Here is a 257,053-nt window from a genome sequence, read left to right on the forward strand (position 1 = left end):
CTGCCCGGGCTTTGTCCAGCGCCTTGCAGCCTGGGGGTGGCAGGAGCCCGGCGTAAATGTCCTCTGCTGCTGACTTCTCATTGACCGCTCCTGCCTCTGGCCCAGGGTTTGGGAGGCTGTTTTGCCAACTGCAAAACTGTGCCTGGAGCCTAGATTTCAGAGTGGTCGCCGTGTTAGTCTGTACCAGCAAAAACAAGGAGGAGTCCTTGTGGCGCCAAGAAAGCTTATGCCCAGATAAATGTGTTTAGTCTCTTAGGTGCCACGAGGACTCCTCCTTGTTTTTGTCTATTGTAGGTGGATCTTTGGGATCAGGGTTTCTAGCACCAGTGTAAATCTGGTTTGAAAAGAACATTTCGTGCTCGGATGGGTCAGCAATATGTTTCCAAAGAAGAAAACTGCTAGGGAGCGTTGTACATTGTCACTAACCTAGCAGGTAAATACCCACAATAAGACACAGCCCCTGCTCTAGAGAGTGTATAGTCTACTACTTTGATTTTCCAAACAAACAAAACTTGAATTAACTAAAATGATCATCTGTCATCACCCCATCATACACAGAGTTGGCTGGCTGCTTAGCACTGCTGTGTGTTTCCCAATTGTAGATCTGCCGTGCCAGCCATGCCCCTAGCCAGACGTGCAGAGTGGGATAACAACACCTAATGCTTACATAGCGCTGTGCTTTTCATGCTCATAGGGCTTTACAAACCTCAACTAGTTAATCTACATTTGTAAAAGGGCAAAGTAAGGCTGTAATATTTTCTGCCTTTATGGTGTACAGAAATCTGCTGAAATGTTCATCTTGAAATCCAGGTCTGCTTTGAAGAGGGTCTGTGTAAAAATGGTAGCTTCCTGCTCACTATATTTACTCTTTGTGTCATTTCAGTCATAGGTGCTTGTTGTACTGACTAACGTTTTGTTTTCACTACTTCTTTCTCCTGTTAGCCCGGAAATATTAGCTATACAGTACAGCTGTGAGAGAACGGGCTGGCTTCTGTTCTGACTCATGTCATTGGCTTGAGCGCAACTTGAAATTCAGACCCCAGGTGGAATTTACAGGGCTGACAATTAGGGGATTTTTTTTTCAACCGTAAATCGAGCAGATCTGAGACTTTGAGAGCCAATAAATAGAGAACCCCATGATGTCATTTTAATCACTTTTCAGATTAAAACTACAAGTCACACTGTTTTATTGGACCAGCTTCTGTTGGTGAGAGAGACAAGCTTTCGAGCTACACAGTTGGTCCAATAAAAGATCCCTCACCCACCTTGTCTCTTTAATGTCCTGGGACTGATGTGGCTACAACAACGCTGCATAAATCAAGCTCCGTTCATTCAGAAATTCAAGATTAGGAAAGACTAAGAAAGCAGGAAGTTATATTTGCTTATATTTTTAAATGAACCAAAGAAATTGTCATATAGTAAATAAACAGAAGTGTTCCCATGTCACAACACGTCATTGATCCATCTAGTCTGGTCAACTGCTTTCAGCAGTGGGCTGTTATTATCTAACACATCAGAGGAAAATGAACAAACAAGCTCAATTAAATACACTACGGTAGAGGCACATGCAGAATGCAGGACTAAGTAATGTGGACTGGGAACAAGGAACTTCTTGCGTTCTGATTCCAACACTGGGTTTGAGCACATCCAGTAATCTCTCTATGGTTCTGTCTACACTAGGACTTTTCCCTACAATTTCCCACTGTTTCTCCTGCCCAGTTGTGTAGTGCTTCTGTGAGCCGAGTTAGATGATGCCAGTGCATAAGCCATATAGCCCTGTCTATACTAGAGCTCCCATTGTTGCTCTTGGGGTGTAGCTATACCAGTGTTGACAACTGGACAATTTTAGAGATAAAAGCGCTAGTGTAGCCCCAGCCTGTGTGTCAATAAAATGGGAATTATACCTAACTACCCCTAAGGGGAGTCATAAGGATAACTTAAGGTTTGTAAAGTGTTTCAAAACTAGTTAATATTAGCTTCTAAATCTCTGAAGGGTAGCCTCTAATGAACAGACCATGTAGATTGGTTGAACAAGATTAGAACTGAAAAAGGTGCAGAGAAGGGCAACAAAAATGATTAGGGGTATGGAACAGCTTCCATATGAGGAGAGATTAAAAAGACAAGGACTGTTCATCTTAGAAAAGAGACAACTAAGGGTGGGGATAGGACAGAGGTCTATAAAATCATGCATGGTGTGGAGAAAGTGACTAGGGAAGTGTTATTTATCCTTTCACATAACACAAGAACCAGGAGGGGTCACCTGATTAATAGGCAGCAGGTTTAAAACAAACAAAAGGAAGTATTTCTTCACACAATGCACAGTCAACTTGTGGAACTCATTGCTAGGGGATGTTGTGAAGGCCAAGAATATAACAGGGCTCAAAACAGAATTAGATAAATTCCTGGAGGATAGGTCCACCAATTGCTATTAGCTAAGATGGTCTGGGATGCAGCCCCATGCTCCAGGTGTCTCTAAACCTCCAACTGTCAGAAGCATCTGGCATTGGCCGCTGTCAGAGACAGGATACCTGACTAAGTGGCCAATTGGTCTGACCCAGTGTGGCTGTTCTTATGGTCTTAAGATGGAGCTAAACTTTTCAAGCTTGCTTTGCTTCATGATATGAGCACTACTGCTGAGTAGTCCCTGCGTACACCTGATGGTGCCTTGGGGGGACCTGCCCCATAAAAGGCAGCAAAGATCAGCAACACAACTCCAGTCTTAACTTGAATCATCTGTAGTCATCATGAGGTCACTGGACTGCTAGGGTGTGCATATCGCATGGCCATTAATGAGCGCTGTACATGAATGGGGAGGGGAGAGGTGGCCCCATTGTAGCGGAGTGTGACTGGCTAGGAAGTGAAACATTCACTTGGTTTGTTTATTGCTTGTGCCCCAGAGCCCTTTGCAGTGCAGATGCCAACAAAGCTGCAGAGAGGAGATTTTCAGAAAGAAATAACATAAGGCCACAAGACAAAGTCAATGGAGAACATGCTGTAGTGGGAGTCAATCGGGATTATGGCCACTGGGAATTGTAAGAGTGAATGAATGCTGTGGTGTAAAGGAGCTTATTCCAAAAGCAATTCAGCAGCCAAACACAAAGGGCTTTAAAAAACTCTGTCTGAAAATAAACAGTGTGTTACTTCTGTGGCTGTAATGACTTTACCAGCAGTTGGCATGCATGGAGATATTTAGCTTATAGGTCGGCTAAAGCCCCCAGGTCAGCAGGGAGGGTGAGTGCTGAGAAATCAGCTCAGCAGGAATTCTCGTGCTGATCTGGCAGCAGTAGTGCCTCGAATGGCTGATTCAAGGGGGGTGCAAAGGCTCCAGAGGGAATTAACCCTGCCCAATATCAAGATTGAGGCTGAGACTTCAACATGAGGTGGGGAGGGGTGAGAAACACTGGGCCTTCCAAGGAGCAAACCACAACGTTTGCTATGAATTTGCTGTATATATCAGCTAGCTTCATGTAATCTCTTATTATCAGCACCTCTTGAGGTCCGGGATCTCAGTAACTGGCCATGCTCACTAGGTCCCTGGGCCTGTAATGAACGCCACACAGACACATGGAGCTCATGGCAGGACGGGGGCCTTAGAGGAACAGACTGACTCAGGATCCGCAATAGTGTTTTAGGCAAGAAGCTGTGATCTCGGCTTATCGGAGCAGAAGGTAAATCATTGCAAATCCTCTGAGTTCATGTCCTGCCCCCTATGTGCGCTGTCCCCATATTCCAGGCAGCAAATCTGGGCAGCTTATTTTATTCATATACCCTCTTCAAAGTACAGTCAGATAATCTTTGCTATTTTTAAAATAGGACCCCCCCCCCCAATCTTTTAACCCTTTAATTGCCTTTTGGACCAAACACTAATTGTCCATGCAATATGCCCTCATCTCTTTTTAAGTCAGATCCAAAGAGGGAAAATGATTTTCAGCTATGAAAATGGCATGAGAAATAGGGATTTTCACAAATCAGCAGTTTATCATATTTTTAATTATTATTTCAAACACAACCCTTAATTAAAATACATCACTGGATTGGGAGTTAGAAGATCTGCGATCTTTTCCTGACACAGACTCACTGTGTGACCATGGGCAAGTTCCGTGTGCTTCATTTTCATAATCTATGTGTAATCCACACACCTCCTGGGTGTGGTGCTCTCTCCCCTCTAGTGGCACCAAGACCACGTAGAGATTAATGAGTCTGCTCTACAGCCTTAACTAAGGGCCAAGTGGCTTTTAGCTCATGCCTTTAGCTCCAGAGGTCCCAGGTTTGATTCCACTCACCGATGACTGGGGTCTGTTGGTGTTACATATGGAACAAAGTTATTAATACTTCACACTCTCACAAGACAGCTGTGAAACATAAAGCACTGCATGCATCCGATGAAGTGAGCTGTAGCTCACGGAAGCTTGTGCTCAAATGAATTTGTTAGTCTTCTAAGGTGCCACAAGTACTCCTTTTCTTTTTGCGGATACAGACTAACATGGCTGCTACTCTGAAACCTGTCATAAAGCACTGTGAGATCCTCTGGAGTAAGACTATGGAAATGCAAGAGATTAAAGAAGGACAAGGCTGAAAGCACATATGGAGTCTTTGAATCTTCACGTTGAGTTTTTTCCACTGTCCCCATTTCACATATTTCCCCCCACACGTTGTTCCTGATTCAGTCTATGGTAAGGGAGAGGAGACTCTCTCATCAGTCATAGAAGGCAATGGAGTTGTTCAGTGGAGGGGGCATGTGACTAGAAGTCAGGAGAGAGATGGGTTCTATTCCTAGTTCAGCCACTGACCTGCTGTAGCCATGGCCAAGTAACTTAGGGCCAGATATTTAATGCTACCGAGGTGGTGAAAGAGACAGCAAGGCATCTAGAGGCATTTTAAAAAGTCCTTAGGCTACTGGAAGAGTCAAAACACGCACTAGAGTCCTATCTGCATCTTTAGGCACCTAAATAGCTTTAAAAATCTGGCCCTTATTCATGCTGGGCCAATTCACTGTTGTCCTGCACTTTGTTGTGTCACTTACACCAGTGTAAAATGCTCCCAGATCAGAATGGTAGCGAGTTATACTCACTCTCCGCTGATGTTAACGATAACACAGGGAGCAGGGCAAAGGTGAATTGGACCTTCTGCCTCAGAACTGAAGCTGTCAAATGTGGGTAATGATACTTACTTTCCTTTGTAAAGTGCTTTGAGACCTTCACAGGAATATAAAAGTATTGCTATTTAGGGGACATGCCTAGACAATGAGCCGTTTGGTCTGATGCACTGAAATGTATCCCTCGATTATCTGATGCCACCCCCACATTGTCTAATACAGGTGCTGAATGCCCACAGCACACATTAAAATCAGTGAGTTGCAAGGGCTCAGCATCTCGCAGGATCACCCCTTAACTGGGATCTTTAGAACTGATTATGCTTGTGACTTAGCATTTCCTTCTCCTTGGATGTATAACTCTAAAAAGTCCAGAGATCCAAAATGAGGGGAATTCTTGAGATAGTGGAGACAAGAGGTTTCAATTTACGACAGTAACATGAGCCAGTATTATTCTATTGTAGCTTATGTGTTTATGTGCCTGTTAAAACTGATCCTTGGTGACCCAACAACTTAACACGATGTACTGTGTCACTTTGCTGTTGTATCTTCAGTACAGTACCTATTTTGGCAATTGCCTTTGGCAGAATTAGGCCATTGCTCCCATACATAATGGATGGACTAGCTTGTAGAGAAGTTTCCACAGAAAGCAGCGGGTCTAGTTGCATGGTTTTAAATTAACTACTAATTTTGCTGTTACTATATCCACCTTAAAACAATGGCATGTAGCAGACCTCAGTACAATTAGTAGATCACTTTACTTACAGTGTCAGCTAGTTATAACAAATAACTGGTCACAACAAGACATATTCGTTAAAAGCTTCTGGAGAAGGGGAGTATGGTAGACCAAAGGGAGAAACAAGTAAAGGGATGGGGCTAAATTCCCCCCCCCCCCAGTTTAACTGGTGCAACCTTTGTGAAGCTGCTCATGGTGGATCAGGAATAATGGAGAGCAGAATTATACCTATAGACACTTGGCTCTCAGTCCCACTCCCATTGAAGTCAATGACAAAATTCCCACTGATACTAATGGGAGTTGAATTATGCCTTTGAACAGAGGTACAAGTTGAGACTGGGAAAATCCAAGGCTCATCTGGGCAGAATTTCATAAAGATCATTGGAAAATTCTGTTTTTTACACAACAAGCAGGAAGAGTGAATTCTAGTCCTTGCCTTAAAGGACATGGATAACACATAGTTACAAACAAATATAGCACAGAAAAGGAGAGACATGTTCCCAGACATCTATCAGTGAAAGGTTGGGACGGAGAGGCTGTTCTGATTCCTGTACACTTTCAAACAGTTATACTTACTGAGGATAAGCCATTGTGACACTTTCAGCAGTGGAAGTTGTATGACTGAATAGTGCTATCACCTGCATTTGTGGCATAGTCAAGTTACTTAAAAGAGAGTTGGCAAGAGTGGGCTGTTTGAGGAGGTAGAAGTTGTCTGGAGGAGCATGCCTTTGCAATGCAAAGTCAAAGACCCCAGACTGTAGATGACGAGAAGCTGGGAGAAGAGAGGTGAACTAGAGCAAAGACGGAAAGCAATGGCCTGGCACCAGAGGGATGGGCTTTCCTCACCTGGAAAATGAGAGAGGAGGCTTAGGGGGACTTTCCAAATCAAGAGGCATTGGGTCTCTGTTCTTGTTAACAACTTAAATATATATAGTGTCTGTCATCCCACCAGATCCCAGCATGCTTACATATTATGGCCCAGACCCCTTACTGAGCACGGGCAGATCCCTATTAAAGTCAATGGGGCTCTCACTGGCTACCGGACTGGGGCCTGGGCGGCCCTGTTACCATTGCTCAGCACGATTTTTGGTTTCAAAAGGAGTGGCAGGTTATCATTCCACGTCTGTCTTTGGACACCCGCAGCTTTGGCTGAAGAGACTCCGTTCCCTGGAAAAGGCCAGGGCCAAGGCAAGCCGACCTGAGGCATCGTGGGCTAGTGGAGTGGCTGCTGGGCGGGGAAGGGAGAGTCCTGGCGGTCCCTTTGCCTCTAGTCTCCCTCCAACTCTCTTCGTCTTGTCTAGCTTGACTGTGGGACCCCGCCGTGGGGTGCCATGACCCTTTGCTGGGGAGGGGCCGAATGGGGGACCCACCCCGGGGACTCCCTCCCTCCCACCGTCCGCCAGCCCGCCCCAGGTCCTGCGGCGGGCCCGCTCCCCGGAACGGTTCTGCTCGGGTCGCGGTTTCCCGGCCGGGATGGATTCCGCGGGGGACGCGGCCACTTCCGCTTTTGTTTCCGGAATCTCAGCGGCCTAGAAGGAGCGCGGGCGGGGGAGGGGAGCGGCCCAGGACACCCTGAGGGAGCCGCGGCTGCTGGCCCTTGCGGGGATCCGTAGCTGGGAGGGTGGGGCTCCACCCTGTCACTCCTGGGAACTCCCGCTCTCCGAGTCGCTGTCCCCCATCCAGGGTCCCTCCGGGTACCCGTAGTGAGGTCGGGGCGCCCGCGCCCGTTTTCTCCTTGGTCCCTGCCCCTCCGGGCACCCGTAGCGAGGGGAAGTGCCGGCCCCCCCCGCCCTTCCTGGGTCCCTGCCTCCCCCAGGCCTTCTCTGGGGGCCTGTAGCGAGCGGGGGGTTCCCGCCCCCTCGCCACCCTCCTGGGTCCCTCCCCCACCAGGCCCCACCTGGGGAGCTTTCCTGGGGGGGGGGCTCCTTGCCCCCCAGCCCCCGTGGCCCTGTCGGGGGGAGTGGGCGCCGAGCCCCATAGCGGTGTTTGCCCTCGGCTGCCCACCCGCCATGGCACGTGGCACTCTGAGGGGCGGGAGCATGTGGCACTGACAGGGCGTCCTGGGGGCTGTGGGTAGTGGTGGAGACTCGGGTCACCCTGCGCTGGTGCTGACCCTGGGGGGGCCAGCTGGGCTCTGGTCAGGGCCTGCCCGCATGTGCCCCCTGCCGTGGACCGATTCAGGACGGAGGAGGAAGAGACTTCCCTGGCCTTGGCACCAGCTGCAGCTGGCAGGCCTGAAGGTGGCGGTGGCAGCAGGAGGAGAAGTTGGGAGGAGGAGAAGGCCATGGAAGGCCTGGCCGGCTATGTGTACAAGGCGGCCAGTGAAGGGAGAGTGCTGACCCTGGCTGCCCTGCTGCTCAACCGCTCCGAGAATGACATCAGGTACTTGCTGAGCTACGTCAGCCAGCAGGGTGGTCAGCGCTCCACGCCCCTTATCATCGCAGCCCGTAACGGTCACGCCAAGGTGGTGCGCTTGCTGCTAGAACATTACCGGGTGCAGACCCATCAGACTGGCACGGTCCGCTTCGATGGGTACGTACACAATGCTGATGTCTTTTACTCCTACCTCTTTCAAAGGGGAATGGCAAAGCCAGGATGAAAAGTGAACTATCTCAGAAAGTTCTTGCTAAATAGACTCTGGGCTGGTCTACACAACAAAGTTAGATTGTCTTACCTACCTGTGAAAATTTTCACGCCCTCTGCACTGTAATTAAGTTGATCTAATGCCCACTGCAGACACCAGTCGACAGAAGAATTCTGTCGACCTAGCTATCGGCTCTTGGACAGATGGATTTACTACAGCAACGGAAGAACCTTTCCATCACTGTAGTAAGCATCTATACTACAAGTGATGCAACTGTACCCGTGTAATGTTTCAAGTGTAGACATAACCTCTCTGTGTGATTATGGGGAAGACACAGCACTTTCCTACCAGGTTCGGAATAGTGGCTGTGAAACTAACTAGGGTTCCCCCGACCCCCACCCGTATTCTGCTGGGAAAGCTATTAACAGTGGCAGTGCTCCAGGAGTTGTGTGTAGACTCAGGGAGTCATCATTCCCTCAGTTCACATTTGCAAGGCTATCTTCCCAACTACATGGGCAAAGCATGTATTTTTTTTTTGTATAAAGAAAATCTTACCTTCTACAGAATCTAATGGGCTAGCCACAACTCCCCCGGGAAAACTCTGCCTCTGCCTTGGGCAAGTGGCCTTTTTTCAGGATGTACCAGAATGTATTATTCTATGACATCACTGCTACCATGGGTCGCATGGAGCTTTAGGACATGCCCTCAGAGAGGGAAGGTGTGAGCCACATGGATGCTCTACTTGTATGTAACCATCCTCCTTTTCAGATGCTCTAGATATAATTTTAATGCCTCTGGTTCGAGATAAGGTAGACAGTGAGTCCTCTCTAAATTACTCCACAAAATGGTATTAGTCTTTTGTATAGTACATTTCATCCCAAAACCTTTTACAAACTACTGTATTAGTTTTATATAAACCATACAGGAGACATCACTTCCTCCAACACTAAAGTGCAGTATTCTCTGAAGGGGGTGCTCAACAGCACACAACAGTGTAGGACAGGAAGGGGAGAAAAGTACACTATTCAACTGAAACTGCATGGGGAGTTTCGGGAGAGAGAGTGTAATCACCTGAGCTGGGATTTAGCAAAAACACTGCGGTTAATAATTTTGTTCTTGGAAGTTGTGCTATGGGATCATTCTGGTCACAAAGGGTCAGTTTTCCTTCTCTTGCAAGACATGTCCCCAGCAGCTCAGCACCCTCTGACAAATGCTGTGGTACCAGTTTAATACTTCACTGGAAAGAGAACTGACAAAACTGAAACACCACCATCACTTCCTGCAGCAGCTGGATCTCACAATCACCAACAGTTGGCCTTGCTTAGCTTTTGGGATGTGACAGGATCACAGCATGAGATGCTATAGCTGCATTTGTAATATGTGTAGGTCCCTTCTCAGCCCAAATCTAATTAGTTATCAGAAAAAGGACCCTTTTGGTTGTATATGTATCATACAGGGATTTTGTGAGACTTAAATGTTTTAAAAGTGCTTTGAAAACCTCCAGTGAAAGCACAAATTCCCCTCTACCTTGCTTACTCTGGCTGTTTAAAGGCATGGGAGATGTTTTTTTTGGCCTCATTGATATCTACATTTTAATGAAGTTTTATTTCTAATTTGGACATTCAGATTTTACTTGATGGTAATTTATTTTTTTAAAAGGTTACTTTAACTCTGATTGCTGGGGCCACAAGAATTTAGTCTTGAGGTATGGAGCATTCTGGACAAGGTTGTATAAGGAGCTAGAGTTCCCACAAACTCAGTTCCTGCATCTTGTCAGACATTTTACTCTTCCTTAGTTGGGAATACAGAGTAATCTTATGATTTAGACTGGGATAGTTGTGGACTTTACAGCAGCACACCAGCAAGCTAAGTGCATACAGACTGCAGGTGCAGAAGAAACTTTTCTCAAAAGTAAGCTAAAATTCTTGGCTGCTCAACTACCTGGTTTATAGAAAACGACGTTACCTGACCCAAGAGTCTATGGGTTTCAGAGCTCATCAGAGGAGTATTGTGGTTGCTCTGATACTATTGTTAAAGTGGATTATTTAAACATGTTTATGCAGTTATAGCTGTGTGTTAAATCATATTTGTAAATGGATTTGTTTTGTGTAGTGTGGACAGAGCTATTGCCTGAGGCCTCTTTCTAAATGAATCTTAGTTCCTCAGCTTTTTAGAACCATAGCACTGATGTATTTTAGTTTAGCATGGAACGAATACGATATGCTGAAATTTTACTAGATTATGAATAACACTTGTAATCAACCAAGGTTACCTCTGAGAATGTCTTGTTTCTGTGTTCTTGAGTGAATCGTCCTTTCTTCACCTTTGTTACCGCCCTTGTTCTTCAAACTTCTTGTTGCAGTGTTGTTCTAGTGTGTTCCAACATGTGTGCACCCATAAATGGCTCTTAAAATAAAAAAGCTGAAATCTCCTGCCCAACCATATCCATAAAGCTAAAGTTGCCTTAAGAGAAAACTCAGGCTTCACAGATTTGCTTTCTTTATGCTGTCTGTATGAAAAGGAAGAGCTTATTTCAGGTACAGGAAGAGAGGGGGAGAGAACAAAATGGGTACTGGCTGCTGACTTGCATCTGGCTGTCCACTGATGGCCTGTAGGTACTATATCTAGGCCGTTCCACCAGCCCAGCAGAGAAGCTAAGAATAATTCCTCTCTATGGCACTGAAGGAGAGAGGCTGAACCCAAGAATGCTTCTTTTTTATCATTCTTTTCAAAGTAAAATTCCTTGAGAATGAGTAGAGTGGAGGTGTATGTGTGTGGGGGTCTCTCCTGTTTTTGAGGTGGAGGAGGGACTCCTGCTCCCAGTCAATGTTAGGAAGGGCCAGGGTGGATTTGATTTAAATCAAATTGATTTAAATAATGATTTAAATCAAATCACTAGTCAGGAAGACTCGATTTAATCATGGATTTCTACATAAAAGTGCATTCTTGTTGGTTGTTATAACCTTCATACATATACTTCACAACTCAGAGATAGATGAGACCCAAACTGGGTCTCTTTTATGGCCTGCTGCCATTATAGGTTTTCCCTTCTAGTGAGAGAATGGTATGGTAGATCTCAAATCAATGAAGGCTACGCTCAGAAAGACCTCAGAATTTTTTTATTCTGGAATATGCTGCTCAAACAGTTTCACTTTTCATAGAATCATAGAATATCAGGGTTGGAAGGGACCTCAGGAGGTCATCTACTCCAACCCCCTGCTCAAAGCAGGACCGATCCCCAACTAAATCATCCCAACCAGGGCTTTGTCAAGCCTGACATTAAAAACTTCTAAGGAAGGAGATTCCACCACCTCCACAGGTAATGCATTCCAGTGTTTCACCACCCTCCTAGTGAAAAAGTTTTTCCTAATATCCAACCTAAACCTCCCCCACTGCAACTTGAGACCATTACTCCTTGTTCTGTCATCTGCTACCACTGAGAACAGTCTAGATCCATCCTCTTTGGAACCCCCTTTCAGGTAGTTGAGAGCAGCTATCAAATCCCCCCTCATTCTTCTCTTCCGCAGACTAAACAATCCCAGTTCCCTCAGCCTCTCCTCATAAGTCATGTGTTCCAGTCCCCTAATCATTTTTGTTGCTCTCCGCTGGACTCTTCCCAATTTCTCCACATCCCTCTTGTAGTGTGGGGCCCAAAACTGGACACAGTACTCCAGATGAGGCCTCACCAATGTCGAATAGAGGGGAACGATCACGTCCCTCGATCTGCTGGCAATGCCCCTACTTATACATCCCAAAATGGCATTGGCCTTCTTGGCAACAAGGGCACACTGTTGACTCATATCCAGCTTCTCGTCCACTGTAACCCCTAGGTCCTTTTCTGCAGAACTGCTGCCGAGCCATTCGGTCCCTAGTCTGTAGAGGTGCACGGGATTCTTCCGTCCTAAGTGCAGGACTCTGCACTTGTTCTTGTTGAACCTCATCAGATTTCTTTTGGCCCAATCCTCTAATTTGTCTAGGTCCCTCTGTATCCTATCCCTACCCTCCAGCATATCTACCTCTCCTCCCAGTTTAGTGTCATCTGCAAACTTGCTGAGGGTGCAGTCCACGCCATCCTTCAGATCATTTATGAAGATATTGAACAAAACCGGCCTGAGGACCGACCCTTGGGGCACTCCACTTGATACCGGCTGCCAGCTAGACATGGAGCCATTAATCACTACCCGTTGAGCCCGACAATCTAGCCAACTTTCTATCCACCTTATAGTCCATTCATCCAGCCCATACTTCTTTAACTTGCTGGCAAGAATACTGTGGGAGACTGTGTCAAAAGCTTTGCTAAAGTCAAGGAACAACACGTCCACTGCTTTCCCTTCATCCACAGAGCCAGTTATCTCATCATAGAAGGCAATTAGATTAGTCAGGCATGACTTGCCCTTGGTGAATCCATGCTGACTGTTCCTGATCACTTTCCTCTCCTCTAAGTGCTTCAGAATTGATTCCTTGAGGACCTACTCCATGATTTTTCCAGGGACTGAGGTGAGGCTAACTGGCCTGTAGTTCCCAGGATCCTCCTCCTTCCCTTTTTTAAAGATGGGTACTACATTAGCCTTTTTCCAGTCGTCCGGGACTTCCCCCGATCGCCACGAATTTTCAAAGATAATGACCAATGGCTCTGCAGTCACATCCGCCAACTCCTTTAGCGCTCTCGGATGCAGCGCATCCGGCCCCATTGACTTGTGCTCGTCCAGCTTTTCTAAATAGTCCTGAACCACTTCTTTCTCCACAGAGGGCTGGTCATCTCCTCCCCAGGCTGTGCTGCCCAGTGCAGTAGTCTGGGAGCTGACCTTGTTCGTGAAGACAGAGGCAAAAAAAGCATTGAGTACATTAGCTTTTTCCACATCCTCTGTCACTAGGTTGCCTCCCTCGTTCAGTAAGGGGCCCATACTTTCCTTGACTTTCTTCTTGTTGCTAACATACCTGAAGAAACCCTTCTTGTTACTCTTAACATCTCTTGCTAGCTGCAACTCCAGGTGTGATTTGGCCTTCCTGATTTCACTCCTGCATGCGCGAGCAATATTTTTATACTCTTCCCTGTAAGCTCTTCCCTTTCTTGTAAGCTTTTTTGTGTTTAAGATCAGCAAGGATTTCACTGTTAAGCCAAGCTGGTCACCTGCCATATTTACTGTTCTTTCTACACATCAGGATGGTTTGTCCCTGTAACCTCAATAAGGATTCTTTAAAATACAGCCAACTCTCCTGGACTCCTTTCCCCCTCATGTTATTTTCCCAGGGGATCCTGCCCATCTGTTCCCTGAGGGAGTCAAAGTCTGGTTTTCTGAAGTCCAGGGTCCATATTCTGCTGCTCTCCTTTCTTCCCTGTGGCAGGATCCTGAACTCGACCATCCCATGGTCACTGCCTCCCAGGTTCCCATCCACTTTTGCTTCCCCTACTAATTCTTCCTGGTTTGTGAGCAGCAGGTCAAGAAGAACTCTGCCCCTAGTTGGTTCCTCCAGCACTTGCATCAGGAAATTGTCCCCTACACTTTCCAAAAACTTCCTGGATTGTCTGTGCACCGCTGTATTGCTCTCCCAGCAGATATCAGGGTGATTGAAGTCTCCCATGAGAACCAGGGCCTGCAATCTAGTAACTTCCGTGAGTTGCCGGAAGAAAGCCTCGTCCACCTCATCCCCCTGGTCCGGTGGTCTATAGCAGACTCCCACCACGACATCACCCTTGTTGCTCACACTTCTAAACTTAATCCAGAGACTCTGAGGTTTTCTGCAGTTTCATACCGGAGCTCTGAGCCGTCATACTGCTCCCTTACATACAATGCAACTCCTCCGCCTTTTCTGCCCTGCCTGTCCTTCCTGAACAGTTTATATCCATCCATGACAGTACTCCAGTCATGTGAAAAGGAGTACTAGTGGCACCTTAGAGACTAACCAATTTATTTGAGCATAAGCTTTCGTGAGCTACAGCTCACTTCATCGGATGCATCACGAAAGCTTATGCTCAAATAAATTGGTTAGTCTCTAAGGTGCCACTAGTACTCCTTTTTGCGAATACAGACTAACACGGCTGCTACTCTGAAACCAGTCATGTGAGTTATCCCTTGACTGTGCCAGGACTTTCAGTTCTCCCTGCTTGTTTCCCAGGCTTCTTGCATTTGTGTATAGGCATTTGAGATAACTCGCTGATCGTCCCTCTTTCTCAGTATGAGGCAGGACCCCGCGCGCTCCTGTTCATGCTTCCTCCCGGTATCCCACTTCCTCACTTACCTCAGGGCTTTGGTCTCCTTCCCCCGGTGAACCTAGTTTAAAGCCCTCCTCACTAGGTTAGCCAGCCTGCTTGCGAAGATGCTCTTCCCTCTCTTCGTTAGGTGGAGCCCGTCTCTGCCTAGCACTCCTCCTTTTGTTTTTACTGCCTGTCCCTCCCTTTTCACATTTATCTCCAGACTTCTTCTCCTTCTCCAGATCTATTCCGCCCCCAAAAATCTTCTATTCATTGAACTTCTTTTTGAAACTTTTCACTTTTAGAGAGAGGTAAGGGATTGACTCTGTGCACACAAATTTGAAGAGGGACGATAGGGTCAAGGTCTGTTTTTTTCTCACCTCTCTCTCTCTCTATATTTATTTATTTAAAAACATTTTTGCTGTTAACAAGCATGTTATTTTTGGAGACACAAATCTACAGTTTGAGAACTGCAAAACTAAGCATCTCTGATGGTATCTTCTAGATAGAAAGATTAACCTAAATGATCTATACAGAAGCCCCTGGAATTACATAAGATTGGGTCCCTAATCCATGAACTATTGGAACTCATTTACAAAACTTTTCTTAAACATTACATGAATATATTGTCTCATACTATAGAATTAGAATTTATAATCCCGATTCCATAATGAGATATCTTTGAGCTATAATGTATCTTAATTGTTTTTTTCCTCAAAAAGCATTTTATCAAAAAAATCCGATTTAAATTAAAAAAATCGGATTTTTTTTTAAATTTAAAAAAACCCATTGATTTTTATCCACCCTGGGAAGGGCTGTTATCACCACTCTGCTGTTGGATTGAGGAGTCTCTTCTTCTCTACATCACTGTGTGTTTATGGGATGGCTGGGCCCTTTCACTTCTTCCTTGCACAGATTCAGGGATACGTCATTTTGATTCACCGCCTGTTTAAACTTCCTCTCATGCCTCTCTGCATGAGGATATCCAGGCTAGGGCGTGGGGGGTTTGCTGTGCATTTACTGTTTGTGCTCACTATATCTCCCATCATTCTTGTGAGCCTGATTGCCAAGTTGTGCTAGGGAGTCTGATAGTGCCTGTAATCCCTGCCAAAGTGCAAACTAAGGAAGCCTGGCTCATAACACCCACTTGTCTACTCCCCAAATTCTTGTGTTGTGTATGTGTCCCCCTGGTGCGCCAGGAAAGCACCTCTGTTCATGAACAAGACATTTGGTCGTAGGGCCAGTGCTTCAAATCCTTCCTCACATCTTGTTACAAAAGTAGCTCCATTGATTTCAGAGAGGCTGTTTGTGGAGTAAGAAACTGCTCATGCTGAGTAACGATATCAGAATCTAGCCCTAAGAACTGTCTTTAGACCAAAACTCTGAAGCTTGTCCCGTTGGGTGTCATCTGAGCACTTGAGCATGCAAATACACATGTGAGTATTCTCGCAAAGTTACTTATGTGCATTTGCAGCATAATTATTAAATCACGTTGGTGTTTTATTATTCAATTTTAACTCTGGAAAATGCCTGAGCAGGTCTACAAACTGAAATGAAAGATGGTTTTGTCCTTTTGCCATGGTTTGGTTTCCCAGTGAAGTCTGAGATACAGTTTGCATCCATACTGCTGCAATATAAACAGCTCTTGTTTCCACATTCCAGTGCCATTCCAGTAGCCTAGTGAAGTGGAGAAAACATCAGATGTTCTCTTTTTAAGTCTGAATTTTATTCTCCTTTTGTAATTCCATGATCTGTAGGTTCGCCTTCCTTTCCTGCATGTCAGTTTATCACAGAAGACAATAATTCTCCTTTTTCTAGTTCTGCTTCTTGGGACTGGGTGGGCCAGTGGAATAAAGCCCTAGAGGAAATTTTCAAAGCAACACAGGCGAGTCTGTTAATATTAATGGGGTCATGTGGCTCAATCCCTGGCACTGCTTCGAAAATCTCTATCTCTAACTTTTTTTCTTCTGGACATCTGTGCACTTGCTAATTGCCTTATTTTGTCTTGGCTCTGCTGATAAATATCTTCAAGTATAAAAAGGGAGTGGCTCTAAAATATCTGCCTGTGTTGAATATAAACTTGGGATATTGGTAACATGCTTCTTGCAGACTACTCACGTCTCTTACAAAGTGCAGCAGTTTAACTGCCTGTTTTTTGTCTTTACATTTGTAGTTATGTCATTGATGGAGCCACAGCTCTCTGGTGTGCAGCAGGAGCCGGACACTTTGAAGTTGTCAAACTGCTAGTTAGTCATGGAGCCAATGTGAACCACACTACTGTGACCAATTCAACTCCGCTGCGGGCTGCATGCTTTGATGGCAGACTGGACATAGTGAAATACCTGGTGGAAAACAATGCTAACATCAGTATTGCCAACAAATATGACAACACTTGCCTTATGATTGCAGCTTACAAGGGGCACACAGATGTGGTGAGATATCTCTTAGAACAACATGCTGATCCCAATGCCAAGGCACATTGTGGTGCTACAGCATTACACTTCGCAGCTGAAGCTGGCCATTTAGAGATTGTTAGAGAGCTGGTCAAATGGAAATCTGCAATGATGGTGAATGGCCATGGAATGACTCCATTAAAAGTAGCTGCTGAGAGCTGTAAGGCAGATGTAGTTGAACTTCTTCTTGCTCATGCGGATTGTGACAGAAAAAGTAGAATTGAAGCTTTGGAACTTCTGGGTGCATCGTTTGCAAATGACAGGGAAAATTATGATATAATGAAGACTTATCACTATTTATATTTAGCAATGCTGGAGAGGTACAGAGACAGTGAGAACATCATTGAGAAAGAGGTTCTTCCACAAATCGAAGCTTATGGAAACAGAACTGAATGCAGAACTCCTCAGGAATTAGAATCTATTCGGCAGGACAGAGATGCCCTTCACATGGAAGGCCTCATAGTGCGTGAACGAATTTTGGGCTCGGACAATATAGATGTTTCGCATCCTATTATTTATCGTGGGGCTGTTTATGCAGATAACATGGAGTTTGAACAGTGTATCAAACTATGGCTTCATGCATTGCATTTGAGGCAGAAAGGTAATAGGAATACCCATAAGGATCTCTTGAGGTTTGCTCAAGTCTTCTCTCAGATGATACACTTGAATGAGCCTGTTAAAGCCAAGGACATAGAAAGTGTTTTGAGGTGTAGTGTCTTGGAAATAGAACAAGGAATGTCCAGGATTAAAAGCAACCAAGACACTGACATCCACACAGCCATGGATAACTACGAATGCAATATTTTTACCTTCTTGTATTTGGTGTGCATCTCAACCAAGACTCAGTGCGGTGAAGAAGAGCAATCTCGAATCAACAAGCAAATCTATAACTTGATTAATCTTGATCCCAGAACTCGGGATGGGTCCAGTTTGCTGCATCATGCTGTCAACTCTAGTACACCAGTAGATGACTTCCACACAAATGACGTCTGCAGCTTTCCAAACGCACTTGTCACCAAGCTCCTGTTAGACTGTGGTGCTGAAGTGAATGCTGTGGACAACGAAGGAAACAGTGCACTTCACATCATTGTCCAGTACAACAGACCCATCAGTGATTTTTTGACTTTGCATTCGATTATCATTAGTCTGGTGGAGGCTGGTGCTCATACAGACATGACAAATAAGCAGAAGAAGACTCCTCTTGATAAAAGTACAACTGGGGTGTCTGAAATACTCCTTAAAACTCAAATGAAGCTGAGCCTCAAGTGCCTGGCTGCCCGTGCAGTACGGATCTATAACATAAGCTACCAAAAGCAGATCCCCAGAACTCTGGAAGAATTTGTGGAGTTTCATTAGGCCACATAAAATCTTTCAAGGTGGTGCTACTCAGAGAAGACTTAAATCACAGACAATAGAAAACATGTGCATAGATTAGTTTTCTCCACATTTGTGTTTTATTTTTCCCTTTGCATTCAGTCTTCAGCCTCTGTTCTCAAATAGATCTTGGAAAAAAGCCACATTGCTTGGATGTAACTACAATCTGGTGTCTGAAAAGGTGGTCACTCTTTTTTGATTAAAAATAAATTGGCTCATTATCTTTTAAAAAACAAAATGAAAACAAACACCAAATGTAACAAGCACAAAATATTGTTTCAAATATGCCCATTCATTCATGATTTACAGCTGAGAATGCTTTAAACGGCCACTTCAAAAGATGTTTCTGTTAAAAAGCCCATGCCACCACATTATCTCTGCTGCAAATGTGTAGATTTAAAATTTTCTTGGGACAAGGAAGGAAAAAAAAGAATTTGAAAGTGTCTTGTAGTTGGTGATAAGTCCCAATATACAGAGCAATCCAGGGCTCTCATTTCTTACCATCTTTTTATGCCATTCACTTAACACTGAAGCGATCAGTAACATTTTAAACGATTCCTATTCTTTTTTTGAAATGTAAGCCGCAATTATCGACAGCTGTAGGAGTACGGGGAGGCTCTATTAGGAAATACAGGTTTAAATTCAACTCTATGAATATGCTGAGATAGTAATTGTTGAATAATCATGGTCTTCATTTATTCTAGCACATCTGTCCAAATATCAATCAAATTTCTTTTTACGCAACAAGCCACTCGTTTATAAATATCATGCATAGATACCTAGAAAATGGATTGTGTGTGTATGTTCGTGGCCCCTAACGTTTCAAATCGCTTTTAAATTTTTTGTCATTTTAATGCTTAACATTCAACATTTTGACTCAGTTTTTAAAACTGCACTCCAGAATTCCAAATGCTGTGTCTTCCTAATGGAGCAGTCTTTCATCGAAGGTTCCCCTTTGCCCAGATGTCTTCCTTTAAGTGTGATGATGATCAGAATCAACTTTCCAATAAGCATGGAATTTGTCTCCCTGACTCAGTTTAAATTTTTTCATGATTTTTATTCCTTTCATTATGAAAACTTATCGTAAAATTGTTTTTTTTTAAATCATCCTATAAATAAAATGTTCTTTTATGATGATAAGTAACTGATTGTATAATATCTGTTACTTGAGAAGGTACTTCTCCTTGGCAGAAGTTGCAGCAGTAAAATGTCACTTGTTTTGACGGGCTACTGAAAATTCTGTTTATTATTTTAAACAGGGCTTTTTAATTGTCAGACAATGAAATAATGTTCTGTATTTTTTTAAAACAATCTGAGTAGAACTTCAGGCAAGATCTGGGCACACGTTTTCATTTGTATTACAAATAAATAAACACTGAATGTGAAATTAGTTTGTAATTCTAATTTTTGGCTAGTGCCAACCAGAACAATGCTGCTCAGATTGTATAGTGCTGTAAATATAGACTGTTGTGTGTCTCTTGAAAAGGAAAAAGCTTTGCAAGCTTCTCAGTCTGCCAGAGTGAAAACAAAATCCTCAAATGAGAAATGCGTTTGTAATTTGTATCTCATGTAGTTTCAACCATAGTGTGAAAAACCAACAGTTGCAATTCAATGTTTCAGGAAAGATGACAAAGCCAAACTCAATCACCTACGGCCTTAAAACAAATGCAGCACCACAGAACCTTTCACGGAATAGGCAGGAAGGTGATAGTGTTCCTGTAATTTTGTACTTTGCATGTCTTCCTCTGCCCATCTGAAATGTAACAACAATCTGAAAAAAAAGAAAAGGAGTACTTGTGGCACCTTAGAGACTAACCAATTTATTTGAGCATCAAATGCTCAAATAAATTGGTTAGTCTCTTAAGGTGCCACAAGTACTCCTTTTCTTTTTTTTGCGAATACAGACTAACACGGCTGTTACTCTGAAACAACAATCTGAATTTTCACATAATCTTAAATTTCTGTTTTTTGCAAAGATTTTATTATGAAGATTTCTAGCCTGGCTGTTAGACACCCACAAGGGGTTTTAACTTACTGTTGCCAGAAAGTTTTTAAAGCTCATATGTTTGAGTCTGATCCAATGGATGACAAATGTCCTCAAGCCCCCTGAGGCCAATGGCTTCTCAGCACCTTGCGGGATGATGTCCATTATAGCTAAAGCCTCAAGACGTTCCTTGCTGGAGTACATGAAGAACAAATACCAGATGCTACATATTATGGCGGTAAAGTTAGTGGTGGCTGATATATTTTAACACCAGCTAAAATAAGCAGATACACTGATTCATCTATGTGTTGGGGGAAAAAAACCTCCGTCTCTTGCTATAATGTGCCACCTACATCAAATAAGTTATTTGGACACTTTGCTACACCTCAGTACACATTTATAATGTGTATAATTAATGTAAGACTAAAGAGTTCTTGAAACCCAGTTGACTAGGGAAGAGAGGACTGAACACTGGTTCTACACTAATAGTGTGTGTGTGACATGCTGCTGGCAAAATAGCTAGGCAGTAGATAACAGCTGACTGCTTTAGGAATTGCTCGAAAGGCACTGGTTACAATTTATGTACTGTTAATTAAGACAGCACATCCTTGCACTATTTTCCTCAGGATGTGATTCTGATGTGTAAAATAATCTACATGATGTATTCTTGTGAAATATCTGCATAAAACCATTCTTGGAACAAACACATGCCTGAGATTTCTGTAGATGAAATTGCTAGTTACATGAAACTCCTCCACAAATCATTCTGCTGTGTAATAGAAAACAAAATTACCCCAAATGTTCTGGTGGAAAGGGTGGTGGTCTTATATCTCAGTTTGCAATTTGTGTTCTACTAATTTCCACCTTTGGTTCCATTGCATCCTATTCTAGGGTCCTTCACCCATACTTCGGTATGTGGAAAGCTGCAGAGAAAATACGCCATTATCCAAGAGCAATAATACTACTTAGCATTTATATAGCTCATGTGGCTCTCCAAGCACTGTATAAAAATGAGCAAGTGTTATTAGCCCTATTTTATAGTCTGGGGAATTGATGCACAGTGCTGAACGGTCTGAGCTAAAGTCCTCTGAAATCAATGAAATGATTCCTATTGACATCATCGGGCTTTGGGTAAGGCACAAGGTCTAACACAGTAAGTCTATAGTGGAGTTCGTGACTCCTGATGCCATACTCAGTTTGCAAGGCAGTCCTTTTGGTTGCAGCCCTAGGTCTTGGTAATGGCCATGGTCATATGAAGTGTTAACTGATTTCAACTAATGTTGCCTTCAGGGGGATCTGAAAGCTCTTACAGAATCAGGCCCACTTAGCTTCACATCAGAGCAGCTGACTTGGCTGGAGATACCTTTGGTGGAGCGGACGATACACACTGATGGATGATACACACCGAAACTACCCATAGCTGTCCCTCAGACTTAGCCAAATTGTTGATGGTTCATTAGATACCAACTGACAGCATCAGAAATGTTGGCCAAAGGGTGCTGTAGGCATGATGGACACAGAGGCATCCAGGAGACATTCTACTCTAGAAACTTATTTGTGAAGCGATTTTGGGGAACATTTTGAGGCACTTATTTTTTTTTCATTTGGCTTTATGCAGACTATGTATGGTCTTTATAAAAATCCACCCTAAGCTCCTGTATACATTCCTTCCACCAGGAAAAGGCGTTTTACATTCATTCTCGGAAAGTGATCGACTGAAGGGCTGTAGTTGTTAGGTTTGATTATAAATGTTTCTGGGTTTAGAGAGTTTGTATGACAGAGATGCAAGCTTTCAGAATGCTGCTGTCAGTCAACGGGAGGTGGCGTAGATATCAAGCAAACTTTTGGGTGTGTTCACTGAAGGCTCCTCGATGTCATTTGGAGAGTGCCATTCACTCAACTCCTCAGATACCAATGGAGAGAGATGGCTCCCCTAAAATACTTGTTCATGATGAGAGCGGGAGTGCAACAGAGCTGGGACAGATACACATCTCTGATCTTTCACAACCACCATGCTCTTAGTTTTGAGTCAGCTGAGCTCAAAACCGTGGTCCTGAGCTGCTGATCCTCATAACTATTGAGTAGAGCCTGACCTAGTGTTGCCAACTCTTGCAATTTTATTGTCTCACGCTATTAAATGCTTTTTAAAGTCTCAGCTCCTGGAGGCATGTGATTATGTGACAATCTCAGCTTTCATTTTTTTTATAAAGGTAAGTTTCTAGCCTTCATGGTTGTGGAGAAAATGTGACCTGTGTGCACCTTAAAGGCCCAAACAGTCGAAGGAAATGGAAAGGATCCCAAATGTAGTGTGTGTGTGCGCGCGTGCATGTGTGTGTGTGTGTATATATATATATATATATATATATTTAATGCAATCTCACAATTTTTGGATGGGCTTGACTCATCAATTTTGAACACTAGGGGTCAGCAATACTTCTTCCCATCCACTCTTCCTCAGCGGGGGGAGAGAGACTGTATTGCAGCAATCCAACAATTCACAAGGATTGATTGTTCTAATGATGGCGTCATTCTATTGTGCATCGTTGTGACTGTTTCTTTTAATTTAATAGTGCTTGTAAAATAGTACAGCTTGTGATAGGCCTATTGATGATTTGTGACTCACATTTTATCACATTTCAAGTCCTTACTTATTTACATTTTTAGTGTTGGTGGGTAAGGCGTGATAGCTCAGGAAAAGTTATTGGGGAATAGGAATCTTTTAATAAAGAATGCATTTTGTTTTTAGGAAACATAAAATTTTGGATGAACAGTTTCGGCTCGTTGTTTCAATAGTTCCTATTGTCTGATCCTGTGCCCTTTACATTTACCTAGCACCTCCTCAGATACCAGAGCCCGTTACAGCTAGTACGTGGGGAAGGCCCTGAGCGGGGAGTCAGCTGCATGCTGCTGCAGACTGTAGAAGTGAGGCCAATGTTCATAGCTTTTCTCTCATGGGTAATATTGCCTTTTAGTTTCAACACAGAGCCCCTCTACTTGCAAAGCTGAAAAGACTTAATGAAAAGTGAGATTTAAAATCTACTAAGCCACTCCAAAAGGTGGTGTGTGCCCTCTTAAATGAATTGGGAACAAGTGTGAGCTAACCTGCAGTAAGGCATTCTACAACTGAAGTAAGGGTGTCTACATTATATTTTGTACTGGTTTAACTAAACTGCTGTAATCTAAACTGTTGCAACTTCTGTCCATAAACAAGGCCCCAGTTTTCAGATGAGGGCTGTGAATCCATATTACTTGGGTTAAATATCTTCTGCAAGTGAATGCTTGGATTTGAATGGATAGAAATGTTGACATTCTTAAAATCACCACCACAATTAAACATTAAAAAACAAGAGGGTTTGTATTATGCTCCAATAAGGCACACCCTGGTGCTATTAGCCACCAGCATGCGGCACTATTACCCCTTAATAAATGCTGGATTGTGAAAAACGGGCATTTCTAAAGAAAACATGCACAAGGATAAATACAGCTAAGCTGCAGAAATACGTTTCAGGGTAAGGTTATAGGTAAGAAACCAGTTCCCTAAAACAAATTTAAAACAGTCCCCTTTTTCAAATGGGAGACACTTCCTTATTGATGCTGCTCGTTCGCTACCACCCGCTGCTCGACTCAGCCAGTGAAAAGCCAGGACCCCAGCTTCACTTCTGTTGAGAGACTCTTGTGCTTTCGAGTTCCCGGTACTGGAACCTTTGAAGGGCCAGTATCACAGCAGGGCGCACGGGTGGTGGTTTCCAGCCCCCCTAAATCAGCTGTTCTATTAGACGCTTAAATTAAAATGTTCAAAGCATCCTGGGATCATTTCTTGCAGCCAGGTTTTTGCCCCAGCTCAGCCTCAAGTGTGGCTGAGGGTGAGTCGGCACCATTAGCAGCTGCTGAAGGGGGCGGTGCTGCCCTTGAAGAGAGGTGTGAGGAGTAAGCATGGAGAAGCTCTTACCGACTGGCCGTGGCTGAGGCTGAATACAAAGCTGGGTATAGATCTGATACCCAGCATCCAGCCATGCCCTCCCCAGCTCCTGCAGGGCTGAGCGCCCACCTTCCCGCCCCGGCTTAGTTAAAAATCACTCTCATTCAGCGACACCCTCAGAGAAGGGGCTCCACCACAGCATTTTAGGGGTGGTTTATTTCCTTTGCCTGGGCCATTCTCACGGGGAGGGCCAGGGGACGGGGTAGTTCCTTTGTTTTTCTTTCCACCAAATGCTAGGGAAGCTGGGGGCCGGGCCAGGTCAGGCCCTCCTTCTGCTGCTGTGTCTCCTGCAGTCACCCAAGCCCAGTTTGCTGCTCTTAGGGGTGTCTCTGGGAAGCGCTGCAGAAGGGGCACAGCCATGGGAGGAGCAGCTGCCCCCCCCCCGTGCCCGGGGGGAGGGAGAGAGGGAAGCTGCAGAGGACGAGGAAGAAAGGGGGCGCAAGCTGAACGGGGCGGGAGGGAGATGAGGACAAGATTACAGTGTGGAGAGACGCGAAGGCGGACTTTGTGCTGGGAACAAGGGGCAAATGCTGTAACGGGGCTGGAACAGGGCAAAGCAGCACATCTGCCTCCCTCCTACCCCGGGGCTGGGATGCTGCCAAGGATGCTGTGTCTCTGGCCAAGGAAGGGGCGGGTAGAATGATTTCCCGAGCCCCAGACGTTCTGGTGCATCTAGCACAGGGGTGGCCAACCTGAGCCTGAGACGGAGCCAGAATTTCCCAATGTACATTGCCAAAGAGCCACAGTAACACGTCAGCAGCCCCCCAGCAGCTCCCCCCACCCCAGGTCCCAGTGCCTCCCACCCACTCGCTGCACCTCCCGATCAGCTGTTCCGTGCAGGAGGCTCTGGGGAGGAGGAACAAGGGCATGCAGGCTCAGGGGCGGGGGGGGGGGGGCAGAGCTAGGGGTTGAGCAGTGAGCACCCCCCGGCACATTGGAAAGTTGGCACCTGTAGCTCCAGCCCCGGAGTCAGTGCTGCTACAAGGAGCCGCATGTTAACTCTGAAGAGCCGCACGTGGCTCCGGAGCCCCGGCTTGGCCACCCCTGGTCTAGCATGTGAGCGGGGCTGCCCAACGCATTGCTGTGTCCTTGACGGAGGGCTCAGGCTACACACTCGAATCAGCCCAGCTGCCCTTCAGTCGCGTCTCCTCTGGTGCACTGAGCCCCTCTGCAATGTGCTGATGGCCGTCGCTAGCCAGCCCTTGGCCCGCTGTGCCCAGGAGCACCAGCGAGGACCCCGTGACTGCAGGGCCTGCCTGCCCCTCGCGCGACTGCAGCTGGCTGCGTGGTGGTTCGGTGCCAGGCTGGTGTCGTGCTAGTTTTAGGGACTTCCTGGGGGGCTTGTTGTAAACGGCGCAGCTCCATCCCCGGTCTACCAGGGCTGGGGCCAGGGTGTAAGCTGGCGGGTTACAGCCATGCGGGCCCCCCCCCGGTCTCAGATGCGCTAAGGGCAAATCAGGTCACAAACCTGCCACTCTGCAGTGTGCCACCCAACCCCTGCTGTGCCCCCAGGGGTCCCAGAGCTCCAGCTGCAGCCTGAGTGAACGGCTACAAAGAGCCCCCTTGTGCCAGCCGGCACAGGCCACTGGTGGGTGTGCAATTGCAGTGTAGCCAAGACCCTGTGTAGACAAACCCTAGGCCTGGAGGGTTTTTTCCCACCGCCATGCAGCCCAGTGATGACACATGGTGAGCATCTGTGTTACAAATGGGAACCATTTTCTCTACTTGGATTACAAATTTCGTCCCGAGGCAGGGGAAAGGCGCGTGGGTGGGGAACAGTGTGGCGCCCTGGCCTAGTTGTCTGTTAGTTAACTGCAAACATTTTGCCCCTCTCCGGCCTGTTGGTTCATGGCAATGATTAAATGCAACAGCTCATTCCACATGCCAACTAGGCAGGCTCACAAATTTAAACCCCCCCCCCCCCCAATGTGACGAAGGCGATGTGCCTGTGTGGACAGTGTGACAAGTGGCTATGTTTGCAGGGGCGGTGGGTATCAACGGCCAGGGCAGGCTAAGCCTCCCCTAACCCAGGGTATGGTCCCCGCCCAGGACCTGGGACAGCTTGGACTGGCCCAGGGGTCGGGGCGGCCAGCGTGACTGGGGCAGGCCGGGCGGTGGCCTGGGTTCAGGGCAGCTGGGGTGGGGGACGGGGGGAGCTCGGGGCTCAGGTGGGCGGGGGGGTCTAGCTGCCCTGAAGGGGGTTCATGTGCCACCCATGTGTGGCGAAAAGCTGGCTGTGCAGGCCGGGCTCAGGGTCCATGTGGCCACTGGCCCGCTGCCAGACGTTATGGCGCACTGCAGTAGTACCCGCACGCACTGGGATTTTTTTCAAGGCCCGTAACCCTGGCTTTAGGTTTGCTGTACAGTGACACGTTACCCTGCTTCATTGGTGCCCAGCAGCTGTGGCAACCTGTTACAGGATGGGGCCCAGTGTCTGTGGCTGTGCCTACCTCTGGTTTGGGGTCACAGCGAGCTAGCCCTCGCGCCAGCCTCATTACGTGCGCCAGGTTACACAGGTGCTGGAGGCCTGCAGGGGCCAGCGGCTGTGTTACTTTTGTTCCCCTTTCCAGGCAAGATGGAGCAGTCCTTGGGCCAGCAAGAGCAGGAGAATGACCCTGTAGGCTGTGGCTAGGGCACTCTCTGGGGAGAAGCAGGTTCTGGTCCCTGCTCTCTCAAACAGCAGATTGCAGGTCATTTGTTGGCTGGCGAGCCCTAGAAAGCAGACGGGCCCCTCTTGGGGGCTTGGTGGCAGGGAGGCATTTGTTCCCTTCCCCCAGGCGCTATGATTGTCTGCCTCCGGAGAGCTCCAGCAGCAAAGGTGCTCCATGCACACTGAATGTAGGCGTAAAACTCTCATATAATGGAGCTACAAGCCAGCTTGCTAAGGCCTGGCTGGGTTCCAGACACACCAGCACAGTGTAGGAGGAGACACAGAAAGGCCTGCTAGGGCAGCCTGCATTGCCTATGAACGTGAGACCAGCAGTCTGGGTTCACCCGGCACGCGCCCAGCTAAGTGCTGGAGAGTCAGAACCAAAGTGGGCACAATAGCCAGGCAGCAAGGGGTGCGGGCGGGGGGTCAGCTGTGCTTGAAAAGCCTGACATCACCTCTCCGACGGACTGCTGCTTACTACCGCTGGGGTGCACTGTGCATTTGCATTAAGCTTCAGCATTTGCTGGCTTGGGTTTTAAGAGAAAAGCTAACGGTGACCTTGGTGTGCAGCAGCTTTAAATAACCATCTGGCATTGAGAAAATGGATAAGGAAGTGTTATTTACTCCTTCACATAACACAAGAACCAAGGGTCAACCAATGACTACTGTCGGCAGACAAGACAGTGGGCTAGATGGACCATTGGTCTGACCCTGTATGGCCGTTTTTAATGTTCTTAACCAAACAAAAAGGCACGTAGAATTAAACAGAAAAGAGGGCGTCAGTTTGGAGCTGGGGCTACACTTTTTTGGCATGGGTCCTGCTAATCTTGGCCAACATTCCTAACCCTTTGTAAAACAGGCTGCAAGAGACCTAGGCACTTGCCCTCTAGCCCATTCATGGTGCTCCAATAGCTTAAAAAGGCTGTAAAAGCAGCAGATCGCCTCTGTTAGCAAAGGGGCTTTCTTGGCAGGGTGCACTGCTGGAACGGCATTGAGCTCCGGGTACTCTGAGCTGATGCAACAGCCCCCTGGGTGCCTCTGAAGTCAAAAATAGGTTAGAGCAGCATTAAGGCTGCTCTAACATATCCTGAGGACAATGCAAAAAAACAACCAAGCCCTTTAGACGCCCCTTCTGTGTTCCTGCTCAAACAGACCAGAGAACTGGGGCCTTGGCGTACAAAGGTTATGAGCTGTTGCTTCATTCATCATGACCACTATGCTTGTCTCCACCACTGGTCTCTGAACAGTAACTTCATTCCATGCACTTCTGAGACACCTTGAGAATGAAAGGTGCGGCGTGAAACCAAATTCTATGTGCTAACATTGCAGGGACAGCCCAATCCTTGCTGAGTTGATTTCAGCAGCACCACGACAGAAGAAAATGTGAAAAAATAAATAGTCAAAGCTGAACATTAAGACCATGTACACAAATCTTCAAATTGTATTTCCCAGCAGTTCAGTGTTACAAAGTAGAGCTGCACATTTCAAAGCATATTTACATACCCTGTGTACAAGCATGTTGTTTGCATATTTTACAGCAGTGGCAAGTTTTGGCAAAGCATGTCCGTCAAATTGGAAACTTGCTAACCATGTAACTAGACTTGCCAGCCAAACTTTTCCTATATACACGAGCAATGTGAACTTCAGATGCATCTCGTTCGAATGAGGCACTGGCCAGACATCTTGCAATCCCAAAGAAGATGGTAGTGCTTCTTTTTGTTCTTTATGAGACTGGTGGAATACATGAGAAAAGCTTTTATTTTCCCATTATTAGTATGGTATACGCAAGAAGTGATCGGACGATCATTTTCTTTTGTTTTAAGGAACAGAATTAATACAAAGTTGCGACGTTTCATCCGTTTGGTTGTCAGTGGAAAGACCCCAATCCACAGCAATACTGGGTATTCTGTTTACACTGTTGCTTATTCACTATTGGTCTTATTCTGTGCCTACTGAACGAAGTGGCAAAGTGCCAATTGACTTCAATGGTGCAAAATCAGGCCCCAGTGAATTTTGACCTGGAGGTATTTTCTATTTCGTGTAGATTGACGTTATTTAAAATATGGGGGAAATGCTAATGATAAGCTAAAGTTTTGGATTTGAAAAAGAAAATTAATTTTCTCGTCACCAACATCTGAAATGAACAAGCTACTGGTCTGTTTGTTTGTTGCTGTTGTTGGGGTTGGTTTTTTTGGTTGGTTTTGATGTTGGTCAAAGAGAGAGGTCGTGTGAGGATGAATTGATGACTTCAATGTTCTTTACACAGCCTTCCATTTAAATACTTTCGACACGATTATTTTGCAAGATTTCTGAAAATTGATTACTCAGAGAAGGGGGAAAAAAAACGATGTACAATGGCCAATATTTTAGTTAAGGCAGCTCAATAAGAAAATGCACTCTTGTGATGGGAAACATTTGCTACTCCCAATCTAATATTGAATTAAAGGGACAATGTCAGGTCAGAAATCTCCATTCAGTTTTGTATAACAGGCACCCCCATGCTAATCATTCACAAAGCCTAAAACTAACATAGCTAGTCCCATTCTTTGTTTAAAATCGCCAGTGGAAACAGACGTAAATAAACAACTCCCTGAAGCAGTTGCATCCCCATTACAGGCTTGGGCTAGTGCAGGAGAACATGTAAGTAAAATTGACTAGAAATAATGAAACTGACTAGACTTTCCCTTGCTCAAGCTGAGAAATGCAAAACGCAAGAAAAGTCCATTAGATTTGTTTTTCAGTTTAAATAACCTAAAGTTTTAACACAACGATAAGGCCCAAAGGATCTGATCCTGCAATATGTATATGGATGGGCCCACAATGGGATACTCATGCTTAGGGTGACCAGATAGCAACTGTGAAAAAACGGGATGGGGGTGGGGGGATAATAGACTATATAAGAAAAAGTCCCCCAAAATGGGATACGGTCCCTTTAAAAGCGGGACATCTGGTCACCCTACTCATGCTGCGAGCGTAAACATTTAGTTTTTTCAACCTGACAGTGTCCATTTAAAAGAAGGCTTCTATATAGTCATTCTGGAAAATACATTTATTGTCAAAATAAATAAAGGCAGAACTAGTATAATCATAGTCCCGCTTTCCACTCTATGCTAAAGGCACGTGAACAATTCAATCCAATTCTAGATGATAATTGGTGAAAATGGATTAGCACAGAATGGTAGTTGAAACTATGAATTTTTAAACCTTAAAAAATACTAAAACAGTATTTAACAGACTTTATTACGCATCGGGTGGGCATCTGCTTTCTTTCTTTTCAATCATAAAGTTAATATTAGCATAAATAATTATATTATGCAAAAGAAAAGATTTTTGTCAAACAGCACTGATCATCTCTGCATTACACAAAGTATATACAATTATAATACACGTTCCGATTCCTGTTGCACGTATACTCTTTGAAATTGCACAGTTTGTAGAAAACACTTCAAACTGGTTTTTTGATGTTTTTTTGTGTTTAAACAGGTAAATATTTTCAGAATAAGTATATACAGCTGGACACTGAAGTTTTGCATTAAGGTGCTTTAATTTGCTATTAACTGTTTTCAGTGCATTAAAAAGAAAGCAAATTAAAATCTCTCCGTTAAACTGCTCCACTCAGAAAATGTAAAACACTTGGGGATCTGTGGCTTTATAACGGCCTGAGCCAGCTCCGCTTTGCTTCAGTGGGAGCTCCACTGAACCCTGCATTATTAAATTTTGATGCACAACATGAATTTAACAAATGTGTAACTTGTTCAATGTATCTGTTCACTATTTGGATAGGATTTTTAGTCTCTTTCTTCCTCACTGGAGAAATCTTAGGCAAATCATGCAGGTGGGGAATTCACATGTGGCATTTTACTGACAAGTCCGCCCCGTTTGAATAATCCAAATGTTAACCTTTAATATGAGGTATCTCAAAAGTATTGTTTAGTAGCAGTAGCAGCCTCAAAAGAGTGCTCTGCACAAGGTCCATTCCCTCAAACTGTTTTTGAACACGCACTACCCACAGTGTGTGAGGCCATTTCAATGAACAAAGAATAAATGCAGGTTTACTGTTGCTACAGCTTAACAGTTGGGAACTGGACTGTCTACGTCTTTCAGCTAGAACGTCTCTCAAATCCCATCCCTAATGCAGATTAAGAAGTTCAAGAACAGGAGGTGCAATTAATCAGTGGGATTTTATACATGAAAATTAGCTACTGTAAATCTCCTGAGATTTCACCCTAATCTCACAGCTCTCACAATTACTCTGGCTTGCTTGTTTCTTAGATCTGTAGCATGTCATTAAACTTGCAATCCCCAGCATAAAAAAATTAATCATAACGACCACCCCTATTCTGTTGTTGCTCTTAGTTCTCTCTCTCTCTCCGATATGCATAGCTGCCTGTGGCCAGGCAGAACAGAACTATTTAAAACCAGTTTGAAGTACCTTTTGATGCTTGTGCTCCTGGGGCATATAGCCACCGAATGGGTTTTATTTAGATAATGTCACACAAAGGGGTGTATTCTCATCTCGATGCAAACGGAGTTCCACACCCACATCCCTCGGCATCAAGACAAACATATACTCCGTAAGCTGTAAATTAATATGAACACGTTGATAGATAGATGAGCTTCACAGGCTCTCGCTGGGGAAGCCTCATTCGAATACTTTGGCATTCTGCTCCTGTTCGGTATCTCTCTTGCGACTGGCACTTTTAAAAAATCCAAGCTGTAGGAATTAAAGAAAAGACAAAAAAAAAACCACAACCCCACCATTACTTCAGCGGCTTATGTTGAAGTGCGTTTCTTTTAGAGGGATATTGTCAGGCAGTGAAGGGCCCACATTTACATTTTTTGACACTAAAAAGGGTTTGGAAAATTTTATTTTGACAAAAATGTGTTTGACATTAAAGAAAAATTCAGCAAAAAACTTTTCAAATGGCTCGCATTTAAATTTCCTTGAAACATTGCAGCACCTGCTGGTGTTTGAAAAGCAGGAAGTGAAACTGATTCATCTGTCCAAGGTGACTGAAATGCCAGAAGTATCAATGGCAGAGAGTAGAATCATAGAATGGCAGGACTGGAAGGGACCTCGAGAGGTCATCGAGTCCCCTGCACTCGTGGCAGAGAGTTTTTAGTTTTTCATCATTTGGTTTTAATGTGTTAGTCGATCAGTAAATGTGCTTTTTACAAAATACGGTGTGGCACCTGAGCGTTCCTGTTCCTTTAGAGCAGCGATACCCAGACCTCAGTAATTCAGGAGCCAAATTAGGGAGCCACATTACCCAAAAGAGCCACAGGAGTGTGAATTCACTGGTTCATTTAATATATACAGGAAAAGTGTTGTTACTGGCATGTTGGGAGAATGAGGGGTGCCAATTAATCAAATATTGCGGTTAACGGAGAGTTATACTTTACCAATGGAATACCAATTTTCAAAGAATTCGACTACAATCAAATGAATGACGTATAAGATCCAGTACGGTATTCAGGTATTCACCAATCCAGTAGTAGTACTGCACGGCAGAGTGGTTGGTTTCTTGAAGCACTTAGGTGTATATAGGTAAAGTTTTCGATACAGTAGGTTATCTTAGGCCACTACATAGCACTATGGGCCGCGTGGCGTACACCCAGTTCACTGAAAATACATGACACTAAAACGATACTGAACATAATTGAATCTTTGATGATTGAGAAGGCACGTCAGGATCTTGCAGTGCCTCAGGGTCGTCATTATCAACATCGGTTATTATTGTAGAGGTAGAAGGTGTAGGAGATTGGGCTGACTGTGTAATGACCCTATGACGCACCCTGGAAGCTGCTTTTCTGAATAAATCCCTGATATCAGCTTGCATGTCTTCTGCCTCTTTTGCATAAAAGTGCACAATGTGCAATTGCATAACCTCCTGGGCAGCGGACTAGTCCCGGTTACGAGACTGAAGCTTTGTAGTGGGCGATATCAGAAATCACGGTTAATAGAGCTTCCCGGCTGGTGAAGTGCGGATAACGCAGCTTTTACTGTATAGATTATTCTCACAGCAACATGACTGACCACGTTGTCTACAATTGGTTAATAACACAGTAAAAGCTTCCTGATTGGTTAATAATTAAGTCACAGTGTTTTGATATCATGTGCTGCAAAGAGCCGCAGAAGACACATTAAAGAGCCACTTGCGGCTCCCGAGCCTCCGTCGGAGTCTCACTGCTTTGGAGTGAGAAATTCTTGTAGGATTTCTCTGAAGCTTTCAAAAAAAGAATCTCCGTTTATTCACTGCTGCTGTGAACCCTGGTTTGTATTCCGGGGGGGGAAGAAGCACCTCAAGTGTTCAAAGGTTTTCAGACAAAGCAATAATGCACGCTGTAGGTGCTCGAAGGGCAAGAGCTCCCAGGATGTGGCGTTGGGTGGCTATGCCTTTTCATGGGTCCAGCCACAAACCCAGATTACTGCTCTTTTGAAATGTTTACATGTAAATTGTAAATGCCAGGGTCCCCTGTTCCATACAGGGCAAATCCTGGTCCCATTACAACGAATGGCAGTCTTGCCATAGACTTATGGGAGCAGGATTTTTGACATACTCAGAAAATTGGAGCAAAGACAGGGCAGCCTTGGCTGGATGTGCTCTGCCTGCCCCAACCTCCCACTCCAGCTTGACAACGAGCAGCAAAACCTGCCTGCCCGCACCCCATCTGTTTAACCAGCGATCTTACCTGCCTGAGAAGGGGCCCTCTCGGGAAGTGCAATCTATTCAGTCATGCCCTAGTTGTGGACAAAACTTGGTGTAGGTTTATCAAAGATTTGCTGGGAAGAGCAACTGCAATGCACAGTGCAAGATCTGAGAAGATACGGTTAAACCCATCCCTAAACACGGGCTCAGGAAGGGACTTCATCTCCAGGGCACAACATCAGGGGCCTTGGGCCTTTGTCCCCTTTCCCCGGCGTATCCCATGTGATCGGTTTCTTGGGTATGCCAGGCAAGGGGACCTTCGTCTTCCCAATGACCAATGTCCAGTGTGTTTCCCAGTACAATTCCCTATGCCTGGGGGTATTTAATGGTCTGCACAGCTGTGAGCAAAGCTGGCACTGACCCCCTGAAGCTGGCACTGACCCCCGGGGTTTCGGTCTCACTCCCCGACAGTGCTGCCTTTTGCATTGCTTGCAATTTGGCCACTCAGTTTGATGATGTTTGTCAGCTCAAATCCCTGGCAGCCAGGGACCAGCCTCTCTGCTCCTCTCTCTTTACACAGCACTGGCATTCAGCGTGACCCTGTCCCTCTTACATGGCTGTTGAGCCTGCTCCCCTGGGGTGCTGCGTGGCCCTGCTTCCAGCCCAGAAGCTCAAGTTGGAGGTGAGGAACCCAATCTGTGCCCAGAGGTGAGGCTAAAGCTGGGCTAGGGAGTGGGCTGTTCTCTTTGCCTTCGCCACGAACAGGAAAGAAAGGGGACAAGGAAGTGGTGTGGAGGCACTGGGAGCTTCCTCGTCTCCCTTCCAGGGCACCGGGCATCGAGCCTGACTGTGACCATTTCCAAGCCATCCGAGCAGCGCGGGTTGCAGGCTGGTTGAAGGTTTGGGGTCATATTGGGAACTCAAGTTGCATCTGAGGCTTGTCCCTCCTGGAGGAGTCCCTTGACTTCCAGCGGAGGGTGTTTTAGTTTACAGCCCTGAGTTATCAAACCCAGGTGTGCTGTGCAGGGGGATGCACAGAGCCTGAGGGGGTGGGGTGGGGCGGGGCTGGGTTCTGGCTCTGGGGAGAAGGAAGAGGCTACACCAACTTCACCAAAGGAAACGGAATCAAGGGGAAGAAGGAAGCGGGAGGTGGGTGAAGTTCTATGGTCCGTCAGGCTAGAGGTCAGAGGTCACAATGGTCCCTTCTGGCCTTCATGTCGATGGGTCGATGACAAAGGAATAATGACAGTGCAGGGAAATGGCGTCAGCTTGTCCCAGCCGCGCGAGGCATGTCTGCCCTGAGTGCCGGCTGGAAACTGGCCTTACCTTCCACAGAGCCAGGACAAGGAGCGCGAGAAGCAGGAGCCCGCCTAGCGTGCTGCCTAGGATGATCCAGATCGGGATCTGGGACTCCTCTTGCTTGGAGATTTCAAATGTTATCTGCAATAGGAATAGGATCAGAATCCCCTTCGTCAGCACCAACGCTGAGCACGTCGACAGCCCTGCCTGTGGCCAGGCCACACCCTGTGGCAGCCTCCCCGGCTGCTGGTGGGGGCTGCTGAGGCGGGAGCTGTGTGAGACGAAGGTGCTTGGGTTTGCAGAGTGCTTCCCTCCACCCCCCATTCTGGCCCCCTGCATGCCACTTTTCGGCCTTCTCTGCGCCTAGCACATGCCCTGATTTCAGCCGGCAGACTAGCTTACTGGTGCCAGCCCCTAGCCTAGAGCCAGAACTTGCACTGTCCAGTTCACTGGTGCACACTGCAGCTTTGCCTGTGGACCAGGGCTTTGCATCGGTGCAGCCACTCTGGCGGGTGGGTGCAGACAGCTGGGATCCCCAGGGTAGACGAGGCCTTCATCTCAAATCCAACTGCCCCTGCACCTCAATCCACCCCTTTCGAGGCAGCAGTGAGGAGGTAACAGGATCACAGGGGCTCAGGCTTGGGAACAGGCACACGGCTCTGCCAGGCTGTATCTGCCCTACGTAGGGCCCTACTGAAAGGGGACTATGGTACTCAGCGGGACACGGGGGCTGCAGGCAGGGCCTGACACGGAATGCAATAAAACACAGTTTTTTCACCTGCCTTAGATTTTAAAGAACGACTGAACATTTCTTGCTGTCACTTGGCGGCCGGTGCTAGAATGTGGGTGTCTGTAGGCAGCGAGGCTCAGGCTAACAATGGAGTTTCCTGCGATGGACAGACATCTCTCTAATCCCTTTGCAGGGCCTGTGGCAGCCCAGGATGTCTGGCAGGGCTATTGGCTAGAAGATGAAGCCTGCAGCCAGCAGAGGGCAGCAGCGCTCCATTCTCTCTGGGCCCAGCGGGGAACGCGGTGACCTAGTGGGAGCAGGAGTCTGGCTTGTCTGGCTCTGCCTCAGACACGTCCGCACACAAACCCCACGGGGCAAGGGGTCACGTGTGAAAACGCTCCAGCGCTGGACGAACACGTCCCTTTCGGCTACATTTTCAAGCTTTGCTCTGCGACCATGAGGGCTTGACACCTACTTGGTTTTGCTCAATGACAGCTGAGATTCTCACGGAATCACAGGACTCCAGGAGCTGGAGGTTTAAGAAAACCGCCAAATGCTGCGAGAGCTGCAATGAAATCATGAGAGTTGGCCACACTGGAGTTTTCCCCATGGGCAGGCACATGGCAATGCTGCTGCCGCCAACCGCCGGGGGAGGGCAGCTCTGAAGGCTGACAGAGCGCACGGACCCTCTGGTGGCTGGCGTGGATCATCCAGCCCCACTGCCTGTTCCTGCCAAGGAGACACTGAGTGATTCCATCTCCTGGGAGCCTGGCACGGAGCCTCCCAACCAGCTCTGCCGGGGCTCTGGGCCTGATGGGAACAGGGAGCACGGGCAGCTTGCACAGCAATGTCTCTGCTCCAGGCAGACCTTCCCCTGCCAGGGGACTGCAGCCTGGCGTCTGCTGCTGGCACTGTGGGGCTGATCCAAAGCCTGCTGAAGGCCGTGGATGAGGCCCTGAGCCTAGTGATCAGGGAATTCCCACACTCTCCAGCCGTTCAGCCCCGGAGACACAGTTCAGCCAGTATGAACCAGCCGCCCCACAACGGCTGTGTGGGTAAAGCCCCTTTTAACACAACAGTCTCTCTGGAGGCCACTTCCTCCGCCCATCGCTCTGGGCCCTCTGCCCTGCCTGGCAGTCCCAGGCTGGGGACCGGGCGTCCTCCACCAAGGGTGCTTGTCTGTGGAACTGCCTTTTGGAAGAGACCCACCGGAGTCCCTGATGGGCCTTCTGGGGTAGGGCACTTGATCCAGTTTTGCCCCTTGGCATTATTGTTTTGTGCCACCAGCTGCTGTGTCCTAGACACACTGGTGCATTTGGGCTCCACGGGAATGTGGGGATGGCCAAATAACTCAGAGAAACCGGCTGCGAGGGTGAAACAACCGGAGATTCCCCAGCCTGCCCCGCTGCCTGGAAAGCTGAGTGGAGGGGAGTTGCTTCCAACAAAAGCCATTCGCAAAGTGCCTGAAAAATGTCAGCTCAAGCGCAAATTGACAAAAGCAAAGAAAATACCTATAAAAGGGCACGTGCAGCCTGTAAGTGGCTAAATAAACCGAGGGATTCCGGCAGATACACTGGACTCGGCTATGGCTGCAATGTTCTTTTCTTTTCTAGTCTGTTTTGTACGACACTCATCAGTATCTGAGCACCTGAGGGTCTTTCACAGACCTTAATTCTCCCCTTTCTCCAATCGCCAGGGGTAGGGAGGGTGGGCGCGTGTGCATGGGAATGTGTGTAACTCGCCTCACCCCCAGCTTCCGCCTCTGCTGATCTGGGGGATGGGAAAACTCTGGCAGTCTGCCCTGGGCCCTGTGAAATCAATGGCCAGTCTCAGCTCTGGGGCTGTGGCAGCTCTGGCTGCAGCTTCCCCTGATTTCATCCCGGTAGCTGAGAGTCCTGTCGGTTTCCAAGGTTGAGAGGTAGGGAAAGGTGGCACCTGAATCCGCCTTATTCTGAATCACCAGCTCTCTCTGGCCAGCCTGCCCACCTGGCTGGGTTGGAGTTGCTCTGATTTCTTTTCCACGGTAGCCTGATGCAGTCCAGCCCCACTTAGGGCTTTCTCCATCCCCTCCCTTCTAATGCAAATATCTGTGCTCCCATCATTGGGGAGTATAGTCAAGAGCTAAAGGTTTCAGAGTAGCAGCCGTGTTAGTCTGTATCAGCAAAAACAACGAGGAGTACTTGTGGCACCTTAGAGACTAACAAATTTATTTGAGCATAAGCTTTTGTGGGCTAAAGCCCACTTCATTGGATGCATGCAGTGTATATATGTGTATATATCTATCTTCCTACTGTATTTTCCACTGCATGCATCCGATGAAGTGGGTTTTAGCTCACGAAAGCTCATGCTCAAATAAATTTGTTAGTCTCTAAGGTGCCACAAGTCCTCCTGTTCTTTTTTCAAGAGCTAAAGCAGCTCACCTGGCGGCTGGGGTCCTCTTCCCGAAAGATGAAGGGGCTGCGAAACCGTCGCTGCAGAGCTGCATTCGTCGTGAGCTTCAGTGACCTGAATTTCAGCTGCACAGACAGAACAATGGTGAGAATCGGCACCAGGCCCAGCGTGAGCCTAGAATGTAACACTGAGCCCAGGTCAGGCGACGTCCCAAAGGGGCAGCTGCAATGGAAGGGGACCATTTGCTAGAGCCACAAGTGCCATGCAGCGCAGGGCTGGGTTGGCGCCGGTGTACGGGGCTGGGGCGAGAGCCCTGGGGACTGACTCCCTGGCTCTCTGCATGGGACAGGACAAGTGTCCTCAGCCCAGCCAATGTGCCCCATCAGAATCTAGAGGAGCCACCTTTAAGGGCAAGAGGCTTGTTCGGTCTTAGCGGGGGATTGTCAACACCTGCGACGGTGGGTCTTGTGGGGTGGGCACCGTCCACTGGGATACGGCCTGAGACCACCAAACATGTAATACAGGCCTCTGAATGGCCATCAGATGGCAACAGCTTTTGGTCATTATGAGCCCCCGCTGGAGCTGTCACGGTGCAAGGCCCTGTAGCTCATTGCTGACCCAACTGCAGGCAGTCGTACTGTTCCTCAGACACAGTCCAAATGCTCAGCAGCTGCCAAGATGCCACCCCCAGAACATGCCCCAGTGCACATTCCCCGAGACAGGTTCCCAGGCCCCTGGACTCGTCCCAGTGAGGCTGGACCCTGCCGGTTAATGTGAGGGGCTGTAATGTTGGGCTAGGGACCAGTCTGGCTGTCCGAGTTGCCCTGGCTGATGAGCCCGGCGGCTAGGCTGAAGGTGAAGCAAATGAGATCTGGTGTCACCTCCCTTGACCTGCTGCATCATGGGGAATGAATATTAGCACGTGGGCATCACAGAACGGCGGAGATGGGTGGGGCACAGGAAGAACCTCAGGAAGAACTGGGCTGTAACCCCTGCGCTAGCTCTGAGTTCTTATCCTCCCTGCGTGGCCTTGGGCCGGACCGGCCGCTGGTGTAGATCAGCAGAGCTTTATTGACATCAGTGTCCCCTAGTCTCTATGGGACAAATTCAGATCTGGGGCGAGAAGGGGAATCTCTACTAATGTTGTGGAGTTGGGCCAGTCCACACCAGCCATAAGGTGAGCCCTAGACCTCAGCCTCTACCCACCGCACAGAGGTGTTGGATTAACTAGGTGACGATGGCAAAGCACTTTGAAGAAGAAACGGGCAGTGTGCGGCTCAGTATTACATTCTCCATGGTGAGGTGCCTCAGGAGATTTCAGATTAGGATGGAGGGTTAATTGTAGCTGAATACATCGTCTGTGCTCCCTGGGACAGGCAGAAAGCTTGGGAGAAGACCAATCTATTTGCCCTGTAACACTTCGCCGTGAGGCTCTTTCTGTTTGACGGCACAGCGCCGGTTGGTGTACTTACTGCTTTCAGCGACTCCAGCCACAGATTGCCACGTAGGTGAAAGCTGATTTCTTCATTGGATGCTAATTTCACATGACAGTCAATGGACACGACGTCCGAGTTACTGTGGTTCTGAAAAAGCAGATGTTTGCATGTCGCTGATGTTACCGTCACATGTGGCCAGGCTTCCCTTCTCCTTCCGGATAGAGCATAATTCAAGAAATATCTCCCCTGGTACTAATGAAAAGACACTGCAGCCCAGCTCTGATTGGCTCGTTTCACGCTCGGGGAGAGAAAGGGAGGCGGAAATATTTTCTGGTCATAAACAAGAACCAAAATGTTGAAATCAAACAGCAGCATTGAGAGCCTGGGTTTGTGCCATAATCCTGGATCTGAACAGTCTCGGATTCAGTGCATGGAAGAGGGAGGGGTGAAATCTGACCCAGACTCTGAATGTTGCCATCTCATTATTATTATTTTATGCTACGTCTTGCCACATGCCCCAAAGGCCCTGTAGGGATAAGGTGGTTTCCCTGTCGCCATATTGTGAGGCCTAAGGCCTTTGTCTGCAGCCATGTTAGCAGGGCAGCAGGCATTAGCTAAGAAGCAGAAAGTCACATCCTCATATTCCATCTAAAGACATTAAAACAATGTAATATCTGGCTGTTAAGAAGGACACCCGGTCCTAATGGCCCCCACCATCACCAGATAAAGAAACAGATCTTAAAATGGTTAAAGAAAACTTTGTTTGATAGCATCCTGTCTGGCAAGAAACCACTTATCAATAGCTGTGGTTGTGAAATCCTCATGTCTTTATTGGTTTATCTTTATGGTCCCCACTTCCCTATTGTTTGTCTGTATGAGCTCTGCCTGGTTCTTTGATTGTTTCTGTCTGTTACGTAATACATTAATTAAGGTGGTGGGGTAGGATTGGTTAGAGAATTTTGTTACACTATGTTAGGATTGGTTAGTAAAATGTTAGGATAATGATTGGTTCAGGTATAGCTAAGCAGGACTCCAGTTTCACTATATAAACTGGGGTCCAAGAAGGAGACCAGCAGAGAAGGAAGAGGGAAAGACCTGGAAGAAGAAGAAGAAGAAGAAGAAGAAGAAGAAGAAGAAGAAGAAGAAGAACTCACCTCCAAGACACAGCCTAAGATCCAAACTGCTAAGAATCCTCTGCACGACCGTGACGTGCAGCAACCAGAATCCAGACGAGAATGACCTTGCCTGGCCAACAGGGAAAGTCCACCTGCCTGATCAGGATTGGTGAGCATGGCATTGTATTCTTAGCATGTGTATTCTGCTTGGTAATTGTTAATAAATAGAAGATAAGGATATTATTGTGTAAGGCTTCTTCACTGGTAAAAGGTCCTGCAAACCCGCAGAAGGTTACGCTTTGAGCCCTAGGAACTGGGTAAAGGTGGGTGCCCCTAGAGTGTGTGAGTAAGAGAGAATTTTGTGCAGGTAACAGCCCCATTCAGGATCAGGACCCTGCTGTGCCAGGTGCTGTACAAAACACACTGTTTGTTATTTGTTGATAAAGGGCCTTGGGCTTGCTCTCACTGAAGCGAATGGGAATGTTGCCTGTTTCAAGTCGGGTTGGATCAGGTTCAGCTTGCCCTTCAATATACGGAATACAGAACAAACGAGATCCCTTCCCTAAGTGGACAAACCCTACAGAGTGAGGTGAGGAGGAGATGGATTAATTCCACAGTGGTTACATGGAGCTGAGCAGTGATACAAAAGGGCTCTGACGAGGAGGAGGAGAAAGTTGAGAGCAGAGATGTAGGCTAGGTCAGAGCTGTGCAGGGTCTGGAAGGAGGAGAGAGTGAGGAGCTCCCATGTGACGGGGAAGACAAGATGGAGCCAGCGGACAGTTCTGATTTGTACAACGGGCTGAACCAAAGCCTCCAGGCAGTGGGGGGCTTGGGACCCAGATTGGTGTTTTCAGTTTGAGTCCATCTCTAACCAAAACCAAACACACCGCTGGAAAGAGTCGTTTTGTCACCATCAAAACGGCTTTCACAAACTGCACCTGATCCAGCAGCCCAGCACTGCCCCGGATGTCAGCAGTGTGATGCTTTTTGGCACGTGCCTCCGAAGGGAAGAGACAAGGTCTGTGGGTGGACTGGACATTGACCTCCTGAATAATGGCTGGCCTTAATGGAGACACTGACCCTGGCCAATTACACAGTGCACATTTCTCACAGCCAGGAGGCCTTCCCCAGAACTTGTGTGCATACGGGATCACCCTCTCCCTTCTGCTCTTTCTTTCCTTCAGCCCAAGGGTCATGCTATCTTTGGAGACATGTATCAATCGCAAAGACAGAGCAGGAGTGCCTTGGAGACAGAGCCCGGACAAGAGGGTAGGCAAAAGCCGATGCAAATGGCATACCAGTTGTAGGTTACGGGAAAGGTCCTCCTCAGCAGGTGTCCTTCTGTAATCAGTGTTGTTTCCCCAGATATTACATGTCATGTTTTCCTTCAATGGGTAAAAGAAATTCAGTTAAACATAAAGAAATTCACGTTAAAACTGACCCAAAGGAACTAAACAAACACACCCCATGGCTTTCCATATTCAGGGCAGTTTTATTTTTGCTCTTCCACTATACAGAGTCCATGGATGGGTCTGTGACAAGTGTCACAGAAGGCTGGGTTCTCTATCTAAACCTTCTCCTCTAATCTAACGTGTCGAGAGCAATAAAGCATGGAAATGCTCTCTCTCAATGAGTCCAGAGTTTTACTGTTATCCATTCACATCTGAAAATGGACACAAAATTATTCTCTAATGACAGCTACTGTCTGAAAACAACAACATGGTCAGTCGTGGCCACAGAACAAGTGTCTTAGGTCATTAGGTACCCAAATGTCACAGATCTTCAGGCATGGAAAGTTTAGCCCTGAAATCAGAAGTTAAGAAGGAGCATCTGAAACGCAAGCTATAATGGACAGCATGTGGCTTTCACTACTAGCAATTCATTTTTAATTAACACGTTTAATATATTTTTAATTAAAAGGTTAATTGAAAGGTTAACAGCTCTCCTCAACCCTGTCTAGTTCATAGAGTTATTTCCAGGAGCTGTTTCCTTGCTGGAGACAGTCTCACTAGCTATGAGTAAGCCCTTTGGGAGAGCTTGACCCACAAGCTTTGAATTCAATTTCACAGGTTTGTCGAGGATCATGGAAGATTTTTTCTTTTCTACTAACGAAAATTCATCCCGGGGTGGCGGTGGGAGGTATAGTCCCAAAGTGGAAGATGAATTTGTGTCCTCCCAAGAGCTATATCAGTAATACCTCCCGCCGACTGGGACATCCACGTCTGTCCACGTGTGCTGGTGTGTGTGATAGGGCAAGTGTGCCAGGGCTGTGACTACAAAAACAGGTATTGAAGCTAAAATATCCATTGACACACCGTCTCTCAGACAAGGCTGTCTTTTCTTAGAGAGCGCGCGAAATATGCTCCATTGCAGAGGGAAAATTATACACAAGATGCCCAGTGATCTGCCCCTGAACTCTCTCACCATTTTGTGGTCATTCAGGTTCCAGCAGATGTCCCAGTCAAAACATAATCATTTCAAGACCAGCAAGAAGTCATTAAATGCTAGTGGGAGGTTTAGTCCTTGCAAGGCGTGGATTAAACCAGTGGCTTGCTACCACTTTCCACTTTCCCAGCCAAAGGAATGTGGAAGGAAGAAGTCCATGAGTGTACGGAAGAGCCAAAGAGTTAAATAATTGGGTTCAGATAAGCGAGAAGATGACTATTAACACTCAAGGTGAAATGACAAAAGGAAAATAATTACCTACTACCAGGATATGAATATAACAGCATCAACCAACTTTCTAGAGCACATGAAAGTATGTCCCCTGGCTATATATGGGACGGAGGTCTATAGCCTCATCTCGCTGCCTACTGTGAATCCCCATGGACTGAGTGGAAACGGTTAAGCATTTGGGAAGCACAGAGTAGCACTGGTAAGAGACTTGATAAAGGAAATATTTCAAAGGGCAGCTCCTGGAACCATTCCAAAAGTGGAAGTAATCAAAACTGCTACCTGATCCACAATGAAGTCGGTCAGCAGCAGAAGGCGATTCCCTCCTCTTGTGGCTACTGGGATTGTGATTTTGATAGTCACACCATCGACAGGAAAGAACCCCAGATTGTGCAGCTGTAACATGGAAAAGAGACTGTTTTAACGCAGGGAATCAGCATTCGAGGAGCATTACCTTTTTGTACCAGGTGAGAAAGAGCAAGTTGTCCGTTGCAAGCTCTTTGCTCAGGGATAACTGGTGGGTTTTTGTTGTGAGATGGACCTAAATTGGAACACTACGTTTTTTATCAGGTGAGGCAACCGGTTGTTTACTGAGGGTGTGTCGGTAGTAAAATCAATCATCTCTCTCTTTTAGGACCTTATCTGGCCCCTGTTACCATGATGTCTGGTCACCGTTAATGGACTGTCCTTGTAGCACCCCCGAGAGGTAGGGAAGTGCTATTCTTCCCACATTGCAGACGGTCACTGTAGCACAGAAGGTGTCTACACAGCCCACAGCAGCAAGCTGCCCACCCTGGGCTGACAGTGCTACCACGCTACAAACAGCCCTGCCGATGTTACGGCTTGTGGAGGAGATTGGGCTCTGAAGCCTGGCAAGTGGGGGAGCAGAAGTATGCTGGGACGAGCGGGGAGCAGGCTTTCCAAACCAGCATGTGGAAAATCTGCCCCAAAAGCAGCGCGGTGCCAGAAGGGCTGGTGTGAAGGAGGGCCCTTGGGTTAGGAGAACTCATTTCCAGAGAGAGTAGCCACAGTTTCCTCCAGGCCATAGGCTTTACCCTGCCAGATCTTTGCTTCTCACGTCTTTCAGCTGCAAGGAGCAATTCAGGTCAGAAACGGGCACCGTGTACTAATGGCGAGGCTGAGTCTCTGCTCTGGCCTCAGAGCACGCAGCCCTTGTCAGAGGTGGCCCAACGCTCAGCCAGGGCTCCCCTGATCTTGACGCGGTGTGCGCCAGGCCAGTCCCCCTTGTGCTGGGTGCCAGCACCCAGGCAGCGCCCTGGCTAACTGAAGATTGATCCATGGGCCTACAAAAGGCAAGTATTTTGACCCATCACTCGAAAATGTTGCCTTACCTTAAATGTGCAATGAAAGGGAGGGCCAATGCTGTCGTACCTCTCCAGGGAGCTGTTTGACTTGATTTCATAATAGTTCAGACTCGAACTCCTGTCGTGACAACGAACGAGGGCACGTCACGTCTCAGCAAAACAACCAATCAGAAACAAGAGGACTCTAGCACCCGTCATTCATCAGCCAGGAGCCACAGCACCCAGCGTTTAACGGTGCTAAACGCTCGAGGGCTGGCAGGGGCTGGGTCAGAGTGAGGTGCCCGGGCAGGACCGTGTGGACAGGCTCCCTTGGCACCTTGGTGTGCTAGACTTTAGTTTCACCAGCAGCAAATTCACTGGCAGAATCTGTATCACTTTAATATAGGAAGCTGGTTAATTATTCTAGCTAATACATATCATAGGCAGGGCCCAATACGGCAAGAATTCTGGACGTTGATATCAATGGTGTATAAATATAAATCAACTAATCAAATAACTATTTAGAAGCTGAACCCCCAGGAAGGAGCCAGCGCCATGTGACCAGCCAGCTTGCCACAGACCACAGCTGAGGAATCTCTGCTAGCCGGTGTGCAGCTCTGCATTCACTGCTGTGTGTGCTGGGGCACAGGCAGAAAGCCTTTGGCCAACAAGTAACTTACAATGGCTTTGAAAAGATTCCTCCTTTTTTAGTGGGACCAGAGCGTAACATTTTTGTTCTCGGTGCTCGTGGGGTGGTTCTGGCAGTTGCATCTTTGTTGGAGTGAAAAGAAACAGTCCCATAAATCACAAGGAATAAAGTGACTTTGCTTGCTGGGCCCCACTGGCTGGAGTATAAGAAATCGCAGAAAGATTCCAAAATCTGGTAGAAATTACAGCCCGGATAGGGGGCAGCCACGGAATGTACTTATATATGCTGTGTTTTGCTAATCGTGTAAATAAATTGTCATCTGAACTTTAGCTCACTTTTCTCCTTGAACTTTGCATTCACACCCAGGAGACACATTGGTTTAACATGCTGCATAAAATCCTCTGCACATTCTCTTGCACAAATTTTTTTTTTTTTTGGTGGGGGGTGAGATTATTTTAAATCCTATGACTAAGAGTCCAGACACAGGGATGTGAAGTCACATCAGAGGTTGGTAACACATGCTAGGAACATTATTGTGTCCAGTAAGTGGTTTTTCTCTTAAAGAAATCACACGCACACATACTTAATAACACGCAGGTTTGTGTGTTAAAACATTATGAAATGCCCGTCACCTCATTGCTTTTTACACTCGATTTCTACATGTATCCACTGAGTGTTAGAGAGCACAGTGGCATTATTGCCAAGGGACTTCGGTTTGATGTTTCCTTCATATTTTTTTTCTCAACTGAAAACCAAAGCTCAAGTCTAGTCTGCAGTAGTGGAAAGCTGAGCCCTTTCGGAAAATAGTTAAGCTGTCATCGAGACGACGTAAAATAATGCTTTTCTACGGGAGCCACAGTAAAGGGGATTAAATGCTCCATTGCAAGGCAGTGGCTTTTCGCTGGCTATTGTGGGAAAGCAAATACATCCAAATTGCCCTGGGGTTATGTCAGTGAAACTGCTTTTAAAGTAGGGTTACCATGTCACCTTATCTTAGGGGAGGGCGACACTGCAATAAGAGACCCGCAGCACAGAGTCCCGAGGCCCAGGTCTGCCGACTCAGGCGGGTGGGTCTACAAATAGCAGTGTAGATGCTCTGGCTGGAGCCCGGGCTTTGAAACCCCGCATGAGGGAAGGGTCTCTGAGCCCAGGCTCCAGCCCAAGCCTGAATGTCTACACTGCTATTTTTAACCCCGCAGCCCACATTTCCCCCGCCTAAGTCAGCTGAACCAGGCTCTGGGATGTGCTGCTGCGGGTTTTTTATTGCTGTGTACATGTACCCTTAGGTACTTATCTGGTGCCCATTACCATAGTGTCTGAGTGCTTCACAATCTTCAGTGTTATCCTCACAAGAGGCTAGTAGGCTCTGATTTTTAAAGCTATTTAGGCACATTTTAAAATATATTTGGGTGCCAAAATCTCATTGATTTCAGTGGGAAATAGATGCCTAAATACATTAAAAAATCAGACCCTTAATGACTTGGCCAAGATCACAGCAGAAACCTTAGGCAGAGCTTGAATTTGAACCCAGAACTCCTAGACTAACACCCTATACACTAAACCATCCTTCCTGTCAGAGCCGCACGGCTCTCTCCCGAAGACCATTTTAATGATCTCTAGTGAACATCCCCGCCGGTTGGGCTACACATGGTTTCAAACTTGTGGCACGTGAATGTAAACCTGGCTAGTGAATTTTAAAAGCGGGTCGGATGGCCAGGGCTTTAATGGAACCCAAGTCAAACAGAGAAGGTGTTCACCTTTGGGGAGCTCTGCCATGGCTGTTTACACTGGGCTGCTGACACACAGCGGCCCTATAGCCGGCTCGCCATAGGAAAAATTCCACGGCACAAAGCCAGACTAGTAACTCCTACACCACCCTTATTGCAGGGGTTGGAGGTCACTCCAGGCCTTCTCTAGGCCCCCGGCTGCCGCAACAGCTCCTTGTAGGCATTTGCAGCCACTGTACATTAGAACACCCTGAAGACTGCTCTGATTTATGCTGGGAGACTGGCCCAGATCAGGGAGCACTTGGGTGGTCACCTTTCTGCCCCTCCTTCTGCTAAGCTGCACCCAGTACTCCTGGGCTGAAGCGGGTAGCTGAGCGTTGACACAAAGAGTTCACAAATGCTGTCCCTCAGTGTGTTTATAGTGTGTTTATAGCTGTAATCTGTGGCCGGTCCTGGGCATCGCACCCATACTTTACAATGAGGAATTGCTTAAAACAAACGGAAGTATTTCTCCACACAACGCACAGTCAGCCGGTGGAACTCTTTGCCAGAGGATGCTGTGAAGGCCAAGACTATAACAGGGTTCAGAAAAGAACTAGAGAAGTTCATGGAGGATTGGTCCATCAATGGCTAGTAGCCAGGATGGGCAGGAATGGTGTCCCTAGCCTCTGTTTGCCAGAAGCTGGGAATGGTTCACTTGATGGATGGATCACTTGATGATTACCTGTTCCGTTCATTCCCTCTGGGGCACCTGGCATTGGCCACTGTCGGAAGACAGGATCCTGGGTTAGATGGACCTTTGGTCTGACCCAGTGTGGCCGTTCTTATGAATGCAATCAACGTGTGTGTTCAAAAATGAACATTCACATTACATCTCCTTTCATGTGCAAACTAATCTTTTCCTCTCATTTATACTGTATTTACCACAGTGTGAGTTAGTCTTTTTCGACAACACATGAATTAAAAACATTTAACACCCACAATCCAGATTTTAAATAATATACAAATCACTTCTGTTTAGATTGCTTTCCCTTCCTGTGTGTAAACCACATGCCATACGGAATATGTCTAATCAGTCTGCTATGAAATATTGCATGAGATCTCTTTAGCAGGGCTCTGGGGGGTTTGGCTGGAAGAATGAATTGCATTGGAATGTCGGTGAGTTATCACCTTGGCCTCATTTATATCTGTATTCCAGACCGCCTCACAGTAGAAGAAAACTGGACTGTAATCTTTAAATGATAATGTAGCATAATGACGTCACTGGAAAGAGATTCACCTTGGGAGGAAAAATACGGGTGGAAAGTAGGAATCTAAATACCCCAGAAACCCTAATTGAAATGACTTGTTGGGAAAAGAACCCGGTAAGAGTGTGTTAACTCCTCCACGGCAAACTCCCGCTGTCAATCTGTGGCCTGCTTGCTTACATGGAAATAGCTGCGTTTCCCCTCCGAAACAAGTGGAACAGCTGCTACAGCAGTGGCCCTCGAATCAGTAGGGAAAGCCTGGTCCTCTCGGCAAGATGCAAAGGGTCCCGATTCAGACATACGCTGTGCAGCGCTGGTGCTGGAGCTACGAAGTAATGGCCGCATCGCGCTCCAGGCAGGACTCACACTACAGCACTCTCTTGGCAAGCAGAAAACCCAAGCCTGTAGCCCCGAACGGTAGCCCCTTTGATGCTACCAAACAGAGTTGCGTTTGTACCATTGTTATTCAATCCAGACTAGCACCACAGCAAAAATCTCCTTTGCAGATTTCTCTGAAGCGTGGACGACAGCCCACTCCAGATGGGGCTTCTTTTCCAAACAGGCTAAGGAAATGCCCTTCAGACAAATCTAAGCAAGTAGTGACAGAGGCGCTGCTGATGAGGAAAACTCCCGCCCCACGTGACTGAGGAAAGGAAAGATACTACGGTAATAGCCCAAGTGCCGCAGCTCACAAAAGCTTGGATCGTTGTGTGGGAGGTAGTTTGACCTTGTATGGTACAGGCACTGGGTCCTGCAGGGCTCACCCGCTGCAGTGATGAGCACCGGGTAAATGCTCAGCTAGGAGCGCTGGGGATCCTTTCCGGTATCTGTGCCTCCGTGTCAACTCCATGGCCACCCATGGCTTCCCACAGCTCCCTCACAGAGATCCGCCCCTGTTCCACCCCACTTTAAGGGCCTGACCAAGCCCCCATTGGAGGCAATGCCTACACACCCATTGACTAGTCTGGTGCAGGATTAGGCCATAGGAAGGCAGGTGTGGGGAAACCCTCCTCCAAGCATTTCCATTCCTTATCCACAGGCTTTTCACCAGGGCGTGGTAGGGGGCGACCCCAACCCCACTGGGGCTCCTTGGCGCCCAAAGGCACTGCGTGGTGAGATGGTATCGCAGAGAAAGCTTGCAACTGGACACTGGCGGCTCGGATGCCACGTGCAGAGCGTGCAGCCTCTGTTGTTGCACGTCCCTCTCTGCCTGTGCAACCGGCAGCAGCTGCACAAACACCCGCACATCTGGGCTGGCCGGAGAGGGCAGCTGTGCGCACAGGAGCGGGTGTCCAAAGCCGCCACCAGCTGCACATTCTGGCCTCACTCGCGGCAGCCCTTCGTTTTCTCGGCGTTGGTAGCCGTCAGCCATTCCTGCCTCCCAAGCCTGTTCTGCTACGCCGCATTATGACACCCTCACCGCAGCGCCGACAACTTGCTGAGCTGGATCCTCTCTTGCAAGAGAGCTTGGCCAGGGTGACCCAGGAGCCATTCCTCGAAACCAACCTGTGTTCTTCTCTCGCCTTTCCAAGAGCAGCCACAAACCCTGCTGCTCTAACCCAGGGCAAAAATGCAGAGTGGTGCCCACACCTGCGGATCCATCACACCTCTGTGGCATGCTCCCCTCTCTTCCTAGAGCTCAGGGAAGCCAGTCAAGGGTAGCTGCAGTCTTCCCGTTCTACAGGCTGGCAGTTGTTGTTGGTGGGACTAGCCTAGGTTGACCACCTGGCCCTTATTTTCAGGGACGGTCCCTTATTTCATTGATTTGTGCTAGGGGGACCACCCGTCCCTTATTTGAAGATGCATTGAAATGTATTAAACCTGATCACAAGTACCATTTTAAACATTCAGTTGAAGCTCCTGATAATTGCATTGTATAACAGAGGGCAGTAGAAATGGACACTTCAGAGAAAAAAGACATGATACGCTATGGGAAATGTTTTTTCCCTAAAAAGCCCTTAAAATAAAGCCTTGTCCCTTGTGTTTCATGTGGTTTCCCCTTATTCCCATCTAACACAGGTGGTCACCAGGGGCTGGCCACCCCCATGCCAGATTCTCTCCCCTCAAACCTGCAGAGCGCCTCGCCCAGGACACCCCTCCCTGCTGCGGAGCTCCCCACACCCAGCACCCGGAAGCACTTTGCGGGGCGGAGGAGCTGCAGTCGTGTGGACAGAAGTGCAGAGGCAAGAAGCCTTCCCATGGAGACCCTTGACTCCAGTTTAGTGAGCTGAGTCTTAGCCCTTCCATCTCTATGGAACAATTCCAGGCAAACCATGAGCTCAGTGTCCTCCCCCCAGGCAGGGAAACACGGAGCCCTGGGAGTCGTGGGTATCATGGTTGAACAAGGGCTGCAGGATTTGGGCCAGGTTTGCTCAGCGACCAATTCATCAACCCCCCCGCCACAATGACCACAAACCTGGTGAAAAGGAGGTCGGCTTCGTATTTCAGGTGAAAATTCAGGAGAGCAGCATTATCCTCTTTGGTACTTTCCTGTTCTTCGCTGTCACTGGAAGCCAAGCAAAGGAAAACAGCATTTAGGCCACTCCACACAGCAGGGGAAACAGCCCACCCTGGCATGAGGATTAATTTGCTGACTCCACAGCACAGAGTCCAAATGGGACGATGGCCCCTAGCTGCTGACAAGGCCTTCTTAGGGCCCATCTCTTCACGTACGAACTGTCAGAGTTGGTAAAAAATAGAGGGAACTGCTTTGATTTTGTGCAATGAATTTCTAGGAAGGCAGGGGAATGAGATTAACAACATTCTGCAATTATTTGTGCCTATTTTGACAGGGGACAGAGGCCCTTCACCTTGGCACTTACACCAGGCGGGGCAGGTGGGATAGGATCATATAAAAAGGCACTTATTGTTGACACGGCATGATTCACAAACTCTGCAAAGAATTAAGCTCCCCCTAAACTCTAGAGCAGGGATACTCAAACCTCAGTGGTTCTGGAGCCAAATTAGCAATCAACATTCCCCCAAAGAGCCACAGTCATGTGAATTCACGGTTTCATTTTATACTTCTCACATCAAAATGACTAACCAAATATTATTATTTTATCAACTACAATTGGTTAACAACATAGTAAAAGCCTCCTGATGAGTGAATAATTAAATCACACAGTGTTTGCCACAAATCTGACAATTACCCAGGACAGCAATGGGAGTCAGTCAGGGCCAGTGAGATCACGGGCACATATATAACTATAGCAGCTGTGCTGGGAAAGTGGTACGCAAACATCTTAAAGAATAACTGTTGAACTTCTAACAAGCAGCACTCTGTGTCCAAAAAGAAACTCGTCCCCCATCACTCTTTTGTGAAAATGGTAAAGAATCACAGGACCAGATGCTTTCTTCTAACATTGAACAAGAAACTTTATTAGAATAAGGGAAATTATGTTCTTTCTCTCTCTCTTCCTCTGTTTCATTGTCAAGCTTCTGCCTAAAATTTTCTCTAGGCCTCTTCCTGCCTGGTTTCTGCTGGCATTTCAGAGTCTCAGTCCAGCATATAACCTCACAATTCCCATTCTGTTTTATTTTGCTTTGGGGTGTGATTGCCTAGAGTAGAAGACAGAATTTGCAACAGGTAAGCATCTTCTCTCATAGGAAGTAGCTGGTGGCGACTGCTAATAAGGATAGTTCTGTCTAGTTTACAAAGGCACTGTCTACACATAGTTTCTGTGACGATGTAACTAAATTGGTAGAAAATGATTTAGTTGAATCAGTACAACTTTATAGAATGGACGCAGTTATACTGGTATGAAGGCATCTATGGTGGGAGAGCTGGTTTATAAGTCGTGTGGTGTTAGAGGATGGGCCCTAGAGGGTAGGGGCATGATACAAGTTAGGTATGTTCCATGCAGACCTAGGTTATTTGACTGAGGTTCAGGAAACTGGGTTGCCTCTGGGGGCAACACACTCATTCAGTTGTACAGTGTCTGGCTCTAAACCTGCATTCATTGAAATCAACAGCAAAAGGCCCATTGACTTCAGTGGGTACAGGATCAGACTCTGATTTGCACCCATGTCTACACTGCACACTCAACCCGGGCTCTGACTCAGGTTTGAGCCCAAGCCCCACTTCCATCCACACACAAATCAGTCTGACTCAGGTCAGCAAGCACATAGGACCCAGTTCCTAGCATCCTGATAGGACCCTGAGTCCTGCTGCCACTCAGGTCCAAGCCCTGTCGTTTTGCAGTGTGGACACAACTCAAGCTGCAGGATCCAGTCAGAAGGTCCAGTAGCACAGTATGGATGCATTAGCATGGCTGTGAGACCCAGGTCCAGCAACTGTAAACCCAGATTTACAAGACAGTGTAGACACTGATGCGTGGGTTTGGAAACACCGAGCCCAGAAGCCAGGGTCCCACAGACCCGAGTTTACAATGTAATGTAAACATATCCCTGGAAACCAGTTCCGGATGAGTCAGAATTTGCCCTCTGGTGTTTTTCTGGAAGATGCCTAGTAAATGTGTGCGGAAGTCATAGAAAAATGTTACTGGCGAACAAGCCAACAGGAGCAGATTTTCCTTAGTAACTTTTCCCAGGTCAAGGCAGTGAATTTCGGCTACACAAACCCTCCTCAGAGCACAGAGCAGCCTTGCAAAATTGTCATGTACATTTACTAGACCAGGCACAAAATCTCCTTTGCTGCCCTTTGCCATGATGATTGATACGGGAAACAACAAACAAAAACAAACCAACAAAACCCTAATCAGATTTTACTTGCCTGTCAAAAAAAAAATTTACTCATGCTGAGCAAGTGGGTGAGTAGAACTTTACAAGCATAAGGTATTTTTACGGGGAGTGTTTGTGTTTGTGAAAGTAGCTGAATGAAAAGCATTGGCAAGTGTCACTTTCTATTCATCCACACACCCGGGAATATTGCTGGCAGCTGAAGCAAACCATCTATACAGAGCGAGCGAGCGAGCGAGCCATGACTTACAAGTACAGCGCTACATATTTTCTAACAGCCAAAGGTAATTTCATTTCCATATGCTATGCCCTGGGTGCCTCTAGAGCAGAAGTTGCCAGCTTTGCTGCATGATGCTAATATATATTGAAGATTGAAATGCAGGCTCTTGTCAACTATGAACAAAGCCTTAGAGTATCTGTGCCCTCCAAACTCCCTCCAATTAAAAATCTCAGGCTGCCATTGCATGGGGATGAAGGGGGAGAAGTGAAAACCATTGACAGTTAAGCTGCAGCAGGAGGGAGAAGATGACAGGCGCGCTAAGATGAGATCTGTGCAGACAGCATTGTATTTAGTTAGAAAATAAAGGTGATAAATATGTGCAAAGGGAACAGAGAAATAATGCAATCATTAACCTGTTGGCAGTTAGATAGATCTCCATGCTTTGAAGAAAAATAGATTTGCTGAATTCGAAATCCAGGCGAAAAGCCACCTGCGGAGATTAAAAACAGATTGAGAAAAACCACCTTAAATAAATAAAAAGTTATCCAGCTGTCGCAGACACGAGCTTCCCCTCTGCCACTGTCCTTTCCTGATAACCCTATCGCAGCAGAACACAACTTTCCAGCCAGTCACAAAGTGTGTGGGAGAAAGATCACTGATGAAATGTTACAAGAGAGGTTGGCCGGTCTCAAGCAGAGCCATATCTTTCCAGAGAAAACAGCTACTGACTTCGTGGTTTGTGTGTGTGTGTGTGTGTGTGTGTGTTTAAAATTATTACTATTATTTAGAATAGAGAACAAAAAATCCTTTTTGTTAAAGGCCTATCAGGCTCACTGTGCCATACAATTAACTCACATCTGAGGCATTGTTTCCACCGACGGGGGACAATAAGTGCCAAAGAGATGTTCCAACAACAATAAAATGTCATTAATGGCAGATCTGAAAAAAACGTGGCAAAGACCTCAAACTGTCTGGGATCGGTGCACAGCTGATTATAATATTAAAAGTCTACTCCCGCTCCCAGGGCCAAATTTCCATTTCCAGCTTGTCTTTGTTTTGGCAGGACCAGAACTACCTGATGCCACGCAGATGCATTCTTAGCCCCTGTAGGTCATGAGGAATTGGGCTGCTCCATTTTATTTTATGGCCACAAGCACACAAGACGGCTTTATTGCAAGGTTTAAATTCTAGAGAGGTGAATGAAGCACATCCATCATTTTCGAGCTTCTGACAGGCAAAGGTTTCAGACTAATATATTGTTTTGAGTCTGGGAAAGCTTCTATCATGACCTGCTTCTTTATATTCCAACACATCACCTGCTTCTTTATATTCCAAATGTCACCCCATTTTCCCTCTAACATAACATACAGGGAGTTGATATATATGCTAATTCATAGAATCATAGAAGATTTGGGTTGGAAGAGACCTCAGGAGGTCATCTAGTCTGATCCCCGCTCAAAGCAGGACCAATCCCCAACTAAATCATCCCAGCCAGGGCTTTGTCAAGCCGGGCCTTGAAAACCTCTAAGGATGGAGATTCCACCACCTCCCTAGATAACCCATTCCAGTGCTTCACCACCCTCCTAGTGAAATAGTGTTTCCTAATATCCAACCTAGACCTCCCCCACCTGCAACTTGAGACGATTGCTCCTTGTTCTGTCATCTGCTACCACTGAGCTCCATCCCCTTTGGAACCCCCCTTCAGATAGTTGAAGGCTGCTGTCAAATCCCCCCTCACTTTTCTCTTCTGCAGACTAAATAAGCCCAGCTCCCTCGGCCTCTCCTCATAAGTCATGTGCCCCAGCACCCTTAATAATTTTCATTGCCCTCCGCTGGACTCTCTCCAATTTGTCTATATTCTTTCTGTAGTGGGGGGCCCAAAACTGGACACAAGACTCCAGATGTGGCCTCACCAGTGCCGAATAGAGGGGAACGATCATTTCCTTCTATCTGCTGGCAATGGCCCTACTAATGCAGCCCAATAGGCCATTAGCCTTCTTGGCAACAAGGGCACCCTGTTGACTCATATCCAGCTTCTCATCCACTGTAATCCCCAGGTCCTTTTCTGCAGAACTGCTGCTTAGCCAGTCGTCCCCCAGCCTGTAGCAGTGCATGGGATTGTTCCATCCTAAGTGCAGGACTCGGTACTTGTCCTTGTTGAACCTCATCAGATTTCTTTTAGCCCAATCCTCCAATTTGTCTAGGTCACTCCGGACCCTCTCCCTACCCTTCAGCGTATCTACCTCTCCTCCCAGCTTAGTGTCATCCCATCATCCAGATCATTCATTCTATTTTGTAAGATAACTTAGCAGTTCGTTCCTTGTTTAGAAGAAGAGAAAAATATTCATATTGGTAAAATGTGCCACAAACACTGGAGATGTGAAATTTGGATGCAGATGCAAAATCATATCCACAATCTTCCTTCAGCTCATTCTGAGAATTGCAGCATTTACATCGGGATTTCATTTTGGCTTTTGAAAACCTCCAAGTCCAGGGATACTCAGCTGTCAGAATGGAACTTGTGGTAAAATCACAGGACTGGAGATCTGGGTTTAATTCCTGAATCTGCTGCAGGCTTGCTATGTGACCTTGGGTAAATTACTTAACCTCTCTGTGCCTCAGTTCCCCATCCAGGGGTGCCAGAACAGGGAGAGCCAGGGGGCCATGCACCCCTGCACACTTTTGACCATCGGTAAAGGCAAGCGACGGGGGGGAAGGGGCGGAGAGGAGCGAGTGGGGGGAGGGGCTTGGTGGGGGGAGAGGCAACGCGAGAACAGGGCCTCGGGGGAAGGGGCAGGGTGGGGGCGGGGTCTCAAGAGAATGAGCAGCACGAGGGTGGGGGCTCTAGGAGAAGGGGTGGTACAGGGGCAATGGAGGGCAGTGCCACAGTTCAGGCACCTGGCCTCCCCCACTTTTAGGGACCTTCTGCCACTGCTGTCCTCATCTGTCATATAGGGATAACAATACCTCCTTTCTCCCACCCTGTGTCTTGTCAACTTTGACTGTAAGATCTTCAGTGCAAGGATTCCCTCATTGCAGGTATGCGCAGAGCTTAGCTCTGATCTCAGTTGGACCCTTTCAGTGCTACTGTTATTTGAATGACAACGAGTGAGGTGTGTCTTTGAGCCCATATATAATGAACTGGCTTTTAACTAAATATGTTAACGCTCATTAAAATGTTTGATCCGTGTTTCTAAAATATTAGCTGATCTAGAACTAAAATGAATTGATAGGGTTAAAAAGAATGATAGCGAAGAGTTTATCTGAAATTGCTCCCAGTGAAAACACCCTTAACCATGACACGCTCTTCACCAAACTAATACTAGCGAGGTTTCCTTCATTCTGTCTCTCTCTCTTTTTTGTTTTTGCACAAATTCATGTGAACATCTCCAGTATGATGAATGGGGGGCAGAGGGTCCGGTTGAAATGAAAGAGAGAAGAATTTAGGTTGCTCTACCTAACCAGTTAAAGGTGACTCATTTTGTAAGGCAGGAACTCTGGTGAGAAGTTACCAGCTGCAGATCGGAAAGCCAACATTAAACTGTGCCGAAGGATTAAAGTCAAATTCTTTGTCTCCATGTGACTGGTTTTAATTTGGCTGCCTGAAGATCTGCTAGGATTCAATGCAACTTTTATGCTGCTGAAACCTCTCAGCTGACCTACTGTCCCCTAACACTGGCGGCATTCTGAAATAGAAAAGAAAGCAAATACTAGTCTTTGAATCATTTTGCTCACCATTCCCAAATGCCGCCATGCCCCCTGCCCACTCAGTGGCTTCTGCTGCCAGCAGCCTTTCTGCGGCCACAGAGGAGGGGTCGGAGTGCCCCCTGGGCAGGATATTTCATTTGGACTTGCCAGGTCGAATAACAGAAACTATCTTTACCTTTGCTTTGGCTCGGAAGAAGGGGTAGCTAACATTGCACACCTTCTTGTTGGGGCGCTTGTCTTCATTCATGCATTCAATATTGACATCTGTATCATCCTGAAATGGAATGCAACTGGTTACCAGAAACACCAGAGATACCCACAGCACATTTCTCATAGCCAACACGCTCCTTGCGGCTGTGCACCCGGACTGGAAGACATCCGAACTGAGGCTCTAAAAACAGGGAAACTACAGTTGTTGAAGGCCAGACATTCTTCCCGTGCAGTTGTATTAAACTATTATCACATTCACAGAGTAGGCTGCTCTAAAAGCCAATTTCAAATTTCTTGCTTTAAATCCTACTCTGGGATTTTAGATACAGCAATGAATGAAAAAGACCAAATAAAACTGATTATTCTAGGACCAATAATCACAAATAAGAATAGATTTTCTATGATCAAATGTGCTAGAGAAATAACAAGAAATAGCCCAACTTACTTTATTATATGGTGACCACATGTTAGTGATAATTGACCGACTTAGAATGTACACTCTTTTGGGGCATCTTTGTGCTCTGTTTGTACAGCCCCTGCCACAGGGAGGTCCTGCTCCCTGACTGGGGCAGCCAGGTGCTATCTTAATACAAATAGTAAATAATCATCACAAGTCAGGGCAATTGCACCTGTATTCCCCTTCTGTGGTCACCTCTCTTGAGTGGAGACAAGGGTCCCACCCGACCAGGGTATTTCCAGGCTGTGCAGTCCCCTGACTATACTGTGGCATCCCCAGCAGAAGGCAGCCTGCCTAAGCAGGCCTGCTTCTCTTCTCTCTTCAGAGGCAGTAGACAGTACAATGGCCCAGTTAGACGTTATCACACAGCTCTTTCTAAGCAAGCCCTTTTAGTGTTAAGGTAAAACCATTACAGAGAAAACACATTAAAAACAATACAAGAACCTATCCGCATGCTAAAAAGCTTCCTGGAGATCAGCCCCTAACTCCAACCAGGGCTCTGGCTGGTGATTAGGCCTCCAACACCTACCCAGGAGCGTTTCCTGTGGTCACCAGTTCAGAACAGCTTTTGCTTGGAACTAGCTCCCCCATGAGTGACTGAGTCCCTCCTTTAGCCAGCTTGGGTCTTTGAAGAGACTGTGACTAGGTAATGAGCCAGATAATGGGTTTCTCTTCAAGGTGCAGCTTCCAAAGGATGGCCCTGAAGTGAGACATTTGTATTGCCCTCATCCCAAGTATTTCCTGGGAACCTTGCTCAGCTAAAAGTTCAGACTGTCTGCTCCATTGTTTTCAAGAGTCCTTGGAAGCACATGACACTTCCCAGTGTTTACCTAAGTCCTGTCTCCTCCTTCAAAGATGCTACATACCCGCCCAACATTTGCATTTTAAAGCCATGACCTCTGAAGACACTTTAACTTAGTTCAATATGGCTTGTCCAGGAGATTGCATGATCTCTGTCCCAATAATGAACCAGACAATGGAATAATAAGATAATACAACAATAAAATAAACTTGCTATATTTAATGATACTGTCAGTAAGGGAATGCTCCTTCAAAAACATGACCTACAGTAATGCTCCAAATAATACAGCTTGTAACAGTGATGCTGCAGTATAGGGAGGAAAGATATCATTCTAGCTAAGGCACTGGATTGGGACTCCGGAGCTCTGAGTCCAGTGCCTGGTTCTGCCACAAATTCCCTGTGTGACCTGGACCATTGCCTCGGTTCCCGTTCCCTATCTGTAAAGTGGCACTGCTTACACTCTCTCCCATCCTTTGTCTATTTGGCCTCTCAGCTCCCCGGGGCAAAGACTGGCTTTTACTGTGTGTTTGTACAGCATCGAGTACAATCTCGGAGTTCGGCTGGAAACTCAAGGAGCTACTTATTACTCTAGTCGATTTGTCTTTGTCATGAACAGTAGCAAGGAGCACATTAGTGGAGCTGAGTTTTTGTAACTGGGAACAATGTTTTCTCTAAGCGCTGCTGCATTGCGCTTACTCTGTTACCTCATATAACAGTTTTCCTTGGTTAATTTGGAGTAATGTATCAGAAAACACAGAGCGGACCCTTACATTTTTCTGATTTTGTGGGCAACATGTAATTTTCCATTGGCACAACTTTTAAACCACCAAATGGGAGCTATTTGTTACCCGGAATGGTTATGAAGTCATTTAGTGGATGAATGAATTCGCAGCAAGATCAGCAGATTTCCCACGAAGCAGGATTTGGAGGTCTCTCTCAGGAATTGCTCGGAGCGCACACTGGAGGGCTTACACATGGTGTCATCCACTCTGAGACTGTTACTACGCTCCCAGCCAGAATGATGGCTCAAAACTCTCCACCGCCTAGACACAATGCTGAAATGACAGCTGAATGATCGCTTGGCTCAGGTTTCTTAGAGATGATAATGACTGGAGAGGTGGGGGAAGGGCAGGGCATACTAAGCTGTTTGAGAACCAGTGATAAAAAGATATAGGCCTTTCATGTAAGCAAAATCAGTCGAAAAGGGGAGTAAGAAGGGAGCCAAAGGGCGGGGCTCGGGGAGCGTGGGGATGAGTGCGAGAAGACCATTAGATAGATGGAGGGTGATGAATTGGGAAATATCTGGGTTATCTGTCACGTATCCTGGCGCATGCCTGTGTGTGCGTGTTTATGGTGGCTGTGAAGTTGGATCAAAAGGGCTTGTTAAAGAAACCAAGTAGGAAAGGTAAACCTATGGCCGTGGTAAGGAGTGAGTCCCTCCTTTCTCCAGTCTGGGCCTTTGGAGGGACCAGGAAGCGGAGGGTAGTTAGATATTTGAAACACGTACAAGAAATGCATCCCCAAAGATGTAAATGAACTGCCGCCCTCACCCAAAGCAGAACGCTGGGAGGAGATCTGGGGCTCAGTTCCACCACTCTGTGGAGTTCCCTCTGCAGAGAGAGGGCTGAAAGGGAACAGAAGCCATTTCAGGACCAGGGGCCTAGAAAAGGAAGAGGGGTTGGGTGAGAAGGCAGCGAAGAGCTGAGGCTGACCGAGGGGAGGGTGGCATTCCCAGCTTGGGAGACACACGTGCGCTAGCTCTGATCAGTGCCAAGTGTAGCTGCGGGGGCGCAAAGGGTGGGAGAGGCTGGCTGCCCGAAGTACGTTCCTGGCGGAGACGCTAGGCACATCCAGGGGAGCTAGCCCCTCTTGGACCCTGCCACTCGTGCTGCTGCAACTCTCCATGTAGCGCGCTCGCTCGATCCCAGCTAATGCGCCCACGTCACCTCCAGCGGGGAACTGCGCCCCCAGCTCGAAGGGCAGACGTGCCCTGAAGCTACGTCTGCACGGTGACTGGGCCTGTCATCTGCAGCCCAAGTAGACATACCCACGCTAGCTGTAATCTAGCCAGCTCGCTAAAAACAGCAAGGAGGAGTGCAGGGTTGGACCGTGCCGAAGAGCCGGCTGTGGGGTTCCCTGGAGCTGGGGTTCTCAACAGCGCTACTGAAAACGGACGGGTCCACCTGCCAAAAGCGGCCTGGAGTTCAGGTGGGGGCTCCTTTCTGTTGGGGGGGAGCGGCGGGAGCTTGACACCCACTACAGACTAGGGACCGAATGGCTAGGCAGCAGTTCTGCGGAAAAGGACCTAGGGGTGACAGTGGACGAGAAGCTGGATATGAGTCAACAGTGTGCCCTTGTTGCCAAGAAGGCCAATGGCATTTTGGGATGTATAAGTAGGGGCATAGCGAGCAGATCGAGGGATGTGATCGTTCCCCTCTATTCGACACTGGTGAGGCCTCATCTGGAGTACTGTGTCCAGTTTTGGGCCCCACACTACAAGAAGGATGTGGATAAATTGGAGAGAGTCCAGCGAAGGGCAACAAAAATGATTAGGGGTCTAGAGCACATGACTTATGAAGAGAGGCTGAGGGAGCTGGGATTGTTTAGTCTGCAGAAGAGAAGAATGAGGGGGGATTTGATAGCTGCTTTCAACTACCTGAAAGGGGGTTCCAAAGAGGATGGCTCTAGACTGTTCTCAATGGTAGCAGATGACAGAACGAGGAGTAATGGTCTCAAGTTGCAATGGGGGAGGTTTAGATTGGATATTAGGAAAAACTTTTTCACTAAGAGGGTGGTGAAACACTGGAATGCGTTACCTAGGGAGGTGGTAGAATCTCCTTCCTTAGAGGTTTTTAAGGTCAGGCTTGACAAAGCCCTGGCTGGGATGATTTAACTGGGAATTGGTCCTGCTTCGAGCAGGGGGTTGGACTAGATGACCTTCTGGGGTCCCTTCCAACTCTGATATTCTATGATTCTATGATTCTATGATTTCTCTCATCTTCCTGTCAGGAGGCTGCGTTGAGTATTGTCACAATGCACCCTGACAGCCGTCAGGCCAAGTCCTGCCTTTCCACATGTGCACAGCCCTCGCTGGCCTCCGTCCGTGGGACAAGCATGCACCAGGGGGGCTCAAGCCCTGACTGCTCAAAGACCACCTGTATTAGGAAGATATAACAGATCAGTGGGAGGCGCTGGGCATGACAGGACATCCGGCTTCTGGCTCTCAGGGGAGGAGAACGTGCCCCAGAAAACACAAGCCCCATGGAGTTCACTTCTGAACCTAGGTCAGCAGCAGCTGCAGTGGCTAGAGATGCAACATGACATGATAGTTCTGTAATAAAAGGCCAAGATCTTCCATTCATCAAGAGGAGGCCTGAAGATGCGAGTGGAAAAGCTGCTTCTCTCTCAACACTCACGCATGCAGGATGACAAAGTGGGTGATGTGGTTATGAAGTTTATAAATCAGAGGTCTTTTTTTGTGTGTGTCATTCCCGGACTCTGACTGTTTTGTTGAGCAAAGCTGGTTTTCAGCGGAGCCCTGTATGTCCCAAATACTCGAAACACATGCGCCGCCTTCAAGCTTCCAGTCAGCATAGCGTTTGCAAAGCAGTATTAGAGTGGCATCGACTGGCCCAGCTGTAAGTCATGGCTCTGTTTCCATTGTAAGCCCATATTTTCAGGGGAGCTATAACTCAGCCGTAAAAATTCATCACTGACTGAAACTTGGCCACCAGCATGCTCAGCTTGGGAGAATATATTTTTTAAAGCAGTAGGCGTGCAAAAGCAAAGGCGGAACCAAGTTCCTCAGCATCTGAGTGTGTCTCAGACTCTTACAAATAAAAAAATCGTTTTGTATTCTAACAATGAAAGATTTAACATCCTTAGAAGCTTAAAAGCTAAAAGCACTGACAAACTTATTACAGACATAGAATCGCTAGGCTGGATCTGACATGGGGTCCGTTTTATCCCACACCCTAGGCCAGTACCAGAGGCTTCAGGGAAAAGTGCAGGATTCCCTGTAACGCACTATCATGGAATAGAACAGAGTAGGAGCAGCTTCTTCCTGATCCCAGGCAGTTAGTAAGTGGTTCTGCCCTGGAGCATGGAGGTTTATATCCCACATTACATTTTCATCTTCTTTGATGTAATCGTGGAATTTCTTCTTATCAACATATATAGCCATTTCTTTTGCTGCTGGTCGCAGTCATAACTAGTGAAAATGGAAAAGTTTTCACTAAAATCTAAGGTTTCAGAGTAGCAGCTGTCTTAGTCTGTATCTGCAAAAAGAAAAGGAGGACTTGTGGCACCTTAGAGACTAACCAATTTATTTGAGCATAAGCTATTGTGAGCTACAGCTCACTTCATCGGATGCATTCAGTGGAAAATACAGTGGGGAGATTTATATACACAGAGAACAAGAAACAATGGGTGTTACCATACACACTGTAACCAGAGTGATCACTTAAGGTGAGCTATTACCAGCAGGAGGACGGAGGGGAGGGGGAAAAAAGCCTTTTGTAGTGATAATCAAGGTGGGCCATTTCCAGCAGTTGACAAGAACGTCTGAGAACAGCGGCGGGGGGGGGGGGGGGAATAAACATGGGGAAATAGTTTTAATTTGTGTAATGACCTATCCACTCCCAGTCTTTATTCAAGCCTAAATTAATTGTATCCAGTTTGCAAATTAATTCCAATTCAGCAGTCTCTCCTTGGAGTCTGTTTCTGAAATTTTTTTGTTGAAGAATTGCCACTTTTAGGTCTCTAATCGAGTGACCAAAGAGATTGAAGTGTTCTCCGACTGGTTTTTGAATGTTATAATTCTTGATGTCTGATTTGTGTCCATTGATTCTTTTACGTAGAGACTGTCCAGTTTGGCCAATGTACATGGCAGAGGGGCATTGCTGGCACATGATGGCATATATCACATTGGTAGATGTGCAGGTGAATGAGCCTCTGATAGTGTGGCTGATGTGATTAGGCCCTATGATGGTGTCCCCTGAATAGATATGTGGACACAGTTGGCAACGGGCTTTGTTGCAAGGATAGGTTCCTGGGTTAGTGGTTCTGTTGTGTGGTGTGTGGTTGCTGGTGAGTATTTGCTTCAGGTTGGGGGGCTGTCTGTAAGCAAGGACTGGCCTGTCTCCCAAGATCTGTGAGAGTGATGGGTCGTCCTTCAGGATAGATTGTAGATCCTTGATGATGCGATGGAGGGGTTTTAGTTCGGGGCTGAAGGTGATGGCTAGTGGCGTTCTGTTATTTTCTTTGTTGGGTCTGTCCTGTAGTAGGTAACTTCTGGGTACTCTCCTGGCTCTGTCAATCTGTTTCTTCACTTCAGCAGGTGGGAATTGTAGTTGTAAGAATGCTTGATAGAGATCTTGTAGGTGTTTGTCTCTGTCTGAGGGGTTGGAGCAAATGCAGTTGTATCGTAGAGCTTGGCTGTAGACAATGGATTGTGTGGTGTGGTCTGGATAAAAGCTGGAGGCACGTAGGTAAGCATAGCGGTCAGTAGGTTTCCGGTATAGAGTGGTGTTTAAGTGACCATCGCTTATTAGCACCGTAGTGTCCAGGAAGTGGATCTCTTGTGTCGACTGGTCCAAGCTGAGGTTGATGGTGGGATGGAAATTGTTGAAATCATGGTGGAATTCCTCAAGGGCTTCTTCTCCATGGGTCCAGATGATGAAGATGTCATCAATGTAGTGCGAGTAGGGGCATTAGGGGACGAGAGCTGAGGAAGCGTTCTTCTAAATCAGCCATAAAAATGTTGGCATACTGTGGGGCCATGCGGGTACCCATAGCAGTGCCGCTGATTTGAAGGTACACATTGTCCCCAAATGTGAAATAGTTATGGGTGAGGACAAAGTCACAAAGTTCAGCCACCAGGTTTGCCGTGACATTATTGGGGATATTGTTCCTGATGGCTTGTAGTCCATCTTTGCGTGGAATGTTGGTGTAGAGGGCTTCTACATCCATAGTGGCCAGGATGGTGTTATCAGGAAGATCACCAGCGGATTGTAGTTTCCTCAGGAAATCAGTGGTGTCTCGAAGATAGCTGGGAGTGCTGGTAGCGTAGGGCCTGAGGAGGGAGTCTACATAGCCAGACAATCCTGCTGTCAGGGTGCCAATGCCTGAGATGATGGGGCACCCAGGATTTCCAGGTTTATGAATCTTGGGTATCAGATAGAATACCCCAGGTCAGGGTTCCAGGGGTGTGTCTGTGTGGATTTGTTCTTGTGCTTTTTCAGGGAGTTTCTTGAGCAAATGCTGTAGTTTCTTTTGGTAACCCTCAGTGGGATCAGAGGGTAATGGCTTGTAGAAAGTGGTGTTGGAGAGCTGCCGAGCAGCGTCTTGTTCATATTCCGACCTATTCATGATGACAACAGCACCTCCTTTGTCAGCCTTTTTGATTATGATGTCAGAGTTGTTTCTGAGGCTGTGGATGGCATTGTGTTCTGCACGGCTGAGGTTATGGGGCTTCATTAGCTCTCAAAAATGATTTGGTTCTGGGCTGAGTTTGAGATCATCTGGTTATATCCGCTTAGGCCCTTGACAGCTCTCCTGGTTTTATAGTCATGTTAGATTCCAATCCTGAGATCTCCACAGAAATAAGATCTGCATCTATTTTTCCCATGTAAGTTTAGCCTTGATAAGTAAAGAGACACAGTGTTTTCCCTGTTATAATCCATACTTAATCAGCTACGTCTCAGGAGTTAGAGTGAGAACTGTGTGAAAGAATACCAGGTTCACTGTGCACCCGACTCTGAGGATGACGTGTAGGCCAGGATCTGAGATATGTGTGTAAAGGCTGAACATCAGGAAGCATGGAGCACCAAAGAGCTGCACTGCCAAGACATTAAGAAGGAGAAAATGTCTTGCAGATGAGTAATGCAATGATCTTGGATTAATCCCATCTTTCTTCGCTACAGCAAAGCATCCCAGAGCCACTGGGAGGGTTTGGAAGATCGTCTGACTACTTCTTCACTCTCCTTCTCCTGACCTTTCTCCTCTTAGAAAGTGAGGAAAGGAAGAAGGAAATCTGGGGGAGTGATTAAGAGGAAATGTGGTCGTGGGGTTAAGGCACAGAACTGGGAATCCGGGACTCTCAATTCTATTCTTGGCTCAGCCACAGAGAACAGGGAAATTTAGGCCAGTTAATTTAAACCCCTGAGTTTTTAGAACAGCTTTCATTTCTGCAAGGAGAAATCAAGTACTAATAATCTTATCTAGCGATCTTCATCAGGAGATCCCCCGGTGCTTTAAAAAGGAGGTGTAATGCCTAGGGGTCCGGTGGATCGAAGGGCAGACCAGATCAGTGGTGGCAGTCCACACAAAGGTCTGATAGCCAGGAGATCTAATCCAAGGGGAAGGTATAGGAGGTTGGCTGGTGGGGTGAGGCAGCAAGTCAGGAGGAGGTGGGGCAGCAAGGCAGGGTCAGGCGGGTCCGTGAAGCTAGCAGCAGGCAATGGCTTGTTTTGCTCAGACATGGCCAGAAAGGAAGCAGGAAGTTTATATCGGGTCACCAGCCAATCAGGGTCAAGACTATGTGGCCAATCAGGAAGCAGGCCGTGGAGCACAGGTAGCCGGCCCACTCACGTCTGTGAGTTCCCTGGTAGTCTGACCTAGTGGAAAGGTATGATGGCCAAGGCTGCTTGCTGAGAATCCAGTGGGCCTGGGTTTGGAACCAGCGTCCCGACAGGAGGTCAGTATCATTATCCCATTTTACAGATGGGGAAAGTGAGGCACAGAGATGGGAACTGAAGAGCCAGGAATAGAACCCAGGTCTCCTGACTCCCAGTCCAGTCCAGTGCCCTATCCATTAGGCCATGCTGCCTAAATAGAGGCCAGCCTGAGGTCCATGTTTGTCCTTCAGGGTACACATTTGTCCCATGGAAAGCCTGTTATGAAGTGTGATTAAAGTGCTGCATTAGGCTTGTGCTGAGCCCTCTGTGTATGCTGGAATTTTACTCCCGGTGCTTAATTTCCTTGTCTACAAAATGGGGATAATTGGTTGAAACAATAATTAAATCCTCTGTAACCATGAGTAATATGAATTATAAAAATAACTAGATGAATGTGACATGATGGGGACAAACCACCATGGCTTCTGTAAGGGAAAATCATGCCTCTAATCTCCTAGAATCTCTGAGCATATCAAAAAGGTGGAGAAAGGATAAATAATTAATATGATTTATTTGAACTTTCCAAAAAGCTTTTGACAAAGTCCATCATGAGAGGTTATTAAACTAAGTCATCATGGGTGAGAAGTCACATTCTGTGATGGATTAGACAATGGCTAGGAGAAAGCAAATAGGAATAAACGATACACTTTCACCATGGCAGCGGAGGGGCGGGTGTCCCAAGGTTCCGCACAAGGACCGGGGTACTGTAAGATATTCATTAATGATCTGGAAAAGCGGGTGAACAGCAAGATGGCAATATCTGCAGATGATGTGGAATCTTTCTGGTTACTCAAGACTAGAGTAGGCTCCAAAAAATGTTAAGGGGACACGGCAAAAGGGCAGATGAAATTCAATGTTGACACACGCAAGAGAATGCTCACTGGAGAGAATAATATGGGGCAGCTTTCCCCAGAAATTGTATATTTTGGAGTTTCTTGCATCTTCCACTGAAGTATCTGGTGTTGGCAACTGTCAGGGATGGGATCCTGGGCAAGATGGACTTCGGGTCTGATCCAGTCTGGCAATCCCACCTCATTGGAGCAGAGGAGTTGTTAGGCTAAATTAATCTGTGTACAGTGAGTGTGGAAGGGGCTATGGAAATGCAACAGAAGAGTAATAGTGTTGAGCCACTGCATTGAATAACACACACTACTTTGGAAATACCTCCCCCTTACTATCTAATGACTCCTCTTTTTGTGGCCCAATTTAATTTCCACTAAAGTCAATGACAAAACCTTCATTAGCTTCACTGGTGCAGGCCCAGGCCCACTGGTGGCCATTTCTTTTTCTTTTTTTACTGGCAATGACTTGCTCCCAACACAAGTGCCAACCGGAGAAGACTCTAAAGGTGTTCTTACCTTCTGAATCAAGCTAGCAAACTGCAGATTTCTTGAGAAGGAAATGTTGAGGACGGTGCTATATGCATTTTCGCCTTTGTTCTCCAGTGTAGCTTCTACAGCCACCCTCCTCCTCGTGCTCTCTATGATAAAAACGGAGGTATCAAAAGATAGTGTGTAGGCGGCGCAATCCGACGGTGACTTTCTCAGTACTCTTCTGCAATACTCCCTGCAAGAAAAGCAGAGCATTAAACCAGTGGCCAGGTTGGCACTGTGATCAGAGGACTTCATCTGTGAAAGCTTTGGAGAACACATAGCACATAAGATCTTATATAATCAGGGGCTCCTTATACACCCAAGAGCTTATCTGCGGACATAGGAGGCAGTTTACACGATTAGTTTGCATCGACACACAGGAAGTTGAGCTCTGAGCTGCTCCAGTTAGGTAAATGAAGGTGTATCATTTCTACTGCATTTAAGCTGGTTAAATAAACATAGTGATCAGTTTGTACATAAGCACGCTGGAGATGCTGTCTTTGCGTCCAGCTATTAGAATGAATGTGAGACGCTCTGGACAACAGCTGTATGTGCTTAATGCATTAGACAAGAATAGTATGGGCTAAGTTTTCAGATGCCTTTAAACCAGCCCCTAAAAATGTGGGCAAATGTTAGTATATCAGCAAAACTGTAGGCACGCTTGCATTTGGCCATGAACGTTGATACTCAGCTACCAACCTGGGTACACAAATGCATATCGGTTCAACCAAAATAGGGGTTTTTGTATGTACTGCTGCACGCATAACCGTTTTGCAGGTGGAAGAAATCAGAGGCCCTGTTTGAAAATCAGGGCCGACCGGCTTGCAAGCATATTTCATGTAGATGAACAAGTTGTGCATCACTGCATTTGGAGGATTAATGAAGTCTCCTTTACAGGGCGGTAGATTGCTACATGCCAGATGCCTTAGGGAGGAAAAGAATGAGTTCCAAATTGGAGAGTCCAGTATAGTGGGGATGGGGAACATCCCCTGCCACTGGAGGAGAAGTAGCTCGTTTGTTCCTACCACAGTGCCCCTTGTGGCAGAGGAAGGGATAGCAATAGTGGGCTTTCAAGGGGGATCTTCTCCAGATCTCCTTGGCTTCACAGTGTCTTCTGTTGAGGACCATTGGTGAGAAGAAATACTGCATAGGAAATGCACGTGCACACTAATGAAATAGAAACATGATTGAGTTGCTATTCTTTCTTCAAAGCTTAGAGGGTTTTTTTATCTTGCCAGAGCTGAGCTGAATGTCAGTAAATAATGCATCCCAGCTCTGTTTATTAGTCTCTCTGTGACCTGGGCAGTGCCCTTCCATTTCATAAATCCTTTACAACTGCCTGAAGTGCTGCCATAAATCCAATCTCTCTCCTTATCACCACGGTAAGAAGAAAAAGAAATACTCACTCATGGCTGGGAATGCTAGTGCAAGTAAATCTTTGCCCAGTGCGCCTGTCATACCACAGGCTACTCTGGAAGAAAAGGAATCACATGGTTCTAAATAGAGTAGCTATGAACTCTCTTTTGCTGTGGCTATTGAATAACACTGTCTAACTGCCCTGGTGTGACATACTGGGGTGCAATCCAGAGGAGTGAGGGTTATTTGTCACCCCCGCCCTGCAACCTTGGGAGCCTTACAGTGCTCCCATCTGGGGCACTTACAAACAGCCTTCCAGCATGCAAGCCACACCCTGAGTGTCTGTGTGTAACTGCAACCTGCCAGCCACACGCGGGTACACACCGGCTTTTACCAGTCTGGGTTACGTCAGCAGGGTGCCCCCAACACACTCCCAGTGCTGGTTTCCCTCCCCCCCAAAATGTATGTCTTGTACTGCCCAGCCCTCTCCTGGACAGTCCAAATATATTAAGTCCATTATTCTTTTAAGGGAATAATATACACCTGCTCATTAACTTAAAGAGAGTTACTCAGACACTTTAACTTAAACAGATTGGATTAGACAAAACAATAAAGGAAGTTTATTAACTATAAAGAGACAGTTTTTAAGTGAGAACAAACAATGAGGCATTAGAGTCAGAAATGGTTATAAGAAAAATAAAGATAAAACACTTTCTAGTGCCTAACTTAACAAACTATATTACAGCAAAGTTTCTCACCCCATGCTTTCAACAGCATTACAGACCAAACTCTTCAAGACTAATGGCTGTTTCTTTTCCCTTCTCAGGTACAAAGACTGAGGAAGGCAAGGAAAAGAGAAAGGGGTCTCTTGGGGTGTTTGCCACTCCTTTTTATAGTTTTCTTCCCCCTTTTGAGAAACATTTCCAGCTGAGAACCAGGAGACAAAGAGTCTGTGTGAGACCCTGCTGGGTTTTTTCAACTGTATATGCTCACATGCAGGTTTCCTTTTGTTTCCTCTCTTCCCCCTTTCTGCTTGATGACTTTTTTACTGCTTAAATGCAAATTAAGGCAAGCACACACTCCTTTGTTCAAGACAGGCCTAACGTGCACTTTTAACATGTAACTTCACACATAGTGCTGCTGTACACATTTTACCAGGACATTACTGATTAGCAAGTTATGAGTTTTCAGATGATTCTGCACACAGCATACTTTGTACAGATTATTACAATAGTGTGTAGGGTGTGACTACAGGGGTGCATTCCATCACACTTGGGCATAATTATTATCTGCTAAATAAAACACTACATGCTGAAAAATAAGAGAAAAAATGGCCGGTATCATTGCCAGAAGGGCAAGATGATGTATAACTTCAGTTTTGCTGTCTGAAATCTTTGCCCTGGCACAAGGACACTGAGAGCAATGGAGTTACGCCAGGGGAGAATTTGGACTGTGGCAGACTTCGTAGACTTTTTGATGGATGTGTCAATTTTTTTTATATTTAAAAAAAAGGAAAGGAAAAATGTAGCAGAGGACCAATGTGTTACCTGTAATGATGAAGCAACCACAGCATCATTGCAGCAACAGATAGGTTTATTCCACACAGAAACTTAACAATGGTTTGCTCAGCAGATCCCTATATTTGTTTCTCTTTTAGGGCCAGATCTAACATCCATCAAAGCCAATATGGGAAAACTCCCACGGACTTCATTGGAAGTTGGATTGGAAACTTGATGTGCAACAGCAAACCATAAAAAATTGCGCCAAGCCCTGCTCATTTGCTATCCATTGTAGGAGCTGTAGACTGTATTAATAAATATCTGCAAATGTACAGTTTAAGATGAAACATTAAGGCCCCTATTCAGAAAACTTAAAGCATCTGAATAGCTCCATTGAAGTCAAGGGGACGACTTATATGTGTAATGTTAGGCATGTGCTTAAATATCTTGCTAAGTTGGGGGCTAAAAAAGGATAAATGGGTAAGGGTCACAAAATTAGGATTGCTGGTCTTGATTCAGAAGTGCTTGGATTCAGGGTTTTTATTCATTCATGGGAAGGAAGGTTGGAGGTCATTATATTGGTTAACTTGAGGGGAAATATCCTGCATTGATTTACACCCTGTGTAATCAGTGCAGAATTTGGTCTGAGGTATTTAACAGTCAATGAGTGTGATGATCAGATCTGGCAAGCACATCCCTGGAAAGTCAGTGCATATGTTTACTATTGCACTGCGTATTTCCCTAAGCCCTGTAGTGGTGGCATTTCATGACCACATCACAAATGGCACCGACAGCTCTGTCGCATATCTGATAAATTGCAGCAAATACGAATGAATGGAAGAAAAGACATTTTTTGTTGCAGTTGTTACGGAAGATGTGTTGAGACACAATGGGCCTGGCTTTGATTTTATTGCGGCCACATCACAAGCTGCATGGGTGGAAGAGAATTCACGTAGCCTCAGCAAAAAGGAAAGCAAAGGAAATTTCTTGCTTGTGTTGTTACAATTTGAAAATTCTCTCTAGGAGCATTGGGACACTTATAGACAATCATGCTAACAAAAACCATGCTGTAGACCAGAGGTTCTCAAACTGGGGTCCGCAGACTGAACGTACTCCAGGGGCTCTGTGAGTCATGTCTGGCTCCAGGGGACACGAGTCATGTCTGGGACTGCCAGCCCCGCTGATCAACTCCTCCCCTTTCCTCCCAGTGCCTCCTGCAGGCTGCGGAACAGCTGTTCAGTGGTGTGCAGGAGGCGCTGGGAGGGAGGGGGAGGAGTGGGGATGGGGCATGCTCGGGGGAGGGGGTGGAAAGAGGCAGGGAAGAGGAGGGGCAGGGGTGCAGCAGGGGCAGGGGTGGGGCCTTGGGGGAAGGGGTGGAGTGGGGGCGGGGCTTGGGGCTGAGCAGGGGTTGAGCCCCCCCGGGGAAAATTAGAAGCTGGCTTGGGGGTCCGCAAAAAATTTTAAATCAAAATGGGGGTCCTCGGGTTACTACATTTTGAGAACCGCTGCTGTAGACTACTCCCCTAGCAACTACCGAGCATGGTTTCTGAACACAGTTGCTGCGTTAGGTATGGACACAAATATTCTCCAAACCTCTATCTTCCCAGTATCAATGTTTAAAATTACTCCAAGCACAAGGACTCTTTTAGGCCCAAACATGCCTGGGAATCACAGTCACTAATTATTATATTACAGGAACCAAAATCAAACTGCAAAGAGAGCAGCGAGAGGTTTTCTCCTCCTAGAGAACCTTTACTAGGAAGATTTTGTAAGTGACCCCAGGACACTAAATGTAAACTTGTTTCTGCTGTAGTCATCAAACCCATAATTGCCAAGTGGGTGAGAGCAGCATTTTTTGTGTATTTATGGACAGGTTTCCCTGGGGCTCGTCACCATAGTGTCAGACATTAGTTGTGTCGTCCATCACCAACACACTGCACATGTGTGCCCGGGAAGAGGTGTTCTCCTAGGTGGGGCGTGCACTGTCAGACTGGGGGTGGGGAGGCAATAGGGCTGGGGAGTGGAGGGAGGAAGGGAAGTTAATTTACTGGACTTTGCTAGGGGCTTTAAAATACAAGTAAAATAAAACAGAAAACCTGAAAATGAATGAAATATACAAATCTGTAATGAGGACAGCTAAACCTGTGATCTGATTTCAGCAATCCTCTGCATTTCGTGACATGATTTCCTGGTTAGCGGGATTAATCTGGATTATCTACTCACGTGGCAGTTGGAATATCATTTTTAGCATCAAGGACCAGATCAGGGACACAGTGTTCATCCTCATTGCATCCATTCCAGAAAGGCACCTTAAGGGGAAATGACAAGAGAAATCCAAACGGCGTTTTGATGTGCACAGCACATGCTGAGCGGAGTTTTCACGTACTGTGCACCCACAGTTGTGATTTTTAGTCAATCAAAGCCACAAACTAAATGCTTTAAAACAACAAAAAAATTAATACGGCAAATAAACAATACAAGAGAGATTCTTGATCATCTGCCCATTGGAAAGGTAAAGGTGCAAAATTATTGAGTTAAGGGATAAGTTAGCCGACCACCAAGTTTATCATTCAGATTGCTTTGGTTTTGCTTTTTAATTCCAATCTGGAGCACAAATATTTCAAACGTCAGTACAAACCATACATCCAGCTTTCAAAGACTTCCTGCTTTCTGTCTAATCTCACCTGGAATATACGCTCCATTATCAGCTACCTTGTCTCTCTCTCTCTCTCTCTCTCTCTCTCTCTCTGCCTCCTTTGTTTACACTAATTAAGCTATTGCTACTATGATTTTTAAAATTCTACGTGGCAGATGCTCAGTTGGTGGAAACCAGTGTGGCTCCATCATTGACGTCAACTGGACTATGCTAATTTACACCAGGTGAGGCTCTAGCCCAAAATGTTTAGAGATTATAATAATAGTGTAACACGTGTAACACGTCTACATCAGCTTTTGCTGTGAGGGACCATAAAGTGCTTTACAAACTATACACAAGGGGTCACTTTGTCTCCCACAGAAGCAGCCTTCATGGTATAACGTGTCGGTGGTTTAGCAGAGTGCAGCAATGTTACACAACAGTTTAGGACAGGAAGTGAAGAATACTGTACCCAGCTGGAATTACAGGAGGATCTGGGATAGGCAGAGTGTAGGCACTCCGGTTAGGATCTGGGGTTAGCACCCCACCTCTTGCAAACACAGCCATGGGTCCCTCTGTGAAATGGAAGGCACGTGCATGGGAAACCCCCTGACCCATAAGTCTTAGCTACCTGCCAAAGATTTAGAATGATATCTCCACAGGGTAATATTTGAACATAAGAGCCCCAGGGCTGCTCTTATCAGATTGGCTCTGCAACAGGGGAGCGGACTGGTATTGCACACTTCTGAGTTGATTTTCTATTCTCTGCAGAGCTGCCTGGCTCCAGGGGGTGGTTTTAACTTATGCCATCGCTACACGATCCCTTGGGAAACTGGAGAATAGGGACAGCAGAGACTGTTCCTATGACACCCCCTTCATGGCTGTGCCCTCTCCTCCCCGCATGCCAGGGGGCTAGTTTCTGGCACGGGAGGTGATGGAGTTGTTCCTGCCAGCTTTGCACTAATCTCCCCTGTACCAGGGGAATCTGCCAGTGACAGTCACTGGGTGCTTAGGTTTGTTTTGCTCCATGTAGGCCGAAGTGGCACAAAGTGAACTTGCTGGACCCTGGAATCCAGCCCTTTATGGTTAGCCGTTGACAATTTTGCTTCTCCTGTCCAAGCCAAGGGACAAGGTTTTAATACCACTGGCTCTGATGTGAGTGAGGATAAGGCTCTAAGTGATACTCATATGTGCCATGGTTCACAGAGAAAGGAATAACAAATATGCATTGTGCAGGTAGGATATCACTGAGATTTACTGGAGCAGGCATGCTCCAGGAGTTGAGAGTCAGGAGACCTGGTTTCTCCTTATGACTCTATCACTGACTGGCCGTCTGCACGTCTACACTTCGAGCTGGGGATGTGATTTGCAGCAGGAGGAGACATCCCCGGGCTAGAACTGAGAGTAGCCGGCTCAAAGTACAGACAAACCCTATGTGACCTTAGGCCACTCACACAGCCTCTCTGCGCCTCAGTTTCCTCATCTATAAAATGGTGAGAATAAACCTTAGCCACCTCCATAAAGAGCTTTGAGATCCTTGGGTGAAAGGTGCTATAGATAATTAGTGCAGACTGTTGCTCAGACTGATTCTGCAGGGGGCTATCCCACGCAGAGTACTTTCCTCCAAGTGCAGTGACCATTACGTACAGAGACTTTAAATGCAGTTGGCCAGCCATCATCCATCATGGGACCGTGGTCGAGATTCTCCAGCCCATATTCGACTGAAAATGTCACAGGCTTCACATAGTCTGCTGTGTCCTAGAGGCAGAGAAAATAAGAACATAAGAACGGCCATACTGGGTCAGACCAATGGTCCATCTAGCCCACTATGCTGTCTCTGATAGTGGCCAGTGCCAGATGCTTCAGAGAGAATGAATAGAACAGAGTAATTTTGAGTGATCCATCCCTTGTTGTTCAGTTCCGGCTTCTGGCAGTCAGAGGTTTAGGGACACCCTGAGTATGCAGTTGTGTCCCTGACCATCTTGGCTAATTCTTTTTTGAACCTTACAACATCCCCTGGCAATGAGTTCCACAGGTTGACTGTGTGTTGTGTGAAGAAATCCTTCCTTATGTTTGTTGTAAACTTGCTGCCTGTTAATTTCATTGGGTGAAATTGGTTCTTGTATTATGTGAAGGGGTAAATAACACTTTCCCATTCACTTTCTCCACACCATTCATGATTTTATAGGCCTCAATCATATTCCCCTTACTCATCTCTTTTCTAAAATGAACAATCCCGGTCTTTTAAATCTCTCCTCATACGGAAGTTGTTCTATATCCCTAATCATTTTTGTTGTCCTTGTCTGCACCATTTCCAATTCAATTATATCTTTTTGAGATGGGGTGATCAGAACTGCATGCAGAATTCAAGGTGTGAGTTATACCATGGCTCTGTACAGTGGCATTATGATATTTTCTGTTTTATTATCTATCCCTTTCCTAATAGTTCCTAACATTCTGTTAGCTTTTTTGATTGCCACTGCACATTGAGTTGATGATTTCGGGGAACTACCCACCATGACTTCAAGGTCTCTTTCTTGAGTGGTAACATCTAATTTAGACCCCCATCATTTTGTATGTATAGTTGGGATTATTTTTTCCCATCTGCCTTACTTTGCATTTATCAACATTGAGGTACTTAACAAAATATTTGCTATTAGTTTTGTGTTCTTAGCCAGTTGGTCTTCAAATTCTTTTTGGGCCTGTTTTATTACACTTTTAAACTTGACTTGCCAGGGTTTGTGCTCCTTTCTATTTTCCTCACTAGGATTTGACTTCCAATTTTTAAAAGACGTCTTTTTGTCTCTAACTGACTCTTTTACTCTGCTCTTCACCATGGTGGCACTTTTTCAGCCTCCTTCCTGTTTTTTTATTTGGAGTATACATTTAATTTGAGCCCCTATGATGGTGTTTTTAAATGGTCTCCATGCAGTTTGAAGGCATTTCACCCTTGTGACTGTTCCTTTTAATTTCCATTTAATTAGCTTCCTCATTTTTGTGTAGTTCTCCTTTTTGAAGTTAAATGCTACTGTGCTGGGTTTCTTTGGCATTTCCCCCCCTATAAGGATGTTAAATGTAATTACTTTATGGTCATTATTACTAAGTGATTCAGCTATTTTCACTCTTAGACCAGATCCTGTGTTCCATTTAGGACTAAATCAAGAATTGCCTCTTCCCTTGTGGGTTCCAGGACACGCTGCTCCAAGAAGCAGTCGTTTCACGTGTCTAGAAATTTTATCTCTGCATCCCTTCCTGAGGTGACATATAACCAGTCAATATGAGGATCGTTGAAATCCCCCATTATTACTGGGTTTTCTGCTTTTGTAGCCTCTCTAATACATCATTAAAAATTTGAAGATGTTTTCCACAGGAATAGTTGGGTGCAATGAAAACACAAACCAAACCATGGTGGAACAATTTTTTACAAAGTAAATGTATCACAGTTTAACACACTTTGCATTCATCTTCTTTTATCTCACAGCTAAAGGACATTACAGAGGTGAGACAACAAACACAGCCTCTTACTGCTCTGAGATTGCATGCATGCCTCCTGACATATACAAATAAAATGTGAGGGGAGTGTGTGTGTGTGTGTGTGTGTGTGTGTGTAGAAGTGAAAGGGGTACTTAGGAGTGCAGAACATCCGCTTTCAAACAGTTGATCATCACAAAGAGCGATTGTTTATACCACACCAGATTTCCCAAACTGTATCAACTGCGTATAGAGAGACATACTGGCTGCCCTTGACTTAATGGACCAGAAACAAAGGTGCAGATGTTTATATGTGTGTGTGTGACTTTTGGACATCTGGCTCTAGAAAATAATGCCAGAGGGAAACTTATGAGCAGAAATGAATGCAAATCACTCACTCAGATTCAAACTTCAGAAGCAAACTTCCCCAAATTTCACAGAAATTTGAGTCTGGGGATTTGGCCTGGCTAACTGTGAATTTCAGCTCCAGATCACGATCCAAATTTCCCCAAAATCTGAGGGTATATGGATCCAGGCTTTTGTTCAGATCTATCTCCACTTGTGAGTAATTTCCCATCATTTAGTTTGGTCAGTTTTATCATATTTCTTTCTTGGCTGGGCTCTGCTATGCAGAAGCTTTAATTGGCTTCTAACCCAAGAGCAAGAGGAGCCTACTGGTAGGAGAAGTGCACAAAGTGAAAAAGTCTGGGAAGCCAAATGAAAACATTTGGTCCTGAATCAAAGTCACCGGGTGTGTTTGTACTGAGTTGAGAACCATTGGGACTGGTCCTCAAACGTGATCGGTATGAATTCCATAGATTACAGCACTGAAATGATAAAAGGCTTTTAGGAAAAAATAACTAGGGATTGGGAGGAGTTCAGGTCCCCTACTGGCTCACATGGCAGACTGAGCAGCTATAAAACTTCAGCAGCTCACTCAAGCGGATTTCATCCTTAACCACATCAAACCCAACAATAATAAATCCGGACTTGGAGATAAAGTTTAGCCTGGTTTCCAGCCATGTGATGTACTCAAGGCACTTCCGCTTGGCTTATATGCCTGCTTCCTGATGTGATTCTGTTTTGCATGAAGATACTTACCAAGACGTGAAAATTTAGCTTGTCACAGTGTTCTTGTCCTGCAGACAATGTGACCAGCCTATGAGTGTGCCGGTCGCTATTTTCATCCAGATGAGCCCGTGGCGTGTACCTTCGCTCGTCAATGGTGGCATTGTATTTTAATCCTGAAAAGGGAAATGTTTGATTCTGATTTCTTTCTACTGTTACGTTTTTATGTGGCAAAGCCTCTGCTCTGCCCCATCCTTTCCTTGAGCACAAATCAACATTCTCCTACCAGAATAAAACAAACATCTATGAATTGTCAATGCATGGAGTCAAAATGACATCAGCAGAGCTTATCAAAGCCCCCTTTTTAAAAACAAGATGCTAATTCAGAGGACTGAAGGCAACTTTTGGTTGTTGCCACTTTGCCCTTTTAAGAAGCTGGCCGAATCGCAGGTCATGTAAGGCAGCAGTTCTCAATCTTTTTCTTTCTGAGACCCCCCCAACGTGCTATAAAAACTCCACAGCCCACCTGTGCCACAACCACTGGTTTTCTGCATCTAAAAGCGAGGGCTGACGTCAAGGGGTAGCAAGCAGGGCAATTGCCTGCTGGGGCCCTACACCACAGGGGCTCTGCTGGAGCTACATTGCCCAGGCTTCGGCTTCAGCTCCGAGTGGCAGGGCTCAGGGCCCTGGGCTTCAGCCCCAGGCCGTGGGGCTTTGGCTTTCTACCCTGGACCCCAGTGAGTCTAATGCTGGCCCTGCTTGGTGGCCTCCCTGAACCCTGCTCCCGGCCCCCGGCCCCCTGGTTGAGAACCACTGTTGTAAGATATAAACAGACAGCCCTCACATCGTACTGTATCTGCACATATGGAACCCTGTCCATTGTGTCAGCCAGCTGGTGCCCAAAATGATTTGTTTATGTATGTTTCTGCCTAACGCTGTAACATGCACCATCTACAAGCCTTGGAGCTCAGCTCTTGTACATCCGAATCACCACAACATCTTTACAATGAACACCTTGGTAGGGGAGGAAGCAAAGCACAAAGGCAGCCCCATCAATCATGCCAATCCAGCCAAGGATCAGAAGATGAGATTGACATCTAGGTGCAGGCTTTGTTAGGCTGGCTAGCAGAGGAAGTAAATTCCAGAGTGGTGAGTCATGAACAGTCCACTGAGCCAGTCGTCTCCCAGAATTAAAATCAAGGGGCTGTTAGCAGAAGACGAGCTCAATGGTCAGAAAGAGAGGTAGTTTCTAAGGCAGCCTAGACCCAGGCTAGAGTACGAAGGGCTTAACAAATCGAAATTAATCCCATGAATAGCACTGGAAACCAGACTACATGTCTAATATGCTCCATGTGACGAATATATCAAGCAGACAAGCAGCTGGACTCTCCACCAGCTGATGCTCTCAGGTGTCTAAGAGTAGCCCCCTGTAGTGCACACTTCAGTAATCTGATCTGTAGGTTACAAAAGTTATGGATAACTGTGGTGAGATCAGAGGGGAAACGCACAAGGAAAAGGAACAACAGCAATACCTGAGAAGCTGGGAGTCAGGGATTTGGGATTCTGGAGCCACTTTAGGCTTTTTAACAGACATTCTAGATGTATTTACATTCCTGTTTCAACAATCCACCATATAAAAGGGTCATTTCAGGACACGGATTAATAATACACAGGCTGTTTAAACATTTGTCTGCTATCTAGCCACACAATGCACCGCACTGGTTCTGAAAGTACCCTTTCTGTTTTGCATGCCATCCCTTACATACGTAATGAGAGAGCATGTTTCTTCTTAAATATTGTTGTACATCCCCCTCTTCCCCCACACCACGACAAACCCCCAAATGGCCTGTGTTAGTGCTGTGCCAGGACCAAATACCCTGCTAGTGCAATGCTAAAAAGAGACTGACGATCCAAAGTCTAACACATTCAGAATTCAGCTTCTTTCTTCTCTTGTTTCCTTTGCCCCTCAGCAGCACTGTACTTCTGAGAGATAGCCCTCTGCATCTCCTCTCCCTTCTAACACATTTCTGGGACACCCTCTTCTGCAAGCTCTAAAATTACAGGGTGAGTTACACACAGAATATCAGCCTTGCTCATTATAGAGGAAAATCCTGGCCCCAGGGAAATCAATGGGAATTTTGCCATTGCCTTCACTGGGGGCATGATTTCATGCATAACCTAAGCCCTGGTTGCAGCATTTTACTATACATTGTTGGGGGGCTATTATAGGCCATGCTGCTTTTGCTTCCTCTTTGTTCTAGCTGAGTCCTGGGCATCCTGTGTGAAGACTCCAGGTCATAGCAGCGAGCAGTGTTTTAAAGCCAAGCAGGATCGACCGGCTCATAAAGGCTCTTTGTGATGTTAGCCAAGTACGTAGGCATCTGGCCCACAGATGTACTGTGTGGATGCAAGACCAAGGCAGCAAACTCTCACCCACAAGAACCTTGACGATTCCCACAGCACATCTTTGGGAGGACTCCCTTTGTAAAGTAGGATGTCCCAGAGCACAGCAGTAGCCAGGTGAGAGACTTAACTCTGCAGCCTAGTCGGCCTTGCTTCTTGATCTTTACGAAGATCAGAGCAGAGGTCAATCCTGAAGGAATTCGACGACACTCAGAACAAGCGCTGGGTAGACTGTGCTGTGCCCTGACCTGCCGCGCGGTTGGCAGCTCTCCTTTCAGGGAGGCTGGGGTCCCACTACTCCCTCTACATCACAGTTCCCAGAACTTCCACACATTTTCCAATCTACGCTTATTTTCTTTAATAAAACTTGCACAGCGATTAATTGTTGCTCCATCTCGCATTTTCTGCTTGATGGTGACAGCTGACCGTGCTAATCTCCCTGAGGACTGGGATCATTTTTACGAACACAGTGACCTACAGGGGTTTGCGTGGATTGTTGGTAACAAGAGCCCCTTGCTCACCTTATGTGCCAATTTCCACCGTTTTCTAATGGCAAAGCTTGGATTTTGCAAGTGCCTGCAGAGTGCACAGGAGGAACTGCCAGACTTTGCACTCCAGTGGAGGGGTGAGCGGAGGTTACACATAGATGCTAATAGGGTTACGTACTAGGTGCAACCCCCTGCACTGAGTAGTGGTAGATCTAAAGGGCGCGGCACATCTACTCCGTTACTTGCCAGTGTGCAGGTCAAAAAGGGGTGGGGTCTGGGTCAAGAAAGGGCCAGGTCAGATGCGGCTGAGCACATGCGTTTAGCGCTACCCTGCTCCTAACAAGCTCTTAGCTCGTTTTCCTCTCCCGCGAATAGACAAGAGCAGCTTGGCAGTGCTCTTACCAATGCAGGCCAGGTAAAGACAAACTGACAAGGTTGATTTTCACAAGAGCAGTGGGGAAATCAGAGCGGGAGCCTTCGCTTACCCACACTTGCTGTCTGAAAATGGGTCGAGAGGAAGACGGGAGTGAAGCAGACAAATGCAGACATGCAGGTGGCGTCCTTCCCGTTTCGCTTGCAGTCTTTGTTAAAGATGTTGATTTTGGAGGGTTCAAACCTAATGCTGGCATTGACCTGGACAACACTGCGGGACCTAGGGTGGGAACAAGGTACACGAGTTATACCGCAGTGCTGTGGCTCCTCTTTGGACACCTAAATGGGTGTCTACACATATGTTTTGCAGGGCCCACCCTGGAGTAAGATGTGAAGCATCCCATCCAGATGCAGATTAAGGTTTTGTGGGGCCCTGAAGCAGAGCAAGTCGGAGGGCCCACTCCTCACACCTTCCACCTGCAGTCCTGCCCCCATTCTGCCCCTTCTGACTACGGCCCCTCCCACAGCTCCACTACGGTTCTGCCCCTTTCCCCCATGGCCCCGCCCCTGTTCCACCCATGGTCCTGCTCCATTCTGCCCCCCACTGTGGCCTCCCATTTGCTCATTTCTCCCCCACCACTGCGGCCCCAAGACGGGAAAAGCTCTGCCTGCCCCCGCCCCCCCATCTCACCAAGGCTCTGGGGCTGTAGCGGGGAGTGAGAGCTCTCCCAGCCCTGAGGCCGTGGCAGGAAGCCAGGGCTCCTCCAGTCCCGGGCCACAGCCTGGGTTTGGGGGCTGGGGCTTCCTCCCCTTGCCTGTCTGCCCAGCGCTGCTGCCAGGGAGCAGAGCGGGATCGGGGCACGGGGGCTTCCGCCGCACCCCTGCATAGCCCAAACCACACCAGCCTCCTCCTGACTACATTGTAGGGTGACCAGATGTCCCGATTTTATAGGGACAGTCCCGATATTTGGGGCTTTGTTTTAAATAGGTGCCTATAACCCCCCACCCACGTCTCGATTTTTCACACTTGCCATCTGGTCACCCTACCTACATATGACACCCCCACCTAGCTGCAGCAACCCCTCTTTAACACAGACACTCCAAGGTGGTGACTGAGGATGAAGGCACCGGCAGGAAATTCAGGAACTTGAAGAGGCTCAAGTGATGAACTAGACGTGCGATAGGAGAAGACGTGACCAGGAGAACAGCAAGGAATGAGAGTGCTATGCAGGGCTGTGTCACATGACTAAGCATGGCCTCAAGTGACGACATACCACTATTGTACAATGATCAGTCTTCAACTGGGAATCGGGGTACAGTGACCAGATGCCTCGTTTTTAAAGGGACAGTCCCTTTTTTGGGGACTTTTGCTTATATAGGCGCCTATTACCCCCCGCCCCCTGTCCCGTTTTTTCACTGTTGCTATCTGGTCACCCTAATTCAGGAGAGGAAATAACTGCAGACTGGTAGGTGAAGAATAACACTAAAGAATGTACAGCCAAGTTCTCCTGTGCAATCCCATTGGCTTCTATGGAATTGCATGCTCACAACTGAGAGGAGAATTTGGTCCTCTGCAAGTGGATAGCACTTTTCAGGACAGATCCCCAAGTGGTATAAAATTCATGCAGCTCCACTGAGCTGTGGTAATTTACATCAGCTGAGAGTCTGTCCACCTGCCCTCAAGGTGCTTTCCGAACATTAATTAAGGCTTTGATGTATTCATTTATTAATTAAATAAAACCAAGAGAGCTTTGGGAAAAAACATGAAGTTTGGTTTTTGGTTGAAACTTCTGGGGAATTAATTATGAAATTCAGTGACATTTTGACATCTTTTCATGCACAGCTACATTTCCAACACCATTCTACAGGAACGGTCCAGAACCCTGCTGCTTCTGAGTATATTTAGGCTTGGAAGAATTAAATCTTTATTGGTAAGTGTTGATTTCACTGTACACACACAAACCATAAAAAAAAATAAAAATCTTTCAATCAAGAATAACTGAAATTTACAGATAGGCACAGTAAGAAAAATGCTGCTCGAGGACTCACTAAAATTTGATTGAACTGTGTTTACTTTGTATATTTTGACATGTGCTATTGACAATTTGTGGTTTAAGGATTATAAAGCTTTAACTTTTTGAATCCTAATGACTAGTGTCATTGAGTAATTATTGTCTGACCCTCCCCTATAATTTCCCACCGCTGTGAAAATGTAAATGGATACCAATAAAAAAATGCTGACAACCCATAATTTTGCATAACTGTAATACATTTGAATTGATAAAAATACAAAATAAATTATTGATATCTGTCAAAATCACACACAAAAAAATCAAATTCTCCAAGCCTAAGTATATTGGATCATTACTGTAGAATATTACAGCGCTTTTTAAGGGTATAAAACTGGTCAGATTCTTGGAGAATCAGTTGTTCCCCTAAATGACAACATATTTCAATGAACTTTGGTAAGAAGGCAGTAACAAAACCCGGAGGCATAACCTACCATAAGAGCACAGCACTTCCAAAGGAGCCAATTGCCAGGTCTATGAGGCCATCTTCATTTAGATCTAGTTGTCCATGGATACTGCATCCAAAATACATCAGGCCTGGAAGAAGGTCTGTGGCTGCTATTCTCTGAAACGCACAAAAAAGAAATCCATTCTCGTTTCTAGTATTCTATTATGATTACTATTATTTTATGCTCTTGTGCCTTGTCACTCATGAGACAAGCCGGCGTTTCCCTCTCCATCTGTCTAATGCCACGTTTCTTGACATCCATTCAACATATCCACTTCAAACCACTTCAGCCTTCTTTCTCGAATCATTGCCTCTGCACTCTGTTGGCCAGTCCTTTGTAACACATCACCATTGGTTACTTTGTCCCACCAGCGGGCACCAAGTATTCTTCACACATATCTCTGGTGGAATGTGTTAAGTTTCCTGAACTGAGTAGTGTGATACCATCTGAATGGAGTCTTCTGCATCCAGTCCTCATTTCGCTCACTCCAACAATACTAATATTGAACGAGTCATTTCACTGACTTCTTGACTCAGTTTCCCAGCAGTTCTTGCATTCCAGTACTCTATTCCAGCTTGGGTTTTAGCTGTTAGGATCTCTCATTTCAGGCAATGAACTCCTTTGTGGGTTTGGTGCACCACCTTCAGACCTCCATTCAGACTCATTTGTTGGGAATCTAGCACGAATGGCAGTGTGTAAAGGTGAAAGTATATTTGTGAGCATGAACATGTGTGCGTGAAAACATACGTGTGAGCACATGTATGCATTTGTATGTGGGAACATGCACAAGCATGTGTGTGGGTGCATGAGTGTGAGTATATGTGCATGAAGATGGGTACACATGGGTGTGAATGCACATAAATTCACTTGCCAGTGCAAGAGAATGAGCCTGTGTCTATGTCAGTCAGGCCTTAGTCTCTAACACATAGAGCTCACAGCTTTACAAAACAGGCTCCCTGCTCTCTTTCTTTCTGAGCAAGTCAGGGGATCTAGAAATTAAAGTGGGATCCTGTGGAGTAATCACGCTTATGTGTTACGTTCAGTCGAGATCACCGAACTAACCACGGGCTTTAGAGCATTCAGAGCTACGTGAGTCACTTTCAAATGACTGAAGGAAAAGAAATGCACATAATTTGTTGGGAAAACAGTACCTTTGCTTTTGAGCGGTATCACTCTTAGAACTTTCCACTGAAAATAGTTTAAGTGGGCGGCTGTGCCATTTTTCCTACCTCTTGAGGATGGTTCTACTGAGGATTTGAAGAACAGGTTGGAGGCTTTTATGAACAAGTTAAACACCTGTCAGAGATGGTCTAGGTCTACTTTAATCCTGTCTCAGTGCAGGGGGATGGACCAGATGACCTCTTGAGATCCCTTCCACATATTTCCCCCCAACAATTCTATGATTCTGTTTCATTTACAAAACCAGTCCCACTGTATGAAGCTCTACAAAATCCCATTCCTTTTTGATACATCTTTCATATCTCATGTGTTTCAGCATGGAAATGTGAAGGAAATATCTTGGAACCAGTTTTACAGTCACATTAAGGAACAATTAAACAGCTAGTGTGAAATCCTGGCCCACTGAAGTCAATGCCAAAACTCCCTTTGCCTTCAGCGGGGCCAGGATTTCACCGCCAGATTTTGTCATTGGAGAAAGATTTTATACTGGAGCCTGCTAAGCGACATTAAGAACAATCTGGGCAAAAGAAGATTCTCTGATTAATTAGTGACTCATGGAAAAAACAAGCTAACTTCCAAACGCAGAAAACACTGGATAGCTAGGCGAGAGCATTACAAGTGCTAATAGAGATAGCAGAGGTTCGGTGATGTGATAGTTCATGTTCTTGTATATGGCAGCTTCTCTCTGACAAGTAGTCTTGCCAATGACCTCTGATGTTCTTTACCTTGCCGAATAATTCCCGGGCTGTGCCTACTCTACGCACCAACGTCGGCATCGTGTGCGGTACGTGAAGCCACACCTCGCAGAGAAAGGCAAGCTGCGCCCAGACTCTGATGTGCAGCTACGCGTTAGTGATGGACTCTGGCAGTGGGGAAGCAGTGCAGAAAGCCGTCCGCCGCTCTCCAATGCCAGAGCCTTTCACTGTGGCGAGGAAAAGCTCCGGCAGGGAGGAGGTATTGAGGAAACTCCTATGCCAGAGCCTTTCCCCACTGCCGGAGTCTTTCCCTTTGGTGGGGAAAGACTCCAGGAACAGGGAGGCAGTGGGACACTGCACTGGTAAAAACAGCAGTGTAGCCAGGAAGGCACGGCTGGAGTGAGCAGAGAGCAGTGCAGGGTATGTGCCCAGGTATACGCTCACCCCCTTCATGAGTGTCTTTGCTCCACTTGCGTAAGCCTTGCCTCACCATCTACACTGCTGTACGAGCGCAAGGGGGCGCGACGCACGTACGTGCACTGCACGCCACCAAAAGAAGCTTGCAGTGCAGACATACGTTAAATGTAGTGGGGAGACTTCCATTTTAATTCTCTCGCTGATTTCTGGTAACACAATAAGAACATAAGAGCATAAGAACGGCCATACTGGGTCAGACCAAAGGTTCATCTAGCCCAGTATCCTGTCTTCCGACTGTGGCCAAGGCCAGATGCTTCAGAGGGAATGAACAGAACAGGTAATCATCAGGTGATCCATCCCCTGTCGCCCATTCCCTGCTTCTGGCAAAAAGAGGCTAGGGACACCATCCCTGCCCATGAGATAGCATCAGGAGTAGATCTTGCTCAGGAAAGGTTGACCAAGGGAGGATATGACACTACTATCTCTTGCCACTTCTCACTTTCAGGAACACTAAACATGTTAGCCCTCTCCTGTTGCTAACGTCTTTGTGATACTCAAGGGTGAAATAAATGGATATGGAAAAAATGGGTAGGAAGAGATGAATTGAGATCACTCCTGGCTTGTGAGCATCTGAGGCACTATTACCTCAGAAATGTTGTCAAATTTCCAAAAACTATTCCAAAGCATATTTTTCCCCTTTTCAGGGCCTGATTCTCATTTCCACTAAATATACCACTCTCAGGGGCCCGAAAGTGGGAGAAAATCACAATTCTTCAGATTCACTGGTGGGGAAACCATGGGACAAGGGAAACCATACCTGCTTATACATCTTCAGGAGGCTTTCTTTGAAGCCGTGGAAGATATATATTGCTCCTTGGTGGTCATCTTCCAAAGGCGCACCAATGACGACATCGTTGTAGGAGTCTTGATTCAGATCAGGGACGGAGGCAATGCAAGAGCCAAACCTAGAATTCTGGTAGCTCTGCAAATCTTTCAGAGCTCCGTTGAAAACAAACTGGTCCTTCAAAGGAGAAGGAGAAACAGCAATGAAGATGGAGGAATAAAAAATCCCAAATCATGAGACAACCAATCAACCAACTCCCTAAAAACCCACAGAACGACCCCCCCCGCCCCAAAACCTAAATAGTGATTGTACTCCACAAAGGGAGATGAGCCAGAAAATCCATGACTAGGGGCTTTATTATTGCTATTGACTTCATGTGGAAGGACGGGGCGCAGTATAAAAGCCCTAGGTAGATAGAAAGAATGGTTCAGTGGTTAGAGCAGTGGCCCAAGACTTGGGAGACGCGTGTTCAATTTTCTGCTCTAACACAGACTTTCTATGTGACCTTGGACAAGTCACTTTGCCACCCTGTGCCTCAGTTCCCCATCTGTTAAATGGGAATAATAGCAGCAGTGGTGTGAGGTGAAAAGATCTCAAAGATAGTGAGGTGCTCAGATAGTAGTGAGGGGGGCCATGTACATACCTAAGCTAAGAAAGAAAGAAAGAAAGAAAGAAAGAAAGAAAGAAAGAAAGAAAGAGTGCCACAGAGATGGCTGCCCATTGTAACTAAGAACACCAAGCATTATGGACTCCTGGCCAGAACAGAGAATCAGGACCCCTGGATTCTTGTTTTGGCCCAACCAAACATTGGCTCCACCATCTTGGTAAGCCACTTAGATTCTTTTTACCTCAGCTGACTGATCTATAAAATAGGGGCAAGATCACTTACCTTCCTCATAGGGGTGTTGTAAAGCTTAATTCATTAATATCTGTCAGGTGCTTTGAGATCTTTTCTGCACATACAAATATTATTCTGTACCTATATGGCTGTAAGATCTGTTCATCTTGAGGCAAACTCTGTCCCCTGTTCTGCTGTGAGAGGGACGCAGCATTTCAGAAGCATGGGCATGTGCTCACCCACTGTGTACAGCAGAGCCCCGCATACTGGGGGCTTATTTCAGCCCTGTGCACTGTGGTTTTTTGGGGTCAGGGTGGGGCTGGAGACTCCACAGCTGGGCAGATCCCTGGATATTGCAGCCTGTGAGGCTGGGGTGGAAGGTGTAAGCAGAGGCTGGCTCCAGCTCTGAATGTTTTTGCATTTCATTGCAAATTCAAAACAGGTGCTGTGGTCATCAAGTTTCGGAGTGACAGCCCATTTCAAGCAAAACTGCACCGTGAAAACAAGCAGCATTGCCAAATTGCTGATTTCATTAATGTTCCCCAAAAATAAAAATATCAAGGGCACAAAAGCAAGTCAAGAAAATTGTGTGAATATTTTGCCTGAAATTTCCCCTGCAATTTCCCAGAGCCTGACTTGTCAGATTAGTTCTGTTTATTTACTCGGCATTACTGCTATTATTTCAGTTTTAGGCACCCCCATTGCTGTGGCCACTAGCGACGCTGTTTGCATTAAAAAAGGAAATCAACTGGCCATATTGCACAAACCTCTATCAAACAACCCAACCTAAGCTACGACGTCTCAGCCCAGAGCCAAGGAAACATGGGCCCAACAGGTGAGCCTTGAATGGAGTCTTGAAACCCAGCTACTTCAGGCATTTGATGGAGAGTGAGAGAGAGCGACTTCAGTTGCCAGGAACCCTCCCGTCGGTAACGCCCAATCTCCACTTTTCAAGAGTTAAAATCTAGGGACAGTGCCTCTGTTTATAGTCGTCACTGAGCAGGAAGTGCACATGGCTTTTTTTGGGAGGCGAGGACATTTGTTACAAAATCCTCCTAACCAATTATTTACTGGCTTCCCTATGTCATAAACCAAAAGCAAACTGAGACCAAAAGGAGTTTTTCAAGTGTTGTTTTCAAATGTAACATTCCTCCTGGAGGTTACATAAAGTCACCACGCATATGCGACACTTCCTGCTAATCCTAGTTTGGGTTTATGGAAATAATGCAACATTTGCTACTGTGCGTCTCTGAACAGAAATCACCAGCTTTCGCGCTAAAAGGTACATATCTCATCCTGAACAGCGCTTCCCTGTTTACTGTACTCAAGACGTACTCAGTGCCAATGTGGGAGATCTAATGTTACCATTGCATTGCCAATAAAAAACAGACTGAGCTTACAGCTTTTTTCAGCGCTGCCAAGATTTTAAATCTTGTGAAAGCTACAAGGATGTCCAAGAAAGAGGAGGAGGAGAAGGCATGGCTCTTCCTTTGTACGGAGACTATTTTTGGTCATTACCTCAGAGAGTTTGGAATCCTAGAGGAAATCATAACAGAGGTAGTGCAATCTGCAAACAATTTCCCAAACAAGGAAGACAGCATAATTCTGAAATGTTATTAGAAGAACCTTTCCCACAATGAAGCAACAAGGAACCAGCAAATGCCACCGCAAAGGCTCACATTGATGTCTTTTTTCCCTTTCTCATTCAATTACATGCTTGAATAATTGGATAAAAGGTTTGCTTGAGATTGTGAAACACCCATTGCTACAGGCAAAGTTCTGCAACCAAATACACATATGGAAAAGCAGCACACAGCCTCTGAGATGCTAAGTGTCCTTAGAGAGGTGTTGAGTGCCCTCAACTGCCAGCATCAGGGCATTTGTATTTTCCTCTCAGGCACCTGGTACCAGGTGATACCAGAGCCCTAACGCCCAAAAGCCCTGACTCAGCACCAATCACTTCCTCATTAATGATGAGACGGCTCAGTCCCTTCCTCCTAGCCCACACCATTGCAATCTTTGAGCGTGCCCCGCACTTTACAGGCCAAGACTGAACAGGCTCTGATGGAAAGTCCCATAATATTTAAAAGGTTCTATAGAAACAAAATGGGATTTAAGTCTAGAAACATGGAGTCTGTACAGAATGCGATCCTTTTTCTAGCTGATTGGAACCCTTGTTACCATCTGAAAAATCATATGGCTTCCACTGCAGGCATATCATTTTCTGTTAAAATCTATAGGATGATTTAAAAGAAGAAAAGAAAACTTTTCATTCTTTATTGGATTCTGTAGGGCTTTTCCATAAGGGCAGGGCAGCACCCTTCGAGAGGCACCAGGACTCTGGGAATGGGAAAATGCTGACAAGGCAGAAGAAATGCCATCCATGTTCCATGGGGCCATCCTTAAGACACTGGGAGCAGGAGATGCTCTGGCAAAAAGATCCTAGTGCCCCAGGGGCCTGATACAAAACCCATTGAAGAAATGGGAGTCTTTCCCTGGATTAAAATGGGGTTTCGATCAGGACCCAGACGTCTATCCCCAGAGTGTGAGCTGGACAAAGGGGCCAGTAGCCAGAAGATACATTTTCCCAAAGGGAAAGGCAATCCAACTTTTGGTATTGCCTTCCTCAAGGTCTGTGAATATGTTTGGAAGGACAGTGGTTGAAAGGGACCCTGGGACAATGCAGCTGCACTTTAGTATGGTCTAGATTCCCTTCACTGGCATCAGAAAACCAGGATGGTTTATAAACAAGGAAAAGAGGCAAACTCGCTCAAAGTCTAGTAGCAGCCACAGCTGAGAAGGGCTTGCAAGTTCTGTGTCTCCTTTGGATTGTGACAAAAGATGCCAGGTGATCTTTGAAGGCAACTTGGCTGCACTTCTGGACAAGCCAGATGTGCATGTGCCATGGCCCTCATCCAGCCTGGGATACCCACTCGGTATTTTTGGCAAGACTGCCGAATGGGACACCATGTGCAATGTGCCACCTACTTTGAGGGCCCAATCTACCTCTCCATTCATCCATCTGAGCAGAACAGGTGCCCTTGGAAGTTTGTCTGGCCAAGCAGAGCTGCACCCTGTCTGTCTCTCGGAATGGAAAAGGCACCTCTCTCCAGCTGAGCAGAGAGAACACCTTTGCCTGTCTTAGGGTACATGTAGGTATATCTACACAGAAGCTCAGGTAGACATACCCGCACTAGCTCTGATTGAACTAGTGCACGAAGACCAGTAGCGTAGCCATGGCGGATGGGCTAGCCACCCGACTACAGTCCTGTCCGAGCTCCTAGGTAGGTACTCGGGTGGCTAGCCTGAGCCACCAGCCATGCTGCCCCAGTTACGCTTCTAGTTTCAGCTGGCTAATGCCATGAAAGCTACTGCATGTCTCTTGACCTGAGCTGGAAATTACAACTCCAGCTTCAGTGAAGATGGAACCAGAGTGTCCAAGCAGAGCAGACATCTCTGTCCATCAACCTGGTCATCCAGGGAAACTGGGCACTGTCCCTTTGAGCAGAGCCGTCTGTCTGAGGAGAGCTAGGGCTTCTGTCAAGGGCATTGGTCTCTCCACAGAAGCAGATCAGCTGGCTCTGTCTGGGCTCCTCTGCATGCTCTCACACAACTTCCTCCATCTACGTTGTGATGGGAGTGTTCCCCTTGCTGGCACGTTTTCGTTCTCCCACAGGAGCTGCTGCATTGTCCCCTGGAAGATGCCAGACACTGTCTGTACTCACACCCCGGCAGAGTGCCCAGGGCAGGGTGAGGACCATGTCAGAGGGTAGCCAAGTTTGAGGAAGGGGAATTGAAATGCAGGCTATTCCAAAGCCTCTTCTGGGGCAGGAGCAGAGATGGAACAATCACAGCTTAATTACCTCTTTTAAAACGTAGACGTACACCTTTCCCCTCTCTCTGCCTTCGCTGAAGTACATGGGGGCACCAATCAACAAAATATCTGTGTTCCCGTCTCCATTTATGTCGATGGAATTTATTTCACTTCCATAGTAGGAGCCAATCTGAAAGAGCCGGAAAGGAGAAAATGGTTGGAATGTAAACGAGAACACCACTTATTCCAACCCTTCCCTGTATTTCTAAGGAAATGAATACCTCAGGGATGACACCCTTGGAGTGAGAGGAATTTTCAGTCTTCTGAACGGAGACACATTAACTTATTGTCTAGACAGATCTCCAGGAAAAGAATTTGAATGCTAAAAGATTAATGATCAGACTCTTTTCCTTTCTCTGGCATTGCTGAGTTCTCTTAGTTTCCTGTCAAACTAGGTTTTGAAGGAGAGATTGTTTAAATGTAGGTATACGTGTATATTTCAGCTGAAAGGTTCCCTCCAAGCCTATGGTGTCTTCATTCTTCTGCCCTGCAGAATTCCCTCCCTGTACAGACTGTATATGCTGGGCAATCGCCCCAGTTCTATCAGACACCCCTTCACCGTTTCTTCCTCAAGCCACTTTGAATGGATCAGCCCTTTACTGTCAAAGGGAGACCATACGGCCTCTACAGACTCCACACTGAACCAGGGCATGGAATAGAGCAATCCTGGGCCAGGGAGGACCCACCCTGAGCAGGTGCAGGGTATGCACCAGGTGGAGGAATAATTGAAGAGGACACAGGTAGCTCAGGAAAGTGGGCGGGGTGGGGGGAAGGTGCTGCAGGCTACACTAGGAAAGAAGGCTGATGCTGGGAGCTCGGATCTGAGTGACTACAGCTTTGTTAAGCCTGCTCTAGCAGTAGGGATCTTTCCCCCCGCAATCTGGGAGCTGAAAGCCCTAAAACAGAGTCCTTTGAACGGCACATTATCGAGTGGAGACTTCTAAGCCAGCGACCATGCCCCAAACAGAAGAGCGCCAGTCTGGTAGGAAGTGATCCAGGGGCAAGCGTCACTTGGGGTAGATCTATAGCTGGTCTGGACACTTTGTCAAACCCTTAGGGCCCTGGCTTGGGACCTGGTGGAGTGGGTGGGCCTGGGTCTCCCACCTTGTCCCCCTGCTCCTCTATAGCAGTGGAACCCCAATGGGAGGGAGAGGAGCACTCAGGTGGGATCGAGGCCCGCTGCACACACCTGGACTGGGGCCCCCTCCGGGACGCCTAGGCTAGCAGAAATGGGAATGCTAGTGCCAGACCACTAGGTCAGCTGGTCATCGGACTGACCTGCTACATCATATAACTAGGGATGGATCAAAACTCTGGGTCCAATTCCCCCCTGAAACTTTGGGAAAGCTTGTATCCAGATGGGAATGTTACAGTTTAGGCATGTCTCTATATGGACCACAGACAGAGAGAATGTATATGGGCAATATTCTGGAATTCTGGGTGCGTGAAGCAGTACCATTCACTCTTGCTTTCTGCTCAGGTGCCAGAGATAGGACTGGATTTTTTTTTTTTGGAGACGATTAACAGCAGCTTATGTGTAACTATTCTACATGAGCAGAACCAGCCTGGCCATTTTTCTGCTTCTGGGCAAAACTCACACAGCATGGAGCTTGCTCTGTACAGCATATGCAGCGTATAGGCCTTTCAAAATAAGGCTTCAGTGGAACTTAATGCCTGATACTGGCCCTTTGCAGAGTGGTGAATATCACCCCCGGTATGGAAGTTTCATGCATCCCAGCAGGCCAAGTAGGCTGGGGAGGAAACAATGGTGTCTGATGAATTTCCAGGCCCTGTGTTGGAATAAGAGGGCAGACAGACAACAGAAGGTCCAGCAGATTTATGCAAGGGAGCTGCTTTTAGCATGATACAGAGGCCGGAGGGTGCTCTAAGTCAGAGCCAAAGCTGCGGCATTATATGTGGCATGAGTGTGGAGGTGATTTAAATAAAAAGGAGGCAGAGGCATAAGATAAAAGAGGAAGGTTATCTGGAGAAGAAGGAGGTTGCGAGTCTATTTCGCTGTGTCTGCATGGGGATAAAAAACCCGCAGCTGGCCCGGGTCAGCTGACTCAGGCTCGGGGGGCTGGGGCTCTGGGTCTGAAAAATTTCTGTGGAGACGTTCAGGCTCAGGCTGACCCCTAAGAACCCTGCGAGGGTGGAAAGTCCCCGAACTCGGGCTCCAGCCTGAGCCCGAATGTCTACACAGCCTTTTTAGCCCCACAAGCTCGAGCCAGCTGACCTGGGCCTGCCATGGCCCCACCACGGGGTTTTTGTGCCTGTGTAGACATCCCCATGGGGTCACTGTCATTGGTCGAGAGAAGCAAGGTCTGACACTCGACCCAGTGACATCTGTCTGTCTGTCTGTCTGTCTGTCATGCGATAACTTTAGAATGCGGCACCGGATCAATTCCAAAATTTCAGGGAATGCTCTAGGCATCAGTGATCAGAACTCTACTGATTCTGGGGGAAAACCAGAAGGAGGAAAACGGGGCCACAGATCCCCTGGAGTCTGGTTGGCAGAGCTAGTACCTTCAACTTCCTCTGGAATGTCTATAGTTCAGAAAACCCTTTGATGGTGGCTATTAACACTTTCCAGCCCAACAGAACTCCCCTTCTCAGCTCTGCCCCCCCCACCTCCCAAAGACTTTAACACCCTGGCACCTTGCAAGACTTAGCTCCCAGACAGAAAGAATAGTGAGAGGAAGGGAGAGGGCACCGGATCGCACGCAGGGTGGTGGGAAGAATGGGGATAGAGGGAATGGGGGCACACAGACCCCTAGCATGAGGAAGGGGGTGGGTGAGGTTGTAAGGAGTCCCTGAAGTAGAGGGGGATGGGAGGGTGGCACACAGAGCACGCGTGGGGGAGGGGAATGGAGGTAGGCAAGGAGCCTCTGGTGTGTGCAATGAGCTTAGGGTGACCAGATGTCTTGATGTTATAGGTACAGTCCAGATATTTGGTGCTTTTTCTTATATAGGTGTCTATTACCTCCCACCCCATCCCAATTTTTCACACTTGCTATCTGCTATCACCCTAAATGAGCTTGGCCTGCAGACGCAACACAGGGTGCAACCTTCTAGTAAGTTTTATGCACAGAATAAGATTCTTTCCATATTATACTGCATTGGCTGGTGGGTGGGGTGTGTGTACGTGTACACCGCTGCCCTCTACTGGATAGGTTCCAACCTGCACAATAGTGTGTCAAAGGTCCTGGGTTTGAAACAACTAAAAATAAACCCCTCCTTTTGCTCACACATGTCTGAAATAGAAAGACCTGAATTCTATCCCTGCTACAGCTGTGAAAATCAGAGTTGCCAGCACGGTGACAGCCATGAAATCCCTAGCTGGCGATGGATTTGTTAAAATATCTAGCTTTCATTTCAACATAACAGAGAAGTAATCTGCACAGGGAGGGAAACAAAGACCACAGAGAGAGCACCCAAATCTGTTTCTCCAGAATTCATGGAGGGAACCAGAAGCTACCAATATTGCTTAACTAAATATTGGTAGGTTTCCACTGAGTGAAGTGGGGAAATGAGCAAATCTCCTGATCAGAAACGTAAAGAATACAGAATAAAATGTAGTGGTTATAGGGCTTTTTAAACCACAAAATGTGTAACAAAGCCTTTGGGCCAGATCTGCAGCTGATGTAAACGGGTGTAACTTTACTGAGGTCAATGGAGTCCATTTACATCAGATGAAGATCTGACCTTTTGCCCATCAGGTCAGATAGATGAGAAATATACATAGGAACTGAGGACTAATGATAACAGCCATATACAGTAATGCATTCAATCAAGCCTATTTCAGAAGTCTGCCCCATAGATCTGAACCATGCATCCCCTTATGTTTTACCTGTTCTCCTTTCAAAGACTGGTGAATAGTTAGGTTTCTGTTGCTGTGCATTGTAAAAATAATTGCTTTCCCAGTGTGGTTGAACCTGGGAGCTCCTGCTACATAAATCCTTCCATGCTTTGGAGACATCACTGAGGTGACTGTGTAACCTACAAGACATGTACATATAAGGTGAGCACAATCTTTAAATGAAGCTCCAAGCAGCACCAACATGGGAATGACCTCCTGGGCTGAATACTGTACTGAATACATGTAACAAATGACACAGACAAATCTGGATTCCAGAAAGCTGTTAAATTAATTGCACATTGTGTTTTCTAGAAGGAAAATAAGTGTCCTGATTAGATTTTTCCTGTTTGGCTCTGAATAGACAGATGGAACCATAGATTTCAAGGCCAGAAGGGACCATTGTGATCATCTAGTCTGACCTCCTGTATAGCACAGGCCAGAGAACTGCCCCAAAATAGTTCCTAGAGCAGATCTTGTAGAAAAACATCCAGTCTTGATTTAAAAAATTGCCAGGGATGGAGAATCCACCACGGCCCTTGGTAAAATTGTTCCAATGGTTAATTATTCTCACTATTAAAAAGTTATGCCGTATTTCCAGTCTGAATTTGTCCACAGCAGTGCTTATCATTTCATTGCTCACTCCACTCTTTGAATCTCTTCCTTTATTGTAACTTTGTTGGCTGACAATCTGGTTTTGATTTGTTTCAGGCTGCCAACCCAACTCCAGCTGCCTCCCAGATCAGCAAACTGGAAACCAAGAGTTCTCAAAAGATAAAGTCATTCAAACAAACCTGACAACTCTAACCTTATGTTTTGAAGTGCCCAGAATTTATTGCTCAGGCCCTTCATTCCATCTCCTTGATAATTCAGATTACTACAAGGAATTTACAAGGTTTGGTGCTGCTAGCAAGTCGAATGCAGAATAATATTGCAGTAGCCGGTAAGTCCATTACATTTCCTGATAGCCATCTTACTTCACGGTTTACGTAAAATGATACAAACCACAACACTGTATTTGGATACAAAACATTGATGCATGATTCCACGCATCTGAGTATGGTGCTGTATAAGGCATCCTCCTAGCAGAGCACAAACCAGGTATGAGAAGACTGCACAAGCGTAAAAGAGTGGACTGATATTTGATGCCAAAATAATGGGTGCTATAAAAAGTTGTGACTCCATAGAGAATGTTAGATTCATGAACACTTTAGTAAATAACCCTGCACCTATGACCTGAAAACTCCAGGAGGTCAGTGTCTATTGTTAAATATGGATGTATCCTATATATAAATGGAGAACATGAAACCAGGCAAAGGTGCTGAATTATACTCTCCTGAATGATCCAGCTGGATCCCAGGGATTGGCTTTACTTTAGCCACAGAATCTATAGCTCTTGTTCTAAACTAATCTATCGTGTGAGCCAGGAAGGCAGGGTTAGATTTCATTAATGAAACTGGTCACATTTTATATTACGGGTACATTTATCAATAGTTTATAAAGGGGTTATAGGTGATTAATATGTTTTAATAAATATTTAGTCAATTGTTATAGAGTCCAATGTATAGGGTGACCAGATGTCCCATTTTTAAAGGGACAGTCCCGTTTTTTGGGACTTTTTCTTATATAGGCACCTATTACCCCCCACTCCCTGTCCCGTTTTTTCACAGTTGCTATCTGTTCACCCTACCAATGTAACAATAAGGTGTTTATAATCATCCACCCCAGGGGTTTTCAACTTTTTTTTCATCTGTGGACCCCTAAAAAATTCCAAGTGGAGATGCAGACCCCTTTGGAAAGCTTAGACATGATCTGTGGATCACAAATCGACAACCACTGTTCTATGGTAACAATCTTTTGTGGACCCCTTAGACAGTCTGCAGACTCCCAGGAGTCCACGGACCACAGGTTGAAAACCACTGATCTAGCCCATCGATAGAAGACGTTATTATAATAGTCTGCAACACTTACACTCATGCGAGGCTTATAGCATCTATTAATCATTTATTAATATGCTTCATACATGTAACCTTGATATAAAGTGTGGCCATGAAATCTATAGATCAGGGTTGGCTGAGTATCAAAGTAATTACACAAGCACCTCCAATGTCTGGTAAATCCCTGTTTAAATGATTACATTGTTCTTGGGCTAGGCAGGTGCTTTAGATGTCATCTAGAAAAGAGATAAACTACCCCCAAATGGCTTCCCTATGAATGGCTAAAAGTGACACCTGACAGACAAACGAACAGCATTAGGATGCAAGAGGTACTCGCTAGCCTGTTTATCACTATATACGTGTGAGGGGATTGCAGATCACGAAGAGAGACAGGCACGCATTTAGCAGTAATAACAGACTGGGGAGAATTACTGATGAATATTGATGAATATCCCTTATCATTATGGAAGAAGGAGACATATTAAAGACAGTTGAACAGAAATAGGATTTGCAGTCTATACTGAGGCCGCGTCATATGGGATTTGCAGCAGGCTGGAGAGGAAACTGCACGGAGAAGCATTACCCATGTTTATTAGGGGATACAGCACAGGCTCCCCAGAGCTGGCCTAGGGCAGCCATCAGCCAGTGAGTCCAACCAGCTGCTCTCCCTTTGGCCTCTCTCACACCTTGCACTCATGAAAGGCAGGCTGAGGGTTGTGGCTGCCCCTGAGAGGGGAGTCCAAAGGGTTGGGTGAACAGAGCTGCTGCATCCCTTCCCCAGTCTCATGCACCTGCAAGAGGCCCCTGATAATCTGGCCTGGAGGGACTCTGCTGAAATTTTCACCTGGACACTTTTACATGCAGCAGGTGTGCCCAACAGATGCGCTAGTGCCTCCCCCTGCAAGGAAGAGTTTAGTCAAGGATGGCGTTACATGTTGTCCAGCCCGGGGTATTTCTGGGACTAAAAGCAGCCTGGTGTAGAGTGATTGCGCCACTGATTAGAATTCAGAGCACACTTAGCAAAGAAGAGGTTTAGGCTGTACGCTGGGGTACTACAGAAACCAGGTAGTAGGTAGATAATGGTGAGACGTTTTGTGGTTCTGTGGATGAAGGGAAAGCAGTGGACATGTTATTCCTCGACTTTAGCAAAGCTTTTGACATGGTCTCCCACAGTATTCTTGTCAGCAAGTTAAAGAAGTATGGGCTGGATGGATGCACTACAAGGTGAGTAGAAAGTTGGCTAGATTGTCGGGCCCAACGGGTAGTGATCAATGGCTCCATGTCTAGTTGGCAGCTGGTATCTAGCGGAGTGCCCCAAGGTTGGTCCTGGGGTCGGTTTTGTTCAATATCTTCATAAATGATCTGGAGGATGGTGTGGATTGCACCCTCAGCAAGTTTGCAGATGACACTAAACTGGGAGGGGCGGTGGATACGTTGGAGGGTAGGGGTAGGATACAGAGGGCCCTAGACAAATTGGAGGATTGGGCCAAAAGAAATCTGATGAGGTTCAACAAGGACAAGTGCAGAGTCCTGCACTTAGGACGGAAGAATCCCATGCACCGCTACAGACTAGGGACCGAATGGCTCGGCAGCAGTTCTGCAGAGAAGGACCTAGGGGTGACAGTGGACGAGAAGCTGGATATGAGTCAACAGTGTGCCCTTGTTGCCAAGAAGGCCAATGGCATTTTGGGGTGTATAAGTAGGGGCATTGCCAGCAGATCGAGGGACGTGATCGTTCCCCTCTATTCGACATTCGTGAGGCCTTATCTGGAGCACTGTGTCCAGTTTTGGGCCCCACACTACAAGAAGGATGTGGAGAAACTGGAGAGAGTCCAGCAAAGGGCAACAAAAATGATTAGGGGACTGGAACACATGACTTATGAGGAGAGGCTGAGGGAACTGGGATTGTTTAGTCTACGGAAGAGAAGAATGAGGGGGGATTTGATAGCTGCTTTTAACTACCTGAAAGGTGGATCCAAAGAGGATGGATCTAGACTATTCTCAGTGATAGCAGATGACAGGACAAGGAGTAATGGTCTTAAGTTGCAGTGGGGGAGATTTAGGTTGGATATTAGGAAAAACTTTTTCACTAGGAGAGTGGTGAAACACTGGAATGCGTTACCTAGGGAGGTGGTGGAATCCCCTTCCTTAGAAGTTTTTAAGGTCAGGCTTGACAAAGCCCTGGCTGGGATGATTTAGTTGGGATTGGTCCTGCTCTGGGCAGGGGGTTGGACTAGATGACCTCCAGAGGTCCCTTCCAACTCTGATATTGTATGATTCTATGTTTCCAAGCTCTGGTTCCGTCTCTTTTGGCACTGAATGATTTAAAGTGGAAACCAGGGAGGGCCTCTGAAAAAGAGACTTTTAGGCAAAGAGTACTGACCTGGATTTTTATTACACTCCCCAATTCCAAAACAAATGAAAGAGGAGCAAGAGCTCACTCTGTTTTTGGAGAAGAAAGGTACTTCTAATTGTCCTAGACATTTTTCTGTAGCTGCTAGTTCAAAGGAGCTCCAGGAAGATTTTGTACTATAGATAACTAGAGATGGTCAAGAAGGTGGTATTTGGCCCCAGATCAGGTTTAGGTGCTGTGGTCTGGGTTAGAGGTTGAAATAAGACTAAGATGTAGTTTCAGCTTCGGGTTAGGATTCAGGAGCTGAAATCTTGCAAGATCAGCTGTTTTTCCCAGATTTCTGCCCTCCTAAACTGAAATCCCATTAAGCTGAGTGTTCAGCCAGCTGAACTGGAATGGCAAAAAAGGCCTCTTCCAATTTTGGTTCTCTCTCAGAACCAATTTATGGGGTGGGCTCCAATCTGAGAATTCAGGAATCACACTTAAATGGGTTAGCATGAGAGGTTCTGTTTGGCCCATCAACTTATCATATGGCTGTCACCACCACACACATGTTTTGTGTGTACAAAACAATGTTGTCTATACAACTTTGCCGGGCAAGTTCCCAGAACTCACCTGTTTGCACTCAGCAAAGGTCAGGAGGGTGGGTGCAAAGGCAGCTTTACAGAACCTTTGCTCTCTGATCCTGGAGCTTCTGGACACACAGCCAATCCCATGATATAGGCTGTTTTACATTACAGTGGCAGCCCCCAGAGACTGGTGTTTAAAGACCCCCGTTTGTCCTCAGCATGGCCTTATCCACCAGGATGCCAGTCTACACCAGAGGATTCCTCATGCAGGGGAATCTTGCCATCCCCCTTTACTGTCACTGGTCCAGGACACACGATTGCCCAGCTTTGCTCAGATAGTTCTGCTTTTCTTATCTGATCCATTTGGGGCTATTAAGGAAGGGGGCCAATCAGTGCTCCCATCCACTGTCGCCGCAGCATGATATCCTTTGGGTAACGGGAGCTGGCCTTGTGCTATTTGAAAGCCTGTCTCTGGTCCAGGTATGGTGAACGCAGCAACAGCCAGACCAACCTGATACTCGGTTTGTAACAATTGGCCCCTTTGTTACGTTCTCCCATTTTCTGGAGGAGAATGTTGTGCCTGGGGGCTGTTATGCTGCCTGATATCGCAGGGAAGAGCTTTGGCATCTTTGATCTCTTACTGTGTAATCTCTGATTCTGCTTCCTGCCAGGCCGAGAAAACCGTTTCCATGCAGCGTGTCGCTCACGATTCACGTCAGAAGACATCATTTTGAAAACCAGGCATATATTACTACTCATGGACTCCACTAGCTGCTTATAGAGCTGATCAGCACAGCAGATATTTCCTCTTCACCCATGACATATCATCACCCCATTAAGAACCGTAGGTGACCCAGATGATCAGAACTCCTGCATTTATATTGCTATGGTATACTGTATATTCCTGTAGGCTTTGGCTTGCCTCCGAATCCTCCACTAGTTCGATAGTCAGTTGGCTTTATGGGTGAGCTAGGGGTAGTATCTCCCTCACACACGCACAGTCCTGCCTGCCGCACAGCTGGGTACATAACAATTTATTTTTGCTTGGACGGGTATTTCTGTGAGCACTGGCAAAGTGGGTCTGCTGTGAAAGAGTCTGCACTTTCCACCTGGCCTGGCAGAAATGGTCTAAAAGTGGCAAAAGTCATGAATTTAGTTTGGGAAACCGACCCGCTCTGTGTAATCTCCTTACCTAGGTATGCTCCATGGTTCTTCAGCTCCTCCGGGAATTCCTGGAGATACGATTCCCTATGAGGAATGACTTTTCCACTGCTGGTTTCTTTAAGCACCGCTCCATTCCAGTCATACGCTCCTACGGCCCCAAGCAAAATCCCGTCCTGTGGGGAACACAAAAGCTTTAGAGCCCCTTGTCATCTGGAACCGTGGGTGCCGAAGGTGGTTTCAGTGCAAACACCAACCAACTCGTGAATCAAGTCAGACTGAGCAAACGACAGATGGAAACCAGCTGAGATACGAAATCACCCAGCAACAGTGAAGTGGTGCCAAAAAGGGGCCGAACTTGGGCTTGCTTTGAAGATGCATTTAAAGCCTGACCCTGCCTGGCACTGGCGCACCCAAGCGCTAGGTGAGGATCCTGTCTGGAAGCACCAGGGAATCCTACCCTGAACCAATGAGAGCATTTGCGAGGTGGCCAGGTTATCCTTCCTGGTAGCAGCAGCTGGCCACAGAAGGGAGTGTCGCTGCTTGCCCTACTTGCTGCACTCAGGGCCAAGTCTCCTCAGATACACCCACCCTCCACTTAGACCCACCCCCTCTTCCATCCAGTGCACCTGAGAATAAGGCAGTGGGGGCACCAGGAGCTGCAGCTTCATGCCTGCTCAGGGAGAAGGACACCCAGTGCTTAACACCGCTAGTGCCTGCGTGTCTCTGCCCCCCGCATGCCGGAGTGCAGCACCCTGCTGTACCTGGCACAAGGACTTGCAGGATCAAAGCCTGCCACCTTTGTTAAACCTGTCTCATCAAGTGTCCTCATCCCATTGCGGAGACTGCAGAGAGCAAGGAAGCCCGATGGGTCCGATCTGCTTTGTGCTGCTCCAGCAGTCAGCAACCTGCTCTGGTGTCAATGGCTCAGCATCCCTCGAGGGCATGTTGGGGTTGGGCCAGGGGCTGCTCTAAGTTACATCGGGCCTCAAACTGGCCCCCAGCCAGCTTCCAGGATTGGGGAAGCACAAAGGTGACTTAAAGCAACTTTTCTTATCCCCTTTGAGTCCTGTGCCCAGCACAGCAGAGCTGGACCCAGGGATTTGACCCATTATTGACCGAACCCGAACAATCAGCTCTGGAAGTGCTGGTAGCAGCCTTCCGTGCTCAGTCATTTAATAACATGCTGCAGCAGCCAGCCTGTCCTCAGCCCTGCAGAAGTTTAATCATAAGTACGGCTAAAACCAAAGTCTGACTAAGAGCATCCTGATCCAGTGCTAAAAATAATGAAATAAAGCAGCCCTTCAGTGCAATCTCAGTTACCTTTCATTTCACAGCAGATGGCAAACTGGGATTCAAACTTTCCTCAAATAACATCACTGCACTCACTGCAAACAGCAAGGAGTAGATCGCACTGACTTGTGCACCCAGCATGGAAACTCTTCCAGGTTCCCATAACAAGGAGACCCAGCAGGGAGTGGGGTGATACACAGGCTAAGTAAAACCCGGGCCATGTCCTTGTAGAGATTTAAGGTGGAATTTTCAAGAGAGTCTCAATGACTTAGCAGCGCATCCCTTTGCCTTTGAAAGACAATGGGATTGGGCCACTAAACCACACCAGTGCCCCGGTCCCACCCGTGTGCCCTAATCCCGCTCCCAGTGAAATCAATGAGGATTTAGCCAGTGATTTACATGGGAGCCATCACTACTTCAGTTCCACATCTGATTTCGAATTGGCTCCATCCATAATTGTTGACGTTGGGCCCAGGGTGCAGTGTTTGGATGTGAAAGAGGGTCAGGTCAGGGTCTGAGTCTAGGTTTTGCGTCAAACTAGGACTACAGTTTTGGTTTGATGGCCCTGAAATCTCCCCATCTGGTCTCCTGAGATTTTGACCCCAAGCACTGGAAATCGCCTTAGATTAGCTGATGTTACCAGAACAGGAAAGCAGGCTCAGTTTTGGATCAGACCTCAGACCAAATCCATAATGTCAGATTCAGATAAGGGGATTCAAATGGACTCCCTCGGCTCTGCCACACACAGGTTCAGAAGGAACAGGTGGGGCGGATTCAAGGTTAATTTTTGGGCCCCTCTCTCTGTTTAAAATATTTCTTACCATATAGAAATGATTATTCCCCTCATGGGACATATGGGCAAATCCTGGTTAAAGCCAGATGTTTGAAATCAATGAGTGTAACAAGAAGAATCTAATTAGTTGTTTTCCCCGATAGGAAATTTATCAGCTTTTTTGTTGTTGTTGAAGTTTTCCTGAAATTTTAATTTCTAGGCAGTGTATTTATTTGGCTTGATGACTCACTATAGGTTATAGGAAAACCAAGAAAAAGTTATTCCCACAAATCACACTTGTCATTTTCAGAAAGACTGATGAACTTAGCAAGTAAAGCTTCAAGGAAGCAAGTCTCCAAAACATTCACAGAAAGGTATATTTTTAAAACTACTGTAATGATATTTCCAGTCAAGCCCTGTCTTTTCAATGACCTTTTCATTTCCAAGAGTCCAACTGATCCTAGCAGCATTGTCTTTTGCACCTTGTCACATTGCATTTCAGTAGTGTACTAGATGTGTTTAGAAAAACATCTAGCATTTAAAAGCAGTTAAGCCACGTGCATTAAATCCAAGTGCCAAGTTAGCGACTGAAATATTCTCAAACATGCCAACTCCTGCAATCTTTTCAGCTCTGGCAAGACTACTGAAAAAGTCTGTCCTCAAGCAAACAACAAAGCAAGGCTGAAGTCTGGTTAAAAGCTGTTGATTCTTCTGGGGGAGAAGTAGCACTGACTACAGAGGCAGTTCCTCAGCTACCCTCCTGGCAGTACAATGGGTGCTGGACAGCAGCTGTTAGCAGGTGCAGAGAAAGGCAGGATGGAAAACAAAGAGAGGAAACAGAGCAGGAGAAAGACATTTTCTGGGTAACATTTGAGATCGTGTCTGCAGTCGTGTTTCCATCGCCAAGTTTATATACAACAAGTGGCCCACATAATACACTGCCTGGTTTAACTGCTCAACCCTGCTCGCGCATTTGGATGGCTGTAAATATTTCAAGCTGTGCTGGGTTTTTAAAGCCAGAACCACCCTCATTTCAGGCTGATCCAAAGTCCACTGAACTTATAGGAACTTAAAGGAAAGGCTCCCACTGACTTCCCTGGGCTTTGGATCAGCCTCTGACTGCAGATGGAGTCTTGGATGCAGCTTGAGCACAACACATGGCCTTTACTCTCCTGTGTCGAAGGGCCTCCTCCTCTGCTTCCTGTCACATGAAAGGGGCTGGACCCATCCACAGAAGGAACAATGGCAAGGGGGTCAGACTGTGGCTGGCGTGACACAGGTGGGCAGTGGGAAGCCACCCCCAACCTGCTTCCCTTGTAGAGTGAGGGTCCCTCTGATTAGGCAGCAGTACCCCGTCGAGGTGCAGGTCCCAGCTGGGGAGAGACAGGAATGCCAGAGGCTCTCACAGGGTGAAGAGTACAGCACTGGTCGGATGTGAAAATGCAGGGGACACTGGTAATGCTGCCATGTGAGCTAGCCATTGCAGTGATTGCTCAGACAGCCAGCCCACCCTTGGAAAGGAATGGATGCAGGAGGTCTGGGTTCAAATTCTGGGCTCTGCCATAGATTCCCCCTGTGCCCTGGGACAAATCTCTTATGCTTCTGTTGTGAGGATAACAGCAGTTTCTCCCCCTGTCTCTCCACCCTTTGCCTTGTTTATTTCAACTGTCAGCACTAGCTTCTATAAAATGTTTGCTTGCCCATCTCCAGCTAAAGCTAATAACTAATACATATATATGTGTGTGTGTATTTATATCTATATCTATATATACCCTGAGGCAATTAATTCATTTGCCCTCCCATTTTGAGATGAGAGCATAAAGATGTTTTATTGTGTTTATAAACATCCGCTAAACATTCTGGAAAGTCGGGACTTCCACCCACGTTCCAGGGAAGAGTCAGATCGGTTCACAGCACTGATTCCAGCTATCAAGGAACCTGGAACTCACTGCTCCCTTCGGCTTTGCTGGAGTTGTGCCAGGGTAGAATTTGGCTCATCAGCTCCAGAGAGAAATGATTTTCATTTCAATGTTCACCCAACACATTCCTAAAAATCAGTGTGCCAGCTCTTGAATGGCATCTCTTTCCATCAAGAGTGAAATGGAAACACACCGGAAAAATTCGGGACACTTACTTTGGGAGTTAGTATCAATGTACAACAGGAAAAATGGACTCCTCCTCAGGGATCAAGACCTTGAGCTATCTCCAAACCCTAAGGCACATCAGAGCCTTCTGGTCCATGTATTTGCAACATGGATTCATACACCAAAAAACCAAAAGCCACCATATCTGCTTTCCATAGGACAGTTACCTGCAAAAAAATACTTGAATGGGAGAGAAAAACAAATCTATTCTCTTACTTCCACAATGTGTGATGAAAATCCAGTCTGAGACATTTCAAGTCCAAAGGAGATTTCATTTTTGTTGGTACCTAGAATAAAAAAGAAGCGTTTCAATTAAAGCCCTGTCCTAGGGGAGATGGCCAGTTACCGAATGGAATGAGGCACAATGAACTACTACCTCCTCATGTCACTTCAGAACAGGAAAGGCCAATTCCTCAGCTGGTGTAAATTGGTGTAACTTCACTGAAGTTAAGAGAATTCCACCAATTCACACCAGCTAAGGATCTAGCCCAGTGAATAAATATGGCAAGTTCTGCCTCTGTAGAAGGGCCTCATTTTCTCACAGATGTCCATACAGGTTTAGATGATTGCACCTTACGTTCCAATATATGCTATACACACCCAGAATATGGTGACTTTTGACTGCTTATAACATGGCCAAATCTGAATGGATTTTCATGGGGTCAGTAAAAGGCACCAAACTGATTGCCAGACTACCCCCTGCCAAATTTCAAAAGCCTGCTGGAAGCATTAAAGATCTTCGAATAAAGGTTGCAAAGATTTTTTCACAATGGAAAATGTTTGGCAACCTTAATTTGGGAATTGTTGCTGCTCCTCTTGTGTCGGAGGTGCACGCGATGTTCCGTGCACGGAATGTCTTTCAACACATAATTAGACAAATGTAGTTGTTTTAATTTACAAAGTATGATGTTATTAATGTTAGGAAAATGCACAGCAGACTCCATTCTAGTTAGAAGATCAAATGTTTGGGTTGGCTAACAAGGCAACATGCAGGTTTATCCTAAAAGTGAAGATGGTCTGTAGGAATATGCAGAAGTTAGAAACACTATAAACCTGTTAGAATGCAGGAAATGTACATCACTCACCTTCCAAACTAAATATCCTCTCTCCCAGTGCATCCACAATATCCTTAAGTGCTGCTTCATCTGTGACATTAAAGAAGTGCTTGTCATCTGGATCACTTGCTATAAATTTTATTTCTTTCAAAAATGCTGATGGATTGATTCCTCTTCTATTATAATACCCCAGAACCTGGACGTGAAAAACAAAAATAAGTCTTCTAATTTTTCCACATAATGCACATAGCGTTCCCAAGATGCCAAGGGCCAGGTTTTCAAAAGGGAAGCCTCCCTCTACAAAGGTGCCATAGACACCCATAAAATCGGTCCCTGCATTTTGCACTTGCAATTCAATTGCAGGCTGAGATCACGAAGTGAGTGTGACGGGTTCGGTCCCAGAGACCCCCTTGGGACTGTCACCTGATGTGCTGAAACTACCTCTGAGCCCGTTTTCCCTGTCAGCTTGGGACTCCAGAACCCTGCCTTGTTGAGCCAGACACACCAGCTTGCTGCAAACACAGACCCAGGTCTGGTCCATGCACCCAAAGCTGCAGACTTTAACCAAAAACTGCTCAGCAAGTTACCTATCTCCAGCACCCAGACACCCAGCTCCCAATAGGATCCAAACCCCAGATAAATCCGTTTTACTCTGTATAAAGCTTATACAGGGTAAACTCGTAAATTGTGCGCCCTCTATAACACTGATAGAGAGATATGCTGTTTGCTCCCCCAGGTATTAATCACTTACTGTGGGTTAATTAATAAACAAAAGTGATTTTATTAAGTATAAAACGAAGGATTTAAATGGTTTCAAGTAATAACAGACAGGACAAAGTAAGTTACCAAGCAAAATAAAACAAAACATGCAAGTCTAAGCCTACTACATTTAAGAAACTGAATACACGTAAATCTCACCCTCAGAGATGTTCCAATAAGCTTCTTTCACAGACTAGACTCCTTCTTAGTCTGGGCCCAGTCCTTTCCCCTGGTACAGTTCTTGTTAGTTTCAGCTCAAGTGGTAACTAGGGGATTTCTCATGACTGGCAGCCCCCTTTGTTCTGTTTCACCCCCTTTTATATCTTTGGCACAAGGTGGGTATCCTTTGTCTCTCTCTGGGTTCCCACCCTTCCTTCTAAATGGAAAAGCACCAGGTTTAAGACGGATTTTAGTACCAGGTGACATGATCACATGTCACTGTAAGACCTCATTTTCCATTCTTTCAGGGTTGGCCTGCACATACCCCGGAAAATTTGTGAGTAAACAGAGCTATTCACAACCAACTGTCCTAGTTAATGGGAGCTATCAAGATTCTAAGCCACCATTAATGGCTCACATTTTGCATAGCTACAATAGGACTTCAGAGTAATACTTCATATTTCTAGCTTCAGATACAAGAATGATACATTCATACAAATAGGTCAAACACACTCAGTAGATTATAAGCTTTGTAATGATACCTTACAAGAGACCTTTTGCATGAAGCAAATTCCAGTTACCTTATATTCACACTCATTAGCATATTTCCATAAAACATATGGAGTGCAACGTCACAGTGAGAAGCGCACTGGGATGGGGGCCTGGAGGGCTGGGCAGCCTAGCTGTTAGTGCACCTGACTTCTGGCCCCTTGCCTCTCTGTCAGGGCAGTAGAGGTGCCTGGTTCCTGACCTTAAGAGGGGATCTTCTGGCCTCCACCCTCATATGAGATGAAGAAGAAGAGTAGCCAACCCGGACTGATGGGACAAGGCAAAGAAGAAGAATGCCTCTGTATTGTTACCTGTCTGTACCCATTTCACAGATGGGGAAGCTGGGGCAGATGCCAAGTTTAGTGGGTCACTATGGAAGAGCTTCAATGTATTGTTAAATAGGAGAGTGACTTACTGCCACAGCATATCTGGTGACATTGTCCTTCTCACTGTTTTCAATCACCTTCTCCAGGTCCGGGCTGTCATGGGATTCCCCATCGGTTATTACAATCATCACTTTCTTCGCTCCCTTTCGCCCACCTTTCTGAAAGGCTTCTGAGCTGAAATTAAAAGGCACTATTGGGCTGTGCAAAGCAGCAGGCTGGCTGCAAGAGGTTTCTTCTGATCAGAACATACCTTAATATACATTGCCATGCTGGGTGTGTTTCACTTTGGCCTGTGCCACTTACATGAAAAACCCCTTCTGTTATCTGAACTCCGGTTTAACCTGAACAAATTCCAAGATTCTCATTCCATTCAGATCAACAGGAATCTACTCCAGGGTCGACTCACAAACCACAAAATGTTATTTTAAGGGACTGCGAGTTCTTAAATTAAAAAGGAAATCCAACAAAATACGGGATTCTCAGAAAGCTTTGTGGTGTTAATAAGCAATATTTCCTCATAGTGGACCCACTTGTAATCTCCCTGTGGAGCAACTCCGTTAAATCAGAGGACTTGCTCCAGGTTTACGTCATATAACAGATCAGAATCTGGCTCAGTCTTTGTATTAAAAAGTGCCCATAAATTCAGTTATAAATTAAGGGCGATCGTGCTGTGGGTTAGTGGTCAATATTCCTACTAATCTCACACCACTTGCAATTCTGCAACAAAAGAGGGAGAAGGAAAAACAAGATCTGAACTGTAGGCTGGTTCTGGTCTTTATAGAGCTCTGCTGCGGTGCATTCGGGTTGCACTCTCAGATCAGAACTCCTCCAGCCACTGGGCTAGTTCATATTTCCAGTTTGACTCTGGATCGGAACAGTGCAACCCAGATTAGGTTCAGAAAGAGCTATCCCTGAAATAAACGGGCCTGAGTCCTTTCCTCCTGCTCAGCACAAAGCCTGCAGAAAACCAGCTTAATCAACAGGTTGGGGATTTCCCTGGTCTAGTGTAGAGCCACAATAGCCAGGTCTATGCCCCCTTATCCCAGCCCCAGGATAGAGGTATGTCGAGGGTGGTAATGCTTGGCTGGTGGAAGACACCCCTGGGGACCACTGGGCAGGGGCTGAAATGATCCCAGCCAGCTTCAGGATTCGGGGGATGTCACGCTGACATACAGCAACCCTTGATTCCCTCCTCCTGGGTTCGGCTGCAGTGGAGAATAGAGCTGGATATATTCTGTTACAAAGTATCATTATGGCTTTGTCTGGAAATGTCCCCTACTTCAGGGACTATTGTTTACTTTTCAACACCTGGAAAGGAAAGAAAGAAAGAAAGAAAGAAAGAAAGAAAGAAAGAAAGAAAGAAAGAAAGAAAGAAAGAAAGAAAGAAAGAAAGAAAGACTTGTAATTAGAATAAATGGGAGTCCGTATTTGTGATTTACCGAGCAAATTCTATCCCATACGCTGTCCTGGTTTCTGTACCTCCTCTCTGCTCTATGTGACTAGCAGCTTCCACCACGTCTTTTACAGACCTGTAGTCATTTAAATGAAATTCATGCACAACGTCTTCTCCATACTGAACAACTCCAACCTAGGAATTAAAGGAGCATTACAAAGGATGCAAATACCACACATCATAGCAGTCACCCGAGAAACAAAGAGCCTGTTTTAGTGATCAAGTATAATTTCAGTTAATATACAGTACATCGCTATATATAACTGACTGTTGTATGATTTACTGGAAATGTGGAGATTAGGAGTCTGGGTGTGCAGTAATGGGGCCATCTGCAACGAACCAGGTTTTTCCATACTTACATTGCTTCTGTGCTACAAGTAATCGGACTAACAGGTATGTCTACGGCGGTGATGGTAATACTGTAGGTCTATGTAGTGACCTGCACACAAAACCTGCATCACGGAACCTTACAATTCAATGACATTTAAAAGGAGCACAATCACATAGCCGTTTGTGTGTGAGAGTACGCACAAGAACAGAAGCCTTTTTGCAGGTTCACCTGTTGCACAGCCCCCAAACTAGCTGCAAATGTCTCCTAATTCTGTGTAGGGAAAACCAACAGCCCTGCCATTTCTGAGCCCAGGGAACAATGAGGCACACAAGGGAAAAGGAAGGCAGGAAGCTGTTGGTCTTTTTATAGTGCTAGAGGTTTGGCACTGACAACATAAATAAGCGAATACAAAAAGAGTTTGCAGTAGCATCTCTGCCAATGTTAGTGGGGAAATTAACTGTAGTCCATTAAAAGTGCATGAAGATAGATCAGCCACTAAACAAGTTCTGCTCCAAACAAGAAGATCTGGCAAACAAACTGCTCTCAGCCCTATTTCTGCTGGGAGTTAGATACTAGAATCCATTCTTTTGTAAGGGGAACTTTAGGATGTCTTTTTACGCGTAACTGGCAGAGGAGACTCTATTTCAGCATGTTCTCACCACAGTCATCTCTGCCCACAGTTAAACTCAGTCAAATTCTGCTCCATATTTCCCCCCAAATGACAGTTGACAATACAAAGCCAGCATTAATCGTGGGTCCATATTCTGGCCAGCTATCACCCATGTTCAGACGTCCCGCCAAGGGGAGATGGGGGGTGGTGTGGTTGGGAACCTAGGTGTTAAGTTGTGCAGACCAGGTCCCCTGGCCCCATAATGCTGACCTGTGTCTTCTCTTGTTGAGGATGTACAGGGTGGCTCTTTGTACAGTTTTGGGGATTCAGAACTGGCTGAAATCCTTGTGTCGTATTCCCCCCTTCTCTTACTGGCTTCTCAGTCACAAACCTAGGTACCAACATCAGCCACAATTGGTATGTCTACAAAGCAGCTAGACACCTGCAACTGGCCATGCCAGCCATCTCAGGCTCGTGGGGCTTGGGATGTGGGGCTGTTTCATTGCTGTGCAGACGCTCAGGCTTGAACTGGGGCCTGGGCTCTAGGACGCTGTGAGGTGGGAGGGTCCCAGATCTGAGCCCAGAAGTCTACACCGCAATGAAACTGCCCTGTAAGGATAAGGCCTTTGTCTGCAGCCATACTGTAAGGCCTAAAGCCTACGGCGTTCGTCTGCAGCCAGATTAAAAGAGCAGCCAAGCAGCAGCCATTGGCTGAGATGCAGGAAGCCACATCCTCACATTGTATCTAAATTACATTAAAACAATATAATAGCAGGCTGTTAAGAAGGAGACCCCGTCCTAATGGCCCCCACTATCACCAGATAAAGAAACAGATCTTAAGATAAAGAAAACTTAGTTTGATAGCATCCTGTCTGTCAAGCAATCACTTATCAATAGTTGTGGTTCTGAAATCCTCATTTCATTATTGTTTTATCATTATGGTCCCCACTTCCCTATTGTTTGTCTGTATGGTCTCTGTCTGGTTCTTTGATTGTTTCTGTCTGTTACATAATTAATTTTGCTAGGTGTAAATTAATTAAGATGGTAGGATAGGATTGCTTAGAGAACTTTGTTACACTATGTTAGGATTGGTTAGTAAAATTTTAATATAATGATTGGTTAAGTTATAGCTAAAAAGGACTCAAATATCACTATATAAACTGGGGTCCAAAAAGAAGTTCTTTGGGAACCAGCTCCAGGACACAGCCCCAAAGATCAGAGCGGCCAGACCTCAACACTCTGCCAATGATGCTGTGCAGAAACTGGAGTCTCCCAGATGGACCTGATCCTGACTGGCCATCAAGAAAAGTTCATCCATCTTATTGGGAGTGGTGAGCGCTGTATGTGTGGCACGTGTAGTCTGTTTTTGGTGATTGTTAATAAATAGAGGTTATGTAGGATATTACTGTGTAAGGTTCTTTCACTGGTAAAAGACCCTGTAAACTCGCAAAAGATTAAGCCCTGAGTCCACAGGGAAAAAGTGTTTGCCCAGAGCCCATGGAAGGGTAAAGTTAGGTGCTTTTCACCTGGAGCCCTAGGAACTGGGTAAAGATGGGTGCCCTTGAGTGTGTGAGTAACAGAGAATTTTGTGCGGGTAACAGCCCTGCAAGCCGGAGTTGGCTGGCATGGGCCAGCCATGGGTTTTTCTTTGCTGTATAGAGATAGCCAATAAGGCCCAGCAAGAAAATGATGGAGTATCCTCCACAGCTGCTACAAACTGCATACCCGCAGAGCGATGCTAATTAAGGGTCACACAACTTAACCACCCTCCTTCCTTCTCATTTCATTGCGTGGGTTGCTCCTTACTCTGTGTTTCAGTTAAGAACATTAACGTGAGCAGTATTTCCATTGGCTCAGCTTTCAGATCCATACTCTGCAGGTTTATTCTGGGCAAGCGCCTTGCCAAGCTGCAGTATATTGGCACTGAAGGGACATTTCTCCTAGGAAACAGACCAGGAAAATCTGTATTGCAAGGATGAACAGAGACATAAATGCAGAGAATGACCAGGGACGTGCTTACCTGTATCTGACCAGGCCCAATGTAAAACTTTTTCAAGATGTTTATCAGGAAATGTTGCACTTCAACCCAGGGATATATGCTGTTCGATCCATCCAGAACAATGATTATGTCCATGTATGTTTGGCATCCTGTGGAAAATATGCAGCATATTATTGAAAGACCTTGGCAACAACTGCAAAGTGGAAATTTATGGCTTTATTCCCTGCAGTCAGGTACTTGCTCTTGTGATTTGTGTGAAAAATCTGATTTAAATCATACCTAAAGACCTTCAGGTCACATTCACTTAAATGAGATCGAGAGAGCCCACACCCATGGTTAGCTCTGGCAGGAGAGAGCTGGAGAACTTTCTAAGAATAATATTGTACATAAACAACCTCAGATTGCCGGCTCTGATTCAGATTTGGATCTCCATCCAGTGTATTAGATTACTTCAAATGTTCAGGGCCCAATTCTGCCACTGTTACTCATGTTGAGTAGTACTTTACTCTACGAGTCATCCCTTTGATTTCAAGGGGGCAACTCAAAAAGAGGCCCTTAAGCATATGCTTAACTTCAGTGTGAGATAAGCACATGCCTACGCACCATGCACAATCAGCACCAGCAGGAGGTGATGCACCCAGTGGAAGTGTGGCAGAATTTGATCCTGGCATTGTAACTTCCTGGGGCAGGGACCAGGCCTTCTATGGTTACACAGAACTCAACCCACTGATAGTGCACAGTAAATAGTATAGATCAGTATTTGCTCCAACTAAAGAGAAGGGGAGCTTTTGCCACAGTAAAGATTAAGACCAAAAAAAAAAAAATCAAGTGAGGACTTCAGGATTTTGTCCAATAGCAACACATTAGGAAGGACTGATCAAATGAGCTGTGGATTGGTCAGTTTCCTTTCCGAAGTGTGCCATTGTCAGGTGTTATCCTTATAGCTTTCTTTTATGCCCTCGTATTTTATAAGAATTAATGACATGTTTCAGAGAACTGTTGGGGGAACAAAGGATGGATTTGTGCTACCACTGAGCATGCCATGAGTCATAGGGTACATGATTCTATCAAAAGGGAACTCAGATCTATCTCTATCTAGTGAACTCATAAACCACGGGGAAGGGAGCTTGAGTGGTCTCACGTCCAAATGGAAGGAGGACCTTATATTTCATGCTTGTTCAATTATTATTTTAATATAAAGTTAGGCTTGGTAATCTAGTTTCTTCCAAGGTATCAGTTACACTTCCCAATGTGATCATAGCAGCATCTCTGATTGAAAAGAACGTCTGAAATGACATCAACTTGCACAAAAACGGGGCACCAATGGGAGAAATTCATCCTATGACATTACATTATAAGAGGGGAAATTTAAAGAAAAATACTGTTAAAATATTAATAGGCTCTGAATTCACTTCTCTCCATCACCCAAAGAAACTCCAGCTCGTCAGCGGTCTGTTCAACAGGATGGAAGCCAAAATTACCCCAAAAGAGGATGTAAATGTTGGCAGCTAAATAAGTGGCTTGATTTTTCAGAGGCGCTGAGAACCCAGAACCTCCACTGAACCCAACAGCATCTGTGGAGTGCCCATGAAAATCAGGACACTTATTTAGTGCCTACATATGGGAGCCAGGTGGCTAACTTTACGCACCCAGGTTTGAAAATACTGGCCAACATTTTTAGCTGTTCAGCAAATCAGCTTTGTTTTGTGCAGCCAATGCCTGAATTCTTTCCCTCTTTCCCCTTCCCAGTGCACTGAAGGGTGCTGATCAAATATGCTGGACCCTTATTTCTGGTTTTCGAAGCATAAGGTCTTCCTCAAGAGTCACTCAGAAGGAAAATGTTGGCCAGATGTCTGTGCATGTAATCCCCTTTGGGTCGCCTTTTTGCAAATCATTTCCTTTGCTATCTTGCCTCCTTTTCAATCCTGACTTCACTTTGTTTTCTCAATGGCATTGAAGCGATTAAAGAACAAAAAATCTATTTAACTTCAAAAGCAGGGTTTGAGTTAGAGGCTACATAACAGATTGCGTCTCATACTCTGGAGGGCAGGAGCTATGGTCTTGGAGAATCTGAAGTTGGAGTTCACCCGGGAGCACATTCCTGTGGTATAGTAAGAACTTCCGCACTCATGGGACCAGAGAGGGCTGCAAGCCTGTAAAGAAAATTGGGAAAAATAAAACAACAGTGAAGGGTTGAAAAACTGCCACTTATTTAGCCTCTGTTTTACAGGCTATAAAGATCAACAGCAGAGAATCAGAGATCTGCACCCACGTACGACTCGGGGACTATTCTGGCCAAACACCTCCAATGCCAGCTCAGCCTGCATGAAGAAGCACGCTACTTGGTTTCTCCAGAGCAAATTATGGTAAGACTTTAGCCATTAAGAACATCCTGTGCATGTGGAGAAGACTGCCAGGGGTGGCACAGATCCTGAAGGGGGTGCAGAAAGTAGAAACAGAGGGAGCAAATGGCCTAAGTAAGGAAGTGACATGTATTTTCCTTTCTAAAATATGCAAACTCTTGGGATGATTGGGTGTCTGTGGGTTATGCTAAGGCAGATTTAACTTGCAGGATGTTGGCTCATGGCAGGGTGTACTAGCATTTTATCCTGTACCAATATCTTCTGTGTAGGAGGAGTTCCCTTCCAGGCTTTGGGCTGGGTTTAGAAAAATCCTCACCTTGTCATGTAAGGATCTAGATCTGTATGCATTGGCAGTGAGAGCAGACAGTGTGGAGATAACAGCTCGTCAGGAGTCAGAAGTGGCAATATCAGGCAAGAATGTCTGGAGCCAATTTGCATTATCCATTTCTCATGAACCTAAGGGGAAGTTTACATTGCATTGTAAAGCCGTCTCTCTGGGACCCGGTCTTGTGGACTTGATGTTTCCAAGCCCGTGTTTGAGCTTTGCAAACCTGAGCTTACAGTTGGGTCGCACAGCCATGCTAACATGTCCATACTGCACTATATAGACCTTCTGACTCAGGTCTGCGGTTTGAGCTACATCCACACTGCAGAATGACAGGGCTGGACCCAAGTCACAGTGGGACTCGGGTTCTGACCCATCCACCTCACTAGCAGCTTCCTCGGACATGGGTCCTGAGTGTTTGCTGACCCGAGTCAAGCTGATTTGTGTGTGGACAGAAGGGGAGCTTGAGCGCAAACCTGATTAAGAGCCTGTGCTTACTGTGTAGTGTAGACTTTGTGACCCTATGAGCCCCTTAATGCCAACTAGTAAAGGCTTCGTTGTTCCATGCACAAAAGGAGGCATGCTGTAATAGAAGCCAAGACTGAAAGCTTGATCCATGAAGTCAACAGAATATTGACGTGAAATGTTAACTATACGTGTTTGGAAAATGCATTTTACTTTGGCAGTCTGGAGAAGCTGCTGCTATCTTGGAAGGCAGAGGTCCTGCATTTATATTCATAACTGGATAAAACAATCCTGTTGGGGTTAAGTTAATGAAACAAACGACAGACAAATAGTGAGAGGAACATGGCTGCAGAGATCCTGGAGAGAGACTCAATATACCAAAAAAGCACCAGGCAGTTTGCATATTAAGTGCCAATTATTTATAGATAGTATCTTATTTCTTACCAGAAAGCTCTTGTCCTTGGGGTTTGTGGTCAGACTCAGGCCAAGACGCATGTTGTCTTTGCGCTCTGACACATTGGAGAGTGTTACTCTTCCTTGAGAAAGAATACCAAGGTTAGATGCGCTGTATCATCCAGCAGTGTGCGGCTAGTGTACAGGCTTCCGAAATGGTTTTATACGTCACACCTGGACAGCTGGCTGAGGCTCTACCATTGTGAACGAAGCACCTCAGCAGACCACAAGCGGTCCGAAGAATTGTAACACAAACCAAAAAATCCCACTTTTTTATTGTGCCACTGTGAGTATCCTAGTAAGTGCAAGAACAGATCCAGCTGAAGGACCTCAAGACATCTTTATCTTGTTCATGTCACAGAGCCTGTATTTTACCTCAACAGATGCAACTGCCACAGAGCCAAGATCTCAGACCATCCCTGGATGGGCTGAACTGACAAATAGAAAAAAAGTCTTCTAGGGAATTAAATACTGAGTTAAAAACCTGGACTTCCTACTAGATAAGCCTTAGCAAAACCTTTGAACTGGTCTAGCAAGTAATTTCCCATTGCAGGTATGAAATGCATGCAGTTGCCGATGTATATTTGCAAATTTATTCCATTTCTTAAAATTGAGAGTGTCCCACAATGCAATGCTTTCATTCTGTTAATGTTAACATCCGTTAGTTTCAGCAAAAGAAATCGTTTCATCTCTTCAAGCCTGCAGCATGTGGTTAGTGGGGGTGCAAAAACGAACCTGCCAGGGGTGGTCTGGCAATTTTAAATTCTCACGTGACTATGATTTTACATCTCTTGGTCACGTGGGCAGTGCTTCGCTGGAGTGCACGTTTGAGCTATGCCTGCTCACCAAGAGCGTCAGAGAAGTTGGAACACAGTGTGATATACAGGAGGGTTCTTCCCACCTTTGCCCCAGTGCCTGAAGGTGGGAACTGAGGAAAAAACTGAGCAATTAATGGGAAGAGCATGAGGCCTCTTCTTTCATCTGGGGCCTTGTATCAGTCTCTCTCAAGGCTCTTGTGGGATTTTAAATGGGAAGGAGCCTGAACCACAAATCCATACCCCATCCCACACCCCAGACTCTGAGCTGAACTTTGTAGGTTGAATACTTGGCCCATATAAAAAGCTTGATTCCTGAACCCTTGAACTTTGAGAAAGCTCATACATGGGCAGTGCCAGATGTACATGTCATGCCTCCGGCCCACCTACAATTTAAAGGATATTTTCTAGTGTAACTGGAATTGTATTTGTTCATAATCAACTACAATTGGGAAACATAATTGGCAGGACTTTTGGGACTGGCCCTCCTGCACTTGGCACAGATGGGGATGGGGCTCAAAGCCACTTTTATGCCTTCCTGATCCTGTGGTGCAACTTAGATGAGCCTCAGGGTTGCTCTACCTTGAACTGGCTGGTAACAGCCTCCAACAGATTGTTTCAGCCTCTGGGGAGCAGCTGGGCACAGTGGCTCCCAATCAGAACCTACTTTCACTAGCCACACCCTAGGTGCTTAGGGTAGGGACAAGCATGCAGGATGTAGGAGGTGCTATGCTGGTCCCATAGCACCTGGGGATTCCTCAGGCCAAGAACATCCCTGCCAGGAATCTCAAACACATTAGACTTCTGGAGGGCAGGAGAATGGCTCTATGAATATTGTGGGGCTGAACTTTTCTGCAGGATCAGTGCTGGAGGGGGAATGAAGGGCAGAGGGCTGTTGTACATGAAAATAAAAGCCCTGATCTCTCTGTGTGGATCCATGCACAGAGGAAACCTTCTGTGCTGGTGTCTCCTCTAGTCACCACTCCCCTTGTCTCCTGTACACGGTATCCCTGGGGTCAGCGATCCATGTCCGGGGAGAAGCACAGGCTAGGGGCCAGATGGGGCAAGGCAGGGTGACTAGTACACACATCAAGCCCCAAGACACCCACAGAGAACATGCTGGCAATGCCGCAAAGCTTATGGTTGTGTTACCTCTTCCCCAGAGCCTCCAAATTGCTGGGGAACCTGTCCCCAACTCCTACTACTCCAGGGGCACCAAGGGAAGACAAAATGTACTTGGGTCTCCTCGCTTTCAACTCAGAGTCTAGTTTACTCTCATCCTGCGGGTTCAAAGCATTACTGACATGCGTTACAGGACACCCAAAGTTTCCAGAGCAGCTTTGATCTTTAGTTCAAGACCCACCCTGTGGGCATGTCTATACTAGGAGCCAGGGTTTGATTCCAACTCGGGTAGACGTACTTGTTCTCGCTCATCGCACTAACATGCTAAAAATAGTGTACCTGGGGTTGCACCGCCATCCACGCGTGGTGAAACCAGCTCTCCAGGCTGAGTTCAAACCCGCCTGACCCCCGTGGGTACAGACTTGGTGTGGCTTGTCCATGCTGCTGCTCGCTGCTACCAGGCTACCCCAGCGACTAACACTACCATTTTTAGTCCACTAGCCTGATGAGAGCTAGTGCGAGTGTGTCTACCCGAGCCTGGAGTCACACCCAACTCACAGTGGAGACAGAACCTGCGAGGCAAAGGACTTTCTCAGAAAAAAAAATAAAAATTGATTTTTGTCAGAAAACCCTAAACCTGAAAACTCAATATTTTCAGCTGAAAACCAAAATTGTTTCAGTTTTTGTCATTTTTCAGCCAAAAATATTTTGGTTTGAGAGAAAAAAAACAATTTGGGGTTTTTTGACAAAAACTTGGAATTTTCTGCAGACCCGTCCCCCCCATTTTCCAACCAGCTCTAGACAGAAGTTCATGTTGGGGCACTAGCCAGTTGGGAGACCCTGGTTCAATTCCCTGCTCTGCCACAGGTTTCCGGTAGGACCTTGACCAAGTCACTTAGTCTCTCTATGCTTCTGTCCCCCTCTGCCCAATGGGGATAACAGCCCTGCCCTGCCTCCCTGGGGGGCTGTGAGGATAAACAGACTGAGGGCTGATGGGGCCCTATACACTACGCTGATGGGGCCATATAAGTACCTAAGACAGATAGGGTGGGGTGACTTCCCCTGGGATGTGGGGGTCTCTCTAAATACAGAGGGTCCCCCCTGTGTGTGCAATATTAAGGGCATGGCCAGGCTCCCTATACTTTATAAACAAATGTCTCTGCCGGTGTTATAGGTAACACTTCTGATCATTGACTCTCTAGGGATTAAGGAGGACTTGTGGCACCTTAGACTCTAACAAATTTATTTGGGCATAAGCTTTCATGGGCTAAAACCCACTTCATCAGATGCATGCAGTGGAAAATATAGTAGGAAGATAGATAGATAGATATATACAGAGAACATGAAAAAATGGGGTTGCCATACCAACTCTAACGAGACTAATCAATTAAGGTGGGCTATTATCAGCAGGAGAAAACAAACAAACACTGTTGTAGTGATAATCAGGATGGCCCATTTCAAACAGTTGACAAGAAGGTGTTGGATGTCTTGGAGCCCTGTATGCAGAAAATATATATATATTCCTATTGTATTTTCCACTGCAGGCATCTGATGAAGTGGGCTTTAGCCCACAAAAGCTTATGCTCAAATAAATTGGTTAGTCTCTAAGGTGCCACAAGTACTCCTTTTCTTTTTGCCGATACAGACTAACACGGCTACCACTCTGAAACCCGTCTCTAGGGATTGTTTTTTTCATTCTGACGAACTTCTCACTGTTAATACTCTGTGTTCACACTCAGCCAGAATGATGAAAATGGAGCAGTCAGTTTCCCAGTCAGTTTCATTTTCTGTCCCAGGGACATACCATTTAGGCCACACACAGGGCAGAGGAGGTTTTAAATCCTTCCCAGCCAAAATCTCTGAGGCAGAATCACAGCTGGTGTAAATTGAAAGAGCTCCATCTGGGCCCATAACAATCCACACCTGCTGAGGAGCCACCCTGATGCTTTTTACAAAGATGGAAACTTTTCCTTTCATTTTAGGTTATGTGGAACAATGGGGTTGGCTCTTCAGCTGGCCTAAATCACCAAAGTCAGGGAGCAACACGGATTTCCACCAGCTGAGGATCTTTGTTTTAAAAAAAAAAGCAAAACTTGAGGGCAACAATGAACAGGCACCACCTCTGGAACCAGTCTGGCTCTTTGATTCTGCTCCCTCTGGAGGCCGCTCAAGCATTTTAATCTCACGAGATTTAGTGTTTCTTAAAGCCCCAGCTCCAGCCGTCATGTGACTATATGATTATCTCAGCTGCCGTTTCAAAAAAATGGTTCTCGCCCTCACAATTATGGAGAAAAGCTTGAAAACATGACTGGAGTGCACCTTTAAAGGCTCAAAAGACAGAAGATAAATAAAAAGAAACACACACACTATTTTATATATGAGTTTAAAATCACAAGATTTTGTATATATTATCTCATGATCTGTGTGCGCTTAACTCATAATTTTCTAACACTCGGGCTAGCTGTGCTGCGTAAGTGGCAGGGCATGTGGTACCTAGGTTGAGTTTGGTGCAGTTGTCGTTAGTCTCGCCATTCACCGGACACTTGTAGACGTCTCCAGTCTTCAACTGTCCATTGGTTTCATAGGGGGCTCCCACCACCAGCCTGGACAAGAGAATGTTCCGTCAAGACACGAGCGGGCACTTGCAAAGAACACACATTTCAGCACCAAACCCTGAGCCACCACATCAGAGACACCCAGGAATGGTTCAAATGATCATTTCTTGAGAATCCCAAAGAAACAATATACAGCGCTAGCGAATTAATGCAGAGAGAGAAGAAACATGTATGGTATTTGTTTGAAGGAAACATCCCTAAGATTTACATGATTAAAGCTGGATTTAAATGAAATACTTTTTGTTATGTGGAAAAAAACGTTTCAATGGACACAAATTCCCTCAGAGTACTCAGGAAACCATTTTCCCCTTCTGTGAAATGAAACCAATGGATATAAATGACTGTAGAATTTGACCCTGTGTTGTATACACATTGAGGCTAGCATTTTCAAAGCTGTGTAAAGGATATGGATGCCCATCACTTGTAATGAGAATTGGATCCCTAATCCCACAAGTGGCTGAGATTTTCAGAGAGAGCAAGCTCAGCAGCTGGCAAATATTGACATTTTAATGGCTCCTTCCTACCATACTTGTATTATTGCCACAATAAATGACTTCATAACTCTCCACTCTTCACTACCATCTGTGAATTCATCCCCAGTCTATGTGACTAGTTTGTTGTTCAAACATCCAGACAACCTGGGAGGCTAATAACCTTGGGTGGAAAAGAACCAACAACTCATTCCCCTTAAATATTTCCTACATTGTTATGACATGTCAGGGGAAGCTTTCTCCACCTCTGAATAGCCAGAGGGGAGATGTGATCATTCTCTGCATCCAACCAAGTAGCAAAACAAGTAATTTGATCTAACTTCTCTACCACATCAGGGAACATTAAAGTATTATAACCATGTATAATTTCTGTTTGAAAGTAAGATCTAAGAAAGATGGAGGTGAGTATTTAAAGGAAATGGCATGAAAATCAGAAGAAATAAAATGGAGGCCATGGTCTGTAGACTCGATGATACAGTTCTGTTGTCTTCCTGCAAGGTAAGCCTGGTGGGCCAGTCACACCAAAGGTACAGAAGTTCAGGTTCCTAGGTTATATAGTGCAGGATAATGGTGAATTCAATGACAAACTTATAAGCCGAACAGGAAAGGCATGGGTGAAATGGAGAGATGTGCGGGGAACGATCTGCAATAGGAGAATGCCTTTCAAAATGCTGAGATGGACGCTTGGAGTGACAAGGATGGACCATGCTCGGAACAAACAAGTTAGGGGAAGAGACAACGTGGTACCAACTATAGAAAAGCTGAGGGAATCCGGCTTAGATGGTTGGGGCACATGAAAAGAAAATTGGAAGAATATATATGAAAAAGGTGTTAAACATAGAAGTGGAAAGTATGAGAAAGGTTGGAAGACCCAAAACTAGATGGATGGATACCATATCAAAGGATTCTGTGTAGTTTCTGAGCAACTGCTTCAAGACAGACTGGAATGGAGAAGAAGGACTCAAAGAGCTGATGCCACACAGATGGGACTATGGCTAGAAGAACAACAACTAAGGGCAGGGCTACACTTGCAGATGTAGAGCGCTTTGAGTTAAACCAGCCTTCGGAGAGCGCAGGAGGGAAAGTGCGGCAGTCTGTCCACACTGCCAGCTTCAAGCGCACTGGTGTGGCCACATTTGCAGCACTTGCAGCGGCATTGGGAGCGGTGCATTATGGGCAGCTATCCCAGCATGCAAGTGACTGCAACGTGCTTTTCAAATGGGGGTGGAGTGTAACAGGGAGTGTGTTGTGTGTATGTGGGGGGAGAGAGAGTGGGTTTTGGGGGGGTTGAGAACATTTCAGCATGCTGTCTTGTAAGTTCAGACAGAAGCAGACCCCCCTCCCCCCACCCCGCCTCCCTCTCTCACACACGGCATTCCACACTAATGGTTGCTTTGTCTCAGAGCAGATACACAGCCGGCTGTCAAACGGAGCTTTCAAAGGGCATATCCGCATTCCTGCAGCGATTCAAAACAATGACCAGAGTGGCCACTTGACTTAAGGGGATTATGGGACATTGCCAGAGGCCAATAAGAGCGCAGTAATGCAACACCTCGTCCACACTGGTGCTGCGGCGCTCCAGCGGGGGCGCAGCAAACGTTATTCCACTCGCCGAGGTGGAGTACCAGCAGCGCTGTAGCCGGGGAGTCAGAGCACTCTACCTGCCTTGCCAGTGTGGATGGGGAGTGAGCTAGTGCGCCCGGGGCTTCTTTGTTGTGCTGTAACTCACAAGCGTAGCCAAGGCCTAAGATCTTTGCAAGTAAGCCGAAGAAAATGCCAATAAAAGTTTGGGGTTTAAATATATCAGCCCATTTTAAAATGCGACAACGAGAAGAAAGTCTGTGGGCCAGACCCTGGGTGTGTTTCTGATCTGCTCAAGGTTCTGGCCAGAGGTGTGTGTTGTAGCCCATAGAGCTACCTTCAGCATTGTATTTTACCTAGCTGTAATGCAAGGAACCTGCAGGCCTGTATCCTGTAGGGCACGAGCTTAAGCCATCAGCACAAGGCTTTGAGGCCTATGAACGCTGGCATAGATAAGTAGCCCAGGGGTTCTCAATCTTTTTCTTTCTGAGGACCCCCCAGCGTGCTATAAAACCTCCACGGCCCACCTGTGTCACAACAACTGTTATTCTGCATATAAAGCCAGGGCCGGCGTTAGGGGGTAGCAAACAGGGCAATTGCTTGGGGCCCCATGCCACAGGGCCCCCATGAAGCTAAGCTGCTCAGGCTTTGGCTTCAGCCCCAGGTGGTGGGGCTTCGGCTTTCTGCCCTGGGCCCCAGTGAGTTTGATGCTGGCCCTGCTTGACGGACCCCCTGAAACCTGCTTGCAGCCCCGCAGGGGGCCCTGGACCCCTGGTTAAGAATCACTGAAATAGCCGACAGCCACCCTGAGTTTTGGGGAACTGGGAACAGTGTTCTAAAGGGGGGAGTTAGTACAAAATGATAACAAGTAACCACAGGAACATGGAGCTGATACTAGGTTCGGATATTTTAGGATAAAATGTTGGTGAATGCTTACCCGCAAACTTGCCTTGGCAATGAATTGACGTATATGGTGATAAGTTAGATTCATTAATATACTAACCTATAGAATTAGTGTGGGGAAGTTAGATATGGACAAGGGAGGCTGGGCATTTGTATGAATGTTCATGACAGCCCCTATAATAGGCCAGACCACCATGTAAGAGGGATCTGTACCAGGACGTGGACCATCGGACTCATTTGGCATGCCAAGGACAGAGCAGGACCTATGCCTCTTACCAGCAGATCCCCAAGAAGGAGTGTGAGTATACATGTGGGGGATGGTGCAAGAGATCACATTTGCTGTGTATTACTGCTGTGCCGCTTTTGAATCTTTACTAATTGTGATAATAAAAGTGATTCAAGCCTCGTTTTGCCCTCAGTGCGAGTGTCAGTATTGTCCACACTGTGGTTCCTGCCCAGATAGTAAACTTAATAACCTGGATTCTGTTGTGCCTAGACCCCTACAATCCCTCAGCTTTTTATCAGTAATTAGTTGGAAATTAATCATCAATAACCACTAAAGAATTGGGTGACTGTCTGCAAACATGGTTTAATTCTCACCTTTGCACTTCCCTGATCCTGGTGCAGCCCTGTGTTGGGCTGGTCCATCTGCACTAAGTTGGAGCATCCCTGAGACTGCTCTAACTTACCCCAGCTGCATATGGCTACAAGAAGCCATAACCACTACCAAGGATTTGTATGGCACTGGCTTGTCCTGGCCACACCTATTTTTCTGTAGGGTGGGGAATGGTGCGGGAGCCCTGGAGGTGGCTCTAGGCCACTGGAGGATTACCCTTGTCCTAGGGTGACTCTGCCTGACCTGGTTATAAGAACGGCCAGACTGGGTCAGACCAAAGGTCCATCTAGCCCAGGATCCTGTCTGCCGACAGTGGCCAATGCCAGGTGCCCCAGAGGGAATGAACAGAACAGGTAATCATCAAGTGAGCCATCCTCTGTCGCCCATTCCCAGCTTCTGGCAAACAGAGGCTAGGGGACACCATCCCTGCCCATCCTGGCTAATAGCCACTGATGGACCTCTCCTCCATGAATTTACCTAGTTCTTTTTTTTGAACCCTGTTATAGTCTTGGCCTTCACAACATCCTCAGGCAAGGAGTCCAACAGGTTGATTGTGCACTGTGTGAAGAAAGACTTCCTTTTGTTTGTTTTAAACCTGCTGCCTATTCATTTCATTTGGTGAGCCCTAATTCTTGTGTTATGAGAAGGAGTACATAGCACGTCCTTATTCACTTTCTCCACCCCAGTCCTGATTTTACAGACCTCCATCATGTCCCCCCTCAGTCGTCTCTTTTCCAGACTGCACCAGTGCAAAGCAGCAGCAATGCATGGGAGAGTCTGGCCACGTGTGTCTATGATCTGGTTACTCTCCTTCCTAGACCTGTGCGGTACGAGGTCCGCGCATTGTTTCTGGTTTAAGAACTAATGCCGCGCCCTTGGGTTTCTCAGTTAAACCAGGGGTTGGCTCACATTTATTATTCCTCCCTGGGTCTTTAATTGTATAAAATTGTATAAAATTGTACAGTAATCATGGCTAGTAAAGGTCACTAACAGGGAGCTTTCTACTACACCTGTGTCCATTTGTGGGATAGGCTCTGGGTTAGGTTAGGCCTCCAAGGTCCAGCCCTGTGTCGGGATAACAGAGGTGGAGGAATTGGCAGGCACCACCATAGCAGCTCTGTCACCCTGTTACAAGGTGAAGCATATCCTCCCCCTGCTCCTGGCCATTTCTGTTGGCCAACACAGAGTGGTGAGATGGGGTCACAGCTGAGCTGTCCTCACCACTGTCCTTCTCCTCTGCTTTGAATAGTGCTAGCATAAAGCGGTAGCTCCATTCTCCAGTCACACTGTCACTGGGTCCCCAGAAATAGGAGATGGGTAGGCCTGAGGTCCCCCTTTTGTCATGGGACTGATGCAACCAGTCCTGCCAGATGATGTGGGCTGAGATGGCAGGAAGTCCTTTGCATCCTCTCAGCTAGTGGCCTGACTGGCATGTCCACAGCCTAGTAGACAGCAGAGCAAGCTGCAGCTTTAAGGCCAGAGGTGGCGGAAACTCAGAATTTCCATTCCGCAGGAAATTCCAACTTTTTGGCATTTGGAGCAAAACCAAAACATTTCAACAATTTCCCATGAAATGAATTTTTTTTGAAAATTCATTTTTGATCCACTGACATGTTTAGTTTTGATATTTTTCATAGTCACTTTTTAAATATATTATGAAATAAATTTTAAAAAATTAAACAGACAAGGTGGGTGAGGTGATATCTTTTATTGGACCCACTTCTGTTGGTGAGTGAGACAAGCTTTTGAGCTACACCGAGCTCTTCCTCAAAGTGAAGTGGCCAGTTCACCTTGAATTGTCCCTCAGAGTATGTGCTAACTACTTATGCTAAACTAGCTGTTTGATCTTGTATTCAGCTGTGACACTCAGTACCTTTCCCAGATGGGTTGAAGAGCTCTCTGTAGCTCGAAAGTTTGTCTCTCTCACCAATGGAAGTGGGTCCAAATAAAAGATATTCCTGGAGCGGCTGGTTGTGGTGTCCCCAAGGCCACAAAGCGGAGTGATGTATTTTCCTTTTCCTTTTTTTTTTCATTAGTTGCTGTTTAATAAATTGTATCTTCTTTGAACTATATGTGATGATCAGTAGGACTCAGGGAAGCATCCAGAGCAGAGAGAGCACCCTGGAGTGTGAACACCCTAGCCCCTGTCCTAAGTGACCACGACAAGGTTGGGGGTCGAGCCAGGAATCCTGGGCCCAGCCTTGTTGAGGTTACAAGGTCTCTGCCACCCAGGAGAGTGGAAGGGGAGCCCTTGAGGTCAGGCAGACCTCTGGGTAAAGGGAGTGGGAGCGAGGACTCAGGTCCTTTCGCTAGCCCATCTCACCAGGGTAGTGTATAAGCCAGGAACGTTCCTAGGGGACCATTCCCCTGCTTACACTTGGATAAGTGACACCTTTCAATCCCAACCTGTAAACCCTAAATAAATACTGAGCACTGAGTATCGGCTATGGAAACGTGGAGAGCTTTGGGGTAGGAACTCGATAGGTGGTTTCAGCTAGCAGCAGTAACATGCTCAGATAGGCACATGCTTGTCTCCACATCCAGATCTGCAAATGAACAGAAACTCTTTTGTTCTTCATGGTGCTATACAACAGCTGGGAAAACAACTAGCCTCAGCACAGCTGGTTCGTGTTAGACGAGGAATGATTATCTTTTTTTAACAACATTGTTTCCAAAAAGGCATTAAGAACTAATTCTTTAATTCCCTTGCAGTAAAACAGGGTTGCTCAGCAAATTGGACACTCCAAAAGTCTAATGAGCATTTGGGGTTTTTAAATTAAACATTCCGTGTTATGCCACTTTGCTAATAAGGAGACTAATTAGGAGAAAGTAATAACTATCTAGAACCACCATCAATAACTCAAACATCGTCTACTATATACTACAACTGCTTTGCCAGTATAGCTGAACCGGCAGAGCCCCCTAGTGTAGACACAGCTTACGCCAACAGAAGGAGTTTTGTCGGCAGAGTCGCACCACCTCCCTGAATGACATTAGCTACCTCTATTCTGGGTTTTTGCGGTGTAGCTACGTTGGCTAATGGGTGTGGTTTTTTCACACCCCTGACCAACACAACTATGCTGACAAAATTTTGTAGCATAGACCGGGCCTCCGACTCAACCCAAACCACACTTTTCAGAAGTTGAATGAAATCTGGACAACTCCCCATGCAACACCAGGACTGGGAAATTCCAGGTACCGTGAAACTTCTATCCAGCTAGAGAGGGGGCCTGGGCAGAGAGGCCATGACTTTGGGGGTGAAAGAACAGGGATCTTGGTAGCAAAGAGACAAACTTCAAAAGAAGGAAAAGCTGAGTAGAATCTTGCCTACAAAAAGAAAGAGGTTCAAAAACGGTGTTTGGTCCATTTCTAATTTTTAATCACACTCCAATGAATTCCCCACGAACAAGGGCAGATATTTTCATTTTGGATCTTTTTGCTTCCCAAGAAGAAAGAGAACTTTATGAAAAGTTCTCTGGCATCCTTCTGCGATTGGAGACTTTAAAAAGATTCTTCCACTTCCATATACAAAGCCAAGGCACTTTTCTGTTAGTAGTTACAGCGTTCAGTAACAAGATGTAATAGCATCTCCCAGAGTTCATCATTTACACAAATTCATTCTCCTAAAGCAATACTTAGGGCTCCGTGTCTGTCACTGAGGTCGCAGAAGTCACGGATTCCGTGACTTCTGCAGGGGCCAATGTGGCTGACCCCAGGGCCGCCCAAGCAGCTGGCTCTGGGTCAGCTGCTCACGTGGCCCCCGGGACAGCCACACCAGCCACTGCTGGAGCGGCCCTGGGGACAACCACACCAGTTGCTTCTCCAGGGGTCCCTGGCAGTGGTCCCAGGGCAGCTGGAGCAGACACTGTCCGCTGGCCCTGGCAGCAGTCCCCAGGTGGCCAGCCAGAACAGCTGCAGTCCACTGGCCCTGCCAGCAGTCCCTGGGTGACCGGCTGAAGCAGCCACAGTCCGTGGCCCCCAGCAGTTGGTGCCGCTAACCCTGAGTACCCCCCCACAGCAGCAGCTCCCTCACGTGTCCGTCCCCCTCGTGTTGTGCCAAGGTTTAATCACAGGTATTTTTAGTATAAATCTTGGACAGGTCACGGGTCCTGAAGTTTTGTTTATTGCCTGTGACTTGTCCATGACTTTTACTAAAAATACCCGTGACTAAATTGTAGCCTTAGCAATAGTCGCACCAAAGAAAACCAGCTCCAGAATCAGATCACTCCTAACTTCCTCAAACACTTTCCTACTGGAAGGATCCTTCCCTTCAAGGCTCAGCTAAACTAATACCTACCAACAGATCATAGCCCCATACTTTAACATTACTGTCTATCAGGCCTATCAAGTCTCTCATACGAACACAAAAATGTCACGGCTCTAAAGCAATACATTCCACATACCTCCCAGTCAATTTCACAGCTTGAAGCTACAGGGAAACCAAAAATATCTACAGACACAACAATAAAGGTAATGAAAATCAGAAGCTAATGAAAATAGCATTTTAGTCTCTGAAATACAATGGCATTGTTTTCCACTTCGGATTAACTTTAAATGGTCACTGAGATGTAGTCATCAAACGTACATGGAAAGTTGGCAGCTAAAAAATGCTTTTCTGGCTATTTAAAAGGTGGACAGAGTTTTAGTTACAGGAGACACAGGAATGTAGACTAATGTTCACAAGAGCAGTTATTAGAATGTGGCAATCATGTAATCCTTCATTCTCAAGTCGGTTAGAAGCCTGCTGGTATTATTGTGGTTTATGAAGTCATGCACTAGATGCTTGTCTAAAAATAAGATCCTGTCCCAAATCAGCATGAAAACACATCTGGGAAAGAAAACCAATAAATAACAACAAAAGGAGCTAATGAGAGTCACCAACTGTATTTGTCATCTCTGTAAATTGTTCCATGGCAGCAAAACTCGATGCATAAAATTATTTTTTGTTTGTTTCCCGTTAAAGCTGTTAGACTCTCCTTTAGAGTAAGATAATATTTCGTGTTTCCAGAGACCAACTCCGGCACACAAAGCAATGCCACACGTCAGCTATTGTCCAAGTCCAGATTCCAAGGGCCTTCAGATCATGTTTTAACGGCTTGAGGGAACCTGGGAACGAGAAGCAACCAGCACTTGTGTGATGGCCGCCCAGTTCAATGCACAGCCTGGGGCTGCAGGTACATGGCACGAGCCCTGAAAGGATGCCTGCTCCATTTGGGCCAATCGCTGCGTACCGAATGGTTGGCTGGCATAAGGCACTTCGTGCCAGCTGCAAATGGTGCATTGGAGAGATTAGAGCAGTGATCAAAATGGGCCTTTCTGACTCTCCAGCTGGCAAGAAGGGTCACAAAGAACAACACGCTATTGTCATGTGACTGGACATGGGTGGTCATGCCTAGTGGTCGGAGCAGGAGTCATGCCTAGTGGTTAGAACAGGAGTGAGTAGCCAGGAATCGGAGCTCAGAGTCAGAGTCCAGGTGCCAGAGTCAAGTGTCAGAGGCAAAGTCTGAGGTCCGGAATGGGAACCGAGGGTCAGAACCAGGTTACCTGGAGTATGGAAAAGCAGGCGCAAGGCTCGGGCCAAGCCAGGATCTGGGCTGGAACAAGGTGAGAGCAGGGCTGGGAACAAGCAGCTATCGCAGCTGAGGATGAATGCCTCAAGCAGTCGCTGATCGACAGCTGGGCTTAGGAGCTGGTCTGCTGACTCTTACAACCAAGCAAGGAGCCTAGCCACAGGCCAGCTGCACTCGTTAGGTTACCCAGAGACAGGCTCTGCTGCAGGTTCTGCTTCCAGACTAGCTCTACTGTGGGCCAACAGTTACACAGAATGGGGACAGGTGGAACATTTAAATCTATGCAAAATAATGAGCTTGGTGGAAGGGAGAGGAGGACAATTGAGGGGGCAGAAAGAGACACAAATGGGTTTGGACGGGGAGGGGGCGGGATTTTTAAAAGCCCCTAAGTCACTTAGCAACACAAGCCCCATTGGATTTCAGTCAGATTTGGGCTTCTAATTGAAAAATCTCACCCATGTGATATGGATGTGGGAAGGAGGGTCCTCTGCTTATCCGAGGGGGATCCACTCATGTGGCAGTCAGAAAAGCTAAGATAATGTTAGCAAAGGGATACAGACTAAGACAGAAAATATCATAATGCCACTATATAAATCCATGGTTCCCCCACATCTTGAATACTGCGCGCAGTTCTGATTGCCTCATCTCAAAAAAGATATATTGGAATTGGAAAAGGTACAGAGAAGGGCAACAAAAATGATTAGAGGCATGGAACAGCTCCTCTGTGAGGGGAGATTAAAAAGACTGGAAAAGAGATGACTAAGGGAGGCCTGGTAATAGAGGTCTATAAAATCTTGACTGGTGTGGAGAAAGTGAAGAAGGAAGCGTTATTTACTCCTTCACGTAACACAAGAACTAGGAGTCACCCAATGAAATTAATAGGCAGCAGCTTTAAAACAAAACAAAAGGTAGTACTTCTTCACACAATGCACAGTAAACCTGTGGAACTCCTTGCCAGGGGATGTTGTGAATGCCAAAACTAGAACAGGGTTAAAAAAAAAATGAGATAAGTTCCTGGAGGATAGGACCATCAATGGCTATTAGCCAGGATAGGCAGGGATGCAACCCCATGCTCTGAGTGACCCTAGCCTCTGTTTGCCAGAAGCTGGGAATGGGTAACAGGGGAGGGATCACTTAGTGATTACATGTTCTGTTCATTCCCTCTGAAGCAACAGGCACTGGCCACTGTCAGAAGACAGGATACTGGGCTAGATGGACCATTGGTCTGACCCAATATGGCCGTTCTTATGGGCTAATAGCTCATACCCACTCCCTGGTGGCCTGGCTGTGGTGGCAGTGGCCCTCAGCCACATGTTTGCAGTAGTTCTCAATACCACAGGACACTCCCCTGCTTCCAGGATCTGAGTCTGAAACTGGGGAGGTTTGTGAAACCGGGCTGAGTTGCAGGTTTGCCAGTTTTGTCTCAGAACCCCAAGGAAATTCAAATGGCAGATGATTTCAGTGGGAAACCAGCCCAAATGGCCAGATTCCACCTCAGCTTTACTTTGAGATTTGGGATGTGTTCAAGCCTAGATTAACTGGGCTATCCTCTGTTAATGCAGAATAGGTCCCTGCAGTCCGTTCATCAACATTTCCCCAGCAGACTTCCCTCAGAGTATTCCGTAGCCGGTTTCTGCTGTTCCAGCTACATTCCCCTTGGCTTCCCCTTTAATCCTAGTATCAGAAGGGTAGCCGTGTTAGTCTGGATCTGTAAAAGCGGCAAAGAGTCCTGGGGCACCTTACAGACTAACAGATGTACTGGAGCATAAGCTTTCATGGGTGAATACCCACTTCGTCGGATGCATGTACTTCCCCTTTAATCCTAGTTATGCACCCTTGGGTCACCTTCAATAATTCCTCTCGCTCCTTGTAGATATTTATAATATCCTGACTTAGGGACTGATCCTAGACAGGCAAAGCTGCCAGCGAAGGCGGCAGGATGGGGCCTTGGGTCATTGTTTGGCCAATAAAGGTGGCTTCAGAAGATAAACTTTTTTCAAATGCTCATTCGCGGGTTTGTTTTTCAATTGTGCAAAGAAAAAAAGTCACTCTCCTCCTGGCTGAGCAGGCTGCTGGCAACTTTCAGCCTGAGCCTATATCTTTATCCGTAACCGCAAAACCCCCCCAAACCCAATGTTTTTGGTGGAAATTAATTATACATATGTTGCATGTACAGATCAAATTTTGAAAGGCTGCTCTCCGGTTTTCCTCCTTCAAATTGTGAGTACAAATTGTTGTGGGGACAATTTGACATCTACGATTCAATGGACTACGGCAGGGGTGGCCAACCTGCGCCTGAGAAGGAGCCAGAATTTACCAATGTACATTGCCAAAGAGCCACAGTAATAGGTCAGCAGCCCCCCAGCAGCTCCTCTACCCCGGCTCCCAGCGCCTCCCGCCCACTGGCAGCCCTGCTGATCAGCACCTCCCACTCCCTCCCCATCAGCTGTTTCGTGGCGTGCAGGAGGCTCTTGGGGGGGGGAAGGGGAGGAGTGAGGGCACGGCAGGCTGAGGGGAGGAGGCGGGAAGGGGTGGAGTGGGGGCAGGGCCTGGGGCAGAGCCAGGGGTTGAGCAGTGAGCGCCCCCCAGCCCATTGGAAAGTTGGCGCCTGTAGCTCCAGCCCCGGCATCGGTGCCTCTACAAGGAGCCGCGTATTAACTTCTGAAGAGCCGCGTGTGGCTCCAGAGCGACTGGTTGGCCACCCCTGGTCTAAGGGTTCAGACCAACTGCTGTTGAAGTCAGAAAGAGTTTTCACTTCAACAGTATAGGACTGGGCCATCAGATTTCTAATGACCTGAGGGCAAGTGCCGGACAGCTACAGGTCTTAGCTGTCTAGGTGACCTGAACGGCAGATGCAAAAATGATTATACATGATAATGTTGTGATCTACAGGTTTTACTGACTTGAGCTTCAGATGGCCACACTGGTTACGCTGGTCACCTTAAATGAGTGCTATCAAGTCTGAAGCCACACTGCCTTGTCATGTATTCTGTAGGTGCCTCATAGATTGCAGAAAATCTCTTTGAGAAAATGTACGAGAGAGTTTGACAGTATTTATTGGTACACTTTTTATATCCCTCCATCTGTACAGCCAGGCTGCTTTAGTACCATGAATCCAACACTAAAGCGAATAACGTTTTAGAAACCTCTAAAAGCCATCCACATATTGCTATCTAACCAAAGTTATTGGTTTTGAATTCTGCGTCCAATCAGCTGCCCATCTCCTATGGGAACGATCCATTGGAATAAAAAAGCCCTTTGGGAGGTAGCGACAAAGTTACCAAACTCAATATTTTTTGATTTTCCAAAAATGTTTTGATTAAACTGAAAAAAATCAGGAATGGAAGGTATGTCTAGCTGGTGATTTTGGAAGGCAAGAATTAAGAATGAACAAAGAAGCAACTATTCCTTTCACTGGGGGCTTCAATCAGTGGAACACATAATCTCCTGCCGTACAAATTCAGTTGCAGCTAATTTATTCAAGATGGAACTGGAGAAACTACTTACTATGGAGAGTCAGGAGAGGGAGAGGGTAGTGATGGAAAACTTTAAATTGGAGTGGGGATCTTTGCTAGCAAGTGGGGAGGGAATGGACTTGAAATGCCTGCTGTACACTAGCAATGGTCAAAAAAACCCCAGAAGCGACAGGAAATTCAATCGGAGAGAAACAATTGAGAACTTTAACAAGGGTGTCCACCACTTCATTTGAGAATGAGGGCAGAGCGCAGCACTGGGGGAGCAGAAAATCTAAACCTAGATCTGACAACAGCTCTCTGGGTGGTCCTGGGAATGTCATGCAATCCATTGGCCTAACCCTGTAGTAGTCAGTGATGGGATAACCCACCCACAGGGAAAGAATCTTCCTCACCCCCATAGCTAGAGATCGGCTGATGCCCTGAAGCCAGGAGCATTTCAGTCCCTTAAATGCTTATATTTTTAAATCCTTACTACTGTAACTCTGGATGCACTTGTCCATATAAATGTGCAAGGACTAAATAAATCTAAGGACTGCTAAGCTGTTGGCCTCACTGCCTCCTGGTAACTGTGCATAGTGAGGATTAATTCTGGCGAGCAGTGTTACAGTTACCACCCACACACAAACATTCCAGACTTTTGCACCTTGCCACGAGGAGAAAGGGGTGTACGTGACAGATAGCAAAAGGGCTTGCCCAAAAACATGTCCAGGTCAAGCAGTCCTGGTCATGGGCAGTTTGAGCTCCTCCTCCCAATGTCACAGTAAGGTCAGTTAGTATTGTCTATTTCTTTTAAAACACAGCTGAGGCTGGAGAACAGCCCCCCAGCACCACAGGCAGCTGGCATTAGCTGGGGTGGCCCGCGCCAGCTGGAGTGACCAGCCCCGTGGTTGGATGGCCCCAGCTCAGTGGCTTCAAAGACAGTTTAAAACCCTCCCCCCTGAACTAACTATGTCTCAGCTGCAGATCAGGATTTGGCCCCTCGAGAGCCAACGTGACCAATCTCTGACACTTACAGTTCACAGCATACCACCTTCTCCTCTGGGTGTGGCTAGGACTTTACCCAAAAGCATTTTCAGCTAGAACCGTCCAGCAGCTCAGGAGATCTGGGACCCTACAGTGACCACGCGCACTATCTATGGGCTCCTTTCCAGATGCTGCTGTGCACATGCCCTGGGAAGAGAGAGGGCAGAAGGAGTCTCGCTCCCTCCTTGCCCCGTCACATCCTTGCAGAAGCCCAGCAGAAGTGAGCCCTAGAGCACCCCCACAGTATTAGGATGTGCCACTGGCTCACTGCACGGTGACACGAAACAGCCTCCTGTGGGGTGGGTTTCTGCCCCATGTGTGCCTGCTGGTGTTTGGGGTGGGGACCACAGGGTTCTCCTTTGCTGCCCTGCACAAGGAGAAGGGACCCAAAGCATTAGCGTGGCTGATAAAGTTCTGTAATGCCCCTTGCTACAGGTGCTGAATTTCACACTAGATGCCCTATATTCAGGCACTCAAGAGGTTACTTCTTATCAACACAAACTCGGCTCCCAGAGAGCATATGGGAAGTGCTTAGCCCTGAAAAAGAGACAACATCAAGCACTTGGGATGGCAGGAGTATTGCAGAAAAGCCTTTGCTAAATAATCCTGGTTAAACACTTTTCCAGGAAGCCTAGCTGGGACAATCCAAAAAACCAAACGTCCAAGGGAGTATGTCCATCTGAAACCTAAACATAGACACTGTGTCAGAGACACAGAAGAACAGGGAAACCCTTTGGCATTGAATGATCTGTCCAGAGAGGGACTCAGACGGTTAGAAAGCAGCAATCCAGCTTGTGCTGAGCTGAAGATCACAGTTTAGAGTGTCTTGGCATCTCTACCATCACTATTTGTGGCTATCCCATAATTTTGGTCTGGCAAATGTACAGGACTATACTGAACACTGCTGGCTGCATTACCCGTATCTTCAGTCATGTTAATTGGCTATACTTAGGTAGCTGTTTTAGAAAAGCATAGCACAGCACAGCAAAAAGCATAGCAGAGCAAACCTTGGTTCCCCTATTTTATAGGGGCCAGAGGATTAATCCAGCCCAGAAAATCAAACCCTGGGTCTGTAGATTCCCCTTAATGCTCGCATATCACTCCCAGTGAAGCCAGTGGCAGTTACATGTGTGTGTCAATGGGAGAAAAAAGCCATCTACATTTTTTTAAAATATCATCTGCGTCTCCTTTTGTACCTCTACCTTCCGCTGTGCAGCATTCCCATTGACACCTGCATGTAGCAGGGAGGTAGGGGCAATTGGGTATGCAGGCAGGATTAACAAGGCACTCTACTGCCCAAGCCTCCAATTCAGCAGGCATGCACTGGATTGTGCCCACAAAGATGGAGACACATTCATTGCCCGTGTGCAGATTCAGCAGCTGGGCACCTAACAGTCCTATGGCTGCATGCCTACTTATGTTGATGATGCAGAAGTTGCACATGGAAAAGCGGCTGCATGAAACTGGAAGTTGGTTTGAGAGCAGCTGAAAATGGGGTCATTGGTGCTGAACTCTTCTGTCCCGAGCATGACAGAATGAAGTAAAGCCTTGCTTTGATAGGTTGATCTTAGTTCTCCTCCATCGGATCCTACACAACATACATGCTGTAGCAATTAGAGATATGTATTGAACTCTGTGGGTCAGCCTGTCTGAACATGACCACCATTCAAGAGAGCTCAGGCCCTGGGTTTTGGAGCAGGACTGCCTCTGGCATACTCTCTGCAGTCTGTCACTGTCTCGCATTACCTTCCTAATGAGCAATTCTTGTTCTCTGGAAAAACCCATTAGCAATGGTGTGAGAGGATTGTCATTTTAATGGAAGTCACCCACGAGAATATTTCCTTTAATCTTTTACAACCATCAGGAGACCTAGGTTTGTTTTTCTAAGCAATGATCAGTGTTTTTCCTGTTTTATAACAAACCCTCTCATCCCAAAAGGAAACATAAACACGATTGTAATTTAAACAGATGTTCTTAGTGACAGTGGCTTTGAGACTGGAATGTATAGTTCTAATTATATAGTACGTTCCTGCAACACATCTCCTAATTCAGCCCGTGGCAATGCAGGCTTGTTTTAGCAATCCCTCCACCCATTTCTTTTTTAAGTGGACACACACAGATGCACGAACACATACACACATATATATATAATGGGAAATGTCAGATATGATAAAATGGATCCACCTGTAATGGGGTACGATACTAACAGCATATTCAGGTGATGGGAGTTCTGCAAACGGCAGTGAATGGTTATACCAGTTCCCTTACACCAGTTTAACTCTCTTGACTACAACAGAGTTAGTCTTGACTTAAAATGCTGCCACTGACATCAGAATCAGGCCCGCTGAATTGAGGGCTATGTCTATATTAAGGAATTAAAACAAAATTAACCCCACTGCTTGTACCACTGGCTGAATAGCACTAGTGTCAGCGCCAGTGGGTGCCCTGGTGTAGACAAGGCTTGAGTAGCTTCTGGTACCTTTGCTACCACGTTGATCAGGCCTTGCACCAGGTGTAGTCATTTGCACCTGTGCAAATCTGATTTGACAGTGTTTTACTCTCACTTGAAAGGATTTCACAGACTTTAATTAACGCACAGAATGTGTCTGGAAAGTAGGAAAGAATTAGTACACCCATTTTACAGATGAGGCTCTGGAAGCTTAAGTGACACACTGTCTCAGTGGAAAATCTGGGAACAGACCCCAGCAATTCTGACGTATAGCCTCTTCTATAAGCACACAAAGGCCACTCTGATTTTCTGCAGAGTAACGATATATAAAAAGACAAAGTGCTGATGAGTATGCCGAGGGAAATCCCTGTCTATTACAGTCACAAGGCATAGTGTTGCACTGAACAGACTGAACACTAAGTGTCAAAGCCTCTGCAAATTAGTGATGGGCAGAGCCATAAAAGTTCAGAGATTTGGTTTGGATGCTACTGCAAAGCTTATCTGAGCCTCTTTGGTCTGGAGATTAGGCAGGCAGCCTGTGAGAAGGGACCTTGCAACATTTTCAGCACCCCCTCTTCAATAAGCCACATGTTCTACAGCATTACAACAAACAGACATTACAGTAAACCACCTGACTGTAGCGCTCCCTAAAGTAACACGATGCAAAGCATGTCTCAGGGGCTCGCTGAACATTGATGGACGAAACCCACGGCCGGCAGAGGGCTGAGTGGGGCCGGCGGCCGAGACCCCGGCTGGCAGGGGCTGGCAGACGGAACCCCAGACCAGCAGCGGGCTGAGCGGCTCAGTCTGCTGCCGGTCTGGGGTTCCATCTGCCACCCCCACTGATTTGAAACAACACCTTGATCTCTGACTTCAGCACCTCTCCAGAGGGGTCTGCTGCTGCTCCTGGTTTTCCACATTACTTGTTATCCGTGGCTAATATTATTCTGCTGTGTTCACAGATTCACACCTTTTAAAGACCATTTGCTCATCTAGTCTCTCCTCCTGTATAACCAAGATTCAGAATTTCACCCAGCTGCCCCTGAATGTTTCAAGTCCATGGCATCATATTCACAGCATTAGGTCCCAAGCACTAAGTGATCCAGATGTGAACTTTATGAACACATAATGGGCTTCCCACAGCTAACCTCTGTGAGGGTTGGAAGGGACTGGAGCCTCCTTTCCTACCACGGAGATGGTTTTGGACCCCATGGGTTTAGCTGCTTGACCGACACTGCATGAGTGAAGGGTGGTGGCAGCATAGGGTGTAAGTGCAGCCGCAGCACATTCCTGCTGTTCAGCCTGCCACGGTGCCACGGCAGAAGTGTTACTAAAGAGGTTTAGGGCCATTGCTGCACCAGGCTGAGAACGGACCTTTCATTAGCGTAGCAAATGTCCAGTTTTCAAAGGATCGCGCTCGGCGGGCACCCCCAAGACTCTGGGCACACAAACAGGCCCTTATACACTGTCCTACTCCCTAGTCTACATGCACAGGTCCGGAATGGTCACCATGCCTGCCTTTGAGAGCCTGGCCCTTTAAATGAACAACCTCACAGCCGTCAGACTAAGGGGTGTTTTTAGTGTACTGCTTGAGAGGAGATCACACTCCCTCACTGACGTTCTGTTGGTGGGGCCGGAGCTCTGAGCATTGGAACTGAAAAGAAACATAACGATAGCCGTGTAGTCATGAGGACTGGCCTTACCCATGGGAACGTGGTCTCGGAACTCACAGACACAAATAACAGGAGATTACATTCCATCGGGGGACTCTCTCAGCCAAGTCGAATGGAATCTGATGCAACAGGACAAACCTTTCCCGGAGCCTCCATATGTCAGCAGGGGAATTTATAACTTGAGTGTCAAAAAATGCTAACTTTGCACTTTGCTAGGAAAAGACGGATTTGTTTTTGTTTCAGGAGCCTAAGGAAGAATGAACGGCCCAGGCAGCCTGGTATCATGCAGCAGGAGCGGCAGCAGACCTGCAAAACACAGATTCAACTGCTTTGGGCTGCTAATGTTGAATCGGCCTTTCACTTAAAAGGGAACATGTAAAGCCTTTCCAGGACACAGGAGATTACACAGCCTGTAGCTAACTGCAGGCGTGGAAGGCAGATACAGATGAGGAGTCAGACGTGCCCAGCAAATACTGTCAATGCAGCGGCAAAAGCAGAAGAAAAATGGAAAGCCGAGAGCCAGGGTCCATTGCATATTCTGAACACCCATTTGCACATGAGCTGCTGCCGGTTTCACTAGGGAAGAATCCAGAACACGTTTCCTTTTGCTGAACGCTTACAATTTGATATCCCCTTTTTTTCTCCTGCAGGCAACTGGTCCCTTAGTCCATAGCAGATCTGGGAGGTGTGGACAGGGATGGAGTAGTTGCCTTGCCCGAGTTCAACGGTCAATAACAGTGAAAATATCCCCCGATCAATGAATTCTTTGAGCTTCTGTGTGAATTAACACAAAGATACAGCTGTGGGATGCAGGGCTGCTCATCATCCCCCTAGGGTAGCCAGCCACTCATTACCCACATACTATCTGTAACTGGGAAAGCAGACAGAGGCAATCCAAGACAGTATCATGTGCCAGAATGTCACACACAAGAGCAGGGCTGTCCCTAGCTATTCTGAGGCCCTACGCAGCCCCCCGGCGGGGGTGTGTGGGGTGTGGGGCCCCAGGCCTCCATGGGGGGAAGGGAGGTTGGGCAGGGGAGGAATGGGCCCCAGGCCTCCGTGGGAGGGGGGAGGGCCTCAGGCCTCCTCGGAGGGGGGAGGGGCTGGCTTTGGGGGCAGGGGGGAACCGGTGGCATGGCTGGGACCAGGTCGCTGCACTTCCCACCGCCAGTGAGTGCAGCCCTGGCCCTGCTGCACGCCTCAGGGGAGTGGGGGCAGGGCTGGGAAGGGGCGGGGGCCCTGGGGAGGAGCCGGAGCATGGGCTGGAGCACCAGGGTGCCCCAAATTTCCTGGTGCCCTACGCAGCTGCGTACTTTGCATATGGGTAAGGACAGCCCTGCACAAGAGAGCCTCTAAGGTATTTCCCTTTTACTCTCTGTGGTATGTGACATATGCCTGGCTGTTCTCCCCGTCCCCCCATGGTAATCTGCTATAGCCAGTAGCTCCGCCAAGTCAGTGAACAGGGACCTGAGGATCTGCTTTGCTGCTCATTGAGATGGGTGTGAATCAGGAGTGACTCTCCAGAACTCAATGGAGTTATCCTGGTATAAAACTGGTATGTTGGTGAGAGGAGAATCAGACCCCAAGTAACTAAGGATGGAGATAAACTGGTCTCTTCTGAAAGCTGGTGGGGTTTATGTGTGTGCACCTGCACCCATATCTTACAGGGCTGCGTAACCTGGGATCCATCATTCTGAGGAGATCTTCTGCAAAACTTAAATCATTCACAAAAATAAATGGCCAGACCTCAGGGTCTTCAGTGCTTCATTGTCTGCAATGGAGTTACATTGATTTCCAACAGTTGAGGATATGGAGCATACTCAGCCTGTTACAGGCTGACTCCTAGGAGGTGCTAATCTGCATCCTTATCTGAGTGACAGGATGTGACAGGATTCCAAAGGATGCTGACTGTTCTCTATTAATCAAGTGTGTGCTGAATATTCAGCCAAGAAGGGAAAAAAAGGAATATTCAGCACAGTAAATCGATCTGAACAAAGACAAGGGCTGTGTTTTCCTGTATGAGAATAGCCACAGAGTGTGTCTCCGACAGTTGGCAGTTCACGTGTAAAGAAGCCTTGCTAGGATCAATCAGCCTGGTAAATGGACGAGACACTGACATCGGGCATGCTCCAAAAGGCAGCTGTGATTGATGTCCCCTCTGCAGCTGAAAATGACAAAACGATACACCCCTCAGGAGAGAAACAATTCTGAAAGGCTAAAGATGAGAGAGAAAAAATATATACACGGAAAGATGGGAAATAGGCCAGCCAGCAATGGCCAGATTCTGCCCTGCAATTCCAGCCAGGTGGACAGGCTTGGAGCCTGGGATGGATCTAGCTGAGGGCAGATGTTATTCCCCTTTTTAAAGAATGCTGAGCAGTCATGTACCCTTTCACCAAAAGAATCAGCGCACTCATGTACTAGCCAGACCACAAGAAGACTGCAGCCAAGACGGCCTCTTGCAGTAGTAGAGAAAGAGCGAGCCTTTTAGCTGTTTTTCCAGATCAGCACAATTAGGGCTCTAAATCTTCAGAGCAGATTTTCTCTCTTCTCCCCCCTCCTTTTTGGTTACAGTCAGACTGAAAACGTCATGTCTGCTCCTGGAGCAGTCGCTGGGGACTAGCAGGGTCGCCAGCTTCGCCTCTTTCATTAGAGTCAGAGGAGTGCACACACACAGGGCCAGAAGGCCTCTGTTAGGAGCAGTCAGGAGACAGCAGGAATTTTAACTGTACTGGCCCCTGCACAGGGAAGAAGGCTACTTGCACCCATTCACTTGGAAGAAAGGAGACTGGTGCAAAGGTTGGGTGACATCTGGTCCATAAGCAGTGAAGTATATAGCAAGGAAACAGGGCTTGGGTTTGGGGCAAACAACAGGGCTGCTTAAGCAATTCTGTTAGCTAATTCCTAGCAGGCACTGAAAAGCTGGCCCACTGGCTCTCTTCTGCTGTAACGGATTGAGTCTGCTAGTGCTCTGTGTTTGATCATGAACAAGGCCACCTTGCCAGTAACACATCATCAGTGCAGCTCACTCTAATAGGATGGTTAGGATTTGATTTTGTTTTCTTTATGGAAATTGAGGCTTATTGCCAAGGGGTCTTTAATCCACTCTCCCACCCCCAACATTTTATCAAATTTTGTCTTTGCACGAGTGAAAAATGTTAACCAGACGCTCCTTGCTATGCTTTGAAAAGTTACATGACTCTGTAACTCAAGATTAATTATGGATTTAGAAGCCCCAAATATAATTCACAATCAGAATATTGCATAATAGTTTCGTATTGTGTGCCAGCTCAAAAGGACAGCAAAATATGGCACCAGTTTGCCACGAGTGCAACAGAGATGTTTTGAACTGCCCGTTTCTGCCCATTTTGATTAAAACGAAGTGGGGAAAAATTGTTGACTTTTGGGAAGAGGGAAAGATCAACAATTACTGACATTGACCAATGGGAATATAAACCTGTCCTCCTCTACAGCGCACCGAAACAGCGCTGGAACAAGAGCTCGCTCGCTAATGACGTGCAGCATCGTTACGATACATTGTCAAAGGGAGCTAGTGGTTCTGCAACTAAAAAGCTGGAGCCATCTAAGGCCGAGGAGCCTCCCACATCAATCCAGTTTACTTAGGACGCTGCAGGCGTAAAGACAGCCATCGCTATCGCCACGTGTGAAGGTTGCACCCTAGGGTGAAGCACCCAGGGCCTGCCTGCTCAGCACAGGACCTGGGGTAGAGGGGACGGTAGATTTAAGACACTTTCCCCGGCCCTGATCCTGGAGTTGATGTAAGGTTGAATTGACCCCTGGTGTAACTTCAGCTTCTTTAAGGGCTGCGCTCCGTTTCACCAGGGAGAAAAGTCCTGAGAAGCTGCTTTGCTGGCTGGGGATGGCCGGAAGGCAGCACACTTTGACCACCTGCCTGCTGTGTGCAGAACCACCCGCCTACACTTGGGGGAAGGATGGATGGCGTAAAGTCGACTATAGCAAACCCTCAATACCAATTAATTTACCAGCTTGCCATTCAGTGTAGAGTACCTAACATATACCCTTCTGGTTTAAACACCAGTGTGTGGGGGGGATGGGAGAGGCACCTGTCTTTCAATTTTGACTAGAAATATGTCTGGAGTGTGGAAGCGGAAAGTTCTGTCTGGCATTCCCTTGGCCTGAGGCATGAAGCAGCTCGACGAAGCAATGGTAATCGAATCAGCCCTGGCTTGCCTTAAATTAAAGAAACACATTTGATGCAAGAGTCCTTCACTGTCTAACCTGTCTGGCCGAAAGGCTGCTTTTCTTTTCAGAGCCTGCACTGCAATTGCTAGGAGATGTCATTTTCCGAGAGGAGACATGAAAGACAAATGGGTTAATTTGAAACATCTGACAGCAAAGCCTCTAGGGAAGTTTTTTTAGGGGAGAAGAACTTTTTAATCCTTTGCTCAGCATTGACAACACACCCCTGTGAAAGGAAGGCATGGGAGGAGCGCACAGAAAAGATGACGGATGGTGAGCGAGGCACCGAGCAGCTGAACAGCGCGTCTCCTGGGCCTCCTCTGCATGGTGAACAAGGAATGTGTGTGACATTCTGTACCTTGGGGGAGGATCCTGGAACCCCCATAGTCCTCATTTATATATGATTGTGATCTTACGTATAAAGCAGGCCTTGTAAGGTATCAGGGGAAAGGTTATGATCTGCCGAAAGTCATTTCTCTGTCCATATGTGTGTATCATTAATGCATGTGAAGTTCTGAGAATTGTGTTGTATGGTGGTCACTAAAACATGCTGTAAGTTGGAGGAAATCAGCCAGATATTAGCTCCCCAGACGCAACAGCAAGGAAAGTAGCCAACACCCGGGTGGGGGATCAATCAACCCATCAACAGCCATGGTCCAGCAAGGGAGCTACAATGCAATGACTCACCTGCATGAGGCCACACCAGGGGAATTGCTCAACTTTGCCTGGAGACTCAGGGCTTGTCTACACTTACATTTTATTGCACTCTAATTTGCTGGCTCAGGGGTGTGAAAAATCACCCCCTGAGCGCAGAAAGTGTGAGTGCTTTAAAGCACTAGTGTGGACAGGCTCCGAGCTATTCCCCTCATGGAGGTGGATTACCAGGAGCGCTGGGAGACTCTCTCCCGGCGCTCACGCGTGATCACACTCACACTTCAAAGCGCTCCTGCGACAGCGCTTTGAAGTTTCTAGTGTAGACGTAGCCTCAGCAATGCGCCCAGACATGCCTGGACTTGTGTTTTCCAAGCACAAGGACTGAGGGTATAAAACAGACAGAGTGGCCATATGCTTGGCCTTTCTCCTTCCCCCACCTACAGTGCAAGCAACTAAGGCTGTGTCTAGACTGCCACTTTCAGCACCAAAACTTTAGTTATTCAGGGGTGTGAAAAAAAACTTTTAGCACTGAAAAGCGCCAGTATAGACAACGCTTTATCACCAGGAACCACGCTCCTGGCAATAAAGCTACCACCCCTCATGCAGGGTGGGGTTGTTTATTGCCGGGGAGAGCTCTCCCCCGATGATAAAGCATGTCTACGCTGCCCACGTCACAGCTCTGCCGCGGCCACGCTGCAACGTGGGCAGTGTAGACATACCCTTAGACACTGAGAGAAGACAAGACTCCAACAGAGGAGATTGGCCCAGGTTTAAGGAACCAACCTGTATACTAAGGACTGCAATATCCAGTGGGGTGAAAAAAACTGCTTAATCTAGATGTTGCCCAGTCTAATAGCGTTGAGAGTTAAGACTGCGGGCTTATATTTTATTTCTTTTGGTAACTAACTCTGACTTTTTGCTTATCACTTAAAATCAACCTTTTATAGTCAATAAATGTGTTTAACTGTTTGTCAAACCTGAGCAGATTTGCCCCACAGTTCATACAAACTCACTGGTAAAGACAAAGGCTGGTGTATGTCCACGATCGATTGATGAAGTGGTGAACCAATTAATAAATCTGTATTGCTCGTTTTGAGATGTGCAAGACGGTGTATTCCTGGGGTACAATGCTGGGAGCGATCTGGCTTTGGTGCCTTTCTCTGTGTGATTCATGAGTGGCTCTGGGAGCATTCATGCAATCTAGCTGGGCGTGGGGCTCCACGTGCAGTTGTGCTGAGTGATCACAGCGCCTGGAGGGGTTTGCTGCTGGTCACTATCAAGGCCCTGTGAGAGACAGCCCAGGATGGAGAGAGTTCAGGGGGCACAGCAGTCCCACACTCCCAGACTGCACCCCGGGGGCTAAATGTAAACAAAGTCTTGAAAGCAAAACAAGTGTTTCCTTTTGGCATCCACAAAACATTTCCTTCAACCCGCAATAATTTTATATTTTATTTTCTGATTCACTGAAAATTTCAAAACACATTAGGATTTGGTTCAACTCACAATGAAAACTCCTGCTTAAGCCTTCAGAACAGGATGGAAAGTGGGGGTTGAAGCAGGGAGGCTGAAACAATTTGTACAGTGGGGAGTCTGAGAGCCACTGAACCAAACTGTAAACCCTGTGTATGATGGAAACCACTTCAAGCCAGGGGGTACAGTAGCACCCCCAGCACCTCTAGTTCCAGCACTGATGGGCTGAAGTGGTGTCTAGCTCGTGTGTGGGTTTGCCCCAAGAGTAAATTTCACCCACTGGACCAGATTCCTGCTTGTGTAAATCAGGTGTAACTCCATTGAGGACAATGATGTTGAAGACAATGGGGGGAGGGATAGCTCAGTGGTTTGAGCATTTGCCTGCTAAACCCAGGGTTGTAAGGTCAATCCTTGAGGTGGCCATTTGGGATCTGGGGCAAAAATTGGGGATTGGTCCTGCTTTTTGAGCAGGGGGTTGGACCAGATGACTTCCTGAGGTCCCTTCCAACCCTGATATTCTGTGAACAAGAGATTTGGGCCCTCACACTTCACCATGCACCCCTTAGCCACAGACCAGAGCTGTGGCTTAACAAGAATTCCCCCTTTTCTTTCCCTTCAAGGTGGGCCTTTAAGAACTTTTTTTCTGAATCTCAAAAAGACCGAGTTTATATTTGACTCAAAACTGTATGTGTGCCGCGGGGTGTGTGTGTGTGTGTGTGCAGAGATGTGCATCTCCATGTGTGTGTGCATCTGTGCACACAAGCGTGTGCATGTGGGGTGGTGTGTGTCTCCATGTGTGTTGGGTGTGTGTGGGTATGTGTACGTGGGGAGAGGTGGGTCTGTTTGTGTGCTGGGGCAGGAGGAAGTGTGTGAATCTGTGTGTGTGTGTGTTGGGGCAGGGGAGGTGTGCGCTTCTTACTTTATCCAAGCAGGTGCATCCATGCCTAGTGATGGGATTTTTACGCACCCTTTGCTCCCGCGAGCGGTCACAGTGGTCAGCTTCGCCATCTGAAGCTACAGCGACTCACACTAGCGGAGGGCCTGCCCCATGAGGTGCAATTCACCTCCAGGGAATGGACTACCGCCCATCCTACCTACAACGTGAGGGTCTCATAGTTATACATGTCCTTAACAATATCTTGTTAACAAAATTCGGCTTCATTCAACTGAAAACTATATAAACCGACTTTATACCAAGGGCAAAAGCCATATGGAGGTGTATTCTGCCCTCCACTACACCCAGGCACCCCCCATGACTTCGGTGGAGATTCCTAGGTGTCAGTGAGGGCCCGCTGTGGCCCATTGCTGGGTATTTCCGTTGATCCAGCACCACCGAGCATAAGCACAACTTGCATGCTGGAGCTTTCCACAGTGTGTGGCAATTCAGCCATTGCTATTGTGCAAAATTATATGACATGATTCTATCAGGTTTGATAGCTGACTGCTATTTATTCCGTTCACACGCTCAGTGGAAAGATATTGAGTTTTTTTAAAAGGAGCCAAGCTTTGAGGAGGAAACGCTTGCCATTAACTTGCTGGTCTGGGAGAACAATGAACAGAGAAGCTTGATCCCACACATTGACCTTTTTTTAGTATTACAAATCAAACTCCTCCCCCTCCCCCTAGAATTTAGTATTCTGGAGTCTTTCCTCTCAAACTTTTGATTATGGGGGGTTATGGTTAGAACCCAAAAAGCGTGTAATATCTGGCTCACTGCCCTAAGAAAATAGTCCTGACCAAAAATATACATAGTATATATTTACACAAACACACTCATAAGTATATATATAAATGTGCATACATATCTATGTATATAATAACATTTGAAATTCTCCTAAAAATCATCTAACTGGCCAAAAGCACCATTAAAATATTTAGAAACTAGCATAGGTGCCAAAGTACTCGGATTCCACACTTGGTATTTGGCAGCAAAGTTTTGGGAGTGTTGTTATAGCAATTGCTCCTAGATAGTCTTGCATTTTTGAGGTTGTCATTTTGTTTCCTGGCACCCCTTTTCCTTTCAGCAGATTTCATGGAACCTTTTGGAGGCTGTTGTTGAGGAACAAATGTCTGGTTTCCGCCTCGCCAGCAAGCTGTGGTTGCATTTCATCATTTCCATTTCATCTGCCTCCTGCCAGTTGAGGTCCTACACCATTATTATCAATCACATAATAGGGTTCCTCTACAGTGTGCCTGCCGGTTTTATGCTATGGCCACTTTGTTTGGTCAGTGATTTATATTTTAACCAGAGTGACTCATGGTGGTTTTTTGTTTTTTTTTTAATAAAAATACCTTTGCCTATTTATCTTGCCTCAGGATATCCATTTATATTCTTGCAAAGACATGGAAAGAAGCAGACACTGGATGTTGGCTTGAGGAACATGGAGTAGCTTTACTGAATCATTGGATACATGCGGTGAAAATTCCTTCATGATGCTATAGGTGATGGCCTGGAAGCATAAGTAAAATTACATTTCAATTGGCAGTATATGCCACTTTATACCTCCAGAGTGCCCCAGTCATCCCCACACTGCTTGGAAGTAACTACATGAGGTGCAAGGCAGGTAACTATCACCCCTGAAAGAGAGGTAAATGCACAATTGCCAACTTTCATTTGGTAAATAAGCACCCCGACTTTCACAGTAAGCCAAAAATCAAGCTAATCCCATTTCAAAACAAGGCCAAAACAAGCCAATCCCGAAGAATACCAACACTCTATGTGACTAGATCCCCCGGCCTGCAGTCTGGGACTGTGGTGGGCCTGCAGTGCACCCTTGCCCCTGCTTGCCAGGAGCCAATCAAAAAAAAGAAGCAACAAGCTACAACAAGCTACAAGCCGAACAAACAACAAGATAAAAGCCAAAAACTAGCCAACAAGCAACTCACAAGCCAATTAAGCCAAAAATAAGCCCAATTTCTGCATTTTTTTCGCAGGTTTGGCATGTCTGGGTGAGTGTGAAGGAATCATGTAAGCATGAATAGGGACCAATTTAATGACTTTGCCATGGTCCCAGTTAGATTTTAAAACTGAAATCTAATCAACTACATTTGCCAGTTTGGTAAGTGTTGTAGCCAATACTGGATAAAATGGATCGAGTCCAGGGAGCCCTATCTTACTAATTTTAGTGTGAGGTTCTTTCCAGGTCTACATTTGCTTTAGACAGTATTTCTCACACCAGGACACTTGGTTATTCATAACCAATCAGTAGTTTATTAATTCATCAAGAACCACATAAGTACATAATTCACTACGACAAACGTTCTAGACCCGCAGTGAACTGGAAACAAGTGCTAAGAAACCAAACTGTCTCAAGGGTTGGAGGTCAGGACTCGGGGCCAGTAGCAAGTCTAATCTCCAGGCCGCCTCAGGAGTACAGGTGGCCTGCAGCAGGCAGCCCAGTTGGCCATGCCTCCTGATTGGCTGCAGGGGCCAGCAGCAGCAGTTTGGTGGCTGCTCAGGGCTCATGCCCACCACTGTGCCTGCTGCCCATGCCCGGTACCCAGCCTTGCCTCTGTCCTGCCCCTGCCTTGAACCCCTTGTTGCCTGCTATCCTGCTCACTCCAGTTCCTGACCTGAGACAAAGTGACTGGTAGTCGTTCCACTGATTTCAGTGGGCACTGGGTCAAGACCTAAAAATCATGAACTATTAATGGCTATAAAATGATTATCATAGAATCATAGGACGGGAGGGGATCTTGAGAGGTCATCTAATCCATTCCCTGCACTCATGGCATTATCTAGACCATCCCTGACAGGTGTTTGTCTAACCTGCTCTTAAAAATCCCCAATGATGGAGATTCCACAACCTCCCTAGGCAATTTAATCCAGTGCTTAACCATCCTGACAGTTAGGAAGTTTTTCCTAATGTCCAACCTAAACCGCCCTTGCTGCAATTTAAGCCCATTGCTTCTTGTCGTATCCTGAGAGTTTAAGAAGAGCAATTTTTCTCTCTCCAACTTGTAACAACCTTTTATATACTTGAAAACTGTTATGTCCCCTCTCAGTCTTCTCTTCTCCAGACTAAACAAACCAATTTTTTCAATCTTCCCGCATAGATCATGTTTTCTAGATCTTTAATCATTTTTGTTACTTTCCTCTAGACTTTTTCCAATTTGTCCACATCTTTCCTGAAATGTGGTGCCCAGAACGGGACACAATGCTCCAGTTGAGATCTAATTAGCCTGGAGCAGAGCGGAAGAATTACTTCTCGTGTCTTGCTTACAACACTCCTGCTAATACAGGGGAGCCTGAGAAGGAGCCAGAATTTACCAATGTCCATTGCCTAAGAGCCACAGTAATACATCAGCAGCCCCCATCAGCCCACCACCCCCAGCACCTCCAGCCCTGACAGTCAGCACTTTCCCTCCCCCCACCCCCCCGTGCCTCCTGCCTGCTGCAATCAGCTGTTTTACAGTGTACAGGAGCCTCTGGGGGAGAGGGGGAAGGAGCAAGGGCGCAGCAGGTTCAGGAGAGGAGGCGGGAAGGGCAAGGGCCTTGGGGTAAGCAGAGGAAAGTTGGCGCCTGTAGCTCCAGCCCTGGAGTAGGTGCCTATGCAAGGAGCTGCATATTAACTTCTGAAGAGCCGCATGCAGCTCTGGAGCCCCAGGTTGGCCACCCCTGGGCTAATACGTCCCAGAATGATGTTCGCTTTTTTTGCAACAGTGTTACACTGTTGACTCATATTTAGCTTGTGGTCCACTATGACCCCCAGATCCCTTTCTGCAGCACTCCTTCCTAGGCAGTCATTCCCCATTTTGTATGTGTGCAAAAGATTGGTCCTTCCTAAGTGGAGTACTTTGCATTTGTCCTTATTGAATTTCATCCTATTTACTTCAGACATTTCTCCAGTTTGTCCAGATCATTTTGAATTTTAATCCGATACTCCAAAGCACTTGCAAGCCCTCCCAGTTTGGTATTGTCCACAAACTTTACTCTCTCTCTCTCTCTCCGTGTCATTATCTAAATCATTGATGAATATATTGAACAGAACTGGACCCAGAACTGACCCCTGTGGGACCCCACTCGATATGCCCTTATATTGAAAAAAAAATCAAGGAAACATTCTCTATCAGTCTACAAGGACCTTGTGACACCCTGTACCCCATGTTCACCACTTTTGTACATTTAGGATATATTTTGCATAAAGTATGCCTTGTGAGGTATCATTTGAAACTTATAATCTGCTGAACATCATTGTCCTGTTAAAAAGTGTGTAACAACACTGTGTAAAGCTATGAGATTTTACTATATGTTCGTTACTGAAATATGTTGCAATTCTGGGTAACGCCCCCAGACTAGCTCCTCAGAGACAGCAAAGAACTGACCACAGGTGTTAGAAAACTATTAACTGCTGAAACAACCATTTGCCAACAGGGGAGACTGTAAACAAAGAAATTTGCAATTCACCTGAAAGACATTTTGAATCTCATGTGCACAGGGGACTGTTTTGCCTACTCCCAAGTGAGCGGGGGCGGGGGGTAATCCTCAAAGTGAGGAGGTGGTTATAAAACGGAGAGACAGAGACCTCCTCCTCATCTCTCCTCCCCATCTCTACTCACGGCAGCAAGATCACTTGAAAGACAAATGGTTCATCACTGAACTGGGGGCAGTGTTCCTGGCCTGCAGGTTTTTGCAGCCAGTACAGATTACTGAAAGTTTTTGGGTAAGAGAAACCTATTTGCTTTTTATTTAAATTTATTAGCTGTGATAAATTTAGGAATTAGCTTGCATGTTTATATTTTTATTTCTTTTGTAACCAGCTCTGAATTTAATGCCTTATCACTTGTAAATCACTTAAAATCTATCTTTCTCTAGTTAATAAACTTGTTTTACTGCTTTATCTAAACCAGTGTGTTTGACTGAAGTGTTTGGGACATCTCTACTCAGGTCAACAAGGCTGGTGTATTTATTACCCTTTGTTGGAATGACAGACTAAAATAATGAGCTTGTACCGTCCAGTGAGCTACTGAACAGTACAAGACACGTATTTCTGAGGGGCAAGGCTGGGACTGTGGGATATGCGGGTGTCACCCTGTATCTATTCATGTATGGCTGGGCGTAGCATTCATGTACTCAGCTGGGAGGACTCTGCAGGGTTGGTGTTCGCTAGCAAAGCCGTGTTAAAGGCTTTCCAGGCTGGAGAGCTAAGGGGACACAGCAGTTCACCCTGGGGAATGTCACAGACCTTCTATTGCACAAAGAGAGATCAAGGATAAAAACCTCTTGAGGGCGGGGGCGGGGGTAAGAAAAATCAGTCCTTATAATCAGCAAACAACTGGTCTTTCACTTACAGGTCTGAGGCTTTAAGCAACTAATGGCTCATTTATTATCATACTTCTCAACCCCAACAGGCAAAAGCCTGGAGTTTTTTGATAAGTAAAACCTTGAGACAAAATGGCTGCTGAAATGAGTGTAAATTGCTTCATTTTGTCCATGTGAACAAAGAGCCGGACCCAGCCTCTGCCAGAGAATGAGAGAGCTGAGAGACGTGCACTATACTCTATGAACCCGGCTAAGCAACTGCACGAGGGAGGCTGTTATTTGCAAAGGAAGAGTTTGCAAAGACAGGGGCAGGTTACCAGGGACTGGACATTTAGTCATCATAAATACCCAGTTGGAGAGTAGGAACTCTGAAGACAGGAACTTTTCTTGTGTTATGAGATGGTAGCCAGTGGTAGAACAATTACAAAATACAGCCGTAGACTCAGTGCAGTGCGTAAATTACTTAGGAACAACTGACTTCATGAGATAGAATGTGACCCCTATAGGAACAAGGGCCATGCATCCAAGGGTAGAAGTGGAGCTCCCCCTGGAGAAAGAGCCTTACTAACTTTTCTTGCAGACGGTATTCTTCTTTCAAGCTTCTTAATATCTGAACAGGACAGTAGGCAGGCTCTGCTAAAATACCCTCTTCCCCCCCCAATACACCAGGGTTACCCCTGAAGAAGAGATTTTTAAAGTTAAATGATTTTCTCTGTAGTTGCCACCCATGGTGGATTTTTCCAGCAGTCGTCGTAGTCTTTCCCGCGTACAGTCAGATGAGGAACATTGCTTGAGGAGCAGTTTGGCACATCAGCTTGGAGCAATATGCTATGTATCTAATTAACATCTGGATTGCCACACACATGGATGCCCTCTGCATTCTGTTACAGTACAGTTTGCTAGGGGTGGCATGTACTTTTAAGATCAAAGTGAGGATTTTCAAAAAAGGATTGTGTCCAAAGCAAACGGGGAAAGGAAGCTAAAGGAAATGCATCTTATTTACTCTTCCTTATCTAATTCTGAGACCTGCAGCTTCAAGTCCCTGAGCTCAGAACCAACCCATCAGAAAACTCTTTGCAGAAACCAAACGTCTATTAGGGCCTAAATCAAAGATCACAGACATCAGTGCAAAGACTGCCATTGACTGCTATGGGCTTGGGATCAGGTCCTCGCAAATACAGTATTTCATCTATTATCCCACAGCAGGTGTCTCTATAAGTGAGAAGGCAGTGCTTGTGAAAGACGTCAGATTAGCAGCCCTGGAAAATGGAGACTCCCCCTTCCCCCCCGCCAAGTCAACTTGTCTCTGTGCCTCAGTCCTGCCCTTGAGGAAAGACCTGTAGGGGTCACAGGATCTTTCTTCTTCCATGCCTGGCTCTTGACTTCTCTGCCTAGGCTACAACTAAGGATGCCAATTTTGTGGCAGTTGCCCCGATTTTGTGATGTGATCTCTGCTCTCTAGGAAATGAACTAAGATACACAGCTCATTTCACACACAGCCATCAGATGGCAATGACTTCTGGTCACCATCAGTGGAGGCTTGATTTGAGCCAGCTGCCTAGCAGAATTGTTCTACCATCCAGTTGCCAAAGGACTTTTCTGTGGGATAACAGACTGCACAACTTTACTGAGTGCTAAAATTAGCTAATTTAAGCCTTCAAAGAGGAAGCAGTTTCTGCAAACAAGAAGATTAATAATTCCTTATTAACAACACATGATAACACTTACCTCTCTAGCTAGCTACCTGATGGGCTGCCACCTCAGGCAATATTGGAATACATCATTTTCACCGACAGTCACTTGTGGGTGCAAAAATTGCACTTGCAAAACAGGTGGCTGGGATGATACCCCCTTAAAAATTAACTCTGCTATGTTAGTTTAAGGTTCTGATTGTGAGTGGGAATACAGGAAAGTGTGCACACCCTTTTGGCTCTCAAATCCCCAAGTGCATGCGCTCAGTGCAAGGGGGGCGGGGAGGGTTGTCATACACCAATATGAGAATCTGGCCCTTTCACTAAATCTCAGAAACAGTGAAGTCACAGATGCCACAGGAACTCAGCCAGCCATCTACCCCCTTCATCATCCAGAACATAGGCCCTCAGCCCCTCCAAAAACCCCTCTCAAATAGGTGTTTTTTGTATTGAGCTAAGTCACTAAGTTCAGGCAGTTTTGGACTGGGGGATAGGGGCAAGTCCCAGAGCCCTCACAGAGAACACCCTGCCAGCTGCCCCTTTTCTTTTATAACAGGGGATCCAGCTTGAGTGCAGCTGCTCACCACCAAGGAGGGAGGCAATCCTTCAGGTAAGCCAGGCCCAGGTCAGAACCAATACCTGAAACTCCACCCAAAGACCAATAAGCTGCTGGTGCAGATCCCAGAACACTGGCCTCAAGTGCTCTCAAGGCAATGTTCTGCTCAGTAAGCGAGCAGCTGTGTTCGACGCCGGCTGTAGTCTCCCCGTGGTTTCAAGACATACATCGGTGTGAAGCACGTTGCCGTTTGCTTTAGAAGCAAAGCGAAATCACGAGTTTCTGCCAGGGAGAGCCTGCTTCTATATCACACATTGACCCTTTTTCACCACATAGCCGCTAGCTCCTTCAGACAGATAAACACCATGGGCTAAACCCTGCCCTTTGGAGGCTGACAGGGAGGGAGAACAGATGTAGCACCTGCCGATGAATTCCATCTGTTCAGGGCAGAGGCAGGCCTTGGGGCACTGGAGAGAACATGCCAAGCAGCAGCATTTAAACCTGGAACTGATAAACATGGTCTACGCTGAGCCCTGGGCCTCTGCTAGGTGCCCAGCTAGGGTCAGGGCCCTGGCCCCACCTGCAGTTCAGCTGGCTACAACCCCTTTGGGGTGAGGACGGGGGCATGATGGAGTGACTCGGCTGGGCAAACAGTCCAGGGACACACCAAGGGGTAGGGTGGATTCTCTGTCCCTTAAAGTCTTTAAATAGAGACTGGACATTCTTCTAAAATGATCCACTCTAGCTGGTTCAGACAGAAGTTAGGAAGTGACGTTTTGTGGCCTGTGTTAGACAGGAGGTTGGACTAGAAGATCACAGTGGTTCCTTCGGGCCTTAAAATAAAAGCTAGAAAAATTGTGACTATCTCCAGTGAGGACAAACTTGACAGAAAACAGATACTTCATCCTAGCTCTCGCCCGCCACGTACACCACAAGGCAGCTGGCATGACTTAGGCTAGTTGACCAGCAAATGGTAGAACACAAGTATCTTACTTCAGGCCATTGTAAACCAGATGTGTATCGCTTTTACATACCAATGCGCCTGCTGTATCTGTTGCCAAGGTGTTAGTGGTACACTCGACAGCGACTGAGTGCTGCAATCAGGAGCAGTCAGAGTTGCAATTGCTAGCAGTGTATCATGCGGATGTAAAACAGGATTGAAGACTTTAATTGTGATTAAAGATCAACGTTGCCAGAGATATGCTGCCTTAGCAGGCAGAAATTACTGCTTTAGCCTGCCTGAGATTGATTATGGTTGTAAGTTTTATTAGAATTGCTGGCTCACCTACCACAGGAGATCAGATGGGAGAAATACACCATGCACTGTGATTCATACTCAGCTTTGGCTATATTAGAGATTGGCACGAGGAGAAAGATTTGGATTCTGGACACTCCAATCATCAGGAAATTCTGATCCAAGCCTAACTCAAGGCTGTATGATCTAGTTCACATGTAAACGCTGGTGGCATTTTGAATCATGACAGAAAAGGGGCTATTGCCATGTTGGACCAAAGTTCTACCAGAAGGTGCTGGGCACAGAAAATGTTACTCTAACATGGCCAATTCCTACCTATTCCTCTACCCGAGCAAGATGAATAGTCAGGAAATAATTCACAATTTATTGAGCGAGTTATGCTTGCTCCTCATTTTATTGGCTTTTCCGTGAGCATGCATACAGAGGGTCTTTTGTTCCCCAAAATGTTGGGGAAAGACCATCGTGGAGGCAAATATCAACATTTACATCCCAATAAGGAGATCTGTGTGTGGATACAAGTATCCTCTCTTTCATTCTTTCTTGTTTAATGAGGAGAAGTGTTCCTGGCTGCTCCTAGAGGGGAAGAAATAATCCAAACAATTGCAAATGGCAGTGAAATCCCCAATTCAGTGGCATTTGGGGAATGCAGTTTATTCTTTCCCCACATGTTTAATTTTAAAAATGTATGATTAATAGACGTGCTGAATAACAGTTGGTGTTGATTTAGCAGGTTCCTTAGCTGCATCGCTGTTCCCTGAGCCACAAGGAATTTGACGAGTGAAACGTTAATTCTTAGTAAACAGAAATAGCTGGCAACTCTCATTTCTTTGTTCATTTGTTTGCACTGGCTTTGCTGGCAGATGGATGCAGTGGATGAGCTTTTTAAATGTGGCACTTGGAATGCCAGCCACCAAAATCCTGCAATAGAAGTATCTGCCACCTCAGATGGAAACCACAGGTCTCCACACATTGATACTGGGATATAAGAGGATTTCTTCTGTCTTTCCAAAATAGATAAAGTGACCCAAAGGAGAGGGAAGACAGGCCGACAGGCGTCATGGAAAGAAGGTGGACTCTCATCAACAGAGGGGCTCAACGCCCAGCAATCCAGTTAATGTCAAGGGGAACTGGGGGCACACAGCACTTCTGAACATCAGGCTGCTTACATGGGTGCCCAGATTTGCAAAAGTGGTTTTGCCCAGGTTGAGATGCCTTAAAGGGGCCTGGTTTTCAGGAAGTGCTGAGCTCCCACCCCCTGAAAGACACACCCCATAAGGAGTCTCAAGTTGGGCGCACACACACAAAAAACATTAGTTATTTTTGAAAATGTAGAGCTAGGGCCAAATGTAATTTGGGGAATTCTGGTGGTCCCATGTAAGCAGTAGGAAAATACCTAGGTCTTAAATACAGGCACCCAGTTTTGAAAGGCTCAGCCAAGAGTTTTAAGTTTACAGGGCACCGTTAAATACCTATACTTTCCTTTTCAATTGGCAACAGTGAATGCATAATAGTGCTTCCATTCTCCTTTCAAACCAGTCCCTAAATGCCGGCTCTCACAGGAACGTCAATCTACATTCTCTGAATCTCAGAATTCAATCCCCTCCTGTAGGGTGAGCAAAACCAGAGGCCAGCGTGGAAACACCCATGCTTTATATAACTGCAAACATCTCAGAAGAATCACAGCTAGGAGTTCTGGCCGTCATAAGCAGTGGCCCTGAGCTCTGATCCACCATGTACTCCTATGGCTGGTCTCTTGTGACCACGGAGTCACCCTTTGCTGTTTCTAATAAGTCTCCAGCCCCCAGCAGTTATCTCTAACTAAAGCAGTATATGGTACTAATTGGGAGAAAACACGCCATCCCTTTGGCTTCAGGGCAATCAGGGCATAAATCCAGCCAGACTCGTCATTCACCACAGGACAGCCTGTCTGGGAAGATCACGAACCTTAAATTAAACAGAAAAGAAACTGCATCTAAATATGTTAAGGCTGTGATGACAAAAGCTGGGGAATCCAAGGTTAAATCAGAACCTCTCATTAACTCACAAGGAAAAGAAGCCACTGAGCCATATTGCAGCAGAGTGAGGGAATGGCAGAACATGAGAACAGCAGTGGGGGAGGCCTAAAAGCCACTACACCAACTCTACGGCATGTGAGGCCACACTGTAAGGGAGAACGTGTGCCTCTAAAGAGACTAAAGAGATAATTCCCTCGGGTTCTCTGAAGATCTGGGGGCCACAGGAAGGACTTTTCATCTGGTGGGTTTTCTCACATGTGAATATCTTAATAAATCAGAGTAGTCATCCCAGACTGAGACAGCAAAGCCCAACATGAACATGGTGAAAGTGTGCACAAAGCCACCCTCACACATAGAAATGACTGAGCATTTAGATCCAAAGCCTCAGATCTTTATCTAGTCACTAGACACCTCCCCATTGCACCCTGCAAACTTTCTGCACAAACTGCTGGCTGCCCCAGCTCGTACGCACACACTGACTGTGATCTCCTCGGGTGTGGGCATCTTCAGAATGGGACAGAGAGCAGCGTCTGGGAGAGGAGCACCAAGCATAGCTGGGCTACGAGTCCCAGAAAGCAGCAGGACAATACGCTGTATGGTCTGGTTTATTCTCTAGAATAGTAGAGCACTCTCTCTGCTTTGGTTAAGGTTGAGAGTCATTTTCTGTTTGGCTGTAGGCTATTATAAATGCTCTAAAATTCACATGCTGATGAGGATTGTCTTGAAATGTGCTGGGCCTCACGGAGGTGCCAGATAGGGTCAGTGGTCCGATTTGAACAAGGGGCTCTTAAGATACAGCCCCAACCCCGCCTTTTACAAAATCATCTTTCTTTTATCATCACCACCTTTTTTGCATACACCTAAAGCACAAATTATGGCTCCGATCCTCCCCAAACTGATCTCAATTGCTTGGGTCTTAGCTCAGCTGGTGCACAGCCCCTTTCCAGTTGGCTCAAAAAGCGAGTAAAGGCAAGGGGTGTCACTCTGGGTTGGCAGGTACCAAAGCGAAAGGCCAAAAAGAGCGGGCTGTGCGCACGCAGCAAGATTAGGGCCCTGTTGAAGCGCGCGTGTCCAGGCAGTCTGTTGGCACGGTATTCGGGTGGCTCACGGTGACATAATCAGAGCGACAGTTTAAAATCCACACACAGACTCAGATTTCCCTTTCGAAGCATTGTCAAGGAAATGAACATTAAACTTCAATACAGGCAAGGAGAAAAACTCCAGTAAGCAGTTAGGATAAAGTCATCCTCTTTCCTGAGCAATTGGACAGTGCGATCAAAGGAAAGCAAGTCCCCGGTGACCTAGTACATAGAGACACCCACCCCCTGCCAACATGAGCTGCTCCTAACCTGTTCAGAGTCTTATAACTTTTTGGTGCAAATCAAAGGAATATGGAGGGGCACTGGAGGAGAATGTGTTGGGGTGTGGGAGCTGTACAGGGGTGTGGCGTTTGGAAGGGTCCAGGGATGGGAGGGGAGAGGGGGCTTCGGGCTGTGGCGAGGGGAATGGGATAAATAAGGATGAGTGGTAGGGAAGGGGATTAAGGGAAATGGTAGGAAACGGGTGGGAGGAATGGGGGGGGGGGAAGAGACATAGTAGAGGGAGTTTGGGGATTGGGGTGGGGGGAAATGGAGGAGGCCTGTACCATAAATTCTTCATATCCTGGTTTTCAGAGATTTAAGGTCCGCTATTCTGGAGGAGCGCTAGGCACCCCTGGGCAACCTTAACTCGGCGTTAATGAAGTTTTGGGACATTGAATAGGTTCCCATACCACCCTCATTGCTGTAATATCTGAGTGCCTTCTAGCCGTGCACTAAATGACGTCTCTAACATCTGGTGAATCATCGTATTATCCTGGGCAGTCCTCGCATTTTCCAGCCTTGGCTAGGCGTGAAACTTTTCACCAGGAAACCTAAAGCCAGATAAAAATTTCACCCAAGTTTCATCTTTCACACCCGACCCAAAGTATCCTGGCCGATGTGCATTTGGGTGGAAACTAGGTAAAACTTGACAGTTCTGACCAGAAGCCAGGCTTTAGAGTTTTCCCTCTGAGTCCCAGACTCTGAAACTCAAAGAGAACCCCCCGGAGGTGTGAGCCCACCTGAGGATCGAAGGAAATGCTCATGGGAATGGAAGCAGCCAGGTGCTGCACATCTCGAATGTCAGTGCCATGTACACATGACAGGCAGCAGCAGGACCTGGAAACTCGACACCCATCAGCTTCTATGGAAGGGAAACAAACTCTCTCTCTGACAGAACCTGTCATGTGAATCACACTTGGAGCGCCTCAGATGGAAGGCGCTAGGGAAGGTCAAAGCTTTACACCAGCGTAAGGGAGAGCAGAATTTGCCTCGTAGTCCCTCTCAGAACAGCAAGTCACAAAGCTGCCTTCTCTGAGGCAACGCCGTTAGCGAGATGGAGCGAGTTTACAGAGTTTTGCATAGACTGGCTTTAAGAGAATGGCTCCCCTTCCTCTTGCTAGGCCACAGTGACAAGAGGCACTCACTTACCATTTCTTCCCAGCGATTTCATGCTGTTGCACGGTGTAGCCAAAGTACGCTTCTTTAGAGCCTGGTATGATTCGGGGCCTTTTGGTGTCAATATTGAAGGTGTCGCAGAATCCTGAGGCAGGGGAAAAAAAAAAAAAAAAAAAAAGATCTAATCAGTTCAAGTCCCGGGTGGGGAGGAGGAGATCTTTCCCTTAATGACACTGACCTCCAGCATAAAGCACCATGAAATCTAACTATTACCCAACACACGGAATTAATAATACAATGCAGGATTGTTACTCCTTACACTGTTTGAAAGGAAAAATCTCATTCTCAGGTATATCCATTGTGAGCCTGTGCCTTCTGTTTCTTCTTATGAGTGAAGAAACTAGCCAGGAAAACCGCTTCCAGGTTTTTTAATCTTATGATACCACTTGTGCGGTACACAGCTAAGAACTCATTTTTTCAGCTGTCCACCTTGCCTCCATTTTAGGGCTTCCCCAGACTCCCAGCGGGCTGCTGTGGGGACTTGCCTTGGGTGTGCCAGGTTGTTGACCCACAGGAGAACACTGGGTATTGGGAGTGAGGGGATATTAGGACAGAGTTTACCCCCAGGCATTGCACTTCATTCATCCATTTGCTGAGCATTATTTCTGCCTAACATGGTCCTGTTCTTTCCCCCTCCCCTCCCCCAGGCCCCAGCAGGAATGTTCTGTAGCCCAATAATTATTACATGGAATTCCCCTGCCTTCCCCACACTGATTATAGGGAATCTGCTCCTTCTATTCTCCTACAGCTTAGTGGGACCATCAGCATCTCCCTGATCACACATCCGGGAAGGACACAGTGCAGCTCACAGAGTCTGATCCTGGGAGATTCTGAGCACGCTAGCTCCTTCTGAAGTTAGCGAAAGAGGAGGGTGCTTTGCATTGCCAGAGCTCTTACAGCTCAGCTCCCCCGTTACCAGTCAGCTCCCTTGACGCAGAAGGGCAAAGGCGCGGGCTGAGCCTTTGTTTGGAGCAAGGGTCCAAGTTCAAGCCTTGACCCTGGCTCCCCAGCAGGGTGCCGTGTCAATAGACTGCTGGCTGACCTGGAGCTGAACTAGTTTTAAAACACGTTGTTTCGGGTGTAGAGGTCACAGCTGCAGAAGTCTGAAGGAAGACACCTGTTTCTGCTCTCCAGCCCATCTGGGGCCTGCACAGACGTCTGGGTGCTGAAATCATTGTAAGGAATTCCTTAGCTGCAAAGGCAGCCTCTAAGCAAAGATAGGAGAGAGACAATCACATTTTTATCCTAGGCCATGCAAGAGCAAGTCACCTTGGAAAACCACAGCTGACAGGACAGGATCAGGAGCAACAAAAAAAGATCTTTGAACATCCTCCTTGCACACCTGCACCTTTCAACCACCTCCCTCTGAATGCAGGGTCACTATTCCGACAGATTGGATTCCTATCTTGGGGTTTATATGGTCCTCATAATTATAATGTCTGAATGCCCCAAAGTCATTATTCTCACAACAGCCCTGTCAAGTAGAGAAGAACTAGCCCCAGTTCACAGCTGGGGGAACAGAGATGGGATGGATTAAGTGAGTTGCCCAAGGCCATATAAGTAGTTTGTGGCTGAGCCAGGCACTGAACTGTCATCTCCTGAATCCCAAACCAGTGCTCTCTCCCCTAGACAATCCTTCCAGAAGGTTTAATGGTGGTTTGAGGCTCTGCCAGGAGAGGCAAATGGATTGGCTGAATTCAGTCTTGCTTTGGGAGCGGAGGCTGTTGTAGCTCCAGGGAAAAGAAGCCAATGTCTAGCGAGCTCTCTCCAGCAGAGTAGGGAGCAGTCTTGATGGACTCTAAAGCGAGATCTCTCCCAGGTGGAAGGATGCTCTGAGATGGGGACTGGAAGCACGGAAACGTGTGATCTTTAAGGCTCAGACGTTTGTTTAAAAAGGATGTCTATTAAACGTATGCTTAAACCTGCATTAAACCTGCTGTCTTCACTAAGAGGCCCCCTTCTGCAGTACAGCTGGTCCAGAATCCAAACCCCTCTGCTGTGACCATCAGCAGAGTTTGGAGAAGTTCAGGACCGGCTTGGATCTCCATGCCCAGCCCGGCTTTGTGCCTCAGACCAGTCTCAGCTTAAAGTGCATTTTTGTTTATAGCATTAGCTGTGCCTTTAGGACAGTCCTGAGCAAGGATCAATGTGAAAACTGCATCACCCCAGGAGACATTGTGCTTTGGAGACTCAGTTCCCTCCCTTCTTTCACCTGGCTCTGGAGAAGAATTAGGGTGCTGGCACTGCTGATGGTCTGTACTAGTCCTTGAAGTGGCTCAACTCTCCAGACTAGCACACTGGGAGATAACTGAGGCTCCAGCCCTTCCCTGCCCCTCCCATCCTACATCCCAGTCACCTGCATGGGGGAGGTGGTAAGCAGGTGCACAATGCCCTTTTTCTCCTTTGCTCCAAGAGCCAAGTAGCCAGCCCAGGTTTTAGATCATTTCTTCCTCCCCCTTATTCCCCCGCATAAGCATTTGGTCCAAGTCCCCATCTAACTCAGCAAAGAACTACTATGATACAAACCTGGTGGGATGTCTGCAGTGTAATGAACTCAACCAAAAAGAATAAAAATAGTTAGCTTGCAATGATAACCGAATTCACCATCAGAACTTTGACTGTCTAAGAAAGGCAGGGTCAAAATATGGCAGCACACACATTTTTGTATGGGTGGTATTTTGTGGTCACTAAAATAAACCAACACACTAAATTCTTTGTGTGCTATAGGGTTTTCTTTAGGGACCTATTTTATTGCTGCATATGAGCTCAAGAGAGCTGGAATGTAGATAGAAAGAAGACTGACAATGGGATGTGAAAATTTCTCTCTCTCTTACCGTGTCCAGACTGTGAAAAGGAATGATGAAATACGTCTTGATCTAGTTCAAGAATTGTAATTGCTCTGAGTGAAATGAAGGGGTCTGGTTTTTATTTGTGCTGTACTATGGTCTCCAGTGTTTTCTTCTGTACAGAAAGTGTGAATAATCTATTTCTGGCTCGCCCTGCTAACCTAAGGGGCATTTCTTGTCATCCAGAAGTTTGGGGCCAGGCACAGATATAAATGTAAATGGCTATTTCTTTGCTGTATAAATCCATAATGGAGTATGCAAAGATTTATAAAAATGGAAGAATAATCTGACATTTCCTGACTCTCTCTTAGCTGTGTGCATCCATTATGCTGTGTGCACCCATATCATCCCTGGGAATCTGAAGTCTTGGTTTTATCATTTGTAAAGACACATCACCATCAGCAATGTTTTAACTACAACAAAGTATGGGTTTTTTTTTTAAATAAGATAAATGCTTAATTGGCAGACAGACTTTCTGATCATAGTCAGCTGTTTCCATGGAGCTACCCTAACACCTCTAAGCCAGCGTGCATTTCACAGGGACACACCAACAGAGGAGGTGCTACAGAGAAAACATTAACCACCGTGCATAACGTGACGGAATCAGATCAAATCCTTCCTCTCTCTCTCCACATGTACTCTTCTTTTGTGTTCTGCAGGCGGGCAGAGCAGAAGGGCGCTGATGCTTGCCAAAAGAATAAAAGAGATACGAGCCAAGTTTGAAATCAGTTCTATAGGTTTCACCTGTGCCTCTCTCGGGAGGCTGGAACGTCAAGGATCAATTGCTTATGCCGAGTATACCAACGTCACGGGTCCACAGGGTTGCCCCTGTTTGAAGTTGAAGCCCCACCTTTGCATGGATCACTGAAACCTGATTGGATAATACTGCAAGAGCAGTTTTCTTGCCTCCAACAAATCTCAGTAGATTTGTTTCAAACAATGGACAGGTTGGTTAGTAGTGGCGATGTCGCTTTATTAGCTAATTTGAGTTCCTCCCACTGAGAAGATTCAGATCAACCTGTCTAGATCCTTGGAGGGACAAGCGCTACGTCAGCTCTATTTGAGTTTTGGCCAGTAGTGTTCTCTGGGTTTCTCGAGGTTTTGGGGGAAACTTTGGGCCACCACTTGAGCTCCAGATTTACATTCTGTCTGGGGAAGGCAAGGGAGGAGGTGCTGGCCCAGGGTTCATGCAGATTGGCACCACCACTCATTAGGAGGGCAAGCTGCTGGCCTCTCTTAAAGCAGCATTGGCTCTACCTATGCTCATGAAACTTGACTTACACTCTAACCGGCCCTTTAGAGGAAAAGATTGTCTATGCCCAGACAATTCTCTCAGATCTCCTTGACCCTTTGACAGGCAGGGTATGGAGCTGGGTAAATAGATTGCATGAGTGGGGAGGACTGATGACCTTCTAGTAATGGATGAAAGAGTCAAGTATCCATGCTAATACGATTAGAGCTATTTGTTGCCTCTGATAATCAAATCATAAGATGCTGCTGACCTGTCTGTAGATCTTGGGAGAATTAGACAGGGCTGCTTGCAAATGGACTCATTCCTATTTCTTGTCAAGACCCAAAGTGTTGTGCTTAGCAATTGTTATTCCTGGAGAGAAAACTCTCATCTTGTCCTCTCTCATTCAATACATATGTGAGGCTGTTAGCAGCATTAGTCTGGAGGTCTGGGGTTGGGGCATCTTCCAGATATGGATGACACACAGCTTATTGTTTCTTGCCCAGAAGAAACAGTTTATCTCTTGCTAAGAGTATTATGCTGCACAAGTCATATACACACTGACTCGTGTCTGAACGCAATGCCAACCTCCTACATGTACACATACTGCTCACCTCCTAGAGGAGATTTTGTTTAAAATATAATCGTCACCATGGATCTCTTTACTTCTTCTTTCCCCCTATCCCAAGCATCTGTCATCTTAATCTGTCCGAGGCAGCACTAAAGTCCACCTGCTTACCACCTTCTTTGATGCAATCCATCTATTGCTTCCTCTGGTTTCCTACCACCCTCTCCTGCCGTGCTATCCTCCCTATATCTTCAAACCAGCAAAGTCCTGGTTCTTGGATTTTGTGAGCCACATCACACAGTTTGACTTCCATCCTAATGCTGTCATTTTAACGTTTGTTCCTTTGCAGAACTCTTTATTGCTGAAAGACGTCTCACAAATACCTGTAGGCACCCAAACACCTGAAAAGAGACCCTGCACCTCTTTACATTAGATGCATATGATCAGAGAACTGAATAGGAAAAGGCGGCCTCGGGGGGACAATTAAAAGAAGTGAACATTACTCCAGTGAAGTATCTAGCATACGACAGAATTTCTGTTCCCCACTGGGCAGAAAATAGCTGCAGGGTCTCATATTCTATGTTGTGGTAATGGTTGGGGAATGACCATTTTAAAGGTGACTACTTGGCAACAGCATGTCTTGGGGGGCAAGCCTTTTTTAAATGGAAAACAAGGGCTCAGCCAGAGGTTGAGATTGGAGTTCCTCAGATGAAAATGCAGGATGGAAAAGTGTTTTTACAGGTAAGAATGTGAGGCATAAATCTGCTCCTTTGTATCCATAGTAACTAATCTGCAACACTGACTTCATGAGCAGAAAGAACAGGAGTACCTGTGGCACCTTAGAGACTACCAAATTTATTAGACATAAGCTTTCGTGGGCTACAGCCCACTGAGTCGGATGCATAAAATGGAACATATAATAAGAAGATTATATATAAGCTTATGCTCTAATAAATTTGTTAGTCTCTAAAGTGGCACAAGTCCTCCTTTTCTTTTTGTGGATACAGACTAACATGACTGCTACTCTGAAACCGGTCTTCATGAGCAGAGAAACTCCTGAGTCTAGCCAAAGAAAATGGAGTTAAGACCCTTTAAAACCAGTTAGAAGAAATTCTAGACAGCAGAGAAGATGAGACATGGAGATTGTGTACAAAATTTTATGGCTAGACTAATCTTTTTTAAATGCTAAAAACAATATCCAGTTTAACTAAAAAGTGCTGCAATTTATCCAATACCTGCTGGATGCAATCCGGGCAATATTACCAACAGCAGTATAATCCAAAGGTATCATGAAGAAAAAACAAGACAGAAGATCTAGCATAGTTGGCCTGACTCTGATCCATTTACACTGGTGTAACTTCACTGTCTTCAGTGCAGAGTGCAGTTACTCCTGATTCACAGAAGTGTAAGCAAGAGAAGAATCTGCTCCTGTATGTAGAATCGAAAACTCTGTCAAAAAGTAACAGAAGCAAGGATTGGGATTTTCAAAGCTGCCTGGGGCAACCAAATCTCCTTGACTGCTTTAAGAGTCTCAGTTAATGGCTCGTTTTCCTTTTGCTGGCTTATATGTGGGAGTTACTGAAAATTGACACCTGTGTCAGATTGTGGAGAATCAGGCCCAGTATTAATGGATGAGGTTTAAATGAGAGCTGGTTGGAAAATGCAGTTGTTCGCCACAGGAAAATGTCAGCTTTTCTTCTAAACACCAAAACTCAAAAGAATTTTCAGCTGAAAACATTACAGTTTTGAGTTTTCATGAAAAAAATTGAAAACTGATAAACAGTTTAGATGGAAAATTATCAGACATCCCTAGTTTCAAACATGCAAAATAGCAAGATCCACCTCCACGTACATGTGTGTCAGTAACTAAACTGCATTCAAGAAGATTAGCTCCCTAGATTATTATATTTTTGTAGTCAACAGAGTAAGTGCTCAATGGGATACAACACACAGTTGAGCTCCCTTCTGCCTTTGCATAGGTTGGATGCTTGAGTTTCAACAGAGTTTCTCTAGTTTTACACCAGTGAGACTTACATAGATAAAGGTCTCAGTGTCCAGAGATGGGAGTTTTGTCTTTTGAAGACTGACATGCTGGGCCCTTGGTTTTCTACTTTTCCCAATTTTATAACATAGGAAGAGTGCAGCACCATCCTTCCTTGCTTGCTTTAGGACTTAAGCATACAGTTGCATCTGCACGTATGGACCTTTAATCTTGCAGACCACTGGGCACAAAATCTGTCCCTGGCTATCCTCCTGTAGAAGAATGCTCTTACACAGTTGCTTTGTGTTATTCCAAAGAACAACTAAAGACAAAATCCTTAGCACATAAGGTAAGTCTATACTGCAATTAAACACCTGCAGCTGGCTGGGGTCAGTTGACCTGGGCTCACAGGGCTCAAGCTATGGAGCGGTTTGACGGCAGTGGAGACTCTTGGCCTTCGGCTGGAACCCAGGCTCTGGGGTCCCATGAGGGGAAGGGGTCCCAAAGCCCAGGCTCCAGCCTGAGCCCAAACACTTATACAGCAATTTTTAGCACCGCAAGCGCAAGTCACCTGATCTGGCCCTGCCACAAGTCTTTTAATCCAGTGTAGACATACCCATACAGGCCTAATATATGGCCCTAGCCTGGTCCCAACCACCACTCATATCTTCTCCGAGAGACAGGGCAGTAGAAAGGTAATCAATCCATTGTGACTATTCATAAAAGGCAATTTAGGACAAAAAAATAGCATTAAAGCTTCATTAAGCAGTGAAGTGTGTACATCAAATCTATTAGGGAGAAGTGTAAAATGGGCAATTTAACACACGTGTGCAAACTGTAAAAAACATGCTCTGGCTTGGCCGTCTCCCCAGGCATGGTCCAGCCAGCCCCCAAAAGACTAGCACAAATTTTAATCAGGGAGACCGACTTGGAAACTGATGCAATTTGGTTACATTTTACTACTCGGGCTGGGAAAAGACCCCTCACATTGCAAATGATCTCTGGGAAAATCCTGTGTGAGACACAACATTGCCAGTCCCATGCATTCACAAATCATGAGTCAGCCTCTCCAGAATCATAAGATTAAAATAATGGATGTGGGGTTCTTTTTATTCGTGTTCTGAGTTTGAGCTTTTAAGGGTCACAGTTTCAAGATTTCCTCCACACCCATGAAGGCTGAAAAATTACTTTTTTTTTTTTTTAAATAAAAACCATGAAAACTGAGATTCTCACGTAATCCCTAGACTCCAGGATCTGGAGTTTAAGAAAAGCCTAAAATATTGGAAAGCTCATGGTAAAAATCCCCAATACTTGGCAACACTGTGAAAGACCAGCTCTGTGTGACATACACACTAAGCCACACTCATCCCATGAAGTATGGGCCTCTGCTTCTGTAATTAGTCTTAAAAATAAGACTATATTCAGGGCCATGACATCAGGAGGCCAGAAGAGGTGGCATGGGCTTCTGTATTCTCACCTCACCCTTAAGACAACACCAGAGTTGCAGCAGGGTCTGCAACAGAGGGACTCTTCCTAAGTTCAGGGTGGACCCAGCATGAGGGAGAATCTTCATACGAGTCAAGTGACAGACAAAGCAATACACTGAGTGGCCAGGCTGTCCTTAAAGCATGGATATTATTACACTACACATAGAGGGCAAGTCTGAGATGTCCCTGCCAATCCTATTTCCTAACGGGAATCACAAGCTTGTGAAGCCCTTTCCCCTGAATTTCACACCTGCTGCCTGGATTTCCCTGGGGTAGGAGATCCCTGGTTTTGTAGAGCGGACACTGCCAACTCTGTGCTTGCTTTAAGGGCCATGCCAGGGAGTGCTAGCAGGGGAGTGGCTGTGGTCACAACATGTTGTAATTTGGTGCTCCCAGGCTTCTACAAAAACAGGAGTACTTGTGGCACCTTATAGCTTCTACAATGGCCCCTTGGAAGCACGTGCAAGTGTCTGTAAGTTAGACCAGCCTGAGGCCACTAACTTACTCCGTGGGGCAAGCTGGCCCTCTGGGTGAGCCCAAAGATAGCATAACACAGCTCCCGTCTCTGGCCCTGCACCACACTCTGCTGAGCCAGAGCCCAGGCTTTGCATGAAAGGTGGATCTATCTGCCTCTCCCATGCGCTGAGAAGAACTGGTTTTTGCCCTTGTTACACTAGGATTTATAATCATTTTCTCAACAGTTGGCAAAGACAATCTGAAGCAAGGTGGCCACCACAACAGCTGTAGCCTATACCTAGATGTAGTATTGCAATACCTTTGCCTCAGTGCCCACCCACTGTCCTTGGGCCTACTCCAGCCACAGGAGAGTCCTGGCCCTCCAACCAGACCGCTGCTTCCAGAGCCACAGAATCCTTTACCAAAGCCCAACAGAAGTATAAAATCAGCCAAAGCTTCAGCTGGCAACCACCTCAGAACAGCCCCTGCTGCTCTAGATTGTGCTCCTGTCTCACCACAGGCTTCTGTGCTGCAATCAACCCCACAGCTCAGTGGCTGGCACACGCCTCCCTTTGCTAAGGGATTCAGGCAGGCTACAGCTCCCCAGAACCCATCTCCACTCAGGCTTCCAGCTCACCCCAGGAGAAGGAAACCAGCCAGCCCACCAGCCTGCTCTGCTTCCAAGCTACTTCCCAGAGAGTGCAAACACCACACCTCCTCTCCTTTGAGGTCTCCGCCATTTAACAGCTCTTTATTTGGGGCAGGAGAAAGAGAGAAATGCACTTGCTCTCCCCACAGCCGTGCTTTATCTCTAATTAGGTCTGGCCCAAGCCACTGGGTTACCTCTCAGGCCCATAATAACTCTTTCACAACCTGTGTGGGGGTAAACACTCCATCACACAATCACAGCCTAGCACATCTGTAGCCAAAACATGTTCCTGATGATACATTTTTATTAGAAGAACACTGTGAAAAAGTAGGGCATTGAAGTTAGGAAACCACAAAAAGTCATTGTGATTGTTAATTGCCTTGACAGTAGTAGGTGAATGGGATTGAATAAAGAAATTATAATGAATGTTTTGATTAGCTGTTAACTGTGCCATATGTAATTGGTGCCCTATAACATCCTTACCAAAAATGAGAGACCAAGATGGTGTCTGGTCTTTGTCAGAGCAAGACAGCCTTGGCAGGATCTCAGGGAAAAAGAGAGATTGTACAAAATCTGTTTTATTGTAAAGTGATGCTAGGTTGGAGCCAATATTCAGTACAAAATTAAACACAGTGAGGAGTTAATTCTTTTCCATTAGGACTTGGAAAGCCTTATCCATATTCTATCCCCAAATACTGACCATGTTAAAAACCAATCACAGCAATATTTACTTGAGGACTGTATGCCATCTCCTTGTTTCACTGTCACAGGAGAAAATACTATTTTATCTTTATACAGCCCCTTTCACCCCCAAAGGCGTTCCAAGCCCCACGCCACTGAACTGCACCTACTTCTGGGGTGAATGGCAGCTCCCAAGCTGCAGAGAGTGTGCCACCCAGCAGAGGAAATATTGAATGAGGGTCACTGGGTTCAAATTCTTGCTCATGTGGCAATTGCTAGGGAGACATTTAAGGTAGGTTTTCATGTCAGAATACTGATTAATGTACGCTGGCTATCATATGTACATATTCTATCAATAATATGGATTATCCTCACCATATATATATTAATATGCCTTAAGCATAAATAGCATTAAGTACCAATATTATAGCAGCTATATAGCTTAAATTGGCCTGTGAATTTTATATCACCCTGCTCACTTATGCTAAGTATCCCATAACCCCTTGCATTCATTGAAGTAAGTTTTGGCTTGAGCAAACAGGGAAGCTGTTAAGATCCGGACAGGTGAGTGCTTTACCATAGCAACCGAAAGGGAATTACTCTCACAGGCCTGTACCCAGAAATGCCCCAAAGGAAGAAGACAAGCCACATGATTGTCCTACCCTAGTACAAACCTAGGAGGTGCCTTCACGCCCTCTGGTGCCTGAAATGCATGTGTTCAGAACAAAGAGCTAAGGGGTACACCATGATGCCAGAAAAACAAAGCAAAGAGCCGACTGGTTCAGTCTAGTTTCAGACGATGTATGCAATACCTTTTACTTGCAAACAGGCAGGGTGTAAAAAGGAGGCATTGGGGTGTAACTTGGGGAGCACATCTTCTGCCTAAGGTGGCTGTAACACCGCTTCACCAGTTGGTTTCCCAGAGACTGATATAGTATGGAACCTTTTTCCTGTACTATATTGTTATTGGCTTAGAGCAATCAACCTGATTGACATTGGTTATTTGCAAAAACAACGAGGAGTCCTTGTGGTACCTTAGAGACTACAAATTTATTTGGGCATAAGCTTTCATGGGCTAAAACCCACTTCATCAGATGCATGGAGTGAAAAGTACAGTAAGAAGAATATATATTCTAGCACATGAAAAGATGGGAGTTGCCTTACCAAGTGGGGGGGGGGTCAGTGCTAACGAGCCAATTCAATTAAGGTGGAAGTGGCCTATTCTCAACAGTTGACAAGAAGTGGTGAATACCAAGGGAGGGAAAATTACTTTTGTAGTGCTATCGAGGCCAATGCAATCAAGGTGGCCCATTTCCAACAGTTGACAAGAAGGTGTGAGTCAGTCTCTTGAATCTATTTCATAATGAACCAAAGTGTGGTCAAGTAATTGACTATCAAATTTATCAACGTGCGTTAACTCGGTTGATCAGAACCCGGGTTAGCCTAGCCCAAGTGTGCGGCCAGACAGCAAAGCCAGACTCGTGTTAGTGTGTCCTCCTCACTAGTGCTGCATTCCCCTGTGCGTGTCGCTAGGACTTCTGGGGGTAGACCCTCTGGTTCTCTGTGCTGAGGTATGAAGAACCATTCTATGAGTCTTTCCCAGTGCATTGTTGGAAAATGTGTCTGTCCTTCTGGGCACACAGGGGGAATTGTGGGAAGGCACTGGAAGACTATTGGCACTCAAGAGATTTTACCTGTGTCCTCACTGATTATTGGGCAGAGTGAAAGCAGAAACCAGGCTCTAGCCTATATCCCCAGTTGGGCCAGACAGCCTGGGTTGAAAGCACCCCATACTCAGGTGAGAAGGTTTGTGTGTGGATAGGAAGGTGGTTAGGGGCAACACCCAAGGAAGAGCCCGGGCTAACTCTGCAGTGAAGACGTACCCTATGGAACTTGCTTCTGTCCCCATATGAGTCAACGCAAAACTTCCATAGATTTCAGTGGTGCCGAATCAATCCCATCATATCAGATACAATTTCAGCTCTTATCTCCAAGAGCTACATGCAGTTGATTCATTAAGAATTTGTATTTCTTGCTTCCCTAAGACTCAAAGTTTCCCCATCTGCTGCTTATTCCAGCCACACCTACCATTGTTGACAACATAGCGACGGCACTGGTGACTCTTTGGCAGTAGGTAGAAAGTCTCCTCTGTTTTTGGGATTAGTCATTTAAGTTTCATCAGGCACGCCTGTCAAGGCATTTTTGTCAGTTAACAAAATATATTTTTCTTCGGTGAAGGAGAAATGGTGGCTGATGGATTTTGGAATACGTTTTAATTACTAAACTTTCTAAAGTTTTCACTGTTCAGCAGTGGAGCCTTTTCCAATGTAAACTCCTCCTGGCCTGTCAGAAATTAGATTCACAAAGGACTCCATTGCTCTCAGGCTGGTCAACAAATGCCAGATTCAAAAAACGGACGCAAACAACAGCTGAAAACTCCCCAGACACTAAAAATGGCAGGACAAGAGCAAATGTCAGAGGGGATGTTTAGGGGTAGGAGCATCGGGCTGGGAACACCCAGGTTCATTGGAGCCTCAGGGTCAAACACTGCCTGAGTGGGTCAGCTCAGCTCTTCATCCTCCCCAGGCAGACGAAGTGACCACCAGGTGGCTTTCTCTGTGTGAGGGTTTCTTTCAGACACAGGCTTACAAACAGAGGCCCTGAATGGCTTTTGGGACTCTGATGTCAAGGGCAAAAATCCCATTGACTTCAATGATGCAAGATGAGCATCTAAAGAGCAGATGACACTTTTGTAAGAGAATGGGCATGACCTAGTACCCTAGGTCAACAAACATTGCCCCTCCACACTGTCGGGCCATTTGGGTCTTCCCTGCAAACCAGGGGTAGCTGCATTTCAGTGGTGGTATACTCTATGAATATAGCACAGGAATCTTTCAGGTTCATAGACCCCATATAAATGTTTAGTTTTAGTGAGATTCTGGTGACACATCTGGGGTGAAAAACAGAAAATGATTTGGAGGAAAGATTTACAAAATAGATGGCAAAGTCAGTGGAATTCGTCATATACTGGAGGGAAAGCTGTTCAAAAATGTACGCAGATGTTGAGGAGAGCATTTAAGGCAAAAAAAGAAAAATCTGAGACTGTTCAAACTGGATTAAATTACTAAAACAAATCTTGTGAAAGGTTGTCAAGGAGACGGTTAACAATCTGAAGAACGACGCCTTATTTTCTTGTCAGAAGTGACATCATAGTCATAAATAAGTGCCCAAATCCCACAAGTTTAGCTTGCAATGCTGTCAAACCTGGAAGCCTCAAATATGTCTTGTCCATACTGGAGTTTTTCTTTAGTACAAACTCTTGATACTCGTAAGCTCAAGCATGCAAGATTAAAAATTCATCTGGGAAACACTGGGAAGAAAAGCTACCATTTTCTCCGAAAGAAAAAGTTCTCCTGCACAAATCTCTCTCCCCATCCTCATTTCCATTCCCTTCTGACTGGAGCTTTGCATCTTCTGTCAGAAGGACTTTCTTCTAAAGGAACACACAAAACTGAAAGCGTTCTGTCCTCTCTAGGTCTACTCCCAGTGTGTCTCTGAGGGCTTCATAGAGCAGGATTCATAAGAAGAGAACAGACAGGAGAGGAGAAATGCAATGTGTATATGTATCTAAAGTGCTTCTGTGACCCTCTTTCCTGCAATATCTGAGCATCTCACAATCTTTTAATGGATTTATTCTCACAAAACCCCTCTAAAGTGGAGGGGAAGTGCTATTATCCGCATTGTGCAGATGGGAAACTGAGGCACAGAGAGACTAAGGGACTTGCCCATAGTCACAGGAAGTCTATGGCAGACCAGGGAATTGAATCCACAGCTTCCAAGCCCCCATCTATCACTCTAGCCACGGCACCCTCCTACTTGTGCCTATGAGTGGAAAGAAACTAGGCAGTCTCGGTTTACTTTTCAGTGGCTCACACACCATGAAGGTAAGATTTGGCCAGTTTTCGGGGTTACCCCTTGGCTAGGTTTTCGAGAATCAGGATGCTATTTGAGCTAGATTTTTCTTAAGGAAGGTTAACGCTTGAGCCTTTGCCTCTCAAATTGTGTCTTTTTATTGATGGTAGCTGGTGTTTGCTCTGCACAGGCTACAATGTTGGTTCTAACATAGACCTCACCACTCGCTAGACAGCACTATAGAGCCGTCTTGTTTGATGTTAATGAAAATGTGGCCTGTTGCAATGTTTTGAGGTTAGTGTGTCGGTGATAACAGCTCTGTATCAACTTAAGCTAAACAGGTGCGGCTGCAGCTCTTTAAAAGTTCGTGTAGTTGGAGCAGGGCAGAACTGGAGAGCGTTCCCTGCGTAATCCGAGCGTGACAGAAATGTGGAATGAAGCAAAAGGCTATGGAAGGGAGCTACAGCTACGCTGCCTAACAGGTGTCTCAGCTGAGTCCCTCTTCCCTGGGTATTTCAACTGCACAAGGGGATGCCAGCAGCTTCTGTGGCCCCTCTCTGCCTGCCCTGGCCCTGGGAAGGGCTCTCTGTGAGTAGGAAGAAGTTTGGACTGAAGGAGAGGAAATGAGCAGCACTGGAGCAACACACCGTGATCCTCCCTGTACAACGAGTGGTAAAACCGTGAAGGGGTTAACGTGGCCCGAGGCTGCTGACCTTTTTGGACAGCTCTTCCCACAGTGGGGTACCCCTCTGAGGGAGTGCCGTGGTAGCAGTGCGGCGGGGAGATGCTGTGTGGCTCCAAGGAGAGAGGGAAGAGTAGGGGTCTAGAAGCCAGGGCAGAGCCTAGCTCAGGCATCCAGAAGATCTAGTGTCTGCTCTAGCCTGGGGCTGTGTTCAACCCTACCTTAGCTCATGCTCTGACTGTCAGGGCATCTCTTGGCCTTGCATGTGGCAGGAGATCGCCAGTAGGGAGGGATGCCCTCCTGCCCCTGAGCCTTCTCCTATGTGTAAGCGGGGGAATAGTCCTGCTATTGTGGGGAACTTTCCTGGCTTCTGCATGACCCCGGTGAAGTGGGCTAGCGAAAGGATCTGAGTCCTCGCTCCCACTTCCTTTACCCAAGGCCTCCCTGCCCTTGAGGACTCCCCTTCCGCTCTCCTGTCTGGCAGAGTCCTCGTAACCCCAACAAGGCTGGGCCCAGGATTCCTGGGGGGCTCGACCCCCAACCCTGCTGCGGTCATCTAGGACAGGGGCTAGGGTGTCCCCACTCCAGGGTACTCTCTCTGCCCTGGGCACTTCTCTGACCCACTGACCATTACATACAAGTTAAAGCAAATGCAAGTTATTTAATCAACAATTAATTTTAAAAAGAATAAGGAAAAATGGGAAAGGTTAAAGGAAACGCATCACCCCGCTCTGTGGCAGGGAACATCACAAACAGTGGTTCTGGCACGTCAGGGCAAGTCTGCTCTCTCTGGGCTGTGCGTCTGGCTCTGGGGCTGCAGCTCTGCTCCCAGGACAGAGTCTGCTCTCTCTGGGCTGCTTTTCCGGTCCCTCTGGATCTGGCCCAGCTCTGCTCCCCAGCTCAGCTCGGGCCCCTGCTTTCTCCTTAGCTCGGCCCCACTCTGTCTGACCCAGGCAAATCCAGCTTACAGGGAGGACGGGACCCCCCTGGCCTCCTGACTCCCTGATTAGCCTGCCCGCCCTGTCATTCAGGCTGACCTGGAGCACTGGCCTCTCCCCATTGTTCCTGGGGACTATCAGTCTCAGGGTCCTGGTTCCCCATAGACCCTTCCCCTTTTAGTACTGGGAGCTAGCCAACCAAAACACCCCCACTGAATGTTAGTAAGGGGGCAACAGTCCCCTTACATATGCCAGGGGGAAGAGTGAAGCAAGGGCTGGTGCTTCTAGCAGACACTTCCGTTTGGGGCTAACCATTGCCCACTCAGTGGAGGTGGGGGGGAAGAGGGTCAACCTCTGACAGGGACTTGTAGAGGGGAGCCTGGTGGTGTTTTCTTCCCTGCAGGGCCCAACCCCAGGCACTTTTCCCTGGGAGAGGGATCCCACAGGTTTGCCGTTGAAGCAGATGAATGATTCAGGGGCTGGAGGATTCTGGACACTGACAAATTAAAAGGAGCTAAGGAAATTCTTCTGAAGAGGAGAATTGGAACAACAACATGAGCTAGGATAGATCCCACTGGGCTCCAAAGAATCAAGGGTCGACCCTTTCCCGAGATGTGGAGACGAGGACTGTGCACATGGCAGGTGGGGAGTTCACATTTGGACAAAGCCTGGTGCATGCCGAGGTCAAACATCCTGGTCTGGGACTTGAACCTCAATGGACTATTTTCACTTCTGGGTCCTACCCAGTCACTAAAGCCCAGATCTGAGGTGCAGCATCCCTTGTAGCAAAGTATACATGTGGGTACTGCTACTCAACCCTAAACGGGGAGAAAGCTTAGAAAGCAGTGGCAGCGAATCACACAGCAGTAATGATGACGACACATAGAAATTAGCTGACTACAATTTATCACCTTGCAGTAAACCCAGCCATTACCGCCCACAAGTGAAATAAAATGCTAAAAATATTAAAATATCCAAGATCTTGTCAGCAAAGAGCCCAACAAGCTCCTAAACTACTTGATATACTATAGGCAAAAAAGGCTAAAACTCAGAGACTCCAGTTCTTTAAAAGCCATTGTCCATCATGTGGGATTAGGGAACAAAATGAGTTTTCTTTATGGATGCTGACATGGGTGTAGATCGAAAACACGGTAATAAGAAGCATAGATGTAAAATCTCTAATTACAAATTAATGTTCTGTAACGTTTGTGGTTACCCACAAGATCTTTAGGAAGCAGCCACAGGTCATTAACTGTAGGAGCACTTTCCAATTACAGCTCATTGGCCTTCAAAAAGCAGCGAAAGAGAAGTTACTTTATTCTAAAATGCTGGGCCACGAGAATATCATTCTTAGTGATGCAGGGACGACAAAGTCATTACAAAAATTTAAATTCTAGCGCTCCAGTTAATGCCTACTGCACTGGCAGAGGTATCCCATTGCATTTGGGATCCAAGTTAACACCAACCCAGCTGCATATCTGTGCCGATCAGGGTTCAAAGGGGATTTCCCTGTACCATGCAAGCCAAATAATAGACTAGCTCCCTAAGCCTTATCAACATTAATAATCTTAGTGTGTTTGATCACAACTGGGAACATTCAAGTTAAAGGATATGATTCTGACCATGACTTTGTGTGCAGGGTAGACCAAAGAGAATCAAGTTCACCATCATGGCAGGTTAAACTCTGCTGAAAACACTGGGGGCCGATACTGCATATGATCTGGCCTAACCACAAAATTGTGGTCAGTATCGTATCAGCTAACAGACCTTCTGATAATTTTATTCAAACCCAATAAGGTTATGTAATGAAGACAAGCCCCTAGCTACTCTGTAGTAAACTTTTATAATAGCCCCAGCACATTTCCGAGATGAATAATAAACCCTGTGCACACTGGTCAGGAAAATCACGCTGGAAGCTCGCTAGGACAACAATGTTTTAACATGGTCACAGAGCTCACCGTTCCCATGCCAGGGGGGTCAGGGCCTTCCCGGCACATGTGCTGCCCAGCTAGAAACAGACATTCTAGCCACCCAGATTAACAGAAAGGTGGGGTAGAGGGAGAAGTGGAAAACAAAAAATATAAAGTTAGACTAAATCTTTCATAGTGAAATAAAGCAGTGTGGAGGCTGGGTGGCACAGTGTTAGGCCACTAGCCAGACGCAGTCTAGTGCATGCCTAATGTCCTAGGTTCAAACTCAGCTTAGGCCACAAGACGAGTCAGGAGGCTTCATCCTATTCTCCCACGGACATCTGTCTACATTACAAAACCAGTGCTTAATTTGCTGTAGGGATAGCCCTGTGAAATGCCTGGCTCTATTATTTCATGAGTCCCTCACTTACACAAGTCTAGAACTAGCTACATAACAAACGCAACAAATAAAGATAACAAGAGAGGTTACCAACAGGTCCAAGCACCCTACTGGATAAGGTTACTATCTAGATTCAGACTTCTTCCCCACCTATGAATGTTCTAGTGATGCTCTATGTCAGAATGTGTCATACAGATAAAACCAGCCAGATGCAAACATGCAAGATGGAACTATGACCCCTCTTTGGGTATTTTCTAAACTCTCTAATCAGGGAAAGCCTTCTCGGCTTTCTTCAAATGGGTCTTTGATTTATGGAATTGGAAGTGTTGCCAACTGACACAACTTCTCCCTGTCACAGCAAGTTGCATTGTCAGTGATCAACAACATGATCTATTGACTCTGCACATCCAGAGCCAGCTGATATCAGCAGGTACGTAGAGAAGCCATTTCTATTAAGCCCATGTGCAGCACTTTACCCACAATGTTAGTAACCAATATGGGCCTGATCTCTGTCCCACTGAATTCATTAGGAACAGGATCTGGCCCTATTTGTTGTTTCTAATCATCTGAGAAGGGAGTGTTACTGTTTGTATGCCCTAAGACTAGCTCTCCATAGATCCAGATATGAAGTAATGGTCCCTGATGGATCATCACTGTTCACCAAACTGTGTTTGCCTGTGCACAAGACATTACACTCCATGGAGTTCCTTGGAAGGTACGTTCTCAGGAAGAGTGGCAGTCAGCTGAAAAGAGAAAGTGGCCTGACTCTTCTGGTCATGTATGTAATAGTTGGACCAATGCTATTTATTAACATTAGCTAATCACCATAGTAACTCCATAGTAACATGACACACATGCCACCACTGAAAAACTCTGAACTGACTTAAAGGAACACACACAGATACGGACAATGAGTTCTTTAAGTAGTTTTAAAGTCTGTTATATAGAGATGGACTAGGCCAAATCAACCCCAGGGATAAACATCAGTGAAGTCAGGGGATATACCCCAGTGGCTGCCGTGGCATTTTCCAATGTCTTTATAATTAGAGTGTAAATATCTTTAGTTTCCACAAACCAATTATGCCTGAAAACAGCCATTTAAAAGGTGAAAGAGACAAAGTAAGTTTGATGCAGTAGGTTTTTTTTTGTTGTTGTTTTTTTTTTAAATAAAGTCCTCGCTTTCTTTCTGTGCTAGGAAGGTACCACATGACAGCACTTTACACACTAGAACATAAATCATGACACAATATCCAGCTGTGAACATGTGATGGCTTCCTATGTGGATAAAATAATTATCTCAACATATACATACTTAGATTTGGTTCCACCCTGCAGCTTCACGCTCAGCCTATGTTACTGCTCCACAGCTCTGATATAAGCTGTGATGACTTACAAGGAGAGGCTGAGGGAACAGGGCTTATTTAGTCTGCAGAAGAGAAGAGTGAGGGTGGATTTGATAGCAGCCTTCAATTACCTGAAAGGGGGCTCCAGAGAGGATGGAGCTCGGCTGTTCTCAGTGGTGGCAGATGACAGAACAAGGAGCAATGGTCTCTAGTTCCAGTGGGGGAGGTCTAGTTGGATATTAGAAAAAACTATTTCACTAGGAGGGTGGTGAAGCACTGGAATGGGTTTCCTAAGGAGGTGGTGGAATCTCCATCCTTAGAGGTTTTTAAGGCCCGGCTTGACAAAGTCCTGGCTGGGATGATTTAGTTGGGGTTAGTCCTGCTTTGAGCAGGGGGTTGGACTAGATGACCTCCTGAGGTCTCTTCCAACCCTAATCTTCTATGATTCTTCTAAAGTTGGTCTTATCTTTGTGCATCAAGCATACAAAACAAAATGAGCCTTCATCCAAAAGATTCAAATGCCATCATTAGTTTCCTGTCCCCCCACATCCCACCCCCCCGGGTTAACTGCAAAACAAGACATACAGGAATGCCAGACCAAGGATACCATTGGACCCTTTAAAGGGAGTTAAAAATTGACTCTTGCTATTTCAATTATTCTTTTTGCTGCCCGTTTGAACAAACATCAGACTGTTTACCACAGATGTCCGTACTTAAAGAGTTCTGTCATCACCAGCAGATGTCACTATGGTATCTGGAGTGTACGTATAACAAAATAGTCAGGTTTAAATTTATTTGTGTGGCCTGCAGGCAAAGATCCAAAAAGTTACAGTGTTCCATAAGTGGAGTCTAAAAATATAAAATAAAACCAAGTCTATAACTTGATCTCCTTAAAGAGTTTAAGCTGCAGACTTTAAAGCACACGTAAGCAGTTTCAAGTATAGTGCCTATTGTCCAAATGTCAGAGCAACTCGATCCACCTCTTTTCAAAGGCAAGTCTGCCGTAGTCTAAAAGAACAGTAAGAAGTAATATCTCTGAAATGCAGCAAGTAACCACAGAATGCTGTCCAAAGTGAAAACCTCTCAGATCTCACTTAGAGTTGTGTGCAAAGCGGACAACATTTTGTCCACGTGCAAGGCTTAGACACATGTTCTGTATTAGGAAAAGAAAGGCAGCTTCCTTGCAGCTTTCCTTAGCTCATCAAGTACTTGTGCAATTAGAAAAAATAGGTACGCATTCCCTCAGGATGTTTAGAAGTGTTTACAGTAGCACACGAGACCCCAGTGCGGCCCTTAGCAGCATACTGAGGTGTGTAATGTAGTTAGCAACAGCAGCAACTTCTTCCTAGCTGGCAGAAAGATTTCCTTTTGTTCTAAAGCGCAAAGCAGAGTCACGGTCCCCTTTGCTCCTGAGGTAGGGCTGTGCCTGGAGAGCTGGGAAGTCTAATGACAGCAAAACTGACTACTGCGGGGACTCACTTTCTGTAACAACTGAACTTAAACTCACAGGCATGTGGCCAACAATAAGCAGAATCCACCCCCCCCGCCCCCGGCCCCGCTGTAACTCAATACGGCTTATGCAGCCACACAGTGAACCATATGTGAAGGAAGGCTGCAAACTCACATCTTAAAATGAAATGAGCACCTAAAATCTCAGCACACAGAGGTTATTTAGCCCCTGACACCTTCCCCATGCTCAGCCCCCTTTTGTGCTGCTGAAGGTAAGCTGCCACTACAACCCCAAACTTAGCACAGTCTTCGAGACTTCATTTTTGTTTTCAAGTATTTTCTCCATTTTCTCCTTAAGGAAAAAAAAAAAAGATACAAAATAATCCCACATGCAACTGTAGCCCAGATGACGAGCTGTGAGTGCTTTACTGAAAAGAGTTTTCTCGCCGTCATTCCCAGTCATCCCTCAGGAGCCGAGCGAAAGATTTTATCCCTTTCAACTTTTTGGAGAAAAATCCCCTCCTCGTTTACTGTAGACCTTTCACTAATTGACCAACGGCCTTAGTCAACGGTGGCTTTCTCAGGCTGTTTTTCCTTTGGTTACTAACATGAGCAAAAAATCGATTTCCCCCCTTTTTAAAGCTTCCTGCTGCTGTCGGTGCCTTCAGCCCTGACAGAAGCTTTCCAGAGCTCAGCAGATGGTAGAGAGGAGAGGGAGCTTACCTGGTAGGAGGCTGAGAGCCCAGGCTAGAAAGAGCCCTCTGTAGAAGTCCATGTGAGTGCTAGAGGCTTCTGGTACCCTACCCCTACCATCCGCTTGAGGCACCGAGCCAGAGTGGTAGCCTTACTCTGAAAAAAGCTTCCACTTATCCCCAGCCTTTCCCAGCTCCCTGCCAGAAGCTGCTCATTGGGAATGAGTGGGAGGGACAAGCTAAACTTGTAGGAGGTACAGCATGAGAGGATTGAAGAGAGGACACGCTTTGCAGAGAGTCCACCCTGACTGCCTGTCCTCCCAGGACCCCTCTCCCCCAGACTTCCTACTCAGATACCCCAGCCTGGGCAGCATCGAGAGACAGTCAGTCAATGGGAGGGCACTTATGCCTTCCATGGCAAGGAAAGATTATTTCTTCCTACACAGAACAATCATTTCTGATGACAAAATAATACAGCTGAAGCCGAGATCAGTGCTGGCTCTTGATCCTGCTGGCCACTGGAAAGTTACACCAGGGTTCAGTCTGAGCCATTGCATTTACCTTCTGTTAAGATCTATTCTCATTATGCTTCCTGGTAGGTAGGAGAGAGAGCAGTCCGCTGGGGTGCGAGGGCTTAGCAGGGAATTCTGCCTGAGGGACTGACCTGGCTGGACCTGGAACAGTGCAGGTCTCTATTGAAAATGCCTGGTAGGCGAGTGTTCAGGCTAAGTTTTGTCTCATTGTTATTCAGCACCTTTGCTACAGCCTGAAGTCCGTGCTTGCCTCCCAGCCAGGCACCTAGCACAACATAGCCGGGAAGCTCACAGGGGACCCGGGAGAGATAAAGGCTTCACAATTGTCCAATAGCCACGATCATCCCCCTACCCTCCGAGATGAATCCCCCAAGACCTGATTGTCCCCTCCGCTGTGCGCAAAGTGCTGCTTCGCTTGGTCACCATCAGCCCAGTAACACTGGGCGGATCTGACTTATCGACGGCAGTTCAGCGGTACCTGTCGCACCTGAGCTGCCTCCAGCAGCCAAGCACGGCAAAATCCAAAGGCTGCTCTGCTCCCTGACCACCTCCCGCAGTGTTGGGGGACGTGGTCGTTTTGGTGTAGAAGGAGTAAAGACAACTGTGGAGGTGGCTTTAGCGAGAAAGACAGCCTCACTATTTGATCTGAACACAGCTAAACTCAGGGTCAATCCAATCTCCCTTGGCATGGAGTTCCACAGCGGGGGTTCCACCACCCATCACTGGGGAGTATTATCTTGGCTCTCTTTGCTCTACAGGGATGATGTAGCTATACCTATCTAGGTAACATTCATAGGGAGGCAAGTCCCAACCCACTAAGGGGTTTATATATTAAGACCCAGACTTTGAGTGCCAGATTGTCAGCCAGTGTAAATCAGTGTCACTCTGGTTTATAGCGGCTTTGGATCTGGCCGTGCATTCAGATTAGACATGAATACAAATCAGGGGGGTTGGCGCAGCGTCAGAGTGATAAGATCATGTCAGCTCTTCATGTTGCCGCTGCTGCATGCTTTTCTCCTTTCTGTACCTACCTACTACCAGAATTACCATTTGCACAGTATCAGAGTAACAGCCGTGTTAGTCTGTATTCACAAAAAGAAAAGGAGGACTTGTGGCACCTTAGAGACTAACCAATTTATTTGAGCATAAGCTTTCGTGAGCTACAGCTCACTTCATTGGATGCATACCGTGGAAAGTGTAGAAGATCTTTTTATATACACACAAAGCATGAAAAAATACCTCCTCCCACCCCACTCTCCTGCTGGTAATAGCTTATCTAAAGTGATCACTCTCCTTACAATGTGTATGATAATCAAGTTGGGCCATTTCCAGCACAAATTCAGGTTTTCTCACCCCCCGCCCCCCCCCCCCAAACTCACTCTCCTGCTGGTAATAGCCCATCCAAAGTGACCACTCTCTTTACAATGTGTATGATAATCAAGTTGGGCCATTTCCAGCACAAATCCAGGTTTTCTCACCCCCCCACTTTTTTTTTTTTTTTAGTCTCTAAGGTGCCACAAGTACTCCTTTTCTAGCAGGAGAGTGAGTTTGTGTGGGGGGGGCGGAGGGTGAGAAAACCTGGATTTGTGCTGGAAATGGCCCAACTTGATTATCATACACATTGTAAGGAGAGTGATCACTTTAGATAAGCTATTACCAGCAGGAGAGTGGGGTGGGAGGAAGTTTTGTTTCATGGTCTCTGTGTATATAATGTCTTCTGCAGTTTCCACGATATGCTATGCATCCGATGAAGTGAGCTGTAGCTCACGAAAGCTTATGCTCAAATAAATTGGTTAGTCTCTAAAGTGCCACAAGTACTCCTTTTCCATTTGCACAGTAGGATCTCTGGTAAAGCACAATACCAGCCAGCAGAATGGGTCGTGTTGGTGACCAATGAGATTGTGAAAGGGACGTTCCACCCACAGAGAGCTAGTCCTTATAAGCAGAAGATGGAGAGGACAAGGCCTAAATAATTCCCTCCTCCCACTCAATCACCCCACTTAACAACCACCACCACCACCACCACCACCTTTTGAAATTAGTCCAAATGTCAGACTCTTATCTCTGTCTATTGGCTATTTTTCAAACCGGGTACAGGATCTGAAGAAAGAAGTTAAGCTCTGCTCCAGACATTCTCGGATGAAGCAGAACATTTGGGAGAGCTGATTTCTTTCCACAGAAAATGCACGTTTGGGGACTCCAGACGGGAGAGGATGAATGTTTGAACCGAGATCAAAGCAGCAGCAGCATCCAGAACATTTCAAATGTGTGCATGCTCTTCTAATTTGTTTGCGTCCGGTTCTTTCCAGGCGCTAAATGCTTTTTGATAAAATTAAACATTTTCAGTTTTCTTCCTGAATTTCCCACCTGCCTCTCCCCATGTCAGTTTTTGACCAAAAAAAATCAGAATTTCAAGGGAGATCGACAGCTGAGGGGAAACAATACTTTTCTTTTTGTAGTATATGATTTTTTAATCATTATTTTTGGGGAGTAACAAACAGAGGAAAGTATTAAAATACAAAATTATACACAAGTACATAGGAAATTTAACCATGGACTAACTGAAGTACAAAAGACAACAGTGGATAAGAACTATTCAATTTAAATAAAAAATGCAACATTACAAGCCATGATCCCAGTAAGGGTCTCAGAACAGTAGACTTTGTGGTTTAGACGCATGTATATTTGACTCAGGCCAGTAAAATGCTCCACAGTAAATCCCCAGTTTTGCAAAGACTTACACGCATGCTGAACTTTAAACACTGTGAAGTCAGCGGGATTACACACAGAAAGTAAAGTAAAATACACGCATAAGTCGAAGGACGTCCCATATTTTACTGGGCAAGATGCTCAGAGAAGGAAGATGGGTTACCATTGAGCTGCAACAAGAAGTCCCCTGGGAACGTCACTGTTACCAACCAGCACACCTATGATTTAATCAGTTGTATGGAAAAACTGCAAGTCACATCGCACTACTTCGTATTCTGCAGTTTTGTAGTAGCCGTGTTGGTCCCAAGATATTAGAGCGACAAGGTGGGGGAGGTAATGTCTTTTATTGGACCAACTTCTGTTGGGGAGAGAGACAAGCTTTCGAGCAACACAGGACCTGAAGAACTGTTCCGTGTGACTCGAAAGCTCGTCTCTTCTGTTCTCTTCGTAACCTCTTCTGTTCCTGGCTTCCCTGGCTTTTATAAGGCCTGCTGGATCTGTTTGGGGCGTGGCCCCCAGCTATGACGGCTCTGCCAATCAGCCCAGCTTTTCCCCTGCCCCAGCCCTCTCCCAGGGCTGTTTTAGGCCCTTCCAGGCAGGAGCGGGTGGCCACCCCGCTACAGTGCCACATTCATTGCTTTCAGGACAGAGGAAAAATCCAGCACTTTCCCAGAGTTCACATCATACTCATTAATGATGCTAACACTCTTTATGGAAAACTCGGATAGTAGCTAAGCTTTGGGATAATTGCCTCTAGAAAGTGAGCAGTGGAAGCAGAAATTTCCAGGGTCTCCCATTGTTTAAAGTGGTTGCCGTTGCAGGGAATTCCCAATAGAGAAGAGCTAAGAAAAGGGGCTGAAAAAAGCGATTCACTTTGGCCCAGTATAAATGGCTCAGAAAGGTTGCTGCAAATCACTCTGTTCTTGGTGTGACAATTCCTAACTCACAAGAGTCACAGTTGCACAAACTGGGATCTAGATTCACAGATGTTCTGGGGAGCCTCATCTGATATGAACTTCCTGGAAACAACCTCCCCTCCCAGTCTTCTCACAAGGGCCCTGCCCTCTCAGCTGGATGTTCTGTAACTTTGGAAAAGTGACACGTAGCAAAAGGAACAATGGAATTCGGTCACTCTACCACCCTGGAACTTTTTGAGAGAGAAGGAAGGTTGGAAAAGTTACAGAGGGGAAAAAGTAAAAAGTAAAGAATGCCCACTCCCCACGGACACTACTTATTGTGTTGAACTCCACAGCAAAAAGGGAAATAAACAGGGTGGGGGGGGGAAGTAAAAGATATTTCACACATTTTTTTTTAAAGAAAATAAATATTATTCCATTTTGTATGCTATACATAGATTTTTTTCATAAATTCCCCCTCCCCCCCAATTTTGCAGCTCTAATAATTTGAATGGGAATGTAAGTATCATGTGATCAGGCCTGATCATACCACACTCTAATCTGTCACCAAAAGTTACTGCAGATGAGCAATTCTGTGAGCCTTTTCTCTTATCATACAGACTAATTCAACATCTGAGGAAGCCACGTTACCTCATGTTGACCCCAATAACTGGGAAAGGGTGGGAGATGATTGTGTTGATCCTCATAGGTTTTGAGTTTAAAACCAGCTCTGAAGGCAAAAAGAATCTTTTTCTCAAATTGTTTAGGTAGAGCGGGGTGAAGAATTTGCTTTGATAAATTTTGTCTCTTTTTCTGCTTGTGAATTGGCTGTAAGAAGCTTGCCAATCTCTCAAGTTTATCCACTATTCAGAATGATTCGTCAATTAATGCAGGATGTAATCTTATTTGGTAGATCCGCTGAAAAGCCAGAGTTTGCATAGTTCGCATTTTACAGTGATTCATATGGCTATATTGTTTTGAGGAGTCTTTTTTGCTGTGTTATTAGAAATCACATTCAGACATCTTAATATTGCTGATCGTCTTGGCAGGAGCTAGAAATGCCAGAAGTTCAAAGGAAAATAAAGCTTCATTGTGATAATATTGATGTAATACTTTGAAAATGTAAACAACTGTTTGCTGAAATGATCTATGGGGAAATGAGAGAAGGAAATAATGACAAGGGAGGGACCTGGAAACGAAATCACTTCAGAAAAGCTGAGCTGTTATGGTGACATTGCACTGTATCCGTCTGGAAAATTAAAGAGCATAGGTTATCCTGGGTTACAGACACCTGCAAAAGAAGGTTTTCATTGCTAGTCATCCGATGGGATTAATCCTGCAGGAGCAAAAAATTGGTGCAAATTAAGAACTATCTTCCTATTTTGTAGTTGGATCATTGTCCTAGTCAGTGCTCTATTTAATCTAGGCCAGATAGTCATTTCCAATTTTTTTCACTACAGCAGAGCCAAATTTGAGCTGAATGCATCTCCCCAGCGGCTGGGGTTAGATTTACGCCTGTTTGTATGAGAACAAGGAGAAGAGGATGCAACCATCAGATGGATATGCTCTCTCTCTGCCAAAGTTTATTGTTTAAACAGAAAGAGCTGATTTTTTTTTTAAATTGCAGCAGTTGATTATGATCCTTAGTGAAAACAGCAGCGGCAACGCTGGAGAGTCTCAAAGTTTTTATACGTTTTGGAGGAAAATTTGTGAGCTGATAGCAATATTTCGTTGTGGGAAATGAAGATAGAGAGGGTATAAACATCTCCCACACAAATAACTGATTGTGGAAAGAAACAATTGATCCCTAACAAAAACCATCAGATGTTTGGAACTAGACTAGGAAAAGCTTTGCCACTTTTTTTTTTTTTTTTGGCTTTGTACAAGCAATTACAGTGATAGTACCATTTATTTCTTTTACAACAGAGTGAAAAAGATGGGGGTGGGGAGTTCGTCTCTAACACAAGCTAGTGCTATTGATGGCAGAATACAAATGTACTACCATATATTTCCTGTGAACCTTGCGTGTATTTCTTTCTTTCCATACTGGACTGCCACATCTGGTAGAGGTTTTTAGATTTGAATAACAGATTATGCTTCTGATTTCTTCTGCTGCTACACTTCCAAACTCATAGATTCCGCTGATTTCATTCAGACTACAACTGTCTATATCCGGCTATTGTCTCTCATTAGACGGTAAGCGCCATGGGGCAGGGACTGTCTTTTTTGGTCCGTGTTTGTACAGTGCCTAGCCCAATGGGGTCCTGGTCCTTGACTAGGGCTACCAGGTGCTCCGGTAATGCAGATAATACTTGCACAGTAGTTCTGCAGTATTAGCATCATCCGTTACTTACATGCAATGCCCATGACAACCTCTTGACCATAGTATATGACCTTCTGCCAAGGCTCCCTTTTCCCTCTTTTCCTCTATAGTTGATGACTTCCTGTCCCCCCTGCATTCTCTATTCTCATGCCCTTTGTTCTTATCGGCCCCTCAGGGGCTTACCCACTCCCGGTTCTCAGCAGGCTCCCAGATGACAAGAATGAGAGGTTCTGTGCACATTGCAGGCGTTTTTTGGAGTCATTCCCCCAAGTTAATCACGAGCCCAATAAATTGACACGCTCGCTTGGAGGCTTTGCCATTGACTCAGTCCCTTAACTCCCACCAACAGCCAGAGACGTGCCAGAAATAAAACCTTGGCTCTAAACACCTCTGAACAGAGCTGACTGGAAAATGTTTGGTTTTTTTTTCTCCTGCAGAAAATTTAACTTGTGGGGTTTTTTGGTGTGTGTGGAGGGGTTGTTTTTGTCATTTTCTTGTTTTTACAAGACCCAAAATTTTCAGCCAAACACTGAAACTTTTTGGCGGAAGATGAAGATTTTGGTCTTGAGAAAAAAAACTCTAATTTTTCTGCAGAAAGCCAACAGTTTTTGCAATAAATTTGGTTTTTCTCAAAAGCCTAATTTTCCATTGGAAAAAGGTTTGATGAAAAGTTTTCAGCCAGCCCTTCCTCTGAGCTTTGGAGGGGTTCAGGGTCTGACCCCCAAATTCAACTGGCCATTCTCTCTTTAACAGGCTAAAAAAAACCTCCAAACTCCTTGGTGTTAAAAATCTGAATCCAAGTTTTATGTCAGGCCCTGCCTACCTACCCCACTACATTTCTGTTAAGAAATACCAGAGCCTTAAAAAATCCATGGTGAGTAGTCAAAAAGCATGGAGGCAGCAGAAAAATTAAAGTAACCCATCTAACTAGTTTGTTCCATCCTCCCTTGGTTGGGGGAGTCACACTGGTCATTTGTGAAATATAAATCGAAGAAATTCGTAGATCTGAACCTGAACTGAAGGTTTCAGTTCCAGGCCAGAACAGGGGACCAGATCCCATCTGAAACAAAGCTGTAGCTCACGAAAGCTCATGCTCAAATAAATTGGTTAGTCTCTAAGGTGCCACAAGTCCTCCTTTTCTTTTTGCGAATACAGACTAACACGGCTGCTACTCTGAAACCAAACAAAAGTTTGTGACACCAGCCGTTACTTGGATTGTTTGTCCACAATAGCAGAAAACTCATGAGATTTCAGCATTGCCAAGGCTACACCCGACCCCTAAAGCTGGGGCTCATTTTAATTGCTTGACTCATCGTTTGCTGCTAACATGAATTGGCCTACGATATTGTGTTTTATCCACTCAAAAGTAAAAGAATGCTTCCTTTCTGCGAGAAATGTTCAGTAATTTATGTTAAATCCATGTAGCTGAATTAGGTAGAATTGGTTTTCATCAAGGGAATGAATACTTAATTTCTTGGAATTAAGTAGTGTGTAATCCAGTTACTATGCTAAAGCAACACAATGAGAAACATGCTGCTCTCAGTTACATTGCTGTAAAGCTGCAGCCTCTGTTGTAGGTGGAAAGACTCTAGATTCACACCAGTGTAACAGGGCAGAATTTGGCTTTATTTAATTCATTTACTAAGGAGTCAATTTTGCAGCCCTTAATCCTGAATTCGCCCATTGGGGAGAATTAGGCTCTTAATATATAATTACTAAAAATATGAATGACTCAATCAACCACACACAGCTTGCCCAATGGAAATTGACTTCAATAGATGTCCCTAGGAAAATAAAGGACTAATTTTAAGTCCCAAAATTTTGATTTATATACAATGCCTCGGCCTTGACTCCCAGGCCAAACTTTCCTAGAATGAATCCAGAGCTCAACACAGACCCCCACCCCAGCCCATCTCAAGTCGGAAGAAAGCCCATGTCTACCAACTTCATGGATTTGCGTGATCTTATTTTCCCTCCATTGCAAGATACTCAGAAGCAAGCAGAGGGTCACAGAAGTTCATTGTACATTTTTTCACAACCACTCATTTCTTTCCTAAACTCCGGGTTTTCCTCCTGCAGACACATCCTCACAATTGATGCTTGATATGCTGGATGCTTGTGTTCTTTGGGTTTTTGAAGAGTTAAACTAGGATACAGGGAATGTAAAGACACAGAGTCTAGGAATGAAAACAAAAAGGCTGCAGTAAATTCATACAGATGTCAGAATAACTGGAATTTATTGTGGGGATATTCTTGAGGTATTTTAACCATCAGCTGCACCAGAAACATGCAGTCATTCTTCATTGTAAGGATTGCTTTCATAAAATGACAAACTAATCATATAGTAATTGGGAGTTAATGGGAGATCAGTGATGCAGGTTACTGTGCAGGTGTTTCTCATGAAGTTAGCATCAATTGTGATTTAATGGCAATTTTAGCAGTGGCTATGCAATGCATCATGTTCAGAACATGCAATCCATTAGCAAATCCTGTAGTTGACTAGCGCTGAATGCAATTCAGCTATTGGATGTAGGGGAAGCCCCACAGTCAGGAAAGCAACGCCAGGCACAGGGAGAGGAAAGACAAAAATATCATCCAAAATACACCTGCAATAATTGGAGTAGACTGGTCCATCCTGGGATAATGGTCTCCTGCTGTTCATCTCTGCATATTGTGCTGTACATTGAGACGGCTAGTCAGGTGCAGACACTGATCCTACCAAACGAATTAAGAGTTGGTTTGTTGAACGTTGATTCAGTAGCGTGACTGCTGCTCATTCTAACAATAGTAAAAACAGCAATGCGGCAGAACGGAAACCTTTTTAATGTTACTCTAAGGAGGGTCTGAATGAGCCCCTGATTCCTAGGGACAAATCGAGGGAAAAGACTTCAGGAGCAGACCGTGTTTGCATATACACACCTATTCCGTGGAGGCGTTCAGCAGACAGAGCTGCTTTGCCAAAGTGATCGATTCTGGCTGGTCTTTGGGTTACAATTCACTTTAGCATTGACCGCAGGGGTAATGAAATGTTGTTACCCTTATTGCATGAGTAAAGGGCAGCCAAAATGGACGTAGCCTGCCCGGTTTGAGGGGCTCACCCTAAACCGAACCTCACTGGAAAGCAGGGAGGGGAGGGATGCCCAGTCACAGTGAAAATGAGAGGGGGTGGGGACAAATGTTCCTACATGAACCTAAAGCGTCCTAGACACTGTTTGACCCTCGCGTCTCCACTGTTTAAAGACAGAGCTGATCTGACTCATTTGAAAGTCCTTGTTTCTGTTCAGCGATTACTAGAACTGAAATCACTAATGAGTGGGTCTAGGGACTGAGCCCTAGACCGAGTGCGCAGACAGACAGTGCTGCACTGAAAGAACGAAGAGGCAGCTGCTGAGAGGTTCCCCGCTCCCCAGGGAAGTCTCTAGGAGCTGGGCTAAGTGGTGGACCCTCGGGATGCTGCATTGCAGGAGTGGCAGAGATGAATGGCGGCAGAAGCAAGTGCCCAGCGATGGCAGAGATTGTGTGGCAACAGCTGTGGCAAGCAGTGGGGGAGTACAGTGGCGGTGGCAGAAGAGGCATTGCTTGGCGTGTGTCCCGCACCTCCTCAGGGCAAACCCACCTGAACGTACTCTGAATTCTGGCCTTCGCTGACCCAGGACAACAGCCTGTGAGTGGGGCACGGCGGAGGGAGAGGGAGTGATGTATGAAAGGGACATGCGGTCGTCAGACTTTCACACCACAAGGCGGGAAACGGAGGCAAAGGACACCTTCCAGCGTATTGTGGGGTGGGCGTTTGCTTCGGGGCACCAGCTTTCAGATAGTGGTTGCCGTGTTTTCCCAAGTTAATGCAGGATTCCTTTTCCCTTTTAATAAACGGTTGCTTTTGTTCTGCGCAGTCTCAGTGCTTGCAAGTGGGGAAGCACTCGCCTGGGGTGGGGGCTACTTTTCCCAGATTCGTGGACGGTGGCTCAAGCTGGTTCTGCTTTGTCTTGTTAAGGGCCTGGTTTAATATCCGGGGATGCCTCTTGTTGTTGCTGGCTCCACAGGCAGAAGGGCTACGTTACCTAAAAACTCTAATGGCCCAGGCAAAATGGAAATGGATTCCAGCTACACTTCGGATGAGGGTTTAAAGCCCAAACCAACCTTCTTTGGCCCTTCAGCAGAAGAACACAAACCAATTAAATACTCCATGAAAATCTGGGTGCATAGCACGGGAAAGCATTCACTGGTAGGGCTGTGAATTCTGAATATTATTTTGATTTGGTGACATCCAGACCCTTTTTTGGTTCATTCTGCAGAACTAGCCGTGTGCGTGAAGCTTCACTGAGATGAACGTCAACAGAATGAATTTGTTTAATCACGAAATAGAATTGGCTGTGTGACTAAATGAAAGTACTTTACAGTAGCCATTTATAAAGATTAGATCATCAAATCAGAGAGCAAAACCAACAGCAGGTGACCTAGCCAAGTAATCACACAGCCTGAAGTGCAAATACTGGATACTGAATAATTGAATCACTGTGAACAGTGCACAGGATCAATTTTGTTCACATGAACGATTTGTCAAATTCATTTGCCATAGACACCGTTAGCTCAAGGCCAAGCCTGGGTGTCTGGCTCACGAGGCATAGTTTGATATGCATTGGCAGCCCTGTATCTCCATAGTCATTAAGAAAGGAGTTGCAACATTAAATTAACTGTCAACTCTGTGGACTAATGTACACAGCATGTTAGCACTTCTAATGGAAGGGAGTTCCTGCCACTCACTAGCCAACAAAATATCACTTTCCAGACCAAATCTTGCTTGACTCAATCATGAAGAACTGTCATTGAATTCACCCCCGTAACTCTGTGACAGTTCAGACACAACTCCAGGCTTTGCTGTTCAGATCATCTCTAACTAAAAAGAAATGCAGCTGAATTACTCTTAAAAGCCATCCCTCAACTTGTTTGATAATATGGACTTTTCCCACCACAATTCATTTTGAGGGTTAAACTAAATACTCAAGGACTATCCCAGAACTGTCCAGTAGTTTGGAATTCTTCAAAGAGTGAAACTGGTCAGGATTCAACACATGATCTCGCTGTACAAAGATGGCATGTTCCGGAGATTATCAATTTAATATGAAGCCAGGAAATGGTGGATTTTAAGCTGTACAAGTCTAGTATTCAAATAGTAAACCAAATGTCCCCAGCAGGAGCACTGTAGGAATACAAAAATGGAAACAAATTCCATGCGTACAGTAAATTTACACATCTCCTTACGGAATTCTGTATTCTGCTGCAGTATGGTCAAAGTCGCATTTATTTCCACTGTACCACCAGGATGCTAGAACTCTGTGCTAAGCTCCCATGCTTTTCAGTCAGCTGTCACAGCACCATTGAATGCTGGCATTGCCGTGGTCAGGCAGCATATTCCTGCAGTCTTCGGGTGCATGTGTGTCTTTACCATGTGCTAGATTCATGGCGTCTCCCTGAGCCTTTGCTCACACTGATGGTGCAGGGGAGTGGGTATTCCCTAACACAGCCTCCAGTGTCTGCGCTTGTGTGAGACCACGCTCCCATTCGCAGCCACTGTTTCTTTTCAAGAGGGCACCAACCTCCACTCTCTACTCATGGACGAAGGAGAAACAGGCCCCCTGACTCCTACACACGCAATCTCAGCAGAAACTCTGTTGTCTGATTTGAACGAAAAATAAAGTGCATTCATAACTGGGGACCTATTTCTTCACCACCTGCAAATAAAGAGCCCCGGCTTTGCCCCTTGGTCCCCACTCCCACCATAACCATTCTGGGTCCCCAATCCCAATACGTTACATTCATTTATTTTAAAACTCCAAAGAGGATCTAGCAAGAGGTGTGCAGAATATTAAGCGTATCTTCTGATCTTCAGCTGTTCTAGCCTATGCTCCCATATCCCTTCCCTCTTTCTTTGTTTATTGGAATCACTTCTCATGTCGAATCTAATGGAGACAATAAGATCCTAAAGGCAGGAAATTTGTCTGCAAAACTACAGTGCTGATTAGAAAATAGCAACACAGAGGGCCCTGACCCTCCAGCAGAACCACTATAGAGAGCAAGGCGAAGATTGTGAGCCTAGCCTGGAGCTAGCGCGGCCAAGAGGATAGAGTAGCATGGCTGACTTGTACAATAGCATCCCTCCAGTGCTGCTTTTGTGGCTGGTTGAGGCAGCGAATCTACCTCTGAGCGATGATATCACAGTGCTACTGTAGTAAAACTTACCTCCTCCCTGCAAACAGGCTGATCATTAGGATAGAAGTCTCGGGCCTGCAAGTCTCCGAGCCACACTCCCCACCAGCGCCCAGTTCCAGAAGCAGTCCTGGAGGACAGAAAACATACTCGACGTGTAACTGTAACACTGGGAAGGAACAAAGAGAAAACTCTGTTGAGGTAGCAGTGCTGCTCAGGCCGATTTGCTTTTTCAGTATTTCTTAAAAAGCAACTTGACCTCAAGAAAACAGAGATTTGGAACCTGCTCTGTTTGGAATTCCTCTGGCACTGGACTCCCGGCACATCAGCTTTATTTATTAGTCTCTTAGCCAAAATGCTTCTCTCCTAACAGGAAGCTCTCTACTTTTGCATCATTTGAAACAGTCCCCGCCCCCACGGCCTAAAGCTTTTAATAACAGGTAGGAAAGCACCGGCACTATTAATCAACAGGCGTGCGACTTCCCTATTTCAGAAGGCCTCATGCTGCAATACGTGTAGGGCCAAAGCCAGGAAGTCCCTGCAGATAACTGAAGAATGTTCTTCCATAAGAACTAAAATAAAGTTGCAACAGTTTTGAGAAACGTTCTAGCAAATTTAAGTTGTCTTGGCAATAAAGGCAGCTGTAATCTCCAGACATAAACATCCACTGCAGATAAAAGCACTTTGCACTCTGAAAAGCAACTTTTCTTTAAGGATCTTGAAATTACATCACAACCTGAGTTAATAAAGCTCTGACCCAGCCTACCATAAGGGACTGTATAGACCAAATAAGCCCGCACTGGCTAGAAAATTGACTAAATGACCGAATAAGTCTTTTCCATTTTCATTTCCATGACACTAAGGTATTACTATTATACCCATTTTACAGGTGGACAAAGTGAGGCACAGAGAAGTTAAGAAATTTGCCCAAGGTCAAAAACGAACCTGTGGAAGAGGTAGGAATAGAATCAAAATTACTGTCTCTTGCTGTAGTCAGTAGAGGACACTCGATCCTACTCTAAGTAGAGCTGGGTCAGGAATTTTTCAGCACAAGCTATTTTTGTTGTTGCTGTTGAAAAATGCCAATTCATTGAAATGGAAATTGTTTGTGAAACAGGATTGATTTCGACAAATCTCCTGACTCAAAAATGTATTGAAACAAGTTTCAAAATTGTCAAAAAGTTTTGTTTTGACATCTTCGAAACAAAAAAATGCCAGGTTTCCAGCTCAAAATGATGTTTTGTTTAGACACTTCAGCTAATTAGACTGAAAAAGAGGTAAGAAAAAAGGTCAAAATCCAAATAAAAAATTTCAAAATTATTGAAATGAAACATTTTGATTGACCGAAATGGGGGGGAAAAAATCAAAATCTTTTGTCTTATGAAAATTTTTGAGATTTCAACTTCTCATCCCTGTTCTGGACAGTAAACATTTTTGAACTCTCAGAAATATTCATTAGATGGGAAAACCATTTCTGCCTAACTGTGACAGCTTACTTAATAATTGCTACTTTGAGGTGCTGTATTGTGGATTAACTTACAAGTTTCTACCTATTTGATAGATTACCAGTTGCACTGGTATTCTGCATTTTAAGTATAAGGTGGATCTATTGAAGAAGCAGGTGCTTTCCAAATGGAAGACGCTTTTGAAAATGTGACCATTGTACCTTATTTCCTCTGATCTGACTGTTCGGCATGGAAGCTTTTTGCAATGCTGCCTCCTAAATGAGTAATTAGTTCCGGTGATCTGAAAGCAATAATGACCTGAGGACAATTTGGACTGCAGTGGATTTGAAGGTGTTTAAAAGGATAGAGACACCTTAGAAAAGGATTGGACACCCCACTGATGTTTTCACTAACGGTCTGTCTATACCACAATTACACCCATGGCTGGCCTGTGCCAGCTGACTCGGGCTAGCTGGGCTCCGGCTAAATAGCTGTTTAAATGCAGTGTAGACATTCAAGCTCAGGCTGGAGGGCAAATTCCAAGACCTTCCCCCATCACGGGATCCTGAGCCCAAATGTCTACACTGCAGTTGAACAGCCCCTTAGTCTGATGCCCACTAGCCTGAGTCAGCTGGCATGGGCCAGCTGTGGGTTTTTAACTGCAGCGTAGATATACCTTAAGACTCAAAACTTCAAGGCCACCTATTAACTAGAGGCCCCCTGGATCCAACCCTCCTGAGCTTTGTGGATATTCGGATTCAGATTCGATTCCAAATCTCTGCTTTGCAGCTTGGTCCCAACCTCTACTGTGAGCATTGGTAGGAAGTTATATTTAATGCTCATGCAGGGCTGTTTTCTCCAATGCACAAAACAGCTGCTAATCTGCTATTAAAGTAAGGGAATTTATGCACTTCCTTTGATATTAGACAAGGGGTTGCCTCATTATTAAAGCATCTTTTCAAATGCCATGTTTACACAGTTACCCTTAAAATAAGTGTTTGCTACTGAGGAATTTCTACTTGTTTACTTAGCCAGCATTTTTTATTTTTTCTTTAGTCTCTTTTTGTTTATTTCTTCTTTTGAGTCAACAGTCATCTGTGCTGCCTTGCTAATAAATTGGTTATTAAAAATTCCCCTGGGAAAAAGCTAGTTCTGGGTTACTCAAATATAAATTCCATTTCGTGGCCTGCAGTAGTTCATTTCAGTTCTTGGTCAGGAGGAGTTTACAATCAGCCAGGAAGCATGTCTTAGTCAGTACAGCACAAGCATGGAAGTTAGAAGATCCAGAGTCCATTTGCATCTCTGCCCACAGCTGTGGTGTGGGATCACGGGAGAGGAATTTAAGAGCAGATTTTTCACAGAAAAAGCAGCACCCCTTTTTGGCATTGCACTTTGGCCTGGTATACTGAGCCCCCCAAGCTGGACAGCCAGATCCCCTGCTGAGCACCCAGAAAAGGACCTTTGGAAAGAACCCTGCCTATGACCTGCCCACAGTCGCCCAGCCGTTAATCTGTGGCAAAGATGAGAACAGCACTCAGATCTTCCAACTCCCAGTCTAGTCTCATGCTCGTGTATCTGATCCTGCGAGGTACAGGCTGCTGAATTCAGTGAGAACTGAAAATGCTCAGGATCCTCAAAAGGCACTCAAGCACCTTACAGGCTTAGGCTCCTCTCTTCCAAACCTCTACCCATGCACCGAGACATTTTCAAACCCCAACCCCCTCGCTCTGAGAGCGAGTCACTGTTGAGGAACGCAGGAGAACCAGAAACGCGTGCGCATGAAAGCCAGAGTTCTCCTCCTTCCACTGAAGGCGCAGTTTTGCCCGAAATGTAAAGCTATTACTGTTACCACTGAGTACCGACAATGGAAATCATTACGCTTCATAGAGCTGCTCAGATAAGTTTAATTTACAAAAAAGAAATTAATCACCACACCCATAAAAATCATAAAAATGTAGGGGAAATGTACATTGTATTACTGAATATTATTTTCTCTCTTGCTCTGCAGCAGTATTATTCAGAGCTGTACATTTTTGTTACAGACTTTCGTCTGCTTGGAGAAATTACTCCCAGAACAGAGGCATTTGCTGTGTAATATAAATACGAATTCTTTTTGCTTTCCTCTAGTTCAATTCTACCGAAGCAGCATGCACAGTTCAGTCCCAAACACAAATGGGAAAGCCATTTCAACTGGATCTGTAAGAGAAGATGCCAAACTGGCTTTGTGCAGTTGGCAGTTCATAAAATCACAGAACATAAAAGGAGAGCCTGATTCATACCCTGCTGAAGGGGAAAATGTGACACGAAGGTAACTTAGTCCGCAAAATAATTTGCAAGGAGGGAAAGAGAAATGTTTCAAATCACTTTCCATTCTGTCTGACAAAGAAAGTGGAAACCCGTTCAAAAGAAACATGACATGAGTCCTCCGGCTCCTCCAGACTATTCATCATCAGCTCTTCTCTCCTCTGGTACTATTTTAACTCCCACTGGAACTTTCCTCAGAAACATGTGAGAGGGTGGAAATATCATTATCATACTTTCAGCTCAATGGGCTTGATTCAGATCTCACTCCAGAGTAATTCCATTGACTTCATTAGCAGTACACTTGTAGGAGAATCAGGCCCAATATACTTATCCACAGTGCATCAAAACCACTCGTATGTCTGTGCACCTGCTTACGGGAGCTCCGAGTTTTGCTCGTGATGTAGTTTCCTGGCTTCCCGGGGGGAGTGCACAAGTTCACAACTCGTGCATTCACTCTGAGCGGCAGGTTCAGCTGGACTTGGTGTCTGTTGTCCTTTAAAGAAGAGCGAAAGGAAAGCTGCACATGTTGCTCCTGGATGACACGTTCACCTTTACCTATACTGAGAACACATGGTACCTCGCAGCTAAGGTCAGGCAATGAATAGAAGGCGGGTAAATCATGTTGCCCCATGAATGACAGCCAGGGGATGTTACTAGCGTGATTAGCAAAGATGTGTATTTTAGAGCAATGGCTCTCAAATCTTTTCCGTATTGCAGATCACTTATTACAATACAGGTGTTCTTGTGACTTCCCCCATCTCTAGACTCCCTGCTGGTGTACACTTGTAGGGTTTAGTGACAAGGAATGTAACCAACGCCTCCGTGCCCCAGCGTGGCCTGATCCTGATCCCACATAAGCAGCACTGCATGGAAATTGACTACAGCCATTAACCATGGACAACCACATCACAATCCCTGGAGGCAAGTGCTGTAGATGTGCCAACTATCACAGCCATGGGGGTGTCTTGCTGTTCACCCAGGAATGTGTCTCACATGCAGGGCCTGCAAAATGAAGACAGGCCTTTGTTCCCATCTGGCGGCGATTGCTAAGGGCTGATGTAAAGAGCTGCCCAGAGGAAGCCATTTGCAGTGCACAACCACAAGTTTTACTGGTCCCACCAAACCGAGGAACAATGAAACACACTCTTATGTATGGTTCCCATTTCCCCGCAGGAATACGGACTTCATTATTTATTAGCTTCAGCTGGGGAAGTAGCTGCCCAGCAATGGTAGGTATGCTCACACCTAGCACATTGCACACAGTGGACAGATGTGGCTTCTCTTCGCATTGCCGTCTGGGAGCTAAAGCAGAAGGCAAGATTACAAATGCTGCGGGCAAGATACATAGCTCCTGGTCTCTGGATGGGGATTAAGTTTGGTATTAGTTGAACTAGGGATTCTTGTGCACTGCCAGAGCCACGGAATTTGGAATTTTTGCTGAGCAGAGCTCTATGAAAGGTTAAAAAAATACATATGCGCTCTTTACATTGAGCTCAACGAGCCATTTTTCTTTCCCAGAGGAAAGCAATGTCATGTCTTAATGACAGCTTTGAGGAGGGCAAAACAGTTGCTATGGCAATGGATTTGAAAACTTAAGAAAATAATATGGGAAATCTGATTTGACCTCTCATATGGTAAATGACTGAGATTAAAAACAAAACAAAACCCAAAACCAATATTAAAGCATGAGTCACCCAGACTTTTCCCCAACTTTGTTCTACTAGATTCCAAGCAAGCTGCGATCGGAAGGCTCTGGAATGTGCAGTGGCAGGAGTACATGTCAAACCTGTAAACAAAGCCCACATTTGACGTTTACCAAGAATTCTGACTCTTCCAGAGGCAGATTAGGGACCAAATACCTTGTGGTCATTTCTCCAGAAGAGGCAACATCCACTGCAAAAAAATAACCACACTGAGAATTCTGAGGTGTAACCGTAGTAACATAAAGAACACGTTGTACTTCGACAGCACTCCCACGAAGCATCCAAAAGAGCTTCCCAAACCAAAGATGGGGTCACGGCAGCCGAATCAGATCCACGTCTCTGAGGCACTTAAGTTCAGGGATGTTTGGAACCTGGGCTTTGGGACAACCCACAAGAAAGAAGAGCTGTTTTTCACAATTTAGATACAGATTTAACACACTCCAAAAGTTGAGGGGTGTTTGGGGGAAGTTATAGTGCAGCCCTGCCCCCCCTTCCCCCATTACAAACATCATGCAAGTCTCACAACTTCTCCCAATCTTTTCAAGACTCTGTGAGCCATGGTTTTTGGATGCCCAACCTGAGGCATTAAATTGGACACCTCCAAACAGTGGCATCCAAAATTAGTAGGCACTCATGAAAATATGATCCCCGGTGGCTGGCCCAAGGTCATTCTGGAATAGAACATAGATTTCCTTACTCTCTGGGATTTTCAAAAGCACCTATGTGATTTAGGAGCACAATTCCCATAGACTTTCAATGGGACCTATGCTCGTAAGTCATTTAGGTGTTCTTGAAAACCCCACTCTTTCCCCACAAGACCAATCTTCTCTTTTGTCTCAGACAATGTGTCTGGAAACGTGGCCTGAATTACCCACATGAGCTGGCAGTGGCCTGTCTGGCAAGGATGCTAATAATGAACATTTTTGCCACATGCTGAGAAAATCATGATTTCTTTCATATTCATAGCTTTCAGTGTCCAGAACAGAATGTTCTACACAGAGATAGATATAGAACAATTTCACACATTGCTTTTTATGGATTTTTTTGAAAAGCTCTCGCCTGTTTGTAAATATAATTGTAAGTGCGAGGTAAGGCAATTAGCTTTGCCCCTCGTTTGGTTTTTTTAGAACAACAAAAGCTTTCCCATGGCAGTGAATTTCAGGTGCACGTCTGAGAACAGCAAAATGATTTTCATTGTGCTGTCATTGAAGTGAATGGCATCGACGTCACTGGGAACAGGATTAGGCCCACTGTCAGGAGAAATTCTCTTTCTCTCTCTCACACACACACGTATGTATGTTCTCCCGGATGTCTGCTCTGCTAAAGAAACTGATGAGCTATTGGATGAAAGTGTATTGATAATGCAGCTGATATTTGTTTAAAAAGAAAAGGACAAGCCACTCGTACACTTATATTGCTTTTTGAATGTCAGGATACACAGGATGTACTGAAACATGCTGTGCCTTTCAGATGTAAGATAATGGAGTATATGTGTTCGGGACAGCACACGGGGAATTATACGCACGGTCTTGGTTAACGGCAGTGTGAATGATGTAAAGAAATACACATGAACCATCCTGGCAATGTACCACGTATATAAGAACATAAGAATGGCCATACTGGGTCAGACCAAAGGTCCATCTAGCCCAGTGTCCTGTCTTCCGACGGTGGCCAATGCCAGGTGCCCCAGAGGGAATGAACAGAACAGGTAATCATCAAGTTATCCATCCCCTGTAGCCCATTCCCAGATTCTGGCAAACAGCGGCTAGGGACACCATCCCTGCCCATCCTGGCTAATAGCCATTGATGGACCTATCCTCCATGAACTTATCTAGTTCTTTTTTGAACCCTGCTCAAAGACAGCCTACTTTATTTTGGATCAAAGAAATCATTCTCAACTTGAGTATTGCTCACAAATCCGAGATGAGGGCTAATTGAAAATTTTCCATCTAAACAGATTGATGGAAAATTGGGTTTTTGAGTAAACAAAATGTTTTCATGAAAGGTGTCTGTTTTCCATAGAAATTTACAATTTTTTGTTGAGAAACGGAATGCCTGAACATTTCTCCGTTTTTGCCTGGTTTTCATTTTTTTCCATCAGAAAGTTACCATTTTCCACAGAAACAAATTCCCATTTTTTTAAAAATCCAGATCTGAGACACAGTGTCATCCACAGACCAGGAAACACAACCAAGAGCCAGCTAAGTTCTCCAATTCAGTGGACAAAACCATCCCCCAAAACCAAAAAACCCCCAAACTCTTAAACAAATGCCTTTGACTAGTGCTGTGATGCCAAATGAGAAATATTCCAAGGTTAAACAACTTATTACCGCATCAAGCAGGTGGTTCCTCTTTCTTTCTCCAGTCCATAAAGCTGTTGAAAAGACATCCCCATGACAGGAGTATCTTCAAATAAAACTAACTCTGATCTGACTTTGAGAGCTCCTTGCTGTTGTATCTGCCTGGGAATTCCCTACAAGTTTCATCCCCTCCCCATTTTTAACTAGAGACACTAGAGTAACAGGTCTACCAGATTTTCTCTCTCTTCTACCTACCATTTTGGCCTCCTGCATGGCATTCTATATAAAATGAACAGTGGCGAGACCTGCGGTTGTCACACAATATCTCATGTAAGCATTTGCTATGAAGGAAAAACCCACCAACAGGAGACGAATTACCCACTCCAATAGCATTGGAGCTATTGTTAGCCTATACACAAGCGAGTCAGGTCACATTCACAAAGTACAGCGTTCTGTATCTGAGACCAGCGACCTCACCTCCTTCTATATATTCTTTTTAAAGTCACAACATCATAAGTATCTTGGCACTTTGAACAAATCACTCGTGAGTCACACAAATATCTGTTTAACAATCAAAGACTGGAGCTCCCACACACTGTTACACGGAGGGCTGAACAGCCAGGAACAGATTTTTGACTTAGTCCCGACTGTAGGGTTGTTACACCACTATGGGCAGCTCATCGCTACCGCACGACATTGGCACAGCTGCACCGATGCAAATGTGCCACTGTAACGCATCTGGTGAAGACAGGCGATTGGGACGGCATACTTAGCATCATCCCTGCAATATAGGACTATAGTTAGAATGTCACCAGGGCACAGCTCAATTGGCATGAATAGACCTGTGCCCATCCACACTGGCTCTACATGTCCAATTGCAAAATTGAATGATTTAACTGTAAGTAAAATATTATTCCCACTCATTATTTCACACTCTGAGCACTGTCTGGGATATGGATGTTTGGACTCGGGCCCACATCATGTATCATAGAATCATAGAATATCAGGGTTGGAAGGGACCTCAGGAGGTCATCTAGTCCAACCCCCTGCTCAAAGCAGGACCAATCCCCAACTAAATCATCCCAGCCAGGGCTTTGTCAAGCCTGACCTTAAAAACTTCTACGGAAGGAGATTCTACCACCTCCCTAGGTAACGCATTCCAGTGTTTCACCACCCTCCTAGTGAAAAAGTTTTTCCTAATATCCAACCTAGACCTCCCCACTGCAACTTGAGACCATTGCTTATTGTTCTGTCATCTTCTACCACTGAGAATAGTCTAGAACCATCCTCTTTGGAACCACCTCTCAGGTAGTTGAAAGCAGCTATCAAATCCCCCCTCATTCTTCTCTTCTGTAGACTAAACTATCCCAGTTCCCTCAGCCTCTCCTCATAAGTCATGTGTTCCAGACCCCTAATCATTTTTGTTGCCCTCCACTGGACTCTTTCCAATTTTTTCACATCCTTCTTTAGTGTGGCGCCCAAAACTGGACAGAGTACTCCAGATGAGGCCTCACCAATGTCGAATAGAGGGGAACGATCACGTCCCTCGATCTGCTGGCTATGCCCCTACTTATACAGCCCAAAATGCCATTGGCCTTCTTGGCAACAAGGGCACACTGCTGATTCATATCCAGCTTCTCGTCCACTGTCACCCCTAGGTCCTTTTCCACAGAACTGCTGCCTAGCCATTCGGTCCCTAGTCTGTAGCGGTGCATTGGATTCTTCTGTCCTAAGTGCAGGACCCTGCACTTATCCTTGTTGAACCTCATCAGATTTCTTTTGGCCCAATTCTCCAATTTGTCTAGGTCCCTCTGTGTCCTATCCCTACCCTCCAGCGTATCTACCACTCCTCCCAGTTTAGTGTCATCCGCAAACTTGCTGAGAGTGCAATCAACACCATCCTCCAGATCATTTATGAAGATATTGAACAAAACCGGCCCCAGGACCGACCCTTGGGGCACTCCACTTGATACCGGCTGCCATCTAGACATGGAGCCATTGATCACTACCCGTTGAGCCCGACAATCTAGCCAACTTTCTACCCACCTTATAGTGCATTCATCCAGCCCATACTTCTTTAACTTGCTGACAAGAATACTGTGGGAGACTGTGTCAAAAGCTTTGCTAAAGTCAAGAAACAATACATCCAATGCTTTCCCTTCATCCACAGAACCAGTAATCTCATAATGTAACCAGTAATCTCATGTAGTGTAGAACTGGAGCCTCAGGTTGTGTCCCAGGGTTCAACAGCTCCTAACTTGTGGTTACAATTTAGTATAGATGCTCAAGTCCTAGGTTAACAAACTCTGCTAACTTGACTTCTACTAACTCTGGAATTACATTGCAGGGCAGACATACCCTCTGGGTCCATATAGCATTGAAGCCTATGACATATTATCAAGCATTTTGCCAAACCTTGTCTGGCCCTGGTCTTCTACTGTTTCCCTTGGCAGGCTATGACACAGTCTATTAGCTCTCACCCTCTGAAAACATTTCCTGCTATTTCTCCTAACCCGTCCTTCGCTCAGTTCTGTGCCATGACTCCCAATTCCACTCCTTCTGTGGCTCTGGTGCTCAGAAGCCGTGTACACAAATAGATGCAGACAGTTATTACCTCTCAGGCATCAGTTAAACAAGCTGAAGATCAAATACTATCATAAAAGGTTCATGTATCAAAAATCAAAACCAGACCGTCAATTTAGTACCTTCCAAGTTATACTGTAGATGAAAAATGATGCGATTCTCTCTAGGTATTTATGCTGCATGCATCACCACAGTAAATGAATGCCTTCATAAAATATATAAATCGGACAGGAAGCATAGCTCAAGTCCCCTCTTTCTTTCCATAGACAAGTAGATTTTTTTGAATGCCAGCTTTGTGCAGTACCTGTTGTGAGGGCCAGCATTCAGTATGTACTAAAGGCCAACTTCAGTTAGCTACAGTAACCAAATAAAATCATGTCAAATTTAGCACAGTGTCACACAATGCAATTATTATGCACTTCCTACCCAGGTTATATGGATCAATCTTTCTGGCTACAGTTTACAAAGTTGTCTTCTGTTTTCAAACCTAAATGAGATTCTTTATGCGGTCCAAAGGCACCTCCCATCTCACTCTTATTTTATGTTATAATTAAAAATCAACAGTTAAAGATCTCTAAACCACGGGGCGTGTGATGCTGGGCTTAGGGTTTATGATGCGTCTAAGAGTTTCTCTGCTCTCGAATTCAGTGTAGTTACCTGTAAGCATCTTGGCAAGAAGTCACACTTGTGAGAGTGCTGCAATTTTTTTGCAATCCCAATTTAAAGAGTTTGAAACCAGTTTGTAAACTGGGGTTTCCTTAAGTTTTGGGTTTTAAGCCAAGTCTCTTTAAATGCCGTGGGCTGACACACCCCAGTCCACACATTTTGTAGGAGAAAAAACAGTGCTTAACTGGCAACCTTAGACTCCAAGAAACTGTGGTTTCAAAAAATTTCTGGTTTAAACATTTAAAAATAAATAACCATCCCGCCTTATTGCTCTGTTTTCTCTCCGCTGCCCGTACACTTACATGGGAACAGCAGAAAAGCATTTGGGTAACTGTCCACCTGAAGCTTTGTTGCTGCGACCATCTAGTGTTTGTACCATGGCATCTCATTTCTCCTGCAGTGCACGTAAGATTCATTCATTAGACCCGCACATGGCAGAATCATCGCTACTTCCACCCTGGCAAGATTCTGTTTTTAGCACTTTATGAAAACAAGATTTTGCAAAGCCGTTATGAGAAGAATACGTCTTTTGTAGACACTTTTTTGATTTCCTCTAAGCTAGACTCCTGGGAAAACGTGTTTCATTGGATTCAGTAACTCTCCCAAGTAGGTTTCAGAGTAGCAGCCATGTTAGTCTGTATTGGCAAAAAGAAAAAAGCCTGTTGCATGCGATGAAGTGAGCTGTAGCTCAAGAAAGCTTTCGCTCAAATAAATTTGTTAGTCTCTAAGGTACCACAAGTCCTCCTCTTCTTTCTCCCAAGTAGGCTACTTGAGGATATTCTTCCCACAGGCATATTTCATTGTTTGTTATTTAAAAAAAAAACATTCGAATGATGCTGTGCAAACGCTACACATTTAAAATGTTCGGTCTGGTGCCCTACATAATGAAGAACAAAACCTCCAGTGGGCCAGAGCTCTGATGTTAATGTAATGAGGATTATATTTACTTTGTATCATGCTCACAGGAAAACAGTCAGGATAAAAACATTATCCAGGATCTATAAAGTGTTTATTATCTGTTTTGCAGTAGCAGCCAAATCCACAAAAGACAACTGAGATCCACCATGCGGGACATTGTAGTGTCACATAGTAAAGACAAAAGAAAAGGAGTACTTGTGGCACCTTAGAGACTAACCAGTTTATTTGAGCATGAGCTTTCGTGAGCTACAGCTCACTTCATCGGATGCATAGCATATCGTGGAAACTACAGAAGACATTATATACACACAGAGACCATGAAACAAAACTTCCTCCCACCCCACTGTCCTGCTGCTAACAGCTTATCTAAAGTGATCATCAAGGAAGGCCATTTCCAGCACAAATCCAGGTTTTCTCACCCTTCCCCCCCCCCCAACACAGACACACATACAAACTCACTCTCCTGCTGGTAATAGCCCATCCCTCTTTGAAACCTCTCTTTATAATGTGCATGATAATCAAGGTGGGTCATTTCCAGCACTAATCCAGGTTTTCTCATCACCACCACCCCCCCACACACACACCCCCCTCCAAAAACCACACACACAAACTCACTCTCCTGCTGGCAATAGCTCATCTTACAATGTGCACAGCAATAATCCAAGTTTAACCAGAACGTCTTGGGGGGGGGGGGGTTGTAGGAAAAAAACAAGGGGAGATAGGCTACCTTGCATAATGACTTAGCCACTCCCAGTCTCTATTCAAGCCCAAATTAATAGTATCCAATTTGCAAATGAATTCCAATTCAGCAGTTTCTCGCTGGAGTCTGGATTTGAAGTTTTTTTGCTTTAAGATAGCGACCCTCATGTCTGTGATTGCGTGACCAGAGAGATTGAAGTGTTCTCCGACTGGTTTATGAATGTTATAATTCTTAACATCTGATTTGTGTCCATTTATTCTTTTACGTAGAGACTGTCCAGTTTGACCAATGTACATGGCAGAGGGGCATTGCTGGCACATGATGGCATATATCACATTGGTGGATGTGCAGGTGAACGAGCCTCTGATAGTGTGGCTGATGTTGTTAGGCCCTCTGATGGTGTTCCCTGAATAGATATGTGGGCACAGTTGGCAACGGGCTTTGTTGCAAGGATAGGTTCCTGGGTTAGTGGTTCTGTTGTGTGGTATGTGGTTGTTGGTGAGTATTCGCTTCAGGTTGGGGGGCTGTCTGTAGGCAAGGACTGGCCTTTCTCCCAAGATTTGTGAGAGTGTTGGGTCATCCTTCAGGATAGGTTGTAGATCCTGAATAATGCGTTGGAGGGGTTTTAGTTGGGGGCTGAAGGTGTTCCCAGAAGTCACCTACTACAGGACAGGCCTAACAAAGAAAATAACAGAACGCCACTAGCCGTCACCTTCAGCCCCGAACTAAAACCCCTCCAACGCATTATTAAGGATCTACAACCTATCCTGAAGGATGACCCAACACTCTCACAAATCTTGGGAGAAAGGCCAGTCCTTGCCTACAGACAGCCCCCCAACCTGAAGCGAATACTCACCAACAACCACATACCACACAACAGAACCACTAACCCAGGAACCTATCCTTGCAACAAAGCCCGTTGCCAACTGTGCCCACATATCTATTCAGGGAACACCATCACAGGGCCTAACAACATCAGCCACACTATCAGAGGCTCGTTCACCTGCACATCCACCAATGTGATATATGCCATCATGTGCCAGCAATGCCCCTCTGCCATGTACATTGGTCAAACTGGACAGTCTCTACGTAAAAGAATAAATGGACACAAATCAGATGTTAAGAATTATAACATTCATAAACCAGTCGGAGAACACTTCAATCTCTTTGGTCACGCAATCACAGACATGAGGGTCGCTATCTTAAAGCAAAAAAACTTCAAATCCAGACTCCAGCGAGAAACTGCTGAATTGGAATTCATTTGCAAATTGGATACTATTAATTTGGGCTTGAATAGAGACTGGGAGTGGCTAAGTCATTATGCAAGGTAGCCTATCTCCCCTTGTTTTTTTCCTACAACCCCCCCCCCCCCCAAGACGTTCTGGTTAAACTTGGATTATTGCTGTGCACATTGTAAGATGAGCTATTGCCAGCAGGAGAGTGAGTTTGTGTGTGTGGTTTTTGGAGGGGGGTGTGTGTGTGGGGGGGGTGGTGGTGAGAAAACCTGGATTAGTGCTGGAAATGACCCACCTTGATTATCATGCACATTATAAAGAGAGGTTTCAAAGAGGGATGGGCTATTACCAGCAGGAGAGTGAGTTTGTATGTGTGTCTGTGTGTGGGGGGGGGGGGGGGAAGAGTGAGAAAACCTTGATTTGTGCTGGAAATGGCCTTCCTGGATGATCACTTGATGATCACTTTAGATAAGCTGTTAGCAGCAGGACAGTGGGGTGGGAGGAAGTTTTGTTTCATGGTCTCTGTGTGTATATAATGTCTTCTGCAGTTTCCACGATATGCTATGCATCCGATGAAGTGAGCTGTAGCTCACGAAAGCTCATGCTCAAATAAACTGGTTAGTCTCTAAGGTGCCACAAGTACTCCTTTTCTTTTTTCTTTTTACGAATACAGACTAACACGGCTGTTACTCTGAAACCTGTCATAGTAAAGACAGTTTCTGCTGCAAAGGACTTACAAGCTAATTAGACAAGACAAAAGATGGGGGAAGGAAGCTGAGGCACAGAGCTGCACAGCAGGTCAGTGGGAAAGCCAGGAATAGAACCCAGATCTCCAGAATAGAACTGAGCAAAGAACTGATTTTTTGGTTCAGTGGCCAAACTGAAAAAAAAATCACTTAGTTTCACAGCAAAAATATCTAGTTTTGGTTTTCCTCACCAAAACGAAAAACCAAAAAAAAAAATGTTTTTTTCAGGTTGAATGAAAGATTTTGAATCTCTATTCAAACTGAGCTTTTGTTTCAACGATGTTGAAATAAACCATTGCAACATTACTCAGGGTTTTTTCCAGCTGAAAGTATTTGCCAAATTCGACCCAAATTTACAAATAGTTTCAGTGTCCTGAAAAATACCTCTCTCCACAAATTTACAGGAAAGATTTTGCCCAGCCCTACTCAGATCTGTTCCATGGGACCATAAGATGCTACTGATCCCTGTTAAGTCCTGTGCCAAGGGTGTGCACATTTTTTGGCAGGGAGCCTGCCTTAGCCCCACTGCACCATGGAGCTGGCAATCCCGCGGGCTGGATTGAAAGCCCTGACAAACCAGAGCCGGCCCTCAGGACATAGTTTGCCCTCCCCTGTCCTATGCCCTGGGCTACCCTGGGTCCTCCACTTCAGAAACTCTGTTAAATGCATAACAAAAGACCTCTCCAGGATAAAATTGCTTCATCAAGATTCTTTCCAGGCTCCTCTCATATATAAATATTTAAAGGCAAAGATGTTTGATACGTAAATTGGGAACGTTTTTTGGATTAAAGTATAGACTTCTTTTAAGGCTGATGTATTCTTAATACATTCAAGCAAGCAAAGTCATTCCTTTCACTCAGTATGATATTTTATGTTACATTACCTACTCACACCTGAAAGCCATTTACAAGAATTCTAAATTATTGCTCTGTTGCAGTCTGAACTTAGGTCTGTTATAAAAATCAAGCCAGACCAAGTAGATTGGTTTCTCTTCTGTAGCATTTGGCAGTCTGTTTCAGGCTCACATTTAATCTGGATGATTTTCTCGGAGAGGAATCTTTTATAGCCTTTTCACAACAAAGACTGTGAGCCCTTCTTTATTACCATACTATATGTTAAAGATGGGCCTGTACCAACATATTGGATCCAAACTCCCTTGAAGATAGGTCCCATCAGGACCCGGAACCAAATTTGTGCTGGACTGTAATTTCAATAGACTAAAGCGAAACCCCACATACAAACACCCATGAGTTTTGTGAAGGGATTAAAACTCCAGCTCTGTACCCTACAGTGCAGACACACGAACCTCTAGGACACATAATGGAAAAAATCTGAAGTTGGGCAGGAAATCTTTGAGAAGAAATCCTCTTGTGGGAACTCTGGTATTTTTCATGTTTGCCTGTGAGAATCCTTGCAGGATTCCTGGACGCCCCAGTGATGAACATGGGATAAGAACCTAAATAGAATAAGATAGGGCTTGACTTGGAGAGAGCTACTTCTAATCCTAGACAAAACAGGAAATTGCAAGAGACACAAGCAAATGAAGAAAGATGAATCCGCTTATCTGGAAAAGAGTTTCAGGTACAGTTCTGGGTGAAGGTTTAGGACAAGTTTTGTTTTCTCTGAATTGTTTTGGGAACCCTGCTACCCCTGTGGAAATGTTGTAACTTATGTGGCAGAAAGTGACCTTTAAAGACAAATCTCAGCGAGAAAATAGAGCTTTCAGCCACTAAGGTGCAGAAATGGGCCTCGCTCTGGGGAATCCAGCACCAGATCTCAACTCTACACTCAGTAAGAGGCTGAATCAAAACCATAGACTCACCAAAAAAAAACCCACATCTGAACTTTGGGTAAGTTTGGAACCAAATCTAGAGCTGAATCTTGAGCTTTAGGTCCTCCCAATTGCCTCAGCCATGGCCAGCAGGTAGCACCAGTAGGGGTAAGAGCTCCTTCCCATTCAGTCTACAGGTTCTTTGCTGAAGCTACCAACAAGGTTGCTAATTAGTACCAAATGGGATGGTGCTCTTTGTGTTGTCATCCTCCAAAGAGGATTTACAGGTGGATTGACACCTGTCTGCTGTGAGCTGAACTGATACCCATCAAACCACCACTAGAAGGTTCCAGCTTTCACTTCCTAAACTGGATTCAGTCCAAACAGGCTAGAGCCAACTCTACCCACCTCTCTCCCCCCAATTCTGATCAGTGAATATGGGAGGGTATCCAAAAATCACAAAAACAGCAGTTAAGAGCAGCGGACACTATGTTAAAGATCTCAAGTGTCAGATCAAAAAGCCTGAGGCAGCATTGATCCGCAGGCTGATTCAGAGGTGCTGAGCACCCACAACTCCAATTCCAGCCAGTGGAAGCTGCAACTGCTCAGTCAGCATCTTCGTGAGGGAGGTGAAAACTTTCTGCTACAGGTAACTCAAGCTGCCCTCATAAATATCAAAAGTTGCAGTCAAGAGACCCGGATGCTCAGCTGGTGTAAATTGGCCCCATTCTGCTGACTACAATGGAATTATCCTGATTTATAGCAGGTGAGACTCTGGCCCTACATCTTCTAAAAATGTAATTCCTAACAAGGAGAATTTATAGACAAATGCTGGATGCTGCAATATAAAGCTACTTATAAATGACGAGGGACATGTTTCACCCTCTTTCTTTTGATACCAATTAATTGTGGGTTTCTAGCCTTCATTTGTCATGCCCTTCCATCCAACTCTCTCTCTCTCTAATGAGAGTGACACGTGTCTAAGGAGCAATGAATTGGCCTCTGAACTAGCCCTGTCAAGCTTTCCCTACTGCCCCCCTATTTTTCTAGGATTCTTAGAAATGCCGTTGGAAATGGAGCTCCTTGGCTAGGAGCTGAGATGACTGTGTCAATCCGAGGCATTTTCCATTCTTTTAGACTTGTAAAACACTTGAAAAGCGCTAGAATCAAAGGCATACCCAACGCCACTGAAGGCCATTTATTTAAACCCTCTTGACTGTTCACCAAAGCATGTGGCAGCAGCTGCCTCCAAAGAGGATTTACAGGTGGATGGATTTTGGCACGTGAGTGCTCACTCATCAGTGGGGCAGCCTGTCGGCTAACCTGGGGAAATCACAAAGGAGAAATAAAGACACCGGAGGGGGCTTTCCAAATGAAACATCCTTTCCAGGGTTTCCAGACCCTTCGGGACTTGGTGCGTTCCACAGCACTTTAGATCTACAGCGTTTGTTTATGGGAATTGGAATCAGGACAGTTCGGGAAGGTTGTTACATGGAGTGGGTGAGTTGTGAAGGATGCTGGTGCTCCTCCTAGGGCAGGCATTATTCCAGGGATGCTAATGCCACAAAAGCCACGTACATTAGCACGTCCTGTTACAACACTGGCTAACTGGGGCTTGAGCCACACAAGAAAAAAAACACTGTCGAGAAAATAAAGCAGAGGACTGGATTCAAACTTGAAAAGCATGCAGCAAAATCAAGAAAGCACTGCTGCAATATCACACTGTATGGATGCAACCTGTTTAGCTTCCTCTGCTTTAGCTGTGCTGCTTGGCCACTGCTGGTGGAGGTGCAAAGTGTCTCTCCATGCTCGACTGAGCCCCATCGAGGATGACGCAGAGCCTGTGGGGTAGAAGGAGCTGAGGGCAGAGATGCATGTGACAGAAGATCTGTCACAGAGAACTTTGAAAGGGAGTAGCCGTCGGTTGAAATGTATATGGAAGAGGGGAAACCAGAGATTTAGGCAAATGGGAGATATGGTCACAGCTGAGGAGAAGGGAAATTATCATGTTGAGGCATTTTCAACGAAAGCACTCAAAATAAATAGGCAAATTCTTTGAACACGCGGTTACACTAAATGGTGCCTCTTTTGGTTTAGAGACAATGGGCCAACATCGCCCCTGCTCTAAATCTACTGAAGATTCTGGAGTCACACCAATGTCCAGCACAGATTTCATTCATGTGCGCAAGTTTGCAAGTGCGACTCAAACACTGCTCAGCAATGGCAGTATCTCAGAGAGGTACCTTGAGATGAAAATCAATCTTGCTACTAATTGGCAAAGGAAGGAGGCTGACTTTGTCCATGCTGACACCCAGCTCCTGATGTGGCTAATCAGTGCCTTATGGTGTTTGCACAGACGGCAGTCGGGTAGAATTCCTTGCATGATGGACATTTTAAAGCAAATACGTTTCCTTCCAGTTTCCTAGGTGTTTATTTTGGTTATGCTTCTAGTTGGAGTTTCCGTGCCATTTTGGATGATTCTGGAGAGGAGGTTTTGTATTTGCAGCAGGTTTCAGTGTGACTGGAAGGAATTAAGTTTCTCTTGATCTTTATCTCTAGTTCAGTTATTAAACCTGTCAGTCCTATTTTTACTTAATAGGGCAGCAACTGCAGGCACAAGGTAGACTTACAATATCCTCACTAATAAATTCCCTTCAAAGAATTTTTTTGAAAATCACAGCAAAATATGCAGAAACAGGCCAAGATTTTTCTGACTGATTCTGGGCAGGAAAATCATCTTCATAATATATTTAATCTTTTATATGAACAAACCTTATTCTATGGGTTATTGTTTTTCTCAGCACTGATATTTCTCCCGGGTACATTTTTTTCCAGGTCCCATTCCATCCATTTTTCAATGGCAGATGGAATTTATAGTTGGCTTGTTGAATTATTTTTCCCTCTTCCCCAAACCAAAATGTCAAATAAATTTTCAAAGCAAAAATCAACAGCTTGCATAAAATAAAGAATTTCAACAGAGGCAAGCTAAGTCTGGATAAATGAGCAGTTCTGGAATGCATCTAGATCAGCCCTTTAGAATAGCTGCTAGCAAAACTCTATTTCCTCTTGACCACAGTTTGACAGAGCTGCCTTGGGTGCCAAATCATACTTGTTACAATGTGATTATTTATATCTTCTTCCAGACCTTCAATGGGTATTCATTGCAGGGCCCATATGAAATCTTTGCCGAATGCCAGATTAAATCCATGCCACATGCCAGGAGAATTTGGAGTGTAAGTTAACCTGCCCTGATCTAAAACACAGGGTTCCCAAATGATTGGAGGTGTTTTTATTGTATTAAAACTTTGCACACTTTCAAATTCAGCACCTGTGGGGATTTTTTGTTTTGTTTTTGTTTTTTGAGTGAATGCAGCGACTATACGCTCACTTAAGCAATGATTTTCGTGGACACTTTTCAAGTGACACTCATGGGCTGCCGCGTTCAAAAGGGCGTTTAATTTATCAGACACAGGAGGTCACTAGGAGCACTGAATCTGGTGCAGAATGGGCGAGCCGTGCAATTCACTGCATAGCACCGTAACACAAGACGCTGTTTGGGAGGTTTAAGATTATTCCTCATTTAGGCTCAAGTCGCCCTGCCAATGTCCTGCCCCAGAAGCTAGTTTGGGAACTGGGCAGATGCACAGGGGCAAAGAGACAGGGATCCTCTCAGACTGAGGAGCTCAGGAAGCGCTGGACCAGACGAGCTACAACAAGCAGGTGGCCTCAGGGGCGATAGTACTGCCCACCTCCAATCAGCAGTCAGACCCCCCCCCGCCCAAAATTATGGGCTTGGCCCCACAACCAGGAGGTTGTTTTAGAAAAAGTTTATAGGGTGTGGTTTGCTCTGCCGTGTGAGATGCACCAGCTCCCCCACTTTAATTCCTGCTGCAGGAGCTCTCCCAGGTTGATGGTGCGGAGCTTCCCGCGTTCCCCTAAGCCCCAACATCCCAATTCATTCTGCATTCCCCTCCCCCTGCCCAGCAATTAATTATACACCCTCCCAGCCCACTCCTCAGTTCTGCCCCTTGACTCCCCGCCTCCCCTCTCCCAGGCCTGGTGGGGGGAGTAGCTGCTGCAGGGTCCTTTTCTCCCCCTTCCCAGGCTTGGGAGGCAGCTCCATGTGTTCATCACCCTTGCCCCATTCCCACGCCTGGTGTTGCAGGGAAGGGGAGGAAGGAATAGACTGGCCCACTGGTCCTAAGCGGGGAGGGGGTAAGGAGGAAACAGGGCCCCCGTGAGCTTCTGGGCTCTCTGTTCCCTTCTCTCCCTTGCCCCTACCCCAAATGCCTCCCCTCCCGTCAGGCGCTGAGAAGAGCTCTGCCTCCTGCAGCAGCCCTGGCCGGCTGCCTTCCCGGCGCTTGGGGGAGAGCAGCCCCCCAGCAAGGGTTCCCCAGGGACAGGGCTATGCAGGCGTGAAGGCCGGAACTTCGGTCAGCACGTGACCGTTTCCCGCTGGCACCACAATCACCTCACTCTGGACAACAGTCACAAGAGCTGGTGACACGGGGGCAACAGAAAGGGAGGAGCAGTGCTGGAGCCCCACTGACCCACCCTTTGCCTTGCGCCCAGGGCGGGGCCGTGCAGCCCCTGCTGGTCCCCACAGTACTGCTAGGAGAAGAGGGGGGCTGGCTGGATTTGCCCAATTGACATCAGCACCACGTTAGCAGAAGGGTGTTGGTACATCAGCCATGCTGTCCGTTATAATTCCGGGGGCTGGCGGGGAGGGATAGCTCAGTGGTTTGAGCATTGGCCTGTTAAACCCAGGGTTGTGAGTTCAATCCTTGAGGGGGCCATTTAGGGATCTGGGGCAAAAATTGGGGATTGGTCCTGCTTTGAGCAGGGGGTTGGACTAGATGATCTCCTGAGGTCTCTTCCAATCCTGATATTCTATGATTCTGTGATTCCTAAACCTCTTACAGGGACCAGCCCCTAGAACGGAACAGAGACCCCCACACGCACTCTCCTGCTAGGGGTTACATACTTCCTCCACACAGGGGGAACCCAGCCCAAGCAGATGAGGCTTGCCAGAGTTCATGGTTCACATGGGGGACCAGTTTATACCTGGCCCCAGTTGGGCCAAACTGTGGTGTTTGAGCCCAGGACCTGCGGTGCTAAAGGGATCAGGCTCAGTCAGTGGGGGCAAAGGACTCTGCCCCATAGCTGGAAGCAGTGGCAGACTCAAGCAGACTGGGTGGAATTTGTTATAATTTTGATGGATAATGTGGATGTTTAATTAAAATCATTTTAATCAATTAAATTTTCATCCAGTCCCAAGAAATTATGGCGGGGGGGGGGGCTCAGAAGTTTAATGACTCTAGACATTGAGATTCCAAAAGCGAAAACTTTATGAAGTGTTAAAATACAAATTGTCAAAATATACAACATAAATATCCTTAAAACAACAAATCATACGGGTGTTTACTCTTCATTTGCTAGTCCATTTGTGACATGCCGACTTCTGACGTCTAAATCACTGGATTTTGACTAAAGTCCTCAAGCAGCACCTTTTTTACTTAGCTGTAAATTTCAATTATCAATGGACGTAGTTTTGTCAGTCTCTCCATGTGTGTACGTGATGAAACAGATGTTTCTTAACATTTACCGATCAAAAATCTAATCCTTACAACCCTTTACAATTAGATTACAGGCCTGACTAATCTAATTGCCTTCTATGATGAGATAACTGGCTCTGTGGATGAGGGGAAAGCAGTTGACGTGTTATTCCTTGACTTTAGCAAAGCGTTTGATACGGTCTCCCACAGTATTCTTGCCAGCAAGTTAAAGAAGTATGGGCTGCATGAATGGACTATAAGGTGGGTAGAAAGCTGGCTAGATCATCGGGCTCAACGGGTAGTGATCAATGGCTCCATGTCTAGTTGGCAGCCGATATCAAGCAGAGTGCCCCAAGGGTCGGTCCTGGGGCCGGTTTTGTTCAATATTTTCATTAATGATCTGGAGGATGGTGTGGATTGCACCCTCAGCAAGTTTGCAGATGACACTAATCTGGGAGGAGTGGTAGATACGCTGGAGGGCAGGGATAGGATACAGAGGGACCTAGACAAATTAGAGGATTGGGCCAAAAGAAATCTGATGAGGTTCAACAAGGACAAGTGCAGAGTCCTGCACTTAGGACGGAAGAATCCAATGCACCACTACAAACTAGGAACTCAAAGGCTAGGCAGCAGTTCTGCAGAAAAGGACCTAGGGGTTACAGTGGACGAGAAGCTGGATATGAGTCAACAGTATGCCCTTGTTGCCAAGAAGGCTAATGGCATTTTGGGCTGTATAAGTAGGGGCATTGCCAGCAGATCGAGGGACGTGATCGTTCCCCTCTATTCGACATTCGTGAGGCTTCATCTGGAGTACTGTGTCCAGTTTTGGGCCCCACACTACAAGAAGGATGTGGAAAAATTGGAAAGTGTCCAGCAGAGGGCAACAAAAATGATTAGGGGACTGGAACACATGACTTATGAGGAGAGGCTGAGGGAACTGGGATTGTTTAGTCTGTAGAAGAGAAGAATGAGGGGGATTTGATAGCTGCTTTCAACTACCTGAAAGTGGGTTCCAAAGAGGATGGATCTAGACTGTTCTCAGTGGTAGCAGATGACAGAACAATAAGCAATGGTCTCAAGTTGCAGTGGGGGAGGTTTTGGTTGGATATTAGGAAAAACTTTTTCACTAGGAGGGTGGTGAAGCACTGGAATGGGTTACCTAGGGAGGTGGTGGAATCTTCTTTCTTTAAGGTTTTTAAGGTCAGGCTTGACAAAGCCCTGGCTGGGATGATTTAGTTGGGGATTGGCCCTGCTTTGAGCAGGGGGTTGGAGTAGATGACCTCCTGAGGTCCCTTCCAACCCTGATATTCTATGATTCTATGATTAGTGATCTGGGAATTGGGGCTTGGAGCCAGAAACGCTTGAGTTGTAATTGGTCTTCCCCATCTCCTTTTATGACTTTGGGTAAATTATCTAACCTCTCTGTGTCTCAGTTTTCCCCCGCTGAACAGAAAGATCAATTACGTTTCAAGTATCTACATTACATGTTTTGTAAGGATTAATTAGTCGAGCTGTCAGAATTTTCTGTATTTAATTTTAACATCTTTCATCAAAATTTTAAATATCAATGAGAAAAAAACCAAAATTTTGCAATTTCAATGAAAACTGTTGCATTTCAAAATTTCAATCAAAAAGGAAATTTTTATAAAAATTTACATTTTCCTAGTTTTTGACCAACTCTATTAATGTTTGCAAATCAGAAGTTTGATACTCGTGCTAATTATTACCCAGAGCTATTTGATAAAGAGTAATCAACCTGTTCTAATTATTGTTGATTAGAACAACCCATCATAGAAATTGTGCAGAAACCCTGTCTCTCTCTCAAAGAAACAGTGCTCACAAGAACATTAGAATACTAGTTTTCCTACCTACTCACAATAAAGTGCTTCTTTACTGAGAAATAAAACAACTTGATCCATGTGGCTAGAGAAAGAACGTTAGTGTAGTGCCTTGTGGCACAGCTGGAATGACCTAGAAGACAAAACACTGAAGACATCATCAGTGGTAACCAGCCTATTTATCCACATTGATGGCATCTTCAGGGTGAAATTTGCTCTTATGCAAAGGGACATTTTTAGGAGTATTCCTAGATTAATACTCAAAGCACAGACTTAGCTGATTGTATCAATTTAATACACTATTTAAGTCATATGGCCGGAATGACTTTTGCATTCACCTGAGCGTTCTTACTCTTTGCTTAAAGTGCTACCCATATGCCAATAGCAAATTTGAAGCAGATTTTGTTATGTCTAATTGAAATGCCAAATACACAGAACCTCAGATCTTTCTGACGCTTACCAATATCAGTGCTGTGAATAAAAATCTAAATAAAGAAATGGCAGCAGATCCCAAAGGACCTGCACTATAATAAGGAGTTTGGTGCAGATTCTAATTTTCACTGTGCTGACATTTTTTGTTGTAACTTCCTTTCCATATATCATTGATCCCAGGTCAGATGCAGCCGGTTGGCAAAAACCTATCACCAATTGCATGGGACCCACCTCCTCTATCTGGATGAGATTTGCCTCTCTACTGAAATTTGGAAGTCTGTAGAAGGACTTTACACTCACGATCTACAACATCACACCAGGTAAAAAAAGGGCATGGCTGTATGAAAGGCAAAGGAACGCTGTTGGCTTGAGATCTCGATACTTTGGAGCTCCAGTCACCTTTCTTCTGGCCCCTGACGACTCCCATGAATGATTTATTCCTGACAGTGACAGTCATTACTAGAGCTACTAGTAGCAGCCAGGATCACATCATCTTGCCCAAGAGGCTAGCTCCTATCATGAATAATCCTTGCACATCAGGCATACACTTCAGTCCATCTTTAGTCAGCAAAGCACATTTTACTTTACATATATGCTTAAATGCCAGTGAATTCGGCACATATTTGAACATTTAAGCAAGTGCTTAAAGCCCAGATTTTTAAAAGTATTTAGGCATTGCTGCTTATTAGGATCATTAACTGCCTAAGTCACTTTTGAAAATGAGACTTAGGCATTGCAATGCAAAATGCAGCAATACTTAAATGTATTTACAAATCTGGGCCTAAGTGGTTTGCTGTATCAGGGTCTTATTTAGAAAAATATTTTCACAACACCTAATATTTGAGCTCCCCAAAACTACAGGCAGGCGTGTTAAAAAAAGGAATCTCCAGCTATTTAGCCCTCAGCCTCCACATGCTTTGCGTGTGGACTCTGGACCTCTCTTTCAGGAAAGCAGCTCTCTCCAGACAAGCTTGCCATGAATGGGGTTTCACTATATCCCACTGGTCACATGGGCTGGCCCTTTCCGAGATTTGCGCTCAGCTGATGGGTCACAGTTGATGGGTTTGGGCGGAGTGACTAGGTGGGGTGTTGAGGAGCTGGGAGCCTGGAAGCCCAGGTTCCCCAGAGAGCCGGGAGGCAGCAGCCTGAAGCCAGGCAGACAGGATTCCATTGGATCCCTGTGCAGCTTCTGGTGGCATTTCATCAAAATCAGCATGGTTGTTTGGATTTCGATCAATCAGCAAATTCCGACAAAATGTTTTGTTGACATTTTCCCAACGAGATTCGGTGTCGGTGAAATTTGGGGTGTGCCCCAAAGCCTTCTCTTGCTGACCTTTCCCACAATCCTCAGGCCGGCCCTGTATGTATCCATGTGATCATGGTGAACAGGAACCAGTTAGGTTGGGGGGAGTGGGACATAGCAAGAATCTTACTCTGGGTCAGCCCCCAAAATGCTAAGGCTCCAGTAACTGATCTGCACAACAGCGAGCAAATAATCTGCATGTAAGGCACATTGCGGAAGGTTTGGGCACATAACTCTGGTATTTCACATGCATGCACACAGACATACGGTGTACACAACACAGCGTACATCTTTGATTACGTATAGGGCTTCTGATTCTTGGTTTTCAACAAACACACACCAATAAAGCATCCGTAGAGTTTAAAAAGAAAAGTGAAACTCTGGGAAAACGTCAGAAACAGTTACTTGTATTTACAGACTTGTCTACACAGAGCAAGAACGTCGACTCTGGGGATGGTATTTCTAAAGCACATTTAGGTGTTGTGCATTAATTGGTCCATGTACCCTGCTGCTGTGCACTAAAGGTTCCCTCGTGCCCTTTAAACCTAGTGCTATTTGAAACAGTGCTATGTGAAAGTGCCCAAGGGAACATTACAAAGAGATTGCTCTTTATAGTATATGGATTATTGTAACTAGTAATGTATAAGGTCAGAGAAAGCCCAGAAAATCCTGATTTTTGGACAAAACTAAAAAAATTACTAAAAATAAACCCCCAAAATGAAATTAATTATCCCTGAAAAATGAAGCCCTAGTTGTGTAGAACTGACGTGCTGTCAGCTGCATCCTAAAGTGGATTCTCCTCTCACTTGCACCACTGTAAAAGAATAGCACCACTCAAGTGAGGCTAACAAATCGAGGACAGAGCAGGAGGGCAGAACATAGGGACTAGAAATCAGACCTTAGACACTGAGCCCATTGGCAAAGGGACAGTCTTTCCAGAGTATTTGGGAAGCCCTAGTGGGTGCATATGTAAGATCACATAGTTATAGGCCAGCTCTGTGCACCACTTGTATGCTGAATTGGTGAAGTATTCTTAAATAGATCACATTAATTCAGGTCAGCTCCACCTCAGTCTGACCATAGTTACCTGGCTGCTGTGTTGTAGGGGCAGAGTTATGCAGGGCCTTGAAGATGGTGCCATGGAGCTTGAACTTGCCGTCGCATGGAAGGGGGAGCAGTGGAGGGTTCAAAGGGGAACTGGGTTGTGCAGATGGCCCAGCTAGGGAGATGCTCTTGGCTACTAAGTTTTGAGAAAGATCCTGTGGCCTGAGCAGAAGACAGGCTAGAACGCTTCCATTCTAATCCTGGTTCCAATGCTAGCTCCTTCTGTTCCCTTGGCACCTCTCTGCCTCAGTTCCCCCATCTGTAAAACATGGCTCAGATTTCTCACTCCACAGCAGTGCCAGGAGATGAAAAGCGCCAAGGATGAGACTGGGAGTCTACTGCAATGTGCTAGCTTAAAGCAGACTGCATTCAGCAGGACCCTCCCCCAGCCATTAATTGCTATAGAACAGAGACATGTTGGAAAGAGGTTGGTGCAGACCCACCAATTCTCACCAATTCTCTGTACACAGCAGTCTCAGAGAAAGTCAGCCCTACGCGCTGATAACTTCTGCATTACTAGAGATGAAAACCAGGCAGATATTCCCAGCAGCAAACAGTGACAGCAACAAGAGATAAAGGATTACTGTAACAAAGAGGAAGAACAGGTCCCTGCAGCAGCCTCAGCTGGCGGTGCACTAGGCTTGCCACACATGCTTGCACAGCAAACTTACACAAGCACTCAGCAACATCCTTTGCACAGCTGTGAAAGTCAGCACGTGCCAGCCAATTGGGACTGGGCCTTTTGCTAGTGTGCTGGGAGTGGAGATTTCCCAGCACTCGCCACAGATGCACTTTGGGGACTCTGAGACCATCCCACTGTCCTTCCCCATGTGACAGGCTGCCTGCAGCACCATGACCTCGGGCAGAAGAGCAGGGCGTGAAGTGAAGTCGAGTAGGATACAATGATTTATGCTTCCTGCTGCACTGGCACAAGCAGCTGGAGCATCTTGATGTGATTACAAAAAAGTGTTTTGAATCAAAACAAAGAGGATCTCAGAAAACTAATGTCTCATGTCCCTCCTTCATGGGGAGCAGTCCACGGCAGACACTCAAGAGCAGGGAAATTTCCTTTGCTATTTGCACGTTTGTTTCAGAGGAAGAGTAAGTCCCCCTCGGGTAAGAGCCAGGAGTATGGGATGCAGCTTCTTTGACTCAATCTTTGTTCTTTTTGAGAACTAGGATTTTGTTTTTGGTGCATTGCATCATTCACCTTCCACTGAAAGTCCATAGGAGCTGGGCACCTGGCTCCCATTTGGGCCTTAGAAAAAACTCTCCCTGCTAGGGCTCTGTAGAGGCACCTGAGGCTCACTTGAGGCAGCATGCCACAGGGAAGGGGCACACATCGTGCTCTTGGGGAGCCTTTTATTCATTCTCACTTTGTCGCTTCCCTTAATCTACAGTAGCATTAAACCAGGCTGAAGGTACCTGGGTGTCTTTTCTGTAGGGATAAGCGTAAGAGTCTTGACTTGCAATGCTGTGTCAGGGCCAACATGGGAGATCTGTCTTCACTCCAGCTCTTACCTGGGTGTTGTCCCCAACCCTCTTCCCATCCACACACAAAAACCCTCTCACTGACTTTAGTGCAACATTCATCCTGGGCTAGCCGGCACAGCTGGGGATACAGGTCAGAGCCTGGGTGCCACTTTCACTCAGGGTGGTACCCTGCTCACTTTAGCCTGCATCCTCACTGCAAACTCCTTGAATGCTGACGGTCCTCCAATGCCTTCCCACAATTCCCCAACCCTCCCCTCCCCCAATCTCCTGAAGGACAGACAAGTTCCCACAATTCACTGGGAAAGAATTGGAGCAGCTCAGCTTGCTCCAGCACAAAGGACTATGGGATATGGCCCCAGAAGTCCGAACACCCCCCGGGGGAGCACAGCACCAATGAGGACTCAGGAACTCGGCACTATGAAGACATACCCAAAGAGGTCACCAGCAATGACAAGGCTTTTAATTATAGCCACAGAAGTTTTTTTTTTAAAAAATATCCTAATTAATTGCATTCCTCCTCTCCCCCTCCTCAGCAGCTCGTTTCCTTTCCTACATTTAAGGTGCTGGTTGACTTTAATCACAGACAATCCAGTTATTTGAAAGCCGGTGTTATTCCCTCTCAAGCCAGCAGTTCCAAAGGGGCTGCCAGGGCAGCAAACCTCCCCTGGCTCTGGATCCTGTCATGGGAGCGTGCGGTGTGAACTAAGCCACCTTTGTGCAGCACTGCTTTCCATACCACTGCTCCAGCCCCCGCAGGAACGTCGGTGTCAGAGCTATGACTCCCATCCACCCACTGCCTGATCTTAATCCAGAGATGATGATTATTCTAGTTTGATCAGCCTCTGGTACAAACAAAATTCACTCACCTCTTCTTGCTCCTTCACTGAAGTCAGGTCATTTTCCAACCTTGTCTGTTTCTCTCACTCAATCTCTGTGTATATGTCTCCCCCTTATCCGTTGTTTCGCGTATCCGTCCTTCATCAGTCGGGGAATGTGTTTTGATTCACGTCAGTCCCAATCTGCATATCCATCGTTTCACCTTTTGTGTGGCTTTTCTTTGGGTGCTTCCCACAGCATTCAGGAGGTGCTGGCAGGGAAGGGGAAGAGCGGGGACAGGGCACACTTGGAGGAGGGGGCAAAACTGGGCTGGAAGAGGAAGGGAAGGAGTGGGGGGGGGTAGGAAGAGGCGGGCGTACCATTATTTCTTATGGGGAAAAATTCCCTGGTATCTGTCGTTTCAGTATCTTTCGCTGCAAGAACGCAACCCTGACATATACGGGGGACCCCCTGTAATAGAATGCTAAAACTGTATTATACCGTTCTGCTGCTAGGTGACAGTGTAAAATACTTTATTTAAAGCCATACCTAGCAGATCATTAAAGAATCTTTGATGAACCCATCTGGTGAGTATAAGCAAGCTCTGTCGCCAGTCCACATCTGGTACAGAAGGACATGACATGGCGTCAGAAGTAAGTTGAGAACAGAAACAGAAGGAACAAAGCAACAAAATGTTGCAGGATCTCATCAACATGCCGCTCTTCAATGCCCCAGAGAACTTTAGCTTTGACAAGCCTTCACCATGGACAGACTGGAAGCCATACGTTGCAAGATTTTGAATGGCAAACTATTATAGCTACTCCCATATCCTTTACCTGTATTGACTGAGGGCTGTCCATTTGCTGTGCAGACCAACCCAGCCCCTACAGAGGATTCCTCTTGCTTTTGGGAATACTTTCAGCTCCTGCCATCTGATGGATGGCTCTCACTGTAAGAATGAGGGCCTCATACACCTGCCACTCAGACATCAGTCACTCCTCCTCCTTCCCTCCATTCTGCATTCAATCCTGACAGCTGCCTCATGGCACAAACCTGACCACTGAGACTCTCTCAAAACTCTGCAGACTGGCTGCTATCTGACCGTCTACATGGTCCCTCTGCATTAGCCACTAGGGGGTTGTCATAGGGTGGCCTTGTCTTGAGCACCTTCCAGCAGAAGGCACCTGCCTTAGTGTTCCTTTCTTGGGCAGAATAAAGGGGAAAGTCTCAGTCTCTGATACAAAGCCCGCTTCTGGGCACACTCTATTCATATCCACCAGTGCAGTAATTCCTCACAAACCTTGTAATAAAACCATTCTCCAGTTCCCACAGTAAACACCTAAAGACACAAGAGGTTTTCCCCGTCCCTTCTCCAGGGACACCCTGGCCAAGTCACCTGCCCACAGGCAATCGCAGCACTTTGTTCCCAGCTTCTTTGGCCTCTACTCCTGGGTCCCACTCTCCAGGACCCCTACCCAACAACCACCAGTCTGCCCGAAGCCTTTCACTCAGCTCTTCTCTCCGAGATCTCTCTGCGGGTTCCTCTCCCTACACGTCCTTGCCTGAGTCCTACCATGCTAAGGGGGATCCACCCTCCCATAGCAACTTCCCTTGCTTCCAGGCTCAGCTTCCCCCAATCAGGCTGGATCTTCCCCTTTCCCTAGGGGCTGCTGCCCCAGCCTCCCGCTTGTCAGGGGCTCCCAGCTTTGGGCAACAACTGTGCTCTGTGGGTCTCCTGAGGCACTCCCCCAAGCAAATCCAGCAATTCCTTGCTGCTTCCTGTCTGACTCCTCTCAGGTCCGGACTCTCCAGGTCTCCTCCCCTCTAAACCCGAGGTAGCCTTGCTTAAGCCAAACTGGGGTTCAGCTACCCAGTAGCAGGTGCACGGGCTTCTTCCCTCGTAAAGGGACAGGTGTGTACGTGCATCTTTCAGTGTTTAGAATCATAATACATTTTTTAAAAAGAGAAGCCACGATTCTACCAAGTTAGCTTTGAGCCTAGAAGTCTCCCATGTTGCAGCCAGCCAAGACTGGCAAGGGACCATCCACCACTTCAGCCTGTGGAAATGTGCTTGAGAGGGGAAGTTCTGACAGCTCTGTGCCTACAGGACATTCACTGCAACCTGATAGTGATGATTCAGGAAACGTAGCCTATTTTAATGTGCTGTTTTTGCCATGATACGGAAGAGCGGGCTGTAGAGTGGACCCTTATTTTTATGGATTTAATATAAACCCAAAGAATTTAAGGAAGCTATTTCTTGTTGGAAGTGTCAGAGATCAAAGCCGGAACGGGATGGGTACAGCAAAGACCGTTCCCCGTAGAGGACGCACTGGTAGGGCAGAATGGGGAATCTTGCGTTGTGCCCATTCTGTGGGGACAGGCCTCCGTTCCCAGGATTATCAATAGATCCACAATCCATTGCGCCTCAAGCCAATCTTTAACTATAAATCAGGATGAGGCCGGGGGCGGGGGAGACTATCCTGCATCTGCCTATTGTGGAGTTCCTACACCTTCCTCTGAATCTGGCTATTGTCAGAGAACAAGCTACCAAAGTACATGGGCCTTGCGTCCGACCCAGTACAGCAATTATTATATTCCAATACAGAGATAAACAAATTGCATATTGGCCCCATAGAAAATCTGAGACAGATGTTGGCTATCTTCTCTTGGGGCTTCACAAATTGCCATGAGAGATCTGGAGGAGCCATGAGTTTAGGTCCCTATTGATCATTAGCTATCCACGGCTGAGAGACAATTAACCATGTCAACGAACATAGTGGCCAAATCCTGCTTTGTGCTATGAATGCATGGGGTCAGGAGATAAGAAGGAGCCTTTCTGGACAAAGCTCAGTTAACCGGAGGGGTGCTACATAATGCTCAAGATTTAGGGCCTACTACTCAGAGGTGCTGAGTAGGGTTGTGACAACTGGGCCTAGAATTTTTGCCTGCTTGGGAATGGATGATTAAAAGTACGTCATGTTATTTTCAAAAATGCATGTTCCAGATATGTGCAAGAGAACCAGACAGACAAGTTGAATAAGTCCAAACAAAAAGACCTAACTGATACATCTCAAAGGTCTGGGCTGAGGTTGGACTGAATAAATAAGAAATTGTGGGAACGAAGTTACCTGTGCTGAGTTTGACCTTACAGCAGTGGGTTTAATTGGTGAATGAAATAGTGAGAAGATGAAGTAGGCCAGTCACTTTCCACCTCATCCCCTTTCTTGGGGTTCTTGAAAGGAGACTTTGAAGAACTCCCATCTTATCTTCCCACATCCCGGGACAGAGGGAGCAGACCACACTGAAGGATTTTCTTCCGGAGAGGAGGGCTAGCAGGTCTTGCTCTTGTTTAAGGAACTTTATTCTTCACCTTTATAAACCAGTCACCAGCTCAACCCTTGCAATTCAACATTTTAGAGAAATGTAGCAACTTCAAAGAGGGCAGAATATTTTCCAGAGCAGGAGAATGCTCCAAGATTTCTGTGGTGAAAAAGCAAAACAATAGAAGTATGTTTTTTATTTTTTGCTCCAGTGCAGAGATTCACTGAGCTACCTGGAAATAACCCAAGTGGCTAGCAGACAGACTGGAGTTCTGTCTGAGGAGAACATAAGAACAGACAGACTGGGTCAGACCAATGGTCCATCTATCCCAGTATCTGGTCTCCTGACAGTAGCTAGTGCCATGGAACAGGGCAATTACTGAGCGATCACCCCTGTCTTCCAGTCCCAGCACCAAGCAGTCAAAGGATTTGCCATCTTGGCTAATAGCCATTGATGGACTTATCCTCCAGGAACTTTTTTTGAACCCAGTAGGAATTTCATGAGGTGTCTGGGAAATAAACCACTCACTGCCCTGACACACCACCTGCCCTCCTTTCACCACCTGATGCCATGAGGAGAGTTAAACTACAATGTTCTCAACACCAAACTCTGGCGGAGCGAGTGCTGGAGCAGCGGCTGGTGCTTCTAGGCTAGCAACCCTGCACCTTTAGCAAAACCCAAAGTTTTTAATATTTTCATAATTTTGATGAATATCAGTGTTTATTTTTAAGCATTTTTTCAATTTTAAATTTTCACAGCTGTGGGAAATTGGGAGGCACAGACAATTTAATGACAGCAGGCACTGAGATTTAAAAAGTTAAAGCTTTGTAACCATTAATATACAAATCGTCAACCTCACCTGTCAAAATATACGAAGTAATTAGCCTTAAATCAAACTCTACGTTCTCAAGCAGCATTTTCCCTGCTTTGCCTGTCTGTACATTCTGATGACCACTGATGGAAATAGTTTTGATTGGTTTGTGTGTGTACGGTAAAAATCAACATCTACTGCTAAAAATCGAATCTTTCCACGGGTAACTAGCCCTAGCATTGCCATTTTGGAGAGCAGTGTTAACAAGGGTGTTTTCATTCAGTGCATTAGTAACCTGGAACTGGGAGGTTACCTGTACTGTGGGCTGTGTATTTCCATGCAATTGGAGGCTTCACAGGAGCAACTGGAAATGATTCAGTGGATTTTAAGGCCAGAAGGGACCATTATGATCAGTCCAACTTCCTAATACCCAGGCTAGACAATCTCAGCAGATCTCACAAGCTTGCTCAGAGCATCGAATCCAAGTCCGGATGGAAGTCTATAAAAAGCGCTGCACATGGCTTAGAAAATTCAGCCTTCCTCTGCAAAAAGCTGCCTCTAGGCAAACATTTGGCTGACGGTGGAACGAACCAGGTCTAAAGCCTCACCTTTCTAGCTGCTACACTCTGCCTTCTTGCCTTATTGGAACAGAGCAGTCCAAAGGGTTTTCACATGGTCCTGCTGCCAGGGGAAACGTCTTCCTTGCTGGGAGATGTTTAGTCCATCAGTCTGCTGTTAATTGCGTCTGCCGGGGCGAAGATTGTACTACAGTATCTGCAAGGAGTCTGCAACTGGCAGCTTGCATGGGGACAACGCCTCCTCCTTTCTCCAGCTATTAAAAGATATTAAAAGGCAGCCAAAATACCTCAATACTCTCCTGACATCACTTTACTGGGTATGCAATTGCTGCCATTTCCAGAAGGATGCAATGGGATTGCAAATTGCCCATGTGATGGCAGCCGGGAAGGTTTCCGGGAGACTATTTCAGTGTGAAAAGAACAGGAGGACTTGTGGCACCTTAGAGACTAACAAATTTATTTGAGCATAAGCTTTCGTGAGCTACAGCTCACTTCATCGGATGATTTCAGTGTGGTCTCTACTATAGAGGAGTCTGAGAGCCCGTCACCCTCCCAGATGCTGCAGTGCAGTCAGAGTCCCTGGAAGCTGAAACCAAAGAGGGAGATCAAGATGCTGAACATCCCAAATTGAGGAACATGTTTCCCTGGCCACAGACCCCACAACCCCCACACTGGGCAACAAAGGGTTGAGGGATTATTTTGGGCCCACCCTGCCCCACCTGCAGCAAAGGCGCCCTCTGGTGGGGGAATGACAAGGCAGGGAAACCGCTCCTTTGGGGGCAGGTCTGGAAGAGAGTAGACCTGTAACCCGTGGCTCCAGCAGCACACGGCAGAGGGAAGGCCGAAGTCTCTGACGTAACTGCCCCAAAGGGCCCTCCCTGAGGCAAGGGAGGACTCATCCCCCTCTCCTCTGTTTGTGGACACCGGACATTGGCAATCCCCTCTTATGTTATTGGTTGGGACTCGCCCAGCAGGGGAAAGCCTTGGACTGAGCTGGCTGGGGGTGAAGAGACAGGAAGTGGCCCAGGGAGGGCAGCCTTGGCGACAGGATCATTGGTAGCCCCACACAGCCCTGGGTCGGAGCCCAGTGGAGAGGGAGGGCCCGGGCTCCCCTACCAACAACCCTCCTGCCGGTCATGGGTTGGGGCCCTGCCCACTAGGCCATGCTTCCCGACCAACCCCCAAGTGAGAACCATTACAGCCCCTTAGAATATGTGCTAACAACTTATGCTAAGTCTGTTCCACCTTGCATTTAGCGGTGATGCTCTGGGTACTGTTCCCAGACCGGATGAAGAGCTCTATGTGGCTTGAAAGTCTGTCTCTCTCACCTACAGAAGTTGGTCCAATAAAAAGACATTACCTCACCCACCTTGTGTGTCTATTTCACAGAAAAATCAGCCTTGCTCTGGTCCATCAGTGCTGGGCAAGTAGCATCAGCAGGTGCTTGAAAGAGGAATTCAATGAAAGGGAATTACAATGTACTCATCTCATTCTCATGCTCAGAAAGAGCCTTTATACCTCAGCAACACCACTGTGCACAGGCTAAGTAAAACTGATATGAACGTTCATAGCCAGTAAGTCAGCCATTGGAGCAAGGACTAGCAGCCAGTTTAGTGTACCTACTTTACAGGCCTTTTGTAATAGGTACGTTTTTAACGTGCTGGTATGAACAATGCTTGAGGGCTCCCTTCTGCCAGGAGCGGTGCTTGGGACGCCATAGGATTTGGTGGAGGGTAGACTCTTGGTTACCTGGGTAACTTGTAGAGGGAGCCAGTAGATTATGGGCCAAGCCCTGGGAATTTGCACAAGTGAGACCTGGATGAAATCAAGTAGACATCCCAAGACTTGGCCCTGTGAGGTTAAAATGAAGCCTTCTAGGGAAAAGGGAAGAACTTAATCTGATCCTTGGGCTCCTTTTTGCTTTAGTTTGTTTGGTGGAAGGGCTGGACACTACTACAGTCATGGGCGCCAGAGAAGAGACCTAGATAACCCAGGATAGTGATTAGAGAGAAGGTTAGATTACTGTTACATTGCTCTCCATTGTTTGCAGGTGCGGAAGGGATCTGGCAAGTTTGCATGTGGGTGACCCATGATAAAATTCCTGTCTGAATTCTGGAGTTTGTTTAAATACAGAAGAAGCAAGGAAAAAAGGCTGAAAATAAAAAGGAAGAGAAACAGAAAAAATGGCAATTTACAGTGCTTTTCTCAGAAATATTTGGCAGAGCTGACGTTACATAAGGATGCGCTTAGAACATGAGTCACCACAAAGGGATGTGGATTATCCGAGTCTGATATCAGAAACATTTCTATAACAGATGCCATTAGAATCCTCCAGAGGTTTGATTAAGGTCTGCATTGCTTGGGAATTGCATGTTAGACATTCCTAGCGTGTGGGGCTGGACATAAGTGCTTTCGACATCAGAAAACTACAGAGACATAGGCAGCCATTTAAAATACGAAGCATTTGGTCTAAAAAAAAAAAAATAAAATAAAATAAAAGCCTCTAGTTTTGCACCTACCATTTATTGCAGGCAAAAGTTCTCCCCTTTGCGCAGGTAACCCAGCTCCCCAGGAGGTGGTGGGTCGGCAGGATCTCTTGTGAACCTCGAGCTGACTACAGCAGGGCTTAGGTCATTTAACTGCATCGCTCAGTGGTGTGGATTTTTCCCACACACTTGAGTGACATCATAATTATACTGACCTAGATTCCTAGTGTAGGCCAGGCCTGAGCGACTCTTCAAGAGAAACTTGGCTAGGACTAGTCATGCACCCTGCATAGGCCTATGTTCAAAGTACCTCTGTGCAGAGCAGCGTACAGTGGGATATGAAGTGGGCAATTTCCAGCGTGGCAGGAAGAACATCTGCTAATGAGAATGTCATCTGCTAGTGCTGGCAGGGTTAGATATTAGGGAGGTTCAGTTTAGTTTATTAAAATCACCCAGTTCTACTTGGATGGCCTGGAATTTCACTAAGAACAATCCAGCTTTAGTTTCCCACTGGCAAGAAACTCCTTTAATGCGACTCAGGTCCTGGCCCTGCTATTTTACAGTCTGGCTGCACCTCAAGCCACAGAGACATCCAGGTCCAGCAACTGTAAGCCCCAGTTGGGATGCTCAAGGGCAGGCTTGGAAATACAGAGTCCAGAAGCCTGGGTGCCGCAGCCCCAGGTTCACCATGCAGCGGGGACATATTTAGTCTTTACTGTCAGGTAGAGGGTCACCTGGAGCCTGGCTGATTTCCCAAGCTTTGGGCTGGTGGCTGAGAGGCAGGACCTGGTTAGAAGCTCAGCTTGCAGTGAGTCCCCACGGGGCCATCACTCCCCTGTTGTGTATCATCCCAGCAGGGCCTTGCTCTCTTCATTCAGGCACCATCTGATCAGCCAGAGAAGCCCAAAGGAGAGTGAGCCCTGGGCATGGAAGGGCAGTACAGCCCTTGATTTAGAGGCAGCTATCAGGGGAACACAAGACTTGCTGACTGCTTGGGTGGGACAGTCAAGTACTTTAAATGCTTACTGAAGGGAAGGAAGGAGATGGACGGCAGACCTCATGAAGAGCCATGAGCTTCTCCGGAGGAGTACGGTGGACTTCAGAAGCTCTGCGGAGAGGCTCATGGACATACATCATGGTTACTCACCTTCTCTTAGCACTTGTAGTTTTATCCTGGAGGATCCAACTTCTGACTGCATGGGAAGGGGGGAGGGGGCTACAAGTGAATGCAGCACCAGACAGCTTCCTGGATCAGCTGACAAGAGATGCATGCTACACAGGCCACAGCAGCCATTCTCGAAGGAATCTGAGTGGTCCCCAGGGTGCAGTGCACAACGTGAAGTGAGATTTACACCTCCTTCTGCACCTGTGACTGCCCCATCCACCCTCCGGAAACCACCAGTCTAATGTCAGCACCAGGGCTACTGAGGAGGGATCTGTGAGTAGTGCAGGTTTTGGTTCACTGGTAATTTGGGCCCAGCCAAGTATTTCATTTGACCTGAAACTGAAGCTTTCATTTCAATTGAGAGCTTTTTTACAAAAAAAATTAAAAGGTAATTTTGAAGCCAGAATATTTTGTTCTGAGAAAGTCAAAAACAAAACATTTCAACTGAAACAATTCGCTGAAGTCCACACAAATCCGTGAAATGTTTCCGTTGACCTGAATCTGCATTTTTTGACCACAAAAAAAAGTGATCATCAAGCAATTTGGCCCAGCTCCCCTGCTGGGTTCTATAGACGCTGCCAGACAGGAGCGGGGAGGGGAGGTGGTGAGTGAGAAACTCTCTGGGATGGTCCCTTGCTAGCCGGTGGCTCCAGCTTCAGATGAATGGGAAAGGAACAAAGGCTGAGCAGTGCGTAGGGTGTGCAGGATACAGAAGCCAGACTGTCCATTGGCCGTTGTCTCTTGCCACCAACTGTTTGGCAGTAGGGCATGGAAGTCATCAAATAACTGATGTCCATCAACTCTCCGCATGGGGCAACTGCTATCATGGGTAGCGCTACCTTGATGCAAAGAGGTAGAACTGGAGCAAAATCTACACAGTGACAATGCACAGACAGACTGGATAAAACAGTTTTTACAATGCAGCGCTTACTCCTCTGCTGAGGGGAAGCCCGTTTGATGGGATTTGGTAGTTTCCAGTTACACTGCTGGATGGCACACTGTATTTCTATCTCAATTAAGCGTGCACTGTTTGGCTGCAGCATCTCCAAACCATTTATTTTTCCTCCCAGAGAATTCTGTTTTCTCCATTAGCATGCATCTGGGCTTTTCAATCCCCTGTTTTTAACCACATCAGTTGCACTGACATACTGTCTACTTCTCAGGCAGACCTACGGTTGGCTGGAACCAAATCTCTGGCTTAACCTCTGCTCTGGATCAGCAAAGGATTTGTTCGCCAACTTCATCTACCTACCAATCTAACAATATTCAAAATCACTTGCACTGCACTCCAGCAAGCTCACAGCACCACTGTGAGGGAAGTATTTTTCATGACACACTTGGATAAACAGACACCAAGAAGCATTGCCTAGTAAGTCAATGGCAAAGCCAGGAATAGACGTTACAAAATTAGATCTGTCGCTCCCGCTGTAACCATCAGGTGCCATTTCCTATCTATCTGATGTTTTGTGAAACTGGCAAATCCATCCTTAAATTACCTGCCTCTCAAAAATTCATCTGACTTCAGAAGCTACTTTTTAAAAACCTGTGTTACATATTTAGTCAGTGTATTTGTGTGTTAATATTTCTGGAACCCTTCTGCCAGGTGGTGTAGGAGCATCAAGGGCTGGGCTCAATATCTAGGTGTTCCTCTTAACATTAAGAAACAGAACCAGCTTAAACCCCCACCCAGAAACCTTTAAACAGAACCCACGCCACCATGTAGGAACACCTGCCCTCCCCTCTGACTTTCACGTGGATCTGGCTTAGTGAGTGAGGTTATAGATAGGACACCCCCCACCCTGGAGGGTGTATTAAGTGCCCGTTAGTCATACAAGAAGGATAAGATTTCGTTACCCCTGCATCTGAGACTTGGGTGCATTTTAACCCCCAAAACCAGCCCAAAATGATCACTTTGGCAAAGCTGGTCTGTCTGCTGATCACCTAGTCAAAGTACTATGCAAATCAGCTCTGTTCTTGAGGTCCTTTCTCCCTAGTTCAATAGATAGCAGGGAAGAGCTCGTTCACATCACTGGCTTTCGTTTGTACAAAGCTTTGGAAATAGAAATTGCTTCAAAAATTCTAAGGGCCAGATTCAACCCAGAATTACACCCTGCAAACCCATCAAACTCAGCTGAGCTGCACTGGGCAAAACTTGAGCCAAAGCACCAATTCCCTCTCCCCGCCCAGCTTATCAGCAACGTTATTGAGGAGTTATACCTCAAACGTGCCACACGATGGCAGTGCCTCAAGTCTTTTTTTTTTTTTTTGAGCAGCAGTCTGATAGCTCCAGCATTTGTAGACTGATTGAATGCAGCGGTTGGGGGGGGGGGGGGGTAGCCTGTTTGTGTGTGTGTGTGGGGGGGGGGTAGCCAGTGTGTATTTTCTCTCTTCTGGGCTCGCTCTTTAATTCAATTTTAAATATCACCAGCACAATTCAACGTCGAGTGTACAAGAATTTGCTCACCCTGCATGAACGCATGCACAGCCCTCTCAACACAAAGATCTGGGGTACCAGGAGCTCACAGAATCCACACTTAGGGGAGAAAATAGTTGGCCTGAAACTCTTCATAGCAGATCTGGAGTGAAGTAAATTTGTCTAGTTCCAAGGTGCCGCCCTGCCCACGACACATCAGTGGCATGGAGGATGCCAAAGAGGATGGAGCTCAGCTGTTCTCAGGGGTGGCAGATGACAGAACAAGGAGCAATGGTCTCAAGTTGCAGTGGGGGAGGTCTAGGTTGGATATTAGGAAACACTATTTCACTAGGAGGGTGGTGAAGCGCTGGAATGGGTTCCCTAGGGAAGTGGTGGAATCTCCATCCTTAGAGGCCTGACTTGACAAAGCCCTGGCTGGGATGATTTAGTTGGGGTTGGTCCTGCTTTGAGTAGGGGGTTGGACTAGATGACCTCCTAGGTCTCTTCCAACCCTAATCTTCTGTGATTCTATGCCAGGAGCTAATGTCTAACAGAATGGGGCCATGCCTCATGCTGTGAGGTGTCCTGGCAGGCAGCTTTTGATCTTACAGAGGGTGTAACACCTTACAGGCCCCTCCCTGATGGGATCATTGGGTCACTATGGCCTGTAGTTCAGAGTTAGATCAATGCCTGGGTTGAGACACTGTGCCTCGTGCATAGGCCAGCTTTGAAAATAGTGGGGGAGGGGAATGGGGGGGGGTTGAAATTATTCTTTCAAAACGCTTTTTGGACCGGGGGAGGGGGGTTAAAACAAAAACTTGGCAAAAGATGTTAAAATTTCCCAAGGGGGAGGTTGTCAAATCCCAAACGGTTTGAGTTTGACTCTCCCTTCCTCCCCCGAATGCAATAAAATGCACTCCCTCCCCTTGCCTCCTTTAATTTCTTTTACCACCTTAACTTAAGACTTCCCCGACTTTGGCAAAGTTACACAGCAGCAAAAAGAAAAAAAGGCGGAACACCCTCCCCCCTCGGTATATATAACACACTCCTGCCATTTTCCCAGTGACCCTGGGGGCACCCAACAGTTATGGCTAAGTGGACATTTGGATAAACAGAAATGTGATTAACGAACACAGGGCTACCTGGAGGGCACACTGCGGATTCGGATAACTAGGATTTCTGGACAAAGGAAATTAGATAATTGGAATTACAATATAATTCCAACTATTATGTTTTGTGGCAAAAAGCCAGGTAAGAAGGGATGGGGGGAGGAATTTAAAATTCTGAAGTGTTGAAATATCATTTAGCAAGCATTCAAACCACTTCTAGTCCGCCAAAATGAGAACAGCTTCACACAGCCGGTTTTCCATTGGTCAGCCAGCTCTAACGATAACGATCGACCCTTCGGGGTTGTCCTTGGGAGGCATTTCAAGGGACTGGAAAGGGAAGAGGTGGGCAACTCAAACTCAGTCTGGAGTTCCCCAGGCCCTCTCTGGTTTGCCAGCAGATCTGGTGAGCCTGCTGCAGCCGACACACCTCTAATGCCGCCTGCTCTGGAGGATACAGGTACGTAATGAGTTGAACCTGAGCTTCAGCTGTTAATCTGTCCTCTGCTGGGAGCCTGTGGAGAGTCTGGGTCCGAATTTTGCAAGTTAGGCCAGTCTCAATTCCTGTTCCTTCCTGAGCTCTTCAGAATGGGCTCGAGCAGCCAGGGCCTCTAGGGGAGCGACAAAGTTTAGCAGTTGTGTTAGTAGAGGGAGGAGGAGGAGGAAACGGAGCGTGGAACGAGGGGTAGAGAAGAGGACCTCTCTCCATTCAAGGCACTTCTCCAGCATCCATTACCGTGGTATCGGAGTGCCTCCGGCTTTAGTCTCACGGCACCCCTGTGAGGAAAGGAAGTATGTTCCATTATACATACAGCTTACGAAGGCCTGTGGAGACTAAAGGACTTTCCCAAGGTCCCATGGGAAGCCCGTGGTAGAACAGGGAATGGAACCCAGGTCTCAAGTCCCAGGCCAGTGCCCTCACCACTAAACCATCCTTCCTCTCGACACGTGGCCTTCTGCAGCACTGAGGAGGATACAGCACTGCCTGCCCCAGGGCTTAGTCTCCATGCCCTAGAGAGGGCCTAGATGACTCCCATCAGGACTGGTGGGTGAGTGAGTCGCCTCAGGGAGAAACAAGGACACCCAGTGCACAACAGCTGGCAAAGCATCCCTGAATGTGGGATCTGGGCCTCGCAGCTCCAGAGACATTTTTAGCACAAAGTGGGGATTAGTCGCAGCGTCCGTCACTCCAAGAGCTGGAAATCTACTCAACGCCTGTCTTCATATGTGCTGCAAGCCGCGTGTGGGGCATGAAGGAGCTGAGCTGTGCAGCATGGCCCCAGACGGAGGCCAGCCTGGTGCTTGCCCCCAAACACAGCATGCCAAAGAAAATTCCTCTCTCTGCGTCCCTGGGAGGAATCAGGCTCTTAATGGGAAAGAAACTATTCACTGCATGTGCTTTCCATTAGCAACACCGCCCTGGGACCCCGACCCTGGCCAGCCACGCAGTCCGGCGTCAGCTGATCTATTTAACATAAAATCTTTAAGCCGAGCTTCCCATAGTAGGGTCTGGTGTCTGAGGTTTTATGAACCGCCAGCTCCACTCATGCAAAGCACCTCCCGGGGGAAAACTGTTTGCCCACCAGAGTCTGTAGATCGAAGCCTGATGAAAAAGGTGCAGGGAGAAGAAGTATTCGACAAGGCTTCTGTTTGGAGGTTGCTGGTTAAGATTCAGCAGCTGCAGCTCCAGATGAATTCGGACAACTTGTTGAAGAGCTGAGTGACTGCACATTGAACTGCCCCCTACCAGCAAGCTCATTAACAATCAATTAACAGTTGGTGATTAGAGCTTAAGCTGCAAGCCAGGTCTAGAACACGAGGGTGTGGAGAGCGGTGGAGGAACATTAATCTATGTAAAGTCCTGGCTCCATTCTCCTCATGCCAGACGCAGGCGCTCTGTTGTGCTTGGCCACTTGGATTCAAGGAGCTTTTCTCCAAAAGCTACTCAGCTGACTCTGCCCACAGCCAGCTGTTTGAGCTGGTTCTCTTCTGGCCTCCCCACTGCAGACACAGGGTCCCGACAGCCACTGCTGCTTACAAACCTTTCTGCTGGTTCTTTTATCTGTCTGACTCCCCCGCTCTCTGGTCTGTGACCTTGGATGGAGCGAGTCAGCTACTCCTAGCTAGCGACTCTCCTAGTCGCAGCACTCTCCTGTAGGGAAGATACCCAAACAGGGATGTCCCACTAGGTCTCCTGATCATTAACATAAGAACAGCCGCCCTGGGTCAGACCGGTGGTTGATCTAGTCCAGTATCCCGTCTTCCGACAGTGGCTGGTGCCAGATACTTCAGAGGGAATGAAAAGAACAGGCCACGGTGCAGGTAGGGCAGTCCGGTCCGGTCCGCTGTACCAGGAAGGTATTTACAGCCGGTACAGCTTACCGGAAAGACACAGGAGCCTGACCTCAGCCCTTCCACGCAGCTGCACCTCTGGAGTCATGCCTGGGATCTGTACAGCAACCCTGCCAGAGGACAGGGCTGGGGGTGGTACAGCTGTGCCAGAGGAACTGCTGGCGTGGGGCTGCCCAGCAGCCCCACATTCTGCTCTTTTCGCCGCTGCAGTTCCAGAGAGCCCTGATCGCCCAGGAACTGAGGCAGGGCGGCCCCGCGCCAGCAGCTCCTCCAGCGCGGCTGTACCGCCCCCAGCCCTTCCACGCAGCTGCATCTCCCAAGTCATGCCTGGGGTCTGTACAGCAGAAGTCTCCGGCACAGCGGGAGGACAGTCAGAGCCCTCCCTCCCCCAAGTAACATGGGATGGATGTGGACCATGGAGAGGGACGGGGAGAGCGCAGGGGGGCCCTGGGCTGGGGGCGGGAAGGAGTCACATGGGGAGGCCACATGCTCCCCCCGCCCTTTGTGTCCCTCCCATGAATGCAGCGAACGGGCAAGAAATTATTACCACTTGCACCATGGAGTACAGGGCAATTATCAAATGATCCATCCCCTGTTGTCCAGTTCCAGCTTCTAGCAGTCAAAGGTTTAGGGACAGCCAGAGCATGGGACTGCATCCCTGACCATCTTGGCTAATAGCCCTAAGTGACCTGTCCTCCATGAACTTATATAATTCTTTTTTGAACCCAGTTATACTTTTGGCCTTCACAACATCCCCTGGCAAGGAGTTCCACAGGTTGACATAGTTCAGAATGAACTATGGAAATCTCATTTAGAAATGAAGCAGACAGCTTTTTACAGAGGGAGAAGGGTATTTAGAGAGTTCTCTCAGGTTGGGGGTGGCAAGATAATGTGCCTTTATAGCAAAGGGTTAACCACGTAGCAGAGATTTCAGAAATAGAGCCCCATAGCTCGGTTGTTTAATGGATTTATTATATTTCTTAGGACGACTGGTGAACTAGTTCCTCAATACATGCCAGTGAATTTCTGATGCATGATTTAGGTCTGGTTTGCCATCCTTTTACTCAGAGGTCCACGGATGTGAACCTAGGATGGTCTCCATGGCTGCTCCAGGTTACTAACAAGTGCGTGACTGAGCAACTAAAGCCAAGGGCCTATAGCTACATGGCACCAGTTCATGCAGGAGGGACTCCGAGTTTGGAAACCAGAGTGCCAGGGCTTGGGGCAGCACGTTTTTGCTGAAAACCTTAACCTGTGTTTGGTTACCCAGCCAAGCATCAGCAAAGTTCAAATGGAATGTTCCTACAGGAACAAAAACCCATCTTTTGATGGTGGAAGGGATGGTCTATTTATAATCTCCTGCCCCACGTCCAAAATCTGTTGGCTTTGAAGGTGGACTGCAGGGCCATATTTGTTCCACCAGGCCCTAGAGGGACAATTAGGGATGCTGAGGTTCTTATACTGTGTTCATCACCGCAGTGTCTGAGGTGCATTAGCTGTGTTCTGGGATTAGGAGTTTATATGAAGCCCTGCTGTTTAGGGAAAGGGAGACCCCGCTCAAGCTGTGTATTTGGAGACATATTGGTGGGCTCAGAGCCTGTTTTTATTGTCTGACGTCAAAAGAAAATATTATTCGAACAATAATTAGGTCCAAATTCTGCTCTCAGATTTAAGGGCACAAATTCCAGTTCGGCTTCAATGGCTGCTGCGGACAAATTGTATGTTCCCACCAACTCATGAACAACGACAACTAGAAGCAGAGCTCAGCCACACTGCGTCACTGAAGGATACACTGGGTTGTGCAGTTTGATGAAAGTGCTAGAATGTAATTTTGCTCTTTCATCTAGAAATTACAGTGCAAAGGCGCAAGACTCCAGGCACTGCTGGAGTGGGTCATTTTACGGCACAGTGTAAGCCGTGTCTGGGCTGGAGGGCTGCTGGAGTGGCGCAGTGTTGTCTAGCAGCTGGAGGGAGTTCTGTGCGTTAATTAAAGAACCCAGCACCATTGTACTATTAATAGTTGGACACTAGAGGGCTCCCAAACACTAAAGGACGGCGCACATCCCCCTAGAAGTCAGCTTGTCCGCAGACAAAGGGTAAGGCTTTTGGGAGGGTGGGAACTGGGATGGCAGTGCCCAGAGCCCCAGAGAAAGAGCAAGCACATGCTGAATATGCAGCCAGATGAGCCACCCAGTAAGGAAGCCTAGTCAGGCCCTAGAACCGAACAAACAGACAAAAGCTGATTCACAAATGTTGTCACAAGAGAAGCACCAGGCTCAGTTTGCTCCAGTTTTCCATCAGGGAACCGGCTGGGAATTGTGAACATTTGGTAAATTTCAGCCGAAGTATTTAGCCATTCTGAAATTCATGCAGGCCAAGGCTTTGTTATCTGATCTATGGCTTGGGAAAGAATTTCAGTTATCCGCTGTGGGAGCGGAAAGAGAATCGTCAGACTTCCTTAGGCGAGTTGTGTGGGAGTCAACTAAGTCGATGCAAACGGCTCACAAGTACTCCCAAAGCTGAATGGGGCTCAGCTGTTTGACAAAATGTTCTCCCTTGTGTTTTTAAGAACTGGGCTCAGGCTGCAAACAATTGGCTGCTTCTGTAACAAGTGTTATTACCCAAGTAGCCTGAATGGGTCTGGCAAAGACCCTAGAACATCCCTGTTAAAGGCCTCCACCCCCTGCCCAGAGTTCCTCCTGAGGGCCATGAGTGGAGTTCACAGGAACATGGGAATTGCGAAGAGCAGAGCAGACCTGCTGCATCCAGCCCCATACCCTAGCTGACCCAGGCCAGTGCCAACTGCCTCAGGGCATCCATTGACAACTGCAGGAAGCAGCTCATGACCAGTGATGCAAACAGCTCCCTGGCTCCAAGAGCAGGGCCGGCTTCCCCAAGCTGCTGCTCAGTCACATGAGCTCACCGCAGCCCCAGAGGGCACCGGATCTTTCATACTCTTCCTCCCAACAGCTTGTTCGATTCCCAGAGCAGAGGCGAGAGTAACGGCCAGCTGCCCGCCCTACGGGAGAACTGTGGGAGCCACACAGCCGGAGTCATTGACCACTGCACTGGGGAGAGAACTGAAGAGCTGGTGACGAGGGCTAAGGAAAAGCCCTACAGACAAATCAAATACATGGGGCAGGGTGTGGTGGAGGAATCCGTGCTGCTGGGGCGTGGCGATTTGCCAATAGTCACGTCTCAGCTTTAACGGTTACGTGTGATTAACTCAGAGGGTCCTATTGCACTGTACCTGGTGCAGGGGTGGGGGATACAAGGAGGTTTCCCCTCCAATATGCTTCCTCCCTCCCCTGCCCCCACTCACACAATCACAGCCATGGCCCCCTTCCAAGCACCCAGCTAGCTCCATGTTGGGGCATCTGCCTCCTCAAAGGGACTTGAAGGCAGTGAAGTCAGAGCTGACCAGCCACACGAGGGAAAGCAAACTGTATCCTACTAAGCAGAGTAGGCCAAAGGCCCCCGGTTGAATCTTGAGCAGTGCCCTTTTCTTCCATCATCCAACGTGACTTGTTAACCCCCATCCCCAAAACACTGCTTCTATGACATGGCAAGCCATCACCATTCCCACAGATAGCAGTGGAGTGGAGAACCTTACAGGACTAGGCCCTTCATGCTTTTGGTTTAGGGATCACTACAAACATGGAGCTGAATTTTGGTAGAATTCTACATCACATAAGAACGACCGTACTGGGTCAGACCAAAGGTCCCTCTAGCCCAGTGTCCTGTCTTCAACAGTGGCCAATGCCAGGTGCCCCAGAGGGAATGAACAGAACAGGTAATCATCAAGTGATCCATCCCCTGTGACCCATTCCCGGCTTCTGGCAAACAGAGGCTAGGGACACTTCACAGGTGTTCGGAACATAGTTTTTAGTATATAGACACACAACTCCTTACAACTACTGAGCTCTTCCATTCACATCTGCTTTTACTGCTCCTTTCTATAACGTCCCGAACAGTCACTATTTTTATTTCATCAGCACTGTTTTCCAGCTACCGACAGGTGCTTTTCCAAGAGACAGGATCCCTTTCTGAGTGACAGGACTGTATTCATGAGGTGTAGCAGAGATCCTGCTGGCAAGCAGGAAAGTTTCAGAGGAGAAGAATGTGACCTGGGTCACTGTTCACAAGAACCTCCTCCAGTGTGACACACCATGAAAACATGGCTCATTTTTAGAGAGCCTGCAACTCCCATTGACCTCAGTGAGACTGGAGAGTGCTCATATCTCAGGGGGTGGTGGGAGGGGAATTTCAAGTTTCCCTTTAACATGTGGATTGGGCCATGCTGCCAGACATTCATAGACTAACCAAAAGCTAGAGTTGGAAAACACTTCTTAAATCATACAAGCCAGCCACCCCCCACCCAAATCCAGGATTCCTGTCAGGGCTCAGCTGCAGTGCTTCTTGCTCCATCCTTCTGGCATCCAGGCACAGCTCACCAGTCAAGCCCCTGTCATTGTTACTGCAGCCATAGCTCTGTTTCCCAGTTAGATTTATACCTTTTTCCAGCAGGAGACCTTACTCGTACTCGGTGACGTTTGAGTCTGGACCCATTTCATCAAACACCAGCCATTTCTGGCAATTTCATAGCAGGCTTAGCCAAGAGGGTCAGGACGGAATGGGCCGAATAAGTTACCCTCATATGAGCACAGACGGTTAGTTTGACGTGAGTGGTAACTTGGGGAACCTTGCACTGCCCCGGTACATGGTCCTGGAAACTCTCACATTCAGTGTCAAGACAGCGTGTCAGGATTGCACCTTTCACTAGGATTGCAATAGCGGAACTCTCAAAGCTACCTAGGCACTTCCATGGGCCCTGGTCCCCAGATTACGTAAGGCCCTATCGGGAGGGAACAGACACTAGTAAGGGGTGCAGCCTGTAAACCTGCAGAGACAGAAGAGTACTTCTGTTTACCTGTCTCTATATAAAAGTGGGTGACAGAATTTAACAGACCAAGGTAGTAGCTATACAATCTTTATTCTAGCAAGAGGGAGGGGCTTTTCCCAAGCAAAATGCAGGGATCACCATTAAAAAAATATATATATATAGATCAGCATTATTCAGCTCCGTTCAGCATTCCTGGAATCCCCCTGCACACTTCGAATACTTGCTAATGGTACTATCCATGTGTGGCCTTTGAATGAGGATTACCGAGAGTGTGCTGAGGAGAGAGGCATGCAAAAGCATGTGGCGTAACAGTGCTGGAGTAGGCAAGAACAAAAGCTGTTGTTTGGACAAGACGCTGCAGAGCAGTGAAGCCAGGAGAGGGCTGCAGTGGGTAGAAACCCAGAGCACAATTTCTCCAGTCAACAGGGTGATTTTATTCTGTCTGTATGCAGACAGAAGCCAGATGCTATCGAGCTGTTTTTAATCCACCCTGGAGCAGTTTGAGGTCTTTGTACTCTCCTCCGTTAGAGAAGTGTTTGTTGGGGTACTGGATCTCACCTTTGGACTCAAGAGTTGTCAAAGACTTTTACTGAAAGTTTAAATTTAGCAACACTTAAAGTTTACAAAAATTCTGCTCCCATTTCACTCAGCCGAGGAGTTGGAAAGGTAAAATTCCCTTCTCACCGTGAATGAGCTAGGAAATACATCAGGCAATTAAAGGTTTGGAATCTCAGGTGGCTGAAGTCAGTGGATCTACACTGACTTCAATGGAGCTACACCGGTTTACATAAGCAAAGAAACCAGTTCTGTGCATTTTATTGCCAGCTGGTATTTCCTACAGATGGTGACCATCTTACTGAGGAGAGGAAGCAGCTAAGAGGAAAACCATTAACACTCCAGACCTCATATTTAAGCCTATGTTGTCAGGCCTCACAACAATGGGAGGGGCTCTGAGCCCGATGCTAGAAATCAGCTCACCTCAAGCCTAGCAGCCCCCAGCCAGTAGGATTTCTGGTGACCAGCATCTGATCAGTCCTCTAGAGCATTGGGGGACTAATGGTTAGAGTGAATAGTCAGATAAATGCAGTGACCTGCACAGCCAAAGAAGTCCCATATCATAAGAGTAGCAACACTGAAAGTATCCAGCTTGGCTAGTGAAGGTGTGGAAGAAGCCAAGATGATGGTAAGGAGGGGTATTGATGTTCTGTGCCTACAGGAGCCACAATGGATGGGGAATGCAGTGAAGGCGCTAGGCTTAGATTGTAAACTATGTGGGCAATGGAGTCCAGGGGTAGTGAGATGAAAGCCAAGGAAGATGGTGATTGAAGTTTGGTAGTAAGTGACAGACGACAGCTGTAGGAGTACGTTAAACAGCACGCTCTGTTTGATATCACCTCGGCAAGGCGCCTATGCACCTCAATAAGGATGCCACAAAGAGAAGAGTTTCTGCTAAGATTCATGGGCACAGCAGTGCCAGAGGAGCTGTTGGTGCCGAGTGATACGAATGTGCACACAGACAAAAACCAAAAGGGGTATGAAATGTGCTTAGGAAGTTTCAGCCTAGGGACTCCAAATGAGGAAGGGAAAGGGCTACTAGCCATGTGTATTGCCATTCAATGGAGGATAGCCAATATGTGGTTCCAAAAGAGTGTGCGACAAAGTGACTCACCCATCCGTAGTGGAAACAAAAGCCAGATTGATATGATGTTGGTGAGGAAGTCCGAGTGGAGTTGAATTATGGACTGCAAAGCGATACCTAGTAAGACAGAACTGCAGCACCAGCGTGGTTGAGCATTGTAAAACGAGGGAATTAAGCTCAAAAGAAACCAGATTAAACTACAGGCAGTTAAGGGGAAGGGCGGCAGAGAACTTTGTGCCAGCAGTACAGGAGGAGTGTCTGGAAACAAACATGTTATCTGCCTACAAGGGTTGGAATCACCTCAAAAGAATGTGATTGTGGCCGCAGAGGAGGATTGTGGACAATGCAGAAGGGGCAAACACTGAGGGAAAGAGAGAAGTGGTGGTGGACCGACGGGGGGTGGGGGGGTAGCAATCCAAAACATGCTAAAACAGAAATTAATCTGTTGAGTGTAAAGAGAAAGTGAGCTGCCAACTGGGTAGTGAAGAAGGCCAAATAGAATGCCCTAGACAACCAGTGTGCCTAGTTTGTAAGCCACCCCTACCTGGCTCTCCAGATTATCTATAGCATTACCAAAAAACAAAAACAAAAACAAACAAACCATGAAAGGGAAGGAGGATATTATTTCCTCTGGATGACCAGAGGAAACTGTTAGTAACACCTGAACAAGTGAAGGAGAGGTGGAAACACCACTTTGAGTCTCTTAAATGAGGCAAACCTCTTTACGATGGAGCTGCCAACTTGTGATCCTAACGTGGTGTTTAAGGCAAACGTAAAGAGAAGGAGGGGAGGAGAAATGCAGCCCAGGAAATGATGAATGGTAAGGCAGCAGGACCTTGGTGGTGATGGTGGACCTGTGAAAGTCCTGAGAGCCAGAGGCAAAAGCAGAGTGGTTAAAGCCATATGGTGAGAGAAGACTGGGATCAGGATAGACTTGCACCAATAGGTAATAAGGGAAGGATCCAGAATTGTGGAAATTAGAGGGATAAAGCTATTGTTGCATGGAATGAAGATGCTGGAACATATCTTGGATGCTGGAATTAGGAGAATTGTGGAACCACTCCTCAAACAAGAACAGTTCTGCTTTAGAAAAGGATAAGAAGTTTCCACTGACGCCATGTTTGTAATTCAGCAAGGGATAGAGAAGCAGACAGTACCAACACAAAAGCTTCTGGGCTTTTACAGACTAGAAGAAGACAGAAAGATGTTCACACCAGTGCTGAGGAAATATGGAGTGTCTGAGGATTTACTATCTATGGTGAATGAACTACACAGGTCACCCAAAACAGTGATCCAAATATGTTTTGAAATGACAAGCCCCTTTGAAGGGAAAAATCAAACTGCACCGGGGTCAGCTCTCAGCCCATTGCTGTTTAGGGTGTTGATGGATTATGGCAGCAGGAAGATCCCAATGGAAGAAAGGTGAGACGCTGCTGTATGCAGATGACAAGCCATAAGGGCATCCTCAAAAGAGGATGTGGAGGAAATAGTAAGCCAGTGGTATGACCAGCTAAGCAGGCATGGGATGAAATTGAGCATGATTAAGATTGAGGTCATGTGGGTTAGTAGAAGTGCCACAGGGAAACTAGATGGAGATTAATGCGGATTAAAACAGGACTGCCAAATCCAAATACCTGGGCTGGCTGGGTTACGGGAGACAGCGAGCTTGAATGCGAGATACAATGCAGACTTGGAGTGCTGGAAGATGTGTGGGACAACGTCTCAGGTGTTGTGAATGACAAGCCTTTGCCACCGAGACTAAAAACCCAACTGTACAGAACAAGAGCATGCCCCACAGTGCACAAAGGTGCAGAAGCATGGGCAGTAAAGAGACAGCAGGTTCAATGCCAACGAGATGAGACGTCTTTGTGCAATAAGAAGAGTTACATGAAGGGACAGAATGCCAAAATGAAAGCATTAAGACGGAAGTCAAAGTCCATTGTAGCTGACAAATCTAGGAAGCATGACTTTGCTGGTTCAGTCACATAGAGAGAATGAATTAAGAGGACCTGGTGAAGACAGCATGAAAGGGGAGGATGGAAAGAGACTCCAAGTAAAGCCAAGGAAGCACTGGGTGGATTGCAGCAAAGAAAATAAGCAAGTGGACTTTAGTGCTACCTTAGACAGATGAAGATGGTGCATGCTTGCATGGTGACCCAACGCCAGATGATGGTATAAGGAGGAGAAGTTGTCAGGCCTTACAAAGTCACTGTGGGTATACAGGATCTCAAGAAAGTGGAGACATGGTGATGGGAACAGGCAGGCACGGGAGAAGCTGTTTTTGAAACAATGCTGGAGAGCTTTGCATAGCAACCCTGGCACTGGACTGAATGTCTCAGAGTTAAAAAAAAAAAAAAAAAAAAGCTTTTCCTTTAGGTGTTCTGAACTCCGACTGCTGAATGTGCTAAGGTATAAACTCAGCTGGACCGTCCCTGCCCAAATCGATGTGGCACATCACAAAAGGACTTCCAAGAATTGTTATGATCCAATTAGTCTCAGGAAAAAAAAAATTCTATAAATACAAACATCCAGACATGCTGCTTCTGTGTATGCAATTTATGCACAATTCTGTAAGGGAAAATGACACTTCTGTGGGTAAGTGGCATGCAGATGCTGCCACGCTTATATGCCCAATATTTAGGTAGACAAGGGTCGCTCTTTTTCTGGGGTTCATGCAATCGCATAATTCTGAACGGGTGAGTTTTGTGATATTGCATTTAAGAGACCCAGCATTCAATACCACACAGGATTTCGACAGCGATTTGGCAGGAAACTAGATTGACAGCTAATTGATATGCCAACAGCTCAGCACATAAGACAGCTAGTGATTAATGCCAGTCATTCACTGTTTGCCAGTTCAGATTCCCATACTCCCAGGGAGGCCATCCATCCAGACTGGAACGGAAAACAAAGGGACAATGTTGCTACACTTTGCAGATGAACCTAACATGGCTTTGGGAGGTGCCCAAGAGAAGCAGTAGAATGAGGAATGCAGATTGCTAAGTGTTGCCTGCTCAGCCAATGCATGTGCAATGCAGAAAAGCTGGAATCAGCCACGTACAGCAGGCTCCACGTACAGCAGGCTCCACGGCCAGGCTCGGGAGACTGTTTGCCAAAGCGAAGGGCAGCAGCACTAATCAGGATGTGAAACAATCCCCCGGTCTAGGGCCTTTGGAGGTGTTTTGTCCAAGCCCCAGATAACACCACTAGAGCAAAGGGCAGGGGGAATGGAATCCCCAACTTCCTGCTTGTGGAGCTCAAGAGGAACGGGGGGCCTGGGCATCACCATCTCCCTCGTTCCTGAATCCCTTTACAACCCAACAGTTTCAAATGGGAGTGCCTAAAGTCAGGCACCCAAATCCATATTTGGGCATCTAAACAAGAGCATGTCTACACATGAAAGTGAATCTGGAATAAGGTAGGGTGTGAATTTAAAGCAGATTAACTATTCCTGATTTATTCCAGAATAAATGTATCTAAGAGTGCCAACACATAGGGCTTGTCTTCACTACGGGGGTAAGTTGACCCAAGTTACGCTACCCCAGCTATGTGAATAATGTAGCTGGAGTCGACGTAGCTTAGGTCAACTTACCCCAGTGTCTTCACTGTGCTGAGTCAACAGGAGACACTCTCCGGTCGACTTCCCTTCCTTTTCTTGTTCCCGTGAACTACCGGGGTTGACCGAAGAGCGTGCTGCGGTCAATTTAGCGGGTCTTCACTAGACCTGCTAAATAAACACCTGCTGCATGGATTGCAGCAGCATTGATCTCCCCATAGCGAAGACCAGCCCATAGAGTTAGTCAGGAACAACTCCCCATGTAGGCAAGACCTAATAGGCCTGATTTGCAGAGACACTGAGCCCACAGTTTGGGGAAGACACAGGGAGAATCTGGCCACTTAATGTTCTTTCCATGCCCAAAGGTTTAGCGCTATCCGAGGCAGGAGATTGAGAGAGACTTTCTCCTTGAATAGGAAATAAACAACTTGACATGAAGTCACATTTTCTTTTTTGTGACCAACAGTGCTGATATAACCCCCAGGTCTGAAGAGCTCTGTGTAGTTTGAAAGCTTGCACTTTCCAACAGAAGTCGGTCCAATAAAAGACATTACCTTACCCACCTTATCTCTGATAGAAGTAGTAGTTCTTCATGGAAGAAATATTTTATATTTATATTTATATTTATTCATATTATATATTTATATATTATATAAAAAGCACAGCACACCCAACACATCAATTGAAACACACTGAAGGCCATTTTTAAGTCTTTTTCCCCCAGCCACAAAGAGAATGCCCAGTCCTCCTCCTGAAAACTTAGGTTTTTCCCATAAGAACCTCTTGAGGTTTCCCACCCTACTTAGCCCAAAGTTCCCAAATTAAAGCATTTACTGGGTGTTCTGATATATAAGAGAAAGAACTTTTAAACCACATGTGCATTCTCATGGCTCCCAGCTGCTGGCCTATCAGGGAGTGCCTTTGGCCATTGAGTCAGAGCAGGGATGAGCAAACTTTTTGCCCCGAGGGCCACATCTGGGTATAGAAATTGTATGGCAGGCCATGAATGCTCACATAATTGGGGATTGGGGTGCAGGAGGGGGTGAGGGCTCCGGGTTGGGGCCAGAAATGAGGAGTTCAGGGTGTGGGAGGGAGCTTCAGACTGGGGAAGGGGGTTGGGATGTAGGGGTAGGGGGGGTGTGGGCGAGGGGTCTGGCTGGGGGTGCAGGCTCTGGGGTGGGGCTGGGGACGAGGGGTTTGGGGTGCAGGACAGTGCTCTGGACTGGGACCAAGGGTTTCAGAGTGCAGGAAGGGGATCAGGGCTGGGACAGAGGGTTGGAGTGTGGGGTGGGAATCATGGATGCAGGCTCTGGGTGGCACTTACCTCAAGCAGCTCCCGGAAGCAGCAGCATGTCCCTTCTCCGGCTCCTATGCAGAGGCGCGGCCAGGTGGCTCTGCGTGCGGCCCCATCCACAGGCACCACTCCTGCAGCTCCCATTGGCCATGGTTCCTGGTCAATGGGAGATGTGGGGGGCAGCACCTGGGGCAGGGGCAACGTGTGGAGCCCCTAGGCTGTCCCTATGCATAGGAGCCAGAGGGGGGACATGCTGCTGTCTCTGGGAGCCACGCAGAAAGCTCCCAACCCTGCTTCCCAGCAGGAGCTTGAGGGCCGGATTAAAAGGTCTGACAGGCCAGACACGGCCCACAGGCCATAGTTTGCCCACCTCTGAGTCAGAGCCCCACACACACTGCTGGCACTTTTGCTGGAACTGTGGAAAACAAAATAAGGCAAAATCCTTCCTGGCTGGGATGTGAAGAAGACACAAGAAAAGATTGGTTTCAGAGTAGCAGCCGTGTTAGTCTGTATTCGCAAAAAGAAAAGGAGGACTTGTGGCACCTTAGAGACTAAAATTTATTTGAGCATAAGCTTTCATGAGCTACAGCTCACTTCATCGGATGCATTGTGTCCCCTGGACACAAGCTCCATGATGAGCTAGAGCAGTATCTCCAACAGCAGTTCTCTGGCTAGTAACCTGCACCAGATGAACAAGAACTTCCAGCAGTCACTAGTACTGCTGCCAACCCAACTCCAAAGGAAAAAACATTCTTCAGACAACTCAGCTGAGAGTTCTGGTTAAACCCCCACTTCGCTGGCCTCTTGTGTTATTCGCCAGGGTCACCTGTTTTGCTCTCTCTAGAGCTAAACTTAGGAAACAAAGAACCCTCAACAGGTAACTTGCAGTGGAGGTCACTTTGGAACAAATGCACTCTGGTTACAGTGACAGCTTAAGGCTCCAGTTCAGGCAATAATCCCCATTCAGGACAGCACTTAAACATGTGGTTAACTCGGCACATGCTTAAGTCCCACTGAAGTCATTGAAACTTGGGAACAGGTTTAATTGTTTTCCTGAATTGGAGCCTGGGTTCTCTAAGGTAAATGAGCACCCCATACTGGGCAAGTCCAAGCTAGAGGGGACAGGAGGGATAATAGGACCCCCACATAGATAGGGGAGAACTGTTGTGTCTTTTGCTCTTTACACAACAAAGACTATCCACAGGCACAATGGGGCACCAATAACCATGTTTGAAATACACCCAGCCACCACCTACCTATGTACACTCTGCTGCTCTGGCTGATTTCGACATGGCTTCTACAACAGAACACATGAGTACCACTGGAGGACTCAGAAACTGCTTAAAGGGATATTGCTCTATTCCTATAAACTATAAAACCCACTATTTTAAGTAGACTGTCAGAGGGGACCTCTTCAGCTACCCAGTGAGCAGCACTGTCTAGCCTTCTGCCATGGTCTCTCAGCCACAAACACACAATCTGTTTCTTTTCCACCACACATACCTCCAGCCCTGTTTCCCAAACAGGGCAAGCCACAACACAGGCATGCAGCAGATAGCACCTTTCACACAGTTTCTTTCCTCCACCAGCTCACCCTCTGAGCTCCACCTGCTACCTGTTCCTCCCGGGGATATGTCCTCCCAAGTACTGAGCCAATTGTCTCCTTAGCCCAGCAATTACTCTCAGGGGTCAGTAATCCCCATTAGAAACTGGTTGATTGGCTCCAATTAAGCCTGCAGCCTTCTCTGCAAGTAGCAGCAACTTCAGTGACCAGGTTGCTAGAACTAGCACTCTGTCACATAGCCCCTCGCAGGTGTACTATCCATAAGCAACTTCCCCCCTCCTCCTTTGTTAGCTGTCATAAATATAAAGGGAAGGGTAACCACCTTTCTGTATACAATACTATAAAATCCCTCCTGGCCAGAGGTAAAATCCTTTAATCTGTAAAGGGTTAAGAAGCTAAGGTAACCCTACTGGCACCTGACCCAAAATGGCCAATGAGGGGACAAGATTCTTTCAAATCTAGAGGGGGGAAACAAAGGGTTTTGTCTGTCTGTGTGTTACCTTTGCTGGAAACAGATCAAGGATGCAAGCCTTCCAACTCCTGTAAAGTAAGTAAGTAATCTAGCTAGAAAATGCATCAGATTTTCTTTTGTTTAATGGCTTGTAAAATTCACTGTGCTGGAGGGAATGTGTATTCCTGTTTTTGTGTCTTTTTGTGACTTAAGGTTTTGCCTAGAGGGATTCTCTATGTTTTGAATCTGATTACCCTGTAAAGTATTACTATCCTGATTTTACAGAGGTGATTCTTTTACCTTTTCTTTAAATAAAATTCTTCTTTTAAGAACCTGATTGATTTTTCATAGTTCTTAAGATCCAAGGCTTCGGGTCTGTGCTCACCTATACCAGTTAGTGAGGATATTATTATCAAGCCTTCCCCAGGAAAGGGGGTATAAGGTTTGGGGGGATATTTTGGGGGAAGACATCTCGAAGTGGTCTCTTTCCCTGTTCTTTGTTCAAATCGCTTGGTGGTGGCGGTAGCATACTGCTCAAGGACAAGGCAAAGTTTGTACCTTGGGGAAGTTTTTAACCTAATCTGGTAAGAATAAGCTTAGGGGGTCTTTCATGCGGGTCCCCACATCTGTACCCTAGAGTTCAGAGTGGGGAAGGAACCTTGACATTAGCACCGAGCTGAGGCTGCCCAGGGGTATCCTGTGCCCTTCCAGAGCATGAGATTCAGCAAAACTCACAGCTCTCAGAGCCGGGAAATACAGAGTGAAGGTGCACACCAAGGCACCGCTAGCTCCGTCCTCTTTGCACGATGCCCCGTGACACTCAGACTCTGCCTTGCAGATAGTGCCGGGCACTCTGGGATCAGGCACACTGGCTAATGCCATCTCTTCGCTAAAGCCCAGCCTGTGTTTAGGGGAGCTGCACTGCAGGCTGCCCTATTCTCAAACACTCCTACTCCACAGGAACAGCGCCGCACCTGCTAGATTTTACAACCTGTTACACCTGGGGTGCCATTTGACACTTTTAGCCCGTCAGGAAACCCACACACCTTGCTGCTGCCCGGCCCCATGTCCCGGCCACCCCATGACCTGCTGCTGACAACCCACAGAACTCAGCACTGCGACGAAGCATACCGCATCTCTCGATACACATGCACCTCTGGCCTTCAAACCCACAAACTGGGGGGGAGGGGAGGCAGGTGACAGGAGCGGGCTCAGACCCCACCCTGTCAGAGGTAGGGCCCTCCCAAATCTCCTCATATGACAATCACAGCTCTACCGAGCTGCTCCATCTGATCCCGCCACCCTTCCAGGCAGCCCCGGGTTAACCAATGTGCACCCTGTGAGATCGCGCAGGGTCCCCAATTTCCGCTTGGGGCCTATTGTTGCCACCTGAGCAGTTTTTCACTGGCCTGGCTGTTTTTTCTCTTGTATTGTTGGCGGCAAGGCACTGGGGGTCCGTTACAAGTGGAAAACCCAGCACGTGGCAGCCAGCAGCCATTGCTGCGTGCCCGTGGCTGCTTCGTTACAGCACGCAGGTCACAAGGTCGCTGGGAGCACTGCCAGATCAGCACCGGGTGCCGCTCTGCCTGCTGGGTCCTCAGTGCCGATGCAGCAATAAAGGCTCCTGCTCCTCTCTGTGCTGGAAAGCAGGATGGTTCTGAGGCTCGCCAGCAGGGAGGGGGAAGGAGAGGGAACCAGGGTAGGGGAGGCAGGGGCTCCTGGGAGATGACAGTAAGGGGACTCCCTGGGATAAGTCTCCTGGGAGGGGGTGGGTGTAGTGGCTCCTGGGCCAGGCTGCTGGTGCTGGTGGGGACACTGGGGGGAGAAGAGAAGGGTCAGGCTGGTGTGGGGGAGGGGACCAGTTTTTCTGCCTCTCAAAAGAGGCAACCCTATTTAGGCCCTGACCAGTTTGGCCCAGCTGCCACCCTCTTCCCCCTCCCATCGTGAATCAATGAATCATGATGGGGGGGGGGGGGCCGGCAGGCCAAAATTCAGTGTGGGGCATTGTGACCTCACGCACAGGGTTGCAGTGCGGCTCAGGTTTGGTGCCCAAGACAGCTAGGCCTCTTCTTGGTGCTCTCCTAGATGGCCACGGCCATCCAAACCCTATAAGAACAGGGGGCCTTCTGGGAGGGGTTCAGTGTCTCAGGTCCCTTATGGAAGATGGGGGGGAATTTCCATAATGTAGAGGGCCCCAAATTCTCTAATCTGGTCCTGAATACAGCTACACCGAATACAGTAAATACAGCTGGAGGAGAGGCAGATAATTCCCAGTGGTTATTGCCAGCTCCAGGGGGCAGAGTTAAGGTTGTGCTGGCGTGTGCCTAACTCTTCATTTTCAGAGGTTTGAGTTTTGCTGAACTCTATGTTCTGGAAGGGCACAAAATACCACCTGGCACCCTTAACGCTGGGTCAATAAGGTTTGTGTGTCAGTGAGTTGAGTTGTCCTGCTTTAGAGAGACAGCTAAAACCCCACCAGTTGATCTACTGTGATTTCTAAAGTTAAACCTCACTGCACTTTTAGAAATTGTTTTCCACAGACAGGAACTGAAATCTCTGTGATTTCCTTAGCATTTTGGAATTCATTTGTACAGTGCATTCAGTTCATACTTGGAACGAGTAGAAACAGCTCTAAGTTCTCCTCCTAGCTCCCTGGGTATTATCCAGTTCTAATTTGAACCAGATGACAACAGGGAGACGAGTTATACGAGTTAGTAAGATGGGACACTCATTCTTGCTAGGGTGACCAGATGTCCCGATTTTATAGGGACGGTCCTGATTTTGGGGCTTTTTCTTATATAGGCACCTATTACTCCCCACCCCCGTCCCGATTTTTTACACTTGTCTGATCACCCTAGTTCTTGCTAACAACATTTTAAAATTGAAACATCTTGCTTTCAAGCGAAAGGGTTTGGTCAATTGGTTTGTTTTCAGTGCAATTACCAGCATCAAGTTCCCTCAAGGACACAATAGCTATCTGGCACGAACCCTCAGAAATGAAGATGGCAGTCATGCTCTGGGCTTGTCCACACACCAACTGGAACTGAAATAATGAACTCTGTGACAATTCCCAGCTGTAGTTGTTTAGGTGCAAGTCTCTGTGTGGCCACTTGTCTTGGATTCAGAGTGCTGTATTTTGATTTAACTTAAATCAGTAACAAATGGACTAAAGTTGATTGAGCTAAGTCTTGGCTTTTTGACAAAGATCGGGTCCAGTATCAGTCTAGCAACTGAAGCATCTTCTCTTGGGGACTATGGTCTGCCTTGGAAGGGGCAAGGAATTGAATGATAGGAGAGACCTATTGGGTCTCTACTTTAATCCTAAAAAATAAAGACACAGCAACACACAAATAAATACATCACACAAAGGGATAATTGTTTCTGACAATTCTCATACCCCAGGCAACAGGAATAGCCAAATTCAAATGAACAGCTGATACGTCCTACATCTGAGTATTGGACCCATGGAGCCGGACCTGTGCTCACATCAGAGGAAGTCAGGTGTAACTCCTCTAACATCACTTCAGTGACCCTGGTGTAAACCCAGAGTGAAGTGACATCAGCCTCAGGCCCATAAACATCTGAACATTTCCCAGTCATGTTAGGATGGGTGCCATGGAAACAGACCATGAGTTAACTGACAAAGCCAATCATTTCAGGATGACAAGAGAATGTGCAACGATGTAATAGAAGACAGTTCCATTTTGAGATTCTAGAGAGTGGGCCACCCAAACTCACCCGGGAGTCATCTTGCCATGAGAACTTTCTGGTGACATGATAATTACATGTTACCTGGTTGGTTGGCTATTATTTTCATATGTTTACACATACACCTAAATCCCTGTCGCTAAGGGTATGACAGACATTTGAATTTTCATGAGCTAGAGTAGACCAAAAAGCAAACAACTGACAAATGGATCGACCAGAAGAAACGATCGCAGTTGCTGTGATTCAGGGAGGTTTGTGCTATTATTCGTCTTGGGAGAGGCGGTAGCCTGCGGTGATATATTGTACTGACTGTGTCTGCAGCATTGCACACAGTGATCTCTTGGGCACGACAGCGCCAAGCCATGCTGCGAAGCCAGGGTCCGCAGAGACACCCTCCCATGCCACCCCAACTGGGCAGGCAGTCTCTGAGAACACTGATCATTACGTTTTAATTGCTAACATCCACCAAGACAGCCCCTTTCCTTCATCTGGTTAAGTAGCACTGTTAAGAAATAGCACAAGGGCCTGAAATGCAAAACGCTTCTCGGTGGGGCTCCAGATGCCAGGGATTCTAGGAGACCCTTGTGGGGGGGGGGGGCAGAGAGGGAGGAGGAGAGAGCACACTGAGTGGGTTTGATAATTTCTTTTGTTAATTATTATTACAAAGCCTATGAGCAGGATGGGGCGGAGCAGCCTCTGAACCCCACAAGGCTCTGTTGACCTGAATCTTCCGGCCACACAGTGCTTGCGTGTACAGGGACCATGGTGGTAGGTGCTGCTATTGGGCCCCTACTTTCATGAGCGCTAGATGTCCAAACAGGGCGTGAGGGGGAGGGATGCATAGCGTGCTGCCCAAGCTTTAACACGGTGTCCCACAGTCCCCGATGCAGGCGATCCCATCCCCTTCTCCCCGTCCCCTCCTCCAGTTACCCTTTCCCTCCTAGCCCAGCCTCCCGCAGTTGTTCCTCAGGGCAGCAGAGGTGGTGTCAGGCAGGTGGTCCTGCAGTTTCCAGCTGGGGTGCTCAGACTGATGGGCTGGGGAGCCAGCTGAGGGATGACTTGCCCTTGGTTCTTGAGGCGGGCAGCCTCCCCTCGCTGGGAGTGGAATGTGGGCTTCTCCTGCCAGTTTGGAGGGACAGGGCTGCAAGCACCTTCCTTCCTGCTACCAGCTCAGGGCTGGGGACAGGCTGCCCTGACCCCCCTCCTCCTTGTGCGCTGCAGGGTCACTCAGGATCTATGGGAGCAGCTACAGCAGAACATTTAAGGAGCAGAGCTGGGCTGAGCATTTTGGAGCTGGCCTGTGAAGCGTTTGCCCGCAACGTGCCGTGATTGGGGAGGGTGAGCGAGGCAATTCTTGGGAGCGAAGGTCCCCATTCAGCAAAGCACTTAGGGGCACGCTTAAGCCCCGTTTAATTTGGTGGAAACGGGGCACGCGTTTAAGGGATTTGCTGAATGGGGGCCGCACCTGCTTGATGCAGAAGGGCATGTGAAGAGGGCTGGAGCTGTCAGGGGGATGGGTGGACGAGGAGCCCAGCTTTCCTTTTATCCCCCTGAGGAAAAGGGGCTAGAAACAACCTTTACTGGAAGCTTGAATTCTCCATCACACAGCCCAGGGCAGGCTGAGATCAGAGGCCCTGCGTGAGCCACCAGCGGGGGGAGACGGCAGCAAGCGGACGCATTCCTTTGCAGAACCCTGGAATGCCCGGAATTCCGATGAGGATCTCAGCCCCGCTCTGCAAAGCTAACCGGCAGATAACACCTCGGCTTGTTCAAAGCTCCTTGGCCAACAGCGCGGTCGTCACAATTCCAGGAAGGAAGGCTCCCAATCCAAGCGTCTGGGCCCGGAGCTCCCGGGGAAGTGATTATTTGTTCGATTTGGAGAAGCGCGTGGTTTTGCGGGGGAGATTGTCAGTCATTCCCAGCTTCACAAAGAGAGGGCAAATGTCACCAACAAATCACACAGCAAAATATGAACAAAAAGCCGCTGCTCTGGAGCACTGGGAAATTCAGTTATCGCATCTGTGGTAGGAGGGAGGGGAATGCTGCCTTTTCCTGGCTCAAGGGCTATCCATTGTCATTCATAGTGGTAAGTCATAGTCATTCATGAGGACAATGAATAGCCCTTGGGCCAGAGAAATGCAGTGAGAATGACTGTATAGCCTGGTGGTTAGGCCTGTTACTCAAGATTTGTGAGACTCAAGTTCAAGACCCTGCTCTAATTATTTATACACCGTGGAACAGCTTTGACAGGAGAGACTGAAGAACCACAGCACGGCAGAATATCCCATAGCCCAGTGTCTAGGGCAGGGGTGGGCAAACTTTTTGGCCCTAGGGCCACATCTGGATATGGAAATTGTATGGCGGGCCATGAATACTCACAAAATTGGGGGTTGGGGTGTGGGAGGGGTTGAGGGCTCCAGCTGGGGGTGCGGGCTCTGGGATGGGGTTGGGGATGAGGGGTTGGGGGTGCAGGAGGGTGCTCTGGGCTGGGACCGAGGGGTTAGATGGCAGGATCAGGGCTGGGGCACGGGAGGGGGTCAGGGTGCAGGCTCTGGGCGGCGCTTACCACAAGCAGCTCTCAGAAGCAGCGGCATGTCCCCCATCCAGCTCCTACCCGGAGGCACAGCCAGGCAGCTCTGAGCGCTGCCCCGTCCACAGGTGCAGCCCCTGCAGCTCCCATTGGCTGCAGCTTGGGGCAGGAGCAGTGTGCGTAGCCCCCTGGCTGCCCCTATGCATAGGAGCCGGAGAGGGGACATGCTGCTGCTTCCAGGAGCCGCACAGAGTGGGGCAAGCCCCCGACCCTGCTCCCTGGCTAGAGCACCGGAGCAGGGCAAGCCCCGGACCCAGCTCCCCAGCAGGAACTCCAGGGCCAGATTAAAACATCTGGAGGGTCGGATGCAGCCCCCAGGCCATACTTTGCCTGCCCCTAGTCTAAGGCATTCTCTTGCCATGTAGGAGAGCCAATTCCAATGCTTTTCCACATCAGGCAGAGGGGGAAATTGAACTACATCTCCCACATCCTGGGCAAGTTCCCTAGCTACTTGGCTAAAGCGCACAAGGGAGGCCCTGCCTCGTCCTCTCTGGACATTTTGTGAGTCTAGTCTGCCAGTTCTTGTGTCAAAATGCCCAAAATTGCAACACAAAGTTTCAGGTAGAGACAAAATGTTTTGTTCCAACCCGACCCCATTTTCCCCCCTGACAAAAAATTTGTTTTCACTGTAACCTGAAATTCAGTTAAATTTTTAAATTCAGAATTGCTAGTGCATCAAAAATCCATTATTTGCCCTGCTTTTGTGGTTAACGGGCGAGGCCCTGCTTCCTTCATTGTGAGGCAACCCAAACCATGTCTGTCTTTGGGGCAGGGACCCTCTTTTGGTTGTGTGTGTGTGTGTGTGTACACAACACCTAGCATGCGGCTGGGGCCCCTGGGAGCTTCCACAATACAAATCAAATGGGCTTTTTTTGCTTTGTAGAGTGAAATTCTCCAATAGCACCTGCAGGCATTGATCCAGACGGTGCTGGCATGGTGCACCGTAGAGGCCATTACACGCCATCACGAGTAGAAGCTATTCCCAGGCATAAGGCTATGCACTAGGCATAATCTTTTACGTTGCAAGGAGCAGGCCAGAGATCTCCCACTCACCTACTGCCAGGGAGGAGGGAACGTGTATGGAATGGCCATGCCAGAGGAGACACGGACTTGGATGGGATCCTCAGGATGCCAAGTTAGCCCTTAGCTATGCACGCCCTTTGTCAGCCTATCTTCTGCTGCTAGTCAGGAGACGGGCCAAGGGACATGTGTGGCTAAGTAGGCAGGAGCAGCGAAGTGGCTGTTCAGCAGGA

General features: G+C 46.4%; 2 protein-coding genes across 2 annotated transcripts; one reads left to right on the forward strand and one right to left on the reverse strand.

The window, feature by feature from the left end:
* Positions 1-7,723: 7,723 nt before the first annotated feature.
* FEM1B (fem-1 homolog B) lies at positions 7,724-18,929 on the forward strand. The gene is made up of 2 exons (XM_074966613.1): positions 7,724-8,360; positions 16,779-18,929. The coding sequence occupies exons 1-2, from the start codon at positions 8,113-8,115 to the stop codon at positions 18,412-18,414; spliced, it is 1,884 nt and encodes a 627-aa protein (XP_074822714.1). The 5' UTR covers positions 7,724-8,112; the 3' UTR covers positions 18,415-18,929.
* A 9,569-nt stretch (positions 18,930-28,498) lies between these two features.
* ITGA11 (integrin subunit alpha 11) lies at positions 28,499-180,444 on the reverse strand. The gene is made up of 30 exons (XM_074966615.1): positions 180,314-180,444; positions 159,031-159,142; positions 120,493-120,602; positions 116,054-116,145; positions 114,495-114,609; positions 112,478-112,605; positions 109,503-109,651; positions 108,093-108,237; positions 106,241-106,406; positions 105,372-105,442; positions 100,978-101,122; positions 94,921-95,069; positions 91,060-91,200; positions 86,332-86,535; positions 83,209-83,339; positions 80,819-80,985; positions 77,476-77,618; positions 74,551-74,661; positions 72,492-72,577; positions 67,399-67,606; positions 57,071-57,169; positions 53,601-53,677; positions 50,683-50,772; positions 44,692-44,782; positions 43,622-43,735; positions 41,965-42,051; positions 39,588-39,698; positions 38,145-38,240; positions 35,022-35,135; positions 28,499-31,759 (listed from the first exon to the last, which is right to left on the reverse strand). Exons 1-30 carry the CDS (start codon positions 180,363-180,365, stop codon positions 31,688-31,690), a joined length of 3,576 nt encoding a protein of 1,191 aa, XP_074822716.1. The 5' UTR covers positions 180,366-180,444; the 3' UTR covers positions 28,499-31,687.
* Between the last annotated feature and the right edge of the window lie 76,609 nt (positions 180,445-257,053).

The sequence above is a fragment of the Natator depressus genome, chromosome 10 (genome assembly GCF_965152275.1).
Source record: "Natator depressus isolate rNatDep1 chromosome 10, rNatDep2.hap1, whole genome shotgun sequence".
NCBI lineage: Eukaryota > Metazoa > Chordata > Testudines > Cheloniidae > Natator > Natator depressus.

Coding starts and splice junctions, on each gene's coding strand:
- ITGA11 (XM_074966615.1), bottom strand. CDS start 180,365: ATGGACTTCTACAGAGGGCTCTTTCTAGCCTGGGCTCTCAGCCTCCTA. Junction 109,652..112,477: donor TTGGGCCTGGTCAGATACAG/GTAAGCACGTCC, acceptor TTTAATTCCTAG/GTTGGAGTTGTTCAGTATGG. Junction 108,238..109,502: donor TATGGGATAGAATTTGCTCG/GTAAATCACAAA, acceptor TTTTAATTTCAG/CTCAGAAGCCTTTCAGAAAG.
- FEM1B (XM_074966613.1), top strand. CDS start 8,113: ATGGAAGGCCTGGCCGGCTATGTGTACAAGGCGGCCAGTGAAGGGAGA. Junction 8,361..16,778: donor GGCACGGTCCGCTTCGATGG/GTACGTACACAA, acceptor TTACATTTGTAG/TTATGTCATTGATGGAGCCA.